Source organism: Orcinus orca, chromosome 4 (assembly GCF_937001465.1).
Source record: "Orcinus orca chromosome 4, mOrcOrc1.1, whole genome shotgun sequence".
Taxonomy (NCBI): Eukaryota; Metazoa; Chordata; class Mammalia; order Artiodactyla; family Delphinidae; genus Orcinus; species Orcinus orca.
Window position 1 is genome coordinate 85,808,879 of NC_064562.1, and position 288,358 is coordinate 86,097,236.

Sequence of the window (288,358 nt, forward strand, 5' to 3'; positions counted from 1 at the left end):
TATTTTGTAGTTTGTCTTTTTGTTTTGTTGATGGTTTCCTTTGCTGTAAGGAAGCATTTTAGTTGGATATAGTCTCATTTGTTTATTTTTGCTTTTATTTCTCTTGCCTGAGGAGACACATCCAAAAAGATATTTCTAAGACTGATGCCAAAGAGTATACTGCCTGTGATTTATTCTAGGAGTTTTATGGTTTCAGATCTTCCATTCAAGTCTGTAATCCATTTTGAATTGATTTTTGTGTATGATAAAAAATAATGGTCTAGTTTCATTCTTTTGCATGTGGCTGTCCAGTTTTCCCAACACTATTAATTGAAAACTTTCCTTTCTCCATTATATGTTCTCAGCTCCTTTGTTGTAATTTAGTTGTTCATATATATGTGAGGTTATTTATGGGCTTTCAATTCTGTTCCATTTATATGTGTGTCTGTTTTTCTGCCAATCCCATACTGTTTTAATTACTAGAACTTTGTAGTAAAATTTGAAATCAGAGAGTGTGATACCTCTAGTTTTGTTCCTTTTTCTCAGGATTGCTTTTGCTATTTGGGGTCTCTTGTGGTTCCATATCAATTTCAGAATTTTTTGTTCTATTCATGTGAAAAAGGTCACTGGTACTGTGATAAGGATTGTATTGAATCTGTGAATGAATATGGATATTTTGATAATATTCATTCTTCCAATCCATGATCACAAAATAGCTTTCCATTTCTTTTTGTCATCTTCAATTTCTTTCAACGTCTTATAGTTTTCAGTGTACAGGTCTTTCACCTCCTTAGTTAAATTTATTCCTTTGTATTTTATTCTTTTGTTGCAATTGTACATGGATTCCTTTCCTAATTTCTTTTCTGCCAGTTCATTGTTATTGTATAGAATTGAAATAGATTTTTGTATATTGATTTTGTGCCCTGTAAACTTTACTGTATTGGTTTATTATTTCTAAGAGTGTTTTTGGTGGAGTCTTTAGCATTTTCTACATATAATACTATGTCATCTGCACATATTGACAGTTTTGTTTTTACCTTTCTAATGTGGATATCTTTTGTTTCTTTGACTCACCTAATTTCTCTGGCTAGGACTTCCAATAATATGTTGAATAAAGTCACAAGAATGCACATCCTTGTCATGTTTCTGATCTTAGACGGATAGCATTTGGTTTTTCACCACTAAATATAATGTTAGCTGTGGATTTGTCTTATGTGACCTTTATTATGTTAAGGTACACTCCTACTATACCCATTTTATTGAGAGTTTTCATCATAAATGGGTGTTGAATCTTGTCATGTTTTTTCTGCATCTATTAAGATAATCATATGATTTTTATTCTTCATTTTATTAATGTTGTGTATCATACTGACTGATTTGCAAATGTTGAACCATCCTTGCATCCTGGAATAAATTCCACTTGGTCATGGTGTATGATTCTTTTTTTTTTTTTTTTTGCAGTATGCAGGCCTCTCACTGTTGTGGCCTCTCCCGTTGCGGAGAACAGGCTTTGGACGCGCAGGCTCAGTGGCCATGGCTCACGGGCCCAGCCGCTCCGCGGCATGTGGGATCTTCCCAGACCGGGGCACGAACCCGTGTCCCCTGCATCGGCAGGTGGACTCTCAACCACTGCGCCACCAGGGAAGCCCCTAAGGTATTGCTGTATTCAGTTTTCTAATATTTTGTTGAGAATTTTTGATCTATGTTTATCAAAGGTATTGGCTTGTAATTTTTTTGTGTGTGTTGTCCTTGTCTGGTTTTGGTGTCAGAATAATGTTGGCTTCGTGTTAGGAAGTATTTCCTCCTCTTCAATTTTTTTCAAGAGTTTGAGATGTATATATTAAATCTCTTTGAATATTTGGTAGAATTCACCAGTTAAGCCATCTGGTCCTGGATTTTTGTTTTTTGGGAGGTTTTTGATCACTGTTTCTATCTTCTTACTAGTGATAAGTTTATTCTGATTTTCTACTTCATGATTTTGTCTTGGAAGATTGTTTGATTCTAGAATTTATCCATTTCTTCTAGATTATCTAATTTGTGGGTGTATAGCTCTCATAGTAGTCTCTTATTCCTTTGTATTTCTGTGGTATCCATTGTAACGTCTCTTTCATTTCTGATTTTCTTTATTTGAGCCTTCTCTCTCTTTTCCCTAGTGTGTTTAGCTAAAGTTTTGTCAATTTTGTTTATCTTTTCAAAGAACTGATTCTTAGTTTCATTGATCTTCTAGTCTTTTAGTCTCTGCTTCATTTATTTTCACTGTGATCTTTATTATTTCCTTTCTCTCCTAATTTAGGGCTTCATTTGTTCTTCTTTTCCTAGTTCCTTTAGGTGTAAGTTTAGATTGTTTATTTTAGATTTTTCTTGTTTCTTGAGATAGGGCTGTACTTCCATCTTAGTGGTGGTTTGCTGCATCCATAGATTTCAGTATGTTGTATTTTCACTTTCATTTGTCTTCAGGTATTTTTTATTTCTCCTTTGATTTTTTTTTTTGTTGTTGTTGTTGGCAATAGTTGTTCAGTAGCATGTTGTTTAGATTTATATATTTGTGATTTTTTTCAGCTTTCTTCTTGTAGTTGATTTCTAGTTTCATACCATTGCAATCAGAAAAGATGCTAGGAATGATTTCAATCTTAAATTTATGGAGACTTGTTTTGCGTCCCAACATACGTTCTATCCTTGAGAATGTTCCATGTGCACTAAAGAAGAATGTTTTTTCTGCTGTTTTTGGATGAAATATTCTGTATATGTCTCAAGTTCATCTAATCTAATGTTTCATTTAAGGCCAGTGTTTTCTTGTTGACTCTCTCTGGATGATCTGGCATAAGTGGGGTGTTAAAGTCCCCTACCATTATTGTGTTGCTATCAATTTCTACCTTTAAGTCTGTTAATAATTACTTTTATATATATTTAATGCTTCTATATTATGCACATATATATTAATTACTCATGCCTTCTTGATGGATATTCCCCTTTGTCGTATAAAGTGTCTATCTTTGTCTTTTTTACCTTTTTTGGCTTGAAGTCTATTTTGTCTGATATGAGTATGGCTACACATACTTTGCCTGCTTTATTTTGTCTGCCATTTGCTTGGAGTGTCATCTTTCATCCCTTCGTTTTGAGTCTATATTTATCTTTAGAGCTGAGTCCCCTGGAGGCAGCATGTAATTGAGTCTTGTTTTTTAATATAGCCAGCCACTCTCTGTCTTTTGATTGATTGAATTCAATCTATTTACATTTAGGGTGATTCTTGATAAATGAGGATTTAATGTAGCCATTTTATCTTTTGTTTTCTGATTGTTCTATATCTCCATTATTTCTTTTTCTTTGTGTTTCTGTCTGCCATTTTAGTTTGATGGTTTTCTATGATGTTTTCTTAGCTTCCTTTTTTTATGTTTTGTGTCCCTGATCTAGATTTTTGTTTGGGGTTATCATGGGGTTTCTATTAAATGTCTCATAAATAAAATAGTCTTTTTCTGCTGATATCATCATAGCGTCATTTGCCTATACAAGTTCTATCATTTTCCTCTTCACCTTTTATGTTTTTGTTGTCCCACATTATCCCTTTTTATATTTTGAGTTTGTTATCAAATTGAAATAGCTATAGTTATTTTTTGGATGCTTTTTTCCCTTTAATTTTTATGCTATAATAAAGTGTTTAACAATCTATTCTTCTATAGAGTTGCAATATTCTTATTCTGTCTATGTACTGATCACCTTACTCAAAGTTTTGCATGGTTTTGCTTTTTCATTTCATGTAGAAGAACTCCTTTCAACATGGTTTGTAAGGCAGGTCTATTGGTGATGAATTCCCTCAGCTTCTGTATGTCTGGGAAAGCCTTTATTTCCCTCTCATATCTGAAGGATAATTTTGCTGTATATTCTTGGCTGATAGTTTTTATCTTTCAGTATTTTGAGTATGTCATTCCAGTTTCCTGACCTATAGAGTTTCTGCTGAGAAATTTGCTGATAGCCTAATGAGGGTTCTTTTGTTGGTTACTGTGTTTTATTCTGTGGCTGCCTTTAAAATTCTTTTTTATCATTGACTTTTGCCTTTTTTAATATAATGTGTATTGGAGAAGGTTATTTTGCACTGATGTAACTGGGTGTTCTATTAGCTTTGTGGACTTATATATACAGTTCCTTCCCCAGGTTTGGGGCATTTTCAGCTATTATTCCTTTAACTAAACTCTCTGACCCCTTTTTTCTCTTCTTCTTCTGGGTTACCCATTATCCTTATGTTGCCTTTTCTAATGGAGCTGAATAGTCCTCGTAGAATTTCTTCATTTAAAAAAAATCTTAGTTCTCTCTGCTCTTCTACCTAATTATTTGTAGACTTCTATCTTTGAGCTCACTAAGTCTCTCTTCCATGTGATCTGCTCTATGGAGCATTGCTGCTGCCCAGGTCCTTGTGCCCATGATGGCTGCCACTGCAGCCAGGAAAGTGGAGTCCTGTGTGTCACCTCTAACCACTATTGCAGGTGCTGGATTCTCTGGGCCTGCAGGCTCAGCCATCACAGATGGTGGGCCATGATCAGAGGCATAGCCTCTGCTATTCCCAGAGTTCCACCTTCTCTATGTGTTCTAATCTACCCACCTTCGGATGTACTGATGTGTGGATCTCTCTGGCATTCTGCTGTGTTAGGCAGAGGAACATTTTGTTGAAATATGGATGTTTCACTTGTTGTAGATTAAAGGGGAGAATAAAAGGGAGTATCTCATGCTGCCATGATGATGACATCACCCCCTTTTTTCTTCTCTTGACAGATATTTTTACTTCTTATGTAAACTATTTCATTTAATTTATTCTGTAAGATATTTCTACTCACACAATTTTTTTAAAATCCTATTTTATTCGAGATGTACTTGTAGTTTGAAGGGACATGGTGCTTGTGGAAAGATTGTGGATTTAAGTTCATTTTCTTAATTTCTCTATCATGCATTGGAGATGGCTTTTTTCCTATACATGATAAGAGAATATATAAGGAGAGACCAGAATAATTACTGATTATTATTTATATGTGCAATGCATCTATAAAATATTTGAGGAGAAATAAAGAATAAACTATTCTTGGGGCTGAGGAAAGATTCATTGAGAGAGAGAAGAACCTGCTACTTCTCAAATGGGTCTTAGCAGATTCTAGCAGATAAGCCCCATTTAAGAAGCACTGGTTCTGGAATTTAAGAAATGTATGCCTTGGCCAGAAGCCAGGGCTTACTCTCTCTTAAAAAGTTGTTAAATATAGAAATTCTGTTGATGGTCTTCAGGTTTCCATGAGCCAAATAAGCAAAACATTTATATGTCAATTTACTTCTTCTACTTGAAAATTGCTCATGTGAAAAAATAATTTTTGTCAACGTCCTGAAGATATTATTTGTTTATTTATTCTAAATAAAAATGTATAGTATGAGATTCTATTTTAATTCTTCTTCTTATTATTATGAATCATTATTAATTATTATGAAAGCAAAACCAAAGATTCATGTAATTGAAATCACTTTCTAGCTGAATCCAAACTTGCTTTTGTGTTTTTGTATAATATTGTCTTTTTTATCAATCAGTGGAAACTTATTTTACAAGAAAAAACAGACAAGTGTGAAGGCCATATTTTTCTGTGCCTGTGTTAAAAAAAATCAGTTTCCAATGTAATAAAGGAAATTATAGTTTTAAAATGTGCTTAAGTATAATTTTTCTGGAGATCTCTAAACATTCAATAGTTTTTCAAATATTTTCTTTATGGCTAGGAGGTTAACAATTCTTGCTGTAAGTGGGCTGTGCTCCTGGCTGCCTATTCTGAGAAGCAGAATCTTGAATATAATTGTCAGAGTTCCTCAGTCTAGTCTAGTCTAGTCCCTCAATCTGATCATATATTTTTTTAAATAACAGTATTATTGAAATATAATTTACATAACATATAATTCACCCATTTAAACTGTGCAATTCAATGGTTTTTTAGCGTATTCACAGATAGGCACAATCATTACCACAGTCAATTTTAGAACAATTTCTTAGACTCAAAAAGAAACCCCATACTCTTCAGTTATCTCCTATCCCCCATCACCCATCTCCAAGCAACCACTATTCTAATCTGTCTCTATAAATTTTCCTATTCTGGACATTTCATATAAATGGCAACATATACTATGTAGTCTTTTGTTTTCATGGTTCAGTCATGTTGTAACATCTATTAGTACTTTATTCATAATGTTCCATTGTATGGACATACCACATTTTGTTTATCCATTCATCAGCTGATGGATTTTGGGTTGTTCCCAACTTTGGGCTGTTAGGAATAATGCTGCTATAGACATTTGTGTACAAGTTTTGTGTGGGCAGATGTTTTATTTTGTGTATATACTTGGGAGAAGAATGCTTCAAAGGCCACAATCAAGAAAATGAAAAGACAATTCACAGAATGTAGGAAAATATTTTCAAATCATACGTCTAATAAAGAACCTGTATCTAGATTATATAAATAACTCAATGATAGAAGGAAGAATAACCAAATTTTAAAATGGACAAAGGATACGAATAGACATTTCTCCAAAAAAGATATAGAAATGGTCACTAAGTGCATGAAAAGATATTTATCATCATTAGTCATCAAAAATATGCAAATCAAAACCTACAGTAAGATACCACATCACACCCACTAGAATGACTATAACCAAAAAGTCATATGATAAACTGTATTAGCAAGAATATCATTGCATCAATCAGAAGACTCATACACTGCTGGTGGGATGTAAAATAGTGCAACCACGTTGGAAAATAGTCTGGCAGTTTCTCAAACAGTTAAATACAGAGTTACCATACAATCATGTGTTTTACAATTATTTTTAGCTCCCTCTGATATACCAATGAATTCATTTCTAGGGACCTGCATCCTTGTTAGGCTATATCTTCAGGATAATTGGAGAAAAACATCTGTGGCAATTTATGATATATGAAATGATTTTCATCTTGTATAATGTGGTTTTCTAGAAACTAAATGAACTGGGCCATGAAGAATTCATTGGCCAGAATAACTTCTTATCCCTGCATAATTTTTAATAGGAAAAAGCAATCAGACATAGATGTTTCAGCATCTGGGAGAAAAGAGACCTGCAGGTGAATAAGAATTGATGTTGGAGGAAGCTGATTATAATAACATAGACTCCTCATTATAAACCAAAATCACATGTAAATTTCCCATTGATTTATGAGATTTTGCCAACTAGTCTCATTTAGTCCATGGCAATCTACCACTGATTCCTCTACAATATTTTTCATATCTTCTCTAACCCTATATCAGCACTCACCATTCATTAAAGCACCATTGTAATAGAATCCTGATTTTCCTTTCAGCCTCTGTCCTCTCTTACCCACCCTATATAGTTCAGTGTGAATGTTCTTCAAATGTCAATTTGCCTCCTAAATATCTGTACAGAAATTAAAGCCTCTAATAAGGCCTTTCAATAATTGAGGAGCTCTAGCTTTATCTCTGTCTGTACTCTAACCATGCAAAGGTAACTCAAATCTCATATATCACCCTTTAACTATTTGAAAACGATGCATATACCTCATCTGCTTTTCTTCATTCAAATTTTTATCTGAATCTTTCAAAGCAAGGCTTAACTAATTTTTTTATGTACTTGATCTGACAAAGATGGATAGTAGTGTGCCAATGATGACTACCCTGCTTTTCAGTGCAAAAAAGTCCATGACCACTATATTTTCACTTAAGATTGTTACATTTATTAATATAAAATGATTCTTTTTTCATATAGCATTTTTTTGCCTTAAATACTACTGCAATGGATGTTAAAATTATAATTCTGCTTTCCTTTTGTCATGCTTACTTGATATCTATTTGTCTTAGCTGCCAATCCTATAGCAGTTTTATCCACATTTCTTCTCAGAAATAAACATTTTAATTGTAATTTGAAGGAAACTAAAACTGCTACTGATTACTTGCCAAAGTCTGAACCCATGAAAACACCTTCATATGTTGCATAGTTGTGTATGAGGTTTTTAACTCCTGTTTTTCTAACTTTCCACAATTTTTTAGATTTTGTATAAAAATGTCAAATCTACTACACACTTCTCTTCTTTACAGAGCACATAATTCTATCATAGCTTACCAAAGGAATTAAAAAGAAAACACTTATAACACTTGTCATAAAATATAAACTCAAGTTGCCTTCACTCCAGGACCTATCAAAAGCTTAGAAAGGAGTTATATTTAGAGAAGTCTGTGCAAAGTTGGTGAAGAGTCCTCCCCTGCTTTCTTATTGTAAGGCATATTTTTCTATTAAGGTGCATCGCTGAACACTAGCGCAGATCCTCAGAGAATCATTTTATGGAAATCATATCTAATGTGAGAACTTGACTTTCTTTGATTAGTACAAGGAATGGAAGTAAGTAAATCACTCTTAGAGTTGATATAAAGTTATTTCCAAAGGTATTACCAATAAACAAGATAATAAAATATACCTAATGACAATATTCATTCACAACCAAATCCTGTTAAAATTTTGTTTCTCCAGAGATTCTCTTTCTCTAATGAGAAATGTCTAATATTGTTTCCCTTTATGTTCTAGCTATCAGTAAATTAATAGCCAAATTTTGTTTGGCCAGTGTGCTGGAGAAGGAATATGTGTTTAGTGAATGTTGAAAGTTCCATAAACCAAGATGAGTGAGAATCTTTGGACCTTTGATATTTGTTTACTTGATCTGTTAGAAAATGGAATTAAAATGTATCAGTTGAAAAAAACAGAATTGAAATATGTCAGTTGGAGAACATGACAGACAAAAGCCATTAGAGTATTTTAAAAGGGAAATAAAAGAAATATATAGTATGATCTTGAGTTTTTATCTTGAATTGTGTAAGAAAAATATTTTTATGCTTGCTAATTTGTTATGTTATCTACTAGAAAATAAAAGAAACTTTTCTAAAAAAAGATCTAAGTTAAGGGGAAAATTGCAGTTGTGTGTCTTGTGTCAATTATCTTTGTGCAAAAGAGGGCGACAAGCCATCTTAAGAGAAAGGAACACTGTGCATGCCCTATCCACAGAGCTTTTTGTATGTGTATCTTCTAATACATCTTATGTTTAATTCTCTCTGAGCTTGGAAGTTTCTGAAGGCCAGAGATATTGTGACTAGAGAACTAAGAAGCAAATTCTGATAAAACATTATTATTTAAATTTATTCTATGTAAAATAAAATCTCTCTAAGAGTTTTGAAATTTCCAGTCACTGCCTGACAGGAAAAACACTCCTAATTGATTTATTAATGTTGAGTAATTTTGAAGCTTTCCCTTTTGTGACTATATAGCTCATTGTTAAAATCTATTTTAATAGTTTTATCTTTTTTACTATTATGTTTTTGGTATTTGATTAACTTTTAAAACATGAGATATTGTAAAAAAGTCTACTTGAAAATTCCAAGGAAAAAATTTATTTTTCCCTTTAGACTCTTCCAAGAGTCATTATGGAATTTATTAAACAATACTTGTACCTGTTAATAGTAAACCACAGGGCAAGATCACGGAACTAGGAACTGGCCAAATGAGAAATATTACTGTATATATATATATATATATATATATATATATATATATATATATACACACACACACATACATATATATATATGTATATATATATGTTAAATAAATTAAACATGTTAAATAAGACAAAATAAATAAATATGTTAAATAAAAAGGGTATTGTGTCCAAGCACTCATGTTTAACTGATAACTTTTGGCAGTGTTTTGTCTTGCCTAGAGCTTTAAAGTGTGGCCATAAAAAGTATGAATCGTCTATTTCTGAACAAGGCTAATCTAAATTAAAGAAAAGGTATGATGACTTATAACAAAAACTAACTAAACAATACTTCACTTGTCAGGTTTTAAAAGAGATGGTCTAGAATAATAAAGAAAATCCCAGTATCATAAAAACAAGTGATATTTTGTAAGAAGAGTTAAAGTTAAAAAGAGATTGAGGAAATCTGGGAGAGCTTCAAGCCCATCAACTCATTTTCTGGGATCCAGGCAAGATGTCTATTATGAACAAGTGTGGAGAACAGTGGTCTATCCTCAGTCAAGTTTTATTTCTTTCACTATTCCCAGGTATTTATTTCAAAGATTAAGTGATTTACACCTAATCTGTAGGTCACTTCAGCCTCCTGTATAACAAAATACCAGAAAAATCAAAAACTTTAAGAAGAATATGACCAAAAACCAGTTGGTAGATAAATCATTAAAAAAAAAAAAGCCAGAACATAACTTAACTGTAAATTGCAAACAATCTGGTGATAGAAGATTGAGAAATAAAAGTGGAAGTTCAGTCAAATTGGGACATACTGAATTGGGGACAACAGGTATTTCAGTGATGAAACTCTTGAGACTGTGTTTTGAGATAATATTTGAAATCACAGAAGTATTAATATATTAATATAAGTATTAATGTATTATATATTAATATATTGTGGGGTGGTAATAATCTAGCAATTCAAAGGCCTCTGATTATTCATGAGAACAATCCTGATAATGGAAAACTTCAAGTAAAAACAATAAAGGAAGTTACAAAGGAGGATCTCCTTCCATATATCATCCAGATCTACTAAAGACAGATATCCAAAATTGTCTACTTAATAAAATTCTCCTAGAATTTCAAAGATATTGACTTCTTACCTGCTCCAAAAAATACTGTTCTCTCCAAAGAGATTTAAATAGAGGGTTGGCTACTCAGAAGAGGTTGGGGACAATTTAAGGTGTCAATGTTTTTCTCAGTCTCTGTACTACTTGCTCAATCTGGAAAGAGATAAAATGATAATTGTTTATTGGTTTTAGAATAAAACAGATCCTAAAAACTACAATAAGCCTATGAGTTAATTAATAAAGATACAAATAATTTCATTTTCAGGTCTGGGACAAGAGAATTTGTCATCAGTTGACCATAAATAAAAGCCTAAAGGAAGTTCTTGAGATGAAAAGAAAATGATAAAAGAAGAAATCTTGGAACATCAAAAAAGGATGAAATCACAATGCAAAAAGTTGAAATCCAAGTAAGTACATTAGACTCATAAGTTTTCTAAATTATGTTTGAAAATTTAAGTAAAAATTATAATAATATCTGATGTGGCTCTTGAATACATAGAAGAAATATATGACAATTATTAAAAAATGGGAAAATGTAAAGAAACCTAAAGGGACATAAGTTTTCTATACTTCATTCAAACTGGTGAGCATTACTAGATTGTGATAAATTTTATATGTATAATATAATGTCTAAAGCAACTACTAAAACATTTACAAAGAGATATACTCAGAAACAATATAGATAAATCAAAATTAAATTTTCTAAAAAGGACAAATAACACACAGGAACACAAACAAAAAACAAAGCAATGAAGAATAAACAAACAACTCTAAAGAATAAAATGCCTAACTCAAGATCTAACATATTAATAATTATATTAAATGTAAATGACTTAAGTACACCAAATAAAAGATTAACAGCATGAATTTAAAAAAAAAAAAAAAGATCCAGGGGAACTAAGATCCTGCAAGCCATGCGGCACAACCAAAAAAAAAAAAAAAAAAAAAAATCCAACTATATGTTGTGTACAAGGTACAAGAAACTCACTTCAAATTATGATACAAATGATACTGATGCACAATGTGAATTAGTCAAGCTCAACAAATGTTAGCAGCATGGAAAAAACTTTTCATCTTACTGAATGACAGTTACATACCAGCCCCTCAAAGTTATTTTTAAAAACAAAAACGCTAGTTTGAAAAGATACATGCACCCCAGTATTCATAGTAGCATTATTTATAAGTGCCAAGGTATGGAAGCAAACTAAATTGCTTCCATCTATCAAGAGATGAATGGGGGCTTCCCTGGTGGCACAGTGGTTGAGAGTCTGCCTGCTGATGCTGGGGACACAGGTTCGTGCCCCGGTCTGGGAAGATCCCACATGCCGTGGAGCGGCTGGGCCTGTGAGCCATGGCCGCTGAGCCTGCGCGTCCAGAGCCCGTGCTCCGCAATGGGAGAGGCCACAACAGTGAGAGGCACGCATATCGCAAAAAAAAAAAAAAAAAAAAAAGAGAGATGAATGGATAAAGAATATGTGTAATGAAATACTACTCAGTCATTAAAAAAGAATAAATTTTGCCATTTTCAGCAACATAGATAGATTTGGAGGGCATTATGCTAAGTGAAATAAGTCAGAGAAATACAAATACTGTATGATATCACTTATATGTGGAATCTAAAAACATACACTAAACTAGTGAATAAAACAAAAAAGAAGCCGACACAGATACAGAGAACAAACTACTGGTTACCAATGGAGAGAGGGAAGAGGGGGAGGAAAAATATAGGGATGGGAGAAAAAAGTGTTATTATGAGATTATAAGAAATATGTGTGAAACTTTTGAAAATTGTAAAACACTACAGAATTTAAAGAATCTTTCATTCAAAAAAATAAATTAAAATTTTTAAAAATAAAAAACGATTAAGTTTAGGTTTCACCTGCTCTTAAAAGTATAAAAAAATGGTTATTTTAGTGAAGTCCATTAATAGTAAATTTTGTTAATTTCTTTTAGTACAAAATGTTATATTTCACTCTCATTCTTTTTTTTTTTTTTTTTTTTAAAGTATTTATTTTTTTTTTGCGGTACACGGGCCTCTCACTGTTGTGGCCTCTCCCGTTGCGGAGAACAGGCTCCGGATGCGCAGGCTCAGCGGCCATGGCTCACGGGCCCAGCCGCTGTGCGGCATGTGGGATCTTCCCGGACTGGGGCACGAACCCGCGTCCCCTGCATCGGCAGGCGGACTCTCAAGCACTGCGCCACCAGGGAAGCCCCACTCTCATTCTTGAATTAGGATTAAATTAGGGATAAGGTTTACTGTGAAATTTCCATTCTCTCTTAAACTTTGTTGATATTATTCTACTGTCTTCTAGCTTTCACTGTTGCTACTGATAATTTTTGTATTGATTTGTTATTATTTATGGGTAAACTGTATATACACTCTGGATGCTTTAAGATATCTTTGATTTTAACATTCTGTAGTTTTATTATTATGTGGCTTACAATGGATTTCATTTTACTGATACTGCTTAGTGTTTATTAAAGTCTATCATCATTTCTGGAAACATTTTGTGTCAAATATTGCCTCTTTCACAGTCTATTTTATTATTTTGGGACTCTGATTTCATATATTAGACTTTATTACATTCTATGTTATTCATCTTTTTTTTTTTTTTAAGATGTTGGGGGTAGGAGTTTATTAATTAATTTATTTTTGCTGTGTTGGGTCTTCGTTTCTGTGTGAGAGATTTCTCTAGTTGTGGCAAGCAGGGGCCACTCTTCATCGTGGTGCATGGGCCTCTATCACGGCCTCTCTTGTTGCAGAGCACAGGCTCTAGATGCGCAGGCTCAGTAGTTGTGGCTCATGGGCCTAGTTGCTCCGCGGCATGTGGGATCCTCCCAGACCAGGGCTTGAACCCGTGTCCACTGCATTAGCAGGCAGATTCTCAACCACTGCACCACCAGGGAAGCCCCTGATTCATCTTTTATTTTATATTTTCTACCTCTCTGACTGTATCCCCTGAATTCTGCAAAATGTCTTTAAATATAATTTACTATATAATTTATATAATTTATCTCTATACTGCTGTTTAAAATATCAATAATTTTTTTTCTTTTTTCTGTAAGGCTTATCATTTTCTTTAATTAAAGTTCTATTTTTAAAAATATGTCTTTTCTTTTTCTGGTTTTGATTCTAACTTTTATATCCTTAAAATTCTATTATTTTATATTCCCCACTCAATATTTCCAAAACTTTATTTTGAATAAGCTCTAATTCTAATTCAAAAGATAGTACATTAGAACCCCACACTACACAAGTCCAACCTCAGGATCTTACTAATTTTAAACTGTCAGTCACATATCCTCTATCTATTTAATTTATTAGGAATTTTTAAAAGTTAAATAAATTTTGCATTTATTATGCATATTTGGTCACATTTAAAATATTTATCCTATATTCATAGATATGTACACACTTCATTAAAAAATAATCCCAACAGTGATAGAAAGTGGGACCTCTCACCAAAAATTGATTAAATTATTGATCCAAGTTGTTTAATAGTTTAGCCATATATAGGATGTGTAGGGATGTATGTGCATGTGTGTGTATGTTTTGGTAAGGGGTCCCCAAGGGCACCCCTGGGTTTGATTATTTGCTTGGAAAACTCACAAGATTCTCCATATAGTCCTATTCATAACTATGGCATATGACAATGAAAGGTAGAAAGCAAAATCAGCAAAGGGAAAGGGCACATGGGACAAAATCCAGAGGTAACATGTGCAAGCTTTCAAGAGTCCTCTCCCAGTGGATTCACATAGAATGTGCTCAGTTCCTTCAGTAACCAGCGTGACAACACATATAAAATATTGTCTAAAAGGGAAACTCATTATAGACTCAGTGCTCAGAGGTTTTGTTGGGTGTTATTCATATAGGCACCCTCTGTGTAGCACTTACCACATTTTAAGACATCCAGTAGGAAAGTAGGTGCTCAGCATAAAGCCACATTTTTTTGTGTGCAGTTTATACAGTGTGAACCAGTCTTAACAAGTTATGAGAATGGTGGATATGCTCCCATGATTGTAAGTTTCCAGCCACCTTTAGAAAATAGTCCACTTTGTAAACAAATCTTTCTCAAAATAGCAGTCTCCAGTCTTCTGTGTTAACTATTTTCTGCACTGTATGTGTGTGTTCTATGTTCTTCTTACTTTAATTTATGAGAAAAATATATGAAGACAAATTTCAGGCATTCTCAGAAGCACATCTACAAAATCATGGTCTGTATACCTATATGTTCTCCGTTCCCTCCTATTACTCCAGATGGACAATTCACGGTTCTCTCTAAGGCCAACTCCTCTATCAATGGATCATATCCCACCTTCTCTCATCCTTCCCTCTCATTACTCTTAGCATATGAACATGCTATAATATTGCTATCTGAAAAACAAACCAAAAAACTAATTTGAGTAAGCACAATTATGAGAATACTATTGCCAAATCTTTAGATTATTAGAATAAATCTTACATGACTATATTTTTTTAATTTTTGCTGAAGGAGATTTCCTTATTTTTAAAGATATACACTCAATTTCCTATGAAGGTAGCATTTGTATTATGCAAATTAGCCAATTTAAATGTAAAAAAATGATAGGTATTTTTATTGAGTAATCTGTGAAATTTAAATCAAACGTATATATATATATATATCTCATATGTACATATATTCACTTACAACGTTTAAAATAAAACAAGTTCTAATCATTGTTGAGCCATCAAATCATTGTTTCTAAGTCTGGGAAATACATTTAATGTCTCTAAACGTCAAATTCTATAACACGAAAATAATTTTTCATGAAAATCATCTGGAGTACACGTGTTTGTGAGTGTGCTTGTGAGTAAGCATGTGCCACAAAGCTTGGGGTATCATGTTTTACTCTATATTTTCTTCTGATCCTCTGCACATTTTCCCACAAATAAAATACTTTGCATAGCAAAAGCATAACTGAAACTACCACAGAAATATTGAAATATTTAGGTGGGGTTTTGTATGAAGGACTCTGCCATATTGCCATAGCAATATGTTTATTTAGCTTTTAGCAATTAGTTCTTAGGGGCACTAATTGAATTGAATTGAATCTTGGTTTTACCCCTGCTGGCACTATCTGCTAGAACTTTTTATGTTTATGAGCTTCTGGGAAAAATATATGTCTACAGTTTTTTTTTTTCCTTGTATATTGTGTTTGTAGTAAAGCACATTTTTTTATCCCCGCTGCATGCAGGATCTTAGTTCCCTGACCAGGGATCAAACTCACATCACCTGCGGTGGAAGTGCAGAGTCTTAACTGCTGGACCACCAGGGAAGTCCCAAGCACACTTTTAACATAGCTATCCTCTGGATAATGGATATTAGACTACTTTTACTCTGTTTGTTCTCTATCAGAAAGTTAGGCTCTCTTACTATTGCAACATAGGTTTTTAAAAGCATCTTGATTGAAATAGATTAATTTAAAATCCAGGTTGATGTAGAGAATGGACTTGAGGACACGGGGTGGGGGGGTAAGGGTAAGTTGGGACGAAGTGAGAGAGTGGCATGGACATATATACACTACCAAATGTAAAACAGATAGCTAGTGGGAAGCAGCCGCATAGCACAGGAAGATTAGCTCGGTGCTTTGTGACCACCTAGAGGAGTGGGAGGGAGGTGCAAGAGGGAGGAGATATGGGGATATCTGGATATGTATAGCTGACTCACTTTGTTATACAGCAGAAGCTAACACACCATTGTAAAGCAATTATACTCCAATAAAGATGTTAAAAATAAATAAAATAAAATAAAATCCAGGTTGAAAAGCAGAGATGCAGTAAAATATCTTTTTAGAAACAGCTTCTTTATTTCTATAAAAATCCTTCCAGAAATTTAAATGGAAATGTGCTTAAACTATATATCTGAAGGGAATAGACAGCTTTATAATGCTGAATGTTCTGATCATTACACATAGGTGTTTCTCTAGTTATGTTGTTGTTATTTATTTCAGCAATCTGGAAGTTTTTAGTGCAGAGGTCTTGCAAATACTTTCATAAAATTATCTTTAAGGGTTTTGTGTTTTGTGTTGTTGAATCCTTTTTTAAAGGGCATTTGTTTTTAATCTCAATTTTAAAATTTGCATTGCTAGCATATGTACATACAATTGGCCTTTACATATTGATTTTGTATCCTGTCAACTTATTAAACCCCCTTATTAACTCATGTACCTTTTTTGTGAAGCCCATGGGATTTTTATACATAAACTATTCTGTGGTCTGTAAACAAAAACAACTTTATACTCCTTTCTAACATATATGGATTTTATTTCCTTTTCTTGCTTTAAAGCACTGGCTAGGATCTTAATATACAATATTAAATGGAAGTGATGAGAGCAAATACTTATTTTGTCCACAATATTAGACAAAAAGCACTCCATTTTTCACCATTAAGTATCATTTTAGCTGCAAGTATTTTGTATATGTTCTTTATCAGGATGAAGAAGTTTATTTCCCTTCCAAGTTGCTGAGGTTTTGGTTTTTTTGTCTTTTGTTTTTTGTTTGTTTGTTATCATGAATGGGTATTGGTTTCTGTAAAATGCTCTTTTGCATCTGTTGTAATTATTCATTTTTTATAGTCTGTAATGCAGCAAATTATATTGATTTGTTTTTCAATATTAATTCAGCACCTTGCATTTCTGGGATAAAACCCATTTAGTGATCATAAGTTATCTTTTTTACATATGCTGTATTCAGTTTGCTAATGTTGCTAAGGATCTTGTCATCTGTATTCATGGAGGATAATGTTTTATTACAATGCCTTAGTCTCTTTTTTGTATCAGGATATTGGTAGTAATATAAATGAGTTATTTAATGTTCCCTCATATTCTATTTTGTAAATAATATGTTTAGAATTAGAATTATTTTTCTGCCTTCAGACTCTGTTTTAACTCTCACAGCAATTGCCTTTAGGCCATTAACAACTAAAAAACATAGTAGGCAAATAATTTCTGTAACACACATGAGTAAATGCACATGTGGGAAGACTTACAGTTCCCATCAGCCAGACTAGAGAGACCTTATTACATAAGACACTGGGCAGAGTCCTTAAAAGCATTATGCTTTGAGAGGAGAGTTAAATTAGTCTCAAAGTGAAGGTTGCTCTAGACATGGCATAACAAAGCTTAACAACAAGCCTTAACAGTATTAAATTGATCTAAAATAACTACAGGACATAAATTTTAATACTATTTAAAAGAATATTAAGACTCTGGTACTAATAATTGTAAACTTTACAACGTACAAGAACTAATAAAAATTTACTAAGTTTGCACAGTAGCACAAAAGCTTGACCCATAACTGTGAGAAAAATCAATTAGTGAAAGAAATTTCTAAATGCAGAGATATTCTTTTGAAAGCTATATAAACCTTATAAGTATGTACAAAATATAGAAAAAAATATGACCATAATAAGGATAGAAACATTAGGCATAAAACAAAAGACAAAATGGATCTTCTTGAAATGTAAAATATGCTACCTGAAATAAAAGAAAATACACAAGGTAAAATTAATAGATTAGGAACAGCAGAAGAAAGGATCAGTAAATTAAAGGCATAGAATTTTAAACTATCCAAAATAAAGTGCAGTAAACTGTAGAAAATATTGTGTTCTAATATCCATGGCAATTGCAAATTTGAGAAAAAAAAATGTAACTACCCAGATTTAAGAAGCTCAAAGAACTCCAAACAGAAAAGAAAAAAAACACAAAGCTAATCAGATCAAGGCAGATAATAATCAAATTGTTGAACAAAACTGAGAGAGAAAAAATCTTGAAAGTAGGTGGAGATAGGGGAAAGAAACATACCATACATAGAGGAGAAATATATAAATAAGAACACATGTCTCATTGAAACCCTATAATCCAAAAGACAATGGAATCACATATTTAATGAGCTGAAAGAAAAATTATCTACCTAGAATTTTATACCCAGTAAAAATATCTTTCTAAAATGAAAACAAAAGGAAGATATTTGCAACATGACCAACTGAGAGAATTCACATCCAACAGATCTACCACATAAGAATTATTAGAGACAACTGTGTCAGAAAGAAAATGATACAAGATAAAAATTTAAGTCTACATAAATAAATGAAGAGCTGCAAAACTCCTAAATATAGGAATATATATGAGATAATTTTCCTCATTAAAATTTTTATTAAAAGGTAATTTACTATTTAAAGTAAAAATAAAACAATATATATTAAAATTTATAACATGTAGAAATAAAATATATAACAATTGCACAAAGAATGTGAAGGAACATATGCAACTATAATGTTGTAAGATTCTTACACTGCATGTATAACCTTGAAGTTAGACTGCAGTAAGAAAAGGATACCTATTATAAACCCTAAAATAATTTTTTTAAAAGACATATAGTTAATGACACAATAGTAGAGAAAAAACAAAATTGTAAATAAATAGCCAAGTAGTCCAAAGAAAACCATAAAAAGAGGAAGAAGGAGAAGAAGAAAAAGAAAGAGGAGGTAGAGGAGGAGGGAGGAGAAGAAGAGGAAGGACAGACGGTACAGAGAGAAAGAAAATAGTAAGACTGTAGATTTAAACTTTTTGGATATCTGGATTTGTCTAGAGATTCTGGTTGAAGATACATAGTTGGAAGCCATTATTGTATGTAATTGAATCCATAATCATGGGTGAGATTACATAGAGTAAATCAATAATGTTGGAAAGGAACACAGGGTAAAACCAAGCCTTGATAACCACCAATATTAAATGGCTAGGTAGAAGTTGATGACCCTGCAAAAGCAACTGAAAATAATCAATAGTAGTAAGAAATACAGGAAGGTATGAGACTTCAGATGTAAATGGAAGAAACTGTTTCAGGAAGATGTTGAAAATAAACAATATTAAAACAATAATTACCAGAGTAATAATCATTAATCCATAATAATGATCATATACGATAGAATATGCTTATTTACAGTTGCATGTGATAACTGGCTTAAGAATATAAAAAGTGACTTTCAGATTCTACTTACCAATCCTTTCTATTATTTCTATAGCATAAGATATGTGAGCAAGAAATACAGTACTTAATACTATATGCCACTGGGATTTGTGATTGGTGTGGTAGGCAGCAAAAACTGACTAGCACACTGTCACTAGTTATTGTTTTTGTATCAGATACATTTATTTTGCTACCCAAATAAAATCGTGTAAGAGGATTAGGGCTAGACTGTTTGAGCCATGGTGACAGTGCCTGTTCTGTTCCACATGTGTATTATCAGGGCATCAGAAATGATTCCAGAGTTGCCACAACTCTGTCTCACAGGAATTTTCATTTAGTATCAAGTCAACATTTACCTCTTGATAATCTGGGCTACTCGGCTACTCAAGCCAGCCCTTTTGACCTCCAATTTTGTACCATCAAGAAGTTTTTGTCATTTTCTTATGAAATCTAGTATTAGGCAATGTGTTTTTCTCCGATCCTGTTGCTTTATTGGTTGCATGTATACTTCCCTCTGCACATTAATATAGTGTGATGGTTTCCAACTTTCCAACTTATGTCTAACTTATAAATCATAAGATCACTGCTATTAATGCCCTATTTAGAAGTAATATAACTAAAGCCTGTCAACATTAGCATTTGCACTTTTATCACTTATATTTCCCTCTCTCATGTGACCCTCTGCATGTGTTGGGAGGAAAATGACAAATATAGGAGAAAATGGGTGCTAGAGTAAGCAAGGATGTGTCATTTAACTAATGAAAAACATGCATATTATTTCTTTTTATAAATGTCTTTTAAAAGACGATTGATTCAAATGCCATTTTATTGAAGAGTTGTATATATGAAACAAGATAAATTTTGCTATAAGAATTCATGCTCATAAATTTCACATTGTGGTTTATTTATTTTTCACAAATAAATGGATAGGATATATGAAATTATTAAGATCATGAGACATTATTAAGATCATGAAGAAAGGGAGAAGTGTAGAGGGTAGGTGAAACTCTTGTAATTTTAGGTTAGGTTAATCTAAGAAAGGTGATATTTTAATAAAGATTCAATAGAAGTAAGGGAAGAAAATATTTAAATATGTGGGGAAAGAGAATTCTAGAAAAAGGAAGAGCAAGCACAAATGATCTGAGTAGATGGCATGCCTGGTATGTTCAAAAATAGTAAGAAAGCCAGTGATTTTTGAACAGCATGAGAGGAAGAAAATAATAAAACAGTTCACTGGGTAAAGTAAATTTTTTTTGTAAGCTGACGAAGACTTCAGTCAATTTTTAGTCAGTTGACCAAACTTTAGTCAAGCTCCTCTGAGCCCTCTTCTGAACCAGGTTTCAAATTTTATCTTCTTTGTCTGTCCTTGTCCTTGCAGAATCCAGTTTTAGCAAAATCCTGCTAAACTAGGTTTAGAGAGGATCCTCCCACATTTAACTCCTAATCGCAGTAAATATCTGATCATATTCCTCATCTCCCACCCTCCCCCAAGTGACAGCTGGTCACCCTGGCCTGCCTCCAGCAAGAACTGGGTTACATCAGTTTACCCTTGGTGCCCCCATGGGCCCCACAACCTGCTCCTCAACTGGAAATCCCCATTGTTCTTGTATTTGGAGTTGAGTCCCATCTCTCTCCCTTGCTGTGATAGTCTTGACACCTGTTGCAAATCTTTGAATAAAGTCTTCCTTAATGTTTTAATGTGTCAGAACATTGTTTTCTTTAACAGGGTCATTATCTATGTTAAAATGTATATTGACTTCAAAAAACTAAAGATAACCTATGATAATCCAATAAAACCAATGCAAATTTATGGAGGAAAATGAAAAATATGATTTTTTAAAATAATAGAACTGCTTATGTTGGGTTATTTTGGGGCTCAGTAGCTATACCTCCCAGCATTTATTTTCCTTGACATTAGAAAGTTTTTTTTTAAAGTTGGAAAGCTAAGATATATATAGGTGACTATGTAACAATAACATTTAAAATATTTACCACTGAAGAAAACGAGTATTCACCCCTTGTATAAGGAAAGATACTGGATTAGATGTTGGTGGATTGTAAAATTCTAAGGATTGCTCCTAGGGGGAAAGTATCTGTTACAAAGGAAGTAATAAAATAAATCACAGTGGGGGTCTGATTGTCAAGATGGACTCAAATAGTGCAGTGAATGCTTCTCAAAGAGAGAAAAAAGTAATAAAACTCACCCCATTGCTGAGCAAGGGGAAATCTTACTGGCAGACGCTAGGAAGAAAAAAGTGCTGAACCTAAAGAGTGTGTTAAAAGGCCAAGCAAACAGAAAAAATATATGCATGGGTTACTGAATAAAGCAAGAAATAAGCATTCTACAAAAGCATTAATAAGGAGCAAAGCCTTTCATAGAATCAGTTGATAGAAACTGCAGGCAAAGACTGAGGATTTGTAGTGTATGAATTACAAGCAATAAGAGTGCTAAAACATACCCCTACAATTTTAGCCCAGAACAGAATGGAATGAGTGGTGTGGAAAACACAGAAGGAACCCAGATTACACCACAGAGGAGATTACTTAGTTGTTTGGCTCCCCAGTTAGTGGAGTGCATTAGTTTGAGGAACTGGGAAGGCATAGCAGAATCCCAGTAGATAGCTTTGTATATGATGCAGTCAGGATTCTTGCACAATACAGCAACAGGATATAGGATACAGAAACAGTCCTCTGTGTATGTGAATGTTTAATTTTAGAGTTGGGATTGTCTTTAAAAATCTATTTGACTTTATTTAAAATCCTGAATTAAGGAGTCCCTCTTATTATTCTTACCAACAGTGTCCTGCTCAGAGTGATTTCTGCCTGGAAAAATAGTCAAAATTCTGGTTTCCAGAATAAGAGAGAAAAATAAGCTTTACTCCCTATCACCACTGATTTACTGTGCTTTTTATCCTACCCTGAAAACAACAGTTTTCAAAGGGGTCAATTGTTTTTAATTGTGTGCAGATATCCTGCTCAACTTCATCTCAACCTACTTATGAACCAGGTAACACATGGAATGATTAATTCAATTAAGTACTTTTATTATTGAATGTTTTTCATGACATATTCAATGAAAAGTTCTGTGGCTTATTATAAAAATTATTGAAGTCAATAACTTCTCTCTGCTTTTTTGAGCTATTACTCTATAGAAAACTTTCAATTGTTCAGTGTGAAAATTATTTTTCCATTTTCTATTATGATAATTTATCAATGCAACCTGAAGGAAGTTAAAAGTGAGATGAAAATGTACACTTTGTACACGTGGCTTAGATCTTTTCCTATTCTGATTTGTTATAAGAACTTGTGAGCATCCTCTGATACTCTGACACTTCTAGTGCATTAAGCCATGTGCCTTCCAAAATGGTGACTGGGAAAACCATATCAATTTTGAGTACAATTATTTTCATTTATCTTGATAAAATTCTATGAAAAATATCTAGTTGTTTCTGCTATTACTGCTAGCTGTATATTCCTGCAAATTTTAACCCCAAAGCATTTTTATTTCCCTAAAAAGGGAATAGGTTTATAATCGTGGCTAGGGATTCTCACCAACAACTCATCCCCTCTCAGAACCAAGGGCCTTAGGTGTTTAATTCCGTGACTTGATCCTCCTGTATACAAAGTCAGCTCACTTGAAGATTTTGGTACATATTTCCCTAAGACTGGGTCAAAGGGCAAATTAAAGGGGCTACTCAATATCAAGCTCTAAAGCATCTCTTTTTCATGGTGATTACTGAATTAATTCAAATGACTTCATAGTTCCGTGTTTAATCAAAATTAATGAATTCATCACCAGTGCACTGATTTATTTGTGTGATTAGAACTAAAAAGGTCATTCTCATCATTTTTCACCTCTTTTAATCTCGGTTTCTCTATTAAGGAGAGTAGATTTAATGCCTCTTGAAAAGAGATGTTTCTTTTCCTTGTATTGTGTGAATTAATTTAATTCTCTATTAATAGATTTCACTCAGCATTTCAATGAGCTTAAAAAGGATGTACTACAAGGGAGAGCCAATGTGTATCTATTTTTTCCAAAAGAATGTCCTGGGGAAGAGTTATATGTCCCTGTAGGGCTTAAGGAACACTTCTGTTATTGTATCTGACAGTGTTTAAGAATATCTCTTAAAGTGTCCATTTCCTTCCCCCTTTCCTCTCTCCACTGAGTCTGAATTTATAAAGGAAAGGGACTCTGTCTTAATTATTTTATATTCTCTGTATGTAGTGAATGACAGCACTTAGCAGTTGCTGAATTATATTTATTGACTAAATGGATGGAATGATTACATTACACAATTGGATTACAAACCAGTTTGTACTTTCCTTACACTACAACTGTTTTTCTCATTCCAGGAAACTACTACCTTCCTCAAGTCAGAGCTAGTATCACATAGAAGTGAAAGGGTAAAGAACAAGAAATGTGAAAAACCTGTGGTATTTCGTTAGAGAGATGAGGAGAAAACAGAAGTTAAAAAACATATGCAGGGTACCTTGTTTTATCAGTTTTCTATTGCTACTATAACCAATTACCACATTACTGACAGTTTAAGGCAACACAAATTTACATTCTTACAATTCTTGAGGTCAGAAGTCCAAAATGGGTCTCACTGCGATAAAATCATGCTGTTGACGTGGCTGTGTTCCTTCTGGGTTCACTAGGAGAGAAAATGTTCTCTTGCCTTCTCCACCTTCTCAAAGCCACCCACTCTCCTTTGCTTGTCGTCCTCTTACTACATTTTCAAAGCCAGAAATTTTGGGCTGAATTCTTCTCATGTTGCCGTATGTCTGGGTTTCCACTTTGCTGCCTCCCTCTTCTACTTTTTTTAAGGGCCCCTGTGATTAGATTGGATTTATGAACTAGGATACTCTTCCCACCTCAATGTAATCACATCTGCAGAGTCCATTTTGCCATTTAATGGAACATATTCACATGTTCCAAGGATTAGGACATGGATATCTTCGAGGAGTCTTTATTTTGCCTGCAACATACCCTATTCCAGATTGTTACACAGTGGTTTCTCCACCAAGGAAATAATCTTGAGACACATTCTTCTTTAAAATGCAAGGGAAGAAGGAAGTGTCATTTAGTGAGCACCAGCAATGTAGTAAGAAGTAGTCTGTTACTTTCCCATAAATTATCACAGGAAGTCATTACACACTAAATATATACTGAACACTTTCCATGTAACCACCTTTCATGGGTAAGGTACGGCACACAACATGTTTACCTAGACAGACAGGGCTCCCCTTCATGCATTTAACATTCTAGTATATTTGATGTTAATAAAAACAAATGAACAAACAAAAATAAACAAGTTACTTGTTATTGAGACATGTTTTACAAAGGGAATAGACATTTTGATTTATTACAAAGTAACAGATAAAGTAAGGTAAAGGATTACTTTAAGTATGATGGGAACATGTGAACAGTTTTGTATTAAGACTGAAAAATGACACTCATTCACAGGAAAATATATTATTACTCTCACTTTATAGTCAAAAAAGTAAGCACTTAATTGAATAATTTGTGCTAGGTCAGAAAGCTACTATAATGACAAAGTTGGAATTTAAGCCCGGATTTTTTGAATGAAAAGTAAAATTTATGTTTCATGAAACCTAATCGGCATTAGGTTGTGGCTACTTTAATGTACAGCAGTAGTTCCCAACCAGGGGCAGGGTAGGGGGATAAGAATTTACATTCCTTCTTCCCTGAGGATATTTGGCAATGTGTGTGGGCATTACTGATTGTCACAACTTGGGTAGAGGTGTTAATAGCATTTAGTTGGTCAAGGCCAGGGATGCTGTTAAACATTCTACAGACACAGAAGAGCCTCTGCCCCAACAACAAAGAATTATCCACCCCCAAAATGTCAGTGGTATTGAGGTTGAAATAGTATGACCTATGTAGATGTGAACAATGGAAACTTTAAGAAAACTGACATATAGTCACTCTAGAATTGTAGAAATGAAATTAGATAATCCATGAAAAGCATATGTAAAGTTAGGTATCTCATGAATGAAAGTAGTGATAACAAGCGCAATGACAATGATGATGATAATGATGATGATGATGATGATGATGATGAATAGTTATATACATAGGAAGAAAATTTGACAGTGAAGAGAAGAGCATGATTTGACAGAAGGCTATGCTCACAGACTCTGGGTAGGTCTGATTTCAGCTGACACATATGACTCGGCTGTCAAATTTTATTGCTCCTGGAAAGCCCAAAGACCAATGTCAGTCTAAATTAAATACTTGTCTCATTCTGTATCCAGAGATCCCAAAGCTTTTTTTTCTCAGATCACTGAAAAACAGACCATCATGGCTGGAGCTATTCTTATTAACAATCTCGACTGGTGTTGAAAAATTTGGTGAAATTTATTGTTAAAGAATAGTCTTTCACAGTGCAATTGATGAGGAAGATGTTAATATCTAACATTTACATTGTGCTTTACAGTTCTATATATTTATATATATAATTTCATTTGACCCCACTCAATCCTGTAAATTATTTGTATCAGTCCTTTTCTTCACTCTTTCCATATTATGCATGATAAATCTAAATCTAAATTTATGTGTCTTTTTACTATTTCTTAAGATATTATAGTTTCAGTAAAAATCTGAAATGTCAGATCCTTGACGACAGGTTTCTTTGTAACTATTCTAAATTTCTTTTTGGTAGCACAATGACAATAGTCTGCATTTTATTTGAGAACATTTTATCTATAATTATCTGCTGCCTAAATACTATTTTTTAGTAAACATATATATATATATATGTAGAAGTATAACACATCCACAGAAAAGAGCAAAAAGCATAAGTAAACAAATAAAAAGATTTTCATAAAGTAACACATAGATTAACCTTTAACAATCAAGAGAAAGAATACTATTACTCCCCTAGAATCTCCCATTTGCTCCCTACTAGTCATTGTCCCCAAGGCTTATCATTTTATTGGGAAAATGTTATACACATTAAAATTCATTGTCTCAATTGCCCAATTCCATGAGATCCAACCATTTTATATACAAGTGTAATGGTGTAATCAATACCCAAACAAGATATGGAACATTTCCATCACATCACAAAGTACTCTCACACTCCTTTTCAGTCCTTGTTCAGGAAATCACTTTTTAATTTATATTATCATAGTTTTTTTCTTGCTCTTTTACTTTATATAAATAAAATAACAATGTATGTTTTGTGTGCATATATGTATGTAAGAGGGTGGCTTCTTTTACTCAACATATTATTTTTTCTCATTTTTTACTTTAATTTCTTTCTTTTTTATTGAAGTATAGTTGATTTTGAGTTTCACCAGCTTTGCTTCAAGAGTAATTCATTTGTTCCACTTCCGAAATCCATCGTAGGACATAACACAATTTATTTTTTATCCAGGCTCTACTGCATGAACATTTGGTTTATTTTCAGTTTTAGACTATTATAAAAAAGGTTGCTATAGGGACTTCCCTCGTGGCACAGTGGTTAAGAATCCGCCTGCCAATGCAGGGGACATGTGTTCAAACCCTGGTCCGGGAAGATCCCACGTGCCGCAGAGCAACTAAGCCTGTGCCCCACAACTACTGAGCCCGTGTGCCACAACTACTGAAGCCCACGCCCTGGAGCCTGTGCTCTACAACAAGAGAAGCCACCGCAATGAGAAAGAAGCCTGCACACCGCAATGAAGAGTAGTCCCCGCTCAACGCAAATAGAGAAAGCCCGTGCACAGCAACAAAAAAAAAACCCAACGCGGCCAAAAATAAATAAAATTAAAAAAAAAAAAGGTTGCTATAAATATTCTTGTAATCTTTTAATGATCATATACATTTGTGTATCTTAAATATCTAGTAGTTGCTATGCCATAATAGTGGAGGTACACCAAAGCTGCTAGGAGAATTTAGCAATAATTATAATCTTTCGGATCTAAAGAAAGTTTAGTGAAGAAGTAAACATAATTACTTTATGGTGTGTCATAAGCAAAGTTGTAATTAAAAAAATAATAGGTTTTTTTTTTTTTTAACTCACAGTAATCCTTATCCCAGATACTGGGAATTTTATAAATTAGGAGTATGGAGTGTTGGGAATGACAGAATACAGACTGTCACTGTTTCTCTTTTATTAAAATGTGGATGAAAAATGAACATTTCTTAATTATCTCCTAGGTAACATAACTAGGATAGACATTTCAAAAGCTGATTTAAATATATCAGAAACAGCTCTATCATTCTATAATATCTCTACAGAGTAAAAGAGATATATAGGGTGTATCAGTTTCCTATTGCTGCAGTAACAAATTACCACAAGCTTACTGACTTAAAAGAACATAAATTTATTATCTTACAGTTCTATAGATCAGAAGTCTGTCACATCCCTGGTTTCCATGCTGTTTTCATCCCATGGTTGCAGTACTTGTCTATTTAATGTCAAAATTGGTCAAGAGTGCCAAGAAATTCTGATGGATCACCTGTTTGCCAAATTTAGGCTTATCTGTCACCATTTTATATGAGGGGTCTTATGGTCTCCTAATGATCAGGGTAAATTACCCCTTCTGAGGAAGGGACTCCTTTCCTTGCTTTTTGGCTTTTGGTATTAGAAGCCTATAGTGACCAACTGGTAGCTAGAGTTCAAAGTTTAAGTAACTAGCTATTTCCCCTAGTAGTAGTCCTTCCCTTCTAAGGACTAGGACCTCTAAACTATACAGATTGATAATTTTTGACATATGCATATACTTGTGAATCCAACACCATAAGCAATATAATAAATATATACATCACCCCAAAAGTTTTTTTTAGTCCTTTATGCAAATCAACGCCCCCCCCAACCACCACACCCAATTTCCATGATGCCAATGAATTACTTTTTGTCACTATAAAGCCAGCTTGCAATTTTTTGAATTTTAAGTGAATGGACTCTTTCACGAAGATAATATATGGGGTGAAGGAATTATTGTATATCTTGATTATAATGGAGGATACAGAATTCAGGCACTTGTCAAAACTCATAGAAACATACATCTAAAAGGGGTGAATTTTATTGTATGTAAATTATACCTGGAGAAGACTAACTGTTAAAAAGATTAAATATGTAATGAATTTTAGAAGCATTTCTAATTTAGCTGAAGGTTGTACTGCAAAAAAGTGGTGGATTTGGGGATCCATCTCAGCTAGTCTAACTACAGAGCTTAGTTTCAAACCATGTTAATTGCAATACACACTTATTTTAATATAATAAAATATTACTTTAATGTGCTAATTTTCAAAATTCACTCATTAATTTCAGAAATCAGAAATTTCCAGACTTCTAAGATGTATATCTTTGTAGCAGTGATGTCCTTTGAAACTCAAATAAAAGTTTATACCTCATAAACATAAGGACTCTGCCAGGGGACTTTCTTGACTCTTTCTTCTTATTCCTCCACTTCACCAAAGACGTAAACAACAGCAGTTATAAATAGTAGTTTAAAAAGCCAGAGGTAGAGAATGGACTTGAGGACATGGGGAGGGGGAAGTGTAAGCTGGGACGAAGTGAAAGAGTAGCATGGACATATATACACTACCAAATATGAAACAGATAGCTAGTGGGAAGCAGCTGCATAGCACAGGGAAATCAGCCCGGTGCTTCGTGACCACCTAGAGGGGTGGGATAGGGAGGGTGGGAGGGAGGCACAAGAGGAAGGGGATATGGGGATATATGTATACATATAGCTGATTCACTCTGTTATACAGCAGAAACTAACACAACATTGTAAAGCAATTACACTCCAATAAAGATGTTAAAAAAATTATGTTTGGATGATTATTCTTCCATGTCACCTTACATCAGAGACTATAATTCAGATAAACAAAAAACATACAATCACAGAATATAGGCACTTATTAATGGAATTAATGGAATTAATGGAATTCCAGAGATTATTAATCTAATGCCTCTAGTTGGCATTTAAAAAATCAAAGTCCACAGTTACATGACTTGTATGATGTGACACAGGTACTTAGTTGAGGAAAAGTCAGAACTCGATTCCAAGTTCTCTAATTCAGACCAGTACTCTCTCTTCACTCGTACATAATAATCTTGGTGCTGGAAATTGTGCTATTCAGAGTACTTGAGAAGAGACAGAATGGTATTTGTAAGTAAACCATAAAGTTAATCTATCTGAAGGGTTCTTATCTATATTAATTTCTATATTTACCTTAAAAGAAATATATCATAGTTGAATTATGAGAAGTTTGGCAGAAGAAGTAGAATATTGAAAGAATTATCAGAGTCAGCCCTGATAAGGGAATTAGAAACTTTGACAGAATCATGCTCATGCTATGGAATATTGGGCAAATCACTTAACTTCATTTCTGCTGTAGAATAAAATTCCATTTATATATCATTGGACAGGGAAAAGATATGAGATTTCATTACTAAACTCATGTGAAATGGCAGAAGCACTCATTTATTGTCTCTTTCTGAATGGTGAGACTGCTTCTTATATATTAGTTTCTTATCTGTTTTAGTACCTTGAAGGATGTTGTCATTAGATTAGAAGTTTAGATACATTTTATGGCCATTTACTGAGTATGCCATGTGCATTAAATCTTATTTTACAAAAAGCAACAATGTTTCCATGTTGTTAAATGATGGTTTTCAAAGTAAGTTTGACATTAGTTATTATAGTTATACTAACTTCCTTTCTCGTACCAGAGTAGGAAGTGAAAAGTGTATGATTTCTGAAATTTTAGAAGACTGAGCTTTACATTAAAATAAAAGAAGTAAATAATAGCATTGGGTAGGGAGACTATTTAAAGTTTAAGTGCACACCTTAATTATATTCTTATTGTTGATGTAACCTTAGTTTATGTTATCTTATAAATCACAGATTGGTGTTATTTTGAGAAAGCATCAACTGTAGAGTACAAAAATATGAATAATTTTTTGCAATTTAAATTATTTTTCTGTAACAGCAAAAAGAAAAATAGATGAATAGTGCCAATTATGGGCTGAATTATGTCCACCAAAGAGATATGTTGAAGTCCTAACCCCTCAGAAACTCAGAAAGTGATTTTATTTGGAAACAAGATTACTACAGATGTAATTAGTTAAAATAAAGTCATATTGGCGTAGGGTGGGCCCTTAATCCAACAGAACTGTAGTCCTTCTAAAAAGAAGAGAAGAGACACAGGGAGAGAGACACATAAGGAGAGAACACTAGGTGACAATGAAAGCAGAGACTGAAGTATGCAAGCCAAGGAGCCAAGGATTGTTGGCAAACCACAAGAGGCTAAGAAAAGACAAGGAAGGATACTCCCCTACAGTTTTCTGAGGGAGCATTGCCCCACCAACACCTTGATTTTTGGACTTGTAGCCTCCAGAACTGTGAGACAATACATTTCTGTTCTTTTGAGCCATCCAGTTTGTGGTACCTTATAAGGCAGTCCTTGGAAACGAATACCATTTAGTTTGTGCCATTTTTCTTATTCATCAAGACAGATCTAGAGAGTTATATGTAAGAGATAGATGATACCCAATTTTCTAAGTAATTGAGATTTAGAAAATGTATTTTGCATGCATGTAATGCTCATTTAAAAATATTTTTCCATTTATTATAATGCTTTGGCATCTTGGAGTCTTGTAGACCCAGGGGAGGCCCTGTTCCTCCCAGAGTTAGCTAATTCCTAAAGATAGCACCTTGCCTAAAAGCATGCCTTTGATATGCAAACCAAGCATTATCCAGAGTCCAAAATGGCCAACCACCTCCTTTTACAACTACCTCACATATGACAATATTCCTGATACCCCCAAATTCCACCAAATCACCCCAGGGTGAGGTACCAGACAAGGAGTCTGCCCCTAATATCAGAGGCAATGGAAATTATTCAATGTATTCCATCCTAAACTTACTCAGAATATCTACCCTGCCTTGCCCATTCTTTGCAGGGAAAATCACAACAAAGGATCAGGGCCTGGCTTTTCCCTTCTCCCTTCTTATCAACCCATGTGCTTCCACAGGTAGTTCTACATGCTGTGATGTACCCTCTTTTGGGGGGAACTGTAAATAATAAGCTATTCTTTCAAGGTAGTTGTCTCTGTCATCTTGCCATTCCTGATTAAATAAAAATCCCAGATACATTTTAATTCATACATTCACTTTACTGCCATAAATGAACATGTTTGGCATTATATTACATTACCTTGGTGGGGGGGAAAAGGAGAAAATGCTGAATAACAACACATACTTTACCTATACTTACATTTTTGCACAAAATTCTATCAACAAGAAGGGCATATTCTATTACATTGTAAGCATTTCTAGGCTACAAAATAGAACCTTAGTATTTTTTTGTATGAACTTTGCTGTTAAAAAATAGTGTGGCCTTGAATAAATCAATTAAATATCTGTCATTTTCCTCTTTTGTCTAACCAGCATAATGACATTTGTCCTCCCTACCTGACAGGATTTCTATGAATAATATTTTCTCACACATTTACTTAAGTCTACAAATATGGCAGTCAACTTGCTAGTGCACTAGACCAGTTACAAAGATGAATGAAACTTGGCATTCACCATTGAAGAAAATGAAAATTACATGTATATGTACCTTGGAGAGTTAAAAGAGTTATAAATATTTAAAGTGTCTTTCATCATCACCATTTTTATTACCTATATATTAAAATTCTGATAGAATTAACTGCATCAGTAAAGCCTATAATATAGGATATAAAACATGAAGGATAAGTATAATTGACCAGCAATTCCATACAGAAATATTTCCCAGGAATACAGAAAGCACTGCGTTAAATCCAAGCAATGAGTGAAGGGAGAAAAATGAGGACATTATGTGCCTAAAAGAATATGTATTTGCGTGGGTACATGTCAATCCCAAACTCCCTAACTATCCCTTCCCCCCGCCCTTCCCCCTTGGTAACCATAGTTTGTTCTCTAAGTCTGTGAGTCTGTTTCTGTTTTGTAAATAAGTTAATTTGTATCATTTCTTTTTAGATTCCACATAAAAAGTTAACAACAAAAAAAAGAATATGTATTGGGAGACAAGGGATTAAAGGCCCCAATATGCAACCTTGAATAGTACACCATACTGCTTGTTTCCAGATCTGATTAGCTCTAGACTAGATAGTAGTGTGTAAGAAGAACCTTTCTCAGAATCTCTCAAATTTATAGCATCTGCATTCTCTGCATAAAAGGATGTCCCCACTCATCACAGTGCAAAGTGAAGTTTTCTTTCTTTGTGCATTCCTATTTTGTTTTTTTCCTAAACAAGGGAATGTTCTCTCCTCTCACACATAAATGGTAGGTATTGCAAAATGATAGTGTGTGTGTGTGTGTGTGTGTGTGTGTGTGTGTATAATTATATGTAGTCACAAAATATGTGCATTAAAACATTAAATATTGTTAAAATAATATTTAGAAATAATTTATAGGTTGTATAAAGCTTATTTGTAATATAAGCTACAAATTATTTTATGATATTCTCAGGGATATATTATAACCACATAGTAAAAAGAGATTTAAATCATTAGTAACAGTGATTTTCTTTTGTGAGATGAAGGATGATTATTATTTTCCCCAATATACAGAGTTTTCATTCTGAGTTATGACTTTTGCCCTGGAAAACATAATATTTGCAAAGTAAATCTATTTATTAAATTGACCTATTCCAAATCATTTTATATAGCAGGGCAATAGCCTTAAAAACATGTCTTAATTTTTTTTTTTTTTTTTTTACTTATTTCCCCCAAATTGTATTTTGTCTTGGGCATTTAAAAATGAACTGGGTAGAATGTACTTTAGGATATTAGGATAAATAGAAAATCCTTTGCTTAGTAAGCTATATTTTAAAAACAGAAGAAAATGTGCAAGGAAAGTTATTTAGGCATATCCTTCTTGAAGCCTTCGCTTCATGTAACTGAGCTTTCAGCAGTATATTAAACCTGAATTTTTGAAGCTTCTACAATTTGATTATAGCTAAGATGAGTGATATTTGCCCAAATAAAGTTTGACTTGATCCTTCTGGCCCATAATGCTGCAGATTTATTTCTAAGATTTAATCTGTCCTAAATTTTAGGAAACAAAATTAAGTTAATTTTTAGGATCTAGTCACTTATTTCAAATCTTAATATCAGTTTTCCTGTTTTGGGAGCTATAACTCTATAATTCATTTAAGAAATTATTACACATTTTTATATACCTTCATTCATAACAAGTTTCTTGTCTTAAATTTTCTATGTATAATCTAAAAGCAGATACTCTAATTTCAGAATCTTTCTTCAAGTTAACTCATCCTTTTAATATAATTTTTCAGCATTGCAGTATTTTCCATAAATACTTAAAATCTTGAATCTTCTAATATGAAGAATGTTTTCTCTACTTTTAAGAATTAGAGAAGAATCTTAATTACATTTAAGAAACATATAGAAACCCCAAAATGCATCACAACAAAATGGATCATTAATTGCATATCCCTTTAGACAAAAGTCACTTATTTAATATTACCTTATTGTACGTTAATTTAGTGTAATATCATTTTTAAAAGTTAAATGAAAATTGGACATTAGGCATCAATCATATTTCATATTGAAATTTTCCAATCTCCCTCCCCAGGGGATCAGAAAATGATGTGGGCTGAGAAAGGAGTTCTAATAATATCTTAGGAATTTGGTCAGACAAGGCAGTGATTCACTTTCTGCCAGAGGCAGGTCTAGAATTTCTTTATTGCTTTATTGAGTGGAGATGGAAGAAGGCTTTAGGGAAGCAATGTGGTTGGGGATGCAGCTAGGGCACATGTCTTGAAGATGCAGTCCCAAACCACTTCAAATGAGAATAAGATTTTCATGAGTTTTTTAAAATGGCATAGAGTACTAATAACTCGGGGGCTTAGAGACACACCTGACCGACCACAAGCCACCTGTTGAGTGCTACCTACTCTCTCCCAGAGTCTTAGAGAATGGATCCTGAGAACAATCAAAAAAGGCTACCTATTTTCTAGTTTAATAGAAATAACAGTCTCATGCTAGATTATCTCTTATGCACAGGGGTAAATAAGAAAAGAAAAACAAAATACTCTGCAAAATTGGCAAGCAACAATGGGAAGGTATAATGCCCTTGACAGAAAGGTAACATATAAAGGTCTTCCTGAGACAGGGTTTGTATGTTTGGTTATAATTTTCCCCCACTTCGGCAGTGGCATAGTCTTAGGTTATAGAATTATGAGTAAGAGGGTATGATATCCTATTCATTCATTTATTTATTCAATCAACAACATATTACTGAATGCCTTATGCCCCCTTCTATATAATGAAAATACAATAAGGACAGTAATGATTCCTCACTGTAATTATTTTGCTGTGGAATGTGGCAGAGAGGAAACTATAAAGAATGTATTACCACATAAGTGTTGTGACCAGTTTAAGTACAAGAGGCTCTGGGAACACACAGGGGGAGCAAGTCCTGATCCAATCCTGGGAATTATTCATCTTTCTTCTGCTTAAACAACATGTGATTAAAACTAACTTCAAATCTAGATGATTCAAATTATTGCTTTTTAAATATTGTTAATATTCACTGTGATAACTAGTTATGCTGTAGATAATTAGTGTTAGTAAACAAGAACAGGAAATTTTGACCTTAACAAAATGATTTTGGCAAAATAAAGTCTGAAGTCTCACTTATAGACAGTAAGAATTCCTCATCTGCATAAGAATATTTAATGATCCAAGAACCTCAACAAACTGCAAAGAAAAATAAATAAAAATAATTCTACATATAGGTACATCTTTTTCACACTGCTTAAAACCAATAACAGAAAAACTATTGGAAGCAATCAGAGTAAAAAGAGACAATATATAAGCTTTTAATCAGAAATAGTGGAGGCCAAAATACCATAATAAGACATTTTTAAAGTGCTGAAAAAAAAGCCACCCAGAATTCTATACCCAGTAAAAATACACTGTAAAAGTGATTTTTAAATAAAGACATTATCACATTAGATAAGTGAGATAGATAATTGGTAACCAACAGAACTTCATTACAAGATACTCTGAAGAAATGAGATAAAATGAAATACCAGATCTAAGAAAGAAAAGAAAGGCACCAGATGTGGTATGTGAAGTAGTTTTTTTTTTTAAAAAAGGTTTTTTAAATAGTTCTTTACTCATAAATTTGATACAAGTTCACAACATTTACTATACATTGCCAAATAAATCTGCAATGTAAAATAAAATTTAAAAAAAATGCCACAGGTGCAGCTGTCAATCTGCTAGCCATAAGGATATTAAAGAAGTCAATAATGTATTCAAGATTTATCCTTAGGTTTAAGCAAATTTAATACTTTAAAGAATTCTGCCTTTGTCACTTGTTATCTGCGCAACTGGCAATCAGAACTTTATACAAATATAACCAAATGAACAAGAGTGTCAGAGAATCTTTTTCTACTGTACTCTTAACCAAAATAAAATAAAAATAAATTAAAAACACACAATAACACAGAAGTGCCAAGTCTCTCAGTTGTGGTTATAAAGTTAAGAACTGAATCTTAAAGCAAATGCATAAGAAATACTTTTGAACTTTGGTTTGTACAGAAACAAATGTGCTTCTATAGTTCTTTTCAAAAGTGCTTAATAAAGTGTTTACTTTAAATCAAACTTGGGTGTTTTTCCTCACATCATTTCTTTAAAAAATAATTAAATTTTAATTAAAAATAATAGCATTATAAAATGAGCATTATTATATGACTATAATAGCAAGAAAAGTATGAGAGGAAATGGAATTATAGTCATGTTTGTGCTACAAATGTGAAGATATTAGTATAAAGTGGTAAATAAGAAGAGTAATTTCTTAATTGAAGTGAGATGTGGGATAAAATAGTACACTATTAATTCTAAGTGGATTCGAATAAGTTAAAAATGCATCATGTAATACCTGGAGTATTCAAGGAAAAAGACAGACAGAGAGATGATAGATAGGATAGAGATAAAAGATTAATATAGGGAATTCACTGTAATATTGAATGAAAAAAAATAAGCAAAAAGAAGTCAAGAAGGGGCTTCCCTGGTGGCGCAGTGGTTGAGAGTCTGCCTGCCGATGCAGGGGACACGGGTTCGTGCCCCGGTCCGGGAAGATCCCACGTGCGGCAGAGCGGCTGGGCCCGTGAGCCATGGCCGCTGAGCCTGCGCGTCTGGAGCCTGTGCTCCGCAACGGGAGAGGCCACAGCAGTGAGAGGCCCGCACACCGCAAAAAAAAAAAAAAAAAAAAGAAGTCAGGAAGGTAGAAACAGAAACAAAAGCCAAACAGTCAAATGAAAAATCAACGGTAAGATACAATTATAGAACTTACATTACAAATGGACTAAATTCTCCAATAAAAAGGCCAAGAGTATGAGACTACACATAAAAGCAAGTACCTACTATAAGCTTTGTACAAGAGATGCGAAAAAGAAAAATATATATACCAGGCATTTGATAGAAATGGCAAAACAGATTTTACTTGACCTGTTGCAGTACAGGAGAAAGACTTCAGTATAGAACTGAGTTCATCTCTGAATACAGCAAAGATAGCTGAAGATTTATAGCCAGTGAGCAGAGCAAGGGGGTCAGTTGAAGGAAAATTACTAATAAGTTATATCAAGGGTAGAAAGATTCTTGATAAACTGGCTTAACAGGATTATAGCTAAAGGAAGGCAAAGACTTAGATATCAATGGAGGATGAGAATTTAATCAAATAGCAAGGGTGAGAAGATTCCTGCTAAAGTGATTTAGCTGATTCTTTTTTTTTTTTTTTTTTTTTTTTTTTTTTTTGGTACGCAGGCCTCTCACTGCTGTGGCCTCTCCCGTTGCGGAGCACAGGCTCCGGACGCGCAGGCTCAGCGGCCATGGCTCACGGGCCCAGCCGCTCCGCGGCATGTGGGATCTTCCCAGACCGGGGCACGAACCCGTGTCCCCTGCATCGGCAGGCGGACTCTCAACCACTGCGCCACCAGGGAAGCCCTAGCTGGATTCTTTGTTAAAACTGGACAGGTTAAGGGTAGGACAGCTGCCAAAGCTGAGGCCTAGTGAAGAAGAGGGCTCAGAGGATCCTGGCTAAAGTTTAGCCAAGAAGGGAGTCTTTGTCATTTGTACTTTAAAATGTAAAAGCAAAAATAGGATAAAATGAAAAGATATAAAATGTAAACAAAAGACACATGTATGTTTATGTTACTATAGTAAAGTGATAAAAAGTAGACTTTGAGAAATAATGAAAAATACATCCATCCATCAGGAAGGCATAATTGGACAAGAGATTCAAAATTGAGAATAGGAAAAAGAAAAAAAACCTCATGGTCTGAGATTTTAACATCTATTTAAGAGTAAGTAATAAAACAGGTAAACAGGGCTTCCCTGGTGGCGCAGTGGTTGAGAGTCTGCCTGCCGATGCAGGGGACACGGGTTCATGCCCTAGTCTGGGAAGATCCCACATGCCGCGGAGCGGCTGGGCCCGTGAGCCATGGCTGCTGAGCCTGCGCGTCCGGAGCCTGTGCTCTGCAACGGGAGAGGCCACAACAGTGAGAGGCCCGTGTACCGCAAAAAAAAAAAACAAAAAAAACAGGTAGACAAAATTCAGTAAGGCTATAGAACATCTGATCAATTTATCAACCAGATTGACGGACTTAATGTGCTACCTACAGACATTATATATAATGAGAGGTGAAGAAATCAATGCAATAAAAAACAGTTATAAAGGAAATGATGGCCATTCTGACCGGGGTGAGGTGATACCTCATTGTGGTTTTGATTTGCATTTCTCTAATGATTAGTGATGTTGAGCATCCTTTCATGTGTTTGCTGGCCATCTGTATATCTTCTTTGGAGAAATGTCTATTTAGGTCTTCTGCCCATTTTTGGAATGGGTTTTTTTTTTTTTTTAATTTTTTTTTGCAGTACACGGGCCTCTCACTGTTGTGGCCTCTCCCGTTGCGGAGCACAGGCTCTGGACGCGCAGGCTCAGCGGCCATGGCTCACGGGCCTAGCCGCTCCACGGCATGTGGGATCTTCCCAGACCGGGGCACGAACCCGTGTCCCCTGCATCGGCAGGCGGACTCTCAACCACTGCGCCACTAGGGAAGCCCCGTTGTTTTTTTGATATTGAGCTGCATGAGCTGCTTGTATATTTTGGAGATTAATCCTTTGCCTGTTGCTTCATTTGCAAGTATTTTTTCCCATTCTGAGGGGTGTCTTTTCATCTTGTTTATGGTTTCCTTTGCTGTGCAAAAGCTTTTAAGGTTAATTAAGTCCCATTTGTTTATTTTTGTTTTTATTTCCATTTCTCTAGGAGGTGGGTCAAAAAGGATCTTGCTGTGATTTATGTCATAGAGTATTCTACCTATGTTTTCCTCTAAGAGTTTTATAGTGTCTGGACTTACATTTAGGTCTTTAATCCATTTTGAGTTTATTTTTGTGTATGGTGTTAGGGAGTGTTCTGATTTTATTCTTTTCCATGTAGCTGTCCAGTTTTCCCAGCACCACTTATTGAAGAGGCTGTCTTTCCTCCATTGTGTATTCTTGCCTCCTTTATCAAAGATAAGGTGACCATATGTGCGTGGGTTTGTCTCTGGGCTTTCTATCCTGTTCCTATGATCTGTATTTCTGTTTTTGTGCCAATACCGTATTGTCTTGATTACTGTAGCTTTGTAGTATAGTCTGAAGTCAGGGAGCCTGATTCCTCCAGCTCCATTTTTCTTTCCCAAGATTGCTTTGGCTATTTGTGGTCTTTTGTGTTTCCATACAAATTGTGAAATTTTTTGTTCTAGTTCTGTGAAAAATGCCAGTGGTAGTTTGATAGGGACTGCATTGAGTTGTAGATTGCTTTGGTAGTATAGTCATTTTCACAATGTTGATTCTTCCAATCCAAGAACATGGTATATCTCTCCATCTGTTTGTATCATCTTTAATTTCTTTCACCCGTGTCATAGTTTTCTGCCTACAGGTCTTTTGTCTCCTTAGGTAGGTTTATTACTAGGTATTTTATTCTTTCCTTTGCAATCATAAATGGGAGTGTTTCCTTAATTTCACTTTCAGATTTTTCATCATTAGTGTATAGCAATGCAAGAGATTTCTGTGCAAAAATTTTGTATCTTGCTACTTTACCAAATTCATTGATTAGCTTTAGTAGTTCTCTGATAGCATTTTTAGGATTCTCTCTGTTTAGTATCATGTCATCTGCAAACAGTGACAGTGTTACTTCTTCTCTTCCGATTTGGATTACTTTTATTTCTTTTTCTTCTCTGATTGCTCAACTTTCTGTTTTTAATATTGATTGAGGTAGTCTTGATACCAGTATATACATTTGTCAAACTTTCCAGCAAAATATATGTAATTTATTGTATGTGAATTTATCTCAATAAAATTGATTATAAGAAAAACAGAAAAATCATGTAAAATATTTATGTTCTTTTTATGTAAGAAATTAAGGTGAACATTTAGCTTGAGTAGAAAATAATAAGTATGTTTTATAACTTTATTATTTATTTTATTTAATTATTATTATAATGTAGTCATACATGCTAAATTTCCCTAGTCATCCTCTAGTCATTAGATTCCCCTTTTTTAATGAAACATAAATGTCTAAGTACAATATTTTTCCCCTGTACTGTTTTTTTTTTTTTGAGGGTCAATGACCTAATGTAGTGCTTTTCATTTTCTACAAGTTAAGCAGCAGAAACCTCTAAGTATCCATAGCTTTCCCCAGTCTGTACAAAGTTGTTGCAATGCTTTCTCTCTGGCCCTAGAAACAAGAAGCCACAGACCAGTGGACAGCTAACCAGAGAACATCAGTAAAAGCAATCATAAGAGAGAAGGAATTTTTTTTCTTCTCTCTTGTTTCCTATGACAAAACATTAAGAGAGAGAGAGAAAGAGAGAGAATATGTTGGGTCAAAGAGCTAGCTTCAATTGTTTGAAGGGCTGACATGAAAATGTAGCTACAGAAGGCATAACCCATGGTAAGATCCCACTCAAAATATGGAAGAACATTCTAACAAAGATGTTAAAAATATACATAGTTGCCACTTAATGGCCTTTGCATTACCAAAATTGTCCAATTATTTAGAAGTTGCATTAAAGAAAAACCATCTAACCTAAAAGAAAGGCAATGGACATCAGATAATATTGGACTCAGTGGCTCAGTGATCACTACCCAGGTCATCTTGGAGAAGTTATTTACTTCTCTGAGCCTCATCCTCTCATATATAAAATTGGATAATATTATCTTGGATTATACATAATACATGTGAATCATTTGGGCTTTATTATTGTACTTTATAACAATGTATAGGTGTAAATTTTGACAAAATTAGCTGAGAGGCCAATCAAAATACATAACATTGTTAAAACATAATTGTTTTTCTACATCATAATAATAATTTTACCCCTGTATTAGTCAGAGTTCACTATAGAAATAGAGCTAATAGGACATGTGTACATGTGTGTGTTTGTGTGTATTCATAGAGGCGGAGAGATGAGACAGACAGAGAGAAAGAGAGAGACAGAGGGAAAGAACATGAAGGAAGACAAATGATGAGTAAATTATGGGCAGAGAAAGTCCCACATGGGAGAAGTGCGAGCTCTGTGTCTGTGAACACAATGACCATGTCGCTGTTAGCTAAGCGAGAGGATAAGACATCACACAAAGAAAAGTGTCATGGAGACGAATAGCTGCCAAATATTCCACTAATTAAAGCTTTTGGCTGCTAGCAAATGCAGGAGAGGAGAGCATGCAATGGCTTTTCTATTGAGCTTCATTTGTTATAGAATTTGATGAAGATGTCCTTTGTCCTTGAATCATGAGTCTACAAGGTAAGCTATTTCATACACCTTTCAGCTCTGCTTTATTTCTAAAAGGTTAAAAAAAAATGTTTTAAAGTTCAAACTGAAGAATGAATATATAGTTAAGCATAAAATTAGAGAAATGTAGTTTAACTTTATTCATTGAATGCAGGCATTGTTGTGTCTTCTCTGAACCTGCCAGACATTGTGCTACGTGAATAAGATACAGTTTCTGACCTGGAAGAGTTCACAGTACAGACATGATGATAGATACATAAAAGACTGTATAGTAATTAATACTTTGTAACATTAATCATTGAACTTTTCTTTCTCATTTTTCATCTAGTTGGTTCTTTTCCAATTATTCATAGTTATCCATTATTCCTTGAAGAAAATTAACATTTTGATAGAGGATCCTAAAAAGAACAACAAGGCCAATACTCAGTTTTAATTTGTTTGTATTTTACTTCCAGTATTGACCCTTCAGGACGGTAATGTCTGAGTGAATCAGGGCTATGACAAGAATGCATAGAGAAGAGAATGTATAATACTGTTCCATGTTCCCTGAGAAATAAACATGCATCATCTGGGCTGAAAGAGAGGAGAGAAAATATCTCAAGAGGAAGTGAACTGGGGAGGCTGGAGATAGAGTCCTTAGGGAAGGGAGATGACCAAGCAGTCTGGGGCCAAAATCAAGAAGCCTGGTAGAAGTTGAACTAACACCTGTGCATGATTTACATGAGCACCAGGCTTGTAAATAAGTCAGGTCAACTCATTCTATAGAATGAACAAAAAGCAAATGTAATAGTAATGCCAGTCTAGTTAAACTCCTCCATTCAGTCAGTCTTTCCAACCAAACTTCTGGAAAACAAGTAATCTATAGCAGAATTCTCTGACACTCAAAGAGCCAGTAGAGGATAAGAGCATTTGTCTAATCCAACATGTGTCCTTGGGTGAGACTGGACAGTTATTAAAATATATCTAGTTATAATTATACAATTTATTTATGTGTTAAAATAAGGTTAAGGACCAAAGACTGTGAATGGAGGAATAAAAAAATGCAAAAAAAAAAAAAGCATTTAGAGAAATAGAAAATCTTCATTAGAGAAGTTGAAACATCATGAGATCTTGCAAAATGAATAGTGTTTATTGGGAAAAGAGTCAGCAAGGGATGAATGAAGGGTCAGAACATTTTGAAAGAACAACATGAAAAAGTGAATTTCATGTTCAGAGAAGAGTGAACTTCAAGGCTCGATGTGTTTGTGGGTATTATGGAAACATTTATGGTGCCTCTGTCCCATCACCCCAAGTTATTCAAGGCAATAGAATGCTTTATTAAAGCAGAATACCTGAATAAATTGCACATAGGTGAAGAGAGAGAGAAGTACTGGGAAATGTTATGACAGAAAAGCTTTTTAGTATTCCTTACCACATTGTGGAGTAGTGAAGAGAATCATCATAGAAAGAGGTGTTAAGCTAGCATTATTTTCTTTTAGGCTGTGTAGTTCATTTGCAACCAGTCACAGAAAAAAAAAAAAAAAAAGATAATTTTGACCAAACAGCCAGACACCAATTTTAAGTATCAATATTTAAAGACAGAAGAATTGATAAGATTCAAATGAGGTTGACAAGGTAAAGTGTATCATAAGCCATAATCCAGTAGCACTAACATGTCATTTTATCATAAATATATATATATGTATATATATATATATATATATATGGCTCTCTATATATACCTATGATATATATATATATGAATGAGCTCAAACATCATAAATTATTTGTTATGAGATTTTTTAAATAAAATAAATAAATAACACATCCCTCTCCTTATCAACATAATCAAATAGTACAAAGTACATAGAATGAAACTTAATCTCCTTCCATCACATTATTGCATTAGTTCCACTAGGTATTTAGTAAGTTTCTGCTATAGGTTACACAGGATTAAAAGTTGAAAAGAAATAGTCCCTGTACTCAGGAATGCAATGTCTCTTTTGAGAAAAGAAGAAAGAATAAAGGGATTATATTTTAGATGACATGAGAGAAAAAGGAAATGGTTACTTAATGGAGCTCTTAAAAATATATACAATTTGATAAGTGACATTCAATTGCTGGAATAAACATGTGCAATCAGATAATTATTATTATTTTAAATAATAAGGATATATAGATATTACATCTCAGCTTGTGTTAATCTACTTGGGCTGCTATACCAAAATACCATAGACTGGGTAGCCTAAACAACATTTACTTCTCACAGTTCTGGAAGCTAAGATCAACATCTGGAAATCCAAGATCAAGGTGCCCTCGGATGGGTACCTGGTAAAGGCCCTCTTTTTGGTTTGCAGACAGCCACCTTCTCTCTGTGTCTTCAATGGAAGAGACAGAGAGAGAACAATCTTTCTCTCTTATAAAGCCACTAATGCCATCATGAGGACTCTACCCTCATAATCTCATCTGATTTTAGTTACCTCCCAAAAGCCCCATGTCTAAATATAGTTATATTGGGAGTTAGGGTTTCACTATATGAATTTTGTCAGGGACATAGCACAGCTCTCAATAAAAACATGAGAAATGGAGTATGTATATGCCTTTCTTCAGAAAATGAAGAAATGGAGACAGCACCTCTTGTAACAAGTCTGTACATCGTAATGTTCTTGTGAGGATTAAATCAAATCAGATAAAAAGTGTAAAGCTCTTAACACAAGCCTAGCTGTCAAAATGGTTTGACCTTCATATTATTGGCTGCCAAGTGGTGAGCCAAGCATTTTTGATACATTACGGAGATTTTTTCAAAATAACTGCAAAGTGAGAGTAATCCTCCTTTCACAGTGAAGAAACTGAGACTCAGAGAAGTAAATATCTCTCCAAAATAATACAGCTTTTCAGGGCTGGAGTTAGGATTAGCACCATTGTTTGTCTGATTCCAAAGCCCAGTTTTATATATTAAGCCAAGATACCTCTTCTTTCTGTAGTTATTGGTGATTTATATTTACAGTCATATACCTAATATTTTTACAATTTTTAAAATGATTGGAAAGAGGGAATATAATGGAAAATAGCACAAAATGTGCCACTTTCAAAAAGTGATGATTCATGGTATACACCAATTGTTGCTGATTTTCAAGATTACCATGTGGCTATAGCAGGATGTGGGAACGGAAACATGAACTCTGTGATTTTGTGGGTAACTGTTATCTTGTAGGGGATACAATATTATTTGCTATTAGAAAAACAAATTGTCAGATTTAACGACAAAGAGAAGTGACCCACTTTCCTAGAGAATATGGCAGGCCTAACAAAAATGTACATCGATGTTCAACCTTATGATTAAGTGTAGTGGAAAAGTGGGTTAAAGTTTATGGTACTGAAGACAGCTGAATTGGTGATAATTAAGGAAACAAAAACTGTAAAGAATACTTGGACCTAAGTAAGTTCTTATTATGCCCTGTCTACTAAAGTAAATTATAAGACAAATGATATATTCTGGATGAGTTAGGTCTTATGGAAAATTTCCTAAGAATCTAAGAATGAAGAAAGTTTTATTTTCACCATAGAAGGTAATAGTGTGGTTAAGAAAGTAGACTTTGGAGTCAAACATCATACTTGTATAATACTGTTACCATTTCTTAGTCACACTTTGCTTTAGTTTATCTGTTTGTTTTTAATAAAATTAAGATAATTATAGTACTTACTGTTAGGTCTGCTTTATTGCTTAAATGAGATAAAAAATGTAATGTGCAGAGTGCTGAGCTTTGTACATATTTACTACCATATATGAAACACAGCTTTTTTACCTGCTTCATTGTGTAAGTGGCTTCCTTGACTCTTTCAACAAGTATTTGAAAAACATATTGCATTTTGGTTGAGAGACTTCTTCAAATCCATTCTTATTCTTGGTCACAAAGCTAAGCTTCCAGATTGTCTGAGACTCACTGAGCAAGATACTTTATCATTTTGGGGGCACCAGTCCCCTTTGAGAATCTAATGAAAGCTTCATCTGTTGAGTTTGCCAGGTAGGGAAGTGGTCAGTTAGGACAATGAGCTAAACTGAAAGTAGCAATCAAGACTTTATTCATTTATTTCTTTTTATGGCTAGGTAATATTCCATTGTATATATTGTGACAGTATATGCAGGAGGCAGAAAAGAAAAGCACCAGCTCCCAAGTGTTTCATTTCCACCCACAAAATGGTAATGGGAGAGGGTCAGGTAACCTGCAGCAGAGACTGGAGTAATCTTCTCACTGCTGAGGGGGACTGAACAAAGATGCCTGAGAAGTCTCCTTATGGACCTGAGGAGCCAGAGGATGGAGAGGGGGAAGGACTAGTATTAGAAAACCAGAGTCGGAGTGGAGAAAAGTGTCTTGCCAAGGCCACCTAAGAAAAAGACCTCAGAATGAAGGTGCCTGGGCTAGAAATGCAAATATACCTATGAGCTTGGCTGGTCTTGGCAAGCTCGAGTCCTTGACTGAAACTCCCTCCAGAGACTGTAATGTCCTGGCTATGTGCCCAATTTAGTGTGTGGATAGTCACTTTCCCCCATGAGGCCTGCTAGGCAATGCCACATAGTTGCTTGTGGTCAGGCCTGAACAATCACACAGAGGATACTGGCCAGGAGCCAGACTGTCAATATCTACAAACATTTAGTATATACTACATTCTGTTGCATTCTGCTTACTGTAAATAAACAGAGTATCAGAACAACTTTTACAATGAGTTATATCTTTTTCACCCATGAAAAATTTAATGATCACTTTATGAAAAAAAGTTCAAACCAAAATAAAAAATCAATTTTCCTTCTGAACAAAAATACATTTAAATGAGAAAGATGCAGTTTAGTGTGTAAAACATGGACATTTTGCCATGGTCATTCTGATGCCAATATCTATATCATACTTGCAATAAAATAAAAGTAGATTTTATTTTTACATGTTGAAATTCTATATACACAAAGAGCCATGGTTTTTGAACACTTACTATGTACCTGATACTGTCTATATTTTTTTCTGTGTAATTAGTATTCAATAAGGTTTAATCAGAAAATAACTTTATTTTTCCCACTCTGCCTCAAATATCTTCAGACCTACTCAGTGCACTATTTAATTTCTGACATTTGGTTATAAAAGTAATTATATATATATATATATATATATATATTTTTTTTTTTACTTTTAGGTAGTAAAATGGAAATGTCCAGACCAGTTTAATCATGTCAACACTCAACTTCATTTAACATTAAAGTTTGTCCCTTCTGACAGTCTAAAATTCCTTTGGGGAAGGGGACTGTGGTTGACTTCTCACTTATTCTTAGTTATCTCCTACTCCTTCCCCCTTCCAAAACAGCATCTTATACATCCAGGATTGGAATTGAGGATACAGAAAAGAGGTAAATGAAAGAAAACTCTTAATTAATTAGCGCAAAATAATCTGGCTCAGATTTCCTCTAGGCATGGCAGAGTCTCAATGTTGATCTATCTGATTTTTTTCAGTTGGGAGTTTTTATGGTTTCCTCAAAGGGAGCCTCCTTAGGTGACTCTGCTTATCAAGGGAGCTTTCTTGACAGGTCAATGCCTCTTCTCTGGCTGACCATTTACCCCTCCCCCACTCCCACCCCCATATGCAAATATGTATAATGACCTAAGACCAACAACTTATTGCTGAGGTCCCCTTATGCAAGGCATACTTGTGGCTGCATTTAATTTCAAAAGGCCCCAGTGTGGCTCATGTGACGCACAGAGTATACAAGTGAAAGGCACCTTTCATCAATGGAAAGCAGCACACTTAGCTCCCAGCAGAGCCATTCTTCTTCACTTTTCCACCAAAACTGCAGCTCTTAGACTTTATATTTCTCAGGCATGGTGCAAACTCAAAATATGTTACAGGACACATAACAAGCTAACTAAGTGGTTGCCATGAATTCCATTTTTGTACTGACTTAACTCGAGGAGAAAGTGCCCCTCTTCACTCCCCTATGCTTGAGATAAGCAGCAGATCACAGTCCAACCAACAACCAACCCTTTCCAAAGAAATTCTCTTTTTAATTACAGGCTTCTTAAATCCTCAACGTGAGCTAGTAAAGGGAAGGGCTTGCCCCCGTAGGTGGGCTATTTCATCACTCTGGAATATGTAGAATACAGGCAATATGTGTTCTTTTCTCAGGCTTTATTGTTTCAGCAGAAAATGAGGGAAAGAAGAGAAAAGTTTACCTTTAGTTGTACATATATAAGCAAACAACAGATAAGGCTCCACTGTTTTCTGACCCCAGTGATAAAATGCTTATTTAAAAATCTCTAGTCTTTCCCAAGATGCTTTAAATTGAATTTTAGTTGTATCACTTATTATTTTTGTCTTCAAATAAACAAACAAAATCATTTTCGGTAAGATCTGTGTCATTCCATAAGGAAGGAAAAGAAAAATCTAAGGTACTTTGGGCAGAATTAACCTTTAAAGGAATTTTGCATATTTTGAGCTCACCTTCAGATATCTACCTGCATAAAAATTATAAGACCAAGTGACTCAGTTACAGCTTGTAGCAGTATTCCTTGCAGTATGGGAGAATCTGCATAGTTATCTGTCTCCAAATTACTTTCCTTTTGAGAATTCTGGGCAAAAATTCAGAGTATTTCAGTAGCATACATGTCATTGCTAGTAGGGCTGTATATACACAGGTGTTCATTATTAATATGGTTAAAATTGTTTGCCTAAAGCTTACCATACCATTCCCATCAATCATCAATCTGTTGCACGAATTGGCTTTCCTTTTACTCTCCCTTGAAAAAAAAAAGGGAAACTTTGAAATCCAACTTGTTTTTTTTGTGTGTGTGATTAGTCCTTAGAAATTCTGTCGTGTAAAAAGCAACTTTATTGCCTATCTCTATTTCATGGGGGGTGGGGGTGGGGAGAACCTCTCAAAGAAAAAAGATTCCAGCTCTGGTTCTCATTTAATTAACATCCATGATGGCAGTAGCTCAGTTAACTTATAAGCCTATTGGAGAGTCTTTGATCAATATTTATGGATGTATATTATAGAAAGTCTTGTTGAATTCTAGATCTCCAAATTAGATGTGCTACCAAACATTACAGATGGTCCATTTGAGTGCAAAGTCCACTGCTTTTCCTCCCAGGGGAGGTTTAGTTCTATTAGTTAATTACTGATGTTTAAAAAACTCAGCAGCTTTAAACAACAAACATTTATTAATTTCAAGTTTCTGCAAATCAGAAATTCAGGAGTGGCTTAGCACTATAGTTCTTGCTCAGGATCTCACAAAAGGTTGCAATTGGGATGTCATCAGAGCTAGTGTCATCTGAAGGCTTGACTGGGGCTGGAGGGTGTGCTACCAAAATATCACTTATGTAACTATTGGCCTAAGGCCTCAGGTGAACTCTGGCTCTTGGCAGCAGGTCTTAGATTTAAGAGAGCAAGATGAAAACAACAGTGTCTTTTATGACCTAATCTCAGAAGTCACACTCCATCATTTATACAATATCCTAGTGATTACATATGTCAGCCCTATTTAATGTGAGGAGGGGTCACACACAGGGTTTAAAACCAAGAGGCAGGGATGACTGTGGGCCATGTTGAAACCTGACCACTACAGTCTGCTCTCATACCCTCAAAGAGATTCATGTTCTTCCCCACATACAAGATTAATTTATCTACTCTCATAGACCACAGACATGCTGTCCCATTACAGAATCAGATCAAAGTTTAAAATCTCCTCAGATTTAGGGGCAAATATAGCTCCTCAGGTTTTGTTCTTTAAGTGTAGCTCCCAGATATATTTCTTTCAATCTGGAAATCTATGAACTAAAGAGACAAGTTGTCTACCTCTCCCCAAAAACTACAGTGATGGAAGAGGTCACAGGTATAAAATATTTAGGGGACAAGTGGTCAAGGGAATGCTGGGACAAATCCAAATTAAAAGACAAATTATTGCATTTTATGTCTCCTATCACAAAGAAGGGAGCTCAATTTCTGGTGGGCCCCTGTGAATTCTGGAGACAGTATATTACACGTCTAGGAAAAATGTTCTGGCTTATATTATGGTGTTACAAGGGGCTAACAGCTGTGTGTGAAGCCTAGAGCAGAAATTAGCTCTGCAGCAGGTCCAGGTTGTAATGTAAGCAACACTGCCCCTTGGACCATTGAACCTGGAACACCCTTTGGTTTCGGTACTATCAATGGTGAGAAAAGATATTATATGGACTGTGAGACAAGATCCATGGGAGAATCATAACTCAGAATATTGGAATTCTGAAGCAAGTCCATTACATCTGCTTCAGAAAGTTCAATGTTTTTGAAAAACAACTCCTGACATGCTAATTGTTCCTGATAGAGATAGCAAGGCTGACCATGGGACACCTAATGACTATACATCCAAAATCCCTCATCATGAAATCAGTCTTATCAGTCTTACAGAATCAGAAGGTAAGACACACAGCATTTTAAGTTACATCTGACTTTTAACATAAGTATGGACAGAGGGTGTAAGCACTTAAGCAGTGAGGTAGCCAGTTCCAAGATAGTCCCGGTGATCCCCACATCCTGTACTTCAGACTTTGCGTGATCCCTTCCCACATTGCATCAGGGTGGGTCTGCGTGACCAACAGGATTTTTGCATAAATGATATTATGTCACTTTCAAGATAAGGCTATAAAAGGCACAGGGGTGGGCTTCCCTGGTGGCACGGTGGTTGAGAGCCTGCCTGCCGATGCAGGGGACACGGGTTCGTGCCCCAGTCCGGGAAGATCACACATGCCGCGGAGCGGCTGGGCCCATGAGTCATGGCCGCTGAGCCTGTGCATCTGGAGCCTGTGCTCTGCAATGGGAGAGGCCACAACAGTGAGAGGCCCACTTACCGCAAAAAAAAAAAAAGAAGAAGAAGACACATTTCTAAACGTCTCTCTCCATACCAAACTCTGCCTGTGAGCTATGTATGCATATGACTAGTCCTGTTTTATAACTCACTCTTTTTTTCCATGCAGGCAACTTACGTTGGAAAATATTTGTGCTCTCATCTTGGAAAATAACATGTCACTGCTGATTAATTAATAATGACAAAATCAAATGTGACTTTTTAGTCTAATTTTGTAGGATTCTGATCATTCTTTTGCCAACTATTCCTGGGGATTATTTATCTCCACAGCATAGTGAGTGATACATTAATCCAAGACACGCTAACATAAATATCTCCAAATTTTCCCATTTCAGGTTTTTCCCTTCAATTATCAAGTTTAGATATAGCTAGAACTTCTATCCTAGGTTTTGTAAACAATCCAGCATATTCCCCTTGATTTAAGATGATTCCTGAGGGATATTTGTTTCCTTGACATCTCTTACTTTAAACCCCTTGCTCTGCCTGAGGGATTTTAAGTAGCAGATTTTTTAAAAGGTTTCATAATCCTTCTTCACTACATATTATTTTCCAATGCAGCTTTTGTGTTTCTTCAATCAGTGATTGTCTCTCATTCAGTCACACTTCTGGTTATGTCACTCATTACTCACTTATTTTTACTGATTAATTTCACAAGTAATTATTGAAACTTGATTATGTTAGCTACTATGCAAAGCATTTGGAATACAGAGGTGAGACAGAAAGCAAAGTCTCCTTTAATCATGAAATAAAAATCTAGCTCTCTAAGATAAACAATGTAGGTGGAGGTTTGCCAGAATCAAACTTTGGCCTTCTTAAATATATTTGAAAATTGTATAATATAGCTTGGTATTAATGTGGCTATGGGAACTTAATTATTCTGACATCTTGCCATAAAAAGGTAATTATCTCGACTAATTTGAACTCATCACTGTAACACAAACAATTGGATCTATCAGTTCAGGGCAATAATTTTAAATGTATTAAATAATACTCATGAGAAAAAAAAGACTTGATATGTTAGCTATTAATCCAGAGATCCACATGAGCTTGGGAAATACATTGCCATATATTTAAATTTTATTTCTAAATAAACATTGAATCAGTGGTCTTGCCATGTGTTGGACATGCCTGCTTATTTCTTTAGGGAAATAGTCATCTGTTCAATGGAGTTTTGTATTCAACTTCTAAGTTAAAAATTTATTGCTTCTCAGTCTACATCTTGAATTTATTCATATATCAAGCTGTCAGTGAGAGGGTACACAGGGGATAATGACATAAATTATCACTTATATATTGTCTTTTTGTCACCTTGAGGCATATATATATATATATAGAGAGAGAGAGAGAGAGAGAGAGAGATCACGTATACAACTTGATTTATATGATCATCACCATAAAAGAAGTGGATTTAACCACATTTAAAACTCTGAAAGGAAGTTTGTTTTATTTCACCACTTTGAACATAAATTTTATATCACACACATCTCTAGTCTTATTTTTTAGCAATTAAATATTCACAAGTAACATAGTAAGTTAAAGCTGGATTACTACACTCAAATTTTGGTAACTAATCATTAATTCACTGTGATGTTTATTTCCATTTTGCCTTTTATCAATTGTCGTGTTTACTTGGTAAGTATTATTTAAGGTTCATATGAAAAGAATCTGAATATTTTATTTGTTTCAACAGAAACACAACCAGATGTGCAGGCGTAGAGGTAACAAAGGACATAAAAAATTTCATAGAATGTAGCAGATGGATGTTTGAACCATCTAGATTTTATGCTCTGAGAAACACATAAGATAAGAAATCTACTGAACCAAGCAGAGGGTCTAAAAACATAAACAATGGTGAATGTTTGCAGAAAATGTTATTTACTAGTGTTTTGTGTTGATTTAAACCATCTAATTCTTTCTCAAAACTACCTAGGTTGGTCACAGATAATTCCATAAAGGTTTTAAGATGGCAATTATTCTCCATCTAAAATTTAATGAATATTTTAAATGGTAATTATTTAGAGTTTATATTTGGTAGTGCTTTAAGACTCAAATTGGATGTCAATTAACATTTCATTTGACTCTATGTGGAATAAGTACAAAAGAGCATTCGTGATTATTATAAAGGAATTTAGTTTAAAAGTCATTTTTACTGACTATTTAAGGCAAGATATAGGAGTACCTAGTAAATTTGACACTTACCATTAAAATACACACGGTAATACACATAAAGAAATAAATAATCCCCAATACTTTTTAGTAATAAAGATAGAAAATCATGTGATAAAAATATCTATTTATCCTATAGTTTGAAATATATTTATTCCACACATGGTATGTGCCAGCCATTGTGCTAAGTCCTTGAGGTAAAATGATGTAGAAAAGAAAATGGACCTCTGCTCTAATAATTTTTTGGATTACTGTAGGGAGAAAAGCATCAATCGTATAATTGCACTTATGAATGGTTAAGTATATACTGAAGTTAGTGCTTTGTATGAAAGCACTTACATGTATGTGCTTTATAGATTTTGGAATTTAGAAAAGGGTTCTTTAAAGTATGTGATGCTTATGTTGATATGTTATAGATGTGTGGGGATTAATTAGCAAGCACACAAACCCTACTGTTAAGGCCAGGCGATTTGAAGAGCCAGGGTGACATCTAACCACAAGGGGAAGAATTGTATAAGATTAGCTAAAAGAGTAAAACAGAGTCCAGAGGATGCAGCTGAAAAGATTAAAAGTAATGTGTAGCCACTGGAGGATTTTAAAAAGAATGGTAGTGGATTAGGGCATGCTTTGAATTAATTTTTCTGTTTTTAAGTTTCATTGTGACATAATTCATATACAATAAAATGAACCCTTTTCAGGTATAGAGATCTACAAATTTTGATCACTGCCTACAGTCATATAAAAAGTTGTCCAGTATGCTTGCTGGAAATCCCAGCCTCTTCTTTTCTCTAGAATATGGATTTCTAGTCTGAAAAACTACTCAGATCTGGAAACTGGGCAAAGGATATGACTTTTTAACTGGGGACAATTGCCCTTAGTCTCCTAGTCATTTATCCTTGATTTTCTCTGACGGTAGAAGCTAAGTAGTACCCTTATTGGCTGTCCTGTGTGATACCACTGTGTATTAACAATCACTGTGGGTCAGTTTTCCTTGGATGTCATTCTGATCCTGTGACTCATGAATATTGTGTCCACTTTGTTCTTAGCAGTTGAGTGCCGCCACCTGTTATCTGTTGTTCTCTGTTTTTCAGGGTCCTATCATCTCTACTGTTACTCTTACCGGCAGTAAGCTTAGTCATGTAACAGCTTCTCTTTCCTTCAGCTCTGACCTCAAAAACAGCATTTCATCACTGACTGTTTTAGTAAATGTTGATACTTCTCTCACCAGCCCATTCTTTATGGCCATGGTAAATAATGTAATCTCTAAGTCTTACTGTGGAACATAATCTATCGGGTCTTTTGGCCTTATACTGTGTACATATTCCAGCACGCCTACTTCCATGCACTGACCTTTGACCTCTTCCTCCACTGTCTGCCTCAGCAGTGCTGGCATTTCAGCTTTGCTCAACAGCGTCGTTTCTCTTTTCAGGTTTTAGGAACCACTTTGGTAGCTAGTTTGGAACTTCTTCTGAGGTCCTTACCATAGTGTTAAAATGTATCTCAATTGAGTGCTCCCAAATCAATAAACTCTTCCCTAGCCAAAATTAGGTTCTGTCCTTTTTCAAGAATATTTGGAATCTCTTCACACATATACTTTCCCAGTTCCTTAGACTATATTCTGGCCAAGTCTTCAGCTCTTTTGCGGTGTGACCTCTTTTCCCCTCTTATCAAGTTCAGCATGACATTGGCTGAGTTATGCTGTGAATTAAATAACCCTGTTTACAGGCTAGTGTCTGGGAGGGGAGTGATGGACATATCCTGAGAAGGGCACATGTTACTATGCAGGTGAGAGGACTCTGCACTGTCTTTAAGAAAATTGGGGGTGCTAGCTCCTAATAGGAAGAAGTGGGCTACTGCAGCAGGGTCAAAGGGTTAAAAGTGATCTGAGAGAGTTAAAAAGTTTAACAGATGTCCCATCCCAACTGTCAGCGTCCCATTTTTATTCCCAAAACTGAGTTTTCACCCAAAGAGAGAAACTACTTCAACTGCATGTTTAAACTTCTATCGTATTCCACCACTCTGTTAAGTCCTGGGACTAGTCCTCAGCTCTCCCCTCCCATTGTAAGAGATAAGAGCCTCTTTTTAAATTGCTAGGAAGGTCCTCTGGCCTTTACACTTGGCTTTCAGTAGTCTGTGAGTTGCCTGTAGCTTTTCATTATTTTTTCTAGAGTATTAAAGCTTAGTAATATCCATCCAAAATCATTGTACAATTATCATTCGCCCTATATTTTCAAACAATCAATAAGTCACACCAACCAGTACATTCTTTACTATTGAGTATGCCATCCTGATTTACCACCAGTGGTTTTTAACAATTGAACTGTTTTATTGTTCTAGGGGCTTCCTGTGCTCCATCTACAACCATGGATGTAATCCTCATTGCCAGGTTGACAGCAAGTAATCCACCTCCAAAACATCATCATAACCTGCTTTCTCTGAACACTCCCAGTAAAGGTGGGAAGGGTGTTCTGCCCCAGGAAGGGTGTTCTCTTAGGCAGAGCAGCTCTTTGCAGCTGAATCAAGCCTGAAGATACTGATAGTAGGCTTTCTACTGGCATGTGGGGCAAGAAGTTACTGCTTGAAGGCTGAGAGGTGCATCTTTGTGTCCACTACACAGATTAGTCACTACAAAATACAGATTTTGTAACCTCGAAGTCACATTAATATATCTAAATTGAGCCACAGAAATAAACAGGAAAGAAAAATAAGTGCATGAGAAGAAATTAGGGCACATTGAAAATGTAAGTGGAGTGTAACCAGAGTCCAGAAAGAAAAGGAGACATTAGGGTAATACCAATGTTTGAAGTTATAATGTTTGAGACCTTTCAAAGCATAAAAAGACACCAAATCACAAATTCAGGAAGCTCAGCAAATCCCATGCAGAATAAATACAAAGAAAATCACATCTAGGTATATCCTGGTCCAACTATTGAAGAAAAAGGGCAAAGAAGAAATCTTAGAAGTAGTGAGAAAAAAAAGAATATATTCTGGGAGCAGAAATAAGAAGAGTAAGGGATGACTTTTCACCAGAAACTATGAAAGCCAGAAAACATGAACTGCATTATTAAATTGCTGAAAGAATATAACTGCCAACCTTGAAGTTTATAACCAGTAAAGATATACTTTTATAATGAAAGTGAAACAAAGACATTTTCAAATAAATTAAAGCTGAGAGTGTTTGTGGTAAACAGGACTTGTATTACAGGGAAAAATTTCCTCCAGATGAATTTCAAATCTAAATTTGAATAGAGGAACAGGAAAACCTTAGAAGAAACTTATAAGGACAAACTATTATCATGAACAACACAAGATTTCTTTTAAAAATTACAAATTAGACTACATGTATAGTAAGAACTTACATTTATTAAAAAAAAAACCCACAAAGACAGTGAAAAAGCAAGCTATGAAGCAGAAGAAGATATATGTACTAATACGTGTGATGAAGGACCCATATGCAGCATTTTTATAAAATAGCTACCAATCAATAGCAAAGAGACTGAAAAATCTAATTGAAAAAGCAAAAGCAAAAGTCTTAATCAGGCATCTCTTTAAACAAGGATATCCAAAATGAACAGTAAATATATTAAAAAGTGCTCAACGTTTTTGGGTACAGCAAAATGCAAATTAAAACACAAGGCGATACCAAGTGTTAGCAAAATGCAGAGCAATTGAAACTATCATTCACTACTGGTGGGAATTGAAACCATTATTACTCCTTCGAATACCTGTATCTGTCAGTGTCTATTGAAGCTGAACATATGCATACCCTATGAACTTGGAATTATACTCCAAGGACTATATTCAACAAAATGCATACATCTGATCTCCAAATTAATGTCCATGAATTTTCATAACAGTGCTCCTTGTAATAGTAAAAAATTGGATAAATAGCCATCAAAGCTAGAACAGATAAATGATGGCATTTTCACACAATATAATACTATAATGGAATTAGAATGAATGAACCAATGTTATATGCAAGAGTATGACTGATTTTAACGAATGGCATTTTAAACAAAACTAGCCAGACACACAAAAATGTACATTTCTTATATGCTGGGTTTTTTCATGTTTTGTTTTTTGCTCAGGGTTGTGGGGTTGTGAGCACATAGCATGCTCCATTTGTGAAATTTAACTATGCTGACATGTATGATTTTTGCCCTTTTCAGCAATATATTATGTTTCAATAAAAACTCAAAGAGACAAAACATCTAGAATGACTGTGAATATGTAAGAAGGATTAAATACAGTTTCTTGAACTAGAAGATAAAAAGAAGCATCTAAATGTACATATGCACTCACAAGAAAAAAAGATAAATAGAAAAATATAGTAAATGTTTTACGTGAATTAAACATTATAGGTGATGCTTAAATTATTTTGCTTAGGTTTTTAAATTAAAATTTCCCAGTTCATTAACATAAAAAACTTTTCTTCTTTAACAAAAAACAGAATTATTTTAATATTTCAGTTGAACAATAGTAATTGTTGGAGGAGTAAGAGAAATAATCTCTGGTGACAAATCATGGCTACTTTACTCCAAAATTCTTATTTCACGTAAAAGAACTCTTACTGTCATTTTTGATGTTGTTGTAATTATTCAATTATGTACAGTTATTGGTTGAAAGACATAACAAAAGTTCCATATGTATCATATATGAAACTTGTCATCTCAGCCACTGATTTACAACTTAACGATGTCTGTATCTTTAAAATTGGCCTTGGTCTTTCTATCAGCTCAGATTGTTTACCTGATAGATCAAGACCACTCTGTCATCACTAATTCCCTGCTAGACTGCTTTTACTAGCTATGCCTGAATTTATGCCTTATTGCCTTGAGTTAGCTCCACATCAGGATTCTCAGTGTTTCATCCTCCCTCTATCATGGCCATTGCCTCCACTTTAGTTCCTACACTACAACTGTTCTGTAATCTTACTATATTTCTTCTAAGTTACTTGTGTAGATCACATAAATTACACAGACACACAGACACACACACACTTCCCTAAAAGCAAAAGTGGAAAGTAAAATAAATAAAGTCAGACTAAATCTCGGTATCAGTTTTAACCTTTTGAAGTTGATAGCCAGAATGCCTGGATTTGCATCCCAACTCTGACGCTTGTTAGCTGTGTGACCTTAGGCAAGCTATATAACTTATCTGTTTCTCATATTCTTTGTCTGAAAAAGGAAATAAATGGTAACTATGAAATTGGGTTCTTATGAGGAATATCAGATTTAATTTTTGTAAAGCAATTGGAACAGGGTCTATGATGTTTGTTTTCATGTTATTATTTGTACAATTTTTGTTGTTGTTTTTTTCTCCCATCTTGTTTATATTCAATTTTTAATAGTTGAGAATACACAAAATATTTTATTTTGTATCCTTCCTTTTAACCTAGCATTTATTTCAGAAGCTTTCTCAAGTCAGTAAAATAGTTTTTTATTTATTACAAATTGTGATTTTTTTGAGGTGTCATAATTACCTTCAATTTTTTCTTTGGTTAGATATTGAGGTCTTTATTTTTTTTCAAAATTAAATAATGCTGCAATTATCATGTTTATGCCTAAAATGGTTATCTGTATTTCATAGTATTTTTTTAAGGTACATTGAAATAAATAGATTACTAGGTTAAAAGATAGTACATTTAAAATCTTTATGCAGTACTTGATACAGAAAAGTATATTTAAGGGACATGAAGCTTATAGCAAACAGTGCTGTCTAATATAACTTTCTGCAGTGAAAGAAAGTTATAGTGTTCTATAATCAGCTCTATCCAATATAATGACCACTAGACACATGTAGCTATTAAACATTTAAATGTGGCTAGTATAGCTGAAAAACTGAATTTAAACAGCTTGGTGCAGGTAGTGGCTATGCAACAAAAGTTTCCACACTTGTGCAACTTCTGCCCAAATTGCTCATTTCATTAAAGAAAACTCCCTGCTGCTCTCTGACAATACTCTTTTGACACCTGACAACACTGCCTTAATAACCTTAATTTTATTAAGGTTATTCCTGTATTTTAAAAATAGCACATTTTTATGAATGCCTAACAATATGATGCTTAGTTTTGCTTGGTTTTGATCTTCATAGAAACAATCATCTTTATCCACCCTTATTTTTGTTTTTTTGTTTGTTTATACATTTCTTAGATTTAACTATGTTGCCTTATGTGGCAGTAGTTTATTAATTCTCAGAGTTCACAGTATTCCATTTTGTGACTTACCATAATTTATTTGTCTATTATAAAGGGCACTTAGTCCGTTTCATGGTTTTTTACTGTTAGTCTGTTTCATGGTTTTTTACTGTTACGCTATGAGGTATTATGTGCATTTCGCCTAGTGCACATTTTTCAAGAGTTGTAGCAATGTATACGACTGAGAATAAAACTGTTGAGTCATAATATATTCACATGTTCATCTTCACTATATCATTTTAAATTGTATTTCAAAATGATTGTACAAATTAATATTTCCACCAGAAACTTATCTGAGTTCTTTAGGTTCCATACTCTTATCAACACTCTGTACTAGATGTATTTTATTTACTTCAAATAAGAATAGTAGTATGGAGTTGAGGAAGATGGCGGAAGAGTAAGACGCGGAGATCACTTTCCTCCCCACAGATACATCAGAAATACATCTACACGGGGAACTGCTCCTATAGAAAACCTACTGAATGCTGGCAGAAGACCTCAGACCTCCCAAAAGGCAAGAAACTCCCCACGTACGTGGGTAGGGCAAAAGAAAAAAGAAAAAACAGAGACAAAAACATGGGGACGGGACCTGCACCAGTGGGAGGGAGCTGTGAAGGAGGAAAGGTTTCCACACACTAGGAAGCCCCTTCGCGGGCAGAGACTGCGGGTGGCGGAGGGGGGCAGCTGCGGAGCCGTGGAGGAGAGCGAAGCAACAGGGGTGCGGAAGGCAAAGCGGAGAGATTCCCGCACAGAGGATCGGTGCCGACCAGCACTCACCAGCCCGAGAAGCTTGTCTGCTCACCCACTGGGACGGGCGGGGGCTGGGAGCTTAGTCTCGGGCTTCGGAGGTCGGATCCCAGGGAGAGGACAGGGGTTGGCTGCGTGAACACAGCCCTAAGGGACTAGTGTGCCACACCCAGCCGTGAGGGAGTCCGGGAAAAAGTCTGGAGCTGTGGAAGAGGCAAGACACTTTTTCTTCCCTCTTTGTTTCCTGGTGCTCGAGGAGAGGGGATTAAGAGCACTGCTTAAAGGAGCTCCAGAGACGGGCATGAGTCGCGGCTAAAAGTGCAGACCCCAGAGACGGGCGTGAGACGCTAAGGCTGTGCGGGCACAGGTCACTATCCACACCTCCCCTCCCAGGAGTCTGTGCAGCCTGCCACTGCCAGGGTCCCGTGATCCAGGGACAACTTCCCCGGGAGAACGCATGGCGTGCCTCCGGCTGCTGCAACATCATGCTGGCCTCTGCCGCCGCAGGCTCGCCCCGCATCCATATGCCTCTCTCCTCCTGGGCCTGAGTGAGCCAGAGCCCCCGAATCAGCTGCTCCTTTAACCCCGTTCTGTCTGAGTGAAGAACAGACACCCTCAGGCGACCTACATGCAGAGGCGGGGCCAAATCCAAAGCTGAACCCCAGGAGATGTGCGAACAAAGAACAAAAAGGGAAATCTCTCCCAGCAGCCTCAGGAGCAGCGGATTAAATCTCCACAATCAACTTGATGTACCCTGCATCTGTGGAATACCTGAATAGAAAACGAATCATCCCAAACTGAGGAGGTGGACTTTGGGAGCAAGATATATTATTTTTTCCCCTTTTCCTCTTTTTGTGAGTGTGTATATGTACGCTTCTGTGTGAGATTTTGTCTGTATAGCTCTGCTTCCACCATTTGTCCTAGGGTTCTGTCCATCCTTTTTTTTTTCCTTTTACTTAAAAATTTTTTTCTTTCTTGGGACTTCCCTGGTGGTGCAGTGGATGGGGCTGCGCGTTCCCAGTGCGGGGGGCCCGGGTTCGATCCCTGGTCAGGGAACTAGATCCCACATGCATTCCACAACTAGGACCTGGCGCAAAAGATAAATAAATAAATAAAATTTAAAAAAAAATTTTTTTCTTAATAATTAATTTCAATAACTTTATTTTATCTTTTTTCTTTCTTTCTTTCTACTTTTTTTACATTTTATTCTGAGCCGAGTGCATGAGAGGCTCTTGGTGCTCCGGCCAGGAGTCAGTGCTGTGCATCTGAGGTGGGAGAGCCAACTTCAGGACACTGGTCCACAAGAGACCTCCCAGCTCCAGGTAATATCAAATGGCAAAAATCTCCCAGAGATCTCCATCTCAACACCAAGACCCAGCTTCACTCAACGACCAGCAAGCTACAGTGCTGGACACCCTATGCCAAACAACTAGCAAGACAGGAACAAAAACCCATCCATTAGCAGAGAGGCTCCTAAAATCATAATAAGTCCAAAGACACCCCAAAACACACCACCAGACGTAGACCTGCCCACCAGAAAGACAAGATCCAGCCTCATCCGCCAGAACACAGGCACTAGTCCCCTCCACAAGGAAGCCTACACAACCCACTGAACCAACCTTAGCCACTGGGGACAGACACCAAAAGCAACAGGAACTATGAACCTGCAGCCTGCAAAAAGTAGACCCAAACACAGTAAGATAAGCAAAATGAGAAGACAGAAAAACACACAGCAGATGAAGCAGCAAGGTAAAACCCCACCAGACCTAACAAATGAAGAGGAAATAGGCAGTCTACCTGAAAAAGAATTCAGAATAATGATAGTAAAGATGATCCAAAATCTTGGAAATAGAATAGAGAAAATGGAAGAAACATTTAACAAGGACCTAGAAGAACTAAAGAGGAAACAAGCAGTGAGGAGCAACACAATAAATGAAATTAAAAATACTCTACAAGGGATCAATAGCAGAATAACAGAGGCAGAAGAACGGATAAGTGACCTGGAAGATAAAATAGTGGAAATAATTACTGCAGAGCAGAATAAAGAAAAAAGAATGAAAAGAACTGAGGACAGTTTCAGAGACCTCTGGGACAACATTAAACACACCAACATTCGAATTATAGGGGTCCCAGAAGAAGAAGGGAAAAAGAAAGGGACTGAGAAAATATTTGAAGAGATTATAGTTGAATACTTCCCATAATGGGAAAGGAAATAGTCAGTCAAGTCCAGGAAGCACAGAGAGTCCCATACAGGATAAATCCAAGGAGAAACACGCCAATACACATATTAATCAAACTATCAAAAATTAAACACAAAGAAAATATATTAAAAGCAGCAAGGGAAAAACAACAAATAACACACAAGGGAATCCCCATAAGGTTAACAGCTGGTCTTTCAGCAGAAACTCTGCAACCCAGAAGAGAGTGGCAGGACATATTTAAAGTGATGAAGGAGAAAAACCTACAACCAAGATTACTCTAACCAGCAAGGATCTCATTCAAATTTGATGGAGAAATTAAAACCTTTACAGGCAAGCAAAAGTTGAGAGAGTTCAGCACCACCAAACCAGCTTTACAACAAATGCTAAAGGAACTTTCTAGGCAGGAAACACAAGAGAAGGAAAAGATCTACAATAATAAACCCAAAACAATTAAGAAAATGGTAATACGAACATACATATCGATAATTACCTTAAATGTAAATGGATTAAATGCTCCAACCAAAAGACATAGACAGGCTGAAAGGATAAAAAAACAATACCCATATATATGCTGTCTACTACAGGCCCACTTCAGACCTAGGGACACATACAGACTGAAAGTGCAGGTATGGAAAAAGATATTCCATTCAAATGGAAATCAAAAGAAAGCTGGAGTAGCAATACTCATATCAGACAAAATAGACTTTAAAATAAAGACTATTACAAGAGACAAAGAAGGACACTACATAATGATCAAGGGATCGATCCAAGAAGAAATATAACAATTGTAAATATTTATGCACCCAACATAGGAGCACCTCAATACATAAGGCAAATACTAACAGCCATAAAAGGGGAAATCGACATTAACACAATCATAGTAGGGGACTTTAACACCCCACTTTCACCAATGGACAGATCATCCAAAATGAAAATAAATAAGGAAACACAAGCTTTAAATGATACATTAAACAAGATAGACTTAATTGATATTTACAGGATATTCCAACCAAAAACAACAGAATACACATTTTTTTCAAGTGCTCATGGAACATTCTTCAGGATAGATCATATCTTGGGTCACAAATCAAGCCTTCGTAAATTTATGAAAATTGAAACCGTATCAAGTATCTTTTCTGACCATAACGCTATGAGACTAGATATCAATTACAGGAAAAGCTCTGTAAAAAATACAAACACATGGAGGCTAAACAATACACTACATAATAACGAAGTGATCACTGAAGAAATAAAAAACATACCTAGAAACAAATGACAATGGAGACACAACTACCCAAAACCTATGGGATGCAGCAAAAGCAGTTCTAAGAGGGAAGTTTACAGCAATACAATCCTACCTTAAGAAACAGGAAACATCTCAAATAAACAACCTAACCTTGCACTTAAAGCAATTAGAGAAAGGAGGACAAAAGAACTCCAAAGTTAGCAGAAAGAAATCAAAAAGATCAGATCAGAAATAAATGAAAAAGAAATGAAGGAAATGATAGCAAAGATCAATAAAACTAAAAGCTGGTTCTTGAGAAGATAAAAAAAATTGATAAACCATTAGCCAGACTCATCAAGAAAAAAAGGGAGAAGACTCAAAACAGTAGAATTAGAAATGAAAAAGGAGAAGTAACAACTGACACTGCAGAAATACGAAGTATCATGAGAGATTACTACAAGCAACTCTATGCCAATAAAATGGACAAGTTGGAAGAAATGGACAAACTCTTAGAAATGCACAACCTGCCGAGACTGAACCAGGAAGAAATAGAAAATATGAATAGACAAATCACAAGCACTGAAATCGAAACTGTGATTAAAAATCTTCCAACAAACAAAAGCCCAGGACCAGATGGCTTCACAGGTGAATTCTATCAAACATTTAGAGAAGAGCTAACACCTGTCCTTCTCAAACTCTTCCAAACTATGGCAGGGGGAGGAACAGTCACAAACTCATTCTACGAGGCCACCATCACTCTGATACCAAAACCAGACAAAGATGTCACAAAGAAAGAAAGCTACAGGCCAACATCACTGATGAACATAGATGCAAAACTCCTCAACAAAATACTAGCAAACAGAATCCAACAGCACATTAAAAGGATCATACACCATGATCAAGTGGGGTTTATCCCAGGAATGCAAGGAATCGTCAATATACGCAAATCAATCAACATGATACACCATATTAAAAAATCGAAGGAGAAAAACCATATGATCATCTCAATAGATGCAGAGAAAGCTTTCAACAAAATTCAACACCCATTTAATAAAGTAGGCATAGAGGGAACTTTCCTCAACATAATAAAGGCCATATATGACAAACCCACTGCCAACATCGTCCTCAATGGTGAAAAACTGAAAGCATTTCCACTAAGATCAGGAACAAGACAAGGTTGCCCACTCTCACCACTCTTATTCAACGTAGTTTTGGAAGTTTTAGTGACAGCAATCAGAGAAGAAAAAGAAATAAAAGGAATCCAAATCGGAAAAGAAGAAGTAAAGCTGTCACTATTTGCAGATGACATGATACTATACATAAAGAATCCTAAAGATGCTACCAGAAAATTACTAGAGCTAATCAATGAATTTGGTAAAGTAGCAGGATAGAAAATTAATGCACAGAAATCTCTGGCATTCTTATACACTAATGATGAAAAATCTCAAAGTGAAATTAAGAAAACACTCCCTTTTACTACTGCAACAAAAAGAATAAATTATCTAGGAATAAACCTACCTAAGGAGACAAAAGACCTGTATGTAGAAGATTATAAGACACTGATGAAAGAAATTGAAGAGGACACAAATAGATGGAGAGATATACCATGTTCTTGGATTGGAAGAATCAACACTGTGAAAATGACTCTACTACCCAAAGCAATCTACAGATTCAGTGCAAATCCTATCTAACCAACACTGGCATTTTTCACAGAACTAGAACAAAAAATTTCACAATTTGTATGGAAACACAAAAGATCCCGAATAGCCAAAACAATCTTGAGAATGAAAAATGAAGCTGGAGGAATCAGGCTCCCTGACTTCAGACTATACTACAAAGCGACAGTAATCAAGACAGTATGGTACTGGAACAAAAGCAGAAATATAGATCAATGGAACAGGACAGAAAGCCCAGAGATAAACCCACGCACATATGGTCACCTTATCTTTGATAAAGGAGGCAAGAATATACAGTGGAGCAAAGACAGCCTCTTCAATAAGTGGTGCGGGGAAAACTGGACAGGTACATGTAAAAGTATGAGATTAGAACACTCCCTAACACCATACACAAAAATAAGCTCAAAATGGATTAAATACCTAAATGTAAGGCCACACACGATAAAACTCTTAGAGGAAAACATAGGCAGAACACTCTATGACATAACTCACAGCAAGATCCTTTTTGACCCACCTCCTAGAGAAATGGAATAAAAACAAAAATAAACAAATGGGACCTAATGAAATTTCAAAGCTTTTGCACAGCAAAGGAAACCATAAACAAGACCAAAAGACAACCCTCAGAATGGGAGAATATTTGCAAATGAAGCAACTGACAAAGGACTAATCTCCAAAATTTACAAGCAACTCATGCAGCTCAATATCAAAAAAACAAACAACCCAATCCAAAAATGGGCAGAAGACCTAAATAGACACTTCTCCAAAGACGATATATAGATTGCCAACAAACACATGAAAGAATGCTCAACATCATTAATCATTAGAGAAATGCAAATCAAAATTACAATGAGATATCATCTCACACCCGTCAGAATGGCCATCATCAAAAAATCTAGAAACAATAAATGCTGGAGAGGGTGTGGAGAAAAGGGAACACTCTTGCACTGTTGATGAGAATGTAAACTGATACAGCCACTATGGAGAACAGTATGGAGGTTCCGTAAAAATCTACAAATAGAACTACCATACGACCCAGCAATCCCACTACTGGGCATATACCCTGAGCAAACCATAATTGAAAAAGAGTCATGTACCAATATGTTCATTGCAGCTCTATTTACAATAGCCAGGACATGGAAGCAACCTAAGTGTCCATCAACAGATGAATGGATAAAGAAGATGTGGCACATATATACAATGGAATATTACTCAGCCATAAAAAGAAGGGAAATTGAGTTATTTGTAATGAGATGGATGTACCTAGAGTCTGTCATACAGAGTGAAGTCAGAAAGAGAAAAACAAATACCGTATGCTAACACATATATATGGAATCTAAGAAAGAAAAAAAAAGGTCATGAAGAACCTACGGGTAAGCCGGGAATAAAGATACAGGCCTACTAGAGAATGGACTTGAGGATATGGGGAGGGGGAAGGGTAACCTGTGACAAAGTGAGAGAGTAGCATGGACATATATACACTACCAAACGTAATATAGATAGCTAGTGGGCAGCAGCCGCATAGCACAGGGAGATCGGCTTGGTGGTTTGTGACCACCTAAAGGGGTGGGATAGGGAGAGTGGGAGGGAGGGAGACGCAAGAGGGATGAGTTATGGGAACATATGTATATGTATAACTGATTCATTTTGTTATAAAGCAGAAACTAACACACCATTGTAAAGCAATTATACTCCAATAAAGATGTTAAAAAAAATTGGACTTGATTAAAATTAAAAATACAAAATAATAAGAATAGTAAAGTAGCTACTAATTGTGGTCTTAACTGCATATTTCTGATTATTAATGAGGTTGGACATCTTTTCATGTTATTAGTCATTAATGTTTTATTTTTGAGAAAAGTATGTTCATGTCTCTTGTTCATTTTTTATTGGTTTGATAGTTTTATATATGCTTGGGAATCTTTATATATTTTTAGATCAATACAATTTGATTATATGCATTCTAAATAATTTTCTTAATTTGCAGTTTGTATGTGAAATATTTTATAATACCATTTTACAAGTTCAAATTCTTCGTTGATAAATGACATTTATCAGTCTTTCCTTTGATGGTGATTACTTCTTGGGTCTTGTTCAAGAAATCCTTTCATATCCGTAGATCATAAAACTATAACTCTCTAATTTGTCTAAATGTTTTTACATTTTTCATTTCACACTTAAATCTTTAGTTAATTTTAAATTGATTGTTCTATAAGTGTTGTGGTAAGAATCTGATTTTAAGTACCCCAGATAACCCAGCTATCCCAGAACTATTCCCTTCTTTTTCCAGTGGTCTGCAATGCTACTTCTGTTATAAAATTTTTTCACATATAAATGAATGTTTCTGGCTCTCCATTCTATGCCATGGGTTAATTGTTTCTGTTTCCATGCAACTATTACAATTTAAATTATAGTAACTTTAGAATCAGTCTTGATAGCTGCTAAGGAAAAAACATCATATTACATTTCTTTTCTGGCAGCTTCTTGCTTTTGTTCTACCACATAAATTTTATAATCATATATCAAGTTACTTAACAATTACAACTGAAATTTTGACGTGATAATGTGTTTTGTATGCTTCCTTTTTCAACATTAAAAGTAGTAAGTAGAAAACCCCAAAGCCATTCATGATCAGATACAATTAGAAAAGGAGTTCAAGGATTTGTCTAGGAGTCACATATTTCCTCTTCTGTTGCCCCACTGTTAATTCCTTCACTAAAAAAAAATCATGGACTCCTGAATATCCATATAAAAATGTACAATCTCTAAATTAGTTTCTAATTAATTGTTCTTATTAATTGTTCCTAATTAGGAACTCAGAAGGAAGGGCTGCTTTACTAAGAAACCATTTCCCCAAAATTGTAATCCCACAGTGGCTCCTGCAATAGTCTGTTAAATACAAAGACCACTGGCATATAAAATATAAAATATTCCTTGCTAAAATCTTTTGGAAAGCTACCTTCTGAACCTATGAAAGTTCACTTCCTAGGGACATCACTATGTTTCTGCCATGTTTTCTATAACAATAATAATATCAGAGAACATAACTGAACACATACAAAATACTAAGGACATTATCTTTTAAAAATTTCAATTTAATCCATGACTCTATAATCATAACCGATTGTTAGATGAGTCAGAAATTCAGATGCATCAGTTACATTTCCCTTAGTCACATGGATAATAAGTGGGGAAACTCGCATTTAAACTCAAATCTATCTGAGCAGAAGGTAAAAATGTGGTTGCATTAAGAGCTTTAAAAAAAAGTATGCTGATATGGCAACTCAGCATTGTTCTGTGTGGTAGCCTGAATAAGAGCTCGTCAAAAATATCCAAGTCCTACTCCTCGGAACCTGTGATATAATTAATTTAAAGATCTTGAGACAGAGAGATTATCCTATGTTATCTGTATGGACTTGGTATTATCATAAGGGCTCTTATATAAGAGAAACAGGAATTTAGAGTGGTAGTAGCAGATGTCATGTTGGAGCTAGGATTAGAGTGACACAAGGAAGGGTTTACAAGCTGAGGAATGTGGCTTCTAGGAGCCTCTAGAAATTGGCCTCCAGAGGCTTCTAGAACAAGCTCTAGAAGTTGAAAAGGACTGGTAAACAGATTTTCACTTAAAGCCTCCAGCCAGAACCAGTCATGCTGACACCTTGACTTTAGTCCAAGGAGACTAATTTTGGACTTCAGACCTCCACAACTGCAACATAATAAATGTGTTGTTTCTTAAGCCATTAAGTGTATGGTAATTGGTTACATTAACAATAACAAACTTACCAGTTCACTTTACTTAAATAAACACACGAAGAATACTGCTTCAGAGTCTAGCTCTAGATCAGGCAAAAACACATTTTTGTTAACTGAACCAACATGTTAGAGCAGGGGTCCCCAACCTCGGAGCTGCGGATGGGTAGCGGTCCATGGCCTGTTAGAAAGTGGGCTGCACAGCAGGAGATGAGTGGCGGGACAGCAAGGGAAGCTTCATCTGCTGTTCCCTATTGCTCACATTACCGCCTGAACCATTCCCCCACTCCGTCCATGGAAAAATTGTCTTCCGCAAAACCGGTCCCTGCCGTCAAAAAGTTTGGGACTGCTGTGTTAGAGGGTTTACTAAAAACACCTGCTACTACTAAAATGTCTCCTTTGGAAAATTTGTACAGTGGGCCTTAAATATCATCAAGTTATTCCAGACAAAGTCTCTTTTCCTCTGTTGGTTCCCATTTCAAAAAATTGTTTTTTGGTTTTGGGTTTTTTTGCCTTCACAGCCTGTTGAGCTTTGTCATGCTGGAGACTTCCCACAGTTTTTCTGCCACTGCAACGAAATGATAGGAATATGAGAACCAGTGGGAGCCAAACCTTTAAAAAAACATTTAAACCCTTACATGGAAAAGAGCTGACATCCCACAAATCTGAACATAAACACAGATCTGTCAGTCTTGATCTCTAGGAAGCCAGTCAACTGAAGTCTGGATTACACACTCTCTATCATCAGTCCATCCACAACAAAAACAGTTCATGGATATTCTGCAGATGCTAAATATTTCTGGGTCTTTTCTGTTATTTTATGGAATCAATGCCTAATTGAAAACTGAATTATGAAAGATATGTCAGGTGAAGTAAGAGATGCAAGATGTTGTAGGCTTATAGATATATCAATAAAATGAGAGGGACTTCCCTAGTGGCGCAGTGGTTAAGAATCCGCCTGCCAATGCAGGGGACATGGGTTCAATTCCTGGTCCGGGAAGATCCCACATGGTGTGGAGCAACTAAGCCAATGTGCCACAGCTACTGAGCCTGCACTCTAGAGCCTGTGAGCCACAACTACTGAGCCCGCGTGCCACAACTACTGAAGCCCATGCACCCTAGAGCCTGCACACTGCAACTACTGGGCCCACATGCCGCAACTACTGAAGCCCACGCGCCTAGAGCCTGTGCTCCGCAACAAGTCAAGCCACTGCAATGAGAAGCCTTTGCACCACAATGAAGAGTAGCCCCCACACCCCGCAACTAGAAAAAGCCCGCAAACAGCAATGAAAACCCAATGCAGCCAAAACAATATTAAAAAAGTAAAATAAAATGCAGAAACTTTGATGATTTTAGTATTACATTTAATTTTCTTAAACATTGAGCTTGTTCTGAAATCTACTGATTGCCCAGTTATTTATAAATTCTACCAGATCTATTTAAATAATCAAAGGAATTATAATTAAATGCAGTATTTATTGGAAAATTTGAAAGAAGGGTATTGGTATTGATTATCATATATAATTCAGATATGCATAGATTTGTAAAATTCTCTTACGTTTTTTATATATAACCTACCACTTTTGCCCAGAGTTGGAGAAAGAGCATCTCTTTGATGGGGAGAAAAAGAAACTAAAGCTAAAATTACTACATTAATTATTTTCATTTATTTTATTTTAGGTAAAGTAGCCATTTCAAAATGCAAATTCCCTACTCATGTGTGTTTTTTCCCCCCTTTCAAGGGCTTGCCCTTTCTAATCCCTTTTTCAAACTGTCTTCTAAGTATCAAGATAAACTTCATCATCTTCTTGATCTTCATCTTCTTCACCATGGAAGGCAGAGGGGACTCTGCTCATTAGACTGTTTCTTGAGTCTACATTAGCCTTTGTGTTGTATCTCACATAAATACTCCTCTCAGTATATCTTTGCCATCAGGAAACATTCCACCCTTAAACTGTTCTATACCATCAACTACAGGAATATACGAAGCTGCTCTCATCAGATACCTGTGACCCTGTGTCATGCCAAGTGTGGGCCTTCAGTGAGAGACAAACTATTCTTGAACCAACACTGTAGGAAAGAGACAACTGTTACTGTATTCTCATATAATTCTTCCAGCTCCACCCTAAACATGATTTTGACCCAGGATAGTACAGGTTTACTCTACCTTATCCAAAAGTTTTGCAGGAAAAATATGTTTCAGAATTCAGAATTTGGTGGATAATAAAAAGCATCCTTTAAATCAGTACATTGGTATATTTCTGCAATAAAATGTATAAATATTCAGGCCAAGTGGTTTTTAGAGGTCTTTCAATGTTAAAAACATAGATAAGAGACTGAAGACCTGTATTATCTGAGATTTTGCCCTTTAGCTAGTCCTCACACAAATTTGTACTCTCAGCACCTTACTTATTTCATATCATATTGCTCTATAATTAATTAGCCCTATATCTGTCCTCCAAACTCTTGCTGAATTTTGCTCAGTGATGCCTGGTATTTACAAATCAAAATACTTTCTTTCAAGTCTCCTGTTTTGTTTTATTTGTTTGGTTTTTTACTTTGGCCTAATTCTGAAAGTAAAAAAAAAAAAAAAATCAATTGTATGACTATATACAACATTTTGATAGTCACTCTTTCCTCTGGTGATAGGATTGTACATTTTCACCCTATTGAATTAAAAGACAGTCATGTGACATTCTTTGGCCAATTAAATGTAAGCAGAGGTCACAAAGGCTCACTTTTGGCAAGAAATTTGTAAAGCCAGCTCATGATACGCTGTATTCTCTTTCTCTTTCCTCTGTGATTATGGAAGCATGTGTCAAAATAGAGCGTCAGTGAAACTGGATACATAAGGAACTATTTGAACACAGCCCGTCTTTGACACATAAGGAGTCTCTAGGATATTTAGGTTGCATCTTACTGAAAAATATTCTAGCCTAGACTAACTGTTGCAAAAGTTTTATAAAAATAATCTAATAGGGACATTCCAAACATATATAAAGTACAGTAAATTGCATAGATTGAACATGGGCATCTGTCACTGAGATTAAACACATAATACCAATTCAAAAATTTTACATCAGATCTTTTAAAACATAAATAAAAGTTTACAGATACAGCTACCTCCCATCCTTCTCATTCCATAGATATAGTTGCTATTTATAAATGGGGTATCCTTTCCCTGTTCATTGTATTATATTTACTACATATGAACATTAGAAGAATAAGGTCTATATCACCTCTGATGTTTAATTGCCAGCAAGCCTCAGTCATTCCAAAATCCTGCATTTTCCAATGAAGATATGAAGCCCAGTTTACCAGTGCTTTTCCTACTCTTGATCCCAACCTCTGGTGGACAGCCCAAGACAAGGTTTTCAACAATGTCTCGTAGACCCACTCACCAGGACATCCTCCATTCTCTTTACAATCTCACTTAGAAGGTATCCCAGGGTTCATATTCTGGTGGATAGATCTTTGGTAACACATACAAAATTCATAAATCCTTCCTCAATACTCTGCCAAGGCAGTTCCATCGTTCTCACCTCATTAACTCAGGGCAAATTTTGTATCCTGTATCAATAATCCCTTCTAGCAGTGTATCAAGAGAAGTTCCAGATATGCTTGGCAGGAAGTTAATCTCTAATACATGGTAGAGTTCTTCCATTTCAATAAATTATCCACCCAGCTTTATATTCTGTACTCCTACTCTAGTTCAGAAACTTTATGATCCACCACTATATGTGTTCCTTCAGTTCCTGCCGAAATATATACATATATATTTGGTCTTGCAATTATTTCAGAGTAAATACCATTTTCTCTTGGAACACAGGCTGAATTCTTCTCTTATTAATTGTCTCAAAGCACTAAGGAGAGAAAGCAAGAAAAATTCAGAGGAGGGCCAGCATCATCTTGCAAAGCTTCTGCCTCAGGTGATATCTTTGCTGGGTCCCCACACAGGCTGAGGTCTTCAGATATAACAAGGATGAGAGCTCTTTTTTTGTCAGTATTGCTCAAAGGAAACTGTGCTTTCAAGATTTATCATCCAAACCAGTTTCCCCATCCCAGATTTTCACTTTTTTCCTATCAAGACTTAGACTTTTGCATAGGAAACCTATTGATGTTGCAGAATAAATCTCCTTTGTAGCCCTGCCACATTTAGAATAAAATTATGGGACTAATTTTCAGCACAAATTGTACTATAGCTGAAAGATATGAGGGTATCTTCAAAGTTATCCTGGAGGTCTTCTGAGTGATTTCAGCTAATACTTAATTGACCTGAGCCCGTCATTTCATTTTTCCAAGACTTCTAAAGTCTTGGGGGAATTCCCTGAAGGTCCAGTGGTTAGGACTCCACACTTCCGCTGCCGGGGGCCTGGGTTCCATCCCTGGTCGGGGAACTAAGATCCCACAAGCTATGTGGCACAGCCAAAAAATACCCCATAAAGTTGTTAACCAAAAACCAGCTAATTTCACACATCTTTAAATAGCATCCAAGTGCCTTTGTTGCCTTAGAATCCAAAGTTTTCTCAGCTTTATCCTCCACATGTACCAATTTCATATCAATACCTGTGTGAGTTTTAGTAACTGTGATGCTACTATATGCAGTATTATCACCACTTCACTTAGTACCAGAAATGGGGTCCTCGTTTCTATCTGTCCATTAAGTATTTTATTTCTAGAGTCCTATCCTTGGGATCTGTTTCTAGGGCTACTTCCAATGCCAACAATTGTAGCTTGAGTTCTCTGTACTACCTCAAACCTGATGTTGCAAAAGCAACTGGAGGAGGTAGAGCATTACTGAGGTCACTAGGGAGGGCATCTGGTGCTCTGTTCTTCCCTGAGCCTGTAGAGGAGCCTAGCGAGTGACTCAGAATTGCTCAACAGTGAGTTGCCTTGGGGGAACATTTACTCTTTGGCTCCTGTGCCCACCCCCACATTGGTTGAACATGGCCTGTGGGGCATGATGACCATGCGTTAGTGGGTTATCAATGGTTAGGCATGCATACCTATGATAAAAGAAAGCCAGCTTTATCTTGAGGCCTCAAGATATTGAGCAATTTTGAGGGTCACTCTCTAGGCTCCTGCATCAGGTATGTTGAAGCCTAAAGAAAATGATCAGCCTCTGATCAAACATGACCATAGATGATGCCAAGCGAATGAGAAGTAGAACACAAGAAATGTCATACAAAGAAACTTGCTTTGCAATATGCATGATTTGCATAGTTTTTAAAAAGCATGTATTCAAAGTGGAGCCTATTTAAATATGTATGTAAATAAATAGGCAACTAGATAAATAAGCAATTAAATAAATACAATTTTTGGAAAATCCATGTGTAGACATTTCTTACTGAATGGAATTGGGAGTATAACTCTGACTATCTTTATCTTTAATAATTGATTTTTCTGAATTTTTGGTGAGTGTTAGACCTAAAGTCTGTACAAACAGATTACTCCGCGTTTTAGTAAGATGCTATGTACTTTAGACAGCTTTAAAGGAAAAAATAACACTCAAGGCTCTTTCTTGTCCCTCTTAATCTTGGTTAGATAGCTTGGTTCACTCCTTAGCACACTGTTGCTTCGATTATTTGCTAGATGATAGATACCACCCTACCGTACCTGGCTATCTCTGCTGTTGCAGGCAGCAGGATGCCTCCGACAAGGGCCACACTGAGCTCTAAAATGTTTAGTGATATATCAATAAATAATTCCTTGGCCATATGCATTACCTTGCAAATTCTATTCATTTTTACTTAATCTAAATAAAGTTCAGAGGTTTCATTACCTTTGGAAACAGGAAAAAGACAAAGGAGTTTTGAAAAAGCAGTATATGAATGAAAAATAACTAAGTAGATAATATTTTAAAGTAGACAACTCATTTTCCATCCATAATTTGCAACAGAAATCAGAATACAGGATTGTTAAAAAGAATCAGTCTTGTACTTTCTCTTTCTGAGTACATGTGCCATGCATAGTCATTCATAAAAATTATTCCGAAGTCAGGGTATGCTAATTCATGTTCAGCTAAATAAGGAAAAAAAAGAAAGAGAAAGGGAGAGAGAGAAAGGAAAAAAGGAAGGAAGGAAAGATTTTCATAGGATCTCATCTCTTATTATGTGTAAATTTGGTTTTGCTTATAGTCCGCCTTTTTTCTACTATTTAATTTTGTTATTTTCCCAGCAAAATTTAAAGTTAAATTGCATTGTATGGTGCAAAAAGTAGTTATCTCTGGATAATTTTCAGATATTTTTATTTTAAATTTTAAAAAAAGTAATGTAATTTAATATTTTCAGAATCATTTTATGACCATGCATTTGTACTACTTTTATAATTTAAAACATTAGCATAATTTTTAATAAAAAGTCTAATTATATGGGTAATTTAACAAAATAAACACTTAGATCTTAAGACTTTATACATTATATATCCTTTGGGTTTGGATACTCATAGGACTAAGTATCTGGCTTTAACCTATATGTTCTTATTTCACTTTGTTGCAATAGTACATATAATATTTAATATTATTTGTATTTCTTCCCTTTTGTATTATTTAATTTTCCATGTCATAGTTAGGGACACTATGTAAAATAGCAAATAAACATAAATGTGGTTTAAAGATACACAGAAAAAGAGAAATCATTTTTAAAAATGGACACTATGGACTAAATGAAACAAAAATGATATCGTTAAATAGCCTTCTTTATTATCTTACAGTTTTTATGGGTCAAGAAACTAGGAGCTGCTTGCTTCATGCATGTAGCTCAAGGTTACAGTAAGCTGTGAGCCGAGGCTGTGGGGGGAGATGGAGGTACTGCTTCCAAGCTCACCTTCATTCCTGTGAGCAGATTCAGTTCCTCACTGTACAGAGGTCTTTGTTCCTTGCAACACAGGCCTCTCATAAAGCAGCTCAAAACTCAATCCAAAGCTTTCATCAGATCGAGTGAGTGAGAGTGGGAGACAGCACCCAAGACAGAAGCCAGAGTTTGTGATCTAATCTAGGAAATGACATCCTATCATTTTTTGTGTATTCTATATTTAAAAGGGTATGAATAGCAGGACGCAAGGAAAGGAAGTATTTGGGGCCAGCTTAGAGAATGCCTACATCAGAATTTAATCTCCCTGTTTATTAACTATTATCCTTACTTTCGGTCTATGCGTATATTTTTCCATCTATTTGTATGCATTTCTATGAAAAAAAAGTACAAGTTAATTTCTCCTCCTATATGGTCATGAAATCTCCAAGAAAAGACAAAACCATGCCCAGTGATGATCTGAAAAAATTCCTGGTAACCTCTTTTGCCTTTTCACAAGTTTTGAATAATTTTTCTGATAGGTTTGAAGTGACGTTCAAATGATTCAGCAAAAGCACATGCACAAAAGCACTTACAAAAAAACACATGCATTTACACACACACACACACACACAGAGAAAGAGAAAGCAAATGTGACAATATATTAACAGTTGATCCTGTGTGAAGGTGAGGATCATATGGATTTTACTGTATTACTCTTTCAACTTCTCTGTAAGCTTGACAAAATGAAAAGCTGGGGAAAAAACAAAAACCCTACTTAAGGTCTAGAATAACACATGAAAGTTTGTCAAACCTAAGAACCATTTTATATAAAACTGGATATTGGGACAAGCTAGCATTTAAAATTTCATAGTTTAATTTTGATAGAAACAACATATAAGACAAATTTTTATCACAGATTATTTTAACATAACAATTTTGATTTACTAATTAGAGTGACTAAAATTCAGAGTTCAAAATATTTTATATTAAATGCCTTGATAGTGTTATATATATGGGATAATGTCTGGTTTATTTTTATTATTGTAAAATAATAAATATACAAACAAAACTATTTTCTTTTAAGAAGTGATGGCCCTGAATTTATCCATTTTAGCAGTCAAAAATTTAGGGACTATCTTTATCTTCATGTTCTGCTTCTCATCAAGGTCAATCACCAGTTTCATTTACTATAGCTTCCTTTTATCTAAGAAATACTGCCACTTCTCTTCCTCACCTCTACCACTATTCCATGTAGGTCATCATCACGTATCACAAGTGTTAATGCAAGAGTGCTTAACTAGTCTTCTGGCCTGAAGATGTGCTCTCTCAAGTCCAATCTCAAGAAGAAATCCCAGTCATCTTTATAATACAAATTTAATTATGTTCAACGGTCTAATAATACAGTTTGGATGTCTTTCCAGGGATCTTGTGATTAATTCAAAATACTTTAAAAGGCTTTCAAGGTCCTTCTTGATATAGCCTCTGATTTCCTTTGCTGTTTCACCTCTGGCTACTTCCTCCGTTACATTCTGTGGTCCTAAAATACTAAATTTCTTCAGCTTATTGAATATTATGTGTTCTTTCATCACATTGCCTTTGTATTTACTGTATGCTCTGTGTTAAACAGTCCTCCATTCATGTTCTCATGAATTTCTCATTTTTCAGGTGTCAATTTGAACATGAAGCTTTCTCAGGTCGAGATTTTTGTCTACATCCTGCATGTTACTAATGCATCCTGTAGTTCCTCTAGTATACCACTTATCAGGTCCTATAATTGTTTATTAATTTATGTGTTTCTCCTAGTAGATAAGGGTAAGTCTGACAATGAGGGTAGAATCTTTTAAGTGATCATGGTGTCACCAATGCTAGCAAGAACATATTTGAAAATTAATATAAAATAATAATAATGATTGAATTGAAAATTTATTGAGGACAACTATATGCTAATCCCTGTGCAAAAGCCCATTACATGGATTGTCTTACTTACTGCTCAAAACCAATCTTTAGAGTAGGTGGAATTATTTTAAAGATGAAAGAATGAGTGTAGAAATGTTAAATTAGTAAAGATCAAAGCTTATATTTAAACTCTAGTTTCAGAGTGCAAGATTTTTATCACTAAGCTATAGAAAATAAGAAGATTCTGGCAATATGTCTGCACAAAAGAGACATATTGGAGCTGGAGAGAAATTTATTTCTAACCACTTCATATAAAAATTACTTTAAAATGTTTTATGGCACATTATCATATCTATGTCTTTTAAGAAGGCTCTTATTTTATTGGGCATCCCCAATTGTTTAAAAGTCTAGTCTCCTTCTTGTGAGGCAAAAATGCCTACCCTCAGCCCTCCTATAGTCTTTCCTCTTTCAATATTATTAGTTAGCACCTCGGAAATATACAGAATAAGTCTAATTAATATTCCATATTAACTCTGCACATTTTTAATGTTAGTTGTCATATTAATGTTCTTTTGACCTCCAAAATATATTTTATTTGAATAAATTTCAAGTGTACTATTTTTATTGTTTTTTAAAATTATTTAGAATAAAAGATAAGTCTAAGAAACATTCCCATGCTGTGAAACATTTTTTGTTCATCTTTTCCATACTTATTTCTTCAGAGATTTATATTTTCATTCCTATTAATATAATAGTTGATAAATAAAAAATAATACATGTAATATTTATGCAAGTCGTAAAGCCCAATACTGTAATAAACACATGTGATACCATCAATCCAACTCAAGAACTAGAACCCTGTCATTAACTGTATCCCCTCAGGCACTTGTCTTCACCATCTTCCTCTTGCCTTTCCCCCACCAGAGGTCACCACTAGTCTGAATTCTATCTTCATCGTTGTCTTGACTTTCATAAAATATTTTCATTTTATATAAATGTATTGCTAAGCAAAGTATTGTTGCTATATGTTTATATTTGAGCTTTATAGAAAAGGCACTACACTAACAGAGTCTCATAGACCTATTTTTTCCCCTCTCACCATTATAGTTTAAAAAATCGTCTACGTTGCTGTGTGTGGCTGTGGTTTATTCACTTTTGCTCATGTATAATATTCCTTTGAGAGAGTACACCAAAATATATATGTTCAACCTCTCTCAGGTAAGCATTTGTATAATTTCTAATTTTTTAATATTATAAACAGAAATGCTATAAACACTGTGTACACATTGTCTGAAGCATATGAATTTTTTAAGAGCATAATTGAGTACTGGAATGCTGGGTCACAGAATATGCATATGTTTAACATTAAAATATAATAACAATATTCCCCAAAGTAAATGTATATCTATATCTATCTATCTATCTATCTATCTATATAAGTGATGTCCATTTATTCAGGCCTGCCCATTTCCATTTACCTCTCTTTCTCATTATAGGCAGCCACTATGATTAATTAGGTTTGAAACTTCTCATCCACATTTTTACAATTTTACCTCATAATTAAGTAATGATAATACCTAACACAGTTGTAAGTGTATTCTTAAATCAATTTATTATTTCCACTACTGTAAAATTGTTGATTGAATTAAGGGCTATGATTTTTAAGAGCAGTGAGTACTGTATATGGACCTCGTTCATTCATTTAAACTGCCATCCAGTAAGAAAATGTACCTTTAATATTTGTAAAGGTCTTTTTTTGAAAAAAAAGATGTTTGAAGCATTATTTTAAAGATAAATACTTAAAAGAACAAAACTTAAACTGTACGTTATCAGTTTTATCAGCTCTATCGGGTATTATTAAACTGATCTCCAATGTAGCAGAACCAATTTACATTTCTCCCCACCATTAACGTTATCAGACTTTATTCATTTGCCAATCTAATCGCTCACTATTGTTATACTCTTCAATTGCTTGATCATGAGTCAGATTAAACATTTCTCATCTTTTTACATGTAGATTTATGTTTCAGGAGCCTGCTCCATAAATTCTTTTTCAGATGTTTTTTTCAAGTTTTTCTACTGGCTTATGCAGATTTTTGCTTATTTATTTTTAGGCTTTAAATATCTAAAAACTTTTTTCAATTGTGTACATCATACATATTTCTCCTTATCTGCTGTTATTCTTTTTTTAACTTAATTCCTTGGGGATCTTTCTCTGTTTTTTTCCTTTGTACAGAATATTATGTATACGAAATTATACATACTTTTTTATGCATATATATGCTTTTTTCCTTATTTTCTGTGCTTTGGGGCTTTGTTAAATAAATAAGTAAACAGATATGCTTCTTTATTTTTATTAATGGTTAAAAATTTTAATACATTTTGTTATTATTCATAAGGAATTAATACTCATAAGAGTATGAGTAAGAATCTATTTTTATTTGTTTTCCATATAGGAAATCAATTGCCACAGAAGAACTTAATGTTTCCCATGAGTTCTCAAAACTGTTTTTTTTTTAACATCTTTATTGGAGTATAATTGCTTTACAATGTTGTGTTAGTTTCTGCTGTAAAACAAAGTGAATCAGCTATATGTATACATATATCCCCACATCCCCTCCCTCTTGCACCTCCTTCCCACCCTCCCTATCCTACCCCTCCAGGTCTTCGCAAATCACCAAGGTGACCTCCCCGTGAGATACAGCGCTTCCCACTAAATATTTATTTTACATTTGGTAGTGGATATATCTCAACGCTACCTCTCACTTTGTCCCAGCCTAACCTTCCCCCTCCCTGTGTCCTCAATCCATTCTCTATGTCTGCATCTTTATTTCTGTCCTACCCCTAGGTGCATCAGAAACATTTTTTTTTTTTTTTTAGATTCCATAATATGTGTTAGCATACGGTATTTGTTTTTCTCTTTCTGACTTACTTTACTCTGTATGACAGACTCTAGGTTCATCCACATCACTACAAATAATTCACTTTCATTTCTTTTTATGGCTAATATTCCATTGTATATATGTGCCACAACTTCTTTATCCATTCATCTATCGATGGACACTTAGGCTGCTTCCATTCCTGGCTATTGTAAATAGTGCTACAATGAAGATTGTGGTACATGTCTCTTTTTGAATTATGGTTTTCTCAGGGTATATGCCCAGTAGTGGGATTGCTGGGTCATATGGTAGTTCTATTTTTAGTTTTTAGGGACATCCCTGGTGATGCACTGGTTGGGAATCTGCCTGCCAATGCAGGGGTCATGGGTTCAATCCCTGCTCCAGGAGGATCCCACAGCCGTGGAGCAACTGGGCCCCATGCACCACAGCTACTGAGCCTGCGCTCTAGAGCCCTCAAGCCACAACTACTGAGCCTGCATGCCACAACTGCTGAGGCCCACGTGCCTAGAGCCCATGCTCTGCAGCAGGAGGGGCCACTGCGTTGCAGGGCCCAAACACCAGAGCGAACAGAGGCCCCGCTCTCTGCAACTGGACAAAGCCCGCATGCAGCAGCAAAGATTCAATGCAGCCAAAAATAAATAAATAAAATATTTTTGGTTTTTTAAGGAACCTCCATACTGTTCTCCATAGTGGCTGTATCAATTTACATTCCCACCAAAAGTGCAAGAGGGTTCCCTTTTCTCCACACCCTCTCCAGCATTTATTGTTTGTAGATTTTTTGATGATGGCCATTCTGACTGGTGTGAGATGATATCGCATGGTAGTTTTGATTTGCATTTCTCTAATGATTAATGATGTTGAGCATTCTTCCATGTTTTTGTTGGCAATCTGTATATCTTCTTTGGAGAAATGTCTATTTAGGTCTTCTGCCCATTTATAGATTGGGTTGTTTGTTTTTTTGATATTGAGCTGCATGAGTGGCTTGTAAATTTTGGAGATTAATCCTTTGTCAGTTGCTTCATTTGCAAACATTTTCTCCCATTATGAGGGTTGTCTTCTCCCCTTGTTTATAGTTTCCTTTGCTGTGCAAAAGCTTTGAAGTTTCATTAGGTCCCACTTGTTTATTTTTGTTTTTATTTACATTTCTCTAGTAGGTGGGTCAAAAGGATCTTGCATGATTTATGTCATAGAGTGTTCTGCCTATGTTTTCCTCTAAGAGTTTTCTCATGTCTGGACTTACACTTAGGTCTGTAATCCATTTTGAGTTTATTTTTGTGTATGGGGTTAGGGAGTGTTCTAATTTCATTCTTTTACATGTACCTGTCCAGTTTTCCCAGCACCACTTATTGAAGAGGCTCTCTTTTCTCCACTGTTTTATCCTTGCCTCCTTTATCAAAGATAAGGTCACCATGTGTGCGTGGGTTTATCTCTGGGCTTTCTATCCTGATCCATTGATCTATATTTCTGTTTTGGTGCCAGTACCATACTGTCTTGATTACTGTAGCTTTGTAGTATAGTCTGAAGTCAGGGAGCTGGATGCCTCCAGCTCCATTTTTCTTTCTCAAGATTGCTTTGGCTATTCGGGGTCTTTTGTGTTTGCCTACAAATTGTGAAATTTTTTGTTCTGGTTCTGTGAAAAATGCCAGTGATAGTTTGATAGGGATTGCACTGAATCTGTAGATTGCTTCGGGTAGTACAGTCATTTTCACAATGTTGATTCTTCCAATCCAAGAACATGGTATATCTCTCCATCTATTCGTATCATCTTTAATTTCTTTCATCAGTGTCTTACAGTTTTCAGCATACAGGTCTTCTGTCTCCTTAGGTAGGTTTATTCCTAGGTATTTTATTCTTTTTGTTGCAATGCTAAATGGGAGTGTTTTCTTAAATTCACTTTCAGATTTTTCATCATTAGTGTATAGGAATGCAACAGATGTCTGGGCATTAATTTTGTATCCTGCTACTTTACCAAGTTCATTGATTAGCTCTAGTAGTTTTCTGGTAGCATCTTTAGGATTCTCTATGTATAGTATCATGACGTCTGCAAACCGTGACATCTTTACTTCTTCTTATCCGATTTGTATTCCTTTTATTTTGCTTTCTTCTCTATTGCTGCAGCTAAAACTTCCAAAACTATGTTGAATAATAGTGGTGAGACTGGGCAACCTTGTCTTATTCCTGATCTTAGTGTAAATGGTTTCAGGTTTTCACCATTGAGAACGATGTTGGCCGTGGGTTTGTGATATATGGCCTTTATTATGTTGAGGAAAGTTCCTTCTATGCCTGCTTTCTGGAGGGTTTTTATCATAAATGCATTTTGAATTTTGTCGAAAGCTTTCTCTGCATCTATTGAGATGGTCATATGGTTTCTCTCCTTCAGTTTTTATTATGGTGTATCACATTGATTGATTTGCATGTATTGAAGAATCCTTGCATTTCTGGGATAAACCCCACTTGATCATGGTATATGATCCTTTTAATGTGCTGTTGGATTCTGTTTGTTAGTATTTTGTTGAGGATATTTGCATCTATGTTCATCAGTGATATTGGCCTGTAGTTTTGTTTCTTTGTGACATCTTTGTCTGGTTTGGTATCAGGGTGATGGTGGACTCGTACAATGAGTTTGGGAGTGTTCCTCCCTCTGTTATATTTTGGAAGAGTTTGACAAGGATAGGTGTTAGCTCTTCTCTAAATGTTTGATGGAATTCTCCTGTGAAGCCATCTGGTCCTGGGCTTTTGTTTGTTGGAAGATTTTTAATCACAGTTTCAATTTCAGTGCTTGTGATTGGTCTGTTCATATTTTCCATTTCTTCCTGGTTAAGTCTCGGAAGGTTGTGCATTTCTAAGAATTTGTCCATTTCTTCCAGGTTGTCCATTGTATGGCATATAGTTGCTTGTAGCAACCTCTCATGATCCTTTGTATTTCTGCAGTGTCAGTTGTTACTTCTCCTTTTTCATTTCTAATCTATTGATTTGAGTCTTTTCTCTTTTTTTCCTGATGAGTCTGGCTAATGGGTTATCAATTTTGTTTATCTTCTGAAAGAACCAGCTTTTGGTTTTATTGATCTTTGCTACTGTTCTCCATTTCTTTTTCATTTATTTCTGATCTGATCTTTATGATTTCTTTCCTTCTCCTAACTTAGGGGGAGTTTTTGTTGTTCTTTCTCTAATTTCTTTATGTGTGAGGTTAGGCTGTTTATTTGAGATATTTCTTGTTTCTTGAGGTAGGATTGTATTGCTGTAAACTTCCCTCTTAGAACTTCTTTTGCTGCATCCCATAGGTTTTTGGTCACCATGTTGTCATTGTCATTTGTTTCTCTGTAATTTTTGATTTCCTCTTTGATTTCTTCAGTGATGTCTTGGTTATTTAGTAGTGTACTTTTTTAGCCTCCATGTGTTTGTATTTTTTACAGATATTTTCCTGTAATTGATATCTAATCTCATAGCATTTTGGTTGGAAATGGTACTTGATACGATTTGAATTTTCTTAAATTTACCAAGGCTTGATTTGTGACCCAAGATATGATCTATCCTGAAGAATGTTCCATGAGCACTTGAGAAGAAAGTGTATTCTATTGTTTTTGTATGGAATGTCCTATAAATATCAATTAAGTCCATCTTAATCTTGTTTAATGTATCATTTAAAGCTTATGTTTCCTTATTTATTTTCATTTTGGATGATCTGTCCATTGGTGAAAGTGAGGTGTTAAAGTCCCCTACTATGATTGTGTTAATGTCAATTTCCCCTTTTATGGCTGTTAGTATTTGCCTTATATATTGGGGCACTCCTTTGTTGGGTGCATAAATATTTCCAATTGCTATATCTTCTTCTTGGATCGATCCCTTGATCATTATGTAGTGTCCTTCTTTGTCTCTTGTAACAGTCTTTGTTTTAAAGTTTATTTTGTCTGATATGAGTATTGCTACTCCAGCTTTCTTTTGATTTCCATTTGCATGGAATATCTTTTTCCATTTCCTCACTTTCAGTCTGTATCTGTCCCTAGGTCTGAAGTGGGTCTCTTTTAGACAGCATATATACAGGTCTTGTTTTGTATCCATTCAGCCAGTCTATGTCTTTTGGATGGAGCATTGAATCCATCTACATTTAAGGTAATTATCAATATGTATATTTCTCTTACCATTTTCTCAATTGTTTTGGGTTTTTTGTAGTAGGTCTTTTCCTTCTCTTGTGTTTCCTGCCTAGAGAAGTTCCTTTAGCATTTGTTGTAAAGCTGGTTTGGTGGTGCTAAAGTCTCTTAGTTTTTGCTTTTCTGTAAAGGTTTTAATTTCTCCATCAAATTTGAATGAGATCCTTGCTGGGTAGAGTAATCTTGGTTGTAGGTTTTTCTCCTTCATCACTTTAAATATGTCCTGCCACTCCCTTCTGGCTGGCAGAGTTTCTGCTGAAAGACCAGCTGTTAACCTTATGAGGAGTCCCTTGTGGGTTATTTGTTGTTTTTCCCTTGCTGCTTTTAATATATTTTCTTTGTGTTTAATTTTTGATAGTTTGATTAATATGTGTATTGGCGTGTTTCTCCTTGGATTTATCCTGTATGGGACTCTCTGTGCTTCCTGGACTTGACTGACTATTTCCTTTCCCATTATGGGAAGTTTTCAACTATAATCTCTACAAATATTTTCTCAGTTCCTTTCTTTTTCTCTTCTTCTTCTGGGACCCCTATAATTCAAATGTTGCTGCCTTTAACATTGTCCCAGAGGTCTCTGAGACTGTCCTCAGTTCTTTTCATTCTTTTTTCTTTATTCTGCTCTGCAGTAGTTATTTCCACTATTTTATCTTTCAGGTCACTTATTCGTTCTTCTCCCTCAGTTATTCTGCTATTGATCCGTTCTAGAGAATTTTTAATTTCATTTATTGCATTGTTCATCACAGTTTGTTTGCTCTTTAGTTCTTCTAGGTCCTTGTTAAACATTTCTTGTATTTTCTTCATCTATTTCCAAGATTTTGGATATCTTTACTATCATTATTCTGAATTCTTTTTCAGATAGACTGTCTATTTTCCTCTCATTTTTTTAGTCTGGTGGATTTTTACCTTGATCCTTCATCTGCTGTGTGTTTCTCTGTCTTCTGATTTTGCTTAACTTACTGTGTTTGGGGTATCCTTTTCGCAGGCTGCTGGTTCCTAGTTCCCATTTTTTTTGGTGTCTGTCCCCATGGCTATAGTTGGTTCAGTGGGTTGTGTAGGCTTCCTGGTGGAGGGGACTAGTGCCTGTGTTCTGGTGGATAAGGCTGGATCTTGTCTTTCTGGTGGGCAGATCCACATCTGGTGGTGTGTTTTGTGGTGTCTGTGGCCTTTTTATGATTTTAGGAGCCTCTCTGCTAATGGATGGGTTTGTGTTCCTGTCTTTCTAGTTGTTTGGCATAGGGTGTCCAGCACTGTAACTTGCTGGTCCTTGAGTGGAGCTGGGTCTTGGAGCTGAGATGGAGATCTCTGGGACATATTTGCCATTTGATATTACATGCAACTGGAAGGTCTCTTGTGGACCAGTGTCCTGAACTTGGCTCTCCCTCCTTAGAGGCAAAGCCCTGATGCCTGGCTGGAGCACCACGAGCCTGTCATCCACACAGCTCTCTGCCCAGGGAGAAATTCCAACGGCAGGTATTGGTGACATATCCTCTTCTTTAGCAGGTGGCAGCCTGGCAACTCCTTTTTTTCCTTTGTGGTTTGTCTAATTTCACTTGGTCTTAGGGTTCTGCATGCAGAGGCCTCACACCCAGTACTTCAGACCCGATTTCCTAGTGCAAAATGGTTGTGTCAACACCTCAGCTCGCGGGGCCAGTGCAGACTCCACAACATAGAGCCCAAGTGTCATTCTTAAGAGTAAATATCTTGGACTTAAGACATATAAGGGTTAAAACCTATGTAGCCCCTTAAATCTGTTTATCTTTGGATAAGTTACTTAAGTTCCCTATTTTCTGGGATACACATCTTTAAAATGGGGATAATAACACTGTTTAATACGTAGACTTATTCTGAGAATTAAAAGCACTCTGAGTGCTAGTCCAGGATCTGCCACACGGTAAACCCTCAGTAATATTTGCTCTTATTATACTGTAACATGCTACTTCTATAATGTACTGGATATCTGTTACTCTAGAATGGATGGGATATACCTAACATCACTGATAAATGTATCTTGTATTAAGCAATATTTGGGACTTAAACAGATTTTTAAAAGGCTAATGATAACACTTTGCAAAATCTGACATACTGGAGGAAAACCTTCAACCTGCCAATAACTCTAGAGTCTTGGCTACCCTAAATATAACCTCATCTCTGTATTTGTAGAAATACCTTTTAAAAGCTCTAAAGAAATAGAAAAAATACTTTTTTGTTTAGCTAAAAATTGCACTCTGGGCTAAACAGAAACGTGCTGGTTTTGAATTTCCCTATGAAATTGTTTTGATGAACTTCCAATCAGTGACTGGTAAATATTGGTAAATATTGGGTCAAAATTCAAGTAGAGGATAGTTTCACAAAGAGTTTTTAATATTCAGAGAATTTTTAATCTCATTTCATTTTCCAAAAAACCTTTAAATTATTTTTTATAGATATAACAACATAATTTTAATATACACTGTATTTAATTTGATTTAGTTTCCTGAAGAAATACTAAGGCAATTAATTCCAAGACTTAACAACAATATAATTGAATGAGAATACAGTAACAGGTACCTTGTTATTTTTTTCTTGGGAAGTAATATTTTATGACTAGATTATTAGAAACTGCTTGAGACTCTGAAGGGGTCACCCAATATAATTAACAATTCCCCTGTCAGAATTCAGAACAAGTAAGGAATGAATTAAGGGGTATTAGATGATAACCAGAATATTCCTTTTATTGCTGTTAAAGACTCAGCTACAGAAGGAAAACTCATGTGGGCTTTCATGTGGTGAGGGATAGCACACCCCTGAAAGAGTGAGAACATATGTGCAACCTGTGGGCAGCTGGCTCCCAAGGGAAATGTGGGTAGAACCAAGCATACCTCATTACTTTTCCCCAAACTTATCACTCTATTTCTTCATGGGCATGATTATAGAGGAGAAGAGAGAGAGCTGCAATGTTCTAGGGAAAATCTCTCCTCATGGATCCCAGGAGCAGAAAATAAGTATTCCCCTCCAACATGAATAATCCATTAATGTACAGGATTCCATGTTAAAAGTGAATTTTAGGCAAAAATCTCTTATGACGACAAAGCAATAACAACTTCCTCACAATTTGGAAGTTTTAAGAAAAGAAAACAAAACAAAATACTAGACCTAAGAATGGTGGTAAGAGAGTAAACTCTTTCTTTCAACAGCAGTTTAAAGGTGTATTGATAGTTTTTATCAAAGTACATTTTCCAAAACATTATAAATGACTCATACAAATATAGGATGAATATGTGCCACATTTAGCTAATTAATGAGAGAAACTGTGTGATGATAAATTTAGTTCAAAAGAGATTTTGATAGTATGCTGTGAGCATTGAATATATAGTATATGGTATACGGTCAGTATGTGTCAGCACTGAAAAGAAATTCTAGAAAGAGGTTAGTAATTGAGATACAAAACTGGTTAATACGATTATAAGGCAATGAAATAGTAACCTTTGGGTTACTGTTATCTTATGTACTGCACAGAAATAATTTTTATCTCCACCAGACAAATATCTGGAAGATATCACGTTATCTTGGAGAGTCTGATTCAAAATTAATGGTAACTATTAAATTAATCAAAGGTATTTTTCCCTAAAAAATCAAATAATTCTTGGATGGGACTGTTAAACACTTCACTTTGACCCGTGAAAAGATGTGCGGTCATTCTTTTGCCTAATTTTTAATTTATGTGCAAATTTTTAACAGTTTCTTCAATGTGGTTCTTCTCAAGTGTTCAATTGAAAATAATATACCCATGGTAGAAAATAATATACCCATGGTAGAAGAACTCATAAGTCCTAGAAGAAAGAGAAAATGAAGGTCTTTGAAATGTGAGGTTAATATCTTATCCATCATATTTCAAGCCTTACAAGTAACTTTCCAACAATATCATCCTCAAAATTAAAACTATCTAAAAATTAGTGTCCAGTAGGCAAGGACCACTTCTTAGACCTTAAAGAGGTGAGGCAACAAGAGCTATATTCTTAGAGCTGTCAAAATTGAAGTCAGTTTCTTAGAAACCTGGAACACCTGTTAATCATTCAGTTTTCCACTTTTGTTAAAGTACTTTAAAATCTGTACTTAACATAAAAATTTAAAAAATGTTTCTAACTTATTCTAATTAGAATAGTGTTCTTGTTGTGGAATGGAGTAAAAAGAATTCATCCAATAGAACCTGGTGAGGAGGACAGACTAATAAATTAACAGATGGTAACTCTTTGGGCTTAAATTAGTTGACACATGAAAATTATGTATGTGAAGATTTCTGCAAGAAATTAGTTGCTTATAAATGGGTTTTTATAAATGTAGTTATAAGTATAAGCTGGCTGTTTTTAGAACAGAAACACTTATGCAATGTCCTGTATGACATTTCGATATGCCAGATGGAGCATTTATAGCAAAGAATCTACTCCCTGAAAGCACTAATAGTAAACACCTATTCAGCATGTTATGTATTTTTTTAGACTTTACTGAGATGATTTTTTAAAGACTGCTTAGCACACTCCACTTTGTGATGAGAAAGGATTTGTGAATAATCAGAAACAGGATGTCATATCACATCGCATCCACTCAAACGTTGCAGACATAACTCTTGTAAAGGTCTGAAGTCCCCTTAAAGACATCTGCCTCTTTAGGTCATTTTCACAGCATTCTGAAAGGATAACAGAGACACAACCCCAGATATTCAGATAGGAATATAGAAAGCTCATCTTGAAGGAAATGTTATAATTTCAACTCTATTAACATTTCAAGGACAGTAGGTCACATTCTAGAGGGCTGTAGAGTTCAGTCTTAAGTGCTGTGATTTTATATTGTAAGTACAAAAATCAAAACTCTGTTAGCTTATTGCATACTCATACTGCATGTGAGAATGAAATACCTCATAATTAGTAACCTAAAACACTCACATAAATAATGATCAAACTAAGTCATAGTTGATTTATTCCTAAATATTTTGTGATAGCTAAATTAATTGGAATTTAGTTCCCAGTATATTATTGGCCCTAAAGTTGAGGGTGATAAACACCACAGATTGAATTATGTGGCTTCTGGAGAGAAAGACAAAGTATTTTGAAAGTGAGTTAACACACACCAATACTTTTGAAAAATGTGTTTCAGGAAACCTCTAGTGTTTTCCATTGAGGCATCAGGATTCTTTCATTATTTGATTCAAATTTAAATGTAAAATGTAATTTAATTTTTCTTAAACTGTAATAAGAAGAGTGCAAATCTGCATTTCCTTATATTATGCTTTAATATAGACAACGAATGTGTCAACTTTAGCTACCAGGTCAACTCAGAATGAAGCTCTTTAGTCATCTCTGAGCATGTATTTAAACTTCTATAAATGTGTCACTGACTTGGAATGTTACAGCTCTGCAACTGTCTATTTTTAAAACTGAGGTCCTGGATATGTCTGTTCATGTAAAGTTGTACAGAGCACCCTGGTGGAGCACAGATCTATTTATTCGAATAGCTGGAAAAATTCAGATGAATATTCTTGAGGGATGCACTTATGATGCTTGCATAAAAATGCATATAAAAATAAAAACATATTATAGATATGTTATCCATTTCAGTGTTGCACACTTATCACTGGCTTTCATATTTATAAAGATTTTTAGTAAGTTTTAGATATTTTCATTTTCCTGAATCTAAAATATTCGACTACTGATACAAGAGTCTGGCTAGCTTAACCACAAATTTACCTGAAGTTGCAAGGTAAGGTATTAAAATGGTTTTAATCTCAGGTTTATTTTATGTGACTTTTAAAAACACTGCCAAAATATAGACCAAAGTATGATTTCTCAGCTTTCTACCAATTTACACACTTGCTATTAGGTCTGCACTTCTGCCATGGGGTTCATTATTCCTGAGTTATTCATGGTCAGATTTCCAGCTTAAATATCACTTCCTCAGAGTGCCTCAGATTACCCTATTTAAAGATTTATTTTGTTTACTATTTTTAAAAAGTATTAATTTTTCCAGTTCTATTGAGGTATAATTGAAGAATAAAAATTGTACATATTCACGGTGTACAATGTGATGAAACATATCCACCATCTCACATAGTTGCCATTTTGTGCATGTGTGTGTACGTGTGCATGTGTGTAGTGAGAACACTTAAGATCTACTCTCTAAACAAGTTTCAATTGTATAATACAGTATTAATAACTATAGTCTTAACTGATACATTATATAAAATAATCAGTATTTATTTGTTTCAGTGATTTTTGTCTTTTTAAATTTGCTATGCTGTAAGTTCCATGAGGATAGAGATTTTGTCTGTCTTATTCAAGAGTTTCTGGAACCAAGTATATTAAAGAGAGAAGATTAGGAGGAAAGGACAATAGGGTTAGAATAATGAGAATGTAAAACTGCACAGAAACCCCAAAAGGATATTAAATGCCCCTGAAAATTTATTGGGCTTGAATACCATGATATTTTTTAACCGAAATATAATACATATATTCTGTTTCACAGTTCAAATTTATACTGTAGATATCATAGTATATATAAAAATATTATTCTTATAAATAACAAATTTGGGAAATTTAACATGTCAATATTTCACAGCAGGTTCTCAAAATCACTTACCATAAAGTACAGTGTACTTAGTGCTATGGTCCCTAAAGATGGACTTTCCTTAGACACATATCCATCCTGTTCTTATTATGCTTAATGCCATGGTCTGTTACCTAGAACTTACTTTATTATATTTTAATTTGTAAATAAGACTACAGATTAAAACATTCATCTGTGAAGTATATAGGAGAAGCATTTGTTGAATGTCTGCATTTTGTCAGACACATTCCAGTTATTCCATGACCTGACAAGAGGAGTTCAACTCTATTTTACAAATGCAGAAATTTAGATCCATAGGAAGTAGAGTGTATCTACATGGCTATTCAACTAGTAACATTTTGGGGATTTTACCTACAATCTCTCTGACCCCAACTCTAAAGTAAGTGCTGCAGGAGAAAGCACTAAAAAGAATGAAGGAAGGAATTGTGGAATTTTAAATATTATGAAAAAGACAAGTATCACAAATAACTCTAGTATAAAGTAAATATTTGAACTATTTTTAAGAGACAGCAGATCATCATGCAGGTGTTAAGAAAATAATTTGAAAATATGACTGAGTTCTCCCACACAAAAGTAAAGTTTTCTGTGTAATGGCAAAAGAAATAAATTGGGCGAACATTATAAAATTTGATTATAGACATTATATACAAAGATAGATAAAGATATATAATGTGTGTATATCTGTATACAAACACAGATATATACATATATATATCAGGATTTATAAACACTAGAGTTGTATCCAATACAAAGTGGTAATAAGTGAGCAGGTTTTGAGAAATAAAAATGTTAAAACATGGCCAGATGATATTTTGAGATGTGATTTCAGAGGTGTATTTCCCGGAAATAAACCTCTCAATGTCCATAGCAACATATATTTCTTCCTAGAGCCATTGGGATTTATTTTATTTATAATCATATAATAATTTGAGTATTTTGAAATGATCACTGTTGGAAAAGTGTGACCATTGTACAATACAAATTTAAATGCAATTAATTTTAGTATGAATGTAACATCATTAAACACTAAACATTTTGTTCTACATACTGTGTTCCTCACTTAGAGTAGGCAGATTTTCTTTCCTGAGTTAATTTTAAAGAAAAGTATCATACTCTGGTACTACTTGTAAGCACATAGTCTCACCTACCCTTTCCCTTTACAAATGAAAAACAGCAGATAATTCACCTAATTTATGTTCAATCATATTTGTTTTTTATAAAACTTCTATTTAAATTTCAGGTCAAGCAAAACTTCGTCACCTACATAGAAAAAGTCCATGATAGTTAAGTATTACTAGAGCACTACTCTAGGCTACTTGTAGAAAGGAATAAAAGAAGGAAGAGAAGGGAAAGAAAGAAAAGGAGTTAAGATGCTTGTTCAAGTAAATAAAAATACTTTCATTGGATTTTAGAATGTACCCTTTAACTTTAAAAATAATTAAAAAAATAATTCAACTGCAAGCTTTAAGAACAGATGTAAAAGCCGTTGTCAGAAAATACAAAACAGCTGGCAATCTTATGTATTAGAAAACAAAGGCAAGCAGTTGGATGCTACTTTCACAAAGGGTAAATTGCCACAATTCCAAAAATAGTTTAATTTACATTAAAGTTATTCATTTTAGTCCTAGTGCACAATTTTGGAAAAAACAAAGTTTTTCAGAATGTAACAGAGCAGTAAAATTAGAATTTTAGCTCTAGAGACTGTTTGCAGACCATTAATTCATAAAGCTTTAGTACTCAGAGCACATTTTTGTCATACTTATTTTTTTAAGATCAGAAAGTCTACCATCTGAGCAGGTGTTTAATGTTTGACATGGATGTAAATGGAGTGATTTGAAAGTAAAAATTTCGAAATGCCTGAGAAAATTTTCCCTATCTTTTTAAACTATTGAATATTAACTTGCTTAGGAAACTTGTCATCCATATTGATCAAGATCTATCTCTAGACTGATATTTTACCTGAATTCTCCAGTATTGACATATCCTTTGTTGAAATGGTAAATTATTTTATTGTCTGCTACTTTGCCACATCCCTTCCTTCATTTTCCAAGCTACTCTGTCCATTCTCAGGATCCCCTCACCCACAATATCCAGATGTTGCAGAGCTCCAGGGTTAATACCTGACACAACAGGGGATGCCAGTGATATAGAAAGCTTTCACTCTGATTGCTCTCCACCAGTATAATAGAGGTTTTTAAATATTTTGAATTATATTCCAGGTTTGAATGACCTGGTGGGTTATGTTAGGTTTATGCATCATTTTTGACGTGTCTCTATGCATACTTCCAGAAATGTCCACTTGTTTAAATGTCAATATCTTAGCATTAAAGAGTACAGTTCTATCAAGAGTTAGTAAATAACTGTGTTAAAAATATTTATATATAAAAAATAATTCCTTCATTTACTTAAATATTCACTAAGCACCTATTTGCCAAAAGCTACTTGGCACTTAGAATACCATGTTGAATAATTAATATATCTTTTATTATATGACAGATAGTATATTTCATGTCTCCATTCCATACTGGAAGCTTTCCAAAGCGCCATAAACACAAATGCTTAGCAAAAGAATATATAAATAAACTATGTACTTTAACTGTTTGTTCTTCTTAGCATTCAGTAATAATTGAATAACAGGAAATCATTTTCTACCTGATATTGAAATAAAATATCATGAATATGTCAAAAAATATTCTCTACTTCTGCTAAAAATTGGCTTTTCTATATTTCTATATGAATGGATTTATTACAAATCTTTTTCTAGGATATATATATATAATGCCTAGCACTGTGTTGCATGTAGTAGGCATTTAATAAATGAGAGAGAAAATTACTATTCAGGCTGCGCCCACCTTTAGTTAACCTGAAGAAGAGAGCTTCTCTTTAATTTTTTTCTTTTCAGTAATTTTCTAGCTTCAAATAACACCTATAATTTTGCAATTCTTTGATTTGGTGTATAAAACATTGTTTAAGTTATGTATATACTGCTTGTGTTATTACTCATCAGCAACTTAATATAGCAATTTACACTTGGAAAATGATAAATGTTTATTGAATTGGATACACTGAAAGGTGAAATGTAATCACATCTCCAGAGTTATTCTAAAGGCCAACTCATTCTTTAGTTTTGAATCACGTTAGATATTGATATAAAAAGGTGGAGATTATTAACTTATTTACACTATCAGAAAGCCAAACTAACTGAGATTTTTTAATACTACTTTATAATAGCTTTTATATGCACTCATTTGAAAATACTTAGGACTTGTAGGGAAGGACAAAAACCTCTTTTCCTCTACTTATCTTAGGTTCTTTCCCTGAGGTCCTGCAAATCAGACTGACAAGACAGAGTAACAAACAAACAAAAAACCCAGAATTTTATTAATTCATGCAGTCACAAAGGAATACTTAGCGCTGAGTAACTCAAAGAAGTTCTTACAACTTGGTTGCACAGAGTATCTTAACAAAAGAACAATAAGTTTGTAAAGAGTGTCAATATAAAAGAAAAGGACTTTGAGCTTCTAGGGGAGGCAAATTGTGGGGAAGTAAATCTATGAGGAAACCTAATGGAAGATTAAGTACTAGTTAGTAAGGTCTGTTATATAGGTTCCTCCGGTGCTGTCTCCAGTCTGATATGAGTCTAGAGTTGTCTCAGGTAATTAAGAATGGTTTTGCCTTTCCTAGTAGGGGGTGCAGTGTAGTGTTTTTCTTGCATCTGCTTCTTTTCGATTGCCTTCATCTTAAAATAATCCTTATGCCTGAGGGGCATATTTGGGGTGGCATACTCTGAAACCATTCAGACTCATTAACTTTAATTAAATGGAAATTGAGGGTAATAGTACATTATTTCTAGATTTAGATTCATTTTCTATCACTTTCATTATTTGATTTGTATATTCACAAGGCAAATCTTTTTTGAATACCTAATATCACTATGCATTACACTTTGGGAATGCGGTGGGCAAATCAAAGCCTCATCTCTAATGAAAGTTGATTCCTAATAGAAGAGTTGCATAGTAAACAAACAGGAATAATGTGTAGTATGTACTGAAAGTGCTATGAAGAAAAGTAAACCAAGGGAGGGATGGGATAATATATACTAGGTTTTTGAGGGGAAGACATTGAAGGTAAAGAAAACACAAGGTACAAATACCCTGAAGTATAACAAATAGACCAATGTTGGCAACAGAGTAGTCCAGAAAGTGGAGGGTATAAAGTCAGAAAGGTAACTGGTATTGTGAAGGGCAGGCTACATATAAACTTACATCCCTGTACTGTTTCATACTGAAAAGCACTAGAAGGTAGAAATTTTAAAGAGTAATAACATAAAATAAATTTGTAAAAGATCTTTTTATTTACTGTGTTTTATATAGAAATGCAAGGGCTGAACTAGGGAGAACAATTAGAAGTCAATTGCAATAAAAATCTAGATGAGAAATTATGATGCTAAAAATTGGCTTTTCTATATTTGGATGAATTGGATTAAGAACCAGACATGGAAGTGGTGGGAAGTGGCAGAATTTTGAATTCATTTTGAAAGTAGAGCAAATAGGCTGCTGATGGATTGAATTTAGGATGTGAGAAAAATGGAGGATTCAGGAGTGAATCTAAATTTTGTCCCTAGAAACTAAAATTAGGGAGTAGTCTACAACTGAAATGAGAAAGATGGGATGAAAAAGGCATGGTTTGGGAGAGATAAAAAGGAATTTCTTTTGGATATGTTGAGATTGTAACATCTATTAGACACCTCAGTGAAGCTGCCAAGAGAGTAGTTGAATATATCAGTCTGGAATTCAAGAATGATATAAATTACAGGGACATCAGCTCAGTTATGACAGTTAAAGCAATACAATTTCATGAGATCACCAAGAGAGTGCATGTAGATGGTTAAGAGATAAGGTCTAATTACTGAGCCTTAGAACTCTCCCATGTTATGAGTTCACAGAAAAGAAGAAACAAAAGCAAAGAAGACATGGAAGCAGAGGGAGGGGAGTACGGTAGATGACCTGAAAGGCAAATGGACAAAAAATTAGCTACCAGAGAGGAGCAGGTGATCAGCTATATCCAATAATCTGTCAACTGCAATAAAGATAGTGTTTGGCAATGTGGAGGCCACTGATGTTTTTACAAAGCAATTTCAGTAGAGTAGTGGTGGAAAACAGTTTATTAGAAATAGCTTTGATAAAGCATGGAGAGGAACTGGGGACATGGAGCACAGGTAATTCTTTTGAGGATTTTTAGATAAAGGAAATAGAAATGTGATAGCAAATCACAGAGGAAATTAGGATATGTAAGAGTTTTTTGAAAAATTAAAGCAGGATTGGGTGCTATTGGGAAAATTCCAGTAGGCAAGAAAAAAATTGGTGGTATACGAAAGAGACAAGAGTATTGGTAGGCATATGTCCTTAAGGAGGAAGTTAAGGACAGAATAATGGGCACAAGTGGAGATGTTTGTGTTAGGTAGGAGCCCAGACAATCATCCATGGTAACAGAAGGGAATGCAGAATATCTGTGCAAGGCTTCATGTACAGGGGTAATTCACTGGTGGCATTGTGCTAAAGTTCTCTTTCACCAGCTCCTAATTTTTCAGTCAAAGGGGAAGAAAATCATCAGTTGAGAATGACAATGGAGGTGGAATTTGGAGGTTTCATGAGAGAAAAAATGTGAAATTTACTTCTAGAAGTGTGTGAGAGTCAATAGATCAGAAAACTGAAATAAGATTTCCTGGCATCACACTGGGCATGCTTTAACTAGTTGTCATGAATTTAAAGTGAGCCCTGACAACAGGGTTGTACTCTTTTCTTGTCACACTCAGCTCTCCAAGGCTAGGTTTAGAGTAGGGAAGAGTTGAATTTAACAGAGGGTTGCCTTTTCCCAAGACTACAAAGAGAGTGGGGGCCTAAGGGGCTGAAGGCAGAGACAACAGAGTGATTATTATATTCATGGAGCAGGAAAAGGGGTGGTGACATGAAGTGGGAGGAAATTAAAAGGGGAGAGGGCCAATGGACTAGTATTACCAAAGGATTCTTATTATAAGATAAGGGAAACAGTGAGCTATGAAAACAGAAAGTTTTGATGGAGAATGGGATAACTTAGTTAAAATAATGCTTTCAATTAATTTAAGAGCATGAGTTTTGATCTCAAAGAAAAGTTGGCAAATTACTTAAATTTTATAATCCTCAATTTTCTCATCTGTAAATGAGGAAAAAGTTTACCTTAAAGAGCTTTTAGAATGGCTACTTAAGATAATCCAGGTAACATGCTTAGGCCAGTGTCTGTACATGGTAATAACACTATTAGCACTACTATATATTTAACTACATTGCCATTGGTCAGGTCATAAAACAGCCCTGATCTCTATTTTAATGACAACAACTTGGATTCATAGGTTGAATTATGATCCACACAAAAGGAGAAATAATGTTAACTTAGTTTTGAATTTCATGTATTTTTAAAATATTTTCATGCAAATAGAATGGTAATTATAAAAGAGATTTTTAAAATTATCTAGAAATACATGATGTTATAAGTAAAACTATCATAGTAAAACTACTCTGAGAGTTCTTTTTCATTTTCAAAAGAGGAAATTCCATAAATAATTACCAAGTATTGATTTGACATCTATTTCATGTCTAACACCAGGCTAGGTACAATTAAAAGAAAAAAGTAAGAGATGTGCTCTAATCTCTCAGAGAGCTTATAAACATTCTTGAGGAGAAACATATATTCAAGCATGAACCAAATGCATAAACAATAATCTCACATAAATAATTCAATGCTAAATAATGTAGGAAGTATTTTAAAGACAGTATCTCTTTCCATTAAATTTTCTAGATGAAAAAAAGGGGTACCTTCAATGCATTTTTTAATTATTTTGAAAATGACAATTTAACTTGAAAACTTACAGTTTCTGGAGATTTTAAGAATCAGAAATAATGGGAATATATATTATATTTTCAATCATAGAAAGCAGACATGCTTTATTTCTAGAGAAAAAATATCTGTAGCCCAAAAAAAGTCAAAATATTCTGAAAATGAACTTTAAAAATTATTAAATGCCATATATGACAAACCTACAGCAAACATCATTCTCAATGGTGAAAAACTAAAAGCATTTCCTCTAAGATCGGGAACAAGACAAGGATGTCCCTTCTCACCACTTTTATTCAACATAGTTTTGGAAGTTCTAGCCATGGCAATTAGAGAAGAATAAAAAAATAAAAGGAATCTAAGTTGGAAAAGAAGACATACAGCTATCACTGCTTGCAGATGACATGAAACTATACAGAGAAAATCCTAAAGATGCTACCAGAAAACTACTAGAGCTCATCAATGAATTTACTAAAGTGGCAGGATACAAAATTAGTACACAGAAATCTCTTGCATTCCTATAGACTAACAAAAGATCACAAAGAGAAATTAAGGAAGCAATCCCATTTACCATCACATCAAAAAGAATAAAATACTTAGGAATAACTCTACCTTAAGAGGCAAAGGAAGACCTGTACTCAGAAAACTATAAGATACTGATGAAAGGGCTTCCCTGGTGGCACAGTGGTTGAGAGTCCGCCTGTCGATGCAGGGGATGCGGGTTCGTGCCCCAATCCGGAAAGATCCCACATGCTGCGGAGCAGCTTGGCCCATGAGCCATGGCCGCTGAGCCTGCGCGTCTGGAGCCTGTGCTCCGCAGCGGGAGAGGCCACAACAGTGAGAGGCCTGCATACTGTTAAGAAAAAAAAAAAAAAAGGATACTGATGAAAGAAATTAAAGATGACACAAACAGATAGAGAGCTGTACCATATACTACCCAAAGCAATCTACAGATTCAATGCAACCCTATCAAATAAACAATGGCATTTTTCACGGAATTAGAACAAAAATATTGACAATTTGTATGGAAACACAAAAGACCCCGAATAGCTAAAGCAATCTTGAGAAAGAAAAATGGAGTTGGAGGCATCCAGCTCCCTGACTTCAGACTATACTACAAAGCTACAGTAATCAAGACAGTATGGTACTGGCACAAAAACAGAAATATAGATCAGTGGAACAGGATAGAAAGCCCAGAGATAAACCCATGCACCTACGGTCACCTAAGCTATGACAAAGGAAGCAAAAATATACAATGGAGAAAAGATACTCTCTTCAATAAGTGGTGCTGGGAAAACTGGACAGCTACATGTAAAAGAATGAAATTAGAACACTCCCTAACACCATACCTCAAAAATAACTCAAAATTGATTAAAGACCTAAAGACTTAACACTGGATACTCTAAAACTCTAGAGGAAAACATAGGCAGAACACTCTTTGACATAAATTGCAGCAAGATCTTTTTTGGTCCACCTCCTAGAGTAATGAAAATTAAAACAAACAAATGGGATCTAACTAAACTTAAAATCTTTTGCACAGCAAAGGAAACCATAAACAAGACAAAAAGACAATCCACAGAATGGGAGAAAATATTTGCAAATGAAGCAGCGGACAAAGGACTAATCTCCAAAATATACAAACAGCTCACATGCAACTTAATATCAAAAAAACCCCCACCCAATTGAAAAATGGGCAGAAGATCTAAATAGACATTTCTCCAAAGAAGATATACAGATGGCTAAAAGGCACATGAAAAGATGCTTAACGTCACTAATTATTAGAGAAATGCAAATCAAAACTATAATGAGGTATCACCTCACACTAGTCAGAATGGCCATCATCAAAAAATCTACAAACGATACATGCTGATGAAGGTGTGGAGAAAAGGGAACCCTCCTACACTGTCCATGGGAATGTAAATTGGTACAGCCACTATGGAGAACATTATGGACATTCCTTAAAAAACTAAAAATAGAGCTACCACATGATCCAGCAATCCCACTCCTGAGCATATATCCAGAGAAAACCATAATTTGAAAAGACACGTGCACCCCAATCTTCTTTGCAGCATTATTTACAATAGCCAGGACATGGAAGCTACCTAGATGTCCATCAACAGGGGAATGAATAAAGAAGATGTGGTACATATATACAATTTGGAATATTACTCAGCCATAAAATAGAATGAAATAATGTCATCTGCAGCAACATGGATGGACCTAAAGTTTATCATACTGAGTGAAGTTAAGTCAGAGAAAGACAAATATCATATGATATCACTTATATGTGGAATCTAAAAGAAGGGTACAAATAAGCTTATCTCCAAAACAGAACTAGAGTTACATATGGTTACCAGCGGGTAAGGGTGGGTGGGAGGAATAAATTGGGAGATTGGGATTGACATATACACACTACTATATATAAAATAAAATAGGTAACTAATAACGACCTACTGTATAGCACAGGGAACTCTACTCAATACTCTGTAATGGCCTATATGGGAAAAGAATCTAAAAAAATGGTGGATATGTGTACATGTATAAGTGATTCACCTTGCTGTACACCTGAAACTAACACAACATTGCAAATCAACTATATTCCAATATAAATTTTTTAAAAACCTAGGGGAACAATTAAAAAATAAAAATTTTATCATATTTTCCAAACACAAATATTGATATCATATGGTTTTTGAATGACCCTGGAATGCCCTGCCCACTAAATATAGATTGTTAAAATATACTTAACCTAACAATATTTCAAGAATTTCTTGATATCTGAGGCAACCCACTGTGAATAAAGCATTTTGAGTTATAAAAATTGAGAAAATAGAAACCAGTTAAAACTCTTTATAGCATTTAATGATGGCTACATGAATATGGACAAAATATTGATGTTTTGATAGCTCACTTTTTTTGGCAGTATTATGAGGTTCTGAAAGTTAGTGAGTCATCAACTTTCTATTTTAATCTGTGATTCAGTCAATATTTAGAACTTTAGCCATCTCCTCTCAACTTTCCAGCAAATGAAGTATGGGAAATTAGTTGATCAAGCTCCAAAAAACTTTTTCAAGCTTATCGTTTAGGCCTCAAGCTTCATGATCATTCATTTACATAGCTTATTACAGAAGCAGGTTTCAAAAAAGTCCTGATTTACTTTTTACTAGAATGCAAACTCAATTTTAGAGTGAAAATTTCAATATGCATGATACAGATATCAGAGAATAAATATTACATATATATATATGTAATAAACTCTCATTTAATTGGAGAGTTGGGGTCACCTCTCTTACATATCTTATCAACTTCTCCTAAACAAAACCCCTGGGAAGAGTAAAATATGGATATCTTATTTTTATTACCAAGAAAAATAAGGTACATTCAGAATGCTCATAAAGACTTGTAACAAAATTCTTAAGAAGATTTTACATAAAACATTTTATTTATTTAAATTCATTTCACTTTCTACCCCTTTCATCTTCACAGTCTAGGACAACGACTTGCCCATGGTTTCTCCTCGATAAGTACTTGTTCTATATCTAAATAAGGAGAGTTAGTGGTGGCAAATGCATATAAAATATCTCTACTAACTGTAAATATTCCTACAAGTTTGGCCTAAAGCATTGAAATACACATATTTTGCTAGCAGCTGGTAAATTCTGAAAGAAACAGAGACATGATATTCTTGAGATAGTAATGACTGAGGTAATTTATTTCTCATCCGTATCTAGCATAGGCTCCAGTGCTGTTGGCAGATACACAACATAAAAGAACCCTGGCTCAACTGTGTTGGCCATATTACTTTACTCAATACTCCTACATGTTCACACAGACATACACATTTCAGTTCTTAGTGTACTTTGATTCACATTAATTTATCTCACTCAAATGTTTGCTTCAAAACTACATCACTCAATCTTAAAAAGCAAGGACAGTTTTAAAAAGGAAAAAAAAAAAGACAAAACTACAAAGCAATAGAAAATTAGTGGTTGCCAGGGGTCTAAGGGTGGGGGTAGGGGATGATTAGGTAAAGCACAGGAGATTTTTAGGGCAGTGAAAGTATGCTGTATGACACTGCAATGGTAGATAAACAAAAATATACATTGTCTATCAAAAGCCATAGAATTGTACAAAAAGAGTAAACCCTAATGTAAACTATGAACTCCAGTTAACAGTAATTCATCAGTATTGTGTCGTCAATTGTAACAAATGTACCACATCAATGCTTATTAATTTTAGGGAAAACTGAGGGTAGAAGGAAGAGAAGATACATGGACCTCTCTATTTTCTGCTCAATTTTCTATAAACCTAAAATTGCTATAAAATTTAATTCTATTTAAAAAAAGCATTCACTGACTTGGTTCTTACATTTTCTGATTACATCAGTCCTATAGAAATTTCATCTTAAATGGTTTCAAGCAGTATGCAATATCAATAAATGGCACTGAAAATCAGAATAAAAAGAATAAAGTATTGATATTTTATTTATTGAATGGGTGAAAGGAATAATATTAGGTATTAAACAGTAATTAATATGAATACAATAATATTTATTATAGCTACTATCATAACATATATTAAATTGTATAATATTTAACAGGTAGATTACATAGAATAAGTAGTAAATAAAAAGTAATAAATATAACTAGCAATAAAATAAATAATAAAAGAGTATAATAATTTCAGAAATGCAAGAATGGTTCATTATTAGGAAAATCTGTTAATATGTTAACTTTTTTAATTGAAATATAGCGGACATACAATATTATGTAACTTTCAGGTGTAATACCTAAAGATTTGACATTTTAATACATTATGAAATGAGTACAACAATAAGTCTACTGACCACTTGGCCCCATACAGTGTTATTACAATATTATTGACCATATTCCTCATGCTGTATATTATACCCTTGTGACTTATTTATTGTATAACTGGAGACTTGGACCTCTTAATCTACTACACCTGTTCACCCACCACACTACCTTCCTCCTTTTGGCAATTACCTATTTGTTCTCTGCATCTATAAGTCTGTTTTCCTTTTGTTTGTTTGTTTTGGTTGTGAGATTATGCCATATTGGTCTTTCTCTGTCTGAATTATTTCACTTAGCCTAATACCCTCTAGACCCATCCATGTGTTCCCAAATAGCAAGATTTTGGTCTTTTTATGGCTGAGTAATATTCCATTGTATACACACACACACACAAAATTATGTTTAGTTGATGATATTTTATGCTTAAATGCATTCTAATACTCCTCATTTTTACCCCCCCATTTGTACTGTTTTATTGAAATAATATTTTATATCTTTTCTTTTGTGTATCCTTAACTCCTTAGTGTAGACAGACAGTTTTACTACTTTTGTCTTTAATCTTTCTACTAGCTTTATAAGTGGTTGATCTACTATGTTTATTGTACGTTTGCTTTTACCAGTGAGATTTTTCCCTTTGTAATATTCAGATTTCTAATTGTGGTCTTTTTATTTTTTCCATTTAGAGAAACCCCTTTAACATATAAAGCTGATTTAATGGGGCTGAATTATTTTAGCTTTTTCTTGTCTGTAAAATTCTTTATCTTTCCAAGTCTAAAATATAGCCTTGCTGTACTTTGTGTTGTAGGTTTTTCCCTTTCAGCACTTTGAATATAACATGACACTCCCTTCTGTCCTTCAAAATGTCTACTGAAAAGTCAGCTGATAGTCCTATGGGAGTTCCCTTGCACGAAACTAGTTGCTTTTCTCTTGTTTCTTTTAAGATGCTCTCTTTAATTTTTGACATTCTAATTATGTGTCTTGGTGTGGTTCTCTTTGGGTTTATCTTGTTTGGGGCTCTGTGCTTCCTGGTCTTGGATGTCTCCTTCCCCAGGTTGGAGTTTTCAGTTATTATTTCTTCAAATAAGTTCTCTGCCATTTTTTCTCTCTCTTCTCCTCTGGGACCCCTGTAATATGAATGTTAGTACACTTGATGTTGTCCCAGAAGTCTCTTAAACTGTCCTCATTTAAAAAAATTATTTCTTCTTTTTTCTGTTCATATTGGGTGATTTCCACTACTATGTCTTCCTGTTCACTGATCCATTCCTATGTACCATCTAATCTACCACTGGTTCCTATTTATACTTTTTAACACTTTGTTAAAATTTTCACTGTGGACCTTTTTGATCATTACTTGAACTCTACCAGTTAGATGGTTTATCTCTACTTCACTTAGTTCTTTCTTTGAGGTTTTGTCTTCATATTCACTTGGAACATATTCCTCTGTCTCCTCATTTTGCCTAATTCTCTGTGTTTATTTCTATGTAGTTATGTTAGTTATATTTCCCAATCCTGGAGAACTGGCCTCTTGTAGGAATATACCCTATGGGAACCAACAGCACACTCCCCTCTGATCACCAGAGACATATGCTCTAGGGGTGCCCAATGTGGGCTGTGTGGGCCCCTCTCTTGTGGTGGGGCTGACTACAGTGGGCACACGGGTAGGTGGGTCTGGTTCTCAGCTAAGTTGGCTGCCAGACCCTGCCTCTTGCAGTGGTTGCCAACTCACTGGTGGGCAGGGCCAGTTTCCAGCTTGGTTAGCCTGGCAGCACAGGGATTCCTGGGACTGGTGCTAGTCTGCTGGTAAGCAGGTAGGTTTTCAGTGCTAACAGTCTAGAGGAAGGACTCCAAAATGGTTTCTGTCAGCACCAGTGTCCTTTTGGTAGAATGAGATTCCGAAAATGGCTGCTGGATCTGTGTCACCACAATGAGTCTCAGTTTCCTCCTGCCTCTCTGGAAGCTCTCTGAGATCAACAAGTGGGTCTTACCCAGCTTCCTTTTAAATTACCATCTCTACAATGGAACTCAGAGCATGTGAGATTTTGTGTGTTCCCTTTAAGAGTGGAGACTCTGTTTCCTTTAGCCTTCTGGCTCTCTCTTAAGCAAGATTCGCTGGCCTTCAAAGCCAAACATCCTGGGGTCTTGTCTTCCCAGTGCAGGACCCCTAGGCTGGGGAGTCTGATGTGGGGCTCAGACTCTTTGTTCCTTGAGGTGAAGCTCTGCAGTTGTGATTATCCTCTCATTTGTAGGTCACCTACCCAGTGGTGTGGGTACTGACTATATTGTGTCTCTGCCCCCTCCTACTCATCTTGTGGTTTCTTCTTTATATCTTTAGTTGTGGAAGATTTTTTCTGCTCATCTTCAGGTCATTTCAAAGATAGTTGCTCTGTAAATAGTTGTAATTTTGGTGTGCTAAGGTAAACTCAGTGTCTTCCTACTAAGTCATCTTTACCTCCCCGGGCTAAGTTAACATATTTATAGATCAATATGACAACCCATATTCTCATCCAAATAAAACATATAAACATGTTTAAAGAACCCATAATAAGATTATCTAGATATATCTTTGAAATGATTAAAAAATGTATCTCACTACAAAAGCCAATTTTTAGCCTAATGGTGATAGCCAAACCATTCCTCCTAAAGTCAGGAATAAAACCTAGAATTTATCACCACTATTATTTAATATTAATACTCACTAACAAAATAAGATGAAATACTATCACACAAGAATGGTCAAAATTATTATTATGTGTAGATGTTATTCTTGTATGCTTGTGAAACATAAGAAAACAAAGCAATAGGTATATGAGAAATAAGTCAAGAGACTAGTTAGAACTTAAATGAAAATCAAAAGAAATACTTCAATATATTCAACCTAGTTTATATGAAGAAGGTTATAAAACTTTACTAATTCACATAAGAGCATATTTGAAAATATGTGTTCTAAAAATACCCTTGCTTTATAAATTAATAAATACATTCCCTGTAATTCTATTCAAGGTCCTAGTACACTATTTAAAATCCTTTTATGACATGAAATAGTCTAGAAGCCTTCTTAAAATATACTCAGGTGCAGTGAGAACAACAAAAAAATTTAGGAAGTATAAGAAAATATAAGAAGTAGAGAATTATTCATATCTGATATTGAATCATATTGAGTTCTTAATATTTAAAACAGTGTGATATCATATTAGAACAAAAGAACTGTATTAGTTTGGCAGCCGGATATAGAATGCTTGATGAATGGTGGTTTAAATGATAATGATCTTTATTATTTATCTGAAATGCCCTGAAGTAAGCAGTTTTAGAATTTTTTTTCAGTCGCCCCAGATCTGTGTCACAATTATTCTGGCCTTTTCCTCATCATTACAATATGCTTGCCATAGCAACAAATATCAAGTCCTCACACAATAAAAAATGAAGAAAGGAAAGTATGGGTGGAAAGAAAACTTTCTTCCTATAATGGTTTCTCTTATCAGGAAAAACAAAGTCTTCTCTCAACATACCATTTACCAGAAGTGGGTTACATGCTTCTTGTCTAATCACTAGGGAAACAATGCAATTATAGTTACTGACAGAGGGCTATTATGATTCATCTCCTGACCTTTCCTCACAATGATCTTTCCTTGCGGCCATAACTGAGATAATGTTAACAATGTTAAAATGCAGTGAAGGATATTGAATAGGCAAGTCAGGTTCTCCTCCTCACATTTCAATCAATGTACCAGAACAGAGAGCACAGTTATAAAGCCAGAGTTAGAAACATTTACTATATGATTAAAATATAATTTTTTTTTTTTTTTTTTTTTTTTTTTTTTGCGGTATGCGGGCCTCTCACTGTTGTTGTGGCCTCTCCCATTGCGGAGCACAGGCTCCGGACATGCAGGCTCATCGGCCATGGCTCACGGGCCCAGCCGCTCTGCGGCATGTGGGATCTTCCCGGACCGGGGCACGAACCCGTGTCCCCTGCATCTGCAGGTGGACTCTCAACCACCGCGCCACCAGGGAAGCCCCTAAAATATAATTTCTATTCAGTGGAATAAAGAATGAATTATTCACTAATTGGTGTTAGGATAACTTCCCACACCATCTGGAATAACAAGTAAACTTTCATTCATTATGCTTTATAATAGAAGAAATACCAATTCAAATAATGATTCCAAAAAGAATCTGAAACCATAAAAAATGTAAAACAAAATAGTAGTGAAGATATTTGTAACCTTGAACTGAGGAAGGCTATTATAAATTGACCTTAAAAGCTTAAAGGAAAATTAAAATACCTGTAAATATTTAACAGCTTAAAATCATATGACAAAAGAAAAAAGTCATTTAAAATTTTAAAAGACAAATGAAAGAACATAAAAAATAATATTTACCTCAATTAAAACTGAAAAATATTAAAATATTCACACATTAATAAGCAACTGAATATAAAAATAGAATGGATAGAGCAGATAAAAAAGCAACTTACTAAAAAAAGAATTAAAATGCAGCAAATATGAAGAAGCATAGGTAAATATCAATGCCAGAATGGATATGGGAAAGCAAATACTTTCACTATTAAATTATATGAGTACACTACCTTTCTGAAACACCATTTGAAAAGATTATTATTATTACTATTATTATATCACCAATTACTTTATCAGTAATAGTAACCGGATTTAACAAATGTGTGAGATAAATGAATGCATATTATTTCAAACAACACCAACAATCCAATAAATAGTGCTATTGTAGTAGTTCCTTTATGCACATATGAAAACATACTCAGAATAGTTAAGAAATTTGCTCACGGACATGGAGCAAGTATGTGGAAGAGTTAATGTGAGTCTAGATAGAAAATGTGCCCACTTTGTACTAGAAATTCATTTTTTTTAGTAATTTATCCAATGAGATAATCAGACTGCAGAAAGATACTGTATGCACAAGAGTATTTATTCATCACACCATTTTTACAACGGCATTACTTAGAAGCCACATAAATGTGCATCATAGAGATTGGATAAGGTAATGATGGTCCATGCATTATAAAATGCAACCTTAAAATAATAATGTAGCTCATTTATTTACATGGAAAAATGGAAAATTCCTGCAACATGCTGTTGAGTACTAATGAACTATAATTAAACAGAGGAGACTGACCAAAAGCATTAATCTCCTCTCCCTCCCATAATACAACTAAAATAAAGGTAATTGAATCATGTGTGACTGTGTATGCCTCTGTGTGCATGTATCCTTAAAGAAAACAAAACAAAACAAAAACAGAACAAATTAAAAAAAACAAAAACCAAGAGTGGAAAGACACAACAGACTGGATGAGTGATGACAACACATTTTTGGTTGTGTTACTGTATTAAAAGAATAGTGAAAGTTCCTGTTCAGTGAGAACAGAGATCTTGCAAAAGGAAGCAATTTGACACACTCCAATCCCTGGTGAGGCTTGGAGCTTAGCATTTTAGGGGAATTATTAATTTTGGAAAAAGTAGCAAAAGAAATATATATAACTATATTCTATTAATTGATTCAGCTGTGAAAAAATTTATATGGTAATAATGTGGTAAGGTGTTTTTAACATTTGTGTGCCATGGATGTTTGTGACAGTCTGCTAGAGCTTATGGACCCTTTCTTAGATTAATGTTTTCAAAGGCAGAAAACAAAACAGATAATGTTGCAAAGGAAACCTTTAAACAGATAATGTTTAAATACTATTCATGAATTATTAAAAATATACTACAGTTATATATGTATTTCTCTATTCATTCAACAAATAAGATTTATTATAGAGCTAATAAGTAGTGATGAACATAGTTGCTATTCTGAAATCTCTACGACAACTAGAATGTGATTTTTAAAGTATATTGCTATTGGTGATAAAGTAACAAATACTGCTAAGACTACTTGGTTTTTGTCTACATTCATATTTTAAGGAATGTTGAATTTCAGATAGAAATTAATAAAAATGAAGATAGAAATGCTGTCCTCATTCAAGTTCACAGAGTTATTGAATTCAATTCCTGGGCATCTTTGAATCCCAAGTAAGGATGTCTAAAACATTACTAATAATTTAAATAAATTATAATTTAACTAAACGTGATATATCTTCTACAGAGGAAAAGTGGGGAGAATAGAAGATAACTAAAATAGTTGTGGATGACAACTGGAAAATAGGAAGAAATGAGGCAAGAGATCTGTTTTGTTTTTGATTTTTTTCTAAAAGCTATGTATCACTATTTAATTTGAACTATTATATATTTTACTTTATAATAAATAAAAAGGTATTTTGTTAAAAGTCATTGAATTGCATGAATAATTTTATCCCATTTGTGTACATTACAGGCATGTGTCAAAAGACATCTGCAAGGAAAATGATAAAGATGTTAACAATGATTAATCTATGGATGAAATTTCAGGTGGTTTTTATATCTTTATGTTTTCCATATTATTTGGGTTGCTTTATACAGACTCATATGAATATTGATAAATAGGTGTGCATTTTCATTTAAACCACAGAACGCTGATCTATTGTACCAGAACATAAGACATGGGTGTATGTAGCATCACATATATGAGATTCAGTGGGAAAATGCATCACAAAGAAGGCATTTAAATAAGTTTATAATAAGCCTAAGGCAATGTTACAAGTTAACATGTGTAACTTACTGGAAAAAAATATGTATGGTGTTTGTCCTAAAAGAATACACAGGAGAATCAAAAATTTTTAAAAAGGAAATCTAATAACTGAATTTTGTTACATTAAAATAAAATTATACGTTTATTAATTTGACATTTAAATTATAAATTATCTGAAATACTAAGCATCTGACACAAATTATACTGCCTTTGGTATAATTTTCAGTGTCATTCAACATAATAGAAAATACGGGCACACAAGATTTTGGATTTTTTATTCTATTATTCACTGTAAGAATACAGTGCTCAAAACATTAAAGACCATATTGAATTCATTTAACTATTAATCAGAATAAACACTGACTCTATACTATGTGCCAGGCATGGTGTTACATATGAGATTTTAAATATATAATGTCCCTGGCTTCTATTCACATTAATTAAATATGCCTGCTAATAAATGCATGATTAAAAATTGAGACAATAATTCTGAAGGAAAGAATAAAAGCACAGTGAGAACACATAGTAAAGAATCTGATTTATACTGGGGTATCAGGAAGATACTCTGAGGGAGTTACTGTTGAGCTACATTGCAAAGACTGAATAGAACTTAGGTGGGTGAAGGAAAGGTCAGGGCAGAAGGGTCACCCCTAGAACAGAAAGGTCCTATGTTCTTGGAAGGAATATGGACTAGCAAAAGATTAAATTGAAGGTCCAAGTTCCAAGAAGCTGAAGTACACAACAAGGGAGAAGGTGACAGTGTTTTAAATTAAAATTAGAAAGGCAGGGAAGTCTCTAAAACTACAGCATCTTGTAGGCCACATTAAGGAAAGCACTGAATGGTTTCAAATGTGGTTATTGAGAGTTGAGCAGAATAAATTGATAATTTTTGTAATTTTAAAAATTACTCTGGCTGCACTGTGAAAAAGAATGAGAACAGCTCTTTGTGCTACAGAATAATCCATGGCAATTATTCATGATCAAAATGGGAAGAATACTTAGAAAAAAATTAAAAATTGATAGTTAAACAAAATGATGGACTCACACAAAGATTATTTAATTATCTAAGGGAATGTACTTAGGTTGACTTTATATTGACTATTAAGAGCTCAGAGTCAAAAGAATTACATTCTAAGTTACAAATTACTCTTTGGTAGAGAACATAACTCCAAAGTTACAGTTTTATAGCCTTGTTGAATACACATCAATTTTATTTCTAACTCTGAAGCAAATCTGCATCAAAAATGTCTCTTCTGTTGGATTCTACATATCTTATAACTGCCTTATTCCTAAAAATGTTCTTTGAACCAGATTTACCCCCTATTTACTTCAGCCAATAAATAATGCATTGAATCAAAAAATTTGATATGTGTTCACTTCATACGTTCATAAGAGTCATGTTTTTAACATTTTGGAAAATTATATTATGATAAACTGGTGTGGTGCCCTGGGGATGTAGAGAAACAGACCAATACAATAACAATTAAGAAGGTGAAACCAGTTTTATCATAAATGGATGTTGAATTTTATCAAAAACTTTTTCTGCATCTACTGAGAAGATCATATGGTTTTTACTCTTCAATTTGTTAATGTCCTGTATCACACTGATTGATTTATGGATATTAAAAAATCCTTGCATCCCTGGGATGAATCCCACTTGATCATGGTGTATGATACTTTCAATGCATTGTTGGATTTGGCTTGCTAGTATTTTGTTGAGGATTTTTGCATCTATGTTCATCAGTGATACTGGCCTATAATTTTCTTTTTTTGTGGTGTCTTTGCCTGGTTTTGGTATCAGGATGATGGTGGCCTCATAGAATGAGTTCGGAAGTGTTCCTTCCTCTGCAATATTTTGGAATAGTTTCAAAAGGATAGGTGTTAACTCTTCTCTCAATGTTTGATAGAATTCGCCTGTGAAGCCATTTGGTCCTAGACTTTTGTTTCCTGGGAGTTTTTATTTACTTTTATTTATTTATTTTTTATACAGCAGGTTTTTATTAGTCATCCATTTTATACACATCAGTGTATACATGTCAATCACAATCTCCCAATTCATCAAATCACCCCCCCCCGACACACACTGTCGCCGCATTCCCCCCTTGATGTCCATACGTTTGTTCTCTGCATCTGTGTCTCAATTTCTGCCCTGCACACCACTTCATCTGTACCATTTTTCTAGGTTCCACATATATGCATTAATATAGGATATTTGTTTTTCTCTTTCTGACTTACTTCACTCTGTATGACAGTCTCTAGATCCGTCCACGTCTCAACAAATGACTAAATTTCGTTTCTTTATATGGCTCAGAAATATTCCATTGTACATATGTACCACATCTTCTTTATCCATTCATCTGTCGATGGGCATTTAGGTTGCTTCCATGACCTGGGTATTGTAAATAGTGCTGCAATGAACATTGGGGTGCATGTGTCTTTTCGAATTATGGTTTTCTCTGGGTATATGCCCTAGTGGGATTGCTGGATCATATGGTAATTCTATTTTTAGCTTTTGAAGGAACCTCCATACTGTTCTCCATAGTGGCTGTATCAATTTACATTCCCACCAACAGTGCAAGAGGGTTCCCTTTTTGCCACACCTCCTCCAGCATTTGTTATTTGGTGATTTTCTGATGATGCCCATTCTAACTGGTGAGAGGTGATACCTCATTGTAGTTTTCATTTGCATTTCTCTAATAATTAGTGATGCTGAGAAGCTTCTCATGTGTTTCTTGGCCATCTGTATGTCTTCTTTGGAGAAATGTCTATTTAGGTCTTCTGCCCATTTTTGGATTGGGTTGTTTGTTTCTTTAATATTGAGATGCATGAGCTGTTTATATATTTTGGAGATTAATCCTTTGCCCATTGATTCGTTTGCAAATATTTCCTCCCATTCTGAGGGTTGTCTTTTCGTCTTGTAGTTTCCTTTGCTATGCAAAAGCTTTGAAGTTTTATTAGGTCTCTTGTTTATTTTTGTTTTTATTTCAATTACTGTAGGAGATGGATCAAAAAACATCTTGATGTGATTTATGTCCAAGAGTGTTCTTCCTATGTTTTCCTCTAAGAGTTTTATAGTGTTCGGTCTTACATGTAGGTCTCTAATCCATTTTGAGTTTATTTTTGTGTATGGGGTTAGGGAGTGTTCTAATTTCATTCTTTTACATGTAGCTGTCCAGTTTTCCCGGCACCACTTATTGAAGAGACTGTCTTTTCTCCATTGTATATCCTTGCCTCCTTTATCATAGATTAGTTGACCATAGATGCATGGGTTTACCTCTGGGCTTTCTCTCTTGTTCCATTAATCTATGTTTCTGTGTTTGTGCCAGTACCATACTGTCTTCATTACTGTAGCTTTATACTATAGTCCGAAGTCAAGGAGTCTGATTCTTCCAGCTCCATTTTTTCCCCTCAAGGCTGCTTTGGCTATTCGGAGTCTTTTGTGTCTCCATACAAAGTTTAAGATTTTTTGTTCTAGTTCTGTAAAAAATGCCATTGGTAATTTGATAGGGATTGCATTGAATCTGTAGATTGCTTTGGGTAGTACAGTCATTTTGGCAATATTGATTCTTCCAATCCAAGAACATGGTATATCTCTCCATCTGTTGGTATCATCTTTAATTTCTTTCATCAGTGTCTTAGTTTTCTGGATACAGGTATTTCGTCTCCCTAGGTACGTTTATTCCTAGGTATTTTATTCTTTTTGTTGCAATGGTTAATGGGAGTGTTTCCTTAGTTTCTCTTTCAGATTTTTCATCATTAGTGTATAGGAATGCAAGAGATTTCTGTGCATTAGTTTTGTATCCTGCAGCTCTACCAAATTCATTGATTAGCTCTAGTAGTTTTCTGGTGGCATCATTAGGATTCTGTATGTATAGGATCACATCACCTGCAAACAGTGACAGTTTTACTTCTTTTCCAATTTGTATTACTTTTATTTATTTTTCTTCTCTGATTGCCATGGCGAGGACTTTCAAAACTATGTTGTATAATAGTGGTGAGAGTGAATGTCCTTGTCTTGTTCCTGATCTTAGAGGAGATGCTTTCAGTTTTTCACCATTGAGAATAATGTTTGCTTTGGGTTTGTCCTATATGGCTTTTATTATGTTGAGGTAGGTTCCCTCTATGCCCACTTTCTGGAGAGTTTTTATCATAAATGGGTGTTGAATTTTGTTGAAAGCTTTTTCTGCATCTATTGAGATGATCATATGGCTTTTAAACTTCAATATGTTAATATGGTGTATCACATTGATTGATTTGCATATATTGAAGAATCCTTGCATCCCTGGGATAAATACCACTTGATGATGGTGGATGATCCTTTTAATGTGTTGTTAGAATCTGTTTGCTAGTATTTTGTTGAGGATTTTGCATTGATATTCATCAGTGATACTGGTCTGTAATTTTCTTTTTTTGTAGTATCTTTTTCTGGTTTTGGTAACAGCCTGACGGTGGCCTCATAGAATGAGTTTGAGAGTGTTCCTTCCTCTGCAAATTTTTGGAAGAGTTTGAGAAGGATGGGTGTTAGCTCTTCTCTAAATGTTTGGTAGAATTCACCTGTGAAGCCATCTGGTCCTGGACTTTTGTTTGTTGGAAGATTTTTAATCACAGTTTCAATTTCATTACTTGTGATTGATCTGTTCATATTTTCTGTTTCTCCCTGGTTCAGTCTTGGAAGGTTATACCTTTCTAAGAACTTGTCCATTTCTTCACAGTTGTCCATTTTATTGGCATACAGTTGCTTATAGTAGTCTCTTAGTATACTTTGTATTTCTGCGGTGTCTGTTGTAACTTCTCCTTTTTCATTTCTAATTTTATTGATTTGAGTCCTCTCCCTCTTTTTCTTGATGAGTCTGGCTAATGGTTTATCAATTTTGTTTATCATCTCAAAACCAGCTTTTAGTTTTTTTGATCTTTGCTATTGTTTTCTTTTTTTCTATTTCTTTCTCCTCTGGTTTTTATGATTTCTTTCCTTCTACTAACTTTGGGTTTTGTTTGTTCTTTCTCTAGTTCCTTTAGGTGTAAAGTTAGATTGTTTATTTGAGATTTTTTCTTGTTTCTTGAGGTAGGCTTGTATAGCTATAAACTTCTCTCTTAGAACTGCTTTTGCTGCATCCCATAGGTTTTGGATCATCGTGTTTTCATTGTCCTTTGTCTCTAGGTATTTTTTGATTTCTTCAGTGATCTCTTGGTTATTTAGTAACATATTGTTTAGCCTCCATGTGTTTGTGTTTGTTACTTTTTTTCCCTTGTTATTGATTTCTAATCTCATAGTGTTGTGGTTAGAATACATGCTTGATATGATTTCAATTTTCTTAAATTTACTGAGGCTTGATTTGTGTCCCAAGATGTGATCTATCCTGGAGAATGTTACTGTGCACTTGAGAAGAAAGGGTAATCTGCTGTTTTGGGATGGAATGTCCTATAATTATCAATTAAATCCATCTGGTCTATTGTGTCATTTAAAGCTTCTGTTTCCTTATTTATTTTCATTTTGGATGATCTGTCCATTGGTGTAAGTGAGGTGTTAAAGTCCCCCACTACTATTGTGTTACTGTCGATTTCCTCTTTTATAGCTGTTAGCTGTTGCTTTATGTATTGAGTTGCTCCTATGTTTCGTGCATATATATATATATATATATATATATATATAATTGTTATATATTCTTCTTGGAGTGATCCCCTGATCATTATGTAGTGTCCTTCGTTGTCTCTTGTAACATTCTTTATTTTCAAGTCTATTTTATCTGATATGAGTATTGCTACTCCAGCTTTTTTTTGATTTCCATTTGCAGGAGTATCTTTTTCCATCCCCTCACTTTCAGTCTGAATGTGTCCCTAGGTCTGAAGTGGGTCTCTTGTAGACAGCATATATATGGGTCTTGTTTTTCTTTCCATTCAGCAAGCCTGTGTCTTTTGGTTGGAGCATTTAATCCATTCACGTTTAGGGTAATTATCGATATGTATGTTCCTATGACCATTTTCTTAATTGTTTTGGGTTTTTTGTTTTTGTTTTTTGTTTTTTTTTTTGCAGCACGTGGGCCTCTCACTGTTGTGGCCTCTCCCGTTGCAGAGCACAGGCTCTAGATGCGGAGGCTCAGCAGCCATGGCTCAGGGGCCCAGCCACTCCACGGCATGTGGGATCTTCCCGGACCAGGGCACGAACCCGTGTCCCCTGCAATGGCAGGTGGACTCTCAACCACTGCGCCACCAGGGAAGCCCTTGGGTTTGTTTTTGTAGGTCCTTTTCTTCTCTTGTGTTTCCCACTTAGAGAAGTTCCTTTAGTATTTTTTGTAGAGCTGGTTTGGTGGTGCTGAATTCTCTTAGCTTTTTCTTGTCTGTAAAGCTTTTGATTTCTCCATCGAATCTGAATGAGATCCTTGCCGGGTAGAGTAATCTTGGTTGTAGGTTCTTCCCTTTCATGACTTTAAGTATATCATGCCACTCCCTTCTGGCTTGTAGCGTTTCTGCTGAGAAATCAGCTGTTTACCTCATGGGAGTTCCCTTGTATGTTATTTGTTGTTTTTCCCTTGCTGCTTTTAATAATTTTTCTTTGTCCTTAATTTTTGCCAATTTCATCACTATGTGTCTCGGCATGTTTCTTCTTGGGTTTATCCTGTATGGGACTCTCTGTTCTTCCTGGACTTGGGTGGCTATTTCCTTTCCCCTGTTAGGGAAGTTTTTGACTATAATCTCTTCAAATATTTTCTCTGGTCATTTCTCTCTCTCTTCTTCTTCTGGGACCCCTATAATGTGAATTTTTTTGCTTTTAATGTTGCCCCAGAGGTCTCTTAGGCTGTCTTCATTTCTTTTCATTCTTTTTTCTTTATTCTGTTCCACAGCAGTGAATTCCACCATTCTGTCTTCCAGGTCACTTATCCATTCTTCTGCCTCAGTTATTCTGCTATTGATTCCTTCTAGTGTAGTTTTCATTTCAGTTATTGTATTGCTCATCTCTGTTTGTTTGTTCTTTAATTCTTCTAGGTGTTTGTTAAACATGTCTTGCATCTTCTCGATCTTTGCCTCCATTCTTTTTCCGAGGTCCTGGATCATCTTCACTATCATTATTCTGAATTCTTTTTCTGGAAGGTTGCTTATCTCCACTTCATTTAGTTTTTTTTCTGGGGTTTTATCTTGTTCCATCATCTGGTACATAGCCCTCTGCCGTTTCATCTTGTCTTTTTGTGAATATGGTTTTTGTTCCACAGGCTGCAGGATTGTAGTTCTTGCTTCTGATGTCTGCCCTCTCATGGATGAGGCTATCTAAGTGGCTTATGGTGGGAATTTTTAAGTCACAGATTCAACTTCAGTACTTGTAATTGGTCTATTCAAATTTTCTATTTCTTCCTGGCTCAATCTTGGGAGATTGTACCTTTCTAAGAATTTGTCCATTTTTTCTAGGTTGTCCATTTTCTTGACATATTATTTCTTGCAGTAATCTCTGTATTTCTGTAGTATTAGTTGTAACTTCTCCTTTTTCATTTCTAAATTTATTGATTTGAGCCTTCTCTCTTTTGTTCTTTATGAGTCTGGCCAAAAGTTTATAAATTTTGTTTATCTTTTCAAAGAAACAGCTTTTAGCTTCATTGATCTTTTTATTATTTTCTTAGTATCTATTTCATTTATTTCTGCTCTGATCTTTATGATTTCTTTCCTTCTACTAACTTTGGGTTTTGTTTGTTTTTCTTTCTCTAGTTGCTTTAGGTGTAAGGTTAGGTTGTTTACTTGAAATTTTTTTCTTGTTTCCTGAGGTAAGCTTATATCACTATAAGCTCTCCTTTTAGAACTAGTTTTGCTGCAACCCATAGGGTTTCGATCACCGTGTTTTCATTTGTCTCTAGGTAGAGCCAAGACCAGGAAGCAATCTAGCTGTCCACCAACAGATGAATGGATAAAGAAGATGTGGTGTATTTATAAAATGCAATATTACTCAGCCATAAGAGAGTATGAAATAATGCCATTTGCAGCAACATGGATGGACCTAGAGATTCTTGTATGAAGGGTAGTAAACTATAAGAGAATGACAAATATTATATGATATAGCTTATATGTGGAATGTAAAAAAAATGATACAAATGAACTTATATACAATACAGAAATAGACCCAGAGACATAGAAAACAAACTTATGGTTACCAAAGGGAAAAGAGGGGGATAAATTATTGGTGTGGGATTAACATATACACACTACTATATATGAAATAGATAACCAATGAGGACCTACTGGGAACTATACTCAATATTTTGTAATAACCTATAAGGAAAAAGAATCTGAAAAAAATATATATATATATATGTATGTATAACTGAATCACTTTGCTGTACATCTGAAACTAACACAACATTGTAAATCAAATATATGTCAATAAAAAAAGCCAACATTGACATATTACTATTAATGAAATATGTATATGTATATGTGTATGTGTATGTGTGTGTGTATATATATATATATATATATATATATATATATGAATGTAAAAGTGAAAATTCCATCACCCAGAGAAAACCACTATTATTTTGGTACACTATTCCACTATTTTTTCCTGTACACATATGTAAATATGTAATTTACCTAACCTAAAATCTATTCAAAAATGCTTTTTCACTTAACATTTTTTTAAAACAGAAGGTAAAACTAAGAAAAATTGGTGTTCTATTTGATATGAGATTTCAAAGTGAAGGACATGCCAACTACGATTCCTGGGTTTGCACTTATGGATATATATAAATACCATTCAATAGGCTAGGGACCATTGGAAAATAGGAACAAAGTTATGAAGAGAAATAATATTGTCTGCCATTCCAGTAAATAACGAATGTTGCCCACCATCAAACCATCAGCCACTGCAGCTATCCCTGACAGTGTGCCCTGAGGGAGATTCAGGATGCAGACAAACAGGATAGTGGTCCTAGATACTTAAGATGTACATCAAAGGAATCATTTGAGCCCAGATTCTTGCATTTTCCCATATACAGAAAACTGGTAAAATTATTGAGATGTCTGTTTTCTGATTAGCAGTAATCTTCTGATGTCTGACTATATATTTTGTTTTGTTTTTCAGCAAAAATCTCCTATATATCCTGGCTCCTCCCTTACCTCTTTGGAACAGCTCTTCAGAGCTATCTAAGAGGCTGTCTCCTGGGCTTTAGTCCTCAGTAAGGTCCTGGGATAAAACATAAGTCACAACTTTCAGACTGTGCTTTTTTTTTTTTTCAGTTAACAGTTATTGGGAGGGGTGTAAGAAAGGGAAAGATGGAGTAAATGATTTTTATCATAGAAATGTTTAGATTTGAGGTACATTAAAATATTCAATTAAATATTATAAATTTGCTATTCGTGGTTGGAGCTAAGAGTAGAAATTTGGGATGCAGATATAAATTTAGTAGTCATAAATATCTGTATCTTAATTGAAATTATGGATATGACTCATGGAAGAAGGATGGATCTAGAATATTTTAGGCATGACCTCTATTTTTGAAGACATTCTGATTCACCTTGCTGTACACCTGAGACTAACACAACATTGTAAATTAACTGTATTTCAATTTTTAAAAGTTTAAAGAAACAACAAAAAAACAAAAAAAAAGTGAAAAAAAGACATTCAACTAACTTTAAAATATTGAATTTTTTGGCTTAAGTTAAATATTCAATAAAATATCTCCTTTTAAGCCTGGCTTAATGCACAGAGTCACATAATATTCCAAATCTACCTTTTCAGCTCTGACTTAAACTTTGAAGTTTTAATTTTAGGCAGGCATTATGCATTTTTGATGATGTCCTCAGTACCTCCAGGACTACATGTGAAAAGAGGAAAAGAGTTTTCTCTTCAACCAAAACTTTGCACTGGAAAAATAACTGTGGTGACCACGCCATTTCATGGGGGAATCATGACCTGTTGATTGAAATCTCTACAGATGAGAAGTTCCTCAGAGAATAACTGGCTTGTATTTCCAAAAGACAACAGAAGGTTTGTTGGACAGGGAAAAGCAGACATCTACCACAGATTAATTCAGAATATCAAATTCCATGGGATTATGTGCTTGGGGAATTAGATAAATAGGGCTGGAAACAAACCCTGAGCAACTGGAAATGGTAAAAACAATTATTTATAACAGATTGATATAAATTTTTTATAAAGATCTCTGAATCAATCATTTTACTGAACAAAAAGAAAACTAACTTGATTTGTTCTTGGTGGATTATTCAAAAGGTAGTCTTAATAAATAAATATTTTCAATATCTTTAACAAAATCAGAAATTACTAGTTTTATCAAACTAAATTATGACAGCACTATACTCAAATGATTAATCACAAATTCTGCCTAAAAATGAGGTTACACTAACATTTTTTAATGCTAGCACAATTGTGGACCAGATAAACAAACAAAAATACTGGATAAATACAATAACTGCCCTTTCAGTCTATTGTTGGACTGAAAAGAAAGAAAATCTTCAGATGCCAAAAATTAGAAGTAATTTAAAAGCAGAGTGGTGACCTTAAATTTCAGTTACCCTGCTGATGGCTGAAAATATTGGCTAAAAAGATCTGAAGGTTACACAGAAACCACTCAGGAGAGATAAGTCATTTGGCTCATGCAAAGATGCGGTAAAAGGAATTGAGACTGAGATCCCCTATTTAACGTGGAGACTCCTTGAAGTGCTACATCTTCAGTCAGCTCACAGGCAAAGAGAGATGACAGCTATATATTTTTTACAAAATTCTAGGCAGTGAAACAAAAAGATTATCATGTGAGGATTTAAAACAACAGCCCTGTGTTCATGGGGTTTTGAACTATGCATTTACAATACCTATAAAGTCTAGGAATCTTAATCTGGAAAACTTAATTTTTAAACGCCTGTGTTTGGAAGCCTGAGAGGAATAAAAGAAGAGAATAGAGTAATTCACTGTCAATTCAGGCCCTAAGGATTTCTCAAGATTGTATTTACCTTAGGAAATGCTTTGAAGCCTCCTTAGTTATCTCAGACCTTTAACTGTCCTCTCGTTAAATCTCTACCTATTTATGATTGTGTATGACCTTGATCATTTACGTACAACCAGAAAAAGCTAGGTATTTATTCATGACATAGGACAATAATTGAATAGTGTGTAGGAAAGAAGCATTTTCCAGATAGTCTCTCATAACCAAGGTATTCATGATACTCAAACACAGAGACATAGCTGTGTCCCATTTTCTTTCAGTTCAAATTTTCCTTCTTGTAAACTGTGTTTAAAGAAAAGTTCTATCAACTTGTAAACTCAAAAGTGGCTTAAAGCAGTACATTGCATTTCTTCTAATTCCAAATTTAGTCTTTTTGATGAATATAAAACAGCAGAGAAAGTTATAATTCCTAACTCAAGTGACAATAATTTTTTAAAGCAGCTCTAGGCTTATTTAATGACAATTGGTATATTATACCATTTAATTTAATTCTCATCTATTGTAAATGTCTTAGCACTAAGTCAAGTGAAGCTACATTGCTCTTTTTTAGCTCCAAATGATAGATAAAAAATAACATCATTCGAATTCATAATAATAGCTGTAATTATAACAGTATGTTCTTCTATGTGAACTAAAATAAGAGATTTATGTGACAATAGAAATGAAGCAGATTTATGAAATAATTTTTCTAAATTAATTTCACTGTGAGATTATTTGAAATATCATATATATTTTTATTCAACAAGTATTGTTTTAATCTCTACTATATGTCAGACATTGTGCTAATAAGTGGGAGATATTCTTCTGAATTAAGTCATTACTTGTTTCTTTGCATTTCTTTCAGTAAGCGTATGATTCTGAAATGTCACTGAGGTAATTTAGGTATTATTTCACACCTTTTCAAGTAAGGATCGATTATGGGTTCATCATCATGCCTTAGCACATATTCAAATATCAGTAGAAAAGTTTCAATTTGGAAAGCAAGTGCATGCTGCCTGGGTCCATATAAAACAGGGATATCTTAATTTCTGTGCCATAATGTGATACAGATTCACAGGTTAGGAAATTTCACTGTCTGTTACAAAGGTCAAATTTAGTTGAGTCATGAGAAGATTTTGAAGGACTTAATTTGAAAAACATATTCAAAATAATTCCATAATGTGTCACCTAAGAATATTCCAAGTTATTAAGTTAAGATAGAAAGTACAATTGGAGAATATTAGATAAGACTGAAATGTGGCTCTGATACTAGCTGGTTCTATTAGTTTCCAATTGTTGCAACAAATTACTACAAAATTAGTAGTTTAAAATAAATTTATTTTCTTAAATTTCTGGAGATTTGAAGTAGAAAGTGGGACTTACAGGGCTAAAATAAAGGTGACGGCAGAGCTGCTTTCTTTTTGGTGGCTGTAGAGGAGAATCTGTTTCTTTACCTTTTCCAGCTTATAGAGGATGTCTATATTCTTAGGCTTGTGGTCCCTTCCTTCATCTTTAAAGTGTAACATCACCAAGTCTCTCTTTTCCTCTAATTTCTCCTCTTCTGTAATCACATCTTCCTCCTTCACAGAGCATCTTTCTCTGTCTGACCCTCCTGCTTCCTGTCTTATAAGAATGCTTGTGATTATATTGGATCCACCCAGATAATCCAGGATAATCAGTCCATCTCAGGATACTTAAATTAATCACATCTTTTGCCATAAGATATTCACCCCTTTGCCCTATAAGGTAAATACTCACAGATTCCAGGGATCAGAATGTGAACATCTTTGGGGCATTATTCGGTTTACCACACTGGTTGAACTTGTACAAGCCATTTCAATTTCTGTGGTCTTAATTTTCTTATCACAAAAATGAAGGTATTTAATAGCACTGATGTTTTGAGTAAAGAATGAGGATATATGTATATATACATGTATGTATATCACTGATTACATAGCTATACATATATCTATCTATTTATATTTCTGTATTCAATATGTCTAGCTAGCTATCTACTGTCTAGCTATTATCTATCATAAAACTGTGCCTGACTCATAGTGTGACCTATGTAATTAACTATTTTTATTAAAAGTTTGAATACATGCTGAATTTTACTTTTAAATAACTGAGGATTTCTCAAAATCAGAAAAAAATATTATCTTAACAATAGATTATTTATAAATATGTCTGACTCTGAAAAATAAATTATTCTAATTACTTAATAATGATAATGGCCAGCATCTTGAGCACTTCTGCTTGTATTATTTTATTTGAGTACTTTTACTCTTTGTGTCCCATTCCCATCCATCTCCACCACTCCTTATGTATTTAATATTCTTACATTTGTATTTATCCTTGAGATTATATAGCACTGGTTAGAGTGTACATTTATTTTTAGTTTATATAAATGGTACTTCTCTGTAGTTTTCAACATCTTGTTTACATTTTTCACACAAAGCTAGTTTCTTTGAGAGCTGTGATTAAAAGTACAATCTCTGAAATACGACAAAGAGTTTGTAATGATTCTACTTCTTAATAGTCATATAATGCTAGAAAAATTGCATAATCTCTCTGTTACTTGGTATTTTTAGGTTATTTCATCTAACTGCATCCTCAGCATTTAACTTGCTTTTTTATTCTAGTGATGGACACATAAGCCTCCTCTAATTCCCTTTTACCATAAACAATATTATAATGAACCTACTTGTTCATGTTTTATATGAATCTGTACTTGAAATATTGTGAGATACATACAAAAGAGTGGAACATCATGGCCCTTAACTTATGCACATAATTTCAGTAACTAATACCAGTTTATCTTCATAATGTTTTCATTAAAAAGACAGGAATTTGATGTCTCCTAATGTCCTGAACAATTTTGATTCTGTAACACTTTTATCCTATGCCAAAATGATAGGTGTACATCGGTGTCATGCCATTGTTTCAAATTTGCACTTTACTTACTTCTAGGAAGTTTAAGTAATTAGTCAAGCATTTATTAGCAATTCAGGTGTTTATTTTTGAGATTTGATTGCTTACTATTCATTTTTCTTTTGGGTGTTTCTTCTTTTTTGATGTTGATTTGCAGCAGTTCTTCATATACTGTACATACTAATATCTTTAGAGTCTTGATATTGGTATTCTTTCAGCTTTTTCTATTTATGTTGCCTACAGTTTCTTTTGTAGATCATATCTTTTAATGTAGAAAAAGATATATTCTGATATCATGTGTTGTAAACTTGGTCAACATTAAGCCCTTTCTATAAGGCCACAAAATACTGTAGGTGCAATTTTTTCTATTGACTTTACAATTTTACAGATTTAGTCTTCACCTTTAGGGGTTAGTTTGTTTTTAGTAAGTGGTATGAAGCAGGATTCTGGCTATAGTTCTTTTCCATGAAGACAGAACTTGTCTCAACCATATCTATGAGATAGTCTTTTTCTAACTATTATATAATGTCATCTCTACATTAATTTCCACTATATTCGTGGATGTATGTCTAGTTTCTCCACTATTTTTCATTGGAAAATTTATTGTAATGTGTTAGTAACTTATTTCTTAAATTATTTTCATTGTTATTACATCTTTGCAGGTATAGGGTAAGTCTCTCTCTTCTTCTTGATCTCTCTCAAAGTTCCTTTAGCTATACATGGACATTTATTTTTTCCAACCATAATTCTAATTAGAATAGCACTGAATGCATGGATTGATTTGGAGAGACTTAGCATATTCACAATTAATATATTTAGATATTAGGCCTGAAAAGAGTATATCTCTTCCTGTGTTCAGGCATTTTATGTCCTCAAATAGTTTTGCAAATTTTGTTCACCAAGGACTTAGGAACTTCTCATTAGATAAAAATTAGGCACAATATTTATTTTATTGCTTCTGAGAAAGGCATCTAATTTTCCATTACATTTTCTATTTGGCACTTACTGGCACAGAAGAATGAAATCTATTTAGGAGTTGATTCAATATTATTTTAAATAAATCTTATTAGTAGTTTGTGTGTGGATTTTGTTCTGTTTCTTTGCAGCTGTTATGCAACTTATTCTTATCTTTGTAATGATTTTGGCCAAGTCCTCTCACAATGAAAAAGGAGAGGCAAACCTGATTCCAAAACTTAAAGAAATGTGCCTTAAAAGTGCTCTTTTAAGAATACATATGTGGGGAGAGACCTTCAAGATGTTGGAGGAGTAACACGTGGAGATCACCTTCCTCCCCACAAATACATCAGAAATACAACTACATGTGGAACAACTCCTACAGAACACCTACTGAATGCGGGCAGAAGACCTGAGACTTCCCAAAAGGCAAGAAACTCCCCACATACCTGGGTAGGGCAAAAGAAAAAACAGGGACAAAAGAATAGGGATGGGACCTGCACCTCTGGAAGGGAGCTGTGAAGGAGAAAAGTTTCCACACACTACGAAGCCCCTTCACTGGCGGAGATGGGGGTGGCGGGCGAGGGGGAAGCTTCGGAGCCTTGGAGGAGAGCGCAGCAACAGGGGTGCGCAGGGCAAAGCGGAGAGATTCCTGCACAGAGGATCGGTGCCAACCAGCACTCACCAGCCCGAGAGGCTTGTCTGCTCACCATCCGGGGTGGGCGGTGGGTGGGAGCTGAGGCTCGGGCTTCGGAGGTCAGATCCCAGGGAGAGGACTGGGGTTGGCTGCGTGAGCACAGCCTGAAGGGGGCTAGTGTGCCACAGCTAGACGGGACCACAGCTAGTCAGGACCTGCCTAAGAGGCAAGAGAAGATTGTTTCGAAGTGTGCGAGGACAGGGGATTCACAGCAATGCCTAACCGAGCTCCAGAGACTGGTGTGAGCCGTGGCTCTCACCCCTCCCAGGAGCCGGTGCAGCTTGCCACTGCCAAGGTCCCATGATCCAGGGACAACTTCCCCAGGAGAACACATGGCATGCCTCAGGCTGTTGCAACTTGATGCTGGCCTCTGCCACTACAGGCTTGCCCCACATTCCATACCCCTCCCTCCCCCTGGCCTGAGTGAGCCAGAGTCCCCTAATCAGCTGATCCATTAACCCTGTCCTGTCTGAGAGAAGAATAGATGCCCTCAGGTGACCTACATGCAGAGGCGGGGCCAAATCCAAAGCTGAATCCCAGGAGCTGTGTGAACAAAGAAGAGAAAGGGAAATCTCTCCCAGCAGCCTCAGGAGCAGCAGATTAAATCTCCACAATCAACTTGATGTACCCTGTATCCGTGGAATAACTGAATGGACAATGAATGATCCCAAAATTGAGGCAGTGGACTCTGTGTGATCATGTCTATATAGCTTAGCTTTTGCCATTTGTCCTAGCCTTCTGTCTGGTATTGGTTTTTTTTGTATAGTTTTTAGCGCATCTTATCATTGGTGGATTTGTTTCTTGGTTTGGCTACTTTCTTTCTTTTTTTTTATTACTTTTTTTTTTTTTTTTTTTTTTGTGGTATGTGGGCCTCTCACTGTTGTGGCTTCTCCCGTTGCAGAGCACAGGCTCTGGACGTGCAGGTTCAGAGGCCATGGCTCACGGTCCTAGCTGCTCCGCGGCATGCAGCATCTTCCCAGACTGGGGCATGAACCCGTGTCCCCTGCATCGGCAGGCGGAATCTCAACGACTGCGCCACCAGGGAAGCCCTACATTTTAATTTTTAATAATCTTTTTATTTGAATAACTTTCTCTTATTTCATTTCTTTCTTTCTTTTTCTTTCTTTTCTTTCTCCCTTTTCTTCTGAGACATGTGGCTGACAGGGTCTAGGTGCTTTGGCTGGGTGTCAGGCCTGTGTCTCTGAGGTGGGAGAGCCAGGTTCAAGACACTGGTCTACCAGAGACCTCCCACCTCCATGTAATATCAAAGAGTGAAAGCTCTCCCAGAGATCTCCATCTATACACTAAGACCCAGCTCCACTCAATGACCAGCAAGCTACAGTGCAGGACACCCTATCCCAAACAACTAGCAAGACAGGAACACAACCCCACCCATTAGCAGAAAGGCTGCCTAAAATCATAATGAGGTCACAGTCACCCCAAAACACACCAACGGACGCAGTCCTGCCCATCAGAAAGACAAGATCCACCATCATCCAACAGAACACAGCACCAGTGGCCCCGACCAGGAGGCCTACACCACCCACTGAACAAACCTCAGCCACTGGGGGCAAACACCAAAAACAACGGGGATTATGAACCTGAAGCCCATGAAAAGGAGACCCCGAGAGCAGTAAATTAAGCAACATTCTCTGAGAAGACAGAGAAACACACAGCAGATGAAGGAGCAAGGTAAAAACCCACCAGACCAAAGAAATTAAGAGGAAATAGGCAAGCTACCAGAAAAAGGATTCAGAGTAATGATAGTAAAGATGATCCAAAATCTTGGAAATTGAATGGAGAATATACAAGAAACATTTAACAAGGACATAAAAGAACTAAAGAGCACACAAGCAATGATGAACAAAACAATAAATGCAATGAAAAATTCTCTACAAGGAAGCAATAGCAGAATAACTGAGGCAGAAAAATGGATAAGTGACCTGGAAGATAAAATAGTGGAAATAACTACAGCAGAGCAGAATAAAGAAAAAAGAATGAAAAGAATTGAGGACAGTCTCAGAGAATTCTGGGACAACATTAAATGCAACAACACTCGAATTATAAGGGTTCCAGAAGAAGAAGAGAAAAAGAAAGGAACTGAGAAAATATTTGAAGAGATTATAATTGAAAACTTCCCTAATATCGGAAAGGAAATAGTCGATCAAGTCCAGGAAGCACAGAGAGTACCATACAGGATAAATCCAAGGAGAAACACTCCAAGACACATAATAATCAAACTTTCAAAAATTAAACACACAGAAAAAATATTAAAAGCAGCAAGGGAAAAGCAACAAATAACATACAAGGGAATTTCCATAAGGTTAACAGCTGATCTTTCAGCAGAAACTCTGCAAGCCAGAAGGGAGTGGCAGCACATATTTAAAGTGATGAAAGGGGAAAACCTACAACCAAGATTACTCTACCCAACAAGGATCTCATTCAGATTTGATGGAGAAATCAAAACCTTCACAGACAAGCAAAAACTAAGAGAATTCAGCACCACAAAACCAGCTTTACAACAAATGCTAAAGGAACTTCTCTAGGTAGGAAACACAAGAGAAGGAAAAGACCTACAATAGCAAACTCAAAACAACTTAGAAAATGGTAATAGGAACATACAGATTGATACCTACCTTAAATGTAAATGGAATAAATGCTCCAACCAAAAGACATAGACTGGCTGAATGGATACAAAAACAATAGCCGTATATATGCTTTCTACAAGAGACACACTTCAGACCTAGGGATGTATAGAGACTGAAAGTGAGGGAATGGAAAAATATATTCCATGTAAACGGAAATCAAAAGAAAGCTGGAGGAGCAATTCTCATATCAGACAAAATAGACTTTAAAATAAAGACTATTACAAGAGACAAAGACGGACACTACATAATGATCAAGGGATCAATCCAAGAAGAAGATATAACAATTGTAAGTATTTATGCACCCAACATAGGGGTACCTCAATACATAAAGCAAATGCTAACAACCATAAAACAGGAAATGGACAGTAACAAAATCATAGTAGGGGACTTTAACACCCCACTGTTTCCAATGAACAGATCATCCAAAATGAAAATAAATAAGGAAACACAAGCTTTAAATGATATATTAAATAAGATGGACTTAATTGATATTTATAGAACATTCCATCCAAAAACAATAGAATACACTTTCTTCTCAAGTGTTCATGGAACATTCTTCAGGATAGATCATATCTTGGGTCACAAATCAAGCCTTCGTAAATTTAAGAAAATTCAAATCGTATCAAGTACCTTTTCCAACCACAATGCTATGAGACAAGATATCAATTACAGGAAAAAATCTGTAAGAAATACAAACACATGGAGGCTAAAAAAGTACACTACTAAATAACCAAGAAATCACTGAAGAAATCAAAGAGGAAATAAAAAAATACATAGAAGCAAATGACAATGAAAACACAGTGACCAAAAACCTATGGGATGCAGCAAAAGCAGTTCTAAGAGGGAAGTTTATAGCAATACAATCCTACCTCAAGAAACAAGAAACATCTCAAATAAACAGCCTAATCTTACACCTAAAGAAATTAGAGAAAGAAGAAGAAAAAAACTCCCAAATTTAAGAGAAGGAAAGAAATCATAAATATCAGATCAGAAATAAATGAAAAAGAAATGAAGAACAGTAGCAAAGATCAATAAAACTAAAAGCTGGTTCTTTGAGAAGATAAACAAAATTGATAACCATTAGCCAGACTCATGAAGAAAAAAAGGGAGAAGACTCAAATGAATAGAATTAGAAATGAAAAAAGGAGAAGTAACAACAGACACTGCAGAAATACAAAGGATCATGAGCGAATACTACAAGCAATTATATGCGAAAAAAATGGACAACCTGAAAGAAATGGACAAATTCTTAGAAATGCACAACCTTCCAAGACTGAACCAGGAAGAAATAAAAAATATAATCAAGACCAATAACAAGCACTGAAATTGAGACTGTTATTAAAAATCTTCCAACAAACAAACGCCTAGGACCAGATGGCTTCACAGGCGAATTCTAACAAACATTTAGAGAAGAGCTAACACCTATCCTTCTCTAACTCTTCAAAATATAGCAGAGGGAGGAGTACTCTTCAATTCATTCTAAGGCCACCATCACTCTGATACCAAAACCAGACAAAGATGTCACAAAGAAAGAAAACTACAGGCTAATATCACTGATGAACATAGATGCAAAAATCCTCAACAAAATACTAGCAAACAGAATCCAACGGCACATTAAAAGGATCATACACCATGATCAAGTGGGGTTTATCCCAGGAATGCAAGGATTCTTCAATATACGCAAATCAATCAATGTGATAAACCATATTAACAAACTGAAGGAGAAAAACCATATGATCACCTCAATAGATGCAGAAAAAACTTTTGACGAAATTCAACATCCATTTATACTAAAAACTCGCCAGAAAGTGGGCATAGAGGGAACTTACCTCAACATAATAAAGACCACATATGACAAACCCACAGCTAACATCATCCTCAATGGTGAAAAACTGAAACCATTTCTTCTAAGATCAGGAACAAGACAAGGTTGTCCACTCTCACCACTATTATTCAACATAGTTTTGGAAGTTTTAGCTGCAGCAATCAGAGAAGAAAAAGAAATAAAATGAATCCAAATTGGAAAAGAAGTAAAGCTGTCACTGTTTACAGATGACATGATCCTATACATAGAGAATCCTAAAGATGCTAACAGAAACCTACTAGAGCTAATCAATGAATTTGTAAAAGTAACAGTATACAAAATTAATGCCCAGAAATCTCTTGCATTCCTATACACAAATGAGGAAAAATTTGAAAGCGAAATTAAGGAAACACTCGCATTTACCACTGCAACAAAGACAATAAAATACCTAGGAATAAACCTACCTAAGGTGATAAAACACCTGTGTGCAGAAAACTATAAGACACTGATGAAAGAAATTAAAGACGATACAAACAGATGGAGAGATATACCATGTTATTGGATGGAAGAATCAACATTGTGAAAATGCCTATACTACCCAAAGCAATCTACAGAGTCAATACAATCCCTATCAAACTACCACTGGCATTTTTCACAGAACTAGAACTAAAAATTTCACAATTTGTATGGAAACACAAAAGACCCCGAATAGCCAAAGCAATCTTGAGAAAGAAAAATGGAGCTGGAGGCATCCAGCTCCCTGACTTCAGACTATACTACAAAGCTACAGTAATGAAGACAGTATGGTACTGGCACCAAAACAGAAATATACATCAATGGAACAGGATAGAAATCCCAGAGATAAACCCATGCACATATGGTCACCTTATCTTCGATAAAGGAGGCAAGAATATACAATGCTGAAAAGATAGTCTCTTCAATAAGTTGTGCTGGGAATACTGGACAGCTACATGTAAAAGAATGAAATTAGAACATTCCCTAACACCATATACAAAAATAAACTCTAAATGGATTAAAGACCTAAATGTAAGGCCAGACACCATAAAACTCTTAGAGGAAAGCATAGGCCGAACACGGTATGACATACATCACAGCAAGATCCTTTTTGATCCATCTTCTACAGAAATGGAAATAAAAACAAAAATAAACACATGGGACCTAATGAAACTTAGAAGCTTTTGCACAGCAAACGAAACCACAAACAAGATGAAAAGATAACCCTCAGAATGAGAGAAAACATTTTTAAACAAAGCAACTGACAAAGGATTAATCTCCAAAATTTACAAGCAGCTCATAAAGCTCAATAACAAAGAAACATCAACCCAATCCAAAAATCGGCAGAAGACCTATATAGATATTTCTCCAAACAAGATATACAGATTGCCAACAAACACATGAAAGGACGCTCAACATCACTAATCACTAGAGAAATGCAAATCAAAACTACAATGAGGTATCACCTCACACCAGTCAGAATGGCCATCATCAAAAAATCTACAAACGATATATGCTGGAGAGGGTGTGGAGAAAAGGGAACCCTCTTGCACTCTTGGTGGGAATGTAAATTGATATAGCCACTATGGAGAACAGTATGGAGGTTCCTTAAAAAACTGAAAATAGAACTACCATACAACGCAGCAATCCCACTACTGGGCATATACCCTGAGAAAACCATAATTCAAAAAGAGTCATGTAGCACAAAGTTCATTGCAGTTCTATTTACAATAGCCAGGACATGGAAGCAACCTAAGTGTCCATTGACAGATGAATGGATAAAGAAGATGTGGCACATATATCCAATGGAATATTACTCAGCCATAAAAAGAAACGAAATTGAGTTATTTTTAGTGAGGTGGATGGACCTAGAGTCTGTCATACAGAGTGAAGTAAGTCAGAAGAGAAAAAGAAATGCTGTATGCTAACACATATATATGGAACCTAAAAAAAAATGGTTCTGAAGAACCTGGGGGCAGGACAGGAATAAAGATGCAGATGTAGAGAATGGACTTGAGGATGGGGGAGGGGGAAGTGTAAGCTGGGACAAAGTGAGAGAGTGGCATGTACATATATGCACTACCAATTGTAAAATAGGTAGCTAGTGGGAAGCAGCCACATGGTACAGGGAGATCAGCTCGGTGCTTTGTGACCACCTAGAGGGGTGGGATAGAGAGGTTGGGAGGGAGTCATAAGATGTAGGGGATATGGGGATATACGTATATGTATAGCTGATTCACTTTGTTATAACGTAGAAACTAACACACCATTGTAAAGCAATTACACTCCAATAAAGATGTTTAAAAAAAAAGAATACGTGTGTGTGTATAACTAAACTGCTGTGCTATACATCTGAAACTAACATGATATTGTAAATCAACTGTATTTCAATAAAAATAAAGAAAGAACGTATCACTTAAATTTTAAAAAAGAAATAGGAATGAGAACAAACAAGGGGTAAAAAATGAATTTATTTTGAAAATGATCAGGCACAGTGCTGAAAATTAAAAAACAACCAACATTCTACATCCAGCCTATCTATCATCCAATAGCAAAGGTGAAATTAGCCCATTTCAGAGATTTTCAGGCTTCTACTTTTACCTCAAACAACTGGGCTGAATTGCTGCATGTTATGCTACTTCAATAGAGAAGAAAATTTCTACGGAGTATCTATATCTGGTGTTGTCATTATCAATTTAGAAGGGACTATTGTTAAAAAATTTTAATTAACGTTTTGTTTTACAATAAATTTAGGTTTACAGAACAGTTCTAATGATACTATGGAGAGTTTCCATATATTCCTCACCCAGTTTCCCACATCCTTAACATCTTACATTACCATAGTCAAAACTATGCAACTGACATTGGAGTATTTCTTTTAATTGCTTTCCCAATTTTTTTCTTTGATTTTAGCTTTTCTATTGATGTCTTATTTCTATTCCATCAAGTAGCAGAAAAAGACTCATCACCCACAACCATCAGCCCTGAATCTGAATTCATGTCCCTCTGTGCACTTTTTCTTATTTTGAGGAAAAATCCAGTGCACTACTTTGTAATTAATCATCACATCTTCTAACCTTCTACTGAGTTTCTAATCGTTTCCTTGTTTTTCATAAACTTGGCAGACTTAAGGAATATGGGCCAGGTATCCTGGGATTTTGCTGCCCACCTGGGATTTTGTTGTTATTTTCACATCATTAGATAATGGTAATGGATTTTTGGAAAGAATACAACAGAGATGAAGTACCCTTCTAGTCATATCATATCCAGGTAATTGATATACACATGATATCACTGGTGATGTTAACCTTTATCACCTGGGCAAGGTCATGTTTGCCAGGTCTCTCCATTATACAGTTAATATTTAAGTTCATAGTTTTGTCCACTGTACAGTTAATATTTTCAAGACCCATCACCCACAACCATCAAAGACTCTCAAGATCATGAAAATAATAGAGTCGATTATTTCCTACATCCTTTGAATGACTTGGTATTTCAAACTCATGATAAACTGATTAGTTAGGAATGAGTTGTCATTTGAGAGCTGAATAATAAGCAAGGAAACGTTAAATATCACGGTTAAGGACCAAGTTACAGAGCAAGCAGAGGAAGTGCACAAAAAGCAGAATTTCCATTTCCACACCAATCCTGCCTCATAAAAAAACCTCACTTTAGTATTTCTATACATGACAATCATCATCCTGCTCTTAGGGATGCTTCCTCAGCATGATCACCATAATTTGAAAAGCAATTGTGCTGTCAAGTGAGGTGTATGTAGTGTGGGTCCTTCATAGAGAGTCCATCAGGTAGCAGAAAAAGACTCATCACCCACAACCAGCAGCACTCAATCTTTGAATTCATGTCCGTCTGTGCACTTTTTCTTATTTCGAGTTTAACTTTATATATATGTCAAAGTTGTGGCTTTTCATGGAGCCAAAAGCTTTTTCCATGTTATCAAGATTAACCTTTTCTATATTGTCAAAACGAACTTTTAAGGAACAGACAACCAATAATAAACTGCCACTACCAAACAATAAAGGGGGAAAAACCCTCAGCTTCAAGTTTATGAAGAAAAATGCAAGTTTAAGGTGTAATATTCTAAAATCTCATTTTTATCTAAAATGTATGTAGTATAAAAACAAAAGAATACATTAGAAAATACTTGTCTAATTATTTCCATGTAATACAAGAAGACATTTACTCTTTCCATTAAGAACAAAGCTGTTCAGTGATGTCAATAGGTTGTAGAGAAGACTGCATTAAAATGAAAATCATGATTGTCAAGGTAAAAAACACACTGTGAGTAATGAGTGGAACTGACACTGTAGAAATTCCAATGAGAAATTCACAGACTCACTTAAAAAACATCCTGAAAACACAAAAGAATAAAGTGGAGAAATGCTATTAAAAAAATAAAATTAAAATGATATTATGGCCAGATCCTGGAGACTCAATTTAAATATAATAGATATTCACAAAGCAGAAAGTATCCCAAATGAATGTGGCAATAATCAAGGGTACAAATCTGGGGGAAAATTTTGTAAATTCAGAAGGATAACTATCCTATTTCATGCAAATTTCATTAAAAGATAGATATATACACACTCAAATAGTTATTTAATAAAAAAAAGAATTCTGAAAATATCAAAGAAATATGGCAAAGGAAGTATACCAGGTTTTCCTCCTTACTTCTCTTCAATATTTTCCTCAGTATTAAAGGACAAAAACATTGAAAAATATCATTTTTAGATAAATTTCTATGTTTGTGTTAAGACCCTAGGGAAAAAATATTTTAAAAAGTTTTAAATGTGATTTTAAAATGTTATGACTATTTTAGTTATTTTTAATCAAGAAAATAAACTGATAGACTTAAGAAATTTCAGAATTTTGGCTGGATACCAACATTTTCAATAGATTTTGTATATGCTAATTTGAAATTAGTAAATATATTAGAAAACAAGTTAATTTGATAAGTTGTATATGGCAATACAAAAATTATTAAATGCTTATCCTTATAGATGTATAAATTATTATATGAAACATTACAAACTATACTGAATTATTTAAAAATTTAAATGAATGGGAATGTTCACTATATTTGCAAATATTAAAACTGATTGCATATATTATTAATTCTTTCCATATAAACCTTTAATAAGAAAGTTTGCTTTATAAGTATTTATAAAACTTTTATATTAAATGTTTACCTAAATAACAAGTTTCTAAAGTAACATTTGTAAGAATAAAAAAACAAAAAATGAGAAAAAATAAAATAAGAAACTTAAGGGATGAATTATCATGTAAGATATTACATATATAATGTTTCAATATAAGTAATAAAATATTTGCCATGCAATATAATATTTAATAATTATAAATACTGTCAACAGAATGATAAAATAAGAAGCCATGAGCCCAGCACCCACTCAAGACAGAGTATTACTGTCAAAACTGAGGCTCCCTCCATGGTCCAAGCTACCAGACTCTTACCTTATCCCAACCATAGAAGTAATAACTATTTTATAATTTATTTCTTATTTCTTATTTTTCTTTAAAACATGACTAACAAGATGTCTCCAAAAACAAAATGCTAGTTTAAAAAGTGTTAAAGTATAGTATCATACTCTAAGAATGCTTCAGAGACGTGTTTTTTCACTGAATACTGTTTCTAAGATTTATCCAAATTGATGTGTGTAGCCATAGTTATTTGCCATATAGTTTTATATTTTATGAAAGACAATGCATTTGTTCATGTTCCTATAGATGAACATTTGTAACTACTAAAATTGATAAGATGAGCATTATATGCATGCACTGTTGTAAACATGGAAAAGCTGAGGTAGATGAAATAACTATAAATGAATTAGCTTGTCTTAGAGTTTAGTATGTGTGCGTGCATGTGTCTAACTTTAAAATGTTTTCCAAAATTGTTTTACCACTTTACGGATCCACCAAGACTATGTTAAGAAACCTTCTTGCTCCATGTAGATAAGGATGATAGAGAACCTTAGACTTTAAATTTGCCATTCTGGGACTGTGAAATAGTATCTCATTATGGTTTTACTATTTGTTGTCTTTTTAAAAAATTTGCTCATATCCCTAACTGTGTACAAGATTGAACTTCCTCGTTGTTTAACTATTATATGTGTTCCCTTTTATGTGAAATGCCTGCTCAAGACTTTGGTTCATTTTTCTGTTTGATTCTTTCCATGTTCTTATTCATTTTAAGAGTCCCTTATATATTCTGCAAACAATCTGTTGTCAATTACCGCTGCAACTCTCTCTCCCAGTTTATTACTTGATTTTTTAATAGCATATGGTATATTTTGATGAAAAGAAGGTAATAAAGCAATAAAACATTCCCTATCAAAAGGTAATAAAGTTTTTTTTTTGATTTTTTATTTTTTTTACATAAGGGTTTTTTTCCCTACCTAAATTGACACTCATGTTTACAGTGAAGAAAGGATTCAGTATTTTTTTCCTTATTTCTAAACACTTATTCTGATACTACTTATTGAGTAGTGCATTTTTACATTGAACTTCACACTTTGTTGATTAAATATTTTTTATGTAAGTAAATTGGTTCTTGGGTGCTCTTTTCCATTCCAACTGTCTGTCAATCTCTGCACTCATGTCACAGTTTTTGTTTTAAAACTACTTATGGAGGTATGATTGACATGTAAAAAGCTGTACATATTTAATGTATACAACTGGGTGAGTTTGCGGGTAAGTATATACCTTGAAACTATCAACACTATCAAGGCCATAAACACATCCATCACCTCTCAAAGTTTCCTCCCATCTCTGTTATTATTATTATTACTGTTATGATTAGTTAAGAATACTTAACATAAGACCTACTCTCTTAGTAAATTTTAAGTATACAATACAGTATTTTTAGCCATAGGCACTATGCTGTATAGCAGACTTCCAGAACTTATTATCTTACATACCTGAAACTTTATACTCTTGACCATCATCTGCCCATTTTCACCTTCCCCCAGTCCCTGGTAACTACCATTCTCTACTTCTATGAGTTGGACTATTTTAAATTGCACATATAAGTGAAAATACATAGTAGCTGTCTTTCTGTGTTTGGCTTATTTCACTTAGAATTATGTCCAAGTCCATCCACGTTGTCACAAATGGCAAGACTTCATTCTTTTTTAAAGGCTACATAATATTCTATTTTATGTGTATACCACATATTTTTTATCCATTCATCTGTCAGTGGATAGTTAGGCTGTTTCTAAATCTTGGCTATTGTGAATAATGCTACTATGAACATGCAAATGCAGTTATCTCTTTGAGATTTTTACTTTAACTCTGTTGATAAATACCCAGAAGTGGGATTGCTGAATCATATGGTAGTTCTATTTTTAAAGAACCTCCATACTGTTCTCCACAGTGGCTGTACCAATTTACATTCCCACCAACAGTGTAGGAGGGTTCCCTTTTCTCCACATCTCCTCCAGCATTTATTGTTTGTAGACATTTTGATGATGGCCATTCTGACTGGTGTAAGGTGATATCTCATTGTAGTTTTAATTTGCATTTCTCTAATAATTAGCAATGTTGAGCATTTTTTCATGTGTCTGTTGGCCATCTGTATGTCTTCTTTGGAGAAATGTCTATTTAGGTCTTCTGCTTATTTTTTTTATTGGGCTTAGTTCTTTTTTTTTTTTTTTTTGATATTGAGCTCATGAGCTATTTGTAAATTTTGGAGATTAATCCCTTGTCAGTCGCATCATTGGCAAATATATTCTCCCATTCTGTGGGTTGTCTTTTCATTTTGTTTATGGTTTCCTTCGCTGTTCAAAAGCTTTTGAGTTTAATTAGGTCCCATTTGTTTACTTTTGTTTTTACTTCCATTAGTCTAGGAGATGCATTGAAAAGGATATTCCTGCAATTTATGTCGAAGAGTGTCCTGCCTATGCTTTATATTATCTGGTCTTACCTCTAGGTCTTTAATACATTTTGAGTTTATTTTTGTGTATGGTGTTAAAGAATGTTCTAAGAGTTAACACCTATCCTCCTGAAACTCTTCCAAAGAAATTTCAAAGGAAGGAACACTCCCAAACTCATTCTAAAAGGCCAACATCGCCCTGATACCAAAACCAGACAAAGATACCACAAAAAAAGAAAATTACAGGCCAATATCACAGATGAACATAGAATGAAAAATCCTCAACAAAATACTAGCAAACTGAATCCAACAGTACAATAAACGAATCATACACTATGATCAAGTGGGATTTATCCCAGGGAGGCAAGAATTTTTCAATATCCACAAATCAATCAGTGTGATACACAACATCAACAAATTGAAAAGTAAAAACCATATGATGCAGATCTCAACAGATGAAGAAAAAGCTTTTGACAAAATTCAACACCCATTTATGATAAAAACTCTCCAGAAAGTGGGCATACAGGGAACATACCTCAACATAATAAAGGCCATATATTAACAAACCTACAGCTAACATCATACTCAATGGTGAAAAGCTGAAAGTATTTCCTCTAAGATTAGGAGGAAGACAAGGATGTCCATTCTCATTACTTTTATTCAACATAGTTTTGGAAGTCCTAGGCATGACAATCAGAGAAGAAAAAGAAATCCATGTTGGAAAAGAAGTAAAATCGTCACTGTTTGCAGATGACATGATACTATACATGGAAAATCCTAAAGATTTGGGATTTTCTACCAGAAAACTACTAAAGCTCATCAATGAATTCAGTAAAGTTGTAGCATACAAAATTAGTACACAGAAATTTCTTGCAGTCCTATACACTAACAATGAAGGATCACAAAGAGAAATTAAGGAAACAATTCCATTTACTATCACATCAAAAATAATAAAATACTAGGAATAAACCCACCTAAGGAGACAAAAGACCTATACTCTGAAAACTATAAGACACTGATGAAAGAAATCAAAGATGACACAGAGGGAAAGATATATCATGTTCTTCAACCGGAAGCATCAACACTGTCAAAATGACTGTACTACCAAGGCAATCTACAGATTCAATGCAATCACTAACAAATTACCAATGGCATTTTTCACAGAACTAAAACAAAACCCCAAATAGCCAAAGCAATCTTTGAGAAACAAAAATGGAGCTGAAGGAATCAGGCCCCCTGACTTCAGACTATACTACAAAACTACAACCATCAAAACAGTATAGTACTGGCACAAAAACAGAAATACAGATCAATGGAACAGGATAGAAAGCCTAGAAATAAAAAAACCCACTCACCTACCATCAATTAATCTATGACAAAGGTGGCAAAACTATACAATGGAGAAAAGACAGTCTCTTCAATAAATGGTGCTGGGAAAAATGGACAGCTACATGTAAAAAAAATGAAATTAGAACATTCTTTAACACAATACACACACAAAAAATGGTCTTTTGAGACAAAATTGACAAACCCTTAGCTAAACTAACTAGAGAGAAGCTTCAAATAAATAAAATCAAAAATAAAATAGGAGACATTACAACTGACACCACAAAAATGCCAAGGATTATAAAACACTACTGTGAACATTTACATAAAAAAATATTGGATAACCTAGAAGGATAAATTCCAGAAACATAGAAATTACCAAGACTAACTCAAGTATAAATAGAAAATCTGAGTGACCAGTAATGAGTAATGAGATTGAATCAGTAATCAAAAACCTCCCATCAAAGAAAAGCCTGGGATCAGACAACTTTCAGGATGAATTCTAACAAACGTTTAAAGAAGAATTAATGCCATTCCTTCTCAAAATCTTCCAGATAATTGAACAGGAGGGAATACTTCCAAACTAATTTTATGAGACCAGCATTACTTTCACATTAAAATCAGATAAGGACACCAAAAGCAAAGAAATTTACAGGCCAATACCACTGATGATGATATATGCAAACATTCTCAAAAAATACTAGCAACCCAAATTCACATCGATTGATCACACACCATGACCATGCAGGATTTATCCCTGGGATGCAAGGATGGTACAACATATCTAAATCAATAAAAATGATACACAACATTAACAGAATGAAGGATAAAAACCATGTGCCATCTCAATAGATACAGAAAAAGCATTTGACAAAATTCCATATATACTCATGATAAAAACTTTCAACAACCTGGGTATAGAGGGAACATAACTAAACATAATAAAAGCCATACATTACAAGGCTACGGCTAATATTCTCAATGGTGAAAAGCTGAAAACTTTTCTTCTAAGATCAAGACAATGATGCTCACACTTGGTATATAGTTTTAACTAATGTACTAATTCTGGGACCTCAGTAAGGCAAGCTGCCCTTCTCCTCCTTCTTCCCTGTGTATTACAACTGTGTTGGATATTTTTGGCATTTTGCTCTTCTATATATGCATATATTTTTAAATTATCTTGTAAAGTTCCACAGATACTGTCATTGAAAATTAGATGTGAATTATACTGATTCTTTAACACTTTTAATAGAGAACTGATGCCTTTATTATATTGCCTAGCTATCAATGAACTTTTTAATCTCTCTTCACTTACTTAGGGCTTTTAAAAAAAGTTTTTCAGTAAAGTTTAACAATATTCTTTGTATATTTATTGCACATTTATGTTAGATTTATTCTGGGTGTCCTTATCCTATTCCTATACATAGTAACTTTCCTATAATTAAAAAATTTCTTATAAAATTTTATTTTGTGGCCCTTAGTTTCTCATGAATAGAAATTAAATGTTGAATCTTTATTTTATATTCAGTAAAATGCATAAGCCATTTATTAATCCTAAAATTTATTTCAGATTGATTGTTCTAAGTGCATACATTTATAACCTGCAAATAATTATCATTTTATATTTTCCTCAATGAATTGGTAATTGAATATTTTCTACATTTATGGAGATATACTATCCATGTGTTCTTAAACACTTATTTGTCTGCTTGTTTGTTTACTGGTTATATGCTTTACTAATATAAACACAACCCAGTCATGGTATATTGCAGTTTTATTATTTTATACCCAAGTTGGAGTACCTTGACTAACGGTTCAGTTAGGGTATTGGCTTCTATACTGAGTGAGATTTGCCTCTAGATCTCTGTTGAAATAATATATTTTAAGGTTAGAATAAATTTCTTATTACTGAAGCAATAATAGTTAAATAAATAGGACTTTTTAAGCATTTTCAGTAGTATCTAGTATGTGTGAAAATGACATTCATGCTTACAGGGAATTTACAAAATTAGTGGAATGTCAGAATAACTCATTAAATAGTGTTATTTATTCTGTGTAATTTGGGAGAATGTGTTTTAAAGAGAAAAATCACCATAAATCACATCTCAAATCAAAATTAATTGTATGGGAATAAAACAAAAATGTAAGTAAAATTGTATAAATAAGAAGAAAACAGTATGGATGTTTATCTTATCTTTTGAGGGAAGAGGACATATGAGCTTGGTTCAACTACTGCTCAACCTGGTTAATGTAACATGCCTAATCATGTATTAAACAACTAGTACCATATTATAAATGGAATCCCAGCACTTGTAAAGAGTTCAATATCATTATCTTCAACCTATTGTGATCAGGCCATCACATATGGCCTGATACATGCATCTATATGCCCATTTCTTTCAAAGGGCTTATAAAAATCTATTTTCTATAGCACTGAGTGTTTATAAATCTGATCCTTGAGGACACACTAGATTGAGTGATCTTTTTTTTCCTTCAAGATTTCCAGAAAGCAAAGAGAAATATTATGATTATTGTTATTGAGAAAATATTATTATTGAGAGAAATAAAAGTTCAGAAATTTATGCATCACCTACAAGAAATGGAATCAAGCCCTAAGTAAAAAATAAGTAGTTGGAGAAAGCGTTATTATATTCAGAAAGTAAGTAACCTTTGTTAACTTTCTTCATTAAAGATGCTACAAATACCTGTCCAAATCGTGTTTGTTTCCTTTACTGCATAAAGTTTAATATATTTAACAGTGTCTAAGATTCATAAACCTCTGAAAGCTGAAGATTTTGTTTCTTTTATAAATTTGGTAAAATTACCATTCTTTATCAATACAAACACCACTCAGTTACATTTTTCGTCATGAAATATCTGGGGTTTTTTCCCTTCTTTTTCATTTTTATCATATATCTGATCATATATATATATATATATATATATATTCCAAATCTTTCTAGTCTTCAATAAATTATAATATCCTTAGAATTATATATAGTAAACAGTATTTCTTTTATTTTCTATCCATGATTTTATATGTCTTTACATTATGATAATTATAAAAATATATCCAGTCTGATAAAAATATTTGCTTCAAAATATTATTAATTCTTACTATTTCTAAAAAATAGTTTTAACTTTAAGTTATCCTCATCATGATCTCTTTGCCATTCATATTTGTGAATGTTATTGGTACCTATAAAAATTAATTCATATCAGGAGAAATACTTCACCCAACTATATTTTGTCTGAAAAAACCTATTTTGCTACATAATTTAGTTTTCCTTTATTTTCCTTTATGATTAGTTTTTTTCTAACTCCCTACCTGTCAGTGAAAATAACATTCAAAATAACATTCAAGGACAGAATTAAAAATAATGAAAATAATGGGTACTAAAAATCAACCAGGATAGAATCCACAAAGTTTAAAAGAAGAACAAACTAACACATTAAATGAAACTTCACCAAGTTTTATTTGAATTAGATTTAAAGTATCATAAATGCCATCAGGAGATGCCTAACAAATCCTTTAATAAGCATTTAACCTTCATGTGTAGGAGTTACAGTTATTAATTCCAAGGTTCTACAAGAGTAGAAAAATTACATTTTTATAATGTCAAGCACCGAGTTTACAGAATTTACATATTTACTTTATTTAAAAAATAACATATGGCATTTAATCTGATGTTATGACCTATATTTATGCATATTAGAAGATAAGTCACTTTAGCTATATTTATATTAGAAATGTTAGTGGAAAATCACATGGGCATCTGGCATTGAAGAGAGATGTGTTACAGGCTGTTCTGACCTCCTAACAAACAATTCTTTGAAACAGAAACCAGATAGTTTTTACCTGCCATTATTTCAGTATATTCTTCCTGAAAAATCAACTTTTATAATTTCACCATTATCAGAATAATTGAAACTGTGATATTTATTCTTTATACAAAATTGACACAGAATATTGGTGCAGAACAGGAATAAAATGTATGCATTGTTTTTGAAGTGCAATTCTCAGAAGTTAATATAATTAATTCTATAATTATAATTATTCTATAATTATATTAATTATAATTAATATAATATATTAACTAAAAGAAAAATCAAGTCATAGCTTGATGTACATTTTTTTGTCTTTGTATCCAACTGAAAAAGATGGGTACAAAACTCCTAAATTTACCATGATTTGCTTTGTATCTTGTATGCTTTACCTTGATAGACCATATATTTTGCCAGTTTTTCCATTCTGGGTCAACATGGCTTAGGATGCAAGAAAACCAAAGAGTAGTTTCCAAATGGTCCATTTCTGAGTGTTTTAGCTAGAACTTTTCAGAATTCTGTGTGTGTTTAAGAGGCAGAAGTTATAGCACTGCACTCACATTTGAAAGCAAAGTGCCATACACTTTGTGATACTATTGTATGCCTTTCCATTCTTTTAAGAGTAACTCAATATTAATATTCTTCATTTCAATCCTTATTAAAATGTTACTAACCTCTGTGTGACAAATCTAGTAGAGAAAGCCTGTTTTGTTTTTCCATAAATACTTTATTCTTTTTTCTTTGTTTTTAGCCAACTGTTAATTTAAAATCCATCCAGGTTTCGATACATTTCTTCTTGAAGGAAAAATGTAATTAGTTGAACTTGATATAGCTGTTTTTGGAAAATGGAATAATTTTAGTTTTTAGATATCACAGAATAAAATGTGTTTTCCCTTAGAGGACAAGAAAAGAGCTGTCAGTTTGGAGAACACATACTCTTGGAAAACACAGAGCTAGCTGTCAGAAACAGTTTTGTGTTAATGCTAATAGCAGGAAGTCATCATGATGTTTTAGGAGGGCCTGCTAACTAATAGCACTTCATAATTAATATCCCAATGTAACTGAAATGAACGAATTCCCAGTTAAAGAGAAAGGGAGATAAGTATAAAGTAGAAAAACCAAGGCTGAAGCAAAGACACTAGACAATGAGTGCAACAGTCAATTATTGTTTTTAAAAAACGGAAGAATTTTTTTTTCTGAAAATCAATCTAAAGCATTATAAGTAAGGGGCCTCTATCTCTGTCTGAACTGACCATTGCTCCCTGCTGTTTCTGTCAAGAAAAGAGACACTGTGATTTCCAGTGTAATTTCAAACTTTGTGTTATAAGGTTGGCGGTTTGCCCCTCCAGCAAGCCGGAAGATTTCACACATGATGGAAGGCAATTTTACCTCTGACATGGGGTGATGTTATAAGATGTGCTCTTCTCAAGGAAGCATAATACACAATCTTATCTTACAATATATTGCAAGATGCTGATTGAATCTTAACTTCAAATCATTTTATTATGTCATATCTACCACGCTTAATAGACCACCCAGGAAAAAGGATGTATTAAGAAACGTGTCAGGAAATCTGTCAATCTTAACAAAATCACTGCTGTATAATTTTAAATAGTTGTCCACATACTGACTCTAAGGGTACATATTGTTTGATTATTTTAAAATTAATAGCAGAGAGAAGGTTAATAATTAGATTCAAAATTTATGAAAATGGGTGCCTTTAGTTGTAACACTAAAAACCAGGAGTCTAGCAATTAGGTAAGTCACCTATCATAAGACTGTCTCTAAAAATCTATTTTAAATATGAAAATAAGGATTAGTTGTGTCTACTTGTGAATTTCTTCAGACAACATTGACTGGCCTGCTTTAGACATATTAAGTTTTAAAATATGAGATTATAGACAAGCTATTTTTAATAATTAAAATTTCTTACTCTGTACAGCCCTTCCCTCAAAGTATTTCTGAATCATTTGGATTTTAAGAAATTTATATTTAATTTTCTTTTATTGTGCTAATGTAGAAAGGGTGCAAAACAGTACCTGCATTATGGGAAATAGATGTTTTTAAAAGAACTGGTTTTTCAACATATTTTCAGCATTGCTTCATTTAATTCACACAAGAACTTAATGAGTTATTAGTAACTTCATTTTACAGATGAGAACAAAGCATCTCAGAAAGAATGCAGACTTTTTCATACTTAAAGAACAAGTAAGTAGAACCTTAGCAAATACCCACAGATTCTGATACCAGTGATTTTCTAGGTAATCATTTCCCATCAAACCATACATAGTTACTCAAAATTTACTGCATATTTAAGAATAAAATGGGCTCTGGAATCTTTGTGAGACATTGTGTTAAGATTTAGATAAAGTTTGTTACTTCAAGTTTTCTAAGCACTTTTTCTATTCATGTGTATTAAGATTATCCCACACATATTATACCATGTAGCCCTTTTGTTTCTCTCCTTGGAATATTTTGTCACTCTGATAGTCAATAAAACGCAATCTAGAAAAAAGCTGAGCCTAGGCAATTCAGTGATTTATCTAAATTTTATTGTTTAATATGTGCCAAGTACTTTGCCAAGCACTAGAAAATCAGTTTCATAAGGCACAGTCCCGCAAAGAATTTACACCCTAGAACTGAAGACTAAAAACTCTGAACTGTAATAAAGGTAGAAATAAATTCAGGGAATTGTGGTACCACAGAAGATTAGCACCTAACACAGCCTGGGTTCAGGAAGAAATTTATGCTAGAAGGTGATATTTAAGATAACCTTAAAGAATGATCAAAATGAGCCTTTTTATATACCACATAATTGGCATAACTAATTTATGAATATTATTACTTGGATTTTGTATCATATGTTAATGAATATTATACTGAGAAATGTCTGAATTTGAACTTGTATTTCTGTTCTTTTATTTTGTATAAAGTGTGAATTTCATATAAATACACACACACACACACACACACACATACACACATATATATTTTTTTGTTTTTTTTCAGAAACAAATCATTCATTCCTCATGGTGACATGGGCCAATATTTTACATTCAGGTATGAAATGCTCTTTATACTATCTTTAGTTAAACTACATTATGAATAAAATGCAAAAAAAAACTTTACAAAATTCCTATTCATTGTATCATTTGTCACCTAGAAACCTAACAACAATAAAGCAGTTTAGGAATAATGTTACAAGCCAGAGACATAATGCATAACTTCTATTCATTTTCTTTAATTTATATTAGAATTATAATTCCAGTTAAGATTAACATATGGTGGTACAGTGTAGTGAATAGATTTATGTGTCTTACCTTCCCCAAAACAACTAAAATACTGGACAAAATTGCCAAGAACAGACATTTCAGAGCTCTGGAAATCGACCAGAGACAAACAACAAATTTAGAAGAATTTATTCATGAAAAACTCTCAAATTTCCAGGAAGAACAGTGGTGTTCTTGCCTTTGGCTGCTCTACAAGAAATTCTACAGAAATTGTCCAGGCTGAAATGAAAGACCCTAGTCAGAAATGTGAATCGACATGAAGAAAGTAACAGTACCCAGAAAGGTAACTACATAGACAAATACAAAGAAAGTATAAATGTATGTTTGTTTATAATTAATTTCTTCTCCTATTTGATTTCAAAGTCAACAGCATAATTCAATAATTTTTAAAATGTATTGATGGGTTTATAATTTATAAAGATGTAATTTACATGACAAGGATAGTAAAAAGGAGGGATAACAAAACTATACTAGAGCAACTTCTTTTTATACTATCAAAATTAAGTTGCTGTCATCAAACTATATTGTTTTAAGTTAATATATTAATCCCCGGGGCAACCATTAAAAAAATAACAAAATAGCTAAACAACAAGGGAATTATAATGATACACTAAAAAATATCTGTTTATCACACACCAAAAAAAAAATGCTATAATGGAAAAAGAGTGGTAAAAAAGTACTTCCTGATTTCAAACTATACTATAAAGCCATAGCAATTAAAACTGTGTTTTGCTGGCTATTCATCAATGGAGCAGAACTGAAAGTCCACTAATAAATTCTCATATTTATGGTCAATTGAGTTTTAACAAAGATTGTTAAGACAATTCAGTGTGGTAATAATATAGTATTTTGAACAAATGGTGCTGCAATAATGGGATAACTGATAACTGCAACAAAAAAAACACATACAAAATATTAATTTGGACCCTTCCCTCACACAATAAACACAAATTGACTCAAAATGGATCAGAGACATACTTGTAAGAACTAAAACAATAAAACTATTAGAAGAGGGCTTCCCTGGTGGGGCAGTAGTTGAGAGTCCACCTGCCGATGCAGGGGACATGGGTTCGTGCCCCGGTCCAGGATGATCCCACATGCCACGGAGCGGCTAGGCCCGTGAGCCATGGCCGCTGAGCCTGCACATCCAGAGCCTGTGCTCTGCAACAGGAGAGGCCACAACAGTGAGAGGCCCGCGTACCACAAAAAAAAAAAAAAAAAAAAACTATTAGAAGAAATCATAGGAGTAAATCTTTATGGCATTAAGTCAGGAAAAGCGTTCCTAGATACAACACCAAAAGCACAAGCAACCAACAGAAATAGATAAATTGGACATCATTAACATTAAAGGTTTTCACCAAAAGACAACCCTAAGAATGGGAGAAAATATTTGCAACTGACAAAGGATTAATCTCCAAAATTTATAAGCAGCTCATGCAGCTTAATAACAAAAAAACAAACAACCCAATCCAAAACTGGGCAGAAGACCTAAATAGACATTTCTCCAAAGAAGATATACAGACTGCCAACAAACACATGAAAGAATGCTCAACATCATTAATCATTAGAGAAATGCAAATCAAAACTACAATGAGATATCATCTCACACCAGTCAGAATGGCCATCATCAAAAAATCTAGAAACAATAAATGCTGGAGAGGGTGTGGAGAAAAGGAAACCCTCTTGCACTGTTGGTGGGAATGTAAACTGATACAGCCACTGTGGAAAACAGTATGGAGGTTCCTTAAAAAACTACAAATAGAACTACCATATGACCCAGCAGTCCCACTACTGGGCATATACCCTGAGAAAACCATAATTCAAAAAGAGTCATGTACCAAAATGTTCATTGCAGCTCTATTTACAATAGCCCGGAGATGGAAACAACTTAAGTGCCCATCATCGGATGAATGGATAAAGAAGATGTGGCACATATATACAATGGAACATTACTCAGCCATAAAAATAAATGAAATTGAGCTATATGTAATGAGGTCGACAGACCTAGAGTCTGTCATACAGAGTGAAGTCAGTCAGAAAGAGAGAGACAAATACCATATGCTAACACATATATATGGAATTTAAGGGAAAAAACTGTCATGAAGAACCTAGGGGTAAGACAGGAATGGAGACACAGACCTACTAGAGAGTGGACTTGAGGATATGGGGAAGGGGAAGGGTAAGGTGTGACAAAGCGAGAGAGAGGCATGGACATATATACACTACCAAACATAAGGTAGATAGCTAGTGGGAAGCAGCCGCATAGCACAGGGAGATCAGCTCGGTGCTTTGTGACCGCCTGTAGGGGAGGGATAGGGAGGGTGGGAGGGAAGGAGACACAAGACGGAAGAGATATGGGAACATATGTATATGTATGACTGATTCATTTTGTTGTAAAGCAGAAACTAACGCACCATTGTAAAGCAATTATACTCCAATAAAGATGTTAAAAAAAAAGACACTTTAAATAAAGTGAAAAACAACACACATAATAAGAGAAAACTTTTATAAATCACTTATCTGAAAAGCAATTGTATGCAGAAAATATAGAGAACTCTTTACAACTCTATAATAAAAAGACAACCCAATTAAAAATGGAAAAATGATTTGAAAAGATAGTTTCCCAAAAAAGATGTGTCCAAAAATTACCTGTAAAAATGCTCAACATTATTAACTATCAGGGAAATGCAAATGAAAACCAAAAGGAAACACCATTTTTACACACTCTAGAATTGCTAAAATCAAAAAGACAGACAATAACAAGTGCGGATGAAAACACAGATAATTTAGAAACTCCTAAATTGTTGGTGGGATTGTATAATGGTGCATCCACTTTGGGAAACAGTTTGGCAGTTCCAAGAATGTTAAACACTGAGTACCACATAACTCAGCAATTTCACTCCTAGTTATATACCCAAGAGAAATGAAGGCATATATCCACATGAAAACAACATATTCATCTTCATGGCAGCATTTATCGTACTAGCCAAAGTTAGAAACACCCAAGATGCCCATCATCTGATGAACAAATAAACAAAATTTGATATACGATCGAATGTTATTCAGCAATAAAAATGAATAAATGTTATGATATGGATAACTCTTGGAAACATTTTGCTAAGTGGTAGAGAAGCCTATCACAGAGACATATGCTATATAATTCCATTTACACTGAAAGTTCAGAATAGGCACTCCATAGACACAGGAAGTAGATTAGTAGTTTCCTGGTGTGTCTGGGTAGAAAGGGAGAAGACATCGACTTCTAATGGGTACAGGGTTTTTTGGAGGGTGATAAAAGCTTTCCAAAATTTGGTAGTGGTGATGGTTGTACAACTCTGTTAGCATATTAAAATATATTATAAGTATAAATTTTATTGTATGTGAATTATATCTCGATAAAGCTATTTTCAACCTTCTCCCAACACATACACGTACTGAGATACTGCAACATAACAACTTGAATGGCTATATTTAAAAACACTAGCAATGGTGGGTTTGAGAGTTTATAGAAAAATTAGAATCCTTAACTATTATTGGTGGGAATGTATTGGGTTGGCCAAAAAGTTTGTTTGGGTTTTTCCATAAGATGGTACAGAAAAACCTGAACAAAATTTTTGGCAAACCCAATAAACGTTTTAGCCAATTTAAAAACTGTTTGGCAGTTCTTTAAAAGATTAGATGGCCAGTTCAAGACGGCAGAGTAGAAGGACATGCTCTCACTCCCTCTTGCATGAGCATCGACATCACAACTAACTGCTGAACAATCATCGAAAGGAAGACACTGGAACTCACCATAAAAGATACCCCACATCCAAAGACAAAGGAGAAGCCACAATAAGATGGTACGAGGGGCGCAATCACAATAAAATCAAGTCCCATAATGGTTTGGTGGGTGACTCACAAACTGGAGAACACTTATACCACAGAAGTCCACCCACTGAAGTGAGGGTTCTGAGCCCCATGTCAGGCTTCCCAACCTGGGGGTCCGGCAACTGATGGAGGAATTCCTAGAGAATCAGACTATGAAGGCCAGCGGGATTTGACTGGACTTAACAGGACTGGGGGAAACGGAGACTCCACTCTTGGAGGGCACACACAAAGTAGTGTGCGCACCAGGGCCCAGGGGAAGGAGCAGTGACCCCATAGGAGACTAAACCAGACCTACCTGGTTCAGTAGGTGTTGTAGGGTCTCCTGCAGAGGCGGGGGGTGGCTGTGGCTCACCGAGAGGACAAGAACACTGGCAGCGGAGCTTCTGGGAAGTACTCCTTGGCATGAGTCTCCCCAGAGTCTGCCATTAGCCCCACCAAAGAGCCTGGTGGCCATCAGTGTTGGGTCACCTCAGGGCAAACAACCAACAGGGAGGGAACTCAGCCCCACCCATCAGCAGACAAGCAGATTAAAGTTTTACTGAGCTCTGCCCACCAGAGCAACAGCCAGCTCTACCCACCACCACTCCGTCCCATCAGGAAACTTGCACAAGCCTCTTAGCCTCATACACCAGAGGGCAGACAGCAGGTGCAAGAAGAACTACAATCCTGAAGCCTGTGGAACAAAAACCACATGAACAGAAGACAGACAAAATGAAAAGGCAGAAGACTATGTACCAGATGAAGGAACAAGATAAAACCACAGAAAAACAACTAAATGAAGTGGAGATAGGCAACCATCCAGAAAAAGAATTCAGAATAATGATAGTAAAGATGATTCAGGACCTCAGAAAAAGAATGGAGGCAAAGATAGAGAAGATGCAAGACATGTTTAACAAACACCTAGAAGAATTAAAAAACAAACAGAGACGAACAATACACTAACTGAAATGAAAAATAAAGGAATCAATAGAATAACTGAGGCACAAGAACAGATAAGTGACCTGGAACACAGAATGGTGGAATTCACTGCTGTGGAACAGAATAAAGAAAAATGAATGGAAAGAAGACAGCCTAACAGACCTATGGGACAACATTAAACGCAACAACATTTGCATTATAGGGGTCCCAGAAGGAGAAGAGAGAGAGAAAGGACCGGAGAAAATATTTGAAGAGATTATAGTTGAAAACTTCCCTAACATGGGAAAGGAAATAGCCACCCAAGCCCAGGAAGCACAGAGACTCCCAGGCAGGATAAACCCAAAGAGAAACATGCCAAGACACATAGTTATCAAATTGACAAAAATTAAAGACAAAGAAAAACAAGGGAAAAATGACAAATAATATACAAGGGAACTCCCATAAGGTTAACAGCTGATTTCTCAGCAAAAACTCTACAAGCCAGAAGGGAGTGGCATGACATATTTAAAGTGATGAAAGGGAAGAACTTACAACCAAGATTACTCTACCCGGCAAGGATCTCATTCAGATTCAATCGAGAAATCAAAAGCTTTACAGACAAGCAAAAGCTAAGAGAATTCAGCACCACCAAACCAGCTCTACAACAAATGCGAAAGCAACTTCTCTAAGTGGGAAACATAAGAGAAGAAAAGGACCTACAAAAACAAACTGATTACAATTAGGAAAATGGTAATAAGAACATACATATTGATAATTACCTTAAACATGAATGGATTAAATGTTCCAACCAAAAGACACAGGCTTGTGGAATGGATACAAAAACAAGACCCATGTATATGCTGTCTACAAGAGACCCACTTCAGACCTAGGGACACATACAGACTGAAAGTGAGGGAATGGAAAAAGATCTTCCATGCAAATGGCAATCAAAAGAAAGCTGGAGTAGGAATACTCATATCAGATAAAATAGACTTTAAAATAAAGAATGGGACAAGAGACAAGAAACGACAGTACATAATGATGAAGGGATCAATCCACGAAGAAGATATAACAATTATAAATATATATGCACCCAACATAGGAGCACCTCAATACATAAGGCAACTGCTAAGAGCTATAAAAGAGGAAATCGGGGCATCCCTGGTGGCACAAGTGGTTAGGAGTCCGCCTGCTGATGCAGGGGACGTGGGTTCGTGCCCTGGTCTGGGAGGATCCCACATGCTTATAGGCAGCTGGGCCCGTGGGCCATGGCCACTGAGCCTGCGCGTCCAGAGCCTGTGCTCCGTGACGGAAGAGGCCATGGCAGTGAGAGTCCTGCGTACCACAAAAAAAAAAAAAAAAAAGGAGGAAAAGGACAGTAACACAATAATAGTGGGGAACTTTAACACCTCTCTTACACCAATGGACAGATCATCCAAAGAGAAAATTAATAAGGAAACAAAAGCTTTAAATGACAAAATAGACCAGATAGATTTAATTTATAATTATAGGACATTCTATCCAAAAACAGCAGATTACACTTTCTTCTCAAGTGAGCATGGAACATTCTCCAGGATAGATCACATTTGGGTCACAAATCAAGCCTCAGTAAATTTAAGAAAATGGAACTCATATCAAGCATCTATTCGGACCACAATGCTATGAGATTAGAAATCAATTACAGGGAAAAAAACGTAAAAAACACAAACACATGGAGGCTAAACAATACGTTACTAAATAACCAAGATATCACTGAAGCAATCAAAGAGGAAATCAAAAAATACCTAGAGACAAATGACAATGAAAACACGACAATCAAAACCTATGAGATGCAGCAAAAGCAGTTCTAAGAGGGAAGTTTATAACTATACAAGCCTACCTCAAGAAACAAGAAAAATCTCAAATAAACAATCTAACCTTACACCTAAAGGAACTAGAGAAAGAAGAACAAAGAAAACCCAAAGTTAGTAGAAGGAAATAAATCATAAAGATCAGAGCATAAATAAATGAAATAGAAAAAAAGAAACTGGCAAAGATCAATAAAACTAAAAGCTGGTTCTTTGAGAAGATAAACAAAATTGATAAACCATTAGCCAGACTCATCAAGAAAAAGAGGGAGAGGACTCAAATCAATAAAATTAGAAATGAAAAAGAAGAAGTTACAACAGACACTGCAGAAATACAAAGCATCCTAAGAGACTACTACAAGCAACTCTATGCCAATAAAATGGACAACCTGGAAGAAATGGACAAATTCTTAAAAAAGTATAGCCTTCCAAGACTGAACCAGGAAGAAATAGAAAATATGAGCAGACCAATCACAAGTAATGAAGTTGAAACTGTGAATAAAAATCTTCCAACAAACAAAAGTCTAGGACCAGATGGCTTCAAAGGTGAATTCTATCAAACATTTAGAGAAGAGCTAACACCCATCTTCTCAAACTCTTCCAAAAAATTGCAGAGGAAGGAACACTCCCAAACTCATTCTGTGAGGCCACCATCACCCTGATACCAACACCAGACAAAGATGTCACAAAGAAAGAAAACTACGGACCAATATCACTGATGAACATAGATGCAATAATCCTCAACAAAGTACCAGCAAACAGAATCCAACAACACATTAAAAGGATCATACACCATGATCAAGTGGTATTTTTCCCAGGGATGCAAGGGTTCTTCAATATACACAAATAAATCAATGTTAACAAATTGAAGTTTAAAAGCCATATGATCATCTCAATAGATGCAGAAAAAGCTTTTGACAAAATTCAACTCCCATTTATGATAAAAACTCTCCAGAAAGTGGGCATAGAGGGAACCTACCTTAACATAATAAAGGCCATATAGGACAAACCCAAAGCAAACATTATTCCCAATGGTGAAAAACTGAAAGCATTTCCTCTAAGATCAGGAACAAGACAAGGATGTCCACTCTCACCACTATTATTCAACATAGTTTGGGAAGTCCTCGCCATGGCAATCAGAGAAGAAAAATAAATAAAAGGAATACAACTTGGAAAAGAAGAAGTAAAACTGTCACTGTTTGCAGATGCCATAATCCTATACATAGAGAATCCTAAAGATGCCACCAGAAAACTACTAGAGCTAATCAATGAATTTGGTAAAGTTGCAGGATACAAAATTAATGCACAGAAATCTTTTGCATTCCTATACACTAATGATGAAATATCTGAAAGAGAAATTAAGGAAACATTCCCATTTACCAGTGCAACAAAAAGAATAAAATACCTAGGAATAAACCTACCTAGGGAGACAAAAGACCTGTATGCAGAAAACTATAAGACACTGATGAAAGAAATTAAAGATGATACAAACAGATGGAGAGATATACCATGTTCTTGGATTGGAAGAATCAGTATTGTGAAAATGACCATACTACCCAAATCAATCTACAGAGTCAATGCAATCCCTATCAAATTACCAATGGCATTTTTTACAGAACTAGAACAAAAAATCTTAAAATTTGTATGGAGACACAAAAGACCCCGAATAGCCAAAGCAATCTTGAGAAAGAAAAATGGAGTTGGAGGAATCAGGCTCCCTGACTGAGACTATACTACAAAGCTACAGTAATCAAGGCAGTATGGTACTGGGATAAAAACAGAAATACAGATCAATGGATCAGGATAGCAAGCCCAGAGATAAACCCATGCACCTATGGTCAACTAATCTATGAGAAAGGAGGCAAGGATATAAAATAGAGAAAAGACAATCTCTCCAATTAAGTGGTGCTGGGAAAACTGGAGAGGTACATATAAAAGTATGAAATTAGAACACTCCCTAACACCATACACAAAAATAAACTCAAAATGGATTAGAGACCTAAATGTAAGACTGGACACTATAAAACTCTTACAGGAAAACATAGGAAGAACACTCTTTGACATAAATCACATCAAGATCTTTTTTGATCCATCTCCTACAGTAATGGAAATACAAACAAAAATAAACAAATGTTACCTAATGAAACTTAAAAGCTTTTGAAAAGCAAAGGAAACTACAAAGAAGATGAAAAGACAACCCTCAGAATGGGAGAAAATGTTTGCAATCGAATCAACGAACAAAGGATTAATTTGCAAAATATATAAGCAGCTCATGCAGCTCAATATTAAGAAGACAAACAACCCAATCCAAAAATGGGCAGAAGACCTAAATAGACATTTCTCCAAAGAAGACATACAGATGGCCAAGAAGCACATGAAAAGCTGCTCAACATCACTAAGTATTAGAGAAATGCAAATCAAAACTAAAATGAGGTATCACCTAACACCAATTAGAATGGGCATCAGAAAATCTACAAACAACAAATGCTGGAGAGGGTGTGGAGAAAAGGGAACCCTCTTACACTGTTGGTGGGAATGTAAATTGACACAGCCACTATGGAGAACAGTGTGGAGGTTCCTTAAAAAGCTAGAAATAGAATTACCATATGACCCAGCAATCCCACTACTGGGCATATACCCAGAAAAAAACATAATTCAAAAAGATACATGCACCCCAATGTTCACTGCAGCACTATTTACAATAGCCAGGTCTTGGAAGCAACCTAAATACCCATTGACTTACGAATGGATAAAGAAGTGGTGGTACATATATACAATGGAATATTACTCAGCCATAAAAAGGAACGAAATTGCGTCATTTGTAGAGACGTAAATGGATCTAGAGACTGTCATACAGAATGAAGTAAGTCAGAAAGAGAAAAAGAAATATTGTATATTAACACATATTTGTGGAACCTAGAGCAATCGTACCGATGAACCAGTTTGTAGGGCAGAAATTGAGAGACAGATGTAGAGAACAAACATATGGACAACAAGGATGGGGGGAAGTGGTGGTGGTGGTGGTGTGATGAATTGGGAGATTGGGATTGACATATATACACTGATGTGTATAAAACTGATGACTAATAAGGACCTGCTGTATAAAAAAATAAATAAAATTCAAAAAAAGAAAAAAGAACAAAAAAGATTTTATGGAAACTCACTATATGAGTCTGCAATTCCACTCCTAGATTTCTATCCAGGAGCAATGAATATATGTCTACTGTTAACACGAAGCCTGAACATGTGAATGTTCATAGTAGGATAACTCAGAATAGCAAAAAATCAGAAAATAATTCAAGTGGCTATCAACTGTGAATGGATAAATAAAATGTTACATGTCTCTGCAAAGGCATATGATTTAGCAAAAAAGGAACAAACTATAGATATGTTGTCTAACATGGATAAATCTCAAAAACCTTATGCTGAATGAAAGAAACCAGACACTAAAGACATTACATTTACATGGAATTTCCTAGACAGGCAAACCTATAGAGACAGAAAGAGATCAGTAGTTGCCTGGAGCTAAGGATGGGAGTGGAGACTGACTGAAAATAGACACAAAGGAACATTTCAAGATGATGGAAATGTTCTAAAACTAGATGATGTTCTGGTTACATAGCTTTATAAATTTACTAAAGATATTGAATTTTATTCTTATTGTATATAAATTGTACTTCAAGAAAGTTTTAAAAGGAGCAAATTGTTCATATCATTTTTATCTCTAAAAATTTAGGTAACTAGTACACATTATCTTCCAATCTCATAATTTCTTTGCCTATTTCATAAATTGCTGCTTCTAGCTCCATGTCACGTACACAGAGAAGGCTCCTGATGAATGAGATCCTCATTATAACCTATGGAACAATTAAAAATCACAAAGTGTAGCCTCTATTTCACATAGAATCATAATTAAGAATCTGATTTCCTATAACAGCATAAAAAAGGGTTAACTGCTGCTTTTGTATGGTATACTACTCAAGATTATTTTTCATATGATAAATGCTATTCCTTGTAATGTGAATTATTCTAAGCCTTATGAAACAGCCCTGAGTTTGTAAAATTATACTCAAGTTGAGGATGGAAAAAGTTTGTCACGTGAATCTCATTATTCATGTGATCTTCAAAGATTGTTGAAGTCAGCGGGGGAAAACATTCCTCTGTTTCAACATTTTCATGGAGCAGAAGGAAATAGATCAATCCTGGTCTGTTTTCCAAGGGTGTTCCCTACTCTTTCCCTTGAAAGGAGGAGAGACTAACTAAGCAGAATGTTGGTGAGAGCCTAACACCTATTAGGACTTGTTTTCCTTGCTTAGCATCATTGCAACAACATAGTTAACCCAGTTAACTCAACACTCATTTGAATCTTCTGCCAAAAAGAAATCATCATCTTATTTCCCTATTTTTGACACCACACTACTCAATCCCAGTGTTTAAGTTGAATTTGGGTAGGTGTAGGAAGCTTTGTCATGTTATCTGTGTCAGTTATCAATTTATTGCCTCTCATCTCAAAATACACACACATACATTACACATGCATGCATGTATGTATAATATATGTGTGCCTTTGTATACAATATGTAATATATATTATTTATATGTGTGTGTATATACATATTTATATATATATATATATATATATATATATGTTTTCCCATCATGTAGAGTTCCTTTTAACCATCTCTCCTTTATAATGAGCATAATACATATCAAGTTTTCTCAATACAGGGCACTAGAGGGACATTGCAAAAGAAATACCTCACCTTAGGTTTCCAGTTGTTATTAAGTCAGTGGTGTGGGGGGTGAAGACATCAGGTGGAGTTCTGCCCAAGCCTGTGGCCAGTAAGCATGCTCACTTAGTGACATTGCAGCCCAATGTGTCTAGTGATTACCTTCATGTGGTCCTTTTGACACAGAAATCAGTGTCCCAAAGACCTTCTACCCACACTGGCACTCTTGATTCCTTCTGCATGTCCCTGAAGTGCTTGCCTGCAGTCCAGAGGGTTCCCTCCAAACCACTACCCCTTCTTGCTAACTGCACAATTAGTTATTGATGAACGGTACCCCTCCTGCTCTTTGGAGGGTTGCTTACTTCTTGCCCAGTGACTTCAGACTAGTTCTGGCCTAGGCAAATCAGTGAATATTTCTGATTCCCAGTAGAATCAGAACTACACCTTCTCTAATAAAATCAGGATCCCAGCCTTCAGGAGTAGGGAGGTTCTCTTTTAAATTTCTCCTTTTTCTCTCCCTCAGCTGTAAGGTAACAAATAGAGTTTCCTTATATCAAGTGTTCCCTGCTTTACTCACTGTGTGGTTTCTGTCTTGATTCAACACAGACACAGCTGGGCTTAACATAGCTTAATTAGTATAGCTGGATATATAATGGTATTTTTTCTTTTCTCCTCTTTTTTTTTTTTGCTGCTGAAATTGGCACCATTTATTACTTTTCTAATGTTAAAATATGAGAATATTTAAATTATTGCTTAAATAAAAGTGGGAATAAACTTTGTAAGGATGTAGAAGAAAATGATGAGTGGTTATCTGATTGTGGTATGGAGTGTTCAGGGGTGGAGAGACACTTTCCACTATATACCTTTTATTTGCAGTAAAATATACATAATTGTTTTCTATGTTAACCATTTTTAGGTATACAATTATACAGCATTAAGTACATTTACAATGTTGTGTAACCAACACTATTTGTTTTCAGAATTTTTTCATCATCCCAAAAAGAAATTCTATATCCACTAAGCAATAACTCAAGATTTACCCACACCTCTAGCCTCTGGTAACCTCTCTTCTATTTTCTATCTCTATGAATTTGCCTATTCTAATAGACACCCAATGTAAGTAGAATCATATTTGTTCTTTTGTGTCTGGCTTATTTCACTTTGCATATTTTCAGGGTTCATCCATGTTATAACATGTACCAGAACTTCATTCCTTTAAATGGCTGAAATTTATCCCACTGTATGAATATACCACTTTTTTTCAATCTGTCATGTATTGTTGGACATTTGGGTTGTTTCCACCTTTTGGTTATTTTGAAAAATGCCGCTGTGAACATTGGTGTACTAGTAGCTGTTTCAGTCCTTGTTTTTAATTATTTGGGGTATATAATTAACTACGAAGGGGATTGTTGCATAATGTAAATCTATGTTTAGGTTTCTGAGAAATGGCCAAACTGTTTCCACAGTGGCTGCACCAGTTTCATCAGCAATGCATGAGGGTTCCTTTCCTCTGCATCCACAACGCTTGTTATTTTCCAGACCAACCAAAATGTATAATCTCAAATTCTTGGAGGACAAGGTCCTTAATGTCCACCCTGGTACTGGCCACTTGCTCCAGTAATGTGGGCTCCTATTGGCACAGCAGGCTGAGGAATGGGTTATGGTAGCTCCTGGTTCATGCACACCACTCTCTTACCAAAGAACAGCAGTCTCTCCCTTCATAAAGCACTACCCTGATTGTTATAACTGTCCATCCAGGTTGCATGGTTCCAAAGTAGTTGATTCCAATTGGTCTTTCCAGATAAATGGTTGCTTCAGTAAGAGGACAAACCATTAGAGCTTTCTACTGTGTCATTTTCTGTGGTATCATCTGGCACCTTTTAAAAATGCTCTCAATTGATTAGAATCTGGAATGAAGGGCTTTTGAGTAGGTAGTCCTTAACTTCCAAAATATGAACCATTACCTGAGATATCTTCAGGACCATTACCCAAGATATCTTCAGAATCTCTAGCATCTTAGAGACAAAATACCTATCAGGAAGCCCAAGGCTTTGAATAAGGCAATGGTGATAGATCTATCATGTACCAACTATGTGGCTTTGTGTTCCATATTGGCAGTATAAACATTAAGATCAACATTGGCTGGTGTCCTCTGGAATATGGCTGCAGAGTTTGCTTGGGTAGAAAAGTGATATCTCTTGAGTGTCAAGATAAGCTACTATATTACTTCAAATGAATGAGCAGGAGTATGGTGAAGTGAAGAAAATGTTCTCTCATGATCCTTTAGCAGGTGAGCAATTTACTTTTTCCAGGGATTTTCAAATCCCATATGGAAAGTCACTGTGACTCTGGTGAGTATTAGCTGATGCTTACAGTGAGTGATTTGGGGATTACTGGGCATTTTCTTAGAAGTATAATAAATTTGGTGTTTTTTTCTCCTTAAAAGTAATCTCATTCAGGACTAAAGCCTGGTATTTGAACCATGAAATCAGATGAAGTCAATGTGGTTAAGAATCTTAGTGTTGGATGTACACAATGCAATGCTAGGGAGTGCTCTTTATGTCATGGTGATTGTGACAATCTTGGATATTTATCGTATAACTTTTTTTCAGCAGATAGCTACAAAGTATTTTGAGGAATAATTAATTTCTCTTAATTTGTATGAGATAAGGAAGATGCTACCCAGTGGAAATCTTTTTAAGAATATTTTTTCTTGAATTCAAAATGGGAAAAAAAGTGAGAAAGGGAAATTGAGCCTAATGACTGTATTAGTCATTGATAGGCAATGCCTGAACACCTATTCCAAACTGTGTTTCTTTTCCCTGTCAGCAACTGCATCTAAGACTAAGGATGGAGCAGTGGTAGTAAAACTTGCCTTGAGTCCACAGATTTATAAGACATATTTCCCAGTGTCTCTGGGGTTTCAGTCATAGGGTGTGAAAATTTTTATCAATGAATACATAGAGACAGTGGGAGAAGAAACTGCCTGTAAAAGATATATACCATTTCATGAGTTAAAGAAGTCAATCTCTAGAGTTTTATTAGAAATGCAAAGGCACAGGAGGTTATTGAAAATATATGTCTGTCACAGACAGAGAACAGACTTGTGGTTGTCAAAGGGGAGGGTGGAGGTGGGGAGGGATGGAGTGGGAATTTGAGGTTAGCAGATGCAAACTATTATATATAGGATGGATAAACAGCAAGATCCTACTGTGTAGCCCAGGTAACTACATTCAATATTCTACAATAAAGTACAATGGAAAAGAATATGAAAAAGAATGTAGATAGCTGAATCACTTTGCTGTACAACAGAAATTAACACATTGTAAATCAACCATATTTCAGAAAAAGAAAGCATAGAGTCTGAATGTGTTTCTAAGAATCAAATTTGTTTTAAGATTAAAGGGTGAATATTTTTCAAGAAAAATTTTTGTTAAACTCAAAAAGGGAACAACAGTGAAAAGGGGAAATGGAATTAAGCAAACAAGCTAATTATGTTGGCAGAAGAAAAAAAAATCCTTAGGGGAATGGTAAACATCTCAAAGACCAGGTTAGACAAATGTGAAAGGGAAAAGAAAATATTCTTTACTGCACTTGTTGATGGGTCCAGTGAAGTTTTTTTGGTTCTGAAGCTATATAGCCATTTGACTCTAGGGTAAAGGAGGGAACAAGAGAAGCCTAGGTGAGAGATCATTTAATGTTGGAGGTAATTCACAGGAGTGGGCTGAAGGTGCAACTGCTTCTATAATACATACATACATGCATATGTACATAAGCAAACAAATAAATAAATGTCTTCTGAATAAGATGACATCATTGGACCCGAGCAGATAAAGAAATTGAAAAAAAATTATAAACACTGATTTTTTTTTGAACTTCAATTTCAAGGAGGAGATATTTTATACTTTATTTCTATAAGTTTAATGATGGGGAAATTCACAGTCCTCAAGTTTGAGAATCATTTTATTACTTGTGTCATATTATTTAGGATATTATGCTATTATTTGAGTTATATAATCAACACAAGTGAGTTATTGAATAACATGGCTGCTTTTACATGAGATGAGAAACAAAATGCATGGTAAAATTGTGGTATATGATTCACTTCAGCTTTCTGGAGACAACAGTTGAATAGTCCTACAGGGGTTCTGAAAGATAAATAAGAAGTTGTGGTAGATATAGGGAGAGGAGTCCCAGAGTTGGGCCATGACTTTTGGTAAGTAGTTATTTATTTCCCACAAGTGGGCACAGGTCCAGGTTGACCGTAGGTTTGGTTATTAACCCCAGTGTTCTGAAAATATGATGGGGAGTGTTCAGAGGGAATTCTCATTCACCTTACTGTTTATTTCCTTAGCAGGCATTCATTTCCTTGTCCACTGCTCTGGAGGGAGTTCTGAATTAAATAGTATTTAATTTAAAATGTCCATTTCTCCTCAAACATATAAAGTGAGGCATAACCCACGTAAGTATGTGATATCAGTGCAAGTCTGTATTCACTGAGCCATGCATCTGGGTATTGCACTGAAATTGGGCAATGGTAGTCTAATTCTGATTTTTTCTTTTTTTCTTAGACACATTCCCAAAGCACAGTGTTTATCCCCTCTAATTTTATTTGTTTTTGTGGTAAGATCTCCTAATAAAGCCCTTTCCCCTCACTGTGAAGGAGGATAACCATTCGCAAATTGTTTTGGCTATAACTAGGTAAGTTTAAATCAAGGCAAAAGATAGATGCTTACTTGCATTTTCCAAGCTAAAATTACCAATAACACACACTCATACACACACACACACACACACACACACACACACACACTCTTTATCTCAGCCCATTAGTGAATTCTCATTAGGTCAGATGAGAGGAAAAGTGAATTTTTGGCACCATCAATCCATCAGAAGCTGGGTACATTTTTTTTTAAATGTATTAAAATGTACTCTCCTAAATCTTATACAATTCATATGAAATTATTAAAATAAAAATGAAATTAACTAAGGTATAATAAGTTTTTTGCCATATAAATTTTCTCCAGAGAGTTAAAATCCCATTTTTATAACATATGTTATAAGGAAATATATGCAATAATATTTTTATAATGAGAATGTGTAATGCATCAGACTTAAAGATTAACAAAGACACAGTCAGAAACTCCACACAAATTTGTTGACTCCACTTTGCCACATTTCCCCATAAAATTAGAATGCTTTTCTAAACAAACTCTGTATTTACCTTGCTTCTTCACTAATGGATGATTATCACCTACAGGTTTCCAGTGGACTATAATTTGAGCACACAAGTATCTCCCCTAAACTTGAACAATTTTAAAAACTGCTTGTCAAAATAAGGCAAACTTATTTTAGAACAAAATATATTTCTATAGTCATGGAAGACTTATCAGTATGTGTGTCCTTTTAAGCTACAAGGGGAAAAAATACCTCCAAACTAGGGAATGGTTTATGTAAAAATTTTAGTAGCACAAAGCTATGCTTTATTTCCTATTATTGCTACTGTGATTCTATAATCATTTTCATTAATTTCCAAAGATTATAAATAATTTAAAAATTACACAAGCTATCCATGTTTGTAATCTGATAATCAAAAAATAAAAAACCACAAACCATTCTCATCCTTACCACCTAGAACTATTACTATTATAGTTAAATGTTAAATTGAGATGGGATTTTTATAAGAGCCTTGAGATCTAGGTAAGCCAGCCTTTGACCCATTGATGTCTGTGAATATGTCTGAAGTATTGTTATAATTCACATAGTCACCTTTGCCTCTGGGTCCTGTTTACAAATACCACATAGTGTATTTATTCTGAAATTTAATTTCTGTTCTGCAATCTATCAACCCAGATTTGAAAGTCAGGCCTTCCCATACAAAAAGTCATTCACTAAAAAATTTTGAATTCAGTAGACTCTCTCAAAGACTTTATGCATGTTGCGGACAGAGGACTTGTAGAATATGTAGCTAAAGTCATTTTATATCTTAGCAATGCAAATTGATTTAATTTCAATACTATGCACTTGTTTTTATTAAAGTTCTTTGGGAGATAAAGAACAGTGTTGGACATGTAATAAAAACTATTTATGTGTTTTAATTTTTATTTTGGTCATGTCACACCTATGGGTCTCTAACTTGCCCTTCCCCAGGTGACGTCCTCTCCCATAGTCTGACTGTCCCAGGCTCATAAGTCCCCAAATAGTTGTCTGACTTTATACGCTTCCTCTCCTATCCAATGTAGAGTTTACATTGTGAAGAGGTTGGCTCTTTTATCCTCTTTGCTAATTCCAGATCCTTTAGGTTTCTCTCTTCTGCCAGTGTTAGTTTCATCTAGACATCCTTCTCAATGTTCCTGACTAATAGAAATTTCTGTATCAGCTATTAAATTAAAACTTTTTACACTCATTATTGGTGTACATGTAAAAAACAGTATCTTACTGTATCTTCTTATCTGTAATCTAGTTATGTTTTTTAATTTAGCCATATATTTGAACCTTTTTCCACAACCATATAGCTATAGAAGCATAAGGGCATACATCTCACAAGAAGTAAAGACAATAATGAATGTGAGGTTTTCTTAAGATCAAGAGAGTTTTAACTTTGATATTACTGAGAGTTTTATAAAAATAAGACATTCATCCAATTGTGTGCTTAATATTGATATCTACCTATATGTAAAATGTATACAATTATTCTAAGATGTATTTACTATCATTAAACAGCATGTGAAAACTGTTCTCAGGCCACCCCATCTAAAACTGGTCTTTAGTATTGGCTTTGACCTTCACAGGATTGTATGCAGACCAGTTTCTTTCATTCTTGCTCTCTTTATACACAAATAAATGTGCTTCTAGGAAAATGATACATCTTTCATAATTCTTTCATATTCAGTGGTACCATTAATTATAAATGAGTTATTTGCATAAATGATGTTTAAGTAAATAAAAACATTACCTGACTCTGAATATTTGAAAAAGTAAATTTTAGTTCAAATTGATATTTTTGGCAAAAAGACAAGATGAAAATACCTACTGGAAACAGAATGGCTGAGGTAAACAGAGCAGGTTGACTGTGTCCAATTGGTATCTGGAAATGTATTTTTTAACAAATTGCAATGTCTGACATAAGCTAATTTAGTACTTTAAAGTCTATGAATGGAAAGATGTTTTATAAACACTGGTAATAGGATTTATCAGGCGGGATAGGTTAGATTATGCTGCAATAACAAAACAATCCTCGCAACTCTGTGGTTCAATATAACAAAGATTTAATTCTCATTCATATCAAATGTCTATCATAGATCAGTTTTGCTTTTGTGATTTTCATCTTTACTCTAGGACTGAAGGTGATGACACGTCACTATCTGGAAGATGCTCATGACCTTGGTAGAGGGAAAAGAGAGTTCTAGAGGGTCTTGCAAAAGCAATTACATAATCTGGACCAAATTTGATATGTTAACACTTCTGCTATCACTCATTGACCACAAATAATCACAGAGGCTCATTCAACCACAAGGGGGCAAGAAAGCTCAATTCAGTCTAGGAGAAATAACCAGAATTAACTGATTGGCAAGTAGATAATTCATTAACGTTAAATTATATCTATAACCAGAGGTATGCTGAAATTTGCTCATAGCAGTTTGGAAGAGTTGGTTTTGTGAATCTCTTCCCAACCCCGTATTTAGTGATATATCTTTGGAAGCTTGGATGTTTATATCATGAATATTGGCAAACACTACAAATTAGGGCTTTTTCCTCCCCCGAGAGCCAATTGTTAAACATTTATAGCACACCAGTGAGTGTAACTTTATGAAGACAAACAAAATATGCTAAAAAGTAGGACTAGCAAAAAGAGAGCAATTATTTCATGTTCATACCTTGACAGTTTCAAAGATATCTGTACCGTGTTCCCTACATTTGTAGAAGGTACTTATGAATAAGAAAATAATTTAATTGAAAAATGCATTAGTTCTGCCTAAGTTCTTTTCTGAGCTAAGATCCTTAGATAAGCAGATGTCCCTGACTTACACCTTAGTTAATAACAGCCAGTTTCAGCTTCCTTACAAAAAAAAATAACGTATTGAGACCTTGATGAAACTGAACATTTTAAACTCCATGATATTGTACGCTAGATCTACATATGCTAGCAAAAGACTTCCAGTGCTGGAGAGAACTTATTTTCAGAGCCGAGCTAATATTATCTGTAGCGTCTTACAAATTTCATTACAACATATTATGTCACAGCAAGAGAAATTCACTATTAAATTTCTTTAAATTTTAACTATATATATTCAACTACTTCAAAGTTATTTTCCCTAGAAATTTGCTTCTGTAAGTTAAAGCAAATAAATATATATTTCCAAAATTGTTTATAATGTCTTGGTTCTTACAAAATTAGATGCTTATTAATTAAATACCCTCTGGTCAAAGAAAAACTGAACAGGATAAGTTAAACAGGCAAGGAAGACTGAATTTGAGACTATCATAATAGGGAAGAGAGATTGAACTCTATCCCACAGAAACAAAAGGCTCATGGGCTTTTAAGTGCTTGCCTGAGTTAGTGGAAAAGTACTAGAGGATGCTGGGCTGAGGGAGGGAGATTAGTCAGTGTGATTAGGCCATCTATACTTGCCAACTGGCACTTTGTTTGGTTCCTACTCTCCTTCAGAGACAGAAAGAGAGGGGCACTATCCTCCTTGATGATTATATTGGAAAAGATAATCCAGGTCCTTCAGAAAGATATTCCTGGGTTATAAAACTGGCAAGAGATTGAGAGAACATTCACATCCCAAAAAGGCAGACAAAGAATTTGTACTTAAAGGTTTTCTAAAGTAAGTGCTCTAAGAAAAGGAAGACAGGCTTCTTCCTGTTTAGTCAAGTTGAGGCCTTTAAGGCCTTTGTGGTCACTTCTAATACTTTAAGATAATACAGTGTGTCCAATAAGTTTGGTGTTAGTCAATGGTCACATAAAATTGTATTTAATTATTTTTTGCATAAACTACTATTCCATCACTTTTCTATTTTCATTTGTCATTCTCATGTATAAGACTGTATTTACAAGTTGGTTCAGTAAGAAGGAAAGCAAAGACTGCAGCCCTGGAATACAGTGGAACTAAATAACTGTCTAAAGAATTACAGCTCTAAGGCACTCCTTGATTTTGATGTTTCTGTGGACTGAATATTTCTGCCCCCTCAAAATTCGTATGTTGAAATCCCAATACCAAATGTGACTCTGCTTGGAAGTTGGGTCTTTATAGGGCCTGCGTGCTGCAACTACTGAGCCTGCGTGCTGCAACTACTGAAGCCCATACACCTAGAGCCCATTTTCTGCAACAAGAGAAGCCATCACAATGAGAAGCCCGTGGACGGGAACGAAGAATAGCCCACTCCCGCCACAACTAGAGAAAGCCTGCATGCAGCAACAAAGAACCAATGCAGCCAAAAAATAAATTTAAAAAGAAAAAAAAAGAAGTGATTAGGTAATGAGGGTGGAGTCTTAATGAATGGGATCATGCCTTTAAAAAAGAGAGTCCAGAGAGATCCCTGACTTTTCTGCCATGTAAGGACACAGCAAAAAGATGGCTGTTTATGACCTAGGAACCAGACACCGAATCTGCTAGCAACTTAATTTTAGACTTCCCAGCCTCCAGAACTGTGAGAAATAAATTTCTGTTGTTTAAAAGCCACGCGATTTGTGGTATTCTATTATAGTAGCCTGAATCAACTAAGACAGAAATTGTCATAGTCATGAATGGACCTTTTTTTTTGAATTTTATTTAATTATTATACAGCAGGTTCTTATTAGTTATCCATTTTATACATATTAGTGTATATATGTCAATCCCAATCTCCCAGTTCATCCCACCACCACCACTACCACCCCGCTTTCCCCCCTTGGTGTCCATACATTTGTTCTCTACATCTGTGTCTCTATTTCTGCTTTGCAAACTGGTTCATCTGTACCATTTTTCTGTATTCCAGATATATGCGTTAATATACAGTATTTGTTTTTCTCTTTCTGACTTACTTCTCTCTGTATGACAGTCTCTAGGTCCATCCACGTCTCTACAAATGACCCAATTTTATTCCTTTTTATGGCTGATGAACGGACCTTTAAAAATGATTCTAATGAGAGCTCAGAAAGAAAAGACATACCTAAGAAAAAGCCTCAACTTTTCCTAAAGAATATCTAAGACATTTTCAACAGTGTTGGTAGGAATATGGATGGCAAAGACCATTCTGATGAGGTCTCAGATGAAAATGAGGAAAATGTTATTGGAAACTAGAGGAAAGGTAATACTAGTTATAAAGAGGCAAAGAACTTGGCTGAATTGTGTTTGCCCTTTCTGGATGATAGAACTTGTGAGCAATGAAACTGAATATTTATCTGTAGCTATTTCTAAGCAGTGTTGACGGTATGGCTTAGCTTCTCCTGACTCCTTCCAGTAACATTCAAGAAAAGAGGAATGACTTAAAGATGGAATTGTTAACCAAAAGAGAAGCAGGATTTAAAGAGTTGGAAAATTCTCAGCTTATCAATATTGCAAAAAAATGAGAACACTAAGGGTGTGGCCAAGGATCCTTTGATAATGAGATTAGTATGGATCAGCTATTTCAACAGAAGCCAGGAGTTATTCTCTAAAATGTGGAAGAATGGCCCTGAAGACAATTCAAAGATCACCAAAGTTGCCACTCCCATCATAGGCTCAGAGTGCAAGCAAGCACCCAGGAAATAGAGCAATTTCAAAGGAGGGGCTGCCAGTGCCTGTGGGACCTCAGTGAGCATGGCCTGGCACTGCCTCCCATCACAGGCCCCCTGCACTCTGGTTCCATGTTCCTTGGCCACTCCAGATGAGGTTCTTATAGGCTCTGTTGTGAGATGGGTCACAGTGGCCACCCCTCTGGAGGGTGCAAGCAGCAAACTTTGGTAGCTTCAGTGTGGCATCATTTTTCCATCAAGGAGATACATGAGCCCTGTGGAGCTTGACCTTCGTTTCAAGAATAGAGCTGCCTGGAGTCACAGGTGTGCAACCCAGGCACAGAACTGCTTCCAGATGGGATCACTTCAGAGAAACATCATGGGGGCAAGGCCTAGAAACAGAGACACTTTGAAGGCAGGGCCACCCAAAGCTGGGGCTCAGGGCTGCCCAGCAAGCTACATGATCAGGACTGCTACTTCAGTGTGTCTAGGAGATGATTCTTCCACCCCAGTGAGCCTGGAGGGTAGAGCATCAAGACAAAGAGGATTATTCTTGGGCCTTAAGGTTTAATGAGCATTGTTGGCCCCATTAGGTTTTGAACTTAAAGGGAAATGTCATTCCTTTTTTCTTTCTCATTTCTCTCATTTGAAATGCGAATGTCTATCTTAGGCCTGTCACACCATTGTATTTTGGAAGCACATAACTTATTTGGGTTCCCCAGTCCACAGCTGGAAAGCAATTTGCTTCAGGATAAATTGCACCTTAAATCTTACCCATATCTGATTTAGATGATATTTAGAATAGACTTTGGACTAAGACTTTAAAGTTGATTACGGAATGAGTTAAGACTTTTCTACTGAGATGGAATAAAAGTATATTGCATGCAAGAAGGACATGAATTTGGGAGACCAGGTGTAGAATACTATAGATTGGATGTTTGTACCCCCCCAAAATTTGTATGTTGAAATCCTAATGTCTAGCACAATAATATTTGCTGGTGGAGCCTTTGAGAAGTTACTAGGTAATGAGGGTGGAGCTCTCATGAATGGGATTAGTGCCCTTATAAAACAGAGTCCAGCTACTCTGTCCCTTCTGCCATGTGAATACAGTGAAAAGATAGTCATCTATGAACAAGGAAGCAAGCTCTAATCAGACACCAAATCTGCTGAAACACTGATCTTGGACTTCCTAGCCTCCAGACCTTTGAAAAATAAATTTCTGTTGTTCATAAGTCACCCAGTCTATGCTGTTCTAACAGTCTGAATGGCCTAAGATATATATTGAGGCTTGCCTTTTCCATAATTATGTATCATGGTTTAGCTACTAATAATAGTTATGGCACCTATGCTGTGAAATATTTATTTTAAAATATAAATTGAAAAAACTAGAAAAGCTGAGTTAGAAATTCATTTGGAGGTTAAAATGGCTGAGAATAACCAAGAAACCCTTGGAGAAGAATAAGGTGCTGATAAAGACAATAACATATAAATAGAAACAGTTCCATGCACAGATGGTCACTTGATATATGACAGAGGTGGTACTAGAAATCATTGACAAAAAGGGGACTTTTCAGTTAAAAGCTCCTTCAAATACTGGGTATTCATATATGAAAATAATTAAACTGTTTCCCTACTGTACACCATACATAAAAATCAATTTCTTGTGCATCAGAGCTCTACAAGTGAAGAGAATAATTATGAATATTTTAGAAGATAATAAAAAATATTTTCATAACTTAAGGGTAAGAAATAATTTCTTAAAACTAAACACAATTAGTTACTAATTATAAAAGAAAGGACTAATGCATTCAATAGCATTATAAGTCATTCTTATACGAAGAGTGTAAAAACACTGTATGAATAAAGATTTGCAACATCTTTAACCAACAAATTAACTGACAATTAAAATATATTGAAAACTCCTACATTTAATTGCAAAAAGGAGAGAATCTATTTAAAAATAGGCAGAAGCCTTAAATCACCACTTAACAAAAGAGGAAATCCAATTAGACAACCAACAAATGAAAAGATGTCAACGAGTTAGTAAAAATTCAAATTAAAATCACAATGTAAATCTATTCACAAACATCAAACAGGAACAGATTTAAAATTCTAATCTGAATAGAATGTAGATCAAGGGAAACATATGCTGTTTTGAGTGTAAAAACTGTTATTGTCACTTTGGAAAATGAAGTCATCTCATAAATTTGCATTGTCACATACACTACAACCCATCAATTTAAGTCATAAATTTATACCTTAGGTAAGTTCTCATACATCTGCTATACAAATCTACTAGGATATTTGTATAAGAGTATACAAAACAGCATTATTTGTTACAGGAAAAGCAGGAAACAACCTGCCTCCACCAATAACAGAATGGAAAACATGCTACTTTATACTATGAAATAGTCTAGTGAGATGGTGTATAACAAAACAAGAGTACTGTACTTGGAGCTAGATTACAGAGATTCATATCTGAGCTCCATCTCAAATAAACTCAACTTGATATTATTATATTTAATAATAATATCTACAGTTAATATGAGAGTATCATCATTGTTAAAACAATGAAACTGAATGAACAACAGTCACATAACAGCATAGATGGCTCTAGTAAATGTAACACAAAGCTAAGAAAAAGACAAACATAAATGTGTACAGTGTAATTCCATTTGTATAAACTTCAGAGACAGAAAACTAGATATTGTTAAGGGATATACACAGAGACAGTAAATCTAAAACAAAGTAAAAAGAAATGTAACCCAAGTGTCAACACAATGATTACTTTTAGGAGTGGTGGGCAGATGTGATCACAAAAACAACAACAAAAAAAATGAAAACAAAACAAGCAATAAAAAACAACATCAGGGTTATTGGGAAGTTTCTAATTTGTGGACTGGACGGTAGTATATGATTATGTTCTTATATTACACATTAGTCTGCTCATTTAGATTTTACTCACTATTCTATGCATATATCTCCCAATTAAAAATATACTAACAGAAATAATTATATAGACAAATTTAATTAGAGTAAATGTGAGGTTTTTTCCCTACAGTAACATAGAAACTTGCAACCAAAATGCTTCCTTGAATAGCAGAGGAAAAAGTGTTCAGCCAGGAACTAGGTATATGTCAATAGCTATATGTGACATGTGATCAGCTGGGTTCAGATAAGAATGTGAGGGAATACCATTTCTGATTTAATTTTGTTGTTTTGTAGACCTAGTGAATACACTCATGGATCCCTTAGAGAGATGTTTCAGATTAATAATTTGTTTTCCCTTGTCAATAATGGCCTTTCCATGAATCCTTCATTACACTCAGCCTGTAAAATTTGCTTTTGAAGTACAGGTAACGTGTGCTAAGCCTGTGCAATGCTCACTGTAAAACCATCCATTGTGTGAAGAAGTCATTTTTAAAGAGAAGACAACTTGTTACAATAGGAAATTTACATGAGTACTAATTTAAATGTTACTATCGTAAGTTCAATTTATAATTGTGAAAATATCTTACACGGTAAAACACAGTGCCTCAGGTAAACTGGGAACTGAAATTATTTTGATGTATACAGTTTGGGCATGAGCCAGGTGAACTGGCTAGCATTCAGAGATGCTTCACCTAGCACTACTCTGAAATGGTTCTAATTATGATTTTCTTACCATCGAGTACATCTGGATGGCATCAGACACTTTAAATTTGCCTTTTTAATATTTTTATATTATGTAAGCTTATGTTTTGGTGATCAAAACAAATGTTGACATTGGTTTAAATCCTGAAATAAAAGTCGCATTTTTTTAGAGGCTCTTAATCCAGAGGTTAAGTGTGTCACACAAAAAGATACAGGAATAACTCCTAAATTCCTACAAAAAGGGAATTTAGTCTGTGTTTATATGACTGTTACATGATACCACCAGCACTACCCACAAAACAAATGAATAAATTATGTTGACCTAATATATTTCTAAAAGAGTCAATTTATTATGATGGTTGGAAGTTTAAAAGCCCTAAAACAGAATCTCTCAATACACAAATTGAATTTTTTTCACTGTTGATAAATAAAAATTTAAAAATTAGACGGTATGACCTTAGAATGTATGTTTGTACTGTAAGCCTGAAATTTTTTCTGAACCAAACAGGTTGTCATGAATATCAAGAAGAGAATGAAATGAAAATTCTTTTCAGTGTTTATACTCATAGTGCTGTGAGGGATATTGGAAACTGTCGGCTTCAAAAATCTCCCTCTTAATGAAGCTGAGCTTCTAACAGGATAACAATTTGTCCAAGATAAATAGTTACTAAATTAATCAGGACCAGAATCTGAGTCTGCTAACTCCTAATTCTGTGACAACATGTTGTTGAAGACTGCATTTATCTTATGAAGCTATGTAGTTGTTTTCCAGAAGTAACATTTTTTCTAAGCTTCTTTTGCTCTTTTCTTCAGGAGTATTCTTTTATGGGATACAATATAAATTTAATTATCATTTTAGCATTATATAAAAAGTTATAAAAATGAGGCATGCCACAACCAGAGATTCTATTCTGAACTCAGACTTGATAACCATACAGAAATAGCATGACGACTCACCACCAGTGGCTCTCCAGAAAGGCTGAGAGCCTGTTTAAAAGTTAATACAACTTCTTCACCTTATTCTCAATAGTCTTGGCTGACAGTATCAATCACAATTCCATACAGACAAAAATAAAATCATGGAAAATCAAGGCTGCACAACCAGAGTTAAAATCTACCAATGCAGAGAGCAAAGTCTGTGAGTTTGTAACATTTATTGAGTGCCTATTATGGGACAGGTTAAAACCCTATGACAATGGTGAATGAAACCAACCCCCACTCCTTCCCCCTGAAAATAACCAAAAAGTTCACAGTCTAGAGAGAGAGAATAATAACGAGCATCTGTTGAATTCTTATATGTTACCAATTGGCATCATCTATATCACCATATTTCATGCTAACTCAATGATATATATTTTTACTCTCATTTTACTAATGAATAAATCGAGGTACAAAAAATGTTTTAAAAAACAAAAGAAATTGAGGTACAGATTATTTAATTGCATTGCCCAAGTCAATTAGCTATTCTAATTTTTTCAGTTTATATATTTCCCATAGGCTGAAGATAGTTAAATATAAAATTGTAGTCAGCTTCGGAGATGCTGTTTCCTATAATTTCCAAATATTTTGGAAATCATAAGTATTATTTCTTTTTCTCAATAATTTACATTAAAACTGTCAATTAAGGTACCAATCACCAATTCTTACCTAATTACAATTCTCCTGCAAGTCTTTCTCTGGTTCTGGTATCTATCTTTAATTTTTACCAAACTCCTGGTATCTATGCCTAGACCTAAGTATTACTCATCAGAAAGTTTATCATAGATATTTAAGACTGAAAGTTACCCTAGAAACCTTTAGAACTAATATTTTCATTTTGTTTCTTCAGGTGAGGAGACTAATCCTAGAAAAACAAAGCACTTTCAGAAGATGACAAAGCTGGATAGTTAATGGAAAAGTTTGGGGTAGGGGAAAGGATGAGGAATAAAATCTGAGCTCCTGACTCTAATCTGGTATTATTTTTCTATATTTTATTGCTTGCTAGCAGCTACTGAGAAAAACGTTTGCACTGTTTTCTAAAATAAATGTTGATAGATTGTAGGTGTACGTCTGTCTTCTTACTACTTTATTTCCATCCAAGTTTATTTTCAGAACAATTCATTTTGAACACATATAACAGCTATTATTTTCACTTTCAAGCCTCATGCTTTACTTGCAAGTTTATTAATTTAACAAATATTATTTATGAATCATAATACATATTGAGTATTATAGAAATATAAATTTCTATTAATCTCTATCTTAAAATTTAGTGTCTTAATTACTCAAGATGTCAATTCAACTAACAGTTCAACATAATTGCTCTTATCTTCAAATCAAAGTAACAAAAGATTTAAGTAATGTAGGCTCATTAGAGAATAGCAAGTTTAATTTTTTGAATAATTAAACTGAGTAGAATTCTATGTTAGTAGCAATAATAGCTAAAATTTATATAGTATATAATAGATGCTGGGAAGAGTGGTAAACAGTTTACAAATATTTTCTAATTTATTCCTCAAAATAAGCTATGGGACTGGTATTAATTTTATTTTTATTTTATAAATGCAGACACTGAAATCCAGGTAGGTTAAATAATTTACGCAAGGCCATGTGTGGCTCCCTAAAATGTAGAAACTCAAAATTTTTCATTTTTATAGAAATATCAATTTCCTTTGCTTTATTTTCCCCAAAGAACACTGATTATTTTCCACAATGTAATATGTTTAGATTACTGACTTAAATATCTATTGCTAGTGGCAACAACTTGGAATACAAACTACTTTCTCTAAAGATGATATGTCACATGGAAAATTAGAATTTTAAAAATAATAATCTAATTTCATTACATGAAGAATTTGTACAGAAAACAAATTCTTTGACAAGCCATTCCAACCAGGTGGCTCTTGGATCCAAGCCAGAGGGGGAGAAGGTATAAACTAGGCATATGTCATCCATCCTTGCCAATCAAATTTGCAAATATTCAAACAAGATCAGTTAAAACATAGAAATGTATAAACAGATCATATTTCTTTAATGCCTATCTTTAAAGGAGCTTTCAAGCTATGTCATCCAATTTGTCAACTATAATATTTTCCAAGATATAACACTTCATCTGTACAGCCACAGATCTTCAACAGAACTTTCTACTAAGTTAAAAAGATTTTTTGATAGAATATTCAATAGATGAAAATGTTACAAAAGACATGGAGAGAGTTCTTTACAATTAGTTGATTTTAGCTTCAGGCTTGAGAAAAATTTTAGGTCCTCAGAGTTTATTTGCTATATTAGGGTTGCTAAGTGGGGATATGCTAAGCTTTAATAAAATCTTCCTGCTTTAATAAATACATGTACTTACTTTCTGTAACTATTTCCTTAAGGTTAGGATTTGCAGGTAGAATTGAGGTTTTACCTTGGATTGAAAATATTTCCCCAAGGACTGCCTGATATAAACTTTTAAAGAGCTCCCTCAACTCTGAATTATCAGGCCTAATACATCTATAGAAAAATATGAAATGCAATAAATATCGCTGCATTGGCAATCATATTACAACACATAAATGTATCAAAGTAATATGCTATCTATCTTAATCTTACACAACATATAATTGTGTCAAATTTATTCAATTAACAAAAAAGAAACAAAAAAGTAAGCAAAAGAGAAGAAAGGGAGAAAGATGGTGCATGAAAAGAGTAATTTCTCTTTGCAATTCTGGTGGGGAGCATATTATTTTTCTCTATAGAATTGGAAGATAAAATTAGACTAGAAAGAGTCCTTATGTCTGGGGAAAATATGCTATTCTTGAAATCAAATCAGAAGTTGAAGAAGAAACTCAAATAATAGTGCTAAATAATTACAAGTGCCCATTGTCGGGTAGTATAATAAGGTGTGGGAACTTGCCTTTTATTTAATACTCCAGTGAAATGAAGTATTACATTATCTATCTCAGCAGTTTAAAATGACTCAGCTCTATTTTAATATTTTCTTCTAACCATCATGAAAATCATGAAAGCAGTAGTCATGGATACACATGCTGTTAAGATCTTAGTAATAGAAAGTGACTTAAAGTTAAAAAATACAATAATGGGGCTTCCCTGGTGGCGCAGTGGTTGAGAGTCCACCTGCCAATGCAGGGGACGCGGGTTCGTGCCCCGGTCCGGGAGGATCCCACGTGCCGCGGAGCGGCTGGGCCCGTAAGCCATGGCCGCTGAGTCTGCGCGTCTGGAGCCTGTGCTCCGCAGCAGGAGAGGCCGCAACAGTGAGAGGCCCGCATACCGCAAAAAAAAAAATATATATATATATATATATATATATATAATAATGAATATAATATAAAATGAATAATTCTATAACTAACTTCTTATTGAAATGTCTATAAATACTGAACATCTGTTTTTTAAGTAACACTTAAAAACGTCAACTATTTATCTCATATCACCTCACTGAGACATGTACATCACTAGCGTGATAGTAGTAAGAACTCATCTCTAAATATACAGCTTTACCAGTGTGAGCATTTGACAAATGATCTAATTTGTGTGGGATGATTTACCATGGATCCAGATGTTGTATGCCGAACAAACACAACTCATGGACTCAGATAATCATGCAATGTTGTCTTTTATTCTCCCACTAAGTGCATTCAGTAATGTCAGTTTTTCTACTGATTGAAAGGGAACTATGGCAGAATCCTTGTATTTATTGGTTACTCTTAGATTTTGTCTCAAATTACAGTTTATTTTCAAAAATAAAACTGTCCAGTCTCAGTTATATTTCTATATAATAGCAACAAAAAATTAGAAAACTCAGGTAAAAACATCACAATAAGATCAATAGGCATTAAATAACTACTAAATTCATCAAACTTTGTGATGACATATACTCTAAACTATTTAACATTACTGAGAGAAATTTATGCAACCTATTTAAATCAGACATAAACCACACTGATGAACTCAAGGTTAAACTGTGCATTTTCTATAACCTACTCTTTAGATTCAGTGCAATTCCAGATAAAAGTACTATCGAAATTGACTATAAAGTTGATAAAGAAATTAATTATAAAAGTTCACACAGAAATGCAAAAAGCCAAGAAATGAGACAATATGAACAGGAAAGTTGGAGAATTTATTACAAAACATCAATAATTAAGTCAATGGGAACAAATAGAGAGGGGACAAATAGAGTATAGATAGATAGATAGACAAATTCAACAGATTGTAGAGTGCAGAAAGAGACCTACACATATATGTGTGATAGATTTATAACAAAGGTACCACTGAAATGCAGTGAGAAAATGTTCTTTTCAACAAAAAGTTCTGGATTTAGCAAAGTGCCAAATTACAGATAAAAAGTATACCTTGACCCCGCCTCATGTCATACACAAATATGAATCCCAGGTATGTTATAGACCTAAATATACAAGTAAAATCATTAAACTCTTAAGAGATAACACAAGGAAAATGTCTTCATGAACTTCAAGTAGGCAAAGATTTCTTAAACCAGATATAAAAATCAATAATCATATAATGTAAAAGCTGATTAATTGAACACCATTAAAATCAAAAACTGTTGTGCATTAAAAGATTCCTTTAAATAGTGAAAATATTCACAGAATGTGAGAAGATATAGCAATACATATACCTTAAAAATAACTCATATCCAAAACACATAGTGTTTTCCTATAAATCAATGAAAGAAAGGATAAACTCTCCTGACTTTCCAAGAATAATTGAGCAAAATATTTCAGCAGCTACTTTACAAAAGAGAAATTACAAATGTCCTATAAGAATACCAAAAGATGCTCAGTCTCTTTATTCAGAGGAAAATAAAAATTAAAGGGACAATGAGATAATCCTCCAACTACAACTACAAGAATCTTACTCATTAGGAATGGCTACAAAGGGAAATAACACTGGTAATATCAAATGACAGTGGGATGTATACAACTGCAACTCCCAAGCATTGTAATTGTGATTTCTAATTGTTAGAATCCTTTTGGAAAACTATTTGGCAGGGTTTACCAAATGTAAATATATGAATATCCAGTATCCCACCCATTCAACCTCTAGTCATTCTACTACTAACTAAAAGTAATGTGCAAATTGTGTATCAAAAGACTCTTCATTGGGGCTTCCCTGGTGGCACAGTGGTTGAGAGTCCACCTGCCGATGCAGGGGACACGGGTTTGTGCCCCGGTCTGGGAAGATCCCACATGGCGCGGAGCGGCTGGGCCCGTGAGCCATGGCCACTGAGCCTGCGCGTCCGGAGCCTGTGCTCCGCAATGGGAGAGGCCACAACAGTGAGAGGCCCGCGTACCGCAAAAAAAGATTCTTCATATCAACATAATTTACAGTAGCCAAAAACTGAAAACATTTCACTTGGCAATTAATAATTATTATAAATAATTATTACATATATGTATTAATATATTAATATTACAAAATATATAGAGTAGAATGTTCAGTAATACAACATGTCAATGGGTGAGAAACAACTTACTGCTACAAGTAATAAAAATAATGAATGGCACTAAGGTAACATTAGGTAAAATAGGGACTTCCCTGGCAGTCCAGTGGTTAAGATTCCACGCTTCCAATTCAGGGGGCGCCGGTTAGATCCCTGGTCGGGGAACTAAGATCCTACATACCACGCAAGCAAAATTTTTTTTAATTTTTTAAAAATTAAAGAAATTATACTACATGCCACACAGCCAAAAAATAATTTTTTAATTAAAAAAATAGGTAAAATAATCAGTTACAAGTAAGTATATGCAATTTTACTACATTTATATAGGTTTCAAAAATGGCTTTAAATAAACTAATGTGGGAGAAGTCAGAAAGATAGATTCTTTGAGGAGGGTACATGGCAAAGAAGTACGGAATTCCTTACATATTTGCACACAGTTATAATAGTTCTTTTCTCTAACTACCTTTTCCTGCTAGTTCTACTATATCTGTCATTTATAGATGTATTTTTCTACTTATTGCTTCCTGGTTTTGAGTCACATTTTCTTCTTCTTGACCTGCAAAGGAATTTTTGATTGGATATTAACATTGCAAATGCTATATTTTTACTGTCTGTATTTATGTCTTCCTTTAAAGAACATAATGATTTGTTTTGACAGAGAATTGAGTTATATACTGAGTACTTTAATCATTTAGAGCTTCATTTTAAAAATTTGCTGGGGTGGGTTTAAAAGAACCTTTACTTCAGACATAGTTCACTCCCACTACTAACTCATGACTCTTCTGGGCTCTCTAGGAATGATATGAGTGATCTCTGAGGATGTTCCATTCTGTCTGGTCAGGGATGGAACATCCTCTCACCTTGTGAGGAGTTCTGAGAATTTTCAGTTATAATTCTCTGATTTTTCTTTCTTTGTCTATATGTGGGAGTGTCATACTTCTCATGTGTCATCTGGTAGTTAGCAAACACTCAACAGTACACAAGGGTGAATCTCTGAAGTTCTTTTTCTACACAAATCCCTTATGCCCAGAACACTATGCTCAAATTTCCAAGCACTTCAGCTTCCCTAACTATCACTGCTAATTCCTCAACTCAGTAAACCTTTCCTTCTTTTTAAAACATTTTTATTGGAGTATAATTGCTTTACAATGTTGTCTTAGTTTCTGCTGTATAACAAAGTGAATCAGATAGATGTGTACATATATCCCCATATCCCCTCCCACTTGTGTCTCCCTCCCACCCTCCCTATCCCACCCCTCTAGGAGGTCACACAGCACCGAGCTGATCTCCCTGTGCTATGCAGCTGTTTCCCACTAGCTATCTATTTTACATTCGGTAGTGTGTATTTGTCCATGCCACTTGCTCACTCTTTTGATACCTCGTTGTGGTTTTGATTTGCATTTCTCTAATGATTAGTGATGTTGAGCATCCTTTCATGTGTGTGTTAGCATGTATATCTTCTTTGGAGAAATGTCAGTTTAGCTCCTCTGCCCATTTTTCGACTGGGTTGTTGGTTTTTTTCATATTGAGCTGCATGAGCTGCTTGTGTATTTTGCAAATTAATTCTTTATCAGTTGCTTCATTTGCAAATATTTTCTCCCATTCTGAGGGTTATCTTTTCATCTTGTTTATGGTTTCCTTTGCTGTGCAAGAGCTTTTAAGTTTCATTAGGTCCCATCTATTTTTGTTTTTATTTCCATTTCTCTAGGAGGTGGGTCAAAAAGGATCTTACTGTGATTTATGTCAGAGTATTCTACCTATGTTTTCCTCTAAGAGTTTTATAGTCTACAGTTGCTCCCATTCAGTATTCAGCATTCAGTAGGGGTTCTTTAGGAGTTGTTCCATAGGAGTTGTTCCACATGTATATGTATTTTTGATGTATTTGTGGGGAGGAAGGTGACCTCCACGTCTTACTCCCTCGCCATCTTGAAGGTCCCTCAGTAAAGCTTTCTTGTTCAGCTTGAGATTCCCCTCTTTGCACTGTGCCCTGGAAAATGCCGTAAAGATGAAAGCCGGGATAATTACAGGTCTTATCCCATTGTCTCTCTTCTCTCAGGGATCACAGCCCTGTATTGCCTGTTGTCCAATGTCTGAAAAGAGTTATATTACACATTTTGTTTGTTTGTTTGCCAGTTGTATTGCAGGACGTCAAATCTGGTCGTAGTTAAGCCATCATGTTCACTAGCAGAAGGCCTCACATTTATTAATAGATTTTAAAAATTGTTTAAAATTGTTTTTATGTATTTGTTTTTTGATTTGTTTTATTTGTGAAAATCAGATATCTAGTTGACTCCTATTTAATATAGCTCAAATAACTGGCTTTAAAGTACTTAGATACTCAAAATTTGTGACTATCTGCCCTTTGCTTCATATCATTCCTTACAAGGCTGGTAGGTTCTTTATTCATTAATCCTCTTATACACTCCTCATGGAAGAGAGAGTCCAAACTCAATTTGTTAAAGATTTAAAACTGTTCTAACTATAAAGTGATAAATAATAAAATAACTTATATAAAATTTACTTAAAGACAAAGGTAAATAATATTTTCAAAGTAGCATGGCATAATTTGATACACACAAACCAAGGCTTGAATCTCAGCTGTTATTAGCTTTGTGTCCCTTTCCAAGTTTTAGTCCTTTATGAACCACAATGTTCTCCTCTCTAAAATGGAATTAGTAATCCTTCACTTAATGGGATTAAAAGAAATAAAGTATGTACTTCATAAACAGTCAATATTATGATAACACCATTATTTCTTTTTACTGTTATTTCTATTTTTATTGCAAGTTTCCTGAAAGCTATGTTACCTGATTTCTAAATACAAAGGAAGAGAACAAACCTTTTCTTTGTCCCTACAAAATGAATTTTTAAATTGAATTTTTGGTATTGTGTAGATACCACAATAATCAGGGACTTTAAATATATTACTTTTTTGTTATTAATACCTCTATAGGCCAACACATCAAATTTAAAGACAGTTATGTGTAGCAGTGTAGTTTCTGAACTATTTCATGTGTCTTGTTTCTCTGATCCAACCACTAATATGTGTCTTGAGCATAACAAGCAAGAACACTGATACTGTAATACTATATTCAGAGAAATCAACTTTATTGGTAATGTGTATGTTATCGAAAAGATGAGTAAGATGAATTATATTGTGAGATGAAGGACCTTGTTTTTAAGGTCCCTGCAAAAATGTAGAAGCAGCTACTTTATTATCCTGACACTTTCTGTTAATGGTAACATGGTTCAATAAATTAAAACATTCTCTAGTGGGCTACACATACACTATGTTAATGCAGGTATATAAGCATAATCACAAAAGACACAAACTGTGTCAAACTTGCCTGATATATGCAAGGATGATTTTACGTACTATTTAATTCTAACTGGCATTGCAGTATATGTTAAACGGATGATTCATTTTAATATAGGAAGACACAGTGAAATTAGAATTCATTAAATGAAACATATAAACAGAAAGTCCTTAGTGATCTGCTGAAATCAAATATAAGAAAAATCTCAAGAGATTCAGTAATCATAGAGAGTGATTTGGGGATATACGAAAGGTATTTTCCATTTCAAAGATAGTATGTGTCTTAAACCCTAGATAATAAAGTTTTCAATTTTGTTGTAATAATTATTATAATATTGTTGGCCTGATTGCTAGATATAAAGGGCTAATTTGCCTCTGAAACATTTGTTTCTAATTATCAGCATTGGAGAGAATGAATTATCTTTTTTCTTTTTCTTAATGAATGTTAAGCGTGTTCTTATACGAACTAAAGGACATTACATTGTCTCATTTCAATCAGGTGAAACATGACCCAAGCTTTACAAAAAAAAAGAAAAGCAAAGGAATGTTAGAATGGGTATTAAAAAAATGACACAAAACAACAAGTGTTGGTGAGCATGTAGAGAAAAGAAAACCCTTGTGCACTACTGGTGGAAATGTAAATTGGTTCAGCCACTATGGAAAACAATATGGAGTTTCCTCAAAAAATTTAAAATAGAACTACCAAACAATCCAGCAACCCCACTTCTGGATATATATCCAAAGGAAATAAAAACAGGTTATTGAAGAGATATATGCATTTCCATATTTATTGCAGAATTATTCACAATAACAAAGCTATAGAAACAACCTAAGTACCCATTAATGAATGGATGGATAAACAAGACATGGCATTGGGAATTCACTGGTGGTCTAGTGGTTAGGACTCGGTGCTTTCACTGTTGTGGGCCCTGGTTCAATCCCTGGTTGGGGAACTAAGATCCCACAAGCTGCACAGCACAGCAAAAAAAAAAAAAAAAAAGAAGTAGAGGAAGAAAATATGGCATTTACATACAATGGAATATTATTCAGCCAAGAGAAAGAAAGAAATCCTGCCATTTGCCACAATAGTGATGGACCTTGAGGACATTATGCTAAGTGAGAGAAGTCAGACAGAGAAAGACAAATACTATATGGTATTACTGGCATGTGTAATCTAAAAAAAAACCTCCTAAAAACAGTAAAATTGTAGTTGCCAGGGGATTAAGAGTGGGAGAATAGAAGAAATGGTGTTTAGGGGAAAAACTTGCAATTAGTAGATAAATAGTCCTTGAGATCTAATGCACAGTACAGCAACTATAGGTAAAAATATAGTTGACCCTTGAACAACGTGGGGTTTAATCTGCATATAAATTATAGTTAGTCCTCTTTATCCACGGTTCCTCCACATCCTCAGATTCAACCAATCACTACCAAGCAGTACTGCAGCATTTACTATTGAAAAATATTCACATATAAGTGGACTCCTGCAATTTAAACCTGTGTTGTTCAAGGGTCAACTGTACTGTATTATAAACTTCAAACTTACTAAGAAACTAGATCTTAATTATTCCCACAACAAAAAATGAAATGATAGTTACATAATGTGACAGAGATGCTAGCTAACACTACAATAGAAATCATACTGCAACATATAAATATATCAAATCAACATGTTGTACACCTTAAATTTGCATAACGTTATGTCAGATATATTTCAATAATCAAAAAATAATAATTTGTAAAGTTTCTTTTTTTTTTTTTTTTTGCGGTACATGGGCATCTCACTGCTGTGGCCTCTCCCGTTGCAGAGCACAGGCTCCGGACATGCAGGCTCAGCAGCCATGGCTCACGGGCCCAGCCACTCCGTGGCATGTGGGATCCTCCCGGACCGGGGCACGAACCCGTGTCTCCTGCACCGGCAGGCGGTCCCCAACCACTGCACCACCAGGGAAGCCCCAAAGGTTCTTTTTTATAGTCCTAATTTTTCTATCGAATTTCTATTTTAAGTAGCATTTAAACAATAACTAATTTCTAATTTTATTAATTATAACATTCCCAATGTATTTTTAATTATGCTAGCTTGAGAGATTTCCTTTTTCCTGTATTTGTTTTTTCTTCACAGTACATAGGTATGCTCATCAAAAATATGTAAGAGTACTTGTGATGCTCAAAAAATATCTCATAATTTAAGTATCTGTAATTTCAACATGCAACTTCCCATTAGTTTTTACTTGTATGATTTAATTATTTCAAATTCTAAATATTAGATCTAGTTACACGTAAAGTAAAACTAAAGATCACTCTGTATTGAGGAAATTACTAGTAATATTCACAATCATTTTGGATATAAGAATTATACTGTTTAGATACCCATTAAGCCACATTTTTCAAATATCCAGATTTTAATGCATACTACTTGAGCTGACACAACTATATCGTTTTGTAGTAAACTAATAGAATATTTATAAACAATCTATACATTATATTTGGTGCTGGGGGAAAATGACTCTCATTACTTTTACTAGAAATTCAGTCTGTTGCTGATATTGAATATATAGCAGTATTAACTTTTTTTTTTTTTTTTTTTTTGCGGTACGCGGGCCTCTCACTGTTGTGGCCTCTCCCATCGCGGAGCACAGGCTCCAGATGCGCAGGCTCAGCGGCCATGGCTCACGGGCCCAGCCGCTCCGCGGCATGTGGGATCCTCCTGGACCGGGGCACGAACCCGTGTCCCCTGCATCGGCAGGCGGACTCTCAACCACTGTGCCACCAGGGAAGCCCAGTATTAACTTTTAAAATAAATAATAATTTAATGACAGAAGTTTGCTTCCTTTAGGTAAGAGGCTCCATCCAACAGATGAATCATATGACATAAAAACAGACTGAGTAGACAATAAGTGATTACCTTGACTGTTAATTTGACTAGGACTCATCAGTCTATCTCTCTTTAGAAATGAAATGAGAATTGGGGTATTTCTTAGACACAAAGAGGAATGCAGTCTAAGATGAATCAAACCCATTGCAAATACATGCACATGGACTCTGTAATTAATCACTGGAAAGTGAAAAAGTTATGCCTTAAAAGGGAAAATGGCATTTTTTATGTCACGTGAGCTATTAGCATGATTAGGTGTAAATGCAAATTGAAGCAATAATTTTATATAGAGGCAATATAAAGATGTAGTTTTTAATATTTTAATATTGATGAAAGCCAAACATATCTTACATTTGGTGCCAAAATAAATGTTCCAGACAGAGGTGTAAGATGTGAATTTCCTATGTGTTTGCTAACTTATTAATTCATAGTATTTATATGCTAATCTGTCATCTGAATTCATTTATTTGTATTGATAGTACCACAGGATATTCTCCTTTTAATTAAATATGAATGTTTAATGAGACTTATAATATCTTCAAAAATTTTAAACTCCGAAGCACCTTTGAAATAAAACTGCCAAGCATTTGGATGTTACCAGTTGAGCACATGGTAATACAATCAAAAACAGCAAAAATTAGTGTTGCAATGAACACTGGGGTGCAGGTATTTTTTGGAATTTTGATTTTCTCTGGGTATATGCCCAGGAGTGGGATTGCTGGGTCACATGGTAGTTCTATTTTTAGTTTTTTAAGGAACCTCCACACTGTTCTCCATAATGGCTGTATCAATTTACATTCCCACCAACAGTGTAAGAGGGTTCCCTTTTCTCCACACCCTCTCCAGCATTTACTGTTTGTAGATTTTTTTGATGATGGCCATTCTGACCTGTGTGAGGTGATACCTCACTGTAATTTTGACTTGCATTTCTCTAATAATTAGTGATGTTGAGCATCTTTTCATGTGCCTCTTGGCCATCTGTATGTCTTCTTTGGAGAAATGTCTATTTAAGTCTTCCACCCATTTTTTGATTGGGTCGTTTATTTTTTTGATATTGCCAAAATATCTCAGAATTAGAGCTTTCTGAATGTGGGAGTTTGGAACAATGTAATTCAATTGAAGAGACCTAGGGATAATAGCTAAATAAGAAATACAAGAAAACTCATGTTTTTCAGTATACATCAAATTTAAATATTGGTTTTAAAAAGTTTTGCATCATTGTAATATCATGCACAAACAAAAGTGATTTTCAGAGTCTTTCAGGTTAGAATACACAGAAAGCTTAGACTCGTACTGCATTACTAAATCTGTGTGCTCCTGTCTAGACTTTCACTCCTTTCCCCCTCATAACACTAGTAATATCATGGTCACCATTTAATTTGTAATCATCATTATTAATCTCAGTATGCCTTTTATCTCTGTTTATATCCATCCCAAAATATAACTGCGTGGCTCCCAAGGCATTCCTAAGCCTCTGAATTCTAACTCCCTATAATTCTATGGAGAATAAGGAAACTCTGTGCACCAAATCTCTATCTTTATTTTTCTCCGTATTATCTAAAAGCATCTAAAATAGAATATATTTTACTTTTTTGAAAATTTATTTTCTGTTTTCACTCAGTAGAATATAAACTCAGTGAAGGCAGTTTCTATCTGTATTGTCCACTGCTATATACCACCACCTAGAATAGTATATAACCTATAACAGGTGCTCAATAAACATGGGTTAAATGAATATATGAATCCTGAAGAAAAAATATATTTGCACAGATTAATCCTAATCATTAAACATATATTTTCAACTTAGTGTTTTTCCCCCCAGAAAGAAAACCTGAAATATGCCTCTGTCATAGTCAGTTTATATCACAGACTGGGTGGCTTATAAACAACAGAAATTTATTTCTCACAGTTCTGGAAGCTAGGAAGTCCAAGATCAAAGCATCAGTCCATTCTGTGTATGGTGAGAGCTCACTTCCTGGTTCACAGACAAAGCCTTCTCGCTGTGTCCTCACAGGGTGGAAGGGGCCAGGGAGCTCCTGAGCCTCTTTTATAAGGGCACTAATCACATTCCTGAGGGCTCTACCCTCACGCCCTAATCATCTCCCACCTCCTAATGCCATCAATTTATGGATTAAATTTCAGTATATGAATTTTGGGGGTACAGAAACATTCAGACTATAGCATCTTACAAATGATCAGTAGTATCACATAGATTAAGCCAAATTAAAGAGAAAAATGATTACAAGGGAAGCAAATAATTTCCAATATCTCTGAAAGGAGAGGGGGAGGAAAGGAGAATTGAGTACAAGAGCCTCAAAACACCTTGCAACTCCACAGTGGATTTCTTAACTGACGAGAAATGGTGAGTCTTTGTACTACTGTACATTGACGAGGACTTTCTGGGATGCACAAGGCCTAAGCTGGCAAACTGAGGTAGACCCTTAAGGCAATCACAGCTGGAGACCGTGGTTTCAATCCCCGCTGGTTTTCTCTTTACCAGCATCGCAAGGCACACCTCTATGGCTGTCATATATTACAAATTTTAGTTGAGGGGCTACATCTTTGGGTGGAATATGGGGAATAATTTTCTTCTAGGGCAAGATGACACAATAAGCCTTGCATGGCAACAGTACCATCCTAACAGATGTATGTCAAATGACTGTATTTGAAGAGAGCAATGAGAAACAAATTCTGAGGCCTAGAAAGCCTATCATATGTGGAAATCATATGTCCCAAACCAAGGTTGGGCTTTAGCTAACACACACACACTCTCAAAGTTAAAAAGATTAAAAGAACTAAGCCTGGAAACTATTCATGGGGTCATCCAAACAGTATGTAATTGGACTCTCCTTGAGGTAAAATTTTAAAAAGACTTTTTTCCCCCAATAATGCATTCATTTCTTTATTTTTGTTTCTTTGTTGTTGTTGTCGTTGTTGTTGTTGTTTGGGGGGGGGGAGAGGGTGGGAGGGTTAGTCTTCAACTCATCCTGAAAAAAATATACAGATTTTCCAGAATGAGATCAAAATGATTAGGCAAAGAGGTATAGAGATGCAGCCACCTATATTGGTCCAGTATAGGAGTTGTGATGGGGGAACTAACAGAGGGGTAGAAACAGTAATGACTATGGATGGTCTTCCATTTGGGCCATGCTCCTACAGGTAATTATCACATGAACTATACTTCCACAGTGCTGAGGAACTAACATGAAAATTAGCTAAATAAAACAGACTAAATTACATCTCTGTCTGTCAGGTTAAAACATGTGTATTAGTGTACTATTGTTGCAGTAACAAATTACCACAAATTTAGTGGACTAAAACAACACAAATTTATTATCTCACAGATTTTGTAGGTCAGAAGTTAGGGTGGGGTGGGGTTTCATAAGGCTGAATCAAGGTGTTGACAGGGCTGCCTTCCTTAATGGAGGCTCTGGAGAATAGTCTGCTTCCAAAGTCATTCAAGTTGTTGACAGATTCCATTTCCCTGTGATTGTAGGACTGAGGTCCCCGTTTCCTCCCTGGTTGTCAGTCAGAGATTTGTCATTGCTCCTAAATGCTATCTGTGGTCTTTCTCACGCTTTCCATGTGGCCTCCAATAAGACTGGATCAAGCTGCTCTTATGCTTTCAATATCTCTGATATTCATCTTGCTACATCTGACTCCAGTTTAGAAAGTGATCTGCCTTTAGGGACTCACGTGATTAGACTGGACTCAGTGAGATAATCCAAAATAATCTCCCTATATTAAGGTCCATAACCTTAATGACAATTGTAAAATTCCTTCTGCCATATAAATGTAAGATATCCATAAATTCTAGGGATTTTGGTATAGACACCTTTGTAAGTCTATTCTGATATACACATACAGCAAATTTCCCAAGTATACTTTTAAAAACAAAATGAAATTACCCAAATTACTCAAATCAAATTTGAGTGCATGTAAAATATTTACATATGTATATATACATATATTCATATAAATTCATATGCACATGTATTCCCCCAAATGTCTAAATCATTGATGCCAAGACACATTTTTCCATCTACTTCCTAATTGCTTCAACCCTACATTTCATTTAAGTGTGTGGAAAAACTCAAAACATATTTTAAGAATTCAAACATCTTTGAATGAATGATTTTGATTTAAAAAGTCACCAAAGCAGGCTTCCCTGGTGGCGCAGTGGTTGAGAATCTGCCTGCCAATGCAGGGGACATGGGTTCAAGCCCTGGTCTGGGAAGATCCCACATGCCGCAGAGCAACTAGGCCCGTGAGCCACAACTACTGAGCCTGGGCGTCTGAGGCCTGTGCCCCGCAACAAGAGAGGCCACAACAGTGGAAGGCCCGCGCACCACGATGAAGAGTGGCCCCCGCTTGCCGCAACTAGAGAAAGCCCTCACATGAAACAAAGGCCCAACACAGCCAAAAATAAATAAATAAATAAATAAATAAATAAATAAATAAATAAATAATCCTTCCCTCTACTTTAGGAAAAAAAAAAAGTCACCAAAGCAATCTCATTAACGAAATTACAATATCTACATTTAATTCTGTACCTGTTCCTCAACATAGACAATAATTCTTCCCTTTTCTATTGAAGGATATATTTGCTGGCTCTGAATTATGGTTACATCTTATGGCTTAAATCCAGGGAAACAATACTGTTTTAAAATAGACTGCATTACCTTGCATTTCTCTGCGGGAAATTCTGGGAAGAAAAAAAATGATTTTAACTACTCTACCACTGCCTACATCAAAACAGAATTATAATTATGCTGCAGGTAGCAAACTGCTCAAGGTTCTGCAGCATACAGATAAAGTGGTTCATTGGCCATCCATTTCCCAGGGGGTTTAGCTTAATCTACAGAGTATGTATAATGCATATTAATCCAAATGGCCCTGAACTCCAGCCATTTGGAGAAAGCACACAATCTTCCTTTAAGAATAGGTTTTGTAATACAATTTTTTCCTGGTTCTAATCATTAGCACTGGGTACTTTTAAACCTACCTGGAAGCCCACATTGTTACTCTAAAATACTTATCCAGAATTTTCACCATTCTGAGATCACCCTACAATAAAGGGAGTAATGATGTCCTGCGTGTGTGCCATGTCAGATGTTCAAAGTATCACATCATAGCTAAAAATATGTAAATTCCCAGTCAGCATAATTATATCAGGTAGATAGCTCAAGTTAAGTAGAAAATTCCCACAGTATGAGATACTATATCTTTCTTTAAAAAAACATGGTGTCAAAAAAAAAGAAGTATAGCTTGACCATTCCTACAATAATATTTATGGTCTACATACCAAACTTTCACATATATTTTAAGATTCTATGACATTATGCCAGATGGGCTTGTTCATTTGCTCTGTTTATTACACGCCATATATAATGGGTTGACAAGTAGCTTGTGGCTTGGAACACAAATAAAATCTAACAACAAGCAAATATAATGCCAACTATCATTTATAAATCAATGCTAGCTCTAATTCATTGATATTTACAGATTGGCAAAATCTTCTTCAGACTTCTGATTACGCCTATGTATTTAAGGTAAAATATCTACAAAAGTTCCATAATTCCCAATGTTATTTTTAATATTTAAAGTTAACATTTCTTGAATTAAGCTATATAGCAAAATAAAATAAAGTCAGCATCAAATTAAATATATGTTATCTGGAAGAGAATTCTAAATAAAAATAACTTACAACAGACTTCTCTGTAAGTCTCACATACTATTTTATGATATATAGTCAAAGTAAGACCAAATGATTTGAGTTAGTTATGGGAAAAATTATTTTTTTACATCAGCCTTGAAAATTATATTAAAAAACATAAAGTTTTTATATAATTCAAAAAGTATCAATGGATGCCACCAATATACACAAAGGGTACTTTTGGCTAATATTAGCCATTCCCATTTCCTACTCAAGGATCTTGTATTAGGAGGGAAACATTACATTAATTAAAGGTTTTTTTTTTTTCGGTACGCGGGCCTCTCACTGTTGTGGCCTCTCCCGTTGCGCAGCACAGACTCTGGACGCGCAGGCTCAGTGGCCATGGCTCACGGGCCCAGCCGCTCATGGCATGTGGGATCTTCCCGGACCGGGGCATGAACCCGTGTCCCCTGCATCGGCAGGCAGACTCTCAACCACTGCGCCGCCAGGGAAGCCCTAATTAAAGTTTTTAATAAATATATGACATTAATAAATGAATGCAAAATTTCAAATAGGTAAATGTTAAAAGGAAATTAAGAAAAATTATTGCTTTTTTAACTTGACTTGAGACGACACTCTTATTAAACTCATCTTATTACTTTTATTCCTGTACTTACAGGCTTATATTCTTGACTGGTATAAATCTTTACACAGAAAATTAATGAAACACAAAAAGCTTTATCTAAGCTATTTTTTTCTCTCTTAAATTAAAAAAATAATCTACAGTGGTCTTACTTTAATAAATTTTAAAAGGATTTAATTTCTATAAATAATTTAAATATATTCTATAATACACAGATTTTTAAATTTTTTAACTTAATTCTTATTTTTGTTCTGATTTAATTTGAAAACTGAAACAAAACTTAGTTTTATGAATAATCCCAGGAAAACAATGTTACATATGAACTAACTAAGCATCTGCCCTGATGCACAATTTTTACTTTCATACTTCTTAAATAATGTGAAGGAAATCTCTCCAAAGTAGTCAGTGAGAATTTTTACAGCTGGCATCTTTGCTGCATAATTTGAGGGTTTGCCAGATGTTTGAGTGACAGTGAATGGGCCTGCTATATCTCCATCTAAAAGGTAACATTCTAATTGAAAATTAAATGTTATTACCCTAATCATTAAATGTTCACCATTTAAAACTTAACTGGCTTGGGCTTCCCTGGTGGCGCAGTGGTTTAGAGTCCGCCTGCCGATGCAGGGGACACGGGTTCGTGCCCCGGTCCGGAAGATCCCACATGCCGCGGCGCAGCTGGGCCCTTGAGCCATGCCGCTGAGCCTGCGCGTCCAGAGTCTGTGCTGCGCAACGGGAGAGGCCACAACAGTGAGAGGCCCGCGTACCGCAAAAAAAAAAAAAAAAAAAAAAAACTTAACTGGCTCAAATTTCTAGAACAGGCATTCTCAATGGATTTTGTTCAGGACAAAATTCCAAAAACTAGAATTTTTGTGAACACAATGGAAGGGCTTCAATCTCAAAAACACTAAACAATCAGTAATAACTGTGTTGAAATCATTATTTTCTGGTATGTTTCATGGTTTCTATAAACAGTGACAATGCTTTCTTTGTTCATTTGACCATCCTTCAACCCTGTCACTAAAGTTTAAGGTTTGAGCTCCGATCCTTTTCTACTGGATTCCAGGGAGGAAGTTTTTAAATTTGTTTTTTAAACTCTTGCCTCTTAATATTAGTAAGGAACATAAAATCTAGACAAATTCTTGGCAGACATATCCATAGCATTACATATAGTTAGTTGACACAAAAATACATTTTGAATACTTATTAATATTTGGCATCTATGAAAGATTTTAATGCATAATTATCTAGGACACAGTGCCTGATATTGTTGCACCAGAAACACCAATGACCAGCAAACACTGAGTACACATCAGAATGGTAGCTTTTAATAACCTCCTTTTTATGCTTTATACAAGTGTGATTCTTATCTTTAAACATTATCTTAGGATACATAATGAAGGATATTATCTTTCCGATACCTTTTATTTCCTTAAAAGTTATGCTCGAAGTGTTTATGGGTGTTAATCTATGATTACTTTTTCAGAATATTTATATAATTTGAAGTGTTTCACAGGATTTTCTAATTTTAAATTATAACTTTTATATATTACTGTATCTTTCCATTGTTGGACAATTACAAAATTGGACCTGCACTAATGTTAGAGTAGATTTGGTTTTAAGTTTAGTGCATAACTTATAACTTTTCTCCCCTATCTTTTTCTAATTGCACAATTAACCTATCATTGTATAATATTATATATATTATATATACATATATAGATGACATATACATATATATTAGTGATATATACATACATATAAAGGTATTTGTTATAAGGATTTAACTCACATGGTTATAGAGACTGAAAAGTCTAAAGATCTGCAGATGCAAGCTGAAGATCCAGGAGAGACCACAGTATAATTACAGTTAGAGTTCAAAGGCCTGAGTACCATGAGAACCAAAGCTGTACATTCTCATCTGAGTTCAAAGACCAATGTCCCAGCTCAAAGACAGGCAGAAAGAGTGAATTACTCTTTACTCCACTTTTGGTTCTAGTCAGGCCTTCAGTGGATTGCATGAGGCCTACCCACACTGAGGATGGCAATTTGCTTTACTCGGTCAAATGATTTGAATGTTAATTTCATCCAGACACACCAAAAATAATGTTTAACTAAATATCTGGGCATGCCATGGCCCAGTCAGGTTGACACATAAAATTAACCATCACACTTGGATTCATAAATATTGGAAAATTATTTGACTATGTGGCCAAGAGCATGGAAGAGGTAACGTTGGAATATTGAGTTCAAGGACATCTGGGGAAGAAACATGTAATTGAACCAATAGGAGTTGACATAAAGGTTAGGATCTTTGTCTCATGTATTAATGACTGCCAGAGAACATCCGCTGTAGAAAAGATGTGATTGGAAACCCTAAGACAACAAACTGAAAATTACTAGGAGAAACTCCTTAAGCTAGTATAAAATGCAGGATAAGTTATTTTAATATTAAAACCCAACAACTTTTATTTATACAAACAATGGGTAGAAGAGAGCAAAAGGAAACTCCAGTTAAAATAGCAACGAGAAGTTACAATGTCTAGGGATAAAACCAAAATGAAATGTGTAATGTTTTTAAAAGTAAAATTTTAATGAACTCAAAAAGGACTCTGAATAATTGAACAAATGGGAAAGTTACTGCCTCTGGGGGGGATTTTATGATTTATGCAATTACTGGCACCAATTCTTTAGCCTTCATTGAATTCCTATCCATGCCATGGCCTCATCATGAATGTAAGGTTCCATTCCACATTGTGATTGGCCTAGTGACTTACTTGGACCACATCTTTCTCTTCCCCTCTAGGAACACTATGATAGGAACATATTCTGGTTAGACACCAGTTTAAGAAGAATGAGCTTTCTCTTCTTTTAGAGGGACAAAATGCCTCCTAAAAAACATTAAGTACCAAATAAGAATAATAATATCAGAGTACTAATAACTAAGTCTAACAAAAAGACTCATTTAAAAAAATTGTGTATGTGGCCTTTGGCACAGAACTGGGTATGCTCAGACACATAAAACCCTGCAAAGTTTCAGAGAGAATTTTATAAGCAAAGCACTTTCAATCTAGACCCCAAAACAACAAATGCTTGGCCTGGGCCCCAAAATTTCAACTGTCAGGAATTAGGGGATGATGGGAGCCACCAGACACAGACAGACAGACAGACACACACACACACACACACACACACACCCTGATGCATTCTTTAGAAGTGGCCGTGTAAGATGATAGAAAAGGAAATTTTCCATGATGTCAAGCCAAGAGCCTTAAAAATATGGATCTGGGAAATCACCCCAGGATTTAGAATTGAATGCCTAAGCAAATAATATCCACTACCCAAGAGTCTGGGTACCTGGTAACACTTGCCTAGTGTTTCAAAATTAATATAGAGTAATGACTGTTATGAGTCTCTAACTGTTCCTTTGTAAAATGAGAGTGTGTATTGTGTGTGTATTCTTTCCCTGTACACCATTTTATATAGGGTATGTGTAATACAGACAATTTTTTTTAGTTCATAGGTCTATGGACCAAGAGAAATTGCATTCCACCCAATGAGACTCACAATATCTTAGATTTCTAACTCGATGCCATGATTAGATGAGACATATGGTAGTTATGGAATGGAGATGAGTGTGTTTTACATGCAGGAATGACATGAATAATTGAAACCAAGGAGGCAGACTGTGGTGTATTGAATGTTTTGATCCAATATTCAATTATTCCTGCATTCACACAATGGCCTCAAAGTGGTCATAGTGTACTTCCCTATCTGACTTCTAGCTTGACTATAACTTGCTTTGGCTAATGTCATACATCTGGAAGTGACAGTATGCTAGTTCCAATGCTAGAAATTAAGTGATCTTACATGTTTCCACTTGCTTTACTTCATGCCACTGCCCATGAATAGAATATCATGGTGTATTGGTCTGTTTGGGCTTCTATAACAGAATACCATAGGCTAGGTGGCTTATAAATAACAGAAACTTGTATCTCACTGTTCTGCAGGGTGGGAAATTCAAGATCAAGCCACTAGCAGATTGAATGTCTGCTGAAAGTTCCCATCCTAATTCTTAGATAGCCATCTACTTGCTACACCCTCACATGGTGGAAGGGGTGAGGGGGCTTTCTGGGCCTCTTTTGTAAGGGCACTAATCTCAATCATGAGGGATCCACACTCATGGCCTAATTACCTCCTAATACCATCACCTGGGGGTTAGGATTACAACATCTGAATTTCGGAGGGACAGAAACATTTAGACCATAGCACCTGGTAATACTGTTATCTAAGGAGAATGAGGAGAGTTGCCCCAAACAACCCATAGTTGATTTCCATGAGAAGTGTAGTGCCACACAAGGCAAGCCCAGTCTGAAATCATTAAACAAGAATCCTGAGACTACATGATTTTCATTTTAAACAAACGAGAATAGAGGAGAATTGTCATATAGCACTTTCATGACAGTCTTTCAAAGAGAATGTCATAAAGATTCAGGTCCTTCTTATTTACTTTCCAAAATGAACGTGATCCTAAAATAATACAAACTTTAAGAAAATGGAATTAGACAATCCATGCTAATATTCATCTAGGAAAAAATGAGCAAACAACTACCTTAGGGAGTTCTTCAAAAGAAGAGCAAAATATTTAGATGGACTAGCTCAAATATATCCAATTAAACTAGTAATTAAAAGTGTGCAAGGTACCACACAAATAGGCAGACAGATCCATAGAACACAATAAAAAAGAGGCTAATGAAAATATACATAAAAATTAAGGATATAATTAAGGAAATATCTCAAATCATTAAAACAGTTTTTTTTTTAAAGCAAGAAATCATCTGAAACAGTAGTTCATATGACCTCTCTGAACATACCACATGCAACCCATAAACTGCAGTCTGTTTAGCATTGTACTTCTCTTTGTTCTCCCTTCTTTCTTTCCTCAGTCCCTTTTGTCCTTCACTTCTATTGATACTTCCCTGGAGCTATAAGCTTTCCCTTAATAAAGTATTAGCACATTATATTTTTGCCTCAGGTTCTATTTTCTAGGCAATCTAAGTTAAGCTACGGGTCAATGACCAGATGGTCATGGCAGCCACACTGGGGCCAGTTTCTTGCTGGCTACAACGAGAGCCTTTCCAAAACCAAGCTTTGCCCACCGAGCCAAGAAGATCAAGAACAAGCTCTGAGTGCACGAGGACCCCAAGGACACATTGCTGTAAGAATTCCAGGAAATCACTCACCTGAAATCTCATCTGGAAAAGATTCTGGAAAAGTGGCTCTGGAGGAAGAGCAGCAGCATAAAGAGCTATACCATAAAAAGCAGCAGCATAAAAAGCAGCATGTCAGCCCTGGTGGGATACCATGAAGGACCAGTAATCAAGGTCTGGGAGGCCAAAGAGCAGGATAAGAATAACAACAACTACCACCTACCCAGCCTCCTGGAACTAGCCTTGGATAAAAACATGGATAATTACCTGCAGGTGCAGAAGTAGTAGAGGATGACTGCAGCCTGGTGAGTGAGGAGAAGCAGAAGCTGCTGGAGATGAAGGAGAAGATGCTGGAAGACCTACGGCAGGAACAGCAGGCCACAGAGCTGCTTGCAGCCAAGTACAAGGCCATGGAGAGCAAGCTTCTCCATTGGGGCAAGAACGTCATGGATCACACCAAACAGCAGCAGAAGATACTGAAACTGAAGACTGAGGAGACTGCCAAGCAGAAATGCCAGGAGCAGGAAATACAGCAGGAGGTGATGATCTGAGATGAAGAGATCATGTAGTTCTGGGGCAGAAGTCAAACCCAAGAAACTCGAGAAGCTCCATGCCAAGCAGCAGGCAGTGAAGGTGGAGAGCCAGGACCAGTATGATGAGTACATCTGCATGTAGCAGGACCTGCAGAAGGCACAGAATAAGGAGACCTGAGAACTCAAGTTCAAGTACCTAATCATCAAGAACTTCATCTCCCCTGAGGAGAAGGACAAGATCATAAACCAGGTTTTTCTGGACTGTGAGGAGGAGCAGTAGAAGGTCCAGCCACTTGTGCCAGCTGGGTTTAATAACAGCCAAAAGAAGCAGCAGCCCATGTCTTCAGTGGACTACAAGAGGCCTATCAGCTGGCACACTCAGTTACCATGGCAATGGGGTCCCACCCCAGCCACAGGGCTGAAAGTATAACGTTTTGGAGTTGGATATATCCCCTTCAGATGCGTTTGTGATGGAATCCTCTCATGACTAAGAACAAGAACCCATGCACTATATATGGATAGGCTCATGCAGCTAAAAGAGCTTTCTGGAAATAACATCCAGGTCTAAAGTCTGAAAGTCCAGGTCCTGGTGCCAGAGTCCTCAGTGGCCTCCATCCTCCACCACACATACCTCACTGGCCTCTGCTACTCTGCACCCTGCGACAGTGCTAGACCAAAATGACAATCTGCAGTCAGGCTGCCCATCCGACAGACTCCTGGGGTGGGGCAGCCAACCCTAGATCATCTCATCACCTGCTTGGTGTATATGTGCATGCATGTGTGCATATGGGTGAGAGGGTGAAAATCTGGCAGACCATGACTCCATCTGTTCTTCTTAGCCCCCTTTATTTCATTAATGTTTTATTTGTGGAGCTCAGTGTGGGAAGAGATGTCCTTGCCTGAGCTTTCTGGGCCTTCCATGGTCAATGCATAGCCTCCTTTTCTTCTGACATTAGACATCCCCAGTGATACCTTAAGCTTCTCCCCACCATCTGCCCCTAGAAGGGAAGGTGGCTAGTACCTAGGAAGAAAGTAGTTTTTCAAACTGGTTTACTCCATAATCTCCATATCCTTCAGATTGACAGTGAGCATCTCCTAAGCACTTTCTGGGACCTTCAGATTGACAGTGAGCATCTCCTAATCACTTCCTGGGACTAGAGAAAAATCTAGGTGTCTACTGAGGACAAGAGACATCTTGACAGGGTTGGGCCTGTGCTCCCAACAGAAGGAACTTCACTCTCAACTTTCCTGGCATCAGACAACCTCTTTCAGCTTCTTAGGCACCTTTTCAAGGATTTAAATGACCTTACCACACAGCCCATGCTTGGCAAGAACTCATAGCTTCCCAAAATTCTGCCTTCTGCTCACCTTTCCAACCCATGGGTGGAAACTGTGCACCATCCAGTTGCTGCCTCCTTGGGACCTGGAAATGGAATAGCAATGGAGACAATGTGGACAATCATAAAGGGAAGTCCCTCCTCCCGGTCCTTTTGTTTCTATCCTCTCCAGGAAGTAACTTTGGTCAACAAATGATCAAGCCAACTCCCCATGTTTGAGATGTTGCTCCTTTCTGCTTTGATCATTTTCCCTGCAGCTTCCTGGATGGATCAAAATCATTTTCCCCCTGGCTAAACATAGGTATTGAAACCTGTTGCTTTCCCCCCCTCATTTAGTACAGGAGACTGAGACCCAGGCACAATCTACAACTTTGCTTATCACCCGTTTCTGAATCACATTTGATGGGCATCATTTTGTTGAAAACTGACCCTTTCTTCAGCATTGTGCAAACTGATCCCTAGGTAAGTACTCCTCACCTTCTTTTGTGACATCCCAAGATGTCTCCACGTATCTCAGGTGATAAGCAAATTTCTACCAAAAAGGGAGGGGGGGAGGGTAACCCAGAACACAGCTGGAGGGGCACAAGCACAGCTGTGCTCATGGCTTAGGGACACAAGTTCCAACTTGATGTTGATGTAGGGGTGGGTGGTGACCATGAGGGCAATATCCATGTGGAACAATAGTGTAAGGTCCCTATTTGCCTTCTACAGGGACTCAGAGTAGCAGGTGTCCCTGTGCTGACACTGAACCTCAAGTAGGCTGAGGGTCAGGTGGGTGGCCTGGACTTAACACATTGGACATGGGCTCCTATAATCGTCTACCCAACCCGAGTTTGCATCTCTGTTTACAGTGCTCCGAGGGGTCCCAGAGAGACGGTCCAGGAGAGGAAGACAGGCAGGGTGCCATGGAGGGCAGAGGGAGTGTTCCTTTTGCCCACCATGGTTTAAGGCATTCCTCTGAGGCGGCTTGTCCTTCAGAACAGTCTGCATTCTGTGCCAGGACTGGCACTAGAGTGGTGGCTAGAGGCTGGGCAGGTGGGCAAGAAGAGGGAGACGCAGGGTCCCCCAGCTTAGGGATCTGCCCTGAGAGCACAAATATCTGCTTCGAACTGACCATCCATTGACCCTTGGGGCAGACATTCAACTCCACCTTCAGTGGCCTGGGGCCGTGTCCCCAGTGTGTTCTCGGAAACTCCGGGAGTGCCATTCTATGTTCCTAGTAAGGCAGCAGGAGTGGGGGGGGGGGCGGGGGGAAGCCTCCTTACCGACCCCTGGAACACGTCCATCCCTGAGAAAGTGGGGTTCAACACCGCTGACTCTCACCTTCGTGGGTATGTGTACTGTGCTCTTTGCGCATGGTGTTTTTTGCGACTGTCGCTGTTGTTTTACAAGTTTACTTTGACCCCTGAAGTGAAGAAACTTGTTTTCATTGTTGTTGACTTCATGAAGTTCTCCTTCTTCTTTCTCATTACAGAAGGAAAAGACACGGAATCCCGAGAGGAAGGGAGAGCCCCTCCCCACGGCGGTAACAAGGCGGGGAGGGTCCTCAGGCCTCGGGCCCACGGGATGAGGGGCGGGGAGCGCGGAACTCGCAGAAGAGGCTGACGGAGGTTGCGCTGCCACAGAAAATCGGCCCCGGCGGCCTGGCAGCCCAAGCGGGCGGCGCTCCGGGCGAGCTGGGGGCGCTGACGGTGGTGCTGCTGAGGTCGGAGCGGCTGTAGTCGAAAAGGGAGAGAGAGGGTGCGGGTCCCTCCGGGGCTGAAAGCCGTGCGGCTGCGCGCGAGCTTCCTCTGGAGGTCCTCGGCTGCGCCCGACGAGCTTCCCACAGGTGGGCCTCATAAGTTCTCGCGCGTGCGCAGTGAAGCGGTGCTGCGCCAGCTCGCCGGAGGCGCGGAATTCGAACTTCAGCAAGCCGTGCTGCCAGCCGCCAGCGAAGGGTCGTGTGCCTGTGTGAGTTCCCAACCCCAAAACTTTCTCGCAGCCTGCGTAGTGGCACTTGTGCTTCCTCTTCGGGCTCAGGCCCCTTCCGTCCCCTTGTAGGAGGCTGGGGTCGCTGCTGCCTGGCGTCTTGCTCAGGCTTCGGCTTCAGCTGGGCTGGCGTTCGGGCTTGTTGCTCGAGGGGCGGGGGAGGGGTGGCGCCTCTGCGCCTGCGCCGCCGCCTTGAGGCGGGTTGCGGGGTGTTGAGGGGGGCGCGGAAGGAGGGCAGGGGTCCCACTACTGGGACGCTCTGCCGGGGCGCGTACGTGCGCTCGCCGGTTGAAGTACGCCGGGACCCCTGCAACTGGGAAGTGGAAAGCCCTGTCCTTGCCTTCCTGGCCTCCCTGGAAGCGGGACAGCATGGCGGGTCAGCAGCTGGCTGGGCCCTTCTGACCTTGTGCAGCCGAGTGGCTGGGCAAGGACAGGAAAGAACCAGAACAAACTTCTAGTTATAAAATAAATAACTAATGGGGAATGTAACAGTACAGCATGGTGACTTCAGTTAATATTGTATTGTATATTTAAAGTTGCTAAGAGAGTGGATCTTAGAAGTTCTCGTTACAAGGGAAAACCCCAGCTGTTTTGAATTCTTTATCAGGGATGTTTTTGAGATCAGTTACTAGCAGATTATTGCGATCCCCTGTTGGTGTCACGTTTCCATGTTTTTTTATGTTTCTTGTACTTCTTGCGGTTGCTGTCCTTCCATTAGAAGTAACAGTCACTTCTAGTCTTTACTGACCGATTTTAAGAAAGAAATACTTTCCCACTGCCTGCTAGGAATTCTTAGGCTTTCTCAGTCCTTCTGTGGATACACCTGCCTCACACTTCTTGCTTCCCCTTGTGGCAGAATTCTTAAGCTTATGTGCCTTCTCTCCATCCTGCAACACACTAGGCAGGTTGCTAGCCTCCCTTTTGCTTTCCCAGTGGTGACGCTAGAGCTCAAATTAGTGGTTGCTTCCTGGCCTGCAGATTGAGACTGATTTTCTGCGGTGCTCACTAGCCATCTGCCAAAGCTTGTTTGCCTCCATCAGGAGTGTGCACAAGGAGCTCGCCACACAGTTTGGGGGGTATGTGATGAGTTGCACAGAGCACTAGGGGTGCCCATGGACCAGTTGGGAAGATCCACGGTGAGGCTTCCCCAGTGGCTGTTGGGCAGGCTTCTTGATGGAGTCCAAGATGCAGTAAACAGGATCCGGATCCACGTCCCTCTAAGCCCCTCTGAGACTCCTCTCTGCCACTCTCACAGCATCTTCCCTACCCCAAGTAGTGCTGCTCGTGACTCAGTTCTCTGGATGAGGTGAAGAAAAAATGGGCCTCTTGGGCAGCATCTCACTTGGCTGGGGAATCTGGGGTGAAGAAGAAATGGGCCTCTTGGGCAGCATCTCACTTGGCTAGGGAATCTGAGTACTCATTCATATGCTTTCACTTTCTCCATGTGAGAAATCATGGGCCAAGATGGTCTCTTTTGGCACTAATCTGTGCTGTCTTGAGGGAGGGGTTATGCAGGTAAAGTCAGACTGTCCCTTTTACCCTCTCTAGTGCATCCAAACTCATTTTTTTTTTTTTTTTCCTCCAACAGTATGCTGGAAGTACGCTACAGGGTTCCTGGACTTCTACAAAGGCACTCTCATCCTTGGGTCTAACTCTGTGTTCTCCAGGGGCTCCCAGACCACGCTGAAGGATGAGAGCCAGTTTACAGGGCACTGCAGGGTCCACAGCCAGGACCAAGGTATGTATGAATATGACCTGAAGCATGGTGGTCAGCAATTTATGATGGTTGATGTGGTCTGGGTCCCAACGACACCGAAGTTCTAAACAAACAAAAAAACGAGCACATTCTGGATGTCCTGATTTGTTTTGTGATTGATTGAACTTTGAATCATAGAAGTGTGATAACACTCATAACCACTGAAATTAATATTTCATGGATCATTAAAATCAAAACAAAACAAATGAAGTTCAAACAATGTTATTTTTTTGCAATAGTTCTATTAGTAATTTCTTAAAAATATAACTAGATTATTTAAAATTAAAAAGTATACTTAATATTGCTTTTGTGTTTTCTACGTGTATAACCATCATTGGTGCCATATAGACTTGAGTAAAATTAGTAAATATTTTTATAGACTCCCACTGTCATTGATTCAATAGAGCCATGAACATTCAGACAGTGTTTATTACTTTTAATGAATTTTGCTGTTAGAATATCATGTTAGGTGTAATTCATTGAACTGAAGATGATACTCTTTCTTTGACTTTCAAAAAGAAATAGATTTTGTTTTTTATTATTTTTAAAAATTATATTGGATTATAGTTGATTTACAATGTTCTGTTAGTTTCAGGTGTACATCAAAGTGATTCAGTTATACATATACATATATTCATTCTTTTTCAGATTCTTTTCTCATATAGGTTATCACAGAATATTGAGTAGAGGTCCCTGTGCTATACAGTAGGTCCTTGTTGGCTATCTATATATAGTAGTGTGTGTATGTTAATCCCAAGCTCCTGATTTATTCTTCCCCCCGCCAACATTTCCCCTTTGGTAACCATAAGTTTGTTTTCAATATCTGTTTCTGTTTTGTAAATAAGTTCATTTGTATCATTTTTAAAAATTAGATTTCACATATAAGTGATATCATATGATATTTGTCTTTCTCTGTCTGACTCACTTCACTTAGTATGATAATCTCTAGGTACAGTCATGTAGCTGGAAACGGCATTAGTTCTTTTGTATGGCTGAGGAATACTCCATTGTATATATGTACCACATCTTCTTTTATCCATTCCTCTGTCGATGGGCATTTAGGTTGCTTCCTTTTCATGGTTATTGTAAATAGTGCTGCAATGAACATTGGGGTGCATGTATCTTTTCAAATTATGGTTTTCTCTGGATATATGCCCAGGAATGGGATTGCTGAATCATATGGTAGGTCTATTTTTAGTTTTTTAAGGAACCTCCATACCGTTCTCCATAGTGGTTGTACCAATTTACATTCCTACCAACAGTGTAGGAGGGTTCCCTTTTCTCCACACCATCTCCAGCATGTATTGTTTGTAGACTTTTTGATGATGGCCATTCTGACCTGTGTGAGATGATACCTCATTGTAGCTTTAATTTGTATTTCTCTGATAATTAATGATATTGAGCATCTTTTCATGTGCTTTTTGGCCATCTGTATACCTTCTTTGGAGAAATGTCTATTTAGATCTTCTGCCCAGTTTTTGATTGGGTTATTTTTTTTTTGATATTGAGCTGCATGAGCTGTTTGTATATTTTGGAGATTGTCAGTCACTTCATTTGCAAATATTTTCTCCCATTCTGTGGGTTGTCTTTTTGTTTTATTTATGGTTCCCTTTGCTGTGCAAAAGCTTTTAAGTTTAGTTAGGTCCCATTTGTTTATTTTTGTTTTTATTTTCATTACTTGAGGAGGTGGATCAAAAAAGATCTTGCTGTGATTTATGTCAAAGAGTGTTCTGCCTATGTTTTCCTCAAAGAGTTTTATAGTGTCCAGCCTTACATTTAGGTCTTTAATCCATTTTGAGTTTATTTTTGTGTATGGTGTTAGAGAATGTTCTAATTTCATTCTTTTACATGTAGCTGTCCAGTTTTCCCAACACCACTTATTGAAGAATTTGTCTTCTCCATTGTATATTCTTGCCTCCTTTATCATAGATCAATTGAACATAGGTACATGTGTTTATTTCTGGGCTTTCTATCCTGTTCCACTGATCGATATTTCTGTTTTTGTGCCAGTACCATACTGTTTTTATTACTGTAGCTTTGTAGTATAGTCTGAAATCAGGGAGCCTGATACCTGCAGCTCCGTTTTTCTTTCTGAGGTTTGCTTTGGCTATTTGTGTTTTCATACAAATTTAAAAATTTTTTTGTTCTATTTCTGTGAAAAATGCCATTGGCAATTTGATTGGGATTGCGTTGAATCTGTAGATTGCCTTGGGTAGTATAGTCATTGTCACAATATAGAGTTAGTGTGCTAGGTCCCACTGTATGTGTAACCTTGTGTGTGCCCTTCAAGAGTGGAGTTTCTGTTTCCCCTAGTCCTGTGGAGCTCCTGCACTCAAGCCCCGCTGGCCTTCAAAGCCAAATGCTCTGGTGGTTCCTCCTCCTGATGCCAGAACCTCAGGCTGGGGAACCTGACATGGGGCTCAGGACTCTCACTTTTGTGGGAGAACCTCTGTGATATAACTATATTCCAGTTTGTGGGTTGCCCACATGGTGGGGATGGAATTTGATTATGTCATGAAAGTGCCCCTCCTACAGTCTTGTGGCTTCTTCTTTGTCTTTTAAATGTAAAATATCTTTTCTGGTAGGTTCCGGTCTTTTTTGTTGATGGTTGTTCAGCAGTTAGTTGTGATTTTAGTGTTTTTGTGAGGGAAGGTGAACTTTGGTGAAATCCTTATACTTCACCATCTTTTCTGGAATTGAGGGGCTGCTTTTAGTTTGGATGCTTGCTGACTTCTCAGCGTGTGCTGTTATTCCCTTGATATGGGGGTGTGCAGGTGCAGTGGCCCTTGTGTGCTTCCAGTATGGTGGGGACAGGGCTTGGATCCTGCTTACTGGTCTCATATGGGCAGCTGCTTGCTGTCTGCACACTCTGGGACAGCAGGGGCAGCACTTGGCGCCTGCTCACCGGTCTTGTAGCGGCGGCCCATGTCCACCTCTGGAGCCCATGATGGCAGCGGTGGCGACTCTGAAGATAATATTCTTATTTTACTCTCTTGGGAAATAGAAAAACTAGGTAATGTTGATACCATAACATACATTTCCCAAAGTGCTTCTTCTAACCAAACAATTAGTGAACTATTCAGGTGTAGTCACTGCATGCATCATTACAGAGTTGGCATATAATGTTTAATTTGTGAGTGGGAGCAAGATATGTCGCCTGGAATACAGTGATATGCACTTTGGCCTTCAAAGCAGTCTTCACAGAAGACTCAAAAAAATCCTAAGGCCCCTGCAGTAATCTTGTATGGAATGCAAATAATACTTTTTAAAGGTTGTTCTGCTTCAGGACAAAATATTTTTGACCTAATGCTAAAACAGGACTTCAATACAAAGATGTAAGTGAAGGTTCTTAAATAAACACACAGCAATAAATTTCATGGATTTTGCTTGTGTTTTAAATATTTATATATACCATTAGGGTGTGACCTTAAATTGTTAAAATGTATTAGTTCATCTCATTTCTACATTTCAGCACATAATGTATACTCAGTATATGATTTTAATTACTTTGCTTATAGTTAATATCCTCTGATTATTATTTTTTCTATTGTAAATTATAAGTTGTCCTGAGTTATACCATATATACATATATTTAATGAAATTATAGATAGTTTTATATCAGAATGTTATTACATTCTGATGCCAAGTAAATTTGTTTTTCTATTAATACACATATCAGCTAGGATATATTAATACACATATCAGTTAGGATATTTGCAGTGGTGACAGCACTAAATCTCAAAGTAACTTAAACAAAATCAATTAATTCCTGTCCATATTATGGCAGAAATTGCTAATAAAGCTTTTAGACTTATAATGCTCTTTTAGCTGACAATTAAAAAATAATGAGAGCTAATCTCCTCCCTCAGTATGCATCTTAATTGCCCCAAATAACTGCTTTTGCTTAATTTATATGTCTACCTCTGAGCTAATCATTATGAATATTCTCATTGGCCAGTCTGGGTTTTAGGTTCATCTCTGTAGGCATGAGAGGTAAGTTTTTTTGAAAGAAAAAAAAAGAAGCTTTCATTATAAGGAAAAAGGATATTGAATTTTCAGAGTTCATAATATTAAGTTTCCACAGTCTAACTCTCTAGCCTTACAGACTTCAGCCTACCCCTTCAGGGATTTGGCCTCAAACTTCACATATAACCTCTGACAGTCATGGGAGCTTTGATCTCTCTCAATCTACTTCTGCTACTTCCTGTACTTAGTAATAGTAGATGTGAAGAAGTCTACCCTAGGTCCCAAGATTGAAAGTTTCTCAGTTTCTCCAGTACAGGAAGATCTGAACATTCCATTGCCTTGATGAAAACCCATGAGTCCTTCATTGCTCTTAGTATAAGTCAAATCACAATCCTTTTCTCTGGTTTATTTTCTTGTTCTTATATCTCTCCAGCTACATCTTTCAAAAACTCTTCATCCAAAGCTCTATTCTTCAGTAATATTGAATGTTTTTTTGTTCTTTAAAAGTACTATTTTTTTAACTTATTCATTATTTATTTATTTTTAACATCTTTATTGGAATATAATTGCTTTACAATAGTGTGTTAGTTTCTGCTTTATAACAAAGTGAATCAGTTATACATATACATATGTCTCCATATCTCTTCCCTCTTGCGTCTCCCTCCCTCCCACCCTCCCTATCCCACCCCTCTAGGTGGTCACAAAGCACAGAGCTGATCTCCCTGTGCTATGTGGCTGCTTCCCACTAGTTATCTATTTTACATTTGGTAGTGTATATATGTCCATGCCACTTTCTCACTTTGTCCCAGCTTACCCTTCCCCCTCCCCGTATCCTCAAGTCCATTCTCTAGTAGGTCTGCATCTTTATTCTATGTTATTTCACATGACATCTGAATATGCTCTTCCCTCTGCTGGAATCCACCTGCCTCAGTGCCTTCACTAAGCTAACGTATAGTCATTTGTATTCTTTTATTATATATCATTTACTCTGGAAAGTGCATTCCTCCAAAATAAAGCTGGCAGCCAATTGGTCAGATTTTCCGGTTACACTCTAAATCTGATCCTTTGCCTTTTTACTCCCAACATTGCATATGAACGTTATAAAATAAAACAAAAACACATATTAGGGCCAAGAGGTTAAAATGCCTATGAATATGACCACATGCCCAAGTCTGAACTCTAGATACTAAAAGTTTAGGACAAAGGTCTTCATGTTATCATTAGCAGAAGTTACACCACGAAGCAGTTTTCAAATTCTGTAAGGTAAACTGTGGGACTTCCCTATCTCTCATAATTCTGGTCAATGACGTAGTTGCTTTAACTTATAAAATTATATAAATGGGTGGATATTTTTTCAGTTATGCCAAAATGTAATGTTTAGAGTCACAAAAGTAACAGAATCAAGATAGGTGAAGGGAGAGGTAGTGGGGAGAGATGCTTAAAGTAAAGCAAGAGGCTTGTTTGCTAATTAGTATTTCCTCGTTGCCTGCTCTGATCTCCTCTTCATTCTGACAGTGCTTCATGAACAATTTTATCTATGTCTTTGTGCTATTTTTATATCCTCCACAGTCCAGTGTAAGAGTTCCCTCCCACATGTTAAAGTTAATCACAGTAACTCAGTGTCCTCCTGATTTAGAGATAAGCAAATATCTTGACGTTTCACCCACTCAGGAGTTAATAAATGTTCCTCAAATTATTGATAGAATCAGTTGTTCACTCTCCCTTGCAAAATTTTTAGAGTAGTAAATTGATTCCTCAGCTATGCTCAGAAACATTATTAAAGCAAAATAATACAGGCTGGCAGTGATTATTGCTCCACTGACTTGCTCTGACTGACCACCTTCTGTTACCCAAAACAAAGAAAATTGTTTCATTATTGTTTGTGACTTTTCATTTGTTCAGAAGCTGGGGTGATTTATAATCAAATTTCAGCAATGTTAAGGCAAAATAAAGGTAGCAAACCACTATGGAGCCAACAAAGAACACCTCTGAGACCAAGGGTTGCTATTTCACTGCTTCCCAGATTATGCACCTCTTTGAGATGTATCGTACATTCAGGCATAAATATAGTGAGACCATGATATCTTTATAGGACTTGACCATAGTGAAAGGATAAACCTTACTTTCACCTCTGTGCATTTTGTCCTACCCACGTTGCCTAGAGGCAGTGTGATGATTTGCCTATAAGATTAAATGATCAATGAATTGATGAATCATATTTCTAATTTATTAAAGTATAATTAACAGTATTTTAATTGTGTAGTTCCATGAGTTATGACAAATATACATACTGATGTAACCATAACCACAGTCAAGATACATAACATTTTCCATCTCCCCAAAAAGTCCCTGTATGTCACTTTGCAGGCAACCCTTCCCTTATCCCTGATTCAGACGATATCTGCTGTGACTACAGATTAGTTTTGCTTCCTCTAGAATTTTATATGTATGATATATTAATCTCCTGAGGCTTCTGTAAAAAATCACCACAAACGTGGTGGCTTAAAAGAGCAGAGCATGTCGAATTTATAATTGTGGGAAAATGGTTATCTTAAATAGAAAATAAAAAAAATAAATGTAGCAAAATAGATGCAAGTACTGGACACTGAAAATACTAAATATTGGTAAGAAAAAAATAAGGCAATACTTTCCCTTTTATTTGGGGAATCCATCAGAAGGGTACACCTGAAGGGGAGATATATGAAGCATGAGAGAGATTCCACCTGCCATTTTTGGAGGAAGTGGGGATATATGGAAACATGAGAAGGAAGGTGGGTGGCCTCTAGGAGCAAAGACCAGCCCTTTGCTGACAGCCAGCAAGGAAATGGGTTCCTACAACAAGTGAAAGAAAATGAATCCTGCCAGTTGAATGAGCCTGGGGTCAGATTCCTCCCTAGAGCCTCCAGAAAGGAGCACAGCCCTACTGGGTATTATAAGCAAAAGCAGAGAGAACTTTGTATATTAGACATCTGTAATATAAGAGGCAATAGTCAGAAGTTACAATATATTTATTATGGTCTTAAGTATTTTGCCCCTTTTATCCCATGGTAAAGCCAATGCTTATATTCCAGGTGCTAGAGGGAAAAAAAAAGGCATAGCAAATTTTGGCTCTTACGTGTCTTTCCTTCTGTTCCACTTTTTCTCACACAGTTGATTTGTTCCAAATCTATGCCAATAATGGACACTCTTTAGATGAAAAAGAAACAGAAACTGTGCTTGCCTATGTAAACAAAAGGTTAAAATGAAATAGCAAAAGATAGCTGAACAAAATTAGCTATTCAGGCTGATTTATTTGCATTGTAAAACTGGTTTTTTTCAAACTGCTTATAATTTAAATTATAGAACTTTGCTTAAGAAGGTTTAATATACCTCATTTTATTGCTGTAGAATTTAGAAGAAAATAATATATGATGGCTTTCCCAAAATCTCTACTAGGGAGTACTGTAATCTGTAATAGAACCTAGGACCTCTTATTTCTCTAAAAGTTAATATCTGTCCCCAATTTTAACAGAAATTTAAATTATATTTCTATACATTATGTTTTGTTAGAATGAATCTTATTTATATTCAGTAATCTAAAAGAATATGTTACTTTGAATTGTATATTAAAAAAGCTAAACATTAATACAAAATATATTTAAAACAATCTATTAATTGCAAAATAATAGCCATTAATTTTTCAGCATACTATGTGATTCTCTTTTTTGCCTGTTTATTGAGGCTAGTATTTGATTATAGTAATAAAATGCATTATAAAAATTTTTACAATAATTAGTCATGATGCAGTTAGTTTGGAAACCAAACCAGGCATAAATGTAGCAATAATCACAAAGAGTCTAGAGTACTTTAACCTAAAATAAAAAAATTCTAAACTTTCACATTTAATCTAAATTGAATTTATATGGTTAAAGAGTGTATCCAGGGAGTTTCTTTCATTAAAGTTATCATTAGCTTTAATTTTTAAAGGTTTCTCCCTTATGTGACAGAGTATCTACTTAGAGACTTCTTCTGTAAACCAATATTCATACCACTGTCAGGATTTATAATTGAAGTGCTCTAAACTAAATTATTGTAACTTCAGTGCACTTGACAGTGTCATTGTGAGTAGAGCTGACAAGAGCTAGTGTACGTTTTGTGTCTGCTGATAGAGATTCCTGTATGTTGCCAATGTAGCATAATATTCTGCTTAAGCATAGTTCTTTGGGAAAAAGGACAGAAATATGAAAAGCAAATGAGATAAGAAGAATAGAATAGAAAGTGAGAAAGGAAAAGAAATGAGAATGAAAGCTCTTCCTCTTAGGAAAAATGAAGCAAATGATTTATGGACTTCAGGGTCTAATTGCTGCCATAAGACTGCATAGGTTACATTAGTCTAATGTGGATTGCAAGCAAATGGAAAGTACTGGTTTGAGCAGACTTACACACAGTGTGAACATTTCTGATACAGAAACATTTCCTTAAAGAAGAACCCTCTAAAATGTGCCTTTAGAGATATCTTAAATGATGTACTCAAGTGTAGCACTAGGTTCTAGATGAACTTTAGTATTAAACACAATGTCAAGATGTGCTTTATCAAGGCAATCCAAGTTTTATATCAAACTATAGCATAAGTATTTTATAGTTTGATACATTTGTATTATGTTACATTGAATATGCCTATCTGATAGAGGAAGGATGAGCATGATCTTATATATGATAAAAGCTAGTAGGTTTTCTTCTAAATGTTCTAGAAAAATCCTTTACAGATTTATTTCATTCTTTCCCTTGAAATTCATCCCTCAAGAATTTCCTGAATTACTGCTAACCCTGCATTTTGCTAAAATATTAAAATTCTTATTTGAATATACTAATAAATTGGGAACATAATAATAAAATAATAAATTTTTTAGGATATGGAATCCAAAAGTGAGGATATAGTTTAAAAATAAAATAGCTGCAGACTTTAATGTTGGTATTTTTAAAAGTTCCAGATATTTACAGCATGAGTTTTACCGAGAGAATAGTCAAATGATGAATCCAGTCTAGTATTACATAAGAAGTTTTCATTTTTTCACTATTATCACCATATTTTGGGAGGGCAGCATAGTGTAATAAATAGTTCTTGGGACTTGGCATCAGTAAGATCTCAATTAGTATCCCACTTCTGCCATTTATTGACTTTATGAATGTGATCAAGTTACTCATACTCTTGGGAGATCTGTCTCCTCAAATGCAAACCATGGTTAATAAAGACTAGATTATGTGGAGGATTAAATATGTGAAGCAGATGGTGCATGAAAGTGTGTCTATTTCCCTTCCCTTTTACTTTCTTCACTGGGATAAGGAGCCCCTGTAAATCTGAGAAAGGATGTACCCTTTTAATTTATGTGACCCTTAACACGATTTTTAAAATTATATGCCTTGAGGACTTCCCTGGTGGCGCAATGGTTGAGAGTCCGCCTGCCGATGCAGGGGACATGGGTTTGTGCCCCGGTGGGGGAAGATCCCACATGCCGTGGAGCGGCTGGGCCCATGAGCCATGGCCACAGATCCTGCGTGTCCGGAGCCTGTGCTCCGCAACGGGAGAGGCCACAACAGTGAGAGGCCCACGTACCGCAAAACAAAAACAAAAACAAACAAAACTATATGCCTTGAGAAATCAAGGGAAATATTAAGAATGATAAGTCAAAATACTCACTTAATGAATAAATAAAAATTACCCTGTCCTCAACATTGGAGGACTTGAATCATAAGGATTCACCTGGGGAATTTGTAATATATGAATATTTTGGACCCCATTCAAGCTTCTTAACTGAGGGTGGGAGGAAGCAAGTGACCAGAAACTGCTTATTGATCAAACTGCCAGACTCTGACCCATTGGGGAAAAAAAGATAAAAGAGGCTCTAAGATACACGCATGGTAACAAAACTTGAAGTGACTAGTTACGCTGATTCTGTTTCTTCTGACTCCTGATATGGAGCTCATATAGTTAACATTTTGTTCGGAGCAAAGGTTGTCAAATGTTTATATTCAAACTAATCATTTGAGAGAACTTGTCATATACTGTGAAACAGCTCCCAAACTGCTGAATCAAAACCACAGTAAATCAGGGAAACATCTAAATATTTACAAAGGTTCTGACATAATTCTAATACAAGTTTATATTTGAGGCCCATTGTCTAGACTAGAGAATGACTCTGCTAAGAAACAAATCTGTAACCTATATCTGACTGAATAATATATTGCCAATAATTGACCCCCAAATCTCAGGACAGGTCTTCAACTGAATGACAAAAATACTCAGGAATCCATTAGTTCATATACTCATGCACTTTGACAGATGTTCTTAATATAGTACATGGGTAATGGGATTGTTAGCATATTAAATTTTGAAGAGATATGGTACCATAGATGCTTGGTTGCTCAGCTCATTGACTACCCTGCACATGAGGAAAAATTTAGAAGCCTCACCAGGAAGGTTTGAGTTGATTCCTTGGAGCGTATTTGCTGATACTGGACCAAAAAAATAGCCTAATTGAATCTGAAAACGTTTGACTGCGAAAGAACAGTTTCAAACCTACTCTATATTAGTCTTCAAAGTAAAGAGAGCTTAGAATAAAATATATGGTTAGAAACTTTGACATGTTTAATTTCCATTTTAAGAAACAAAGATATTGCTAGTCCTGATTTGGGACATAAAACAATCTTGAAAAATATTCGAAAAGGCTCTTCTTCAAGTAATTGTGAGTTCTATGACTGTCTCATTGGTGATCAAATTTTGGGGTAGGAAGGTCTACTTTTTAAATTAATATTTAATAATATAGAACCAAAATGAATTAAAAACATAGTACCTTTGCTGTTTCAATCAAATGGGTTCCATATTTAAGTAATTATTGTATATCTTCTTCTTTATGTAAAACAAATATGTAAAATAGGTAAAAGAGTCCAGCTTTTGTTGGTGTGACTCAGAGTTAGGGAACAGAAACAAGTGCCTACTTGCTTATCCCTCTCTGCTAGAGGGATGAGAATAGTTTGAAATCTACCCAACCTGTATTAAAAGAATATGTTAAATCCAAATACACTACATTCTCGGTATTCAAGGACATTATAAACAACTGTTTTAGTATTGAGCAGAGACTAAGGAATTCTAGGATGTATGTGTGTTTAAGTTCCCTTGTATATTTGTAATGTGATATTTATATATTCGTAAATTTTGGTAGAACACCTGAGACTCTATTACAGGCTTGTTTCACTTAACTAATGAGTAAATCTGCACAGGTCTGTGTTTCATCACAGTGTTGCTCATTCAGTTATTCATTCCATATCTAGTACCCTGGCTAGATAAAAGTAAAAACTAATAAATAATAATACGTATTTCTGAGAATTACCTAGAAAAGCAAGATAGTTCTCCTTGCAAGATACGAAAATGGAGCTGAAAGCAAAGCTTCTTAACTAGAACAGAGATGGTTTCTATAAATCTGGTTTGTGACTCAGAAAGCTCTACATGCTCTATACAGAAATACAGAGAAAATCTTTCATAAATGTTCTAGCCTGTGCATGGTTGTTCATAGCTTAAAAGAGAATACTTTATGAGAGTTAAAAAGATAATTATTGTGTGGTATGAAGATGTGCACAGGAAACATGTGATTCTGGATGCAAATATAATTTAGGAAGAAGCCAGAAGCCTGTAAAAAAAAAAAAAGTTTCCATGTAACCACAGGTGCTGAAGGTACCAGCACAGCATTTGAAGAAACCAAATTTATGAACAAAGATTGATTCAAGAATTTTGAGAACCATTTTAATTTGCATAATGTGAAGTTAGTAGGAAAGGAGGCATCAGTTGAATACATAACTGAGAAAGTATTCCCTACTAAGGCAGAATTCTAACACAAAGAGATGAGCCATAGGCAGAACAAATTTCACTTAGAATTAAACCATTCAAAAATGGAAGAAAATCTGTTTCTAAATATACATTCATGCTGTTTTTAGTGAACACATAAGCACATAGGATACAGCAGCAATCACAATTATTTACCAAGTTATAGGTTTGCCAATTCAGCCCATAATTATATTACTATAATAATCATACATTAAATTATAGAATATTGTTTATTTTACAAGAAAAAACAAATTAATTCAATATCAAATCAATTCAATTAAAATCAAATTAATATTTCCTACCTTGCAGTTTGAAGCTTAATTTAAATGTTTGTTAAAATATAATACTTTATGAGGGGGTTTAAATATATTAGTGATTTTCACAAATTTGGAGATTTGCAAAGGTCTTGTAAAATATTGCTCACAAATGTTGCCAGCTGTTCATCTTTTAAGATACTAATTAAAAAGTAGATTTCTACTTTAAATAGTATATCATTTTATTTGAAACTTTCTATATAAAAAATGTGACTTCCAGAAGGATAAAAGAAGCTTTCAGTTTGCTAATTGCATTATGTATGTGGACTTTCCTTTAATTTTTTCACTAAAGAACTTTACCAGTTTAATGATTTTATCAGTTATGCTCCTAAAGTTTGCTTTTGTTTATCTGTGAAACATAGAAGCCTATATACCTATTCTTGCTCTGAGGAGATTGTTTCACCCTCTAAACTATATATATCAGAATAGGCTAGACCTATGCTGTAGTACCGATTTTTCTGCTAAATCTCAGTGGCTAGACAAAAGTGTATTCTTTGCTCATTCTATAATAATTTCTGTGCAGTTTTGGGTGTTTCTTAGTAAAGTATGTCTTCCACGTGGAAGCTCAACGGAAGTTTAAATAATTTCCATCTTATGGCTCCACTCTTTCGAGGTAAAGCCTTATCCATTATTGTCTTGGCAGGGGAGGAGTGAGAGAATAGAACTCTCTAATGACTTATTTTCTGTCTTAGCCTAGAAATGACACATTTCTCCCTCTCACATTTTAATGACAAGTGAGTACTTCCTAATTAAAAGAAATATTGAACTGCAGTCTCTTTTGTACAAGGAAAGGAAAAATAGATATAATGATGAGCACTAGTAATCTCTACCTCAAAAACTTAACCTAAATTTACAGTGTTTCTTGCTTAAGAAAGTAAAATCAGTCAAATACTAGGGCAATGACACGAGGAACTAGATAAAACTGGTTTGTAGGATCATTTAGTATATTTTCCACAATGAATCTAATAGATTTGCAAAACAAATGAGGGGAAATATCCTATTTTAAGTAAAATATTGGCTAGCAAAATGATTGGCTCCTAAATATAAAGTTTTCCACATAACCTCCACATAAATAAAGCCAACTATAACCCATGCCTAGAACATAATTAGGAGACACAGTCTGCTAAAAACTCCAATCTACATATGGGGGAAAACATCCAAAATCAATGTAGCCTACTCTGTAACCTTTTTCTAAGTAGAGAAACAGGAAGATTATCTGTGAAATAGATTGAGTAACAGAATCTTTATAGTAGGAGACACAGATAGCATTATCCTTGAAGGAGAAAGTCTGACACTGAGTGACAGAAATATTGGAACGTGGTCAGTGCCTGTGGATCAGTACAATGACTATTGGGGAACCAAAAGGGAAGACTGGAACATATGTGTGGTCAGAGATAAAAAAAAAGTAGAAAAGCATCACTTTGGTGGATGATAGAGGCTACATGAAGAGGAGGGATTATTGGAAGCTTGGTAGTAAAGAGATAAAGGGGTACAGGAAAAGCAGTGAAAAATATGGAACCTTCAGAAACAAAAGAATATCACAGGATCAGAAGACATTCTACATTTCCCCTACCCCCAACACACATACAGGAAAAAGACAGCAATTAGTAAAGAAGCTTCACTGTGCTATCCAAATATGGTAAGCTTGAACTAAGAATCTTAGCAAACCAAACCATTCAGCCTCATCTATAATTAACTATAATTAATGTTTAAGAACAATAAAAGGTACTTTAAAAGTATACAGAAAAAATCACATAGCATCCACTTCAGATCTACTATAAGGAGAAGGAAGGTGACTGTCAAAACCTTTGAGCAGATGAAAACACACACCAAAAACAGTTATGGAGCAGAAAAAATTATAATACAACTCTAATATAAATTAAATAGCATTAAATAAGCAATGACAAAAATGAAAGAACACTATGAATCAAAGTCAACAATTCAGAGTATAAATGGTTCATAAATAAGGTAAAAAACAGGAAACATGTATTAACCTTGAAAACAATGCACTAAGCGAAAGAAGCCAATCGCAAAAGACAACATATCTTTTGTTTCCATTTATATGAAATGTCCAGAATAGGCAAATTTTTAGAAACAGGAAGTAGACTAATGGTTATCTAGGGCTGGAGAGATGGTTGGGAAGTAACTGCTAATGGGCATTTTTTGGGGGGTGAAATGGTAAAAATGGTCTGAATTTATATTATGGTGATGGTTGCAGAATTCTGTGAATATCCTAAAAACCACTGAATTACACACTTTACATTTATGAATTTTGTGGTATGTGGATTATTTCTTAATAAAGCTATAAAATACACACACAAAAAACTTGAAATTAGATTTACTGAACTGAGGAAAGAAATCAAAGGAAAAGACAGAAACAAAGACTGAATTTAAAAATTCTCAAGGGAGAATAATTTGAAAGTATAGTAACGGAACTTGAAGAAAGGAGTAAAAACAAAGAAGAGAACTATAATGAAATAAAATAAGAGAGAAAAACATGAGAGATAGCCATCGTTTTGGAATATAGGGAACAAAGACACATCATAAGTATCATGGGAATGTCTGAAGAAAAAAATCACAAGAATAAAACTACACTAATGTTCAGCATTATAATCAAAGAAAAGTCTCTGGAATTCAAAGATGGCCTGAATCAACATTTTGAAAGGGTTCACTTAAATCTTGTTAAATTGACTCAGAGTGATGAATCTTGAGATAAAGGTATGTAACAAATAGATTAAAAATAAACATAACAGAAATCTTCCAGATAAAATGACTAATCACTTACAAAGGAAAGAAAAGAAGGATGATGTATGTAGCAACATGCAAACCGAATGATAATGAAGCAGTATTGTCCATTTATGTCAGTGGGGTGTTAAAGTCTCATACTATTATTGTATTATTGTCAATTTCTCCATCTATGTCTGCTAGTATTTCTTTTATATACTTATGTGCTCCAATACTGGGCGTATATTATATTACTGAGTGTAATATCCTTTTCTTGTATTGATTCCTTTATCATTATATAACACCATTATTTTTTTTAACATCTTTTTTGGAGTATAATTGTTTTACAATGGTATGTTAGTTTCTGCTTTATAACAAAGTGAATCGGTTATACATATACATATGTTCCCATATCTCTTTAGTCTTGCGTCTCCCTCCCTTCCAGCCTCCCTATCCCACCCCTCTAGGTGGTCACAAAGCACCGAGCTGATCTCCCTGTACTATGCTGCTGCTTCCCACTAACTATCTATATTACCTTTGGTAGTGTATATATGTCCATGCCACTCTCTAACTTTGTCACAGCTTACCCTTCCCCCTCTGCATGTCCTCAAGTCCATTCTCTAGTAGGTCTGTGTCTTTATTCCCGTCTTACCCCTAGGTTCTTCATGACATTTTATTTTCCTTAGTTGCCATATATATGTGTTAGTATACGTTCTTTGTCTTTCTGACTTACTTCACTCTGTATGACAGTCTCTAGGTCCATCCAACTCACTACAAATAACTCAATTTCGTTTCTCTTTATGGCTGGATAATATTCCATTGTATATATGTGCCACATCTTCTTTATCCATTCATCTCATGATGGACACTTAGGTTGTTTCCATCTCCTGGCTATTGTAAATAGAGCTGCAATGAACATTTTGGTACATGACTCTTTTTGAATTATGGTTTTCTCAGGGTATATGCCCAGTAGTGAGATTGCTGGGTCACATGGTAGTTCTATTTGTAGTTTTTCAAGGAACCTCTATACTGTTCTCCATAGTGACTGTACCAATTCACATTCCCACCAACAGTGCAAGAGTGTGTTCCCTTTTCTCCACACCCTCTGCAACATTTATTGTTTCTAGATTTTTTGATGATGGCCATTCTGGCCGGTGTGACATGATATCTCGTTGTAGTTTTGACTTGCATTTCTCTAATGATTAATGATGTTGAGCATTATTTCATGTGTTTGTTGGCAAACTGTATATCTTCTTTGGAGAAATGTCTATTTAGGTCTTCTGCCCATTTTTGGATTGGGTTGTTTGTTTTTTTGTTATTGAGCTGCATGAGCTGCTTATAAATTTTGGAGATTAATCCTTTGTCACTTGCTTCATTTGCAACTATTTTCTCCCATTCTGAGGGTTGTCTTTTGGTCTTGTTTATGGTTTCCTTTGCTGTGCAAAAGCTTTTAAGTTTCGTTAGGTCCCATTTGTTTATTTTTGTTTTTATTTCCATTTATCTAGGAGGTGGGTCAAAAAGGATCTTGCTGTGATTCATGTCATAGAGTGTTCTGCCTATGTTTTCCTCTAAGAGTTTGATAGTTTCTGGCCTTACATTTAGGTCTTTAATCCATTTTGAGCTTATTTTTGTGTATGGTGTTAGGGAGTGTTCTAATCTCATACTTTTACATGTGCCTGTCCAGTTTTTCCTAGCACCACTTATTGAAGAGGCTGTCCTTACTCTACTGTACATTCCTGCCTCCTTTATCAAAGATAAGGTGACCATATGTGCTTGGGTTTATCTCTGGGCTTTCTATCCTGTTCCATTGATCTATATATCTCTTTCTGTGCCAGTACCATACTGTCTTGATTACTGTAGCTTTGTAGTATAGTCCAAAGTCAGGGAGCCTGATTTCTCCAGCTCCATTTTTCATTCTCAAGATTGTTTTGGCTATTCAGGGTCTTTTGTGTTTCCATACAAATTGTGAAATTTTTTGTTCTAGTTCTGGGAAAAATGCCAGTGGTAGTTTCATAGGGATTGCATTGAATCTGTAGATTGCTTTCGGTAGTAGAGTCATTTTCAAAATGTTGATTCTTCCAATCCAAGAACATGGTATATCTCTCCATCTATTTATATCATCTTTAATTTCTTTCATCAGTGTCTTATAATTTTCTGCATACAGGTCTTTTGTCTCCTTAGGTAGGTTTATTTCTAGATATTTTATTCTTTTTGTTGCAGTGGTAAATGGGAGTGTTTTCTTAATTTCACTTTCAGATTTTTCATCATTAGTATACAGAAATGCCAGAGATTTCCGTGCATTAATTTTGTATCCTGCTACTTTACCAAATTCATTGATTAGCTCTAGTAGTTTACTGGTAGCATCTTTAGGATTCTCTATGTATAGTATCATGTCATCTGCAAACAGTGACAGCTTTACTTCTTCTTTTCCGATTTGGATTCCTTTTATTTCCTTTTCTTCTCTGATTGCTGTGGCTAAAACTTCCAAAACTGTGTTGAATAAGAGTGGTGAGAGTGGGCAACCTTGTCTTCTTCCTGATCTTAGTGGAAATGCTTTCAGTTTTTCACCATTGAGGATGATGTTGCCTGTGGGTTTGTCCTTTATTATGTTGAGGAAAGTTCCCTCTATGCCTACTTTCTGCAGGGTTTTTATCATAAATGAGTGTTGAATTTTGTTGAATGCTCTCTTTGCATCTATTGAGATGATCATATGATTTTTCTCCTTCAATTTGTTAATATGGTGTATCATGTTGATTGATTTGTGTATATTGAAGAATCTTTGCATTCCTGGAATAAACCCCACTTGATCATGGTGTATGCTCCTTTTAATGTGCTGTTGGATTCTGTTTGCTAGTATTTTGTTGAGGATTTTTGCATCTATGTTCATCAGTGATATTGGCCTGCAGTTTTCTTTCTTTGTGACATCTTTGTCTGGTTTTGGTATCAGGGTGATGGTGGCCTCGTAGAATGAGTTGGGGAGTGTTCCTTCCTCTGCTATATTTGGAAGAGTTTGAGAAGGATAGGTGTTAGCTCGTCTCTAAATGTTTGATAGAATTCGCCTCTGAAGCCATCTGGTCTTGGGCTTTTGTTTGTTGGAAGATTTTTTTTTTTTTTTTTTTTTTTTAGAACCAGCTTTTAGTTTTATTGATCTTTGCTATCGTTTCCTTCATTTCTTTTTCATTTATTTCTGATCTGATTTTTATGATTTCTTTCCTCCTGCTAACTTTGGGGTTTTTTTGTTCTTCTTTCTCTAATTGCTTTAGGTGCAAGGTTAGGTTGTTTATTCGAGATGTTTCCTGTTTCTTAAGGTAAGATTGTATTGCTATAAACTTCCCTCTTAGAACTGCTTTTGCTGCATCCCATAGATTTTGAGTCGTCGTGTCTCCATTGTCATTTGTTTCTAGGTATTTTTTGATTTCCCCTTTGATTTCTTCAGTGATCACTTCGTTATTAAGTAGTGTATTGTTTAGCCTCCATGTGTTTGTATTTTTTACAGATCTTCTCCTGTGATTGATATCGAGTCTCATAGCGTTGTGGTCAGAAAAGATACTTGATACAATTTCAATTTTCTTAAATTTACCAAGGCTTGATTTGTGACCCAAGATATGATCTATCCTGGAGAATGTTCCATGAGCACTTGAGAAAAATGTGTATTCTGTTGTTTTTGGATGGAATGTCCTATAAATATCAATTAACTCCATCTCATTTAATGTATCATTTAAAGCTTGTGTTTCCTTATTTATTTTCATTTTGGATGATCTGTCCATTGGTGAAAGTGGGGTGTTAAAGTCCCCTACTATGAATGTGTTACTGTCGATTTCCCCTTTTATGGTTGTCAGTATTTGCCTTATGTATTGAGGTGCACCTATGTTGGGTGCATAAATATTTACAATTGTTATATCTTCCTCTTGGATCGATCCCTTGATCATTATGTAGTGTCCTTCTTTGTCTCTTCTAATAGTCTTTGTTTTAAAGTCTATTTTGTCTGATATGAGAATTGCTACTCCAGCTTTCTTTTGGTTTCCATTTGCATGAAATACCTTTTTCCATCCCCTCACTTTCAGTCTGTATGTGTCTCTAGGTCTGAGGTGGGTCTCTTGTAGACAGCAAATATATGGGTCTTGTTTTTGTATCCATTCAGCCAATCTGTGTCTTTTGGTGGGAGCATTTAGTCCATTTACATTTAAGGTAATTATTGATATGTGTGTTCCCATTCCCATTTTCTTAATTGTTTTGGGTTTGTTATTGTAGGTCTTTTCCTTCTTTTGTGTTTCTTGCCTAGAGAAGTTCCTTTAGCAGTTGTTGTAGAGCTGGTTTGGTGGTGCTGAACTCTCTCAGCTTTTGCTTGTCTGTAAAGGTTTTAATTTCTCCATCAAATCTGAATGAGATCCTTGCTGGGTAGAGTAATCTTGGTTGCAGGTTTTTCTCCTTCAACACTTTCAATATGTCCTGCCACTCCCTTCTGGCTTGCAGAGTTTCTGCTGAAAGATCAGCTGTTAACCTTATGGGGATTCCTTTGTGTGTTATTTGTTGTTTTTCCCTTGCTGCTTTTAATATGTTTTCTTTGTATTTAATTTTTGACAGTTTGATTAATATGTGTCTTGGCGTATTTCTCCTTGGATTTATCCTGTATGGGACTCTCTGTGCTTCCTGGACTTGATTAACTATTTCCTTTCCCATATTAGGGAAGTTTTCAACTATAATCTCTTCAAATATTTTCTCAGTCCCTTTCTTTTTCTCTTCTTCTTCTGGAACCCCTATAATTCGAATGTTGGTATGTTTAATGTTGTCCCAGAGGTCTCTGAGACTGTCCTCAGTTCTTTTCATTCTTTTTTCTTTATTCTGCTCTGCAGTAGTTATTTCCACTATTTTATCTTCCAGGTCACTTATCCGTTCTTCTGCCTCAGTTATTCTGCTATTGATCCCATCTAGAGTACTTTTAATTTCATTTATTGTGTTGTTCATCGTTGCTTGTTTCATCTTTAGTTCTTCTAGGTCCTTGTTAACTGATTCTTGCATTTTGTCCATTCTATTGTCCATTCTATCTCCAAGATTTCGGATCAACTTTACTATCATTATTCTGAATTCTTTTTCAGGTAGACTGCCTATTTCCTCTTCATTTGTTAGGTCTGATGGGTTTTTATCTTGCTCCTTCATCTGCGGTGTGTTTTTCTGTCTTTTCATTTTGAGTAAGAAAATGGTGTCTTGTGTAGGTCTCTTGTGGATCAGTGTCCTGAAGTTGGCTCTCCCACCTCAGAGGCACAGCACTGACTCCTGGCTGCAGCACCAAGCGCCTTTCATCCACAGGGCTCCTTAATTTGGGATGATTCGTTGTCTATTCAGGTATTCCACAGATGCAGGGTATATCAAGTTGATTGTGGAGCTTTAATCCGCTGCTTCTGAGGCTGCTGGGAGAGATTTCCCTTTCTCTTCTTTCTGTTGGAAGATTTTTAATCACAGTTTCAATTTCAGTCCTTGTGATTTGTCTGTTCATATTTTCTATTTCTTCCTGATTCAGTCTTGGCAGGTTGTGCATTTCTAAGAATTTGTCCATTTCTTCCAGGTTGTCCATTTTATTGGCATAGAGTTGCTTGTAGTAATCTCTCATGATCTTTTGTATTTCTGCAGTGTCAGTTGTTACTTCTTTTTCATTTCTAATTCTATTGATTTGAGTCTTCTCCCTTTTTTTCTTGATGAGTCTGGCTAATGGTTTATCGATTTTGTTTATCTTCTCAAAGAGCCAGCTTTTAGTTTTATTGATCTTTGCTATCGCTTCCTTCATTTCTTTTTCATTTATTTCTGATCTGATCTTTATGATTTCTTTCCTTCTGCTAACTTTGGGGATTTTTTGTTCTTTTTTCTCTAATTGCTTTAGGTGCAAGGTTAGGTTGTTTATTCGAGATGTTTCCTGTTTCTTAAGGTAGGATTGTATTGCTGTAAACTTCCCTCTTAGAACTGATTTTGCTGCATCCCATAGGTTTGGGTGCTCATGTCTCCATTGTCATTTGTTTCTGGGTATTTTTTTGATTTCCTCTTTGATTTATTCAGTGATCACTTCGTTATTAAGTAGTGTATTGTTTAGCCTCCATGTGTTTGTATTTTTTACAGATCTTTTCCTGTAATTGATATCTAGTCTCATAGCGTTGTTGTCGGAAAAGGTACTTGATACAATTTCAATTTTCTTAAATTTACCAAGGCTTGATTTGTGACCCAAGATATGATTTATCCTGGAGAGTGTTCCATGAGCACTTGAGAAAAATGTGTATTCTTTTGTTTTTGAAAGGAATATCCTGTAAATATGAATTAAGTCCATCTTGTTTAATGTATCATTTAAAACTTGTGTTTCCTTATTTATTTTCATTTTGGATGATCTGTCCATTGGTGAGAGCGGGGTGTTAAAGTCCCCTACTATGAATGTGTTACTGTTGATTTCCCCTTTTATGGCTGTTAGCATTTGCTTTATGTATTGAGGTGCTCCTATGTGCGTGCATAAATATTTACAATTGTTATATCTTCTTCTTGTATCGATCTCTTGATCATTATGTAGTGTCCTTCTTTGTGTCTTGTAATAGCTTTTATTTTAAAGTCTATTTTCTCTGATATGAGAATTGCTACTCCAGCTTTCTTTTGATTTCCATTTGCATGGAATGTCTTTTTCCATCCCCTCACTTTCAGTCTGTATGTGTCCCTAGGTCTGAAGTGGGTCTCTTGTAGACAGCATATGTATGAGTCTTGTTTTTGTATCCTTTCAGCCAGTCTGTGTCTTTTGCTGGGAGCATTTAATCCATTAACGTTTAACGTAATTATCAATATGTATGTTCCTATTCCCATTTTCTTAATTGCTTTGTGTTTGTTATTGTAGGTCTTTTCCTTGTCTTGTGTTTCTTGCCTAGAGAAGTTCCTTTAGCATTTGTTGTAAAGTTGGTTTGATGGTGCTAAAGTCTCTCAGCTTTTCCTTGTCTGTAAAGGTTTTAATTTCCCCATCAAATCTGAATGAGATCCTTGCTGGGTAGAGTAATCTTGGTTGTAGGTTTTTCTCCTTCATCACTTTAAATATGTCCTGCCAGACCCTTCTGGCTTGCAGAGTTTCTGCTGAAAGATCAGCTGTTAACCTTATGGGGATTCCCTTGTGTGTTATTTGTTGCTTTTCCCTTGCTGCTTTTAATATGTTTTCTTTGTATTTAATTTTTGATAGTTTGATTAATATGTGTCTTGGTGTGTTTCTCCTTGGATTCATCCTGTATGGGACTCTCTGGACTTCCTGGACTTGATTAACTATTTCCTTTCTCATATTAGGGAAGTTTTCAACTGTAATCTCTTCAAATATTTTCTCAGTCCCTTTCTTTTTCTCTTCTTCTTCTGGGACCCCTATAATTCGAATGTTGGTGTGTTTAATGTCGTCCCAGAGGTCTCTGAGACTGTCCTCAGTTCTTTTCATTCTTTTTTCTTTATTCTGCTCTGCAGTAGTTATTTCCACTGTTTTATCTTCCAGGTCACTTATCCGTTCTTCTGCCTCAGTTATTCTGCTATTGATCCCTTCTAGAGTATTTTTAATTTCATTTATTGTGTTGTTCATCATTGCTTGTTTCCTCTTTAGTTCTTCTAGGTCCTCGTTAAATGTTTCTTGCATTTTCTCTATTCTATTTCCACGATTTTAGATCATCTTTACTATCATTCTGAATTCTTTTTCAGGTAGACTGCCTATTTCCTCTTCATTTGTTAGGTCCTGTGGGTTTTTATCTTGCTCCTTCATCTGCTGTGTGTTTTCCTGTCTTCTCATTTAGCTTATTTTACTGTGTTTGGGGTCTCCTTTTCGCAGGCTGCAGGTTCGTAGTTCCCGTTGTTTTTGGTGTCTGCCCCCAGTGGCTATGGTTGGTTTAGTGGGTTGTGTAGGCTTCCTGGTGGAGGGGACTAGTGCCTGTGTTCTGGTGGATGAGGCTGGATCTTGTCTTTCTGGTGGGCAGGTCCACGTCTGGTGGTGTGTTTTGGGGTGTCTGTGGACTTATTATGATTTTAGGCAGCCTCTCTGCTAGTGGGAGGTGTTGTGTTCCTGTCTTGCTAGTTGTTTGGCATAGGGTGTCCAGCACTGTAGCTTGCTGGTTGTGGAGTGAAGCTGGGTCTTGGTGTTGAGATGGAGATCTCTGGGAGATTTTCACCTGTTGATATTACATGGAGCTGGGAGGTTTTTTGTGGACCAGTGTCCTGAAGTTGGCTCTCCCACATCAGAGGCACAGCACTGACTTCTGGGTTCAGCACCCAGAGCCTTTCATCCACACAGCTCAGAATAAAAGGGAGAAAAAGTAGAAAGAAAGGAAGGAAGGAAGGAAGGAAGGAAGCAAGGAGATAAAATTATATAAAGTAAGATAAAATCAAATAAAGTTATTAAAATAATAAATAATTATTAAGAAAAAAATGTTTTTTTACGTTAAAAACAAAGAAACGGATGGATAGAACCTTAGGACGTATGGTGAAAGCAAAGGTATACAGACAAAATCTCACACAGAAGCATACACATACACACTCACAAAAAGAGGAAAAGGGGAAAAATGAATATATCTTGCTCTTAAAGTCCACCACCTCAATTTGGGATGATTTGTTGTCTATTCATGTATTCCACTGATGCAGGGTATATCAAGTTGATTGTGGAGATTTAATTCGCTGCTCCTGAGCCTGCTAGGTAAAATTTCCAGTTCTCTTCTTTATTCACACAGCTCCCTTGTTTTAGCTATGGATTTGGCCCCGCCTCTTTGTGTAGGTCGCCTGAGGGCGTCTGTTCTTCGCTCAGGACGGGGTTAAAGGAGTAGCTGTTTCGGGGGCTCTGGCTCACTCAGGCCGGGGGTAGGGAGGGGCACGGAGTGTGGGGTGAGCCTGTGGTGGCAGAGGCCAGCATGACGTTGCACCAGCCTGAGGCATGCCGTGCATCCTTCTGGGGAAGTTGTCCCTGGATCACGGGATCCTGGCAGTGGTGGGCTGCGCAGGCTCCTGGGAGGGATGGCGTACAACACATTTCTTTGTGTTTCCTTATGGTCTTTGTTTTAAAGTCAATTTTGTCTAATGTGAGTATTGCTACCCATGCTTTCATTTTTGTTTGCGTGAAATATCTTTTTCCATCTCCTCACTTTTGGTTTGTGTGTGTGTTTCACCCTGACTAGTGTCTCCTGTCTGACACTAGTGACTTTCACCCTGACTAGTGTCTGTTGTAAGTGGTATATTGAAAGGTCTTGTTTTCTCTTTTTTTAATCTTTTTCTTTTTTTTAATCCAGTCTACTGCTCTATGTCTTTTGATCAGACATTTAGTCCGTTGACATTTAAAGTAAGTCAGTATAGGTATATATTTATTGCTATTTTATTCCTTGTTTTACAGTTGTCATTCTAGTTTTTTTGTTCACTTCTTCTTTTTGTTTTTCCTCCTGTAATTTGATGATTCTCTTTTGTAGTATGCTTGAGTTTCTTTTTGGTTTTTGTGAATCTGTTTTAGGTTTTTGACTTGTCATTACCCTGGTTTTCAAGTATGTTAACCCATAACTATATCTACTTGCTTTAAACTGGTATTCACTCAAGTTCAACACATTCTAAAACATCTACATTTTTATACTCCCCTCCTCTGCATTTTGTGATCTTGATGTCCTGTTTTACATCTTCATGGTTACCCTCTTACTGTTTATTGTGGTTATAATCATTTTTATAATTTTTTGATTTTTAAGAAATCTTTATATGGTCTTATTTATGTGATCTTCAATTCTTTTACATATTTGCCTTTCCTATTACGATTTTCCCTTTCTCATAGATTTTTATGTCTTTTCTACTTAGAGAAGACTCTTCAATCTTGTTTTGGGGGCGGGTTTAGTATTGCTGAATTCTTTTAGTTTTTGCTTCCCTGAGAAATGGTTTATCTTTCCTATTCTAAATGATAATCTTGATGGGTAGAGTATCCTAGGTTGCAAGTTTTTCCCTTTCAGGACTTTGAATACATCATACCACTCCCTTCTGGCCTTAAAAGTTTCTGTACATAAATCAGCTGATAGCCTTATCGGGGTTTCCTTGTAGCTGACTGTTTCTTTTGTTGCCTTTAATTTTTGCCATTTTGATTATGATATTCCTTGGAGGTATGTCTTGGGTTCATCTTGTTTGATTTGTGCTTTCTGTACCTGGATATCTGTTTTCTTCTTTAGGTTTGGGAAGTTTTCAACCATAATTTCTTCAAATACATTTTTGATCCCCTTCTCTTTCTCTGCTCCTTCTGGAACCCCTATTGTGCATAGGTTGGCATGTTTTGTATTATTGCATAGATCTCATATGTTACTTTATTATTTTTTTAATTTCTCTCTCTGTCTGCTGTTATGATTGAGTAATTTCCACTATTCTATCTTCCAGATCACTTATTTATTCTTCTGTGTCATTTAGTGGGCTACTCATTGCTTCTAGATTGGTTTTTATCTTGGCAATTGAATTGTCTATTTTTGATTGGTTCATCTTTATAGTTTCAAAGTCCTTGTTACAGTGATTTGTGGTTTTATTGATGAGTTTTCTTAATTTACTTAACATGTTTACTACCACCTTTCCTAACTCAGGGTCTAGTAGATTGATGAGCTCTGTTTCATTATTTCTTCTTTCAGGGGATTTCTTCTGTTCTTTTAATTGGGAATACTTCCTCTGCTTTTTCATTTTACTTACCCTTTTCTGTTATTATATATTTAGGAGAAACAGTTATCTATTGTGGTCTTGAAGGGATATTTTATGTGGGAGCATCCCTGCGTAGACTGTGTGTGTCCAGTGGTTTTGGCATGAGGGCTGGTTTTTGTAGGATACAAGCCAGGTCTTTCCTCAGGGTGTTCTGGCCATTATCTCCTTGATAGGACGTGTGGTTGTTGTTGTTGGTATATCTGAATCTTGTGTCAGGTGTGAATTGAGGCTTCCTCTCTGCTCCATGACTGCTGCTGCCCTGTCAGGGGTGCAGTCTGCTCCCCAGTTGTTGGAATAGAACCCCTGAGGGTCAGGTTCAGTCAAGCTCCCTTGCCCTTGAGTGCATACCCTGGCCCCAAGGAGGTGATTGCAGAAGCAAGTGAGGCCTGTGCAGTCACAGACGACCTATGCACTGCCTCTGTAGGCATCTGTGGTTCCACCCAGAAGAAGCCCAAGGTCACATCTCTTTCTGTTTTGTTAGTCCCAGATCTAGTGCAAGGCTGCATTGTGGAGGAGGCTGGGCCTGGGGGTAGAAGCATTGTGGCTACAGGAATTGAAGTAGCTGCACTGCCACCAGAAATTTGGGCTGTTCCTCTGGCAGTCTTCTCCCAGGACCTGTCTGCCCCAAATCTAGTGCTAATGTGGAATGTGTAGTGGCGGATCTGGGGTACACTCACTGGGAGAGGAGTCGCTGTGTACTCCTGAGTGTACTGACAATGGCTGCTGTTGCCCTGCCTAGATCACATCCCATGCCTCCTGGGCTTTCTCTATGAGCTAGATCGAGTCCTCTCCCAGAGCCCTCTCCTAGGGTCTGTCTGCACAATATTCAGCACTTCACCGCCTTGCACTCCTGTGGTGCCCCCCACCCCTACCCCATGCACACTCTGACAGTGTCCACCATGACTACACCAGGATCACACTCCAGGTCCCCACAGTCTGTCCCTGCACAGCTAGACTGAGTATTTTCTCAGTGCTTGGTTGGCCCAGACTTTGCACCAGGCTATGTTGCATAGTGAGCAGGGCCATGGTGTTAGCTCCATTTGGATTGAGAAGTGTGGTGAGGAGGCAGTCACCATTGCAAGGCTCTCTCTGCCCTGATTGTTGTCAAGTCAGCGTGTGCACACTTCTCACAAGTAGCGTCTAGGCTTCTCCAGCCCTTCTGTCTGTCCTAGCAGTTATCCCTGCAGGTAAGTGGGCTGGTCTGTTCCATGCAGGACCCTAGGACCAGGATGTCAGAATGTTGCTCAACCTGCTTGCTTGCCAGGTGAAGGTCCACTCATGTGGACCTTCTCTGCCTTTCAGATTTCTCCCAGGGGTTCAGGTGCCGATCAAATGCCTCTTTTTCCCCATCTTACCCACCTACATGGAGATCTTTCCTACAGCTTTGGGTTTATAGGAATTATTCTGCCAGTTTCCAATTTGTTTTCCACGAGATTTGTTCCACATGTAGATGTATTTTGTGTGTTTGTGGAAGGAGGTGAGCTCCATGTCCTCTTACATCTTGATCCCCCTCTGTGAAATGAAGAGACTCACTTTATTTCTAAGCCATGCATAGGTTGAAGGTGAAAGGATGGAGAAAGATATTTCATGCAAATAGTAACCAAATGAGATTAGGGGTGACTATATTATTTTCAGAAAAAAATAAACTTTAAATAAAAAATTGTTTTAAGAGAGATAAAGGGACCTTGTATATAAACGGATCAGTTATATAAAAGGGTCAGTCCTTCAAGGAGGTATAAAAATTTAAAATATATATGCAGCAAATATCAGAACTCCTAAATATGTGAAGAAAACACTGTGAGAATTGAAGGGAGAAGTGTACAGTTCTACAGTAATAGCAGTAGACTTCAGTACCCTAGTTTTAATAGTAGATAGAACAACTGGACAAAAGATCAGTAAGGAAATAGAAGACTTGAACAACATTATGGAATAATTGGACATAACAGACATTTATAGAACACTCCATGCAACAACAGAACAATACACAGTGTCCAGGATAGACCAAATGTTGTGTCACTAAATAAATCTTAATAACTTATAAAAGATTGAAATCAAAGTATACTTTCTGATATCAGTGGAATGCAACTAGAAATAAGCTGAAATGTGTGGAAAACTGGAAAATGCACAAATATGTGGAAATTAAAAATACATAGATTTAAACAACCAATGGATCAAAGAAGAAATAACAAGAGAAATTACAAAAATATCCTGAGATAAATGAAAAGGAAAATAAAACATACAAAACCTTATGGGATGCAATGAAAACAGGGAGAAGATGTAACACTTCAAAAGCCATTTTATGAGGCCAGCGTTACTCTGATACCAAAGCCAGACAAAGATATTACAAGAAAGGAAAGTTATAGGCCAATACATCTGATGAATGTTGAAATACAAATTCTCTACAAAATACTAGCAAAGAGAATTTAACATAACCAAGTAGTATTTATTCCTGGAATGCAAGAATGGTTCAACATATGAAAATCAGTCATGTAATATACCACATTAACAGAACAAAGAAAAAAACCCCATAAAATCAGCTCAACTTATGTGGGAAAAGCATTTGCCAAGATTCAGCACCTTTTTGGGATAAAAATGTTCAGCAAACTAGGAAAAGAAGAAAACTACCTCAACATAATAAAAGTCATGTGTGAAAAACCCAAATTAATATCATACTTTATGGTGAAAGATTGGGAGCTTTTCCTCAAAGATCAGGAGAAAGACAAGGACGCCTGCTATGACCACTTGTAGTAAACACATAACTAGGAAGTCCTAACCAGAGCAGTGAAGTTAATATATATATATATATATATGCGTCCAAATTGGAAACAAAGAAGTAAAATTATCTCTGTTCACAGGCATTTTATATTTAGAAAACCCTAAAGATTCCATACACACAAAAAAACCCTGCTAGGTCTACTGAATTAATTCAGCAAAGTTGCAAGAATCATTTGCAATTTTATACACTGTCAAAGGACAATCACAAAAGGAAAATTAAAAAAGCAATTTTATTTATAAGAGCATAAAAAATAAAATATTTCAGAATAAAATTAACCAAGGAGGTGAAAGCCTTTGTATACTGTAACAAACAAAATTTTGGTGAAAGAAATTAAAGAAGAAATGAATAAATGGAAACATATCACAGGTTCATGGCTTGGAAGACTTAATATTATGTCAGTACTACCCAAAGCAATTTAGAGATTTAATGAAATCCCTATCAAAATCCTAATGATGTTTGTGCAGATGTAGAAAACTTCATCTTAAAATTTACATGGAATCTCAGTGGACTCCAAATGGCATAATAGTCTTGAAAAAAGAAAAACAAATTAGGAAGTCTCATGCTTCCTGATTTCAAAATTTAATACTAAACTACAATAATTAAAGCAGTGTAATATGGCATAAATGCAGACATATGGACCAATGGAGTAGAATGAAGAACCCAGAAATAAACCTTTGCATATATGACCAAATGATTTTTGGCAAGAGTGCCCATACTATTCAACAGGGAAAGGACACTCTTTTAAACAAATTGTGTTGAGAAAACTGGATATCCACCTGCAAAGGAATGAAGGTGGATTTTTACCTTAAACCACATACAAAAAATAACTCAAAATGGATCAAAACCTAAATGTAAAAGCTAAACTATAAAACTATTAGGAGAAAACATAAGGGGGAAGCTTCATGACGTTGGGTTTGGCAGTAATTTCTTGGATATGACACCAAAAGCATAGACAACAATAATAAAAAAAATAGATAAATTTGACTTCATCAAAATTAAAAACTTTTGTGCATCAGAGGGTGCTATCAAAAGAGTGAATAACCCATGAATTGGGAGAAAATGTTTGCAGACTGTATCTGAAAAGGAATTAATATCCAGAATATAAAAAGGACTCCTAAAACTATACAACATCAAAACAAAATCCCTAAGAACCCATTTACAGAATTGGCAAAGCTCTTCAATAGACATTCCTCAAAGTTATGTAAATGATTAATAAGCACATGAAAGATGTTCAACATGTCTAATTATTAGGAAAATGCAAACTGAAACCAGAATGACACACCATCTCACAACCATTAAGACGGCTATTATGAAAACAAAGAAACAAACAGAAAATAACAAGCGTTGGTGGTGCCATGGAGGAATTGGAACCCTCCTACATTGCTGGTGGGAATGTAAAATGGAGCAACTGTTCTGGAAATCAGTATGGTGGTTCTTCAAAAAAAACATAGAATTACTGCATAATACAGCTATTCCCCTTCTGGGTATATAACCAAAGTAACTAAAAATAGGGACTCTAACATATTTGTATACACGTGTTCACAACAGCATTATTCACGGTAGCCTAAATAAGGAAGCAATCCAAGTGCACATTGACAAATTAATAACTAAGATGAAGCATATACACATTGTAGAATATTATCTACCATCTACCATATCTATCTACCATTATCTACCATAATATTTGGTAGAATATTATCTACCAAAAACGAAGGAAATTCTGTTTTATGCAGGACACATATGATCTTTTTAGACATTGTGAAAACTAAGCCAGTCACAAAAGAACAAATTCTGTATGATTCCACTTACATGAGTTACCTAGAGAACTCAGATTCATAGAGACGGAAATTAGAATGGTAGATTCCAGGGCTGGGGGAGTTATTGTTTAATGGGTATGGAATTTAGTTTAGGAAGATGAAAAAAGTCTGGAGTTGGAGTGTAGTGAGTTTTTAAAAACAATGTGAATGTATTTAAGGCCACTGAAATGTACACGTAAAAATAGTTAAAATAGCAAATTTTATGTTTTGTATATTTTACTAAAATTTAAAAAATTAAAAGAATCTAATACATATATAGTTGAGCTGTAGTAAACAAGTAAGTAAATACACAAGACTCATGGAATACTATGTCTAAAAATGTTTTCTAAAGAATTAAGGACAAGATTTATCCTATTAAATTCTGGCAGTGCAGCTGAGTTTCAGCATTGAATGTATTAACTGAATACTTATAAAAGTAGGGACAACATTTCAGAGTAGCATGTAAATATTACATATTTGATAAAAATACAATGGAAAATTTGGGTGAACTGAAAGAGACAAGGAAGATAGGATATTCTTTCTAATAGTAAGTAGTCAAAGAAATCATGTAAAAAGTGTGCTAATAATCCAAATATTAGAAGCACAGGAAAATTCTAGTATGTACAGACATACCTTGTTTTATTGTGCTTCATTTTATTGCACTTCACAGATATTTCATTTTTTACAAATTGAAGGTTTGTGGTAACTGTGCCTCAAGCAAGTCTGTCGGTGCTGTTTTCCAGCAGCATTTGCTCACTTCATGTCTCTATGTCACATTTTAGTAATTCTCACAGTATTTCAAACTTTTCATAGTATTATATTTGTTGATCTTTGATGTTACTATTGTAATTGTTTTGGGGTACCACAAACTGCACCCATATAAAACAGGGAACTTAGTAAATGTGTGACTGCTTCACCAGCTGGCCAGTGTCCTGTCTTTCTCCTTTTCCTAAGGCCTCTGTATTCCCTAAAATACAACAATATTGACTTAGGCTAATTAATAACCCTACAAAGGCCTCTAAGTGTTCAAGTGAAAGAGTCACATGTCTCTCACTTTAAATCAAAAGCTAAAAATGATTAAACTTAGTGAGGAAGGTATGTCTAAAGCCAAGAGAGGCTGAAAGTGAGGCCTCTTGTGCCAAAAAGTCGAGTTGTGAATGCAAAGGAAAAGTTCTTAAAGGAAATTTAGTGATACGCCAATGGACGTACAGATAAGAAAGGGAAACAGCTCTGTTGCTGATATGGAGAAAGTTTAGTGGTCTGGATAGAAGATCAAACAAAGTACAATATTCCCTTAAGTCAAAGCCTAATCCAGAGTAAGGCCCTAACTCTCTTCAATTCTGTGAAGGCTGAGAGAGGTCAGGAAGCTGCAGAAGGGAACTTTGAAGCTAGCAGAGGCTGGTTCATGAGGTTTAAGGAAAGAGATCATATCCATAACATAAAAGTGCAAGGTGAAACAGCAAGTGCTGATGTAGAAGCTGCAGCAAGTTATCCAGAAGATCTAGCTGAGATAACTAATGGAGATGGCCCCACTAAACAGTAGATTTTCAACGTAGGCAAAACAGCCTTATATTAAAAGAAGGTGCCATCTAGGACTTTCATAGAGAGGAGAAGTCAATGCTTGGCTTCAGAGCTTCAAAGGACAGGCTGAATCTCTTGTTAGGGGCTAAGGCAACTGATGACTTTAAGTTGAATCCAGTGTTCATTTACCATTTGGAAAATCCTCAGGGCCTTAAGAATTATGCTCAATCTACTCTGCCTGTGCACTGTAAATGGAAGAGCAAAGCCCTAGATGACAGCATATCTGCTTACAACATGGCTTGTTGAATACTTTAAGCCTACTGTTGAGATCTACTTCTCAGGAAAAGATTTCTTTCAAAATATTACTGCTCATTAACAATGCACCTGATCACTCAAGAGCTCTGATGGAGATGTACAGTGAGATTAATGTTGTTTTCATGCCTGCTAACACAACATTTATTCTGCAGCCCATGGATCAAGGAGTCAAGTTTTATTACTTAAGAGACACATTTTTTAAAGCTGTAGCTTCCATAGATAGTGATCCATCTGATGGATCTGGGCAAAGTCAATTCAAAACCTTCTGTAAAGGATTTACCCGTTTAGATGCCATTAAAAATATTCACAGTTCATGGGAAGTGGTCAAAATGTCAACATTAACAGGGGTTTGGAAGAGGTTTATTCTTACCCTCATGGGTGACTTTGAAGGGTTTAAGACTTTAGCAGAGGAAGTATCTGGTGGGAATATCAGGAGAACTAGAATTAGAAGTGGAGCCTGAAGATGTGACTGAATTGTTGCAGCCTCATGAGAAAACTTTAATAGATGAGGAGGTGAATTTCTTCTTCTGGATGAGCAAAGAAAGTGATTTCTTGAGATGGAATCTGCTCCTGGTGAAGTTGCTGTGAAGATTGGTGAAATGATAACAGAGTGTTCAGAATATTACATAAAAATAGTTGATAAAGCAGCATGGTTTGAGAGGATTGACTGATTTTGAAAGAAGTCCAGTGAGTAAGATGCTCTCAAACAGCATTGCATGCCACAGGGAAATTGTACGTGAAAGGGAGTAAACTGATGTGGCAGACTTCATTGTTGTCTTATTTTAAGACACTGCCACAGCCTCCCCAGGCTTCAGCAACTTCCACCCTGACCAGTCAGCAGCCATCAACACTGACGCAGTATCCTCCACCAGCAAAAAGATTATGACCTACTGAAGGCTCACAGGATGGTTAGCATTTATTAGCCTAAAGTATTTTTTAAAGGTTTGTACATTGTTTTTTAGACATAATGCTATTTATTACACACTTAACAGACTATAGTATAGTATATACATTCATTTGCACTGGGAAACCAAAAAATTCATTTGACCTGCTTTATTGCAATATTCGCTTCATTGTGGTGTTTTAGAACCGAATACACAATATCTCCAAGTGATGCCCATAGTCTTAAATATTTTATAAATGAACAGAATTTCATAACAAAGCTGTTGGAACACATACACATCCCAGTGTAAACATAGAGAACAAACAAGAAAGGTGGGATACCTACAAACGAAAGTAGAAATTAACTAAAAGAGAAAAGTAGTAGAACTATTGAATAAATCAAAAATTAGTTCTTTGACAAAATAAACAAATCAAACATTGACAATTAAGAAGAGATAGAAAATACAAATATACAAAATAAGAGGGAAATGAGAGGGAGATATAAATGAGAAAATGAGAGATAAGGAAAATTTTGAAAAACTGATAAATTTGCATAAACGTTTATAAATACTATGTAAACTTATAATAAATATTTTCTAAGTAATATAATTAGTATGTATTAAGTGGACACTAGTAGAGATACAGAGATAATAAAAAATTTCCACAGGAGAATTATAGAAAGTTATCACAAAGAAACACATTAAAAAGCACTAGGCTAGATGTTTTTCAGGGGAATTTATTAAACCTCAAAGAATAGATGATTCCCGGTTACCTGACTTCTTTCTATAGCCTAGAAGACTAGAATCATCCAGATTCTATTTCTTAAACAGGTATATTTGATGCCTAATCCTAATAAAGATTGCACAAGACAGAAAAATACACATTAATTCCATTTGTGAATATCAATGCAAAGTCCCTTAATAGGAACAAAGCAAGCAGACTTTACATTTAAAAAATCAATGGAACAATATAGAAAGCCCAGAGATAAACCCACGCACATATGGTCACCTTATCTTTGATAAAGGAGGCAAGAATATACAATGGAGAAGAGACAGCCTCTTCAATAAGTGGTGCTGGGAAGACTGGACAGCTACACGTAAAAGAATAAAATTAGAACACTTCTTAGCACCATACACAAAAATATACTCAAAATGGATTAAAGACCTAAATGTAAGGCCAGAAACTATCAAACTCAGAGGAAAACATAGGCAGAACACTCCATGACATAAATCACAGCAAGATCCTTTGTGACCCACCTTCTAGAGAAATGGAAATAAAACCAAAACTAAACAAATGGGACCTAATGAAACTTAAAAGCTTTTGCACAGCAAAGGAAACATAAACAAGATGAAAAGACAACCCTCAGCTTAGGAGAAAATATTTGCAAATGAAGCAACTGACAAAGGATTAATCTCCAAAATTTATAAGCAGCTCAATATCAAAAAAAACAAAAAACCCAGTGCAAAAATGGGCAGAAGACCTAAACAGACATTTCTCCAAAGAAGATATTCAGATTGCCAACAAACACATGAAAGGATGCTCAACATCACTAATCATTAGAGAAATGCAAATCAAAACTAACTACCATACAACCCAGCAATCCCACTACTGGGCAACATACCCTGAGAAAACCATAATTCAAAAAGAGTCATGTACCACAATGACCAGGACAGTGGCGGACGTGGGGAGACCAGCATGGAGGCTGTGATTCAGGAGTCCCAGGATGGGGCTGGACCAGGAGGCAGAGGTGTTGGGGGCGGAGAAAGGGCTGGAGTCTGGTCGTAGCCAAAGGAAGAAATAACAGGATGGCCGGGGGGAGAAAGCTGAGGCCTGAGAGGTGGTGGCCCTGCCTCTTCCTGCCCATCACGCGCTCCTGTGGTCCCCACCTGCTCAGCACCAGGATCGGCCAGGTGAGCGGCGGCCCCAGGCTCAGGTGTCTGGATGGCTGGTCAGAACCAGGGCCTGTACAGAGGGATACGGACCGTTGAGGCCAAGTCCCGGGCATCCGCCCTCCACTGGATAGGCGGGAGACCTGTGTCCAGGTTGGGGAGAGCATGGCCTTGGCCCGTGCCCTGGCTTTCCATGGGGGCTGTGGGTGGGCAGGAGGGCCGTCTCCTTCAAGGCACTTTCCTCTGTCCCTGAGGGCCACGGTCTCCCAGGCAGGAGACAATAGAGCTGGAATTCGAACCCAGCACCTCCTCCAAACTCCAGACATCCACGCCCACGCCCTCTTGTCCCTAGACGGCTGAGATGTGGGACGCAGGCCAGCCCTGCTTTGCTGAACAGGAGGACCAGGGACCAGAGCTGCAAGCCGGGGGTCCCGCCTTTACAGCCAGTCCTGCAGACCCCTCAGAGGGGCTCAGAGCAAGGGCTCCCCACCCAGGGGACCCAGGAGCCCCATCTCACCCACTCCTTGAAAGCCTAGTTTTCCCTATCTGTCAAATGGGAATCAGAAGAACAAGTATGCTGGTATCTTACTGAGAATTGTCTAGATCTGTGGCTTTCAAGCCTTTTTGAGTATGATCTATAGTGAGAAATACATCTTATATCCTGCCCACCCCCAAAAAAGCTGTTCATTGCAGCTCCATTTACAACAGCCAAGACATGGAAGCAACCTAAGCGTCCATCATCGGATGAATGGATAAAGAAGATGTGGCACATATATACAATGGAATATTACTCAGCCATAAAAAGAAACGAAATTGAGTTATTTGTAGTGAGGTGGGTGGACCTAGAGTCTGTCATACAGAGTGAAGTCAGAAAGAGAAAAACAAACACCGTATGCTGACACATGTATGTGGAATCTAAAGAAAAAAAAAATGGTTCTGAAGAACCTAGGGGCAGGACAGGAATAAAGATGCAGGTGTAGAGAAAGACTTGAGGAAAAGGGGACAAAGTCCCAGGAAAGCTGGGACAAAGTAAGAGAGTGGCATGGACATGTATACACTACCAAATGTAAAACAGATAGCTAGTGGGAAGCGGCCGCATAGCACAGGGAGATCAGCTGGGTGCTTTGTGACCACCTAGAGGGGTGGGATGGGGAGGGTGGGAGGGAGACGCAAGAGGGAGGAGATATGGGGATATGTGTATATGTATAGCTGATTCACTTTGTTATACAGCAGAAACTAACACACCATTGTAAAGCAATTATACTTCAATAAATATGTTAAAAAAAGAGAAAAAAACACTACATTAAAAAATACAATGCAACCATAGCAACTAGTCCGTGTTTGTTATAGTTCGGTTTTCTGGTCATGGAATATCTGTTTTAACTTCCCTCCCACACCACCTTCTCAAGTGATGCAACCCTAGCATACATTATCCAAATGGAAGTTCAGGATTTCTGGGTGATTTACAGTCATTTTCTTTACAACTGAAGGTTGTGCTTTATGACGGAATAATATATGCATGATAAAGAGAACTTATCTGCACCCACCCTCCTCAACACACACCCAAAATACAATGGTGTAGTGAAAACAGGATAATTGCAGTGAAAACTTCCACTACAAAAAAAAAAAAAAAAAAAAAAGGAAATATTTAGAAATACACAGCAGTCTGGATCATAGAAATAATAAATTACTGCTGGGCCCAATGTGGAAAATCTGTCAACCCTGGCATAACAGGATCTTAATTCTGTTTTGTGAGTAACTCACCAGTACACTATTCTCCAAGGCTTTCTAATGCCACCCTGTGGGACTGTTCCTGTTCCTTTTCCATTATTACCCATAGACATGTATGAAGTGGCTGCTAGGGTGTATCCTTCTTTGGGGGCTTCCCAGTTTTTAGAGTCCATTTCTTACTGGTTCAAGTTTAGAGGTGGAGGGTTGATTTAAGATTAAAATAAGCAATGCATTTTAAAAATTGGCATTGATCTAATGACAAGAGAATTCCTCAAAGACATTGAGCTTCAGATCTATCTGCTTCCTATCCATTTATGTACCAGCAACTACCTAACCACATCCAAAATAATTTCCTAATTCTAATCGTAAATTCTTTCCTCTCTCTCTCTTAAATGCTGAACACCTTTGAACACCTCGAGGTTATCTGAAATAATAGGCTTATCTATTTAGAAAAACTGTTAATCTAAGCTTTGCACAAGGCTGTGTGATTTTGTTTTCCTGATAATCTGTTGCTCAAATCTGACTGTTATAAGTCCAGAAGCAGCCAGAATTTTCCTAACTTTTGAGAGTCTCCAAATGTTAGGACCCTTTGTTTGCTTTCATTTCATTTTGTAAACCATATAATTATTTCTTGAACTTATCTCTTTCATAAAATATATTCCGGAAGCATAAAATAAAAACCAGTGCATACTATCATTTTAATTTTCACATTTCCTAGAACTACAACTTAGTAGACGTGTGGTCAGTCTACTATATCAAGGGCAACAGCCTTAAATGATGTACTGCCACTGTCCAAGGAGTTGACATGTTTCTGAGCTCTGGTATCAATTTCTCAGATACTGTATCTGATTGCTAGACCAATGCCATATAGTTTATGTTTATACTGTGAAATTGTTTTACTTCAAAGTACCATTTTTATAATTAAGAAAGCACTGTTGCTAGATAACAGACAAAAATGTGTAGTGGCACAATCATAACAGGATTTTATTTTAAGCTCATATAAAGTTCATTTGGTGTCCCCAATCTGTTAGTTCTTCTCTTCCGAGACATGACAAAACACCAAGCTGCTTCTGTCGTGAGGGAAGATGCCTATGCTATCTTTACCATGTGTCTTTCAGAGTCACTGTACATATTAATCTCAAGACAGTACAAGGAGAAGGAGAATGGAAAACTATTCAGGGTCATTTTTTATCACCCAAGGTTAGAAGTGGCCCCATCCCTTCTGTTCACATTCTGTTTGTTCAGATTCTTCCAGCAACACGTTATTGTTACCTTGTGCTTAGCATTAGCCCTGAGGTGGCTGGAAGGCTTCTCTGTGTTCCTTTTCCACTTTCTGCTTTCAGTTGCCTCTGCACAGCTGTACACAGAGGTAGTTTCTCTTTCCATGCTCTGTCCTGCAGCAGCACACTGCATTTCTCCTGGTGCAACCTCAGTCTTAGTAAGGGTTTATGTGTCTAGGCTGTGGGAAGCCTAGCACCTTCTCAGGGTTTCTGGCAGCACTCTCTATGACTAGAAATTGATTTCTATCTGTGATAGGTTTTAGAAAGAAGAGAAGGAGAAAAAGAGAATTCCCTGTTCCTCCCTAAATAGTAGCAAACTTCTGTTTATATCAGTGCTGGGTCCAGGGGTTTTTCATGGACCTTTCCTAGGCACAAAGGACTTTTATCCTTCCTCTAGAAGTTGTATATATTTGCTTGCTTTATGGCATCAGTGAAGAGAATTTCCTATCCTTAGACAGATTTCGCTTCTACCACTCCCCAAAAGACCATAGGGTTGAGAGGGTGTTTTTCGCTGTCACCTCGCCTTCAGTAGCTAAAGACTTGCTTCCTATGGGAAGAAGTTCCAGGGCAGGCATTGTGGCTGAAAATCATCTCATGCATGCCTGTGCCACTGAGGGAATTCACTCTTGTCTTCAGCCCTGCCTAATCTAAGTATCTGGAGGAAGCCTGGGGGAAGAGCTCTCCACATGTCTGTGGCTCCCAGTTATGCTTAACTGATAGGATAGCCCAGCTCAGTCACAGTGATTCATCATTTCAGCCAATGTCTCATCCTTCTATTGAAGCACCTATATCTTCTCTGCTTTGAGAAAAATGAAACAGTTCATTTGTCCCTTTTCTCCTGGGAGAGGTTTGTCACTTGAAATTAAGTCCCTTGGTGGTCTACAGACAAGTATTCTGTACTTTCCAGGAAAGTTACGCTTTTGTAAATGGTATGCCTTTTTTGGTTGTTAGGATAGAAGTCACATTCCCTTGCTTTCCACATCTTAAGTGGAAGCAAAACTCTGTTGATTATTTGCTATGTCTTTTTAACTACACTGTAAGCACCATAAAGGTTTTATTTATTACTGTAAATTGAAGTATGTAACACTTCAGATATAACAAGAATTAGACTCAAAATTTTAATGAATGAATAAATAGTACATTAATGAGAATATATAATGTTCTAAAAGGAAAATAAATAATATTTGTTTATACACACACATATCCTCTCTTCCCCCCAAAGCTACATACTTCTTTTTTACTCTCATATCTCTGAATTTTATGCCTCCATGGCACTTGTTACAATTATATCATATGTGTTTGTGTGGAGATGTAGGTATAAATATTGGATTAATGTTTTTTTCTCTCACCAGACTACAGAGTTCACAAGGATATATTTTTGTTTACTATTGTTTTCCTAACACTTAGAACACTATCAAAAGCAGACCCTCAAATACTTGTTGAATGGATCAATAAATGCCAATGACTCAAAATAGGCAACATCAGGGAGATAGCAGAAAAATCATAAAATAACAGAGTATTTTCATTTCAAACGTGACAAGAAAAGTTTAGGCAACTGTATTTGAAAGAGGTATTTAAAAAATTCAGTTCAGACTCTTCGTTGTATACAGGAAGAAATTAAGGGCAGGAGAAATTAAATAACTCAAAGTCATCAATTTCATTAGTGGCTGAGTCTGGAATAGAAACTAGGTCTCCTGACTCTAAATGCATTGCTCTCTTGACTAGTTGCTCTGAGCAAAACACTTTAAGTCATTGGTTTATGGATATAAATTGCCCATGTTGAGAAATAGGGAAAAAGGAAGATAGGCTTCTAAAATATGTCTCAGCCATGATACCCAATCAGATGGCTATGTTGCAGCAGCTGTCTCAGGGAAATTATATTCAGAAAAAGCAACACATCACCAGGTCTCTTAATCCCATTGGGCAGTAAATGATTTCACAGTGTATCGGGCAGCACAGCAACTGGCATTTCAATATTTCCTCCTGAAGGGAAGATGAATGCAAAATAGCTCTAGCTTCATGCTCTAGCTGGTGATTTCCCTGCTGTGCCCTTTATGACATAGGTAGGGAAAAAAAAAAAAAGGAAGGGCATGAATAGAGTCTGCCAGCTATTCCAGGTATTCATAAGCTCAGAAAAAACTAAAGTTTCTACTAATAACAATAATAGTAATAATATCTAATAATAATTCTTAACATGAACTGAATGTAATACAAATTGATTATTACTTAAATTCTTAAAACCTTCAACCAGCAATCATAAAAGACCAAAAGTCTTTTTTTTTTGTGATTAACTGATAAATACATAGGCTTAGAGAGTTTAAAGGTCTCAGCTGGAAAGTGGTATCTAACTGATTCAGTTCAAAGTTACTATAATATACATAAACAATACAGGCATAGACTGTAAAAATGTAATTAATGTAAGGATCTCTAAAGTATCATCTGGATGCCTTTGTTAGTTTCTTGATTGTCATGGTCAAGGCCTGAATTCCGTGTCATGAAAAGAAATCAACTTTTAATTCTTTTTAAGAGTACGTGAAATCATCTCCCGAGAAACTGTATGATGGTTTTCAAACTACCATCTCTATCAGCTCTGACCAATTAAAAGATAATTAGACCTAGCTCTTTAATTTCACATTTTTTTTTGTTAACCACACAAAAATAAAAAGGAACAGGTAATATTAAATTTTGTAATATATTTTATTTAACCCAATATGTTAAAGATGTTTTTCAATTCAACTTGTAATCAACAAAATACCACAGGGACTTTCCTGGTGGTCCAGTGGTAAAGAATCAGCCTTCCAATGCAGGGGATGCAGGTTTGATCCCTGGTCGGGGAACTAAGATCCCACCTGCCATGGAGCAACTAAGCCCACATGCCACAACTACTGGGCCCACGTGTCTCAACTAGAGAGCCTGCATGCCACAACTACAGAGCCCACGCACTCTGGAGCCCATGTGCCACAACTAGAGAGAGAAAAACCCACATGCCACAACTAGAGAAGCCCACATGCCACAACTAGAGAGAAGCCTTGTGCTGCAAGGAAGAGCCCACGTGCTGAAACGAAAGATCCCGTATGCAACAGTGAAGATCCCGCGTGCCACAACTAAGGCCCAATGCAGCCAAAAATAAATAAATAATAAAAATTAAAACAAACAAAAGCCCCCAAACAAAGCTTGGCTCATTAAAAAAAGAAAAGTACTACAAATAAGATGTTTTACATTTTCCATACTAAGTCTTTGAAATACACTGTATTATTTTACAGTTATCATATTTTAGTTACTTTCCAAGTAAGTTTTTTCTAATATATAATGTCCACTAATGTATGTTGCATTTATATTAAAAACATCATCACAGTAACTGGTGTCTTTAAAATGCAGACATTTGAAAGAAAATGTCAAACATATATAGTTGTTTATAGGTTTGCCAGTAAACCATGCTTGAATTGTCTTTTGATCTGAATATTAGATTTTTTACGACAGCGTTTCTAGAATAAATTGCGTCTTCTCTTTTTTCTCGTATGTTTTACAATTAAGAAAAATAATTTTGAATAATGCATCTCTTCTCTGTTCAAGTAGCAGCTAACACCTACACTGCTGTCTGCTATTAAGTATAATTGTTATTTCCATTACCTGGTGTCCGAGTCATTTTCTGTGTCTGTGAATACTGTCTTCATTACCATCTTTGACTTATTTAACATTGCTTCTCAACCTAATTTTTAGACTGTATATCACATTTGTTTCCATACTGTGAAAAATTTTCTGTAGTACTGTTTACTCTAATAATGATTTTTCCAAAGGTGATAATTCTTCCATGAAGCCCATTGTTAATTATCTCCTGAGATCTACTTTTCAGTTGTTCCTAATATGTTTTGCCTTCAAATGAATCAATACTTTCAGTTAATCACATGTTATTATGTCATAATATTGCTTGAATATATTTTTGTCACATCCCCTTACTGGTACTGATTTTCACTAGAAAAAATAGTTGAACTTCTATAATCAGAGTAGGACCATATCTTTCAACATTCTGGAATGCAGTTTTTGCAAAATAATAGAAAATCAATTAAGAAGAAACAATAAATAAGTACCTCCCATAATACAGTTTTACTTATGCGAAACAAGAATCATTTTTATAGCAAATGGTATTTTATGAAGGTCAAATTTATTTCATAGCAATGAACTAAACAAGTGAGGTAGGAACTGTAATGTTGCTTGGTACTGACTATGTTAGGATGCTGAAACTGACAATTCAAGTATCACTCATAAGCAAGTGAAAATCAGTTCAATATATTTTAAAAAAATCTTTCATTACCGTTTTATGAATCCTACAAGTAGCCCATCTTGTACAGTAGATGTTGTATATTTCAGAACTAGGAATTCTGAACCTGTAAGGCTGTAACTCCATGAAATTATTCATTCAAATCCATGTCTTTCTTTTTTCGTCTGAGCATTCATGTGTACTTTTCTTTCTTCTCATTCTTTGTTTTCTTCTTCCCTCAATCTCTGATTCTAATATCACATGTCCTAAACTTATCTTTGTCCACACACTGCTTCTCACGATAGACAAGGTGAAAGAAAGGAATAGGAAAAAAGAATATATTGTGGAAAATATATTAAAAAAAGGAGGTGAATAAAGATCCAGGTTGCAAAGGAAGCCCTCCCATTTTCTAGATGTTTTCCCTGCTTGCTAGTGAGTGATAACTCCAGCAGCTAACATGCATTGTGTGATAGCTCTGTGCCAGGCACTATTCAAAGTCTTTTATAAATATTAGCTGATTTAATTCTGAAAAGTCTATGAGGTATATCAAATTATTATTTCTATCTAATAGATACTAAAGCCTAGAAGGACTAAGAAATTTTTCTAGAGTCACATGACTAGTGAGTGCCAGGGCCAGGATTTGATCCCAAAGTTTGGTCCCAGAGCCTGAGCATGGTTAATAACTCACGATCTTCTGCTTCTTAACTGCTCTGGAGTTGGGAAATTGTTTATATAACAAAGTATTTAGTGACAAAGTTTTACAAAAAATTTCTTTTCATTAGCTAAGTGATTGAGAGCTAACTGTAGATATGTAATATTATTTTGCAACAACCAAATATTTCCTTTACTGCACTGATGTATATTGTGAATCTCCAGGAATGCTATATAAAACATTTCATTTTACAAATACATTTGACCTCAGATCTCTTTTATTGAAGAAATATTATTCTATTGTGGCAAGCAAATACACAAAAATTGAAAGAATACCGAATTTATAGATAACACATCTTGATTTTGGACTTATAACACATTATTACAGTGGCCTTTGATTATCACTTAATTTTCTTAGTGAAATTCCTTCACCAAGCTCTGTAGGGTGAATTTGCTTATTTAGCATACATTTATAATACACAACTAATTTTCTATCAAAAAAGCAGTCATTGCTGACATTGACACTTCTGAAATAAGACATTGACGTTTTATAGATGAAGACTGACATACAATAGCTATGTCACTTGCTATAAGTTACTTAACCTCTCTGAGCCTGTTTCCTTACTCCCACATTAAGAATGTTGCTCTAGATAACTTATAAGGGACTTCATAGCAGAGAATTGAACAAGTTGGTTTGGAGCCCTTACTAGCTCTCATCCCACTTAAAGGCAAATCCTGGAGTATCCCAGAAAATGTCCCTGTAGCTACACAGACACCACAGAAAATCACCTATCCAAATTCACGTAATAGTTGTTTTTGTTTATTTTTTTTCAAATAGGCTTTTTAAAATCATCACTAGGTTCACAGCAAAATTAAGTGGAAGGTACTGTGATTTCCTGATATACCCCCTACCTCCATAAATGGATAGCCTCCCCCATTATCAATATCACCCACCAGAGTGGTATATGTTTCAATATATGGCCTTACATTGACACATCATTACCCTGCAAAGCTCATAGTTTACATTATGACTCACACTTGGTTTTGTGCATTCTATCGGTTTGGATAAATGTATAATGACATGTATCCAACATTATGGTACCATACAGAGTATTTTTACTGGTCTAAAAATGCTCTGTGCTCTGCTTATTTATCTTTCCCTCACCCCTAATTCCTGGCAACAACTGATCTTTTTACTGTCTCCAAGGTTTGTCTTTTCCAGAATGTCATAGAGTTGGAATCATAAAGTAGGTAACCTCTTCAGTTGATCTTTCATTTAGTAATATGCATTTAAGTTTCCTTCATGTATTTTAAGGGCTTGAGAGCGCATTTCTTTTTAGCCCTGAATAAGATTCCATTATCTGGATTCAAAACAATTTATCCATTCACCTACTGAAATACAACTTGATTGCTTTCAAGTTTTGGCAATTATGAATAAGACTGCTATAAACATCCGTATGCGGGTTTTTGTATAGATATAAGTTTTCATCTCTTCTGGGTAAATACCAAGGAGCATGATTACTGAATCAGAACATGTTTAATTTTGTAAGAAATCACCAAACTTTGAAAGTTTCTGTACCATTTTGCATTCCCATAAGCAAAGAGTGAGAGTTCCTGTTGTTCCACATCAGTGTCAGAATTTGTAATTGTCAGTGTTCTGTATTTTGGCCATTCCAGTAAGAGTGTAGTGGTAGCTCATAGTTGTTTACTTAAGTTTTGTGTCTGTTTCCATCCTAAAAGCTAGCATTTAGTTTCTGCCTTTAAATCCAGAGCATTTGGTTTGATGTTCTGGCTTTACTCTCTGCCTTTACTTTCTGTTTTGCCCTCCAATGTAGTCATTCCCATTTTCCTTGACTCTTCAAGGGGCTGTTTTAATATCATTTCTGAACCACTTTGACACCCAGCTCAGTTTACTATAACCCTTATCTTTTACCTCATATCCCAAGTCATACATACCTAGGAGGGTAAAATAAATAACCACTGCCTACCTGAAAATGATACAGCCAATAGAATATCAATTAGGTGCCCTGCCAGTTTTTGAGGAAAATAACTAGGCTCCACAACCAGGAATAAAGGGTTTTATTTATCGGTTGTTTGGTACACTGAACACAAAATACAGACAGATTTTGGCTTAACAGTAGTTTTCAACTGTGAAATTATTAACTGAAAAGAATAATGGCTTAGGGCTCAGAGTGACTGGTGTTGAATATAGAATTTACCACTTACTAGCTCTTTGGTCTTGGACAACTTAATTTGCTCCTCTCTACCTCAGTTACCTTTTCTATAAGTTTGCAGTACTAATTTTTTTAATTGAAGTATCACTGATATACAATGTGTTAATTTCTGCTGTACAGCAAAATGATTCAGTTATATATATTTATATATATATATATATATATGTCTTTTTTATATTCTTTTCCATTGTGGTTTATCACAGGAGATTAAATATAGTTTTCTGTGCTGTACAGTAGGACCTTGTTCATCCATTCAATATATAATAGTGTGCATCTGCTAAACCCAAACTCCCAATCCCTCCGTCCCCCACCTCCTTGCCCTTGGCAACCACATGTCTCTTCTTTATGTCTGTGGGTTTGTTTCTGTTTCATAGATAAGTTCATCTGTGTCATATTTTTGATTCCATGTATAAGTGATATCATATGGTATTTGTCTTTCATTTTCTGACTTACTTCACTTAGTATGATAATCTCTGACCATCCATGTTGCTGCAAATGGCATGATTTCATTCTTTTTTATGGCTGAGTAGTATTCCACTGTATACATGTACCACATCTCCTTTATCCATTCATCTGTTGATGGATATTTAGGTTATTTCCATGTCTTGGCTATTATAAATAGTGCTGCTATGAACATAGGGGTGGATGTATCCTTTTGAATTATAGTTCTGTCCAGATATATACCCAGGAAAGGGATTGGTGCATCAGATGGCAAGTCTATTCTTAGTTTTTGAGGAACCTCCATACTGTTTTCCATAGTGGCTGCACCAACTTACATTCCCACCAACAGCATAGGAGGGTTCCCTTTTCTCCACACCCTCTCCAGCATTTGTTGTTTGTAGACTTTTTAATGATGGCTATTCTGACCAGTGGGAGGTGGTATCTCATTGTAGTTTTCATTTGCATTTCTCTAATAATTAGAAATGTTGAGCATCTTTTCATCTGCCTGTTTGTCATCTGTATGTCTTCTTTGGAGAAATGTCTATTTAGGTCTTCTGTCCATTTTCCGATTGGGTTGTTTATTTTTTTGTTGTTGGTTGTATGAGCAGTTTGAGTATTTTGGAAATTAAGCCCTTATCAAGTCTCATCATTTGCAAATAAAATATCTCAGTCTGTAGGTTGACTTTTTTTTGGTTTGTGGTTTCCTTTGCTGTACAAAAGCTTGTAAGTTTGATTACATCCCATTTGTTTATTTTTGCTTTTATTTTTATTTTCTTGGGAGACTGACCTAAGAAAACATTGGTACAATTTATGTCAGAGAATGTTTTGCCTATGTTCTCTTCTGAGTTTTATGGTGTCATGTCTTATATTTAAGTCTTTAAGCCATTTTGAGTTTATTTTTGTGTATGGTGTGAGTATATGTTCTAACTTCATCAATTTACATGCAGCTGTCAAACTTTCCCAGTACTACTCCCTGAAAAGACTGTCTTTTCTCCATTGTGCATTCTTGCCTCCTTTGTCAAAGATTAACTGACCATAGGTGTGTGGCTTTATTTCCAGGCTCTCTATTCTGTTCCATTGATCCATTTGTCTATTTTTTGTGCCAATACCACACTGTTTTGATTACTGTAGCTTTGTAGTATTGTCTGAAGTCTGGAAGGGTTATGCCTCCTGCTTTGTTCTTTTTCCTCAGGATTGCTTTGGCAATTCTGGGTCTTTCATGGTTCCATATACATTTTTGGATTATTTTTTCTATTTCTGTGAAAAATGTCATAGGTAATTTGATAGGGATCACATTAAATCTGTAGATTGCTCTGGGTAGTATGGCCTTTTTAACAATATTAATTCTTCCAATCTGAGAGCATGGGATATCTTTCCATTTCTTTGAATCCTCTTTAATTTTCTTTATTGATATCTTATAGTTCTCATGTAAGTCTTTCACCTCCTTGGTTAGGTTTATTTCTAAGTATTTTATTTTTTGGGGTGCAATTTTAAAAGGGATTTTTTTTTTTTACATTCCCTTTTTTATATTTCATTGTTAGTGTAAAGAAATGCAACTGATTTCTGTATGTTAATCTTGTTTCCTGCTACCTTTCTGAGTTTGTCTGTTCTAGTAGTTTTTGTGTGGAATCTTAGGGTATTCTATATATAATACCGTGTCATCTGCATGTAATGAAAATTTTACCGCTTTCCATCCAATTTGGATACCTTTTATTTCTTTTTCTTGTCTGATTGCTGTGGTTAGGACTTCCAATACTGTGTTGAATAGAAGTGGTGAGAGTGGGCATCCTTGTCTTATTTCCAGATTTTAGCAGGAAGGCTTTCAGTATTGAGTATTATATTGACTTTGGGTTTGTCATAAGTAGCTTTCATTATGTTGAGATATGTTCCGTCTATACCCACTTTGGTAAGAGTTTTTATCATGAATGGATGTTGAATTTTATCAAATTTTTTTTTCTGGATCTATTGAGATGATCATGTGGTTTCTGACTCTTCTTTTGTTAATGTGGTTTATTACATTGATTGATTTGCATATGTTGAACCATCCTTGTTAACTTGGGATGAATCCCACTTGGTCATGATATATGATCTTTTTTATGTGTTGTTGGATTTGGTTTCCTAGTATTTTCTTGGGAATTTTTGCATTTATATACATCAAAGCTTTTGGCCTGTAATTTTCCTTTTTGGTAGTGTCTTTGTCTGGTTTTGGTATCAGGGTGATGGTGGTTTCATAGAATGTCTTTAAGAGTGTTCTTCTTCTTCAGTCTTTTGGAAGAGTTTGAGAAGGATCAGTATAAGTTCTTCTTTGTGTGTTTGGTAGAATTCACCTGTGAAGCCATCTGGCCCTGGACTTTTGTTTGTAAGGAGTTTGTTGTTGTTGTTTTTATTTCTGAGTCTAATTTGCTTCTAGTGATCAGTCTGCTGAAATTATCTATATGTTCTTAATTCAGTTTTGGTGGGCTGTATGTTTCTAGAAACTTGTCCCTTCTAGGTTGTCCAATTTGTTGTCATATATTTGTTCATAGTATTCTCTACTTTTTTTAAATTTCTGAGATATTGGTTATTATTTCTTCTTTTGCATATCTTATTTTATTTGGTTCCTCTCCTTGGTGAACCCAGCCAGAGGTTTGTTAATTTTGTTTACCCTTTCAAGAACTAGCTATTGGTCTTATTAAGTTTTTCTACTGCTTTTTAATCTTTTAAAATTTATCTCCTCTAAGATCTTTATTATTTCCTTCCTTATGCTGACTATAGGTTTTGTTGTTCTTCTTTTTCTGATTCTTTTAGTTGGTAGGTTGGGGTGTTTCTTTGAGATTTTTCTTGTTTTTTGAGGAAGGCCTGTATCACCATGAACTTCCCTCTAAGAACTGCTTTTGCTGTGTCCCATATATTTTATATGGTTGTGTTTTCATTGTCATTTTTCTCAAGGTATTATTTAATTTCCTCTTTAATTTCACTGCTGACCCATTGCTAAACAACAGTAGCATGTTGTTTAGTCTCCACATAATCGTTTTTTTCTCATTTCTTTTTCTGTGGTTGATTTCTGCTTTCATGCTGTTGTGGTCATAAAAGATACCTGAAATAATTTCTGTACTCTTAAATTTGTTGTGGCTTGTTTTGTGCCCTAGTATGTGGTCAGTCCTAGAGAATGTTCCATGTGTGCTTGAAAAAAATGCGAAAAAAATGCATGTTTTGGGTTTTTTTTTTTTTTTTTGGATGTAGTATCAATTAAAAGTCTACTGTTCTATTGTATCATTTAGGATTTCTGTTGCCTTATTGATTTTCTGTCTAGAAAATCTGTCCATTTATGTGAGTGGGGTGTTACAGTCTCCTACTACTATTGTATTCCTATCAATGGAGTAATCATTCTTAATTCACAAAGTTATAAGTGCATATAAGTGGGAAAAAATATTTTAAATACCCAGTTCAGTGCCTAGCATGTAGAATGTATCTAATGATACTCATTTCCTTTGTCTTTCTGAGCCTTCTTTCTTAGATCATCAGTCTTTCTACTTTTCTAGACTTCTCAGAACTTGGCATCTAATCTGCCTGATAACACTTTCTATTGAGATTTCAGTCCTCGTTCACTATGTAAATTCTTTTTGACTGAGCTTTGATATCTGAACATTTTTTGACTGAGCTTTGGTATTGTCAGCTTTTACGAGAATAATCAGACTTCTAACATGTTTACTATATTTAACCAAGAAAAAAGTATATCCATGACTGTTTATGTACAGTATATAATATTTTATTGCATAAAGATGTTTAAAACAAAGTTTCAAGCCTCAAAGGGAACAGAAGTACCATGTGCCTCAGAAACTCTTTATGAGAAAATTATTATCCTTGCTGTTTTACATATCGTTTAAGACCACAGTGGCTCAGGGAAATGATGTGAATTCCCAGAGAGCAAATTAGGCTGACTTGGGACTTAACCCTGTGGCATGTATCAATAAATAATGCCAGATGTGTAAGACTGACTTAAGAATACTCCTCAGGACAGGGCACATTACCATCATTAGATACCTCTTATATTATTTTCCTTTCCTATTCATTATTTCCATTTCATTTCTATCCTCATTATAAGTATTGTGATGGAAACAGAATCTCTCAGATTACCTGCTCAAGAAGTACTTGTGACCCCAGCTGTCAGCACATAGACTCTAACTGTTAATATCATTAGGATCTGACTCAGCTGCAGAGAACCAGGGACCACCCACATTGAATAACCAGTCAGAGCAGGAGTATAAAGACCTGTCCTTTTCAGCTTCCAAAAGACAATTCTTAGGTATTAAATATGTTCCAAGTCTTCCTGCAGACTGGCTAGATTTTACTGGTCTTGCATCATAGACTTCTTCCTCCATCCAAATTTGCTTTCTCTCTCCTTTTTTCACAGGTCTTGATCCCTGCATATCACATTCCATCATGGTATCTGTTTCCTGAGAGCCCAACCTAACACAATAGGCATCAGCTTTAATATTTATGACATATGAAAGTACCTCTTTCCCCAGGCCTCACAAACAGAATGTGTTTTCATGCTTTTTACTTTTAATGAACGGTGGATATTATTGTGTGGAAGCAGGTATCAGGGAATTAGTCAGACCAGCTGCCAAGAGTAAGTTTTCCTAAAGAAAAAAAAAATGTGTGTATGTGAGAGAGAGCATCTCTCTTCAGCATACTTTTAAAATCCCCTCCCAGTTCAAACTACCAGTTTACAACACGTTATATTTCACACATTCCGTTATAAGCCATGGAGACATTAAACTGACAGATGGGAGCATTCTGCTTTCAAATACAAGCTTTTCTCCAATTTGGTTCAGCAGCGTCATCCCAGATATGTATGACTTACCATTGAGTGAGCTTGAATATTTTTCCATATATTTGAGGACAAATTTTATATGTATTTTTGTAAATTATCTGTTAATGTCTTTTTTCCATTTCAGTATCAGTTTTTTGAACCTTTGTCCCTCAATTTCTAAGATCTCTTCAAGATCTTATTTTCATTTCCTTTGAATATATACTCAAGAGTTGGATTGCTGAATCATATGGTAGTTTTAATTTTATTCTTCTCCATATATTGTGCACCTTTTCTTAATAACATCTACTAAAATATCCATCATTTCACCACTTAATTATGGAGCTTCATTAATAATATATCAATTTCTAATACATGGATTTTTAAAAATTATCTGCTTGTCTATTTGTATATTTTCAGAGCACACTACAGAACATTAAATTATCTAGAAAAAGGATTGCTATGATCTTATAGTTTACATTTAGTATGGGATTGATGCTTTCCCATATTCCATTCATTCTGTAGTAGACCTGTCCAGTAGAACTTTCTGCAACATTGGTAATATTCTATATCTTCACTCTTCAATACAAGATTCATTAATCACATATGGCTATTGAACAGTTGAGATGTGGCTTAGTATGGCTAAAAAACTAAGTTTTTAATCATATTTATACTTAATTAATTTACTCTAATTCGTAGAAGTCCAGTGTTGTTAGTGGCTACCATATTGGACAAAGAAATTCTGTAAAATAAGTAACAGTGAGAGAGAGAAACATTTTAATGTTTTGTACTTCATAGGTATCATTTTTTTTTCTTTTTTTTTTTGCGGTACGCGGTCCTCTCACTGCCGTGGCCTCTCCCATTGCGGAGCACAGGCTCCGGACATGCAGGCTCAGCGGCCATGGCTCACAGGCCCAGCCGCTCCGCGGCATGTGGGATCTTCCCAGACCGGGGCACGAACCCGTATCCCCTGCATTGGCAGGCGGACTCTCAATCACTGAGCCACCAGGGAAGCCCCGTAGGTATCATTTTTGAACTAGGATTTTGAACTAGAAACTTCTCTCTTCGAGTGTTCTGTATTGTATCCCATATCTTTCTTTCTGCTCGTGCTGGAAAGTATATGGCATCTTGTGCAGAAGAATGGAAGAGTATTCTAAAGAGAATAGAGAAATTTAGGAAAAGTGCTATTACATTTGGCTTAAAGCACTCAGTTTTTACTCTCTCTAGTTTGATGTCAGATCTGATTCCTTTATCAAAAGAAATATCTTCCAAGATGACACAACCTTTGTTTTCCTTTCTATTTATTGTTTGTGTGCATATTTTTGAGCGTGTAGTATAATAAAAAGTAAAAAAAAAAGATAATTATTTTAAATGTGTTCTAAAACATTGTTTTTAACTTACTGCTAAATTTAAAAATACAGTGATAGTAGTGATAAGCCTTTTGATCAGTGTTCTCCCCACCTAATGCTCAATATTGTTTTATTATTTTTTATGATCATGAAGTATTCTGGTGATTTTAAAGTCAGCAGGAATTAATATCTGAATCTTATTATACATTCTGTTACTAGTTCCAATTTTTTTTTATCTGTTTCTTAGGAAACTAGACAAAATAGTTCCCTCTCCCAATTCATAAACTTTTTTTGTAGATACTCAGTGACATAGAAGGAGTACAAATACTCAATTAGCTTTGGCTATCTGTGTTTGGACCTTTGTGCATCTATTAAATGTTATCTTTTCATTCTATGGCAAGAATTTAAAAGTCCTGAACCTGAGATGTTGAGAGAAGGCATGATCTTTCCAGTCTTCTGATTTTTCATTCATCTCTGTGTCTTCACCACCCAGAACTACATGTCCATTTTTGCATTTTCTCCAAGGAAATGTGTGTGGCTGTTGGATTTTGTGCATCTTTTTAAATCTTGTATTTGCGTTGGACACCACCACTTTCACTTCCTTTTCCACACTGATTTTTCTCGGGATACTTCTTTTTTATCATAGCATCACACAAAACTCAGCTTTGCAAAATATAGACATATCAAAGACATGGAGCACAGTCAGACGTTAAAACTGCCAACTACCTGAAGCTTGTTAGTTCAAGGTGTCTGACAGATGTCACTGTGTTTCCCTTCTTTAGATTTCTTGAATGTTCCAAGATGTTCACAAACTCAGAGTTTTCATTTGCTCTTCTTGCTTCTTGGAATTCTTCCTGTTCTTCTTCACATGCTGGCTTGTTCTCTTAGCCCATGTCTTCTGCTTAAATTTACAAAGCATTTTTAACATACCATGGGATTCACTTAACTGAAAATTTTATCTACAATTTTTGAACATATGTTCATAAGTGAAAAGAACTTTGATTTCTATTCTCATACTTTTCTTATGGTTCTGAAATGAATGCTACACAAGCTTAAAAAATACAGTGTGTATTACAATGGGTTTATATAATCCTTGTGTATTAGGTGAAATTCACCAGGGGAAAAAAAAGGAACACGTAGGACTAAGGAATTTTAGGGTGGTGTGGTGACATTTTAATTTTTTATTAGTTGCTAAAAAGTCAGTAGCTGATTCATGATTTCTATTTTCCTGTAAATTTTTGTATTTTATACTTTTACGTAAATGCTTTCCTTTCAAATATATTTGCAAATTTACAATGATTAAATTTCTTATATTCTTTTATCATTTTATAAATCTCTGATATGTCAGAAGCTATTTTACATTATTTATCCTGAATTTTGCTCACCCTTATTTTCTTTCTTTTTACCTTTATTAATGCTGCCAAAGATTTATAAATCATACTAAGCATTTTAAAGAACCAGCCTTGTTTTTTTATATTTTTGCTATTGTCTACTTCCCTATATAGTTCATGGATTTACTCACACAAATATACCTCAACAGTTTCTAAGCTTGCTATCTTTATTCCACTCTTATTATTTCAGAAGAATCTGTTATATTTACACATTAATCACTACCACAGAACTAAAAAAATCTGTCACAGTAACAAGTGTCCTTCATCTTGCTGAACATAAGGGGACATTTTCTATAAATCCTCTTAACCAAATATCTTACTATAACTTACACTCTCTTCTTCTTTTCTGATCCCTTTACACTAAAATCCTAAATACATTTATCTATACTATCGTCCCTATTTTGTCTTCTCTCATTTTGCCTTGATCCCATTCCAGTAAGAATTTTGACCCCATTAGAATGATGAAATATACTTTGTCAGTGTCAACAGTGACATATCACTATATTCAAGGTCAAGTTTCAGTTTTCATCTTACCTGGTTGTAGCTATTGATACAATTGCTCATTCTTGAAGCACATCCTTAGCTTGGCTTCACAGATGCCACTGTCAGTCCTCTAACAATACTAACCTTATCTCTTAGTTGGTTTACTTGTTTCTTAATCTATGTGAAACCATGCCCACAGGGTTAAAAATTCCTTTCTGAAGCCATGCCCCATAATGTTAACAGAAACTGGTGACCTACAGAAATCCTTGAGCTTGTCTTACAGAACAGCAAATAAGGGAACAGCTGGTTAAAAACCCCTCTGTTTGTAATACAACAAAACTGGCTGAAACTGGGATGGAACCAGTGTGTCTGAACCAAGTCTGCACAATAGACTTGCTTGTCTATATAGATGACCTTTTGATGTCACAGCGCCAAGTTCCCCCACATGTTTAATACCAACTCCCAAAATTTGCACATGTGACCCAAGAAGAGGCATGAAACCTGCTTGTACCTGTGCATAAGAACTTAGCAGCACTTCCTGGAACTTTGTATCCAGCTGCTCTCCTCCTTTCTTTACCACTCCAAAACCCTAACCCTTAAATATCCACCTCACTTGCCACCGTGGAGACGGATTTGAGCCCTACCTCCTGTCTTACCAATCAACTTTGCAATAAGGCTTTTTCTTTTCTTAAAAGCCAGTGCCATAGTATTGGCTTCTATGTGTGTCAGGCAGTGAGCCCTTTGCTGACATGTACACATGTAGTAATACTAAAAATTACTCGAGTCTAATGGCTGTACATTTATTCGTGTGCTAATAATTGCCTATATTTATTTTCCTTTAATTCAGGCTCATATTCATTTCCTATTCAGTATTTCCAGTTTACTATCCAATAAACTTCTCATACTCAACACATTCTAAGTCATTCTCTGATCTTTTCCAACCCGTGGCCCCAGCCTGTTCTGTGTATAGACTTCGTCATCTCAGCAAATTTCTCTACTCCTCATCCAGGTGCTCAGGACAAAAAACATTATCCAAATCCAAAGACTCGAATATAGAAAAACATAGTTTAACAAATTAGGTCTATTATGTTTTAGAAAGTTTCATAAAAGTAGAAACCCTTGAAAATGCAGGTTGCTTGTAGTTTGGGGAAAATACATTAACTTTTTTATAACACAAACAAGGCAAAATTTTTGACCTAAAAATAAAAAGAGTATTATGTTTTAGAAGTACTCATGTATTACGTATTTTAAAGTGCTGGGACCAAGTATAGTTTCATAAAAGGAGTAATAATTTGGGCCAGGATGACATGAGGGGCTTTTCCTTTGACAGGGCCATAAGAATTTATGTTTTTCCCAAATGCAGCAAGATGTTGGCTATGTTTATATAGTAATAAATTCAGTTTTGTCTTCTATGTATAAACAGATATTAAATATTCTAATATCAGTAAAAGCTATCTAAAATACTGCCTGAGCTCAGGAAGACAGCCATAACTTGAAAATTTAGTAGAACTTGCTTATTATAGCATAAATTTTTACTTTAAATTTAAATAATAAGCAAAGTCAACAAATTAACGATACTGAAGAGACCAAACAGTGGGAATCTATAAAGTAGCTATAAAATATTAATTTCTGTATTACTCATAATCTATAGTTCTGGCTCTATTTCTATTAAATTTCACTACTTTTATGTAATTATAAAGTAATTACATGAAACATGCAGTTGTGGGAAATCACTGGAGCCCAAGTGATTATGTTTCTAATCAAGAGGAAAAGCGTTAAGAAGGCATCATTTCATATATTTGAAATTGTGGCAAAATATAAAACTGGCTAGAATCCTAATTTTTCAAAATGTTTAACAATAATCTAATATATTGACAAAATTTTACAACCTTTTAATCTAAAACTGGTCATGAAATGAAACTCAAAACTTTACTCAGTACTAGGCTTTTTTCTGCCACAATTCTGTAGTAGACAACCTCTAAGATGGTCCCCAATAATTCCCACCCTATGTTTTTCAAGTTCTTATAAATCCTCTCCCCCTTGTGTGTGGGCTGATTTTAGTGATGCACTTTATTTATTTATTCATTTCTAATGAACACAGCAAGTGATGGGATGTTATTTCTGGGATTAGGTTTCAAAGTACTTTGACTTCTGTCTTGCTCTCCCTTCTCTCACTTTCTTACTCTGATAGAAATCAGTTGACATGTGAGACGCTCTATGGAGAGGTGCACATGGCAAGGAACTGATGTTGCTGGCCAGTACCCGTGAGGACCTAAGTTCTGCCAACAATTCTGCTTGTAGGTGAAACTTCAGATAAGCAGCCTTGTGAGAGACCCTGAGACAAAACTAACTAACCCAGAAAAACTATGAGAGAATAATTATTTGTTATTTTAAGCCACTAATTTTTTGGAGTAATTTATTATGTAACAATAAATAACTAGGATAAATCCCAACAGAGGTAGTATTTCCATATCTGCTTTTAATCCATAAATTCAGGATAAATAACTTTGTGATGCTTCAGGTAATATTATCTACAACTTATTCACTAGTGTTTGTTCTGTGGCATGTAGTTCATGATCAGTAAGTATCATTAAAATTCACTAAAGCAAAAAGCATATGTTATTTAGATTTAAAACTAGGAGGGACAAAGTTTTACCTTCTATTAGGCAACAATTCTTCTGAAATGTAATGTTTATGTATGACATTTAAAGGGCTGGGTCAGTATATGTTTCAGAACTGGTTAAACTTAAAGAGTAGACTAGTAGAAAGTTTTAAAATAAACACTTAGTGACGCTATTAAGCAAAAATTGGATAGGGGTGAAATTGTATTACTTTTAGGATAAACATAATAAACACCTTTCTAATTAGAAATTTTGTTTTTTTTCCCTAGTATTGATACATTTTGAGATTGTGTGGTTTATTTATTATATACACACAAAGGGTGGAGAGATATTGAGAGAGAGAGTAAAAACAAAATAGGATGAGATTTGACTTTCAAAATAAGTTAATCATTACAGGATAACATTAACAAAGGTGTGCAGTACCATATATATATATTTTTTTAATTGAAGTATAGTTAATCTACAATGTTGTGCTGATTTCTACTGTATAACAAAGTGACTCAGTTTTACACATATATATATTCTTTTCCATTATGGTTTATCCCAGGAGATTGGATATAGTTCCCTGTGTTATACAGTAGGACCTTGTTTATCCATTCTAAATGTAAGTGTGCATCTACTAACTCCAAACTCCAAACTACCACTCCATCCCTTTCCCTCCCGCACTCCCACTTAGCAACCACAAGTCTGTTCTCTATGTCTGCGAGTCTGTTTCTGTTTCATAGATAAGTTCATTTGTGCCATATTTTAGATTCCACATATAAGTGATATCATATGGAATTTGTCTATCTCTTTCTGACTTCACTTAGTATGTAATTTCTAGTCTCATCCATGTTGCTTCAAATGGCATTATTTCATTCTTTTTTATAGCTGAATAGTATTCCATTCGATATATGCAACATATGTTCTTTATCCATTCATCTGTTGATGGACATTTAGGTTTCTTCCATGTCTTGGCTATTGTAAACAGCACTGCTGTGAATACTGGGGTGCATGTATCTTTTTGAATTACAGTTTTGTCTGGATATATGCCCAGGAGTTGTACTGCTGGCTCATATAGTAATTCTATTTTTAGTTTCCTGAGGATCTTCCATACTGTTTTCCATAGTGGCTCCACCAACAGTGTACAAGTGTTTCCTTTTCTCCACACCCCCTCCAGCATTTGTTATTTGTAGACTTTTTAATGATGGCCATTCTGACCAGTGGGAGCTGGTACCTCATTGTAGTTTTCATTTGAGGATTTGTCTAATAATTAGTGATGTTTATCGTCTTTTCATGTGCCTACTGGCCATCTGTGTGTCTTCTTTGGACAAATGTCTGTTTAGGTCTTCTGCCCATTTTTTGGTTGGGTTGTTTATTTTTTTGTTGTTGAGTTGTGTGAGCCATTTGTATATTTTGGAGATTAAGTTTGTGTTAGTTACATTGATTGCAAATATTTTCTCCCCTTCTGTAGGTTTTCTTTTTGTTTTGTTTATGGTTTCCTTTGCTGTGCAAAAGCTTGTAAGGTTGATTAGGTGCTGTTGGTTTATTTTTGTTTTTATTTCTATTGCCTTGGGAGAGTGACCTAAGAAAACATTGGTACAATTTATGTCAGAGAATATTTTGCCTGTGATCTCTTCTAGGAGTTTTATGGTGTCATGTCTTATGTTTAAGTCTTTAAGCCATTTTGAGTTTATTTTTGTGTATGGTATGAGGGTATGTTCTAACTTCATCAATTTACATGCAGCTGTCCAACTTTCCCTGCACCACTCCCTGAAGAGACTGTCTTTTCCCCATTTTATATTCTTGCCTCCTTTGTCGAAGATTAATTGATGGTAGGTGTGTGGGTTTATTTCTGGGCTCTCTATTCTGTTCCATTGATCCATATGTCTGTTTTTGTACCGATATCACACTGCTGTTTTCATTACTGTAGCTTTGTTACTATAACTTTGTAGTATTGTCTGAAGTCCAGGAGAGTTTTGCCTCCTGCTTTGTTCTTTTTCTTCAGGATTGCTTTGGCAATTCTGGGTCTTTTATAGTTCCATATATATTTTTGGATTATTTTTTCTAGTTCTGTGAAAAATGTTATGCATAATTTGATAGGGATCACATTAAAACTATATAGTTCTTTGGGCAGTATGGCCATTTTAACAATATTAATTCTTCCAATCCAAGAGCATGGAATATCTTTCCATTTCTTTGCATCCTCTTTAATTTTCTTTATTAATGTTTTATAGTTCTCAGCATATAAGTTTTTCACGTCTTTGGTTAGCCTTATTCCTAAGCATTTTTTTTTTGGTGCGATTTTAAAAGGTATTGTTTTTTTGACTTTTACTTTCTGATATTTCATTATTATTATAAAGAAATGCAACCAATTTCTGAATATTAATCTTGTATCCTGCTACTTTGTTGAATTTATTATCAGTTCTAGTAGTTTTTGTGTGAAGTCCTTAGGGTTTTCTTTATATAATATCATATTATCTGCATATAGTATCAATTATACCTCTTCCCTTCCAATTTGGATACCTTTTATTTCTTTTTCTTGTCTAATTGCTGTGGCTAGGACCTCCAATACTGTATTGAATAGAAGTGGTGAGCGTGGGCATCTTTGTCTTGTTCCAGATTTTAGTGGGAAGGCTGTCAGCTTTTCACCATTGAGTATTATATGGCTGTGGGTTTGTTATGAATGGCTTTTATTATGTTGAGATATGTTCCCTCTGTACCCACCTTGGTAAGAGTTTTTATCACGAAGGGATGTTGAATTTTGTCAAATGCTTTTTCTGCATCTATTGAGATGATCATAGATGTTACACTGATTGATATGCATATGTTGAACCATCCTTGTTAACTTGGGATGAATCCCACTTGGTCATGATATATGATCTTTTTTATGTGTTGTTGGATTTGGTTTGCTAGTATTTTGTTGGGAATATTTGCATCTATATGCGTCAAAGATATTGGTCTGTAATTTTCCTTTTTGGTAATGTTTTTGTCTGGTTTTGGTATCAGGGTGATGGTGGCTTCATAGAATGTCTTTGGGAGTGTTCTTCCTCTTCAGTCTTTTAGAAGACTTTTAGAAGGATCAGTACAATTTCTTTTTATGTTTGGTAGAATTCACCCTTAAGCCATCTGGTCCTGGACTTTTGTTTGTAGGGAATTGTTTTTGTTGTTGTTTTTATTACAGAGTCTAATTTACTTCTAGTGATCAGTCTATTCAAATTATATGTTCTTGATTCAGTTTCAGTGGGCTGTATATTTTTAGAAACTTTTCCCTTTCTTCTAGGTTGTCCAATTTGTTATCATGTAATTGTTCATAGTATTCTCTTTTTTTTAATTTCTGCATTATTGTTTATTAACTCTCCTTTCGCATTGCTTATTTTGTTTATGTGGTTCCTCTCTCTTCTTGGTGAGCCTAGCTAGAGGCTTTTCAATTTTGTTTAGCCTTTCAAAGAACCAGCTCCTGGTTTTATGATTTCTTTCTATTATTTTTTAATCTCTTATTGATTTCCTCTCTGATCTTTACTATTTCCTTCCTTCTGCTGACTGGCTTTGTTTGTTCTTCTTTTTCTAATTATTTTAGGTGACAGGTTAGGTTGTTTGAGATTTTTCTTGTTTTTTGAGGAAGGCCTGTATCACTATGAACTTCCCTCTAAGAACTGCTTTTGCTGCATCCCATAGATTTTTGTATGGTTGTGGGTTTTTTGTCCTTTGTCTCAAGGTTTTTTTTTTTTTTTTTTTTGCGGTACGTGGGCCTCTCACTGCTGCAGCCTCTCCCGTTGCGGAGCACAGGCTCCGGATGCACAGGCTCAGCAGCCATGGCTCACAGGCCCAGCCGCTCCGCAGCATGCGGGATCTTCCCGGACTGGGGCATGAACCCGTGTCCCCTGCATCGGCAGGTGGACTCTCAACCACTGTGCCACCAGGGAAGCCCTCAAGGTATTTTTTTAATTTCCTTTTTGATTTCCTCATTGACCTATTGGCTTTTTAGTAGCATGTTGTTAGTTTCCACGTAATCATTTCCTTTCCTGTGGTTTATTTCTAGTTTCATGCTGTTGAGGTCAGAGAAGACACTTGAAATAATTTCTATACTCTTATATTTGTTGAGCTTAGTTTTGTACCCTAGAGAATGTTCTATGTGCATTTAAAAAGAATGTGTATTCTGGTGTTTTTTTGGATGTAATGTCCTGAAAATATCAATTAAGTCTAACTGTTCTATTGTATCATTTAGGATCTCTGTTGCCTTAAGATTTTCTGTCTAGAAGATCTGTCCATCGATGTGAGTAGGGTGTTAAAGTCTCCTACTCTTATTGTAGTCCCATCAATTTCTCCCTTTAGGTCCGTTAGTATTTTTTTTAATGTATCTGGGTGCTCCTTTATTAGATGCATATAGGTACAGGTGTAAAATCCTCCTCTTGTATTGATCCTTTCATCATTTTAGTTTCCTTTATCTTTCTTTATGGCCTTTGTTTTAAAGTCTATTTTGTCTGATATGAGTATTGCGACTCCCACTTTCTTATCATTTCCATTTTCATGAAATATCTTTTTCCATCCCATCAGTTTTAATCTATATATGTCCTTTACCCTAGGTGGGTCTCTTGTAGGCAGCATATTGTAGGCTGTTCTTTTTTTTTTTTTTTTAAATCCAGTCCGCCAGTCTATGTCTTTCTATTGGACAATTCAGTCTGTTGACATTTAAGGTAATTATTGATACATCTGTATTTATGGCCTTTTTAAACCTTGTGTTCCAGTTGATTCTGTTTCTTCTTTGTTCCTTTTTTGTGTGTGTGTGGTTTGATGATTTCCTTTCATTTTATGCTTGTATTCTCTTCTTTTTTTGTTTTTTGTCTGTTTTTGATTTGTGGTTACCCTGTTTTACAAGTATGTTAACCCCTTCCAATATCTGCTTGCTTTAGACTGATAGTCATATAGGCTCAAACAGATTCTGAAAAAAAAAATTTTTTTATTTTCTTACCCTCCTTTCCTGATTTTATGATTTTGATGTCCTTTTTTACATCTTCATGTTTATCCTTTTGCTGTTCCTTGGGTTTTTCATCGCTTTCACAAGTAAGTTTTTTTTTCTTTTTTTTAATATGTATATTGTCTTATTTAAGTGATTTATTTTCCAATTGTGACTTCTTCTTTCCTATATCTTCTTGCTTCTTTTCTATTTAGGAAGACCTCACAGTATTTCTTTTAGAATAGGCTCTGTATTGCTGTATTCTTTTAGTTTTTGCTAGTCTGAGAAATTCTTTATCTCTCCTCCTATTCTAAATGACAATCTTGCTGGGTAGTATATTGTAGGTTTGCAGATTTTTCCCTTACAAGACTTTAAATGTATTTTGCCATTCCCTTCTGGCCTGCAATATTTTTGTAGAGAAATCAGCTGGTAGCCTCATGGGGGTTCCTTTGTAATTCTTTGTTTTTCACTTGCTGCCTTTAGAATCTTCTCTTTATCTTCAACTTTTGCCATTTTTATTATATGTCTTGGTGTAGGTCTGAGTTCATCTTGTTTGGGACCTTCTGCTCTTCTTGTATCTGGATATATGTTTCCTTCTTTAGGTTTGGGAAGTTTTCAGCCATAATTTCTTCAAATACATTTTCAATCCCCTTTCCTCTTTCTTCTCCTTCTGGAATCCCTATTATGCATAGACTGGCATGTTTTATATTATCCCATAGGTCTCTTATATTGCTTTCTTTTTTTTTTCATTTTTCTGTCTGCTGTTCTGATTGTGTAATTTCCAGTATTTCTACTTCCAGATCACCTATTCTTTCTTCTGCATGATTAATTCTGCTATTCATTGCCTTTTTCTCAGCTTTCTTCTAGGCAAATGAATTTTCTAATATTTTTTGGCTCCTGCTTATAGTTTCTAGTTCCTTTTTACAGTAATCTACATTTCTGTGATAGCCTTAATTCCTTCAGTATTTTCTTTACCTCCTCTTTTGAACTTGGTTTCTATTAGACCAAAGAGGTCTGTTACATTGTTCTTTCAGGGGTATTCTCTTGGTCTTTTAACTGGGAATGGTTCCTGTGCTTCTTCATTTTACTTATATTTCTTTTACTTTGTGAGTTTAGGAGAAACAGTTATCTACTGTAGTCTTGGAGGGCTATTTATATGCCGGAGTGTCCCAGAGTAGCTTATGTGGGTATAATATTTTTTTGGTGCAAGGGCTGCTTTTAGTTTGGATGCTTGCTATCTCTTCCTTTAGCACGTGCTGGCCATTATCCCCTTGAGTAGGGGGTGTGCAGGTGTGTTGCTCTTGCAGGCTCCCGGGAAGGTGGGGGCAGAGACTGGCACTGGCTCATGGGACCCTTGGCAGTGGCAGAGGTCTGCACTTGCCTCTGGAGTCTGAGATGGCAGCAGCGGCTCGCGCCTGCCCCTGGAGCTCTTGTAGGCAGTACCCTGCCACTTGAGAGTACATACGTGCAGAGAAAGAAGCTCCTATGGTGGTCCTGCCCCTCTCCTCCTGTGCACCCCAACAATGGCACCTTGCTTCTCTGGCAGGCCTGTGTTTCTTCCTGTACTCCCTTGGTTGGGGTGCACCACACCTCAGCTCCCTCAGGCTGTCTCCACATAGCCAACCCCAGTCCTTTCCCCAGGTCTGCTCCAAAGCCCGAGCCTCAGCACCCAGCCCCCGCCTGCACAAGCACAGGAGCGTCTCAGGCTGGGGAGCGCAGGGCTGTGGCACCAACCATCTGTGCAGGTGTCTCTCTGCTTTCCCCTCTGCAAATTGGTTGCACTGCTCTTCTCTGAGGCTTCAAAGCTCCCCCCTGCCATCCTGTCCTGGCTGATTTCTCCACCGGTGAGGGGACTGCCCAGCGTGTGGAAATCTTTCCTCTTTCACAGTTCCCTCCCAGGGGTGCAGGTCCTGCCCTGATTCCTTTCTCTTTTTTTCTTTTTTCTTTTGTCCTACCCAGTTATATGGAGATTTTCTTGTCCTTTTAGAAATCTAAGGTCTTCTGCCAGCATTCATTAGATGTTCTGTGAGAATTGTTCCACATGTAGATGTATTTGTGGGAGAAGGTAAGCTCCATGTTCTACTCCTCCGCCATGTTAATCTGATTCCTGGCATATTTTTTTTCCTTTGTGACTTATTTTATTGAAAGTCAACTAATCATAGTGGCTGTAATGAGATATAAATACAAACTACTTGGAGAATTGGTTTCTTTTTTTAATGCATGCCTTAAACCCTCAATCAGTGAAGATATATTTCATGACCTATAATTCTTCCCTCTAGGAGTCTATCCACATTTAAATTTCCACATTTTACTTTTAAGTACCTGCTATGTGTCATAAATTTATTTTGTGACTTTACGTGTCAAGAGCAAATCTTCCTAACTTACAGCTTTGGTTTATATAAGGAGTTCAAAAGGCTGTCATCTATTTTAATGTTTTTAGTGATTTTCTTTTTTCTTATTTTTAACTGGTTAAATAATTAAACCAGTTCAGAATATTATGTGGAAAAAAATAGGAATAAATTGTACAAATGTCACCATAACAAATACAAGGTAATGAATTCTCATGTATATATCTTCATTATATTTTTAAAATATCTTTATATTTTGGAAGAGGCACTTTATTATGAATTTCATCAGTACTAGTCACATTTATACTTTCACATCTATACTAAACATATCACCTACTTACAAACATCTACTTTTTTAGTTCTACAAATGATAATGTGAGCCTAAAGGACAAGGGCTTTTGAGTGGTAGAGGTAGAAATTGAACCCACTTCACCTGCTCTCAATTCAGTGCATCTTATGCATGGCTCATATTGTACATTTTATTATCTGTCCCAGTAAGTCTCAGTAGTTGAGAACCTAATCATATTTTTAGTAGAAAAGCATATAAGGGATGGAGAAAAGAACACTTGCCAAGAATTTGTATTTCTAGCTTTATTGAAATATAATTGACATGTATTATACATGTATAAAACATTGTATAAGTTTAATGTGTGCATCATGTTGATTTGATACACATATATATTGCAAAATGATTGCCATCATAGCATTAGTTAACATCTCAGTTATTTCTCATAATTACCATTTCTTTTTGTGGTGAGAACATTTTGGATCTACTCTTTTAGCAACTTTCAAATATATAATACACTGTTATTTTGTATAATCACCATGCTGTACGTTAGCTACCCAGGACTTATAATTTAAGTTTGTACCCTTTGAATAACATCTCCCGATTTTACCCATTCCCCAGTCCCTGGCAACCATCAGTCTACTCTCTGTTTCTACAGGTCCAGCTTTTTTTGATTGTATAAGTGATACCATACAGTATTTTCTTTCTCTGTCTGATTTATTTCACTTAACATAATGCCCTCAAGGTACATCTCTGTTGTGCAAATTTCAGGATGTTCTTTTTACAGCTAAATAATATTCCATTTTATATATATACACACCATATCTTCTTTATTCATTCATCCATTGATGGGCACTTAGATTGTTTCCACATCTTAACTACTGTGAATATTGATGCAGTGAACATGGGTGTGCAGATATCTCTTTATAATCTGTCTCATTTCCTTTGGATATATACCCAGAAGTGGGATTGCTGGATCATATGAAAGTCCTAGTTTTAATTTTTTTTTTTTTTTTTTTTTGTGGTACGTGGGCCTCTCACTGTTGTGGCCTCTCCCGTTGCGGAGCACAGGCTCCAGACGCGCAGGCTCAGAGGCCATGGCTCACGGGCCCAGCCGCTCCGCGGCATGTGGGATCTTCCTGGACCGGGGCATGAACCCGTGTCCCCTGCATCGGCAGGCGAACTCTCAACCACTGCGCCACTAGGGAAGCCCCTAGTTTTAATTTTTTGAGGAATCTCCACACATTAAAAGATACATACTCATGTAGCTGGAAATTAAGTTTTTTTTAAAAAATGGGGCATTTAATGTATACTAGATAATTTCCAAGTACTTAAAATCATTAACTCATTTAATCTTCACAGTAACCCCATGATATGCATACATATATTTTTGTATGATTTGCAGATGAAGGGATACCGAGAATTTAAATAACTTGCCAAAGGTCACCACGTTATTATATTGCAGACACTTTGAGCCTAGCACTCTGGTTCCAAACCAGTGATCTTAATCATTACACTGTATTTATCATTCTTAAGCCTGCTAATTTCAGGGCAACATGTTTGATAGTCTGAATAAACTTCAGGCTCAAATAAGCCAATTTTTTTTCTTTTTTTTTTTTGCGGTACGCGGGCCTCTCCCTCTTGTGGCCTCTCCCATTGAGGAGCTCAGGCTCCGGACGCACTGGCTCAGCGGCCATGGCTCATGGGCCTAGCCACTCTGCGGCACGTGGGATCTTCCCAGGCTGGGGCATGAACCCATGTCCCCTGCATCGGCAGGCGGACTTTCAACCACTGCGCCACCAGGGAAGCCACTAAGCCAATATTTTTGTTTAATTTTAAAAATTATTTTGGCTTATGTGCTCTTGTTATAACCAAGAAACTGAGAATTACTCTAAATATCCTGATTATGGGTTTAGAATCCTGTGCATTTTATGATTATGTTCATTCTTTCAAATTCACAGCATCTTAAAATAACAACAATTAAAAAAACTGCACAAAACCTGCTAATGCATTTTACAAACACAACTTAGGAAGTTGGGCTACTATTTTCCTCTGTTTAAATCTTTCTGGGCTGCTGATTAGAACAATATGATTTAGGGTTTTCCCCCTAAGGATTAGGAAGCAATTAGTCCTAATGTGAAGGAATGACGGTCAATGCACATTGCACATGGGAAACATAGGATTTAATATTTGTCCTTGATAAATACAACTTCCTACTCAGTATTTCTGACATAGTTTTACAATGTTACTTGTAAAAAAAACTTCCTAGGGCTAGTGACTACAGGGTTTGTTACCAAACCAAACTTTGGCCTACTCACCAGACGTGGAAAAAAGCCAATCTACTGACACCGGGTTGTGAAGGATAGTACAGTGTTGATTGAGGGCACCAAGCAAGGAGAATGGGCAGTTTGTGCTCCAAAGACCTGAACTCCCTGATGGATTTCAGGGAAGGGTTTTTTAAAGACAATGTGATCAGCTCATGCACAATTCTCTGATTGGTTGATGGTGAGGTAACTAACAAGGTGATGTTTCAGGGATCTCAGACACCAACCTTCTGGTTCCACCTGGCCTGGGGTCTTTGTGCTGGTGGTCAGCATGCAGTTAACTTCCTCCACCTGGTAGGGGTTTTAGTATCAGCAAAACAACTCAAGGATATGGCTCAAGATATTATCTATGGCCCTTGAGAAGGAACTAAAGGTCCTTGACTTTGTTTTATGGCTAAACTATTATTATTTTGTCTTGCTTGACTGCTTTCCTTTATTTTTGCATTTGCTCACTTCTCTGATTAAATTTGCTCTTTGTAACTCATGGAAGGCAGAGGAGGCTAAAACTTTCTACAAACAAGAGCTGGGGGATCTAAGGTGGGGGGAGGTTGTCTGTCCCCAAGAGGGCCCCGCAGGGTCCTGCTTGGTTTCAGTTTGAATAGTTTCCTTTTATGTATGTAAAACTGAGACCTTTGTATTTTAAAATATTAGTGCTAAATTTGAAGGAGTTGACATTTAGATAACTAAGGAGGGAATGTTTTCAGCAAGACTGGGGTCAAATTCTTCTTAGACTAGACTGTTTCACATAGAATGGAGCTGCCAGTGGAAGTCTAATGTGAACACATGGCATTTAATTTCCATGAAAGTTTCAATATTCTGAGTAAAATGTGGCTATGAGTAAAATAATAAAATATAAGTGGAATAGCATTACAATAGTACCCTGCAGGGTTTCAGCCACCAGCAGTGGAAGGGGCTGTTCTAAGAGCATATGTCTTTTTGGCAAAATTCAAAGGCAGCTGCTCTGGTTAGTTTCATAATGCTCGTGAGATTTCCATTTGATTATAGAAATGATGTCTGCCCTCTGTTGCTAGGCCTGTCATTTTGCATTTGCCCTACCTGTGATGTTATTTGTTAAACTGCTTTTAATGAGAAAAAATACTTCCTGAGAAAAGCTTTAGCAACCCGCATATATTCTTTTTCCATATCTCATCCTTATTTGTATTCCCAACATGATGGATGACAACAGTTGCAAACTCATAATATGATTGTTCTTATCATGCCATGGTCTCTTGTAAATGCTGTCCTTTTTTGAGGTGGTGACCTGTTATATTTCTCTCTGCTGTCCAATTATTTTCTTGTAAAGGACTGATAAGTTAAATATGTGCCTGCTGTTTTTCTCTCCAAGAGCAGTTGCTCCTTTTTACAAATATTTAGAAACTCTGGACTTCCGTATCATAACAAAATGGAAGACTTACTAATATTTTAATCTCTAAAAGTGAGATGCTAAGAGTCTCTGTACACAAATCTTAAATATGTATATATACAGTGAAGTATGTGCAAATTATTGAGACAGTAAATCTGGCTGGAATTGCTATTTTGTCATTTTTTGCTGATTATTTGGGCAGTATACATAGGATTTCTGAGTTTCAATTTACTCATCTGCAAAACGTTGAGACAAGTTAACATATATGTTGAAAAAATATAATATGCAGATATATATTAAAATTTCTACATACAGAAAATAGGTGTATTAATCTGACATTAGTATTTCCCTGAGGACACCAAAGAAGTACAACTGACTACTAGGTGAGGAATATCTTATTTAAGTGGTTTGTCTTTTGAAGAACACTTTCTATCAACGTAACTCATTCTAGTTATCTAAAAAAAGTGACTTGTGGAAAAATTCTCTCTTGAAATATTTGTTTTGTTCTGGATTCACAATTTTTCTGTGACAAAAGGAAAACATACAGGACAGATTACAATTTATAAATAAAAGTCAGTAAAACCAGTCAGGATTATAGAACATTACTCAAAAGAGAAAATAGTTGGTTATGGAAAATGAAAGAGCAACACAGGTGCAGAAGTTAAGTGGAAATTATGCAGCCAAAATTTAAAAGAAACATTCAAGAAGTATTTGAAAATGAAGGATTGTTATGGCAAATCAGAGTACCAATAAGAGTATGATCAGTGAACTAATTATATTATGTAAATTAAAGCATAATGAGTAAAAGAAGCTTCTAAAGCTTCTTATTTTCAAATAATGTAAGAGGTTGAGAGAACGGAGCCCAGGCCGCCCGTCAGGCCCGCGGCTCGGCTTCCGAGGCGAGGGGAAGCCGGGTGGGCTGGAGTGGCCCCGAACCCAAGCCCTCTCAGCCCCGGACTCCTGCCCGGCAGGAGGAATCTGGGAAGAGGCGGATGCAGGCACCTCCTCCGGATGCGTTGCTAATGATGGAGGAGGACGCCTAGGTGCTGCTGAGGCCTGCTTCGCGGTACAGCCCCTTCGCCGGGAGAGTTTCTTTAAAGTGCAGAGCTCACCCCTCACCGTCACCCCCGCGAGGTGAAACTGGTCGACGGTGATGGACTAGAGTTCAGGAAGCGCCATTCTGGACCAGCATTTGGCATCAACAGCATTTTATATCAGCGTGGCTTATATCCATCCGAAACCTTTACTCGAGTGCAGAAATATGGACTCACCTTGCTTGTAACTACTGATCCTGAACTCATAAAATGCCTAAATAATGTGGTGCAACAACTGAAAGAATGGTTATACAAGTGTTCAGTGCAGAAATTGGTGGTAGTCATCTCAAATATTGAAAGTGGTGAGGTCCTTGAAAGATGGCAATTTGATATTGAATGTGACAAGACCACAAAAGATGACAGTGCCCCCAGAGAAATGTCTCAGAAAGCTATCCAAGATGAAATTCGCTCAGTGATCAGACAGATCACAGCTACAGTGACATTTCTGCCACTGTTGGAAGTTTCTTGTTCATTTGATCTTCTGATTTATACAGACAAAGATTTGGTTGTACCTGAAAAGTGGGAAGAGTCAGGACCACAGTTCATTACCAGTTCTGAAGAAGTTCATCTTCGTTCATTTACTACTACAATTCACAAAGTGAGTAGCATGGTAGCCTACAAAATTCCTGTCAATGACTGAGGATGAGCTAAAGACAGTAATGTACTTGTATTCTCAAATGTGGTTTTCCTGAAACCAAATCAACTTTAGTTGATATATTTCATTGGTTAATTTTTAGATGGGGAAAACTTAACATTATACTTTACTGAATCTGTGCATAATTGTTCCATTCCTTGGTACCTGTTTCACTTTCCATATGGCTGATGTAAGTTATTGCACACTGTTCCAAAGGGAACTAGCAGATTTCATTAACATTGTAATGTCAATTCCTTTGAAGGTAGTACTGTAGATGGAAAAACTTTTGCCATAAAAATAAATGTCTTTCTAAATCAGACCTTTTGGTCAAGCAGCTTGACTCAGAATGTACAGAAATATTTAAATATAAAATAGAGCTAAAGAAATATGAATATTCAGAATGTTTGTTTAGATCCTGAAAGTAACTAATGATAGTCCATAAGTAATAAAATATTGCTCTTATTAGGTCCTTTTGCCATTTATTTCATTTGTATAGTTTCCATATTGAAAAATTTTCCAATTATTTGATTTTAATTTATATAACTTGAACCCATGAAGCTATGGATATTCCTACTGTTCAAACTGCTATGATACCAAACTTTTAAGAATGTCCTTTTATGTTTTATAAAATCAAGCTTTAAATGACAATGATGAAATAAAGTTAAATGTGTATGTTTTAAAAAAAAGAAAAGGTAATCCTTGGTGGCTTATGTGAAATAATGTCATTAGTGCATAAAATATTCAGAGTATCACATCCCTGCAATTAGCAGTTATGTTGAATATTTTTTATTTACCCTTTCCAATCCATTTTCCACCTTTCTTCAATCTACTCTGTGCCCTGGTAATGCCAACTTCCATGGAATAAATAATTAGAACTCCCTTACCCACATCTAGTTGTGTTTAGCAACAGGGTTTGTTTGGCATGGTACAGAGGATAGGAATACAGCAAAGTCAGAACATGTTATCTGCCCAGCTTCTTCCCTGCCATGTTGTGGGTTCCTCCCCTAGACCTCAGCCCTCAGCTTCTGTTGAGCTAAGTATTCTGAGCATGTATATGCAAATTGGGAGAAACTATTTGTATTAATGTAATTATTGTATTATTCCAACTATGCTAGACTAGTTCAGTATATGTAAACCTAGAAACAATGCCATAACAACTTAAAAAAGTAAATAATATAACAACAAAGTATCAGAAAGAGAAATTAAGGAAACAAGTCCATTTAACTTTGCATCAAAAAGAATAAAATACTTAGGAATAAACCTACCTAAGGAGGCAAAAGACCTGTACTCCAAAAACTATAAAATGCTGATAAAAGAAATTGAAGACAACATATTTTCCATTATAGAATGGAAAGATCACAAGTTTTATATTTAACACACCAAAGGGTAAATTGTTCCTGCAGTATTTACTTCCTGTGTAATTTTCATGTCCATTAACCTCAGTTTTCTAACCTGTAAGATAGTTTTGATAATACTAACTTTTCATAATAGTTGTAAAGACATCATTTGAATAGGATTTAAGAATATAAGACAGATGGTTGGAAAGCACTGTTTTGGTGTACAGTAGGAAGCCCCTATGCCTGAGACACCTAGGATCCATTTTACTAAAAATAACTTTTAACGAAATTACTTAAAATTTATTAGTTTTTCACATTTCTCTTTTTATTCCTTCCCCTTGCAAAAATTATGTTTCTATAATCTTGTGTTTGATATGTTTTACTTTCTTGTTATCCTTTAAATAAAGCTCTGAACAGTCATCATTTTTCCTCTAAGTATAACTTTGACTATTTAGAATTGCTTTGATGTATGCAATTCTAATTTTGATTCATTTACTCCCAGATTTTCGTCCAAGAAAAATCGTTTTTTGAAAGGCAGAATTTTTTTTGAGATTAGTTTTTTTTCTCATTTTAAATTATATTTATAGATTAAACACAATTATATGATTCTATTCTGTTATAGCAGTCATATTATTGGGTTTTGACTTACAATTTATAAACAAAAACCAATATGTAATAGAATTTCCAATCCCATTCACCAGTCAAAATAGAGCTAAATCATTTCTGAATCTAGGATATCTAGAAATGGAGTTATAACTCTAGCTTTCCAGTAATTAAACTTCATTATCCAATTATTAATATGTTTTGATGTTCATAAAGTAAATAATATTGCTATGCATCTGGATTTTCGATGCTAAGCGATGAAACAGAAGTTTCAAAAGGATATTCACCTGAGTAAGAATAGTTCTGTAGGAACGTATTTTGTGATCACTGTTTTATTCTTCTGGGTAGGCAACTCTTCCCATGCTCTGTGCTCAGTTCTCTTTTGTAGATCCCCTTCTATTATTTCCATCTCCTTTCCTCTGCCTTTCTTTGCCTTCCAATTTCATTCTTCACAGTGCTTGGTCTCATCAGGTTTCATTGCCTGAACTGTCATTGTGTGTGTGTGTGTGTAAGTATGTGTGCATATATATGTATGTGTGCATATATATGTGTATGTGTGTGCACACACATTCTGTGTATCTGTATATCTGTGTCCTTCTGGCTCTTTCCTTGATATATGGACCTATAAATCTGTGAAATCAGCATCTCCACTTAAAGGTTCTCAGGAACCCCAAAAACTCAGCATGTGTCAAACTGAAATCACTCTACCTGAATTTATTATATTGTGAATAGTATCACTCTCACTCCACTGTCCAGCCAAAATTCCAGTCTTCTTCCTTGTCTTGTCCCTCCTTCTTATCTTTCCCACATCAAGTAAAGCACTCCAACCCTCTAATCCTTTGAATCCTACCATCCAAATATTTTTTTGAACCTATCCACTCTTCTATCGCATCTCTCCCAAAATTTCCACTACCATGATTTAGAACACAACCACTTCTTTCCTGGATTAATGTTTAGTCTTCTAATAAGTCTCTCTGCTCTGAGTTATTTCCATGTCCACATGTTCTCCATACAGTAGCCTATTTCTGTTTTATTTCTAATTATCATTCATTTGTTTTGAGTTGAAAGGAAGCTATTGTTGGATATTAATATCTCCAGTTATTAAAAACTACTCTGAAAAGAAAACCTACTCTGCCAGTTCAGAGGCTGTTGTTGTGAGGTGGTGGTGGTGGGGGCAGTGGTGGCAAAATAATCTGAGCATTTGAGGTACCCATTCCTCCATTCCTGATTCACCCAAGATAGCTCTGCATTTATCTTCTTTGTATATTATAAGTCTGCATTATTTTTATTGAAGAAAAGATGTGACAATGGTTGGAAACCATTATTATATCATTTTTCCAAGTAAAATTGTTCTCTATTGCAAATTCAATACAAATATGCTTACTACAGAATATCCCAATAAACAAATCCATATATCATGTTCCATCCCCTCAGAGTCCCAGAATTTCTCTGGAAATTATTTTTGTTTTCAGTAGAATGTAGTTTACTTGCTTTTCTTATGTTAGGTCTGTTCTTTCTCTCTTTTGATGAGCAGATTTAGCAGACCCAGACACAAACTTCCCAATCAAATTAAATGATTAAAAACGAATTTAACTTATTAAATGTGTTCTTAATAGAGAATGCAAAGAGAAAATTTTCAAAAATATCTCCACAAGCATACACTCAAAATAAAAGCAATTGATTTTATAGCTAAAACCCAAGAAGTAGTCCAAGTGAGCTAATTTTTTTAAAAGTGCTATCTCACTTTTTATAAACTCAGAAATTTCTTTCTTTTTTTGTTTGTGGTTTTGTATGCTGGTATTTTAGGTATGAATAGCTCTGGGCTAGGGGCACTGGTTATAGATAATACTAAGTTGCTTGGGGGTTTAGGCTCTTGTATACACCATTACTTCTGTATTGCTGGTTCTGTTTGCTGAAAAGCATGATTCTTGTGTGCCCTCCCTGGCTCACATTCCAGAGGCAAACAGGAGTACTTTCAACTCCTGTCTCCACAACCAGTGACTTGTCTGTTAACTACTGCATTCTTTTATGCTGAGTGGAGCATAAAAGTGTAGCTCACTGCACTACCACTTCAGGCATCCATGATGAATCAATTAAGGATGTACTCGAGATAAAATCTCAGCTCAACTTTTAAATTTTTATTAAGTATTTGCCCCATCACTTGGACTACACAATTTTGGAGTCGCCTTCTGCTAATATTTTCTGGATTAAAGAAGAATTTTCTCATTTGTAAGATCTTCATGCCCTCCCTGACCTTCAATCTCTCCATCTTTTACTAGGACAGACAAGTTGGAGAAAAGAAAGATTCCCAAAGTATCCATCCTCTGTGGCCTCTGTTAGTTCTGAGATACGTTCCTTTCAATCAACACCAGTGTGGATGTATCCTGTCACTATAGCAACCATCTGCTTTCAGTAAGTTATTTCTACTATCTCTGATTTTTATTACAGACTCTATTTTAGTAATTCTTTAGAAAATAAGATTGCCATATTTAGCATATTCCTAACCTGAGTGCTCTTATTTCCTAAATCAGCAATTTTCTGCTTTTAAACAATTCTGAATACAATTTTACTTAAGTAACTCAAGATTTAAACAAACAGTAGAATTTTGTGAAAAGGACAAAATTTTGTTCAGTGGCTCAAAAGTAGTTGATAATTGGATTTAAAGATCAAGACAGAGTCAGTGTTTTATTGGAAATGAAGATCTTCAAAATATTCTTTATTTGGTATTAGTAAGTAATTCCACCAACTCCTGCCCCAGTTTTAGAGTTAACATTGGCTGCTACTCTAGATGATCTGACTAGATTTCTTGGTTACTTATTAACTAGTACAAGGATGAAATTTCCAGGTGGTTCTCACAGTGAAAATTTATGATTCTTCGTGGCAAGCACAAAACAGTAGTTAGCCACATAAAAATTAGTGAATAATAAATTATGTCCAATATAAAAATTAGATGGTATGAATAAGCTATATATTTTAAAATATAAATAAATTATGCCTGTAAACTGTTATTTTATTTGAATAATCAATGAAAAGAAAGCAAAAGATAGTGATCAATGGATTTTATTACACTTAATCTTTTTAAGATTAGTTTCTCTTTGGAACAACCATTTTCTCTAATCTCAGAGTAGATACATATGAAATTATCAGCCATCCTTCTTTCTTTTTCTATTTGTTACCACAAAGTATCATGATTTTTAATCACATGGCTTTGTAATTTAGTGTTGGGAAATCAAATTTTCCAATTCTGATTGAGCAGGCATTTTTTAAAAATTCAGCAAATGTGTATTTTTATTAGCAGGGCAGGGAATAGAGTGCAGTTGAGTTATGCAAACACAGGGTTAGATCTTTTCTTTATTTAAAAGCTTTATATTTTGCTCATCGAATTTTTGCATTAAGTTGGATTTTTAAAATTGCATGAAAACATTCATCTTGAAAACTGAGTTTTTGCTACACCCTAAATTCTATACCTGAAGTGAGTGCCTAAATTCTCTTGCCCTAACCACAGTCCTGTTATTATCAAGATCCCTTGCGAGATTTGACATATTCATTCATAATATTTAAAGATTTGTTACTAAAAATGCTAAATAATAATTTATTATTCCATGAAGATATGTTATTTTTAAAGAACATTTTCATTCCATAGTCAACGATAACAAATTGTTCATAATAACAAATCATTTTGGCTTTTCTTTGGATGATTTCCTAGGAAAGTGTGAAATCATAGCAGATAAGAAAATAATTGTCTTACATGAGCATTCTAATTATAAAAATCGAAATTATTTCTATCTGATGCATTTTTCTAAAGAGAAAACCCATTTACTTACATAAAAGTTGTATTTTTATCTAGGATGGGCTTTTCAAAATGAATGAAAGTCTAGATATCAAGTCAGTCTTATGTTGTTATGCCACAGATATTCACAGAAGAAATACAGTTTTAAAAATGATTTACTCTAATTAAACCTATAACATTTTTTAGTGGTCTCTTCCTCATTTTAAAAAGTAGACTTCCACATTTAGTTGCATGTTTGACTAGCCTTGCCGTAAGTGAGGCAATAAAAATAAGGTAAGGGGAGTTTAACATATGGTGAATTATGTGTTGGATTTGTCTATTCTGCTGGAGTGACACAGGGAGAGAAAAAAAATTTCCTGTAAATAAATATTTCTTTAAGACTTGAAGCTTTATATTTGTAGTTAGAAATAAGTAATTACTGAAAGACCATAATGTCCCTGTTGGATTTTATGAATCTAAAGATTATGTGATTTAATTTTGATATTTCATACATTGCTTGATATTTCATAATTCCTATGAACATTGGTACATCTCTAGCATCTTTAATTATTTGATAAATATATTAGAGTATTTTACATTTATAGCAAGAAATACGGCATGGGCAAAAGTCCATGAGAAGGAAACAATTATATCAAGTAAAACATAATTGAATTCTGTTTCTCTGAGGCAGTGTATCGGGTATTTGACTTACTAGTAGAAAATCACTTAACTTAAAAGAGCTATGTAAGTGAAAGCAAGTTTCTTTAGCATCTGGCTCTTACTGTTCTTATAAAAAGTTATGTGCTGCTGTTTTTTTCTTCAGTGTTAATGTGAATAGAAGGAATTAACTAAGTGCAAATGTATTTCACAGCATGATATGCTACAGGAAATAATGCCAAATACATGACAAGTAGAATTAGCAATTAAAATTAGGCGTATAGTTATTATCACAGTATGAGTAAATATATCTACATTCTTACTGACATCAATGAAGATAGCACTGAGAATAAGTGAAAAGTTCATTTCACTATTCAAGACAAATTATAATCTTCACTGAGGACCTCAATAACAATTGAACAAATTTTTCTTTGTGTGTGTGTACCTGTGTCCTGATTTTCATATAGGACAGTAATGCGAGTAGTTACCTGATTATGTTAATTTCTGAAGTCACCAAGGACAAATCCTTTATACAGAATAAGTCTTGATTAATAAAACTTTGTTACTGTATGTTCACTTACTAGTTAAGTGGCAACTGCTGCCACACCAACTCTTGGCATTTAAAAGCTGAACTGGTGCCTCAGCAGAACTGTAGGGTTAGCAACTTTGGAGTTTCTCACAATAGTCAAATGCTTGGAATAATAAATACTTAAATTCCACAATCGTCTTCTATCATCTTTTTGACACTGCCTTAAAGAAAAACCACATTAGATATCACATGATAATATGTCTGAATATCTATATAGATATATAGAGAAATCTCTCTCTATATATATGGAGAGAGACAAAGAATATTAATAAATAAAAGTTCAGTAATCTATATAAGCATCATTCTTTAGTGCATATATTTAGCTAGCTCTTCACACTCACTTCATGTAAATCACAGAAAGTTTTCTTCAGTCAACCAATAAATATTTGTTGATTATATGTGATGTGGAACTTACAAAGATTAAAAATTTTGTTTCTCATTAGTATCGATATTTTCATCCAATAAATATTTTTGAGTGCTTATTCTGAATCCTTATGAAGAAATACTTATAGAATCCCTGAAAATTATCTATGAGAATATGTGAAAGGTGAACTATAGGAGGATTTCTTTATTTTTATATATCCAATATTGCACCTATATACACACATAGAAACACACATAGATACATCCTTCCATATACACACATAAATATTGATACTTTCTACTTTTTTGTATCACTTGAACTAAAAAAATAATAATCCCCATTTACTAAGTCATAAATCATACATAAATCTGACTTTACAGTCTGCTCTCACTTTGTTATACAGCAGAAACTAACACAACATTATAAAACAATTGTACTCCAATAAAGACGTTTAAAAAAAAAAAAGAAGAAGAGTGAGAATTTCAAGTCACAGATTTACCTCTTCAATGAGGATGTGTCCTAATCTTGGGGACAGCTGAGAGATTGGAGCTAACAGAGACAGATGCATAACAAGGGCAAAAAGCAATAGAAAAACTTTCCTTTCTATTATATATGCCATAGTACTGTAGCTGAGATAGCTTTCCTGTCAACAGCAACTTGTCTAAAATGCAATAAAGATAAAATCTATTGTGTAACATTAACAATATATGAAATATCTAGTAAGAAAATAATAAGTTGCCTAAGATAAAAAGTCATTAAGGAACAGAAAAATTTAAAAAATGGCAGAACAATGCCATTGTAAGTCACATAGTAAACACATTAAAAGTATAAATCTGTAATTTACTGTGATCTCAGTAACAAAGATATTCTTATTTATTTTTCCAGAATTAACATGGTGGAATACCTATGTGAGAAACCCTCAAATTATGTGGTTACTGAAAATTATGAAGTGTTTTTTCAAATATTAAAATGTATTCCATATCAGCGATAACCAAAATACAATTCTACCATAAGGATATACAAGCAGATTAATAAATCAACAAAAAGTCTAAAAGCAACACAAAGTCCATGTAGAAATATGATAAATGAGGCATCTTCTTATAATATATCTACATCATAAATTAATATTAAAATATATATCCCTGCCCCATTTTATATAGTACTAAATGCTTGATGGATTTTAAAATGTGTCATGGATTTGAAATATAAATATAAAAAATAAGCTTTAAAAAAGTACTAAAAGATTAAATATGTGCTTGGAATATGTATGGTATTAGTGAAAAGAAGGACACAACAAATAGAAAACAAAAAACTGGTATGTGTCTTACAGAAAAATGTAAATGCTATTAAAATAACTAAACAAGATAAGTAAAATTTTAATTACAAACAATAATTTGGAAAATTGTATAAATTATGATGTAAATAAATCATATCCATAATACTTAAGTAACTCTTATAAATCAATACAAAATAGAAACAGGCACTTCACAAAAGAAAAAAAATAAAATGTTCAATAGGAATAAATCCCAGTATGAATCAAATAGATGTGCAGTTAAAATGATGATAGAACATGCACCCCATTAGTAAAATTTTAACCGTAATGAAAATAAGCAGGTTGGTGAGCTGGGGAAATTGAATTCCTTATAATTACTAGTGGGAGTATGAATTGTGGAACTCTTATAACTGTCAATACATTTAAAATACATATACACTTTTATCTAATCATTACCGTTCTAGAAATGTGTCCTATTAGAAATACAGTTCAGATATAGAGGTAAAATAAGTTTAACTCAATTTTATTTTAACATTAATGTATAATCATAAATGTAAAGGATCAATAGTCTAATGTATAATTATGTAAAGGAATAATACGAAATTTTTAAAAGCTGGGCTGCTATTATAGGAGCAGACGTGAATAGTAGATATTCTCTGAAATGAAGAAAATAATAATGTAAACCAATACAGGGATAGAGGTTTTTATTCTGTAAGGTATCTCTGCTTAATCCACGTCATGTTTGTATGTGTATGTGTACGTGGAGGCCAATGGCGTCTATGGCACAAAGCCATAGACTGCATACAAACGTGTCCATTTACATATCTACCATGAAGAACCATGGACAATAGTCATTGTTTTAGTGATATTGAAGGAAAATCAAAAGAAGTCATCTATACAACTCAAGACTTGAAAGGCTAGATATTTCACAGAAATCTAGTTTCTACTTTACTGAAAATGTTTATTATTAAGGCTATACTTACTAGTATTTTTTCAGAGTTTATTTTAATTTCCCACATCCATTGACACAGCTGAGCGCATCCTATATCTTTTTTTTTTTTTTTTTTTTTGCGGTAAGTGGGCCTCTCACTGTTGTGGCCTCTCCCGTTGCGGAGCACAGGCTCCGGACGCGCAGGCTCAGTGGCCATGGCTCACGGGCCTAGCCGCTCCGCGGCATGTGGGATCTTCCCGGACCGGGGCATGAACCCGTGTCCCCTGCATCGGCAGGCAGACTCTCAACCACCGCACCACCAAGGGAAGCCCGCATCCTATATCTTAATATGTTTCCCACCCTTCCAACATTCAGCAGGCTATTCCCTCATCTCTTTTATCACATCTTAGTCTTCTTTGTCCCTGTTTTTTCATCCAAAATTTTGACAATTGATGTTCCACAAGATTTCAAAGTAAACTCTCCTATTTGCACCTAAAACACCCAAACTTTGCCACTGTTCTACTTCTGTTAACTTTCTAACCACCTTTGCACCAATAATTATTGACTTTATTTCTTTGCTCTAGAATTTCCAGTCAGAGTCAGCTACATATTTCCAACTACTAGTTTTCAATACCCAGCTCAAAATTCTTTACTCTGAGCAGTCTGGCCCCTAAATTCCATGTCTTATATTCTTAGTCTTTCTTTCTCCTGTGATCCTATGATCCTTTGAACATATTTTAATATAGTCTCTCATAATCTGAAAATGACTTATTTATACATTTATCTCCACATCATATAGAATGACCTTTTTGTAGCAAATGCCTGTTTTGTTGTCCTATACACAATACCTAGATCACATTTAGTCATTAAATAATCATTTAAAGGAAAAAGAGTTTCCTAGTAAAATATCAGTGACAGTCATTCAGACAGCACAACTTCCTATGTCTATTCCACTAGAAGAAAACCTAAAATGATAGTTTACCTAGAAATATGGTTCTTTTATATATTAAAGATATCAATAAAAGCGTGCCTTCCTAATAAATCATTTTGCAAGAAGTTCATGCCACTACGAAGGAAGCGTAAAATGTCTTGGAGCAAGTCACTGAAGAACACAATAATAAAAGAACCATGGAATAAGAACAAAGAATATTTTCTTGCTTTAAAAAAAACCCCTATTTTTAGTGGATCTAGCTTAATTGAGTTGCTTTCTGAACACTTAACTCTAATGAAAACTAAATTTTGATGATTGAAGAGGAAGTATTCCAGTGATTACTTTCAAGGTTTTCGATAATTCATCAGCAGAGGTCACAGAGATCTGAGAAGGCAACAAGGAGAGAAATAGTATTGCACATTTGATACTTAAAATGAATGTACCATGAAGAATCCAACCCTTGAAAAACACTTGCTGTATGTAATCTGCTCAATGACCAACCTTGAGGAAGTCAAAGCAGGTGCTGTTCATCTGCCAAATCACACTCTCCTTTTCCTGATGAAAGAAGAGAAAAGGGAGCATGGAGTCGGTCTCCATGGACCAAGGGCTGTGAAATGCTAAGAAATAGAATGAAAACAAAGGAATACCAGTGCCTAATATTCTGCTTTGCTAGTAACATGTGCCAGATGTAATGGTGCATTAGTTACCAAAGAAAGTTATTCCCAAATGGAGATATGTGTCATTTATAATAGGGAATTATATAATAAAGTAAGTACTCAAGGAATAAGAGTAATCAGCTGGAGAATTACTTACAGGACTTATTGAAGGGCAGACAAAATATGAAGCAACTTAAAACAGAAGGGAAAAGATCAGCACAAAATACTTCTTTGTCACTAATATTTTGGGACATTCTGATCAATTTTATTGATGTATTCTGGAAACGATTACACAGATAAAATGAGCCATAAAAATATTAAGTGATCCCTTTATACTGTGGGTTTAATATTCAGTCATTTTTAGAATTTTATGAACCATTACAATCAAACAATTTATGAACATTCAAAGACATAAAAATCAGGGTCAGCATTCTGAAGAGTGGCTATTTTCCCAGCTATGATAATATATCTGCTGAATAGTCAAGTAAGAGTTTTGCTCACATATCTCTATGAACAGTTCTTCAGCATATGGAATGTTGAGAGATTTAAAAGCAAAGTCATATAGACTTGACTAGATTAATTGTCAGAGCATCTTGAAGTTCTCTTTTACTTACAAATTATTACTTTGGGATTATTTAGGATGCAGGATAAGGTTTCCATCAATCACAATCTAGCAGAATTTCATCAGGCAGTTGGACTATCAAATAAAATACTGTGCAAAGATATTTCAGGATAATTATGAAGAAAAGTATCATTAGAATCTCTATAGTTTTTATTAATAAACAAAATACTACTTTGCTACAAAATGAAAATGTTCTAGCCTCATTGTGATATTCATACAGATTTAGTCAGTGTACATAATAATTTTTGGCTTCATAAGTGAAAAGTTTCATCTGGAACACATTAAAGAAGAGACCAGACACTCAGTAGTAGCAGTACGATAAATGTAAAGGTCCAAAGATTTTCACTAGGAAAAAAGTATGTAAAAATATTATAGTTGCATGCATTTATAAAGTAAAAGAAATTGAGATGCAGAACATTTAGCTCTTATCTCAAAAAACTTCTGTATGTGACTAAGATTATTGAAACAATAGTCTTTTGCTAAGTGGGTACATATATTTCACATTTATCTGACAGAATTATAGCTTTTCATACTGTGCAAAGCACTCTTCTAAACAACAGAACTCAAAATGAATAAAATATGATTCTTGTTTTCATAGAAGAAAAATAGTTAAGTCCATACATTTTCATGTAACTATATCTAACTTGGAAATATGTGCATGCATACATATGTTATAAAGATTAAAACCATTCCTTCCCTATTTTATGAATAAAAGAACCTATATATATCATTATGATTGAGCATTTCACAAGAAGCTCAATAAGTTGGAGAGAAAGTACACTTCATCACTGCTTTTCAGCTTCCTGCAGTTTTTTGTCATGTAGTAAAACCAGCAAAAGCTTCAACAGTGGAGGAGTGTCAGTAGGTATGTAGGTGACCAGGAGGAGACTGGCATGATTAGAATAAATGCTGCTTAATGGGAATTAGTGGGAATTGCTGTTCTTGAGAAAGGCCAGGAAAAAATGGAGGGAACATTGAAGTTTGTTAGCTCAAGATTGCTTTAAGTTTTATGCTGATTCAATGGCTTATCAGTAAAATAGTGACGTAGCTAGATAGACACGTGTTAACTTGGTTTTGGTCAACTTTAGTTCCAAATGCAGTGCCACATTAACATATGTTTATTATTGATTTATTTGTATTTTGATTTTTAGCTATAGTCAAATTTTTTTTATTATCCAGACCAATAGAGGGGAGGTTTGACATAGACACACCAAAATTTAAAAATATATCTATGTATGTATATATATACACAGACACATATTCATATTTCCCTTTAGTGTGTGTAATTTTGTTCAAGCCCTAGCTGAAAAATTCTTAATTATGTTTAGCTTAGACAATATTCAAATTATTTGGCATTCACTGAAAACACATAAATCACCAACGATAGCCATTAAGCCTCCTGAGAAGCAGTGGGGAAACAGTAATTATTATTTTAGGGTACTGTACGTATTGATTTTTAAGGCAGAAAACATTGTATAACTTTGATCAAGTTAAAGATGGTAGTATAGGAAGATTCTGGACTCACCACTTCCCAGGGACACAACAGATCTACAACTAAATATGAAATAATTCCCTCAAAAGGGACCTGAAAGTTTGAAGAACAGCCTCCACACCAGAGGGTAAAAAGACATCGTTGAGGTGGGTAGGAGAGGCAGAGATATGGTCTCTTCAAGGAAAAATCCACACCTCAGCCACAGTGATCTAGAGTCAAGAGAGATCACACAGATATAGATCTTTTCCCTAAGGAATGAGGGATTCAATCTCTATATCAGGCACCCCCACCCCCTAGATTCTTAACAGGAAAGACAAGCTCCCCAAACACCTAGATTTGAAAAACAAGAAGGAATATACCCAGTAAAACTATAGAACTGCAGGGAACAGAAAATCCTCTCTTAAAGGGCTCACTCGCAGATTCACTCTACCCCAAAACCAGGGCGAAAACACCGTTTTGAAAAGCTCATGGACCATAGGTGGAGAAGACCCACTTATTAATATTGAAGCATCTTCCAGAGAGGCAGAAACCAGTTGGGACACTCCCTGGGAACTGAGACACTGGCAGGAGCCATGTTCATGATTTCAGGCTATTTGCTAATGCCAGTGCTGGTGGGCACCATTTTGGAATTTTCCATTTAACTTATTAGCACCAATGAATGCACCCCACTGAGATCCCTGCCTACCTCTACACCTTGGTCAAACCTCCCAGTAAGCCAAACAATAGCCCTGCCCACCAACACTCGGCAACAACTGCAGCCCTGCCACAGCAGGAAGATGCACACAGCCCACATAGGGGACATCCTTTGAGTACCTGGCTCTGGTTAGCCAGGCAGAATTGTGCTTCTGATCCCCACAGGCCACTCCTTCAAGACTGAGATAACTGATTTACCTAATACTTTGATACAAACAGAGAATTAGGCAAAATGAGGAGGGTCTGTTCATATATTCTATTTCTTCCTGGTTCAGTCTCGGAAGATTGTTCTTTTCTAAGAATTTGTCCATTTCTTCCAGGTTGTCCATTTTATTGGCATAGAGTTGCTTGTAGTAATCTCTCATGATCTTTTGTATTTCTGCAGTGTCAGTTGTTACTTCTCCTTTTTCATTTCTAATTCTATTGATTTGAGTCTTCTCCCTTTTTTTCTTGATGAGTCTGGCTAATGGTTTATCAATTTTGTTTATCTTCTCAAAGAACCAGCTTTTAGTTTTATTGATCTTTGCTATTGTTTCCTTCATTTCTTTTTCATTTATTTCTGATCTGATCTTTATGATTTTTTTCCTTCTGCTAACTTTGGGGGTTTTTTGTTCTTTCTCTGATTGCTTTAGGTGCAAGTTTAGGTTGTTTATTCAAGATGTTTCCTGTTTCTTAAGGTAGGATTGTATTGCTGTAAACTTCCCTCTTAGAACTGCTTGCTGCATCCCATAGGTTTTGTCCTCGTGTCTCCATTGTCATTTGTTTCTCGGTATTTTTTGATTTCCTCTTTGATTTCTTCAGTGATCACTTCGTTATTAAGTAGTGTATTGTTTAGCCTCCATGTGTTTGTATTTTTTACAGATCTTTTCCTGTAATTGATATCTAGTCTCATAGCGTTGTGGTCGGAAAAGATACTTGGTACAATTTGAATTTTCTTAAATTTCCCAAGGCTTGATTTGTGACCCAAGATATGATCTATCCTGGAGAATGTTCCATGAGCACTTGAGAAAAATGTGTATTCTGTTGATTTTGGATGGAATGTCCTATAAATATGAATTAAGTCCATCTTGTTTAATGTATCATTTAAAGCTTGTGTTTCCTTATTTCTTTTCATTTTGGATGATCTGTCCATTGGTGAAAGTGGGGTGTTAAAGTCCCCTACTATGATTGTGTTACTGTCGATTTCCCCTTTTATGGCTGTTAGTATTTGCCTTATGTATTGAGGTGTTCCTAAGTTGGGTGCATAAATATTTATAATTGTTATACCTTCTTCTTGGATCGATCCCTTGATCATTATGTAGTGTCCTTCTTTGTCTCTTCTAATAGACTTTATTTTAAAGTCTATTTTGTCTGATATGAGAATTGCTACTCCAGCTTTCTTTTGGTTTCCATTTGCATGGAGTATCTTTTTCTATCCTCTTACTTTAAGTCTGTATGTGTCTCTAGGTCTGAAGTGGGTCTCTTGTAGATAGCATATATATGGGTCTTGTTTTTGTATCCATTCAGCCAATCTGTGTCTTTTGGTGGGAGCATTTAATCCATTTACATTTATGGTAATTATCGATATGTATGTTCCTATTCCCATTTTCTTTTCTTTTCACATTCCTTGGCTCATGGGCCCTTCCTCCATCTTGAAAGTCAACAGTGTTGTATTTCTCTCATCTTTCTTTAATCTCACATCTCTCTCTGACCATAGCCTGGAAAATTTTTAACTCCTGTGATTAAATTGGGTCCACATGAATAATTCAGGATATTCTCCCCATCTCAAGGTCAGTAAATTTAATTACTTATTCAAAGTCCCTTTCGCCATGTAAGGTAACATATTTATAGGTTGCAAGTGTTAGGGTGTGAACATCTTTGAGCGAAGGGCATTATTCTGCTTCCCATGGGGGCAATAGAAAATAATTGGAGTGATGGTTCAGTCTTTGGAGAACTAGGCATGTTCATCTTGATCTGAAAATGTACCTGACTGACTACCAGAGAAGGAGCTAGAGTAGGCATAGAAGACTACTTTGCATGGAGAATGGATAATGAAGATACAAGCTTTCAGATACAGTACCATCAGTTCTTTTGTGTTCATTTTCAAAATCATCTGCTATCTCAGTAGTGTGGTTATGAATGTAAATCAACTTTATCTATAAAAGTTAACATTCTGGCAAACTGATGTCTGTCTGAGGGAAAAAAATATTTCCCTCCAACTCTGGTAAAAGAGAAGGCATTTCTATATACTGAAGCTCACATTAATACATTTTTTAAATCCCTTAATATAAAATTAATTTGCTTTCTCTATTTGGTTGTTTTTCATGAAAAAAAGAAAAAAGCCTCCAGGAATTTTGCCATCATGAAGTCAGTGGGGAATTGTGCAGGGAGAGAGTAGAGGTAAAACTAGGATGTAGATAGAAGAATAGGACCTGAAGAAAGGGACTCACTCTTAGCATTATAGTTCTTCTCCCAGAAATAATAAATTTTGAGTATATATATAGGTAGATTATTGACTTTGGGCTATGTTAAATAGAAGTTAAATAAAATGATGCCAAATGTTGATTCAGTTTCTTTTAGTATTACGATATATGCTTCCTTACTTTCCAAAAGCAGAGCAGGAAAATTTTAAAAACAATCCAGTATTCAGAAATATTTTACTTTCTTAATAAACCTTTTTTTCCCCCAGAGCTGCCATGAAATTATGAATTCTGCCATCAATTGCCAAACATTAATATACAGCTCACTAGGGACTGGTGTATATGCAGTGATTATTGCTGGGTATTTCAGTTGGGGCTCACTCACTACTCTGTTTAGGCACAGCGACTGGAAAGATCTTTTTAAAGTATGTGCTTCATTTAAGTCCCAAGCATTTTTTTTTTGTACTTAGAGATGCATAGCTATTTATGATATGAATCAAGTAACCACAATAGCAGCCTTTAAAAACTATTTGAGGCATCTTTAGAATTTTTTTACATGATTACAGTAGAGGATATTTTAATTTTTTAATATGAAATGACTAAAAATAGGGTAACGAATGTTGAAAAAAACATAAAAAAACTGCACTGACTATTTCATATGTATTAGAAAAGACACTGTTTTTTCCCTCTATACTCCTTTTGGAAGTGCAGGATGTATGTCATGTATACCAGTATTCCCTCTTCTCTATGGCATAGGGAAAGCATGTCAGAAACATGATGTTCCATGTTTGGATGTGCAAATTGTGCACTACCCCATCAAGAGGACTCCATTTATGTGGGCTTTGTAAATTCATATGTTTGGTTGTCACAATATCCCAGAAAATGACTGTAATGTATTTTGGATGACACTACTTACACTACAAATATTTTCTCAGAAAGAAGGGGGAGACTGTCTATATTCAAAAGACAATATCAACTAGAATTCTTGTCCTAAACCACCATCCTTGTATTTTAAAATGCTTTTGTTTTGGTTCTACTAGAAATTATTAAATGTACTAGGCACAAGAACTGTGAAAAAACTTTAAGGAAGACATTGTCTGTTCATCAAGGTACTTGAAATCTTTCCGAGAATGTAAAGATGCATGTTAATAATTTATAGTAGGAAACTAAATAAATATTGTGGAGAAAATGTGTATCAAGACTCAAATTATGAAAAAATCACCATTGTGTTGTACTAATTTAGAACCCATAGAGCATTTAGAAATTATTTAGACCACAGTCACACAGTAGCACCAGGACTCAAGTTGCTAAAATCAAGTCATACACTACTTCTAACACTGTGTCCCTGGTTATTTCACTGGAAAGTCAAAGTTGAGTCAGAAAAAACTCAAAAAATGAAGACACTAAAGTTTCACAGATGCTCATCTTTCACATTTTAAAAGATATCTACTTCTTTTAGCTGATGATATGACTTCATAATCTAGGAGTAGTGTCAGTAAATAAGATAGGTTTGTATCTAAAATATGACAAGTAAACATAAATGACTTAGATAACTCTTCTGAAACCAAATTTGGTCTTTGGGGGCAGGAGATTTCACTAGCCATTTACCATAGATCTGCTTGTCTGGCCTTTCCTCACAGTTCTTCTTCTGCACTTCTCTCTTTTCCATTGGTAGGGATTGTCACCCTGGCCTCTTTGCCACACCTTCTTTTTTCCACTCCCCTGAGGAGGAGTAACCTACCTCTCTATATTCAGATGGTATTAATCTAGCAAAAATCCTAAATGTGGCAAATTTGCTTTTTTTTTTAACATCTTTATTGGAATATAATTGCTTTACATTGTTGTGTTAGTTGTTGCTGTATAACAAAGTGAATCAGCTATACGTATACATATATCCCCATATCCCCTTCTTGCATCTCCCTCCCACCTTCCCTATCCCACCCCTCTGGTGGTCACAAAGCACTGAGCTGATCTCCCTGTGCTATGCAGCTGCTTCCCACTAGCTATCTATTTTACATTTGGTAGTGTATATATATCCATGCCATTCTCTCACTTCGTCCCAGCTTACCCTTCCCCCTCCCCGTGTCCTCAAGTCATTCCCTACGTCTTTATTACTTCTTCATTGTGACTAGGGGCAGTTAAGAGAGGGAATGGTAGAGAGACTAACTCAAACTTTCTATTTGCTGTTGTTTTACATTGTCTTACTTGGAGAATCTGCGAGTGGTGGGAGGAGAGAAAGCAAGACTATTTTAGCCCTTGGAGTGCCTTTGTCCTCTAATATAGCTTTTATACCTAATCTCACAATCTCCAAATGCATTTTCTTGTTTGTTTGGGTTTTTTTGTCTTTTTTTTTTTTTTTTTTTTTTTTGCGGTACGCGGGCCTCTCACTGTTGTGGCCTCTCCCTTTGCGGAGCACGGGATCCAGATGCGCAGGCTCAGCAGCCATGGCTCACAGGCCCAGCCACTCCGTGGCATGTG

At 35.4% G+C, this 288,358-nt stretch overlaps 1 protein-coding gene and 1 pseudogene across 1 annotated transcript; both read left to right on the forward strand.

The window, feature by feature from the left end:
• Positions 1-49,730: 49,730 nt before the first annotated feature.
• On the forward strand, positions 49,731-196,303 carry LOC101290289 (kinesin-like protein KIF3C; annotated as a pseudogene).
• Positions 196,304-235,709: 39,406 nt separating this feature from the next.
• LOC101269215 (mitotic spindle assembly checkpoint protein MAD2A-like) lies at positions 235,710-270,240 on the forward strand. The gene is made up of 2 exons (XM_033425306.2): positions 235,710-235,928; positions 268,971-270,240. Exons 1-2 carry the CDS (start codon positions 235,710-235,712, stop codon positions 269,568-269,570), a joined length of 819 nt encoding a protein of 272 aa, XP_033281197.1. The 3' UTR covers positions 269,571-270,240.
• The last annotated feature ends 18,118 nt before the right edge of the window (positions 270,241-288,358 follow it).

Bases quoted from the DNA above. Each gene is read 5' to 3' on its own strand.
- LOC101269215 (XM_033425306.2), top strand. From the start codon at position 235,710: ATGTGGGACGCAGGCCAGCCCTGCTTTGCTGAACAGGAGGACCAGGGA. The intron at 235,929-268,970 runs GTATCTTACTGA...CACCCCCGCGAG, and splicing joins TCAGAAGAACAAGTATGCTG to GTGAAACTGGTCGACGGTGA.